A 288,358-nucleotide genomic window follows, 5' to 3' on the forward strand; every position below is an offset into this window, starting at 1 on the left:
AGTGATGGCATTTCAGCCTTTGAGGGAGAGTGGGAGAAAAGGGGGAGAATGTCATTGACTTGTGTTTCAATTCTCCCTTCTCATGAAAAGTGGCTACTTTAAGGATGTAATCTTGAAGTAAAAACCAGATGGAGGTTAGAATTACCAGCCACCCAGCCAATCCCTTTTGTTTTCTTTTTCAGTACATTGAATCAAAGGCAATAACCATAAGAAAGAAACAATGTATTTGCTAATTATTTGTACTTTATAGGTAGATACAGCACCCTAACATCTATTTTCAAGGTACATTAGCTTAAATCAATAAGCAGAAACATTTATCTGATCATGTTGATAGGAAAATTAATTTCTATGCCTATAAGAAGGGCATTACAAAGACCTGTGCAGTAAGTTAGTATTATATGAATGATCACAAGTGCAGGTCCAAAATGTCTTTTAGCTGCAATAATAGTACATTTGCTTTCTTGGAATGATAACAACCAAAAGAAAGGAAGCAATTTACAAAAGAGGTGGAAGGAAAGTAGGAAGGAAGCATAGGACATCTATGTTAATGAAAAGGGGGTGATGTAGATCATCTGGAAGGATACTGTAGTTTTTCAAAAAAAACATAGAAAATTTGCTCACTCTTTTTTAACTCTTATTTTATTTGTTTTGTTGATTTGTTGATTTCTTCCTTCTTTCTTCCTTTCTCTCTTTCTTCCTTTCTCTCTTTCTTTCTTTCTTTCTTTCTTTCTTTCTTTCTTTCTTTCTTTCTTTTTTCGGTTTATGTTGTTTGATTTTTCCAGGCAGGGTTTCTCTGTGGCTTTGGAGCCTGTCCTGGAACTCACTCTGTTGACCAGGCTGTTCTTGAACTCACAGAGATCGGCCCATCTCTGCCTCCTGAGTGCTGGGATTAAAGGTGTGTGCCACCAACGCCTGGTTGTAACTCATATTTTAAAGGTGCTACTTGAAGATGAAAATGTTTTTGCAATATACCCTTAAACTGGGGAATATTAATAATACCCTTACTCTGAGCTAATACCCTTAATCACTCTAATAGTATCAATAATCCAATACCCTGTTTGCATGAAATGAGTTGTGTGGGTCCTTATTGCCCCTCCTCACAAAATTGGAAACACACAATATAAACCTTTTCCTATAATATCTTTTTTTGGTTACTGATATATTTGAAATCCAGTAGCTGACATTTTCTTGGCATTGGTGTGCCACATGAATTATTAATGTTTAATTTTGCATATCCACTTCCACCAACATCTCACTTGTATGGCTCAGGATAGGGTGACTATGTGACCTTACACATTGCACCCCAGCAAACCAGTCATCACTCAATTCAATCTGTTATTGGTTGTCTTTAAAACCCTTAGATTTTTAATCAAAACAACAGACCCTATGTCAGGACATCTCCCCTTTTTGGTACCATCACTAACCCCACAGGCGAAATACTAGATCTGTACTTTTATATGCACATGTTCACATAAAATATCTGCTCATTACTTTTTGAAATTAATGTATTGGATTTTTCTTCTGTGTCCTATAATTTATAAATTTTCATGTTTTCCTTGTCACATAAATTAAAATTCAATTGCATTACATTATTGGGATTCCTGCAGTGTAATATGACAATATTTACTGACCATGTCAGGCTTAAAACACACACACACACACACACACACACACACACACAGACACACACATACTTATATATATGTATATATTCTTATTTTTAAACAATACAAATAGCCAGGAAAGATAATGAGAGTGAGTGATATTCAAAACAATTACACATACATACACACACCACTGACATGCACCCTTTAGTAAACTGAAAAGTATTTTATAATCTGTCTTAAAATAGCAGCTATCCTTCTGAATAAACAAGAGGTGTGCCCACATACAGAATGCTAGATTCACAAGAGGAGCCTTTGAATCTGGCACATCTGGAGTCTCATGAAAATTAATGTGACTGAATTAATTGATCTTTTCCCTAAATTGAAAGAGTACTTCAGTACTATTTGAAAATGTTTATGATAATTTTTTAAAATTTTCTTCAAAAAGTATCTTATGTAGGAGGCTTTTCAGGTGAAAATATAATTACAGAGCTCTGTATTTTTGTTTGAATTTGACACATTTTTGCACATGTATGTTGTGTTATGGGTATGATTTATATATGCAGATAACCCATTCATAATTGCATATATGGTGGCAACAGAAATACATACATAGGTGACCTACTTACAAGTCTCCAATTAACTCCATTTGGGCAGGTTCTTTCATTGAACTTCAAACTTCCATTTAGCTTACTCTATCTGTTTCTGAACAACAGCAATATGCCTGTTTGTGCCCATCTCCTTTATCTGGGTGCTGCAAATTCAAACTGAGGTCCTTATGCTTGGATAAAAAGCACTCTTACCCACCATGTCATCGGCCATCACCAGACCTCTAATTTTAGATTTTTATTGCTGCCTTGACTGTATCATGGTTTATCTTCTTAATTAGCTGGTTTGAGACTCTTTCTTCTATATTGAGACTCTAACTTCTATATTGTTGAGAACACACTGAGATTTTTCTTTGGTGATGAAAGAAATACTATACCATCAGAATATATATATATATATATATTCTGATGGTATAGTATATATGAATATATATATATATATATGGTATAGTATATATGAATATATATATTCAGCCTGCTAAGGTTTGCTTCCATTCTATGTCATGTGTACATTCATATTAGCATGCTACATAGCTTATTTCATCCTTGGGGTATATTTTGTAAATCATTTTGGTTGATACATAAAGATATTAGACATCTTAGACCATATTATCTCAAACTTTTTTAATAAAATATATAATGCAATTATTTCATTTTTTATCAAAGAAAGATTTACCTAATATGTCTTATTGACACTTATCTTTACTTGTCTTTTACTTTCAAATTTAAATTTCTTCCCTCTTAACATTTAGCATCACAGTCAATGGAAGAAAATCTTTCAACATTTCACACAGGGAAGGGTTCAGTCAATGAATTTCCAAAAAGGATGTTTACCTAGAAAACTCTTTTTATATCTACAGGTTTTATTAAAAACTGAATTATCTTGATAGTTCCCATCACTTTTTTCATGGCTGGCTTCTAATGAGATGTTTATAATGATCCCTGTACTGTTTCTCATTATGTAGCAAGACTTCTTTCTCTTAGCTGTTTCAAGATTTTTCTATTTGAATTTTTTCCTGTTGAATATAACCGTTATGCCTAGGTAATAGATTTGTTGGAATTTATTCTGTTGAGTGTAATCTGGAGATCCTACAGCAGTGGTTTGGTGTCCACATTAATTTTGGAATATTCTTAGTTATTATTTCTTCTGCTAGCACTTCTTTTATTTGTTTACCAGTTTCCTTGGTTTCATTCGTTAACTTTCTGCATAGTAGTTACATATATTTTCTATCTTTTGAAAGTGCCCAAAAGTGAAAAAATGACCTTTTCTGTTTGTAGCTCCCCTTTTCTTTAATTGATTTTTATGTTTTGAGAAATTTCTATTGATCTATCTTCATACTCACTGTTCTTTCCCCAGCTGTGTCCTCATTATTCAACTGATGAGTCCATGAAATGAATGACTTCTGTTATTCTACTTCTCATACAGAACAGGAAGGAATGCTGTTTACTGTTCATGTCCTCTGGCTTGGTTAGCTAGAATTTTAAAAGGCTAGGTCTACTTATATTCAGATAATATTTCCCACTACAGACCATGTTTTCCCACATCAAATATCGTGAAAACAATTCATCTACAGACATGCCCTCCAGGGAATTATGAGTGTGGTAATTTCTCAACTAACCTTTCCTTTTTCCAGATAATTGTGTCAAGCTGACAATGAAAAGTAACCAGGACAAATGATTGCCTTTAAATCACAGTCATCGAACTTTTATGTCTGAAAATTCCAGTGAATCTGTGTTTGGTTTTACAAACTCTCTCTCTCTCTCTCTCTCTCTCTCTCTCTCTCTCTCTCTCTCTCTCTCTCTCTCTCTCCCCTGTGTGTGTGTGTGTGTGTGTGTGTGTGTGTGTGTGTGTGTGTGTGTGTGTGTGTATGTGTGTGTGTGTGTGAATGCTGAAAGAGTACATTGGATATCCTGAAGCTAGAGTTACAGGCAGTGGTAAGTTGCTATATGGGTGCTTCGAACTGAACTCCAGTCCTTTGCAAGAGCCACAAGAACTTAAAACCCTAACCATCTATCTCTCTAGCCCCTAAATCTGTTTTGATGCTGACTTTGCTTTGCCTTGCTTTTATGGTACCTAGCAATTTTTTGTTGCTAAAAGCTGCAGTTTAAATGAAAACTGAAATTGCCAACATAAAACACAGGTCTTGTTCCAAGGGGAATAAGAGATAGTTTATTCTGAGCCTGATTTGTGTGACTGTGGCCAAAGAACATGGATTCAGGTTACTCTGAATTATAGTTTCCACAGTGGAAAAGAAAACATTAGTTTTTACAGTTATGGAATAAAAGAAAGTCACAAAACCAATGCACCTAACAAATAAATTTGTGGAGGTAACAAATCTACAGGATTTCATGCTATTTTATAACAATACTAGCTTTATATTTGTTAGATAATAATTGTCTGGTAACTTTCACATTCCCCAAATTTTACCTAATTGTCACAATGATACTACATCACATCCAGATGTCAGTATAACTGACATTTAGGGAACTGGTACTGGCCCAAAATAATTTGGATCTTCGAATTCAAGTTCAATTGCTCCATCATCATGAAACTCTAGAAAAGTCAATAAGTCTGTGGAGTATTTAACACAAACACAGCATCATCAGAGATAGTTCATCAGATGAATAGTTCTATAATGTGAGGCTGAGCAGTAATCTAATTTGAAGTCAACTTGTTGTTTCTTTGCTGTATCTGCAATATTAATATTATATAGTGTCCTTACTTTCTTTCCTTACCTCCTGACTTCATGGGTCCCTATGCATTCCTCTTCAGTCTTCATTTTGTGAATGTCTCAGCAGGAATGAATAGTTACTACTGTGCAGTCCTGCTGCTGTGGTTGAGAAGGTGTGGAGAGAGCGATTGCTCTGTAATAGCTCTTTTCAACCTCTTTTAATTGGTTTATACCTTGTAGTCCGTGTCTCTCACAAATGTTTCCACTGCATTATTTTCAACTGGCAGTAATTTAGATTAGACAAGAAAGAGAGAAAACTGAGTAGACTGCATGCCCCTAAGAACTGGGTTAAAATATTAGTAAAGACTCCCCTTGCCCCTTGAAGAAAATCTTTTTCCCGTAGAAACAAATGTCTCTGTATATTTCACAATGGCTAACCTCCATTTCATTGCTGGATATTTTCAGAATACTTAAAAAATGTAACAGAATTCCTGTAAATGATGCACAAAACAGTGTAGGGATTCACCCAAACTTGCATGTCTTTCTTAGTTTTCATACTATTAAGGGTATTCCAGCTTTCAGCAATTGATCAGAAGCATCATCTACGCATGTCTGGCATTTACAAATCTATGTATCTGTCTCAAAAAGAAATCTCATTCATGAATTTGTGGCTGCTCCTGTCTCTATAGATTATTTTCTCTGTACCACAGTATTCTGATGACAAATCATGGGTTTCCAGTGTTTCTAGCTTTTTGTTTTTGCCTTGAAGGTAGTGATACTTAATTTTTTATATTATATATTAGTTTTTTCTAAGTAATTATTTGAAACAGCATTGATTCATTTGCTCAGGAATTATTTTTGAATAATTATTATATTGTCCACATTCTTATAATGTAGTGTGCATAAAGTAAAGCCAACTAGGCTAGATAACCATGAGCACTTTTCCACCATCAGATGATAATTTTTGTCCTTTTAATTATTAGAAAGACTGCCAGAATTCTCTAAAATAAAATCTTTCCTTTTCCAGTTCTGTGTGTCTTACAGCATATGAAATGTGTAATTTCTATGCAGAGGTATTTACTTCCCCATCCTGGTGTCAGGCTGTTGAGTGTGATTTGTATTTCCTGCTGTTTGTCTTTACGAAAGGGAGGAGGTGACAGTTCCTATTTGAAAAATTAGACTAATTGCAGTTAACACTCAGGATTCTCAAGAAAATTACAAATATAGAATATCAATTTTATAATATTACTATCCAGTTTTCAGTATGTAATAATATATTTATGAAGCTTCAATGTCAAAAATAGAAATAAAGAGGATTAACATAAATAAAAATAAAACAAAAGTAGGCTCCATGCCCAGAAATGTACAACAGTAAACTCAATGCAGCAGGAAAGATTGCCAAAGAGGAAGATTTTTGACACACAAAAAGTGCTTCAAGGATTCTTTCTGAAACATTGAAAAATATTGAAGATCCTAGCTATGGCAGCAAATCAAAGAAAATATTTTTTACAGGTAAAAAAAAAAGGCCTATCAGGATGCTTGTATTAACATGTTAACTCTAAGCCATGCTTCATAGAGCTCAAATTCTGAGCAAGAATTGTGGTCTTTTAGATGATATCTTGTCTAACTTACAGAAAAGGTATGCATATATAATCTTATATTGTTCATATCTGAATTTTAAATGAAATATATTCCCAAGAATTTTACAAAGTAGAAAAGGAGAGGCATGAATACAATGAAGCATTGCTATAAATCTTGTTTTTACCCTTTTGCTCATGCTGTGCTTGACTTTTCCTGTCTACTAACCTAGATGTGAGAAGTTCACAGGAGAGCTGGGACTCAAGGACAATACCATGTTCAGCTCAAGTCCCACAATACAGAGAGCTGATGGGGAGAAGCCAGACCAAGTTGAGTTGAACATCTTCCAGGCATTGCTAGATATGGAAACGGACCCAGACCTGGAAGACCAGCTGCAGGACCTCAGCTTCATAACTGTCAAGATCTACATTGATAGTTCTCAGAAATATATCATAGAATTATTCAGCTTAAATCCCTCTAGAAAACCTAAGTCTTTCTAGTGCATGAATTGGAGAAAAAGTTCACTGGAAAAGTAATATTGCAGGAATAAAAATATTTTTCATTACAAAGTAGCATGTGTCCTTACAGCATTTGTGTACATATTAAGTTTTAACTGACTCCTACATCCCAAAAAACATTTTCTTCCTTGTTTGTTTGCTCTGCATCCCTTGTTTAACAACTGCATTTTGAGATTTCACCACTTCCACTTGTAACCTTTACTACCCAGCTGAGACTTCTGTGAAAGCCAACTTTAGAAAGTCATAAGACATATAAGTAAAAACTTCCCAAATGGCACATTCTGTCCATTGTGTATGGTGGTCTTCTTGAGGACTTAATTCAGCAAGTGATACAACAAAAGGATCTATATGAATTCCACAGCAAGGGCCAAGAAAGTTTCTTTCGGGTCAAGCACAACAGAACAATGTGTAACCTGGGATGGCATTTTTTTCTCGTGTATTTAAGAAGAAGCTAGACAGCAAGGATTTTCATTTTGAATTCCTAGAGTTTCAATTGTATACAGAAGGGATAAAACATACTATCATTTGCCTGTCAGGTTGTGACAAGACATGGACAAAGGAAACTTAAGAAAGGAAGGATTCAGTTTGGCTCACAGTTCCAGGGTAGAAGTCATTGTGGTGAGGAAGTCACCACAGCAACAGTGAGGTAGCTGCTCACAATAAAGCTGTAGCTAGAAAACAGAGCAAAAGGAATGCTAGTTACCAGTTCATTCCCTTATTTGGTTTAGTCTAGGTCTCCAGATCATGGACCATGTTCATCCACAATCAGGATGAGTCTTCCCATCTCAATCCAACCAATGTAATAATTTGCTGACATTACTTGGGCCTAAGCTAATCTATGTAGTCTCTCCAGGTCATACACAAATTCTTGTCTACTAGACAATCAAGTAGCAGTATCAACCATCCTTCAGAAGTCTCATTATCATTCACAGTCTATTTTAAAGCTACTGATGTGTATGCATATTATTTTTTATTTTATTGTCTTATTTTACCATGTCTAAAGTAAAATAAAATGCTTGGCAATTTGTGGATAAAATGTAAGATCCGATTAGTACAAATTTTAAACAAATTTAAGACATTGGAAAGATTTGCAAATCAGTAAAACTATTTTTTTCCTCCAAAAAGATGATGCTTTTTCAGAGAATGAGATTGACTTGATATATTGACTATTAATAGTGACTGACAAATGCCATTGTATCAATCTCAATCTGGCCTTTAGTGCCTATGGTGTTTTCAATGACAATGACTCTTAGCCTTGTTTGAATACTCAGTCTCCACTTCATTGGACAGTTTGGGAATGATTAGGAGGTGTGGATTTGTTGCAGAAAGTACATCATTGGTTTGAGGCTTGAGACAGCGATTCTCAACCTTCCCAATATGGGGACACTTTAGTAGAGTTCCTCATGTTGTGTCCCAGAACCATAAAATTATTTTCATAATTTTAATATTGCCACTGTTACAAATCATAATATAAATATTGGTGTTTTCTGATGGTCTCAGGCTGTTCCTGTTAAAGGATCATTCAAACCTCAAAGACTTATGACCCATAGTTTCAGAACCACTGGCTTGATGTTTCAGATGTTTCCTGTCTTACCAATTCTTTCATCTCTGCTTCCTGTTTGTGGATCAGGATGTAAGCTCTCAGCTACACATCTCCAGCATCATACTCCCTGTTTACTACCATGCTCCATGATAGTGATATACCCCTTTCCCACTGGAACTGTAAGCCCCAAATAAACACTCTCTTCTATAAGTAGCCTTGATCAATAATAATGTTTTCTAAAAGAAATAGAAAAGTGACTAATATGGTGCCAGATTTTACTGTTTAGGCAAATTTTGGAAATACCAGTGACAGAAGAAGAAAGCATGTCTAATGTACTACTACTGACTGTTTGAAATATAACATCTCTGTAACTGCTGTTGCTTGTTGTTTACTTTAAAAATAATTATATTATTCAATAGGGAGATTTTATGTATGATGCTAGTAAAATGTCAGTTGTGGTGAAAAGGAACCATTGAATTTTCTTCAGGTTATTATATGGCATACATAAATAAACATGCAGATTTGGTTTCTTTTTAAAAAAAATGGAGCCACTATAGGTCCGAGAAGAGATCTGGAACCAGGGAGATCTCCAGAGACCTACAAGGATGACACGATCTGACAATCCAGGCAATGGTGGAGAGGATAACCTAAAAGCCCTTCCCCTAAAATGAGATTGATGACTTCTCTTTATGCCATCCTAGAGCCCTCATCCAGTGCCTGATGGAAGCAGAGACAGACATCCACAGATATACACTGAGCTGAAATCTGGAATTTAGTTGAAGAGAGGGAGGAATGAAGAGCAAAGGGGTCTGTACCAGGTTGGAGAAACCCACAGGAACAATTGGCCTGAAAAAGGGAGAGCACATCAACCCCAGATGCTGTCTGGGCGGCCAGTACAAGAATGAACCAGACCCCTGAACATGGATGTCAATAAGGAGGCCTCTGCACTCCAGGGAGCTTCTGGTGGTGGATTAGTATTTTTCCCTGGTGCAAGAAGGGACTTTGAGAGCCCATCCCACATGAAGGGTTACGCTCTCGCCCTGGACACATGGGGAAGGGCCCAGGACCATCACAGGAAGATTTGGTGGACTTTGCAGAGGCCCTGTTGAGGGCCCTACCCTGCCTGGGGAGTGGTGGGTGAATGAGGTGGGGGGTAGGCTGGGGGTGGGGGAGGAGGATGGGGTGAGGGGAGGGAGAGGGAGAAGGGACTTACATGTGAAACAAGCTTGTTCCCTAACTAGAACTAATAAATAAATAAAAAAAAAAAATTCCCACACAACTTTCTCCTTTGCTGATGAAAGTCTATCGGGAATGAAAGAATTGGTAGAGAATTGTTGGAGACCCTAGTGTAGGATAGTATTATTGGTCACTGAAGCCAAACAGTCATCTTTAACAGGAGAGGAGCATTGAGGCAGTTTTTTTTTAAATGAATGCAACAAATCATTTTTTCGTTTTTTAAAACTTAAATTAGAAACAAGCTTGTTTTACATGTCCATCCCAGTTCTCTCTCCCTCCCCTCATCCCCTACCCCACTCATCCCATCCCCTTTCTGCTCCTCAGGGAGGGTGAACCCTTCAATAGGAGACCTTCAAAGTATGTCATATCATTTGGAGCTGGTCATAGGCCCTCTGGCTTGTGTCAAGGCTGAAAGAATATCCTCTACGTGGAATATGCTCCCAAAGTCCACTCATACTAGGGATAAATACTGATCCACTACCAGATGCCTAATAGATTGGCATGCCTCCTAACTGACACCTATATTCAGGGGGTCTGAGTCAGTCCTATGCTGGTATCCCAGTTATCAGTCTGGGGTCAATAAGCTCCACCTTGTTCAGATCAGCTGTTTCTGTGGGTTTTCCCAACCTGGTCTTCACCCCTTTGCTCATCACTCCTCCCTCTCTGAAACTGGATTCCAGGAGTTCAGTTCAGTGTTTAGGTGTGGGTGTCTGCTTCTTCTCCTACCAGCTACTGGATGAAGGCTCTAGGATGGCATGTAAGGTAATAGTCAGTCTCATCGTTAGGGAAGGCCATTTAAGGTAACCTCTCCACTATTGCATAGATTCTTAGTTGGTGTCATCCTTATACATCTCTGGACATTTCCTTAGTGTCAGGTTTCTTTTTAAACCTATAATGGCTCCCTCTATTATGGTATCTTTTTTCTTGCTCTCTTCTATTCTTCCCCTGACTCAATCTTCCTGTTCCCTGCAGTCCTCCTCTTCCCTCCTCTTCTCCCTGTCTTTTTCTCCTATCTCCCTCTCCCCTCCCTCCATGCTCCCAATTTGCTCAGGAGATCTTGTCCCTTCCACTTCAATGGGGGACCATGTATGTCTCTATTAGGGTCCTCCTTGTTTCCTAGCTTCTCTAGCAGTATGGATTGTAGGCTGGTAATACTTTGCTCTATGTCTAATATCCATATAGTCGTGAGTACATACTATGTTTGTCTTTTTGTGACTGGGTTACCTCACTCAGGATGGTTTCTTCTAGTTCTAGCCATCTGCTTATGAATTTCAAGATTCCATTTTTGTTTGTTTGTTTGTTTTGTTTCTGCTGAGTAGTACTCCATTGTGTAAATGTACTACATATTTTTTATCCATTCTTCAGCTGAGGGGCATTTAGGTTGCTTCCATGTACTGGCTACTAATAATGCTGCTAAGAACATAGTAGTGACCAAAAACTCTAATCCAATTAAAAGTGAGGTACAGAGCTAAATAGAAAATTCTCAGTAGAGGAATCAAAAATGACTGAAGACACTTAAGAAACTGTTAAACATCCTTAGCCATCAGGGAAATGGAAATAAAAACAATTCTGAGATATCATCTTACTCCTGTCACAATGTCTAAAATCAAAAACAACAACAACAATTTATGCTGGAGAGGATGTGGAAAAAGAGGAACACTCTTCCACTGCTGGTGGGAGTTCAAACTTGTATAGCCACTGTAGAAATCAGTATGGCATGTCCGCAGGAAAATGGGAATCAATCCACCAAAATATCCAGCAATTCCTCTCTTACACATATACCCAAAAGATGCACATTCATACAACAGGAAATTCTTTTAAACACACTTTTTTGAGAAGCTAGAGACTTCTGGATTTGAACAAAAAGCCTACCAGACATTCATAGTAGCTGAAACTAACAGAGAGGAAGAGTGTGCTTTTATCTATGTCACATTATTTTTAAATTAACTAGGGATTTTCAGGTAATAAAAGCTTTCAAGTTTAAATACAGACTTGAACCTGAGACAACCTACCAAGCTCGAAGGTGGTGTCCATGCTATCTGTAATGCTTGATCCTGGCATGTTCACTGCTATTAAGGACCTAGGATATTCATTTGACAATATATCTGACAGAGTTCATCAAGATATAAAGAAAAATCTTAATTTTATGTGCTAATATTGTTAGATAATTAGTTTAATAAGATACCAATAATGTTAGAAACAAAGTCATCCATAGGGATTAACATAATTATCTTTTTTAAATGAGAAAATTAATAGAAGCATCTTATATATATAAGATTGTTTCTTCCTTGGCCTTTTGTCATTTCTATTGTGGACATGTCTCTGTGAGGGTGAGTGGTCACATAATACTCTGCATGGTCTATAGTATACCAAATTGCTACATCATATCCTTAGGAGGTGTTTCCTTATGTATAAGGGCAAGCACACTGATTTCAATGGTTTTATTTCATGTAGACAGTGACAATTACTAGTTTTAAACTGATTTTTTTTCTTTTTTGGTTTTTTGAGACAGGGTTCCTCTGTGTAGCTTTGGAGCCTATCCTGGCACTCTCTCTGGAGACCAGTCTGGCCTCGAACTCACAGAGATCCGCCTGCCTCTGCCTCCCAAGTGCTGGGATTAAAGGTGTGCACCACCAACACCCGGCTTAAACTGATTTTTATGTGAACCAGTCTTCTGAAATTTGAAAGGAGACATTTGTTCAAATTAAATGGATATCTGAAACAGGATTTTCTGAAAAAGAAAGCAGACATTTTTAAGAACACCGACATTTTCAAATATGTTTTAAGTTGGTCAAAAACCTACTATTAGGTCAAAAACATATTAAGAATATTCTTCCTGTGAAAAATCAAGGTTTTGCTTACCATATTTGTAAAATCAAAACACTGATGATTAAGAAGTATAAATGCTGAAACATTATACATAGTATGTATAACCATAGAAATGAATGTCATGTTATTTTGAATCTATTAACTATTTTTTATGTGTCTGATAGTGTTTAGTTTATTGACAAACCCATTTCCAATAGGATAAAAATACTAATAACAACAAAATAAATATGGGTTTCTCTAAGAATGTATAATGACATAGTAAAAGGAGATAAAACAAAAAGAAAAATTATGAAATATTTATTGCAATTATACTAAGTGAGGAGAAACAGAGCATTACTTCACAAATCTGTAACGAGAAAGGGATATGTAGCCACTCTTTCACTCTTATTCAATGTAATGTTCAAAACTGAGTCAGAGAAAAATCATGAGGCAAAAATAAAATGGATATAAATAGTAAATGGAGAAGTCAAATTGCTATAAAAATTTCTCATATTTAAAGGAGTCTCAAAACTCAACCAGGAAACTCCTAGACCCAAAAATACTTTCAGCAAAGAGCAGGATATGAAGTCAACATACAACAATCAGTTGGTTTCCTGTGTAATAGCAACAAATTTACTTAGAAAGAAGTCAGGGGGAAATTCTATTCACAACACATTGATATCTGTAAGACCACTTGGAATTAAAGCTTGATAAAAAATTCTGAAACAGCAAAATGCTTGCAAACTCATGGAAAAAAGAAACTTTAGTTTCAAAGAAGGTTAGTGTTCACAAGGCATGAGAAGCCTTTTGAAGCCATTTATTCCCACATCTGCCTCTTTCCATTGCCCTCCCTCCTACTCCCGTGTGTAGGCCTCACCAGTGTACAGTTCCTCATTTTTTTCAGGGATCTTCTTCATCATCATTCCAATTTACTTAGAAGAGATTTGTGGGTATGAAAAGATGTGTCATTGTTTTTTTTCCAACTTTTTTTATTTGAAATAGAAACAAGATTGTTTTGCATGACAATCCCAGTTCCCTTCTCCCACCTGTCCTCCCCTACTGCCCCCCCCCAATTAAAACCCTATCACATATCCTTTCTGCTTCCCCTGGATAGTGAGTCCTTCCATAGGGTGTCATCAGTGTCTATTGTATCCTTTAGGATAGGGCCTAGGCCCACTCCTGTGTGTCTTGGCTCAGAAAGTATTCCCCCACATGGAATGGGCTCCCAAAGTCCACACCTATGCTAGGGATAAGTACTGAAATTCTACAGGAGGTCCCATAAATTTCTGAGGTTTCCTCACAGAAACCCATGTTCCTTAGGTCTGGATCAGTCCCATGCTTGTATTCCAGCTATCAGTCTGGGGAGCAAGAGTTCCAGGATATTCAGGTTAGCTGTTTCTGTGAGTTTCACCAGCCTGGTGTGGACCCCTGTACTCTTCACTGGTCCTTCTCTGCATCTGTGTTCCATTTCAGTTCAGTGATCAGTTGTGGGTGTCTGCTTCTACTTCCACCAGCTGCTGGATGAAGGCTATAGGATGGCATATAAGTCAGTCAATTAACTATTTTTATGTTTAGTCTTGTGTCATAAATCTTGTTTTAGGTTATGTGCAACTGTTGCTTCAGATTTGTTAAGTTGCCTTATATTTATCTCTAATTACCTAAGTCATCAGTAAATGAGGGTATAAGAATTCATGTTGCAAACACTGATCAAAAAATTTAATGTTAGCTATTCATTTGATCATATGCTATGTAAGTCACTCATTGTTTCATAAAGGATATTATTTGAGATTATTTCATAAAAAATTAATAATGCAGACCAGAGAGTTAGTAGGGAAACAGCACTAACTGACATCATAGCTCTCTTGTTTTCTTAATCATTATTAAATATCAATAAAGATTTCCTTGCATTGGTGGCACATGCCTTTAATCCCAGCACTGGGGAGGGAGGGGCAGAGGCAGGAGAATCACTGTGAGTTCCAGGCCAGCCTTGACTACAAAGCAAGTTGCAGGACAACCTCTAAAGCAATACAGAGAAACCCAGTCTCAGAAACCAAAAACAATAACCAAATAAATAATAAATAAATAAATAAATAAATAAAATGTCAATAAAGATGTTACAAAGAAAAATTACTATCTGAGTAATAATAATATGGAAATTATATTGAAAATTATGTCTATGATGATATAATTGCATGAAATACCAATTTTAGTTACCAAGTTATGGGCTGAAATGTTGTATAACTATTTTTAATTATATAGTCAATGTTGATTTTTTATTGAGTTATTGAATAATTACTAGGGAATGCTAAGATAATTACTCAAGGCCTGATTCATTCTCCAAATGTTGCTGCAGCTGTGTAGGCTGCTTGGGCTTGCAGATTTTTCCCTTAGTGCCAGCTGTGCAGGTTTTCCTTCAGCTTGGAGACACAGCACCTGATCTTGCTGAGACTGTGGCCTACATCCTTATAAAGTATCTGTACATAGCTCATTTGCATATCTTCATCCAAAACATTGATTTCACTGAATGAAAATATCATTTTTCAGTTAGCTAAAAATAGTTATCTGTCACACTCTTATATAATGACAAGATGTCCAGATCTCATCATTTTATTCTGATTCTCCTCAAAAGACAGAAACAATACTTCTTCAGCTCTCTATTGAGTAGTATGTGTATATGTAGTCTTGCTCTTGCTTCTTGATTATACACTACCAGGCCACATTCTTTTGGATGCACTAAAGGGAATTCTTTAGTTCATTATTTTCCTGCTCACATTGAAATTGGCAAATAAACCCAATCCTAATAGCTTATTGAAGAGTGGAGTTGTATGATGTTCAAGGTGACATGGAAGGGAGAGAAGGCTTGTTATATCTAACAGTGTGTGTTTATAATAGTGTTTCATTTCTTGTTATAGCAGAGAAAGTTCCTAGTGCTCAACAGTACAATAAAATCTACACATGAATATAAGTTGTAGGATTGCCCATGTAGTTCTGGGAAAGTCAATACCTTTTCCAATTAAAATACTTTTGTCAAGGCTTTGCACCCTAGGGTCTCCACCTCTTTAGGATTTGTAGTCACCATGTACACAAAATGGCTCAAAGATTCTCACATACAAAATACAGAACATGAAAACTGTTTTGATTGATAAAACTCCTGAGATAGTAGAGAAGCAAAATAAAACTACCACACAGGACTGCCTCTCAAACAGTGGCCTGAAGAGATGGCTACAGGTCAAACTACAACTAGATCACACAGTGAAAAATAGACCAGAACTGTAACATAAATAATAAAAACCCAGAAACAGTTACTGAAGTTCAAGCTGAAGATCAGAGAAGTAGAGCAGCCAATATGGTAGTTCTTGCCTTCCCCAAGCTGAAATGCCAATCCTGTCTCCATGAATCCTTAGAAACAATGTTTTCCATGAATCCCCAAGGTCAAATGCTCTCTGTCGGGAATTTCTCACATGAGACCATTTACTTATTCCTTTTATTCCTTTCTAGTGCTGGAATTAAAGGTGTGAGGTCTGGTATTCTTTTAGACTGATTTACTCTTTTGTTAGCCCTAGGTGGCCTTGAACTCACAGAGATCTATGTTCCTGTCTCCTGAGTTTTGGGATTAAAGCTGTATGCCACCAATGTCTATCCTCTATGACTCGCTACCATGGATGCTGAGATTAAAGTTGTGTTTCACCACTGCCTGGCTCTACAACTGTGGCTAGCTTTGCATTTTATTCCCCAGTGGGTCAATTAGATTAGAAAAAATAGGTCAGCTCACCCCACAAATGAGAGTTAGTAGAAGCCAATCAGCAGATTTCACTTTCATGCTCTTAAAATAACCAGAGGGATAAAAATAGCATAGTAAGAGCATAAAAATAATAAAATATGGTTAACAGAATAATTTTAGAAACAGACCTCAAGAATAGAAAACCCAACAATGCAATGAGATAACAGAGTCAAAATCTATGAATATAATAAAATATTTGGTTTATGTATAAATAAATGATACATTATAATGCACTAGGGCTGGAGAGATAGCTCAGGGGTTAAAAGCACTGACTGTTCTTCCAGAGGTCCTGAGTTCAATTCCCAGCAACTACATGGTGGTTCACAAACATCTGTATTGGATCTGGTGCCCTCTTCTGGCCTGCACTGTATACATGATAAATAAATAAATCTTTAAAAAATTTCCTTCCTGATTAAAAAAAAATTAAATCACAAAAATCTCAAAAAGTACGAAAAAATACTGTGGTATTTTATAAAAGATAAAATTATAATTAAATGTCACTCTTTTTTTAGACGTAAACACATGGCACTTTAATACACAGTTGAAAGTTTTCAACGTGTTAGCTCCCTCCATCTACCTTTTGATATTACATAACGTAAGATGAAATATCACTAAATTACTCACTGTATCTAAACAATTCATTGAAATTTGCAAGCTAGTCCTGATTAATAGCCTTGCTACAACAGAATAAAAAAGAAATTTTCTAAAACAATATGAGTACATTTTTAAGGAATATAAGAAAGTATTAGGTAATAACTATAAAATACTATATGATTTTCTTAATAAATTCATGAACCAAAGCAATGAACAAAATTGTCATCTTCCTATATTTGAATATTTAATAAAAAGAAAGCAAAGTCAATGGAATTAGATTAAATGTCATTAATTTGTGAAAAATAGAAATAAGGGAGTAAACAGGCCATGTCACAAGCTGAAAACATCCCAGGCTATTGTCAGGACTATTGGTTGCCTTCCACAAACTAATGGTAAGGTCTTATTGTTGTAGATAACATATAAACAACTCACTGAATATGAAGAAATCAAGTTGGTGCCCACCTACAGCCATTACCCCCTCTTCACTACTATTTTCACAAATTAGAAGGGACTCTACATACTACTAAATGAGAAAGGTAAATACCAACCCAGCTACAAAACCTCCTCTAGTTCTATTCAGAAAAGGGAATGCCCCCCATGGATATCCACAAATCATGTCATACTGATGGGGAAGTCATTCTGTGTATATGTTTGTCTTACTGGGTGGTAAATAAAGCACTGTTGGCCAATAGGAAAGCAAGATAGGTGGGGCTAGGAGTTGAGGAAGATTCTGGGAAATGTAGAAAAGAAAGGGGTCACCATGTGATCACTGGCAAGAGAGAACACATACAACTGGCATCTTCTATAATACGTCTTTATAAAATACATAGATTAATGGTTATTGTTGATACTTAAGCCATAGCCAGCAGATGAGAAATCCTAGTCATTGGCCAGCAGTAATGTAACTAATATAAGAATCTCTGTGTTATTTGGGGGCAGCAGACCTCATGCAGCTGGCAGACAGATTATCGTTACAAAAAGGCATCCCACTTGGTTTTACGAACTTCCAAATAAAAACTTCACAAAAGCTTAAAAAGGGATTCTAGAAACAAAAGAACAGAGACAAGAATGACTTCCTGGTAGCAGCATTTTCTCGGGTTGTCTCTGTTTTGCTAGAGACAAGCAGAGACCCAAGCAGCTCCCTTAAGGGAGGTTTCCTGACTCAGCATAAGTGGAAAAAAACTGCAGGGCTCCCTGCTAACAATTGAATGGTGCCTAGGAGCAGCTGGCAGTGGCAATAACCACATCTCCAAGCCAGAAGCATAGATGGTAGCATAGACCAAGGCAGTGAGCACAGCTCTCAGCCCTGGAGGTGAATGTACAATGCCATCCTGGAAAGACAGGGGCTAAAACAGCTGCCACTTTAGTTTTAGCAATGTTGTTTAGAAGATAAAAGGATCATGGCCAGAAAAAGATGAAGATATATAGTAAAAAAGATTCAGAGGGAAGAAGTAAAACCTCTAAAGGTTTACAATGTGTACACAAATATATGTAAGCTTGTGAGAGAAAAAGAAACAAGATATAGTGTTTTTTTTCTTTTAAAAAAAGAAAGAAATAGAGTACCTGGGTGTGGTGCCACATACCTTTAATCCCAGAACTCCTTTGGGAGGCAGAAGCAAGCAGATCTCTGTGACTTCAAGGCCAGCCTGGTGTACAGAGTGAGTTCAAGGGCAGTCAAATTTATACAGAGAAACCCTGTCTCACAAAAGGAAAAATATAAAAGTAAAGGAATAGAGTAATAAAAAAGGCAAGTAAAGACGGGAAATATACCGAGAGTTTGGATACTAAATCTATACTATTATCTTTAAATTGTTTGATTTAAGAGGAAAGTGTTACAGTGGCAAAAATACATTTGATTATAGGTGATGCTAAATTAATCCAACTTACATATTTTAAAAATGCATTGACTTGAAAATTTAAGTCTAAGGAAAGACTACTGGGAAAAGAATTGCTGCCTTTGTTACACAGAAATGAAAATGAAAAGCTGTGGATTCCTTCCAGACAAATATGGTTTGATCAAGCGAGACCCCCTGAAGCATTGGCCCAACTGATCTTACATCCAAAACAGCTGAGATGATATATTCATAGACAACTAAATGTTTGTTTTCATTTTAATTGGGTTGATTATAAATGGTAATGAAAACCATTATTTTTATTTAGACAGAAAAGAGGAGATTATGGGGGAGGTACCTCTGTGTATATGTTTGTCATATTGGTTGATAAATAAAGTACTGTTGGCCAATTGGAAAGAAAGATAGGTGGAACTAGTAAATGTAGTAAATTGAAGTCTTGTGATCTAGGCAAGAAGTGACATAGCAGGCAGATCAGAATATAAGCAGGGACAAAGAGGACATCGTCAGCATCCTAGTCCTGCATCCACCCAAGGGAGGAGATAGGCATGAAACTGTTTTTGGTCTGCCTTCTGGTTCCCTGGTATAAGAAGGGATGGGAAGAAGACAATAAAAATAATATGACAGCACCAGAGTCTAGGGACTCTACACCAGGAAGACCTGAACATCTCAACACAGATGAAGCAGAAGAGAATAACCTTAAAAACAAGTTCTTGAAAATGATAGAGGCTCTCAAAGAGGATATGAGAAAATCCCTTAAAGAAATGAAAGAAAACACAAACCAAAAATACAAGAAATTAATAAATCTTAAAGAAAGCCAAGAAAAAAAAAATCAAACAATGAAGGAAATAGTCAAATAGTTCAAGCCCAGAAAACTGAAGTAGAGACAATAACAACACATACTGAAGGAATGCTAGAAATAGAAAAGCTGGATAAATTATTAGGAACATACCACTGAAAGTGCTCAATATCCTTAGCCATAGGGAAATGCAAATCAAACAATTCTGACATACCATGTTGCTGCTGTCAGAATTGCTAAAATAAAAAACACCAATGACAGTATATGCTGGAGAGTATGTGGATAAAGGGAACAATCCTCCCCTACTGGTGGGAGTACAAGCTTATACAACCACTTTGGAAATCATTATAGTGGATCCTTAGGAAAATGGGAATCAGTCTACCACAAGATCCAGCAATTACGCTCTTAGGAATATACCACAAGATTCTCATTCATACAACAAGGATATCTGTTCAACCATATTCATAGCAGCATTATTTGTAATAGTCAGAACCTGGAAGCAACCTAAATGTCCCTCAACCGAAGAATGGATAGAGAAGATGTGGTACATTTACCTAATGGAGTACTACTCAGCTGAAAAAAATTGAAATTGAAATTTGCAGGCAAATGGATGGAACTAGAAGAAACCATCCTGAGTAAGATAACCCAGTTACAAAACGACAAACATGTTATGTACTCATTCATATATATGGAGTTTAGTCATAGAGCAAAGGATTGCCAGCCTACAATCCACAAGAAAGATCCTAAGAGAGACATACATAGTCCCCCAAGGAAGGGGAAAAGGACAAGTTCTCATGAGATAATTCGGAACATGGGGGGAAGTAGAGAGGGAGCTAGGAATAAGAGAAATGGAGAAGAGGAGGGGAGGGGAGGACATGAGGGACAAGGAAGATTGAGTCAGGGGAAGAATAGAAGAGAGCAAGAAAACAGATACCATAAGAGAGGGAGCCATTATAGGTTTAAAGAGAAATATCCAGAGATCTACAAAGATGATACCAATTAACAATCTAAGCAATAATGGAGACACTAGGTTAAATTCCCTTCCCTGATAATGAGATTGATGCAGACCTTATATGTCATTCTAGAGCCTTCATCGAGTAGCTGATTGAAGCAGAAGCAGACAATCACAGCTAAACTCTGAGCTGAACTTCTGGAATACAGTTTCAGAGAGGAAGGAGAGATGAGAATAGAGGTCAAGACCATGCTGGAGAGACACACAGGAACATCTGACCTAACAAGGTGGAGCTCAGGGACTCCATACTGATGGCTTCGAAACCAACTTAGGAGTGTTCCAGACCCCTTGAATGAGGATGTCACTTTGGAGTTCTGGGCAATCTATAGGACACTGGTAGTGGATAAGTATTTATCCCTAGTACAGGTATGGACTTTGGGGGCCTATTCCACATAGATGATTATTCTCTCAGCCTAGACACACAGGGGATGGTCTAGGCCCTGCTCCAAATGATATGATAGACCTTGAAGATTCCCCCATTGAAGGCATCCCCCTCATTTGGGAGCAGAAAGGGGAATGTAATAGTGTAGGAGCAATGTTGCCATGCCCTCTTGGGAGCTGGCACAGGTGACGCAGACCAGGCACACTAGGGTGTGGTGAGAGTGATATATCGAGACCTTAAATATGGGGGTTGGATCCAGGAGGCTCTCTCTGTTCCATGGTTTGCCTGGTTGTAAGGGATTGACTCCATCACGTGAGTACTCTCCTATTAAAACTTCTGTTCATTGGGACAACTGAGGCCCAGGGACTGCTCACCGGATCTGAACTCAGTGGGAGCCAACCCACCCAGAGACTGAGAAAGCCCCAGTAACAGTCCCACCTCCATCCATAATAAGAAGACAGACATCAGAGTATTGGAACTGTTTGCATCTACCAGAAGGGAACCTTGGGCCTGTACCAACCAGGAGAGGAAGAGACTACTGCTACACCCACCAGAAGAAGGGATTAGGGAGAAGACAATATAAAAGCACATTCAACAACAGAAAAATCAGTATGACACCACTGGAGACTAGAGACCCTACACCAGCAAGACCTGAACATCACAAAGCAGATGAAGCAGGAGAGAATGACCCTAAAAAATCTTCATGAAATTGATAAAGTGCCTCAAAGAGGATATAAGAAAATCCCTTAAAGAAATGGAAGAAAAAAACGAACCAAAAAATAGAAAATATCAACAAATCTTTCAAGGAAACATTTCAAGACCTAAAAACTGAAATAGAGACAATAAAGAAAGCATAATCTGAGGGAATGCTGGAAATAGAAAGTTGGGTAAATGATCAGGAACTAGAGATAGAAGCATAACCAACAGAATACAAGAGATGGAAGATAGAATCTCAGGACTTGAAAATACACTAGGAGAAATAGACACATCAACCAAAGAACATCTTAACTCCAACAAATCCCTAACACAAAATATCCAGGAAATATGGGATACCATGAAAATACCAAACCTAAGAATAACAGGTATAGATGAAGGTGAAGAAATCCAACTCAAAGGCACAGAAAACATATTCAACAAAATCATAGAAGAAAACTTTCCCAACCTAAAGAAAATCATGCCAATGAAAATACAAGAAGCCTACAGATCACCAAATAGACTGAACCAAAAAAGGTCTCCTCACCACATAATAATCAAATATCAAACATACAAAATAAAGAGGAAATATTAAGAGCAGCAAGGGAAAGAGGTCATGTAACATATAAATGCAGACCTATCAGAATTACACATGACTTTTCCATGGAAACTCTGAAAGCCAGAATGTCCTGGATCGATGTTCTACCTACATTAAGAGACCACAATGCCAGCCCAGACTACTATACCCAGCAAAGCCTTCAATCAATATAGATGGAGAAAACAAGATATTCCATGACAAAACCAGATTCAAACAATATGTATCCACCAATCCAACCCTACAGAAAGTTCTGGGAGGAAAATTGCAACCCAAGTAAGTTAAGTACAACCAAAAAATATAGGCAACAGATAATCCCACTTTACCAACAGCCAAAGTAACAAAGGGGTGAAAACACACACATAATTTTATCACCACCACTAAGTCCAAAACAAACAAGAATGAACAATCAATGTACATTAATAGTACTCATGGTCTTAACTCACCTATAAAAAGCACAGGTTAGCAGAAATGATAAAAAGACAGAATTCATCCTTCTGCTGCATACAAGAAACACACCTCAACTCAAAGACAGATGGTATCTATGGATTAAAGGTTGGGAAAAGATTTTCCAGTCAAATGGACCCAAGAAACAAACAGGGGTAGCAATCTTATTATGCAGCAAATTGGGCTTTAAACTAAAATCAATCAAAATAGATGAAGCAGATCACTTCCTACTCATCAAGCAGAAATCCATCATGATTAAGTCTCAATTCTGAACATTTATGCCCCAAATACAATGTGGTAAATCTTTCTGCCAAAAGCTGCCTGAGCCCCACCGCCACATGTGAGCTTTAGGCCAGCCACCTGCCTGAGTTCGGGCCCAAATGAATACACAGAAACTTGTATTAGGTACAATGCTGCTTGGCCAATGACTAGGATTCCTCATCTGTTATCTCAGTCTTAATTATCATACATCTATATATTTTATAAGACTTATCTTATCGGACGCCTTATTGGCATCCGTCATTGCCAGTGGCTCACATCCTGCCTCTGGAGGAGGTGAACGGGAAAAAAGGGACCCTTCCTGTTTCTCCTTCACTTAAATATGAGTCTCCTTGAAATGTCACTTCCTGCCTGGATCACCACTTCTCTACTACATTTCCCAGAATCCTCTTTGACTACTAGTCCTGCCTAACTTGCCGTGTCATTGGCCAAACTGTATTTTATTTAACAATCAATAAAATAAACATACACAGTACATTCCCCATCAACAATGCATCCATGTTTGTAAAAGATGTTCATAGTAGCACTATTTGTAATAGCCAGAACCAGGAAGCAACCTAGATATCCCTCAACTGAAGAATGGATAGAGAAATTGTGGAACAAATACACAACGGGGTACTATTCAGCAGAAAAAACAATAAAATCTTGAAATTTGCAGGAAAATGGATAGAACTAGAAGAAACATTCTGAACAAGGTAATCCAATCACAAAAAGACAAACATGGTACATACTCACTCATATGTGGATTTTAGACATAGAATAAAGGATTACCAGCCTATAATCCACACTGACAGAGAAGCTAGTAAAAAAGGAGCATCCTAAGAGAGACATACATGGTCCCCTGGAGAAGCAGAAAGGGACAAGATCTTCTGAGCAAATTGGGAGCATGGAAGGAGGTGACAAGGAGGTAGGAGAATTTGAAGGGTAGAAGAGGAGGGTTGAGAACACATGAGGGAGCAGAAAGTTTGAATTGGGAGAAGAATAGAAGAAAACAAGAAAGGAGATACCATACTGGATGAAGACATTTTAGATTTAAAGAGAAATCAAGCACTAGGGAAATGTCTGGAGATCTACAAAGATGACACCAACTAACAGTCTACCTTAAATGCCCTCCCCTGATAATGAGATTGATGACTGACTTATATGCCATCCTGTAGCCTTCATCCAGTAGCTGGTGGAAGTAGAAGCAGACACGCACAACTAATTACTTAACTGAACTGGAATCCAGTAGCAGAGAGGGAGGAGTGATGAGGAAAGTGGTCCAGACCAAGCTGATGAAACCCACAGAAACAGCCGACCTGAACAATGGGGAGTTCCTAGTCCCCAGACTGATAGCTGGGATACCAGCATGTGACTGATCTAGACCCCAGGAATGTGAGTTTCAGTGAGGAGACCTTGGAATTCTATGGGGCCTCCTGTAGTAGATGAGTACTTATCCCTAGCGTATGTGTGGCCTTGGGGAGCCCATTCCACATAGAGGGAAACTCCCTGAGCCAAGACACATGGGGGTGGGCCTAGGCCCTATCCCAAAAGATATGATAGACTCTGATGACCCCCTTTGGAAAGCCTCACCCTCCCTAGGGAGCAGAAAGGATATGTGATAGGTAGGGTTTTAGTTGTGGGGGGCTGAGCGGAGGAGGAGACAGGAAAATGGGATTGACATGTAAAACAATCTTGTTTTTAATTCAAATAAAAAATGCAAAAAATAAAACTAAAACATCTGTTCATCAAACTTGCTCTGACTCCTTGAGGTATACATTAAATGCATGCACTATATGTCTCTCCTGGAGGTTTGCATTCTATCCCACTCCTGACACCAAAATATAGTGGGGCAAAATTAATGCATACTGCAAAGGAATCAGAGCCAGTTTGATGAATAGATGTTTAGTAGGAGAGTACGCATGTGACAGAGTCGGTACCCTACAACCAGGTGAACCATGGAACAGATCGAGCACCCTGCGTGTGACCCTCATACTTAAGGTCTTACTACGTTACTCTGACCACACCCTAGTGTGTGTGGTCTGCATCACCTGTCCCAGTCCCCAAGAGGGAATGGCTATCATTGCCCCTATAGGATAGTGAGTTGGTGGTGGGCAGAGGAGGAGGGGAAGCAGAGGGAGCTGTGATTGACATGTAAAGCAAGCTTGATTCTAATTTAAATAAAAAAGACAAGGAAAAAAAGACCACACTACACAACTGTCATGTGTACATGACAACCAGGCTCCCTGGTTGTCAGTTCAGTCTTTGTGAGTTCCTATTGGCTCAGGTTAGTTGACTAGACATCTGAACCACAAATATCCAATTGAAATGTAGACTAGATCTAAACAGAGAATTCTTAACAGAAGAATCTCAAATGGCTGAGAAATATTTAAAGAAATGTTCTACATCTTTAGCCATCAGGAGAATGCAAATTAAAACTTCTCTGATGCATCTTATACTTTACAGAATGTCTAAGATGTAAAATACAAGTGATAATTCATGCTGGAGAGGATGTGAGCAAGGGGAATACTCTTTCCTTTCTGGAGTACAAATTTGTGCAGTCAGTTTGGAAATCAATATGATTGTTTCTCAGAATATTGGAAATCTAATCTACTTCTTGTCCCAGCTATACTACTCTTGGACATATACCCAAAGGATACTCACAGACCACCAGGACATTTGCTCAAGAATGTTCATAGCAGCATTATTTGCAATAGCTGCAGCCTGGAAATAACCTAGATGTCCCTCAAACTAAACATGAAGAAAATGTGATACATTTACACATTGGAGTATTAAACTGTTATTAAAACCTTGACATAATGAAATTCACAGGCAAATAATGGAACTAGAAAAAAATCATCCTGAGTGAGGTAAGCCAGACCCAGAAAGACAATATGGTAGGTATTCACTCATAAGTGAATACTAGATGTAAAGTAAAGGACAACCATGCTGCAATCCATAAAACCAGAGAGGATAGGTAATAAGGAGTGCAGGGGTTGGGGGGTGGGTGCGGATGTATTAATCTGTCTGGGAAGAGGAAATAGAAGAGATTTTTGTTGGTAGCTTGGGGGTAGGTGGAGATGAGAACATGTTGGATCAGGTGTGTTGGTGAAGATGCTAATACTGAAAGAGACTACTGTGTCTTTATGTGCTGGATCCAGGAGATATTGCTGTCTCTGGGCAGAGGGAATACAAACTGATACTCAGGAGAAGGAATGGAGAAACAGCTGGTATCTTGTATCTAGTTTACATACCTCATTCTCTGTATAAGTTCTACATTATTCCTCTCTATTCTCCATCAGCAGTGTCTCTGGCTAAGCAGATGAATCAATGAATGAATTAATTGCTGTTTTAGATGATCTATTATTACAGCAACTTGGAAATAAAGGCTATGGTTAAGCAACAAACCACAATAAGGTATTAAAACCTAAAAATCAATTTTAATTACTCCTTATTAAACTGCACATCCCGCAAAGCCTCATTTGAGTTTTACAGATATAAATATTCCTATTTATTGTGAGGATAGTATAATTATTTATGCCTTTAAATGGGAATGAATCTGACTCTAGCTAAATAAGCAATATCTGGGGGACACAGAGACAGAGAGATTTGATGTCCACATTTGATGTGCCAAAGGGACTGTTTCATTATTCTGATTTCTGCATGTATGATGTCAAACTTCTACTTGATTTGTTAGTTGGTTGAATATTAGGTGTCACTCAAAGGCTTTTTATCTTTAGTTTGTGCTAGCTCACATTCAGAATCTTCTATTCTGGATGTTTAACTTCTTCACTTCAACTTCTAATAGTTGGTAGAACCTGGGTGCTTCAAGAGATTATAACATAAGGCATGACAATAAGGTGATCTGAGTGAGAAATCACAATTTTGGCCTTATCATGTTCCATAAAATAATAGAGACATTATAAGTTTACTTCAAAAATAATCCTATCTCTTTATCACCCTTACAATGAAGCCAATGAATGTTTCAAGTGTGAACAATGCATTTTCATTGCTTTCATCTACTTTAACATTATTTTTTTATTAACTCTTTATTGAAAAAAGTTTACATCACAATCCACAGGTAATATTGGACTAATTGATCCTTGAAGATCTTTTAAAACTTGACAGTTCTAGTAAAGATTTAATGTATTAATTTGATATTCTTACTTGAAAGGTTTATACTAAAAATGTTATGTAAATCAATAATTTCTGATGAATTGTCTTCATTGCTTGGCTTAACCAAACACATCATTGATTGAACCAAAAACAAGGGTTTATAGACATTGAGTGATGACTTGATTGTATTATAGTCATTTATTTGCCTTTCCTTAACATCTGGCTATATTTATTAAAGAATGTGACTATCAAATAATATAATAGAGATCACCCATAAATGGGGTCACAGACTATAATAGAATGACTATAAAAATACTTAAATTTATCTAAATTTCATGAAGCACATATGAATACATACTTCATAATGATTTTGAACTTATCACTCTTAGAGAAATTATTCACAAAATGTGGAAAGAAAAATTCTCTAGACACTTATACATTGCTGATGTTTATTATTTGTTCTAGAATATTTCAGAAAGCAGGTTCAAACATTTCTTTCTTTCTCGTAGCTACCATAAAACTGCCAAAAGGAAGAGATTAATACTAATTTATTACTGAAATGTACCCTGGAGTCAACATTAAACATTGCCAATGTCACAACAATATTTTTAGAGAAATAAAATCAAGCTCAAGTATGTTTTATATTTGTGTATCTTATCTTCATAATTTCTTTCAGTCTTTCATTGACTTTTGTTAATTTAACAATTTTGGAAGTGATTGAAAAAATATTGTGTATTTGACTTTATCTGATTTTATTGAGATTTCAAACATGAGTCTAAGAGCATCAAAGAAATACTGACTTCCCAGCCAGGCGTTGGTGGCGCACGCCTTTAATCCCAGCACTCGGGAGGCAGAGGCAGAGGCAGGCGGATGTCTGTGAGTTCGAGACCAGCCTGGTCTACAAGAGCTAGTTCCAGGATTAGCCTCCAAAGCCACAGAGAAACCCTGTGTCAAAAAACCAAAAGAAAAAAGAAAAATAAATAAAAAGAAATGCAGAATTCCCATTTTATTCTATTACATCAGTTATTGTTGTTGATGATGTAACCTGAGAATAAGAAATCTATTGTCTCATCAAAAGAGGAAATCCAGTCTATTACACTGGGGAAAGAATAGAGGTAGGCAGTACAATGATGGTAAAAGCCTGTATCAAACCCATGCTCAATTCTTAGGGAAATAGGAAAGGTATTCGGCAGGAACTCATTCCCGCAGTAAGGTCCCAAATAGCAAAGGCTTCATAGCCTACCACGTGGGCTATAACTACTCATAAATTGAGGGCCGAAGACCATCATGTTTAGGAATACATGAAAGCAGGATCCTGTGGAAGGTGTGCGCTCATGTCGCAGCAGAATAAGAATCAATGAAATGACAGGTCATAGGAAGAGGCTTTAGACTTCCAGCTGTGTCCATTCCCACTGGTATCTACTTCTTCCCTCTATGCTGAATGACAGAAGTTTCTACAGTCTCCCCAAACAGCACCACCAGCATCCTTCTAAGTGTCCCAATATCTGAGCCAGTGGGGAGGATTTTATACTCTAGCTTTCACATCTGTTATTTAGCAGAGCTATGTATTCATCGTTCTCTGGATATTTCCTTGCTGTAATAAGTAAAGTGACATTCCAGTGACCTCTTATACATTTCTTATGTCATGTCTAGAAGTAAATATGTTTCCTTTAATTCCTGGATCATTTAAGTTTATAATGATACTTAGCCACTAGGGCATGGTTATACAAAGTGCTTTTCTTTCCTGTCCCATAGACAAACATATATCTACTCTTTTCCAATCTTATGAAGATATTCACTTCTTCATTCTCTGAATTCTATACTTCCTTTGGCCACTAATATCAGAGCTTTCTTGTAAAGATACTCCACTCATTCTTCATGGATACAGACATCTTTGTGGGTATAAAAAAACACCATTCTTGTTTAATAAAAGTGATAGCTTGTTTGAGAGCCAAATATAGGTCACCATGGAGCTATAACACAAGTTGGAGCTACTCCAAATTATATATTCAAATTCATTTACAGTTTTGTTAAGTTTTTATAATAAGAGAACAAACAAAGTTAGTCGAACTTTTTTCTTACATATAAGAGATGGAGAGATGACTCAGTGGTTCAGTGTTTCAAAGTACTATACCCTGGTGTAGGAATGTTTAAGTATATTTTTCATAATTGTATATGTGTATTTGTATATCATCATCCAAATCAGGGATATGACACCCTTCTTTGGGATCCAAAAGCACCTGAACATGTCTGACAATATACTCACATAGGAATGCATACAGACAAAACTAAAAATAATAAGGTATTTCTTTAAAAATACACCTTTTGCTGGGCAGTGGTGGCACATAAATTTAATCCCAACACTTGGAAGGCAGAGGCAGGCTGGTCTATGTGAGTTCGAGGCCAGCCTAGTCTATAGAGAGAGTTCCAGGACAGTTTCCAAAGCTACACAGAGAAACCCTGTCTTAAAAAAATACACCTTTTGAATTTATTGGTAAATGTATTATATAGTCAGGTTACAGGAAAGTGAGGAAATCTAAAGTATAGGATTCAGAAAATAACTAGTGGAAATCTTCCCCTTTAGATTGGTGGGAGCTTTTTGATTGGCTTTTGTCTTTAACACTTTAATTCTATAATCACAAATCTCTGTTGGCTTTATAGATGTTTCAACAAACTGTGCAGTTTTCCCCCCAAACATCACCACTTTAAATTTCCAAGGACTATGCATATTTTGGAGTTCACGTGTTCATTACACCGGTTAATAGGGCTAATGAACACTTCTAAATGCATTTAAAGATTAAAGAAATATCCAGAATAACATGCATAGAAAGGTATCCAGCATAGCATTCATCTTTGTTTTGCCTGCGCTATGTTTAAATACTAAATAATAATTTTTATATGAGACCTGAAATCAACAAGAAATATATTAGGGGAGAAAATATAAGAATATAGAAAGATATTCCAAAAGTTATCAAAATGCCATTATTTGGATTTGAAGCAGGGAGGGTATAACAGTATTAAGAAAATGGATTCTGCAGGCAAATTTCAAAGCACATTAAAGCTAGTTATCATTACCTCAACATGGAACTTATCTTAGCAATTCCATCATTCAGATGCCAAAACAAGAAGATCTGAAACCAGAAGTCATTTCTGGGATACAGATTTAGATAGTGTCTAAAAGAAGCAAACAATCAAACAAAGAGTTGTACTGTGTGGCTTTGGACAAATTAACAAACATCTGTTTGCATTTCTCTCCATACCAAATAGGAAAATAATACTAACTTGCTCATGTAAAAGCTAATACGTAAGCAATATATGTTTTCTTATTTGTAGCAAAGACACATTGTATTAGTACAATGGGTAAGCTAATTGGCTACTTGATAGAAAAAATAAATCTGTTAAACTAGGAACTGAATCTTGACAATACAGTGGAGAATAAATTCAAATGTAAAAGCAAATATTTTAGAATAACTCTTACAAGTGCATATGAGTCACATTCAAAACCTTTTTCAGATGGAAATCTGAGCTTAAATTGTTTTCAGTGTAAAGTTTAAGTAGTATTATGATTTTGAGCTAGGAGTTGTGTAGTTGTGTGTTTGTTGAGGTGCACATGTTTCTAGCAATTAAAACTATACTTTCTAACATTAAATAAACTGTCATTTCAGCCTTTTCAACCCAATCAAGTAGTGTTATGATGCCTCTTTAGATTCTATCTGCTAATTTTACTTTTAAATACCAATGTACCTAAGAAATGTTTTAAGTTTAGAATTTTAGAAATAAAAGGCAGCTATCCTAACATTTCAATCCCATAGTTGAAACCCAAGTTAAAAAGATTGAATCCTAACTATTTGTCTTCTTCAAGTATGTCTAACACATTCTTTATAAAGTCCAGAAAGACAAAGGGGAGTTGGTAGAAGGCATTGGAAGCATTCAGGGTCAAGCAGTTCTGCTTTATTTATGTGAGTGTGACTTTGAGTAAATCGTGTCTGAGTTTCTTTTCTGCAATTACAATTCTACACACAGGTTTCCAAGAGTCATGGAGATAAAGTTTCTTGACATCTCACAATGTCTGATCCATATTATTTGATAAAGCCTAATATAAAGCTGGCAGTAATGTCTCCCATCAAAAGTAAAATGAAATAAGTTTTTCCACAGCTACACTTCAGGAACTATCAGATATTCGATCATTTAGTACTTCTGTGCTACTGCCAGACCAACATATACAACTAGTTTTGCTAAGCTGTATATCATGTTTTTCCAATTATTAAAGCTCGAAAATTATTTGTGTGTTTTATTGTTTTAGAATTGGTGAGTCTACCTTCCCAAAACTAACAACATGAATCTGCAAAATGGCAGAGAGAGAGAGAGAGAGAGAGAGAGAGAGAGAGAGAGAGAGAGAATGAGTGAGTGAGTGAGTGAGAGACAGAGACAGAGAGACAACATTAGTAGCAATTAGGTCAACAATACAGTGGCTGTTTGAATCGTGAGTTTACATAAGACAATATTGATCTGTCTTATACCTTTATATTTTGAATTACAGGAGGCAACATATGTATTTACTTGATCTAAGGATACTTACTCACAGTGAAAGAAAACTAATCATGTACATCAGGTGCATAGCATATCTTGTTAAGAGGGAGAACATATTGTTTAGCTGGTTGTCTTTTCCCATTTATCTCTATGACATACTAAGGGTCTCAATATGGGATAATGGTGCTTCTGGCCATAACCAGTTCTTCTTAGAGTAATATGGCCCTTGAAGGATGATTCACAGTCTTCAGTGTAGGAAACAAGATACTAAAAACGATGGGAAACATTCCAAACTATAGCAAGTACATATTGTAGCAAACATGAGTGTGTGTCCTTCACTGACAGTGGAGAAATGGTTAAAGCAAGCATATTATCCTGTCAGTATTCCTCACATATCCATGAAAGTAAAGATACCACCTCTTCCCTGAATAGAGTTTCAATGAGGAACAATCCAAAAAATTGATTTTTGATTAATTAAATAAGTTTAATTAAATTTTATTTATTTAATTGTTTTAGTTGTATTTATGATTTGTGTGTGAGAGAGAATATGTGTATGCAAATTGTTGAAACTTACATTTATATACTAATTTTGCTGGACACAATATAATTTGTTGTTGTTGGGAATTCTCATCCCTTCAAAAGCATATGGTATTAGAACTTTCACTATCCATTCATAAAATAATCAGTAGTACTATACTTGATAGAAGATACCTTTCACTAATAACACTATTGTTATTAGTAATCCCAGTATCTCAGTCCCTTAGAAAAACATCCACTTATATAATGTTGATGCTTATGACTTTGTTACTCCATTTTTCTTCAATTCCAAGGTAAAAGAATGGTGTACACACTAAGAGAACATGGAAAATGTTGTGGCAGCCCTTGCCATCCATAGCTATTCACATTTGCTTGGCTAAAAGCAGCCATTTGGATAATTATAATATCAGCATCAAAGAAATACGATGTTCCAGTGATCATATTGTAAGTCACAAGGTAGCAGACAGGATTATATAAAACTCCTATAAGAAAAAAAAGGACAATAATTTCATATAAGACAAGAATTCTATATTTACATATATATAGTAAGTTCAATATATATTGTATATATATATATATATATATATATATATATATTTCAATTGATACCAGTATTGACAAAAATACTCATTTCTCAAAACCACCAATCAGTAAGCATCATGAGATTAGAAATATTGCTAGAATTTTTTTTTGTATTCAACCTGTGAAAGAAGAAAAAAGTAACTCTTGTCACAGACCATAAACACTTTATAGATGAAAGAGTAAAGCATTTAAAAGTATGAAATTAAACAGAAAACAAGATATACTTTATAGGATTATTTAAAAATCATATAAATGCAACTCCAAAATTTGACAAATAGTACAATATATATCAATAAGTGATGTCATTTTCTATTTGATTTCTTATACAGTTTAATAAAGACTTCTATTTCCCCAAATAAACCATATAAATCAAGAATGCACTATTTAGCAAACAAAATACCTGGGTGTGTTTCAATGGGCTTAAGAGTGAATACAAATACTAATATAAAACAGCACTTTAAAATCCATATTTTATTACACAAGAGAATAATGTGAAATTCAGGAAGAGAGCCTTAGAACTTAGAAAAAAGCTTTGTGGTTTTGCAATAAATCATAATCTATATTAAATTAAAGACTTTAAATATTATTAATCAATAATTTTTGAGGTTTCCTTTTGTAAACACATTTTAATTCTTCAATATTCATGTTTATCTCTCATCCAGTAGAGACAGAGAAGGTTACCAGTATAAACTTATAAACCAGTGTGTCATGTCACATTATCTTCAAGGACAAATACCACATATGGCAGATATTCAACATTGGAGATAATGGTAACAAATTTTAGTTTTCAATTTCTACAGTCACAGTTTATCTGCCGTTACATTGATGTGCTATTAAATTTACTTTGAGTTAATCTACATGTACATGTGTTTTTTTCATTCACCTAACACTGCTCATTGGTTTTACAAATGGTTGGGTTTATAATACATATGGCCATACATGTACTTAATGAGCTTTGAAGACATTCACCCCTCTGCCCTTGCTTTTCTATCCTTCCTCCTCTGCTGCTCTCTTTTTAATTACAAGTAGTCTCATGCAGGTTTTGAAAGAATCTGTATGTGAAAGAAAACATGCAATATTTATTAATAGCTCCCTGATTGTGGCTTATTTCTATTAATATGACTTCCAGGTTTACCCATATTCTTGGCAATAATGTGATTTTATTCATTCTTTTTAATATTCTAAATTTGGTGTTTAAGAATAACATACATGTGAATCCCATGTGTTGTCATCATATTCACCTACACCACATTCTGTTATCCCCTGCCCACTACTAATGTCCACTTTGTACATTCATTGTGGTGAAAAAGAGTTGCAATTGCCATGTCATACCAAGAGAAATCATTGGATAGTGTTCTGTTCCATTTCTACTTCTTCATATTCTTTCCTCTTCATCTTTTACAAGGTTTCTCAGGCACTAAAGAAAGTAATGTTGATGTCCTTTTAGGCTTATGCACTTAAAGGTAATTTATTCTCAGCACTTTGAAAAGTTGTAAGCATCCACATCAACTGCATTACCTTCTGTCTACTATGAAAGGAAGCATATCTGACCCAGGTTAACGGTAGTATTCTATTTGAATATAAACACAAATATTTAGAAGACAGAATGATAGCATCTCCATGTAACAAAACAACAGTAGCCATCTCTTATGTCCTACTATATTCCCAAAATGAGGGAAAGTTGACAAGATATCCAGTACAAGGCATTTATTCCCTTCTACAGAGTGGATTTCATATCTAATCAGTAGGCCTTCTATATCTCTATTAATATCTGTGACATTATTGTACCAAGGAAGCTGCTTCTTGGTTCCAGCTTCATTTCTCTTTTTTCTGGGCAACAATTCATAGGTTTCTTTATTGACTAGTGACATAGGCAATAACTTTTTACCAGTGAATTTAGGATTGTATATGCATACTAAACACAATATTTAATTTAAACATTTTTCTTTTCTTCTGATGCTCAGAGGTGGGGAAAAACATTTACTTTATTCTCAAAAGGAATTTCTATCAAGATTTATTTAAAACATGGTGTCCAAATTCATAATACTTACATTAGTCTACCTGTTCACATTAACTGCATGTCATATTTTTATTTATATCCAAATATTCATTGTGCTTATATACTTTTTCTGGAAAGAATTAATACAGAACCTTTTAAAAATAATAAGTTGGAAATGATGAGAGTTATGCAGAGCCATACCATTATCCCTTACTCTAAATAAAGAGAAATGTTATTTGCATTACAAGTAAACTAATTGGTTTCCCAAAAATCTTCTTTTCTTTGCTCTCTTGACCCTTGACAGAGGCTAGCTACAAGAGATTTTGAACAACTGGCATTCTCTTACTTGCCATTCTCTCATAGTGCTCAACAATGACCAATCTTAGACTGAAAGGGAAGATTTAGAAAAACTCCTAATTTTTTCTTCCTAGATACTCCTGTCTGCAAAGGGATACCATAGCCTCTACTTTCTCAACCTTTGTATTTTATTTTTTATTTTATTTTATTTTGTTTCAATAGATTTTATACTTAGATTAAATCTGTTTTGGTTAGATCCTTTGTTTCATTTTATGTCTTATTTTTCAGGCGACTGTTCAGTGACTTAGTATGCAGTGGTGACTGTGACTTTCATGGAAGACAATAACAGGCAACATCAATATTGCCCTTAGATTACCTTGTAAAAGAGTGGAAATTCCTGGCTTCCTTTGTCCTGGAGAACAAGCTTTAGAAAATGTGCAATTTTAAGTTCTTTCTCTATTCTTCTGAGGTGCGAATCATCCTCAAATTTCTTGCCAGTTTTATAAATGAGAAGTATCTGTGTTAGTTACTTTTCTATTGCTGAGATGAAACAGAATGGCTAATGCAACAAAAGAGGTGTGTGTGTGTGTGTGTGTGTGTGTGTGTGTGTGTGTGTGTGTAGGAATTGGGGCTTATTTTCCAAGAGATTTAAATTCATGGTGTGGCGTGGAGACAGTAGACTACAGGCATGACAGCCATGGCAGAAAATAAGGACTCACATTTTGAACCACCAGAAGGAAGCAAAGTAAACACATTAGAAATGATACATGGGTTTTGAATCTTCAAGTCTTATTGCCTCAAGTGGCATACTCCCTACAGCAAAACCATAGATTCTAATCTCCTCAAATAGTTCTACTAGCTGTGGACCAAGTATTCAAATGCCTGAGACTATAGGAAACATCTTATTTAAACCATTGTTTTCCAAGCCTTGGCCCTCACAGTCTCATGTCCATGTCACAATGCAAAATACATTTAGTCTAACTTCAAGCATCTCTATAGTCTAATAGTCTATTAAAGTCACAGGACTGTTTAATAGTCCAAAATATATTCTTAGATGCAATTCAATTTATAAGCTATAACCCCCTGTAAACCAAAGACCAAATTCCATAATTTCAACATATAATGGCACTGATTTTTCATAACCATTCCAAAAGTGAGGAATCAATGCATAGTGAAGAAATACTGGGCCAAAGCAAGACTGAAACTCAGAAAATAATTACAAAGATCTAATTCGATAGCTCCATTACCAATGGAAAGGGGAGTAGATATTTCTTTGCTTCTAGCTTTGCTAACTGCAAATACATATCTTTTTCATTCCAGCTCCACTTCTTGTATATAAGCCCTTCTTGGGTTAGGGTTAGGAAAGCCACAAAGCCTTCCCTAACAAGGTCAGCAATAGTGATCAAGTGTTCAAAGTGAGACACCTTGTTGAGACTACCACAATATCTTTTTATGGGAACTGGCAGAGATTTTTTGAAATGTAATCAAAGGAAGTATAAGACCCTTACCATTTAGTTCTTATAAGGAGACTAGAATGTTAATTTCCACAAATACCAATGAACAATAGACATGGCCTGATCATCTCTGTCCTCCAGCACTTGTCATTCTCCTCTCAGCCTCTTCTTGGTATTCCTTCATCCCATGACCACACTTTTAAACTCCTTATCATTTTGTTTCAGAAGAATTAAATGAAATTTCTCCCATATTGCAAAAATCTTGATGTGTTTTAAATTGAAAAATCTTCACTTATGTGTCTCCATCCAGAGGGATTTGTTTTAATGGTAGCAAAAGCTTTTGCCTAAATTGGTACAAATATAGCCTTAACTAACAGCAAAAATACATGAAAAGGCCTTGTGAAGATTTTAAATTCCATGAATAGAAAACACAGAGATGACTTTTAAAGTCTTCAAAAATGTCAAATGATACCTGCTCTGTAGTTTTAACACTTAGTCATGAGCTTTTACTGCATATCCTCAAAGAAATAAACTTTAAAGGTGACATCATTTGCCTCAGTGTGACTCATATTCTATGAAACAGTCAAAAGAAAATTAAATTTATGTGAGTGAATACTGTGTCACTGATTTGGTGTGTGACAAAAATAATACTGAGACATAAATCCATTTTCCATTTTAGAAAGATATGGCCTCTATAATGAAATGGATGAATGAAAGTAACCAATACTAACCACTGTCACTGAAATACGTTCCTCTGGTTGTTTCACCACAAAAATTACAAAATTGAGATTAAAAAATAGGTAACACTATAGATCGAGCTAGGGTAAATAAACAGCGAGTGAAGTTATGACCTGTTTAAACAGCTATTGGTATTCTGATAGATGGATATTCAGGCTGCATCTTTGGAAGCCTTACTTTTGAGGTCAGGATGGCCTAGTGTGTGAGAAGTTTATTTCAGTTTTTCAATTCCAATTTATAGGGATGCTAGGAAGCGGTAAGTACATGGAGATGAAAACTATGGCTATCAGTGAACCAACTCAGTGAAGATCACAAAGTCAAGATAGGAATAGAATAGATGCTAGGCAAGCATCTCTTAGTTCTGTGGAAAAACTGTAAACTGAATGAAGTTACGAAAATTGTATAAATTTGATGAGAGATTCAGTAAGGTTGGAAAGACACCCTCTGTGTCCATAGTATCATTTGCTAATTGAGAATGTACATAAGTAAATAAATTAATAATGTTACCAAATTTTTCTTTTTTTTCTTTTTTGTTATTACATTTTTTTTATTATTTTTAAAAGACCTTACATATTCAATACAGTGTGTTACACCTGTACAAATGGAAAAAAATTAAGTTCAACATTTCTAGACCAATATGGCTGTTGATTTCTGTACAATGCCTACTCAACACAATAAACTGGGATACTTTTTTCCAAAGTTGACAGCACAGCTAAAGTTTCCAAAAATTCAAATTATATATATATATATATATATATCAATAATAGCAGTATGTTATGCATCAATAGCAGCAACAGCTTTTCCAGGTTCTGCAGTCATTTGAACAAAATTGTCGAGACATCCAGCACACTTCATTTAAAAAAAAAAGACAGTAAAAAACAAAATCACAGAAAACATCGTAGTTCTGTTACTCTTGTGGTACCTGGCACAATTTCCATTTGGTTAACATGCTGCTGCTATACAATATACTATATAAAAATATATGGAGGATAGATAGATAGATAGATAGATAGATAGATAGATAGATAGACAGATAGATAGACAGATAGATAGATGATAGACAGACAGATAGATATCCATTGTGATGTACTCCTATAGCATTTACACTGGTGACTAAGACAGGCTGATATCAAGGGCCTCATGGTTAGTGATATGAATGGTGGTTAATTCTAGAATTAGTGAGAGACACTATTCCAAAATATCAGAGGGGGAAAGGATTGAGAAAAAATTTCTACAATAACTTTTGCTCTCTTCACAGGTCTGTGTGGGTGAGGACACAACCCCACATACATGCACATAAATATACATCACATGAGCATATGCATGCAAAACACACCAAAAGAAAATAAATAAAATGAAATCAGTTTGATGTTACGCATTTTAACGTATTTTCTAACATTTCAAAAATTATACCTATTTTCAAGGTTAAAGTCACAGTGGTGTACCATTCTTAATGAAAAGAAGATGTTCAAAATTAGCTTTGAATTTACTCTGCAAGAGAAAACAGGAATGGTTTCTTTATGAAATCTGTTTAATATTTGCTTGTAAATCTAGTTCACCTTTTATCTATTCAGCTATCATGCTTGTATCATCTCTATAGCATCATCTATGATACTTTGGAACTAATACATATCTGGAGCCTAGCTAATATATCTAGGAAAATAAAAAGTCATATATATATATGTTCATATAAAAAGAACTCATGGTAGATTTTAAATATATTTTCTTTTGTTTTATAATAAGAACCTAATAAAAGGTACTACATGTCAATTTATATTATACTGATATATTTTCAAATATAATAAGGTAAGTCAGAATGGCACTGGTAATCATCTTGCAGAAGAAAAGCTATTTCTTGCCAAGCTCATTTCTTTCTACTATGATATTTGTTAATTTATTTTTTCATAAGAGCAGTCAGTTCCAGCAAAAGAAAGGAAGAAAATAAATGCAACAGACTCTAGTTTTAATATCTTCTGTTACTTCATAAGAATTTAATTTGTAATTATCAACTAAACATCTCAGATTACAGACTTTTAAGTACCTTTTAAATTTCCTAAATGAGAAAAAGTGATTAATTTGTCATTTTTAATCAAATTAAAATGAAAATGTATTATCTCAAGAAATTAGAAGTAATTAGCTCATTTCTATTAAGCTTGGAACTTAATAAATCTCTATATTTATTTTTATCTTTATTTTTGTCTATCATCCTTTCAAGAATTGTATTTCCTTGAACTGCCTGCAAAAATGCTGAAAAATGATTAAAGCCAATATCTTAAAACAATCATAAATAAAAAATAGCAAAACCATTTTAAATAATTTGAGGAAAGCATATTAAAGCAAACAAAATTATGACATGTATTACTTCAGCTGGATATGTCATTGATTGTGTGACTTTGAAATAGCAACCTTATTACTGAAAGACCCCTGCCCCTTAGCTCTTAAGTTTGCCTCCTCCTCCGGTCGGCAGCTGATGGGGCGCGTGTGGTGGATGCCTCGCTCCTGTGCCTCCCCGATCCCCACCCCCGCCGGCCTCCACTTCCCCACCGCCGCACGTCCGGCCGCCGGTTCCCTCCAAAGCTGGTCCACCCCGGCGGGGCCCGAGCCCCAGGCCCGTTCGCCTGGCACCGTGCCCCGGGGCTGGGGCCGAGCGAGGAGCCCGCTAGGTGGCCCGAGGGCAAGCACCAGGTGGGCCGGCCCGGGGCCCCACCCCACGCCCCCGCCCGATGGGGAACACTCTGTCCCAAGGCCCTCGCCCCCAAGGTCAGCCATCTGGACACGGAGGGGGGAATTGAGTCTGTTGTACCAGACACCAGACCTTGAGAATGGCTGGTCTGGAATGGCTCTGTGCCTCACTTGAACCGTCCAATAGAAATCACTCTGTACTTCGCCTCATTTGAATAACCCTGTGTAGTGCCTCATTTACATTGACCAATGGGAATAGCTCTTTACTGTGCCTCATTTGAATTATCCAATAGAATCCCTGCTTCTCGATTGCGCTTTTTGCTATATAAGGACCCCTCTCCCTTGGCTCGGCGCGCTTGGCCTCACAGAAGCTAATTCGCCCCGGGTACCCGCGTCTCCAATAAAGCCTCTTGCAGTTTGCATCCAAGTTCGTGGTCTCGCTGATTCCTGGGTACGGGTCTCCTTCTATGAAAGTACCTCCACGGGGGTCTTTCGGTCTTTCAATTACCTTGAATCAAAGTGAGTCAGAGATCTCTTATCTCCAAATAAATCAGTGTTACCTACATGTGTAGATTACACATTCATATTGCCTGTAACACAGGATACCAAGAGATAATTTATGGTGTCCTATGTATCAATCCTTTCTGAGTAAATATTATGTTTAAATCAACTGTGACACAATTTTTCTATACAGATTGCATTATACAGTGTTTATTCATATAACAATGTTTCTTTATGGCATGCTTGATCTGAAATTTTCCCAGGTACTAATTAATACATGTAAGTAAATATTGTACAGAGTCCTTAACTTCATAGATAATTCATGGGCTTCTACCACTCCTGCTTCTCATACCAGAAACTCCTAAATAAGATTAGTATGTAAAATGCTCAGTGACTTATGTATTGATTTTCTGTGGAGACTCTGATCAAGGCACCAGACATTTTCTGACTAATGAAAAAATTAACCACTTAACACCCTGAGATTGTACTGGAATGGATCCTCGGGTCATAGCACAGTAGGCACAGTGTTAGAGCCACTAATTTCAACTTAAAACCTAGCATATGGGTCCCCAACACCTACAAAATGGAATAAATAACCTAATAAATCAAAAAGGAACTCCATAGTTCCAGGGAAGTTTCTACATTGACTAACCTTGCTTTTAGGCTTCTTTAGTTCTGCTTCTTAGTAACTGAAATGTGGTAAACAAGATGTGGATTTTGTGCATAAGAGACGAAAGGCTACGAGGTTGGAGCTACAAGACTTGACTTGGGCAAGATCTCTGTGCAGAACCAACCATCAAAAAAGATTTTCTTTTCTGCTTTCAGAGTGTCCATGAGATGGCCTCTGGTGTGTTTACCTTGAAACAGCAAGTATGAAAAGAATCTGTGTCTCATCCATTACCATTTAGTCATTGAATCTATGGATATACATATCAGTTCACTAACTCAACACAGATAACAGACACTATTGAGAACGGAAAAAATAAATAAAATTTTCTCAATTTCTTTCTTTCTTTGGTTTTTTGAGACAGGGTTTCTCTGTATTTCTTTAGAACCTGTCATAGAACTTTCTCTGTTGACCAGGCTGGCCTTGAACTCACAGAGATTCATGTGCCTCTGCCTCCCAAGTGCTGGATTAAAGGCGTGTGCCACCAAGGCTTGGTGAAAATTTTCTCAATTTCAGTGCTCTAGAAATTTGTAGAAGTTCAAAATAAAATGCAATGTGTTTAGGATAAAAAACAGTTTTGTACAAAAAAGGGGGTGACATTGGTGTTTGAGATAGAAAACACCAATGTAGTGTTTTAAAGTGATTTAAAGTGTAGTGTAGTGATTTAAAGGTGTTGAAGAAGGAATGTGTGAGTAGGTTATCTCTATGAAGATTCAAAGATTCCAGCCATAAAGAAGTAAAACTGCATGAGAATATAAATGTGGTCAAAGTAACTTACATGTGTCTACATCACAGAACAAGAACAACAAAACAAAACAAAAAACTTGGCTCAGATGACATTCAACCATTTTTTTCTTGATTATCAAGATGTATGTTTACATTTTTAGTAACAACTTCAACTAAGACAAAATCCATGTACTATTCAATTTCTATAATTTCAGTGGAACAAATCAGTGACTTAATTATAATCTTACTGTTCACTCTTGAAATGCATCCTACATACTGTTTCAGTCACTTGCCATTACCAAATTGATTTTGGGATTGGTTGCTAATTTCTTCCACAAATGCATGACATTTCCTAGGAATTGCTGTAGTGTTGATTAATTTGAAGAGTTATGCTTCCACATACTTAAGTAAATAATATTTTTATGCTCTAGAGAATATGTTTTATACTCTTTTGTGCTAAATTATAATGGAGCAATCACATTTATCCTACTTTAAATAAAATTGCTTTCTTAAGTTAACTTAGTAGTCGGTGATAGTTTCTTTGTAAAAGTGGAAGTAATTGTTTTTTTAATTTATAGATTAACATTATCATATCAAGTATTGCATGTAGTAAAACTTTTAACTTTAACATTTACCAAATTTAAATATGGTAAATTAAAATTTTAAATATCATAAATTATGACACAAGGCAAAATTTCCAAAAATGTTGGTAAATGTTATGCTAACATCTCCAACTTTTATCGTTAAATTTTCTGTATACTCTTTCAATCCTTTGAGTGTTGTTTCACAGATTTGGGCATTCTATTTAATTGCTTAGATTTAATTATTTTTTTAACCATTCTCATCTCATAATAATTTGTTTCATTTGAAATATTTTGTTTTATCAAAGCAAAGTTTCAATATTTAATACTGTTTTCTATTTCAGTCTAGCTTTCTTTTGATTATTACTATTATAGCATACATTTTTACATAATTTTACATACATATGTATCTTTGCACATAAATCATAAAGTTTAATCATTTTGTAAAATAGACGTTTACATTCCCTCCCTCTTAATTTGGTTTCTAATCCAGTCACATTTGTTTTTCTCACCAACATGAATTTGAATTTCTGTGTTTTCCTTCCTCCTCCCCCTTCTTATTCTTCTTGTTCTAATTATACTCTTCTTCCACCTTTTCTTTCTATTTTACTGATATTAGGGTCATGGATTTCATTGTGCTAGGTAAATGGCATACCACTGAGTGACATCCCTAGCCTTTTTAAAATTCAATTCTTTCTTCATTGAACTCTTTTTCATTAATAAACCGATGTATTTTGATAGCCATCATATACAGTTGAGTTAAATTCTGCCTAATACTTGAGTAGATGGTTATTTAAACTAAGAATTTCTTGAGTTAAATTACTAACAGAATATGTTGTTTAGGTTAAATAAAACTTAAATAAGTCCCCTAGACTTTAGTGAAAATAATGAATAACTCAGAATGTTACTTTTCAGAAGACTACTTCACATAATATATATTTCATTTTGCATAGTTAACACTAAGAAATTTGATGTAGTAATGAACTTTATTACTACCCACTTTCACAATAGAATGCTGTATTATAAAAACATAAGCATGAATATATCCTGCAAAATAAATACTCAGGAGTAGCAGTGATTATAATTTTTAATTATTTTGGTGTTCATAGTTATTTGTGTTTAGCAACAGATGAAGTTTTGATAACCATCTTTACTAGAGAACATATTAAACCCTAAATTTGAATTCACTTGATGGCATCTCAAGGCTAGTTTGATTCTGTAAACAATTAATTTTCCCTAAGTACAACAGACCAGATTTATACAAAATGGAAAGACCCACCATTTCACTTTTATTTCATTTCTGGGGGAGAAACAGAGAAAACAAAGACACAGATTTCAGATAAAGTGAAGCAACAACCTGCTGATTTTAATGACAATTCCTTTTCATCCTTCCTCAGTTGCATACACTGAGACAATTGGAAAATAAGTGTGTGGATCACTATAATCCCTCCTGTGTGAGCAAGTATAATATGAGGACCACTGAAAATGGGTTACTTAGCCAGCTGCAATTTTAAATTCAAATTCCATTCATAGGCTACACTAATAAAATATCACTTGAAATTTGAAGAGCAGCATGTATTTATGCAGAAAGATGTAATAAAATATATTATGTGCTTTGAAATTTTCATTGAAGGAAATAACTTTCAATAATTTGACAAGATACGCTTTCAATTTCTTTTGCTGAGTTGGTATACATTTTTAATTTCAGAAATAGTCATACAAAATCTAAATGTATATTTTGTAGTATATGACATTCAGAAAAACTGACCAATATTTCAAGTATGATTTGATTAGCATTGATATATTTTAAGATTACTCTTTACTGTAGACTTGATGGCATTCACACTCTTTCAGGGCACTCTCAGAGAGATTTAACAGAAGAGGGAATATTCACAGTGAATGGGGTTGGCTCTATTTTTGGCCTGTGGTATTTAGAAGAAGGAAAAGGGGAAAGCAGAAATCCAGAATACCAATATTCAACTCTGCTTTTTGACAAGAGGCACGGTGTGATCAGCTACATCTTGCTCTTGTGGACATGCCAGGAGGTCACTATGCACTCTATCAGCTCGCACATGCTAAGATTAAAACACAACTTTCCTTAAGTTGCTTCTGTTATTCATTTTGTTACAGCATAGAGAAAATTAATTAATAAAGTCCATCTTGTTTAAACATTCTTAGTGTTCCTTTCCTTAGTTCCTTAGTTAAAAAACGTAGGCAATTTTATTATTCACTTAAAGTTGATAAATTTTATTTCTACTGAAACACATTAAAATTCTGCTGTTGTTACATCTATGATTCCTTATAATTTTACATGAAAGTCTTCTGCTTGTATTTTTAGCTTTTGACTGTCATATCCTTGTATGAGTTTAATAATTTGCAGATGATTCTATTTTTATAGAATTTTCTTTGCATGAAGTGACAGAAGTAGTCAATATAGATTTATCCCTTCCTTAATGCTATTTATCCCCTTTATTTTAATTTGGCTTTATTCACTGATAAAAATTTCACAGAAGAATAATCAATAATATTGATTGATAGATGCTCTCTTCTTACCATTTGGCAGAAATTGTTATTTGATCATAAATCAAGAATGGAAACATTATCTTCTAATTATGCTCCTTAGATGTTTTAAGTTCCTATATTGTTTGAGATTGAATTTTAAGTGGTTAATAACACTGTGTTTCAATATGTGGTCTGTGTCCTTCTCTGAATGGCTACATTCATTCCTTTATTAATGTGTTGAATTAAATTATTGATTTTCTTAATATTATTTCTAACACAATAGTTCTTAGTCTGAAGATTGCTGAGTTTTTTTTTACATTTTTAAAGTTTTCATCTAAACACATTTTGCTATTTATTAATATAATTTTCTGTACTCATTTTGTATATCTGAATGTGCATTAGATGATGTTTGATTTTTAATTTTTGAAATATTTTAAACTCAAAACAACCATAACAAAATTTCTAACATTGCCCTCTACAGTTTTTGGTAAAAACTAACCCAAATACATACATATCAACAATCACACTGATTCCTTGGTTTTTGTCACAAAATAGAATAACTATTTTTGAAATTATTTTGTAGACTTTTTCATGGGTTAGTGTTTGCCTACATGCATACATCTGTATTATGTGGTTCTTACGATTTATTGTGAGCTTCTGTGTTGGTCCTGGGAACCTAGCTTGGGTCTTCTACAAGAACAATAAATAGTTTTAACTCCTGAATCATCTCTCCAGCCCCTAAGACAACTATAAAATTTTATATTTGTAATGATTCTTAGAAGACTATAAAATCAAGTCATGAAAACAAGTATTTGAAGATGTGCAAATGCTTACTATCATTATTTGATTACTTAAACATCAAAATGAGCATGTACCAAAATTGTCCTCATAATAGTCACTAAGCCATGCACCAGCCCTGTAGTCCCTTCTGACTGAACCTCTTTATTGGCTCTGATAAACATAGTACTATCTGTTCTGGTATTCTGAGACTCCAATTCTCCTTGATCATGTCCAGTTCTTTTCTCTCCCTATGACACTTTCTTCTGCATAGAAATATGTACCATTTTCAGGAATTTTGATATATTTTGTGCTGCTTCCGCTGCTTGTGTGATATTCATGTGTAACCTTGGTGGACTGAATACATTAAGGAAACATTCCAATCCATAAAAGGAAAGTTTCCCATTCTATCTATCACTGGGGTCATGTAAAGCCACTTGAATCCTACTTGACTCTATTGGTTCCTGTTCAGGTTTCAGTTGTATTGCATGGCTTTTCCTTGGAAAAATGAACAGATTTCTCTACACCCCACACAAATCACTATGGCCATACCAAAGAAATGAATCAATATCAATCTAGCATCATAAATCCCTGAGATTATTGTGGTTACTTATAGGAATAACAGCGACCCAGGCAGCTGATTTTCCCAAAGTCCGGCCCAAGAATAGATCACAATTAATCAAAATCACCTCACTAAAATACTCTAGAAACCTACAGACAGACAGACACATCACCAAGGAATCTCTTTACTCCAGCAATTATTTACAATTTATTTAACCATGGCAAGGAGTCCCACACAATTCTTTCTTAAGAATTTGTACAATTTTCTTGTGAGCTGTGTAGTCCCTGTGAGTCTCCCTTTTCCCTTTAGGGAGAATGCTTTAATCCAGAGGAAACAGCTGTGCAGCATATCAACAAAATGTCTTAGATTCTTTAAATACATAGTTAATTTTCTCTGCAGATAATGGTATGTTTTTATTCATTATACTAGCATGTGCTTCATGAAAAGAAACAAATCTGTGCCTTAGGTAGGCATTTTATTTACCAATGACTAAACTGAACAGAGAAGCTACTTGAAAGGAGATGGTGGGGCAGGGAAAAATGGAAGGTGACAACACTAAGGAGATCAGCAGGTACTATTGAATCTAATTCTAAAGCTTCTTCTTTGTTACCTTTTCTATTCATGCTCCCACAGGCCCACATCAACTCTTCACAAGGGATCATTACCCTACATCTTCACTCACTATCTTTACTATAATGCTGCCATAAACTTCTTCCAAAGGCAAAGACATTTTCCAGTGACATGACATGTGGAAATACAAAAATTTGGAGGAGATAACCAAAAGGGAATGTTATTGATTAAGGAGCCCCAAGACCAAGAACAAGTTCACAGCACAAAGGAGATGCATTTGTTTCAGAGAGACAAAGGTCAGAGAATAATATACAAAGGACACAGATTCTGAAGAAAGGGGAAGGGGAAGGGTACAAAGGAGAAGGAAAAGAGGTATTTGTCCCAGAGCTAGACAAAGGACTAGGAGGCAGATGTGTCTCATAGGAAATTGGCTATTCATGAAGGTAAAAGGGGAGTCTCATGTTATACTCTGTATTTAATTTTAATTGGGTATGTTTATCTTGTAAACCAAAGGGGGAAAGGCCTGCCATAACCATGTTTGCCATAATCAGACTGGCTATGGCACCTCCATTCCCATGGTTTTTGCTTTTTTATTGGGAGGCTAGGTTTTGGGTAAGAGGTGTTGTTCTATCTGGCTTCTTCCTACTAACATTGGGGTGTCATTTTTAGTAGACATAAGGGAGATGGACTGTTGTTCATGAATAAGAAGAACAGGATGTTTCACTTGTTCCACCTTAGGGAAGTGTAGTCTGAGGGGCTGGACCAGTATGTAGATTCTAAGGAAACAGCTGGGCTGGAATTGGAATTGCTGGAATAGTCTGTAGTTGCTCTGAAATCTGTTGGGAGAGATAAACTAGGGGCAGGGGTAAAGTTAAAGCAGTTAGAAAAGCTTGTTCTATCTTGGTTGCACATTTGAAACATTTAGGTTCATGTTCCAGGTAGTTGAGAATTGGAAACCCAAGACCATGGAAAGGGAAACGATCCCACCCTTGGGAAGAGGCAATAGGCAGGAAAACTTACAGTGTTGTTTGATAGGATTACTTACCTGGAGTTTGTGTAAGCATTCTTGAGGGGATCCAGGAAAATTTAGATTGGTTATATAAGGTTAACAATTTGGGGAACAGTTAAGAACAACTCTTATCTAAAAGCACGGTTTGGTTGCATTTTAGGAAAGAAAATTTGAGGTGTTTGTCTTTCATCAGAATAGTCTTTCCTTGCGTGGTTAGGTGGATTCAGAAATGGAGAAATTTTAGGAACATGGGTGATTAGGAAGGCTTTTGGCAAGCAGTCAGAGGGATGCTCTCTAAGAGGTTTTGGGGATGATGTGGAAAGTAGGAGAGAACTTGGCTTTGGTTGTGAAAGGAGGACTTGGACTGTTAAGGTGACAAGTGTTTTGTAGTGTGGTAGAGCATTGACAATTGGAGTATCAGCAGAGAGAGGGATAGCACCTAACATGGGGCATTGAAGAGAGGTGCAAAAGCATAGGAAGACTTTTGGCCATAAGAATTTGTGTGTGTCAGAGAGGAGATGGTTTGGGTTTAAGTATGTCTTATAATTGGAAGTGTGGGATTTATTACAGTGTTTGATATCTGAGAATTTAATGAACTTAGGGAGTGAGTTGGTGGGGAATGTTTGGCCATCATCTGGGCAATGGACAAGTGAGAATACAGATGAGATTCGTGGGGAAGATGTGATCTTGAGGGAACACATATCAAAGGGTGAGGATAAATATGCAAAGTTTTGGTTAGGAGAGTACCCTGTGCAAGAAGAGGTAAGGTATATTATTATCTGGGTTATGTAGTAGAGTAACTTGGAGACAAGTGAGATGAGCTATTAAAATGGGGTGAAAGGGCAGCTTGATGGTGTGTAATGGCACAATTACTGCCTTTACTGATAATGGAGGAATCAATCTAATGTGGCCATCTGACAGGAAGGAGTTGCTATTTGTTTTAAAAAAAGTGTAGGCAGAAGTAGCTAGAGGATGATGTTGTGTGTGTAAGAGGGGTCGGGGAAGGTTTTCAAGAGTTTTGGACAGGATCAGGTAAATATTAAAACTAAGGTATTCACATGGAGGGATTGAGGGAAGAGCAGGTTAGAAATGTGAGTGATGAATTTTTGATAAGAGAAGTTTGGAGGATTTGAATCCAAAATCGTAAAAGCCCTGCACAGACAGAGCAGCAGCTGATGGGCACAGCATACCTGACAGTCAATATTCATGTAGTAAGTGAAGAGGTAAATAGGACACGAAATATCACAAATGCTTATAATGGAGTGTGGAAAAGTACAGAGTGGAAGAGTCACACGGGGGGTTGGACCAGACAGACACCAAGTTATTGCTGGGGGCTAAAATGCACCATTAATGTAAGTTTTATGGGTGGAGGAAACATTCCCATAAATCTCAATACAGCCATCAGGTCTTTAAATAAGATATACCAAAAGTACTGAATTTGAAATCTCTCAATTGTGTTTTCTGCCGTGGAAAAAAAGCTTTCTATATTACATTATAGGACTTTCCCATGAAATCTACATCTTTAATTTTGTGTCTCTTTGTAGTTGGTATCTTTCACAGAATAGATAGCTGCATTCTTGAATATGAAATAAAATGCTATTTTGTCTTCACTGTTTTCAGTTTAAAGTCTAAGCTTTTGCAAGTCCCTTCTACAAATGGTCTCTCTTTAGTTACCAAACACCAAGTTTCTATCTGTCATGCAGGCCAGAGTCACCTCACATTCAGACTTCCATATTTACTGTTTCCTCTAGAGAGACACTCACCTATTAGTGGAATCTTGTGGATATGTCTTATATTTCAGGCATCTGCTTCATTGATGGGACAATTCCTGACTGTACCAAGTACGTGTAGATGTATGAAGTCTTTTCTTGCCTTTCATCACTACTGGCCCTTCTTTCTCTAAAATCCTCACCAGAGCCGACTATGAAATCACTCTCCAGTCTCCAATAACTATTGCTTAAAATTATTTCTTTTATATTTTGTGATTATACCACTTCCTATTTAACTCTGCAAACCGATTTGTCCCTCTTTCCTCTCTTCCAACTGATTCCTGCAGTTAGCAAAAGAAAGAATAAAGCATGGCAGAAAAACAGAGCCAGCATTGAAACCAAACTGTCATTTCAAGTAGACTTTACAAAATGTTCACAGCTGAGTGACAAAGCTGCTGAAATCGAAGTTCTTAATATGATTAAGAGTGTCCAATTAATCTGGGAGGTGGTGGTGCATGCATTTAGTCCCAGCATTGAGGAGGCAGAGGCAGGCAGATCTCTATGAGTTAGAGGCCAGCCTGCTCTACAGAGCAAGAGCCAGGATAGGCTCCAAAGCTATACAAAGAAACCCTGTCTTGATAAACAAAAAAACAACAACAACAAAATGTATACAAAATGACAATGACATATTTGCAAGGATTTTAAAAAACCAAGAATGAAGAAAAACCACCACAACTTGAGAAAGGAAATCAATTGGAATCAGTGTGAGATTATTCCCAAAATGGAATTATGTTACAAGGATATATTTTATTTTACTGTTTCAAAATAAAATGTAATCACAATATTTTTCCTTTTTCTTTCTACCGTCTATTCCATTCCCATGGATTTTTTGCCATGCTCTTTCTCAAACACATGACCTCTGTCCTTTAAACACACACACACACACACACAGAGAGAGAGAGAGAGAGAGAGAGAGAGAGAGAGAGAGAGAGAGATCTATATATGTATCTATAACTATATTCATTTTTAGTTGTATTATATTTTATTCATAAAATATGCATGTATGTAAATCAGAAGGCATAATACTGATGAATCTAATAAGGACAACTTTAGACTTCTTTATCTATGTGCTGAAGCTCTGTTACATAGATTGTGCCAACATCAATTGTTTCCTTTTTCTTTTTAAATCTTTCTACTTTCTGATATAATCAAATACTGAGCTGCCACAAACATGAAGTACCATTAAAATATTTTAATTGATATTTAAATTTATGTACATTCTTATGATATTCTATGTAATATTTAAATATTTCCGTAACAAGTGTGTCTCCATATTTTTTAGAGCAGATATACTCTTTTATTTCAGTTTTTTTCATTTGAATTAGAAACAGGATTGTTTTACATGACAATCCCAGTTCCCTTCTCCCTCCTGTTCTCCCCTACCATCCCCCCCAACTAAAACCCCACCTATCACATATCCTTTCTGCTTCCCCTGATGGTGAGGCCTTCCATATGGTGTCATCAGAGTCTATCATATCCTTTGGTATAGGGCATATTCCCGCCCCCGTGTGCCTTGGTTCAGGGAGTATTCCTCTACATGGAATGTGCTCCCAAAGTCCAAACCTATGCTAGGGATAAGTACTGAACTACTACAGTAGGTCCCGTATATTTCTAAGGTTTCCTTACTAAAACCCATGTTCCTGGGGTATCCCAGCTATCAGTCTGGGGAGCAAGAGTTCCCCAATGTTCAGGTAAGCTGTTTCTGTTGGTTTCACCAGCCTGGTCTGGACACCATTGCTCTTCAGTCTCCTTCTCTGCATCTGCGTTACAGTTCAGTTCCGTGATTAGTTGTGGGTGTCTTCTTCTACTTCCACCAGCTGCTGGATGAGGGCTATTGGGTGGCATATAAGTCAGTCATCAATCTCATTATCCGGGGAGGGCATTTAAGGTAGCCTCTCCTCTGTTGCTTAGATTGTTAGCACATGTCATCTTTGTGGATCTCCAGACATTTCCCTAGTGCCTGATTTCTCTGTAAACCTAAAATGTCTCCCTCCTACTATGGTATCTCCATTCTTGCTTTCTTCTATTCTTCCCCTTACTCAAACTTTATTCTCCATCATGTCCTCTGCATCCCTCCTCTTCTCCCCTTCTCATTCTCCTAGCTCCCTCCCCCTATAACTATATTCTTATTTTGCTACATATATGTAAATATTCCTTACTTGGTGTGTGTGTGTGTGTGTGTGTGTGTGTGTGTGTGTGTGTGTGTGTGCACGTGCGTACCTGCATGTGTGTGGTAGTGTGGTATATCTGTGTTTCTAAACAAAAAGATACAATCTGTTCTGTCTATATAACTTTACTGCTATGTATAGTAGTTCAGAACTGGACACTTGGAATTGGATTTTAAAGCATAGAAACACTTTAATAAGCAATTTTAAATTCTCTCAAAACACACAAAATCCAACAGAAAATTTTAAAGAAAAAAAAGTAATTATAAAAAGCAGGAAAGTTGAAATTTTAAAATTGAAATCTACAACAAATTAAAAATAAAGCCTCACTGGATGCTAAAGTTATACTAAAGAGTATTACACACATGAGTAAAGATCAATAGTTTATTTCACCTGAACAATTTATATGTAATGATTATTACTAATTACATCTAATTTGTAAATAACTTATCCCAACCCCAAATAGCTCACTGTGGTTTAATTATATTCATTGGAATATTTAAGAAATTAGTATGAATTTGTTGAATCTTTTCCAGTACACATAAACTGACGGAAATGCTGATATTACTATTTTGCTTGGGCTTTTTAATTCATATTTTCGTGTTTATAAATATGGTTTATTACATATAAATAAATCCTATGTAGTGGCCGTCAATTTCTCATTGGAAAGGGAGAGTGATTATGATTCAAATGACCCTAGCTACTGTACATTCATTGAAAGGTACAAGTAGTGAGAGCAGGTATAGAGGAGGTGGAGTGGGAGGCAGTGAATTCAGGGAGGGAAGTGAATAGCTGGAAGTACTTGACTGTTACGGGAACAGCCTAAATCATCTAAGGGTACATTTTCCACACTCCATAATTTTTGAAATGAGCATATTTCTGTTGGTCTGAAAAATAAGTAGAAGGGCAATCTGAAAATGAAACAATACGGTCATTCCAATCTGTTACATAACTCTGTGAGTACAACAGAACTGAGGAAACATAGAAGGCCTGGCCATCAAGCTCTTGTCAGCAAGCCACATCTCACTTGTGGCAAGTCTGAAAATGGTTATTGCCCTAGGAAATAAAAGGTAGCCTAGAGGAAATGGTCCAGAAAAAAGCTAAAATTCAACATTTTAAAATCAATGCCATGGCAGTAAGATTACTTAGCAGAAGACCTTTGTAGACTATTAATTGTTTAATTTCCATTTTTATCGAGAGGGTATCATAGTTGTGCTGACAGTTTACAAAATAATTGAGGTTATATAATTTCTGGAAATATTCTGCATACTAGTGCCTCTTATTTTTTGCATTTTCAAGTATTGTAACTATACAACATCCCCAGAGAAAACTTTTTTCTTTAATTTAACTTAATAGTATTTTATGTATATATCATCTACATCAAATGTCTAATCACTATATGCAGTTTACATCAGTGGGATATCTTTGTACAAGACCATGCAATGTCACTTTAGGTACTATCTGATAACTGTCTAGTTTAGCCTTGAACTTCAGATAAAATTTTAAATTTACAACCCCCCAAATAGAGTGATGGTTAAATGATGTTTCCTATCTGTAGACAAATTCCTTAAAGCACAAAAATGTTCCTATATATGTTCATTCATGATTTTAGATGAATGAAACATTGATTCTATCCACTAAGGTAAGGGTTATAAACCTAAGAGTCAGTGTGTGAGAATCCCATTTTAACTGATGTTAGATTTTTGTAAATAGTAGAAAGCTTAGCTTGACATACTACATGTAAAAGTGATAGAGACACCTTGAAACTGGGAAATTGAATCCAGGAAATTGAGCTGCACTCAAAATAATGATGGAAAACAGTCTCATAATTTAACAAAAACCAACTCAATTTTCTGAAAGTAAAATATCTTAATGTTATCTTAAGAATAACAGTTTGCAGTTTGCATAGCAATAGTGATTGCAATGGATCAATTACTAGAACAAAACACAATTAAATGATTAACAAGGATTTTATTTAGTTCCATGGATGCCACCAAAAAAAAAAAAAAAACTATGCGGAAAATAAGACTATTGCAGTCTCTATTTCTATATCCTGGAAGCAAGGTTTCCACTATAGGGACAATGATTCATATAAAAAGAGAAAAAAAAGAAAAATAATATATTAATATACTAATATAAACTCAGCCTGTTTCATAGCCAACAGCAGCATCCAGTTGGGAAAAGAGTTCAGATTGCATATGCATTGAAAAGTCAGATGCAAGAAACAGCCATAAGTCCTATTTGATTCTTCTGAGCTTTGAAATACTTGCTCGTTGGAGCCCTTGAAGATAGTGGTTGATAAATGAACTACCAGGTGGCAAACATCTCTTATTAAGGAATAGGAAAAGAGGGCATCCTTTTGTGGGAACTGTAGTTTTCTGAGAAAGGTTTTGTGGTACATGAAGTATGGAAGACATTGTGAAAGCTGAGGTTTTAAAGGTCCCACACTGGTAAATAATTCTGTTATAAAAAAGGCCCATCTGTCATTGACAGCTTTATGGCAAATCCTCTACCTACTGTAATTTAAATATGAAGATAAATGTAAAATGAAGTTTCAGGTCTCTTAGTAACTGGGAGTCAATAATGACACTGATAAAAACATATAATTGCACCCTGTGAATTATTTGTTATGTGAGAACAATCTATATCCAGGCAAGCTTAAAAAGTCATATATCTGAAAAGGGACTTAAATTTCCAAATATCTGAAAACTCTAACACAATTGTAAGAGTAAATAACCCAGTTTTTTTAAAAAAAATGGAACAAAATGCCATATTGAGGTATTTCTGTAAGGAAACTATACAAATTTCCAATAAGCATATAGGAAAATGTTCAAAAAATGTTATTGAGGGAAATAAGTATTTAAAGGTCATTGAGTTTTTATTTTACATTCACTATAGTAATTGTAACCCCCCAAAAAAACTATATCTTTATAAACTGGAGAAATCAGAATCAATGTGAACTGTCTATGGGACAGTAAAACACTATGGAAGACAGCAAGTATTTCCTCAAAACAGTAATTAATACCTGACTCAGGAATTTCATTGCTAGATAAATAAACACAAGAAAAACAATCCTGATGGGGGAAGCCCTTCTGTGTATATATCTCCCTTATTGACTAATTAATAAAGCACAGTTGGCCAATAGGGAAGAGAGTTGGGCAGGACTTGGAGAGAATGAGGATTCTGGGAAATGTCATAATGTGATTCCAAGAAGATAGGATGCTAAGTCCAGCATCCTCGGTAAGATAAGTCCTTATAAAATATATAGATGAATAATTATGGTTGATACTTAAGACAGAGCTAGCAAATAAGAAATACTAGTCATTGGCCAGCAGCATTGTAACTAATATAAATCTCTCTGTGTTATTTGGGGACCCTAACATGGAGGCAGAGCTCAGGTTATGGCAGAAAGAGTTATCGCTCAGGAATTTTATTGCTAGATAAATAAATATAAGAAAAAGAATCCGTGTACAGGGTCTGGGTCTGGGTCTTTGTTTTTTTTCAACTCTATAGAAGCAAGAGTCATCAAATGAGGGAGCTTCAGTTGAGAAAACACTTCCATAAGATCACATTGCAGGCAAGCCTGGAGGGTCTTTTCTTTCTTTTTTATTTTTTTGGGGGGGCACAAAATTTATTTTTATTAACCTATATTATTTTGTATAAAGTGTCATATGTAAATATGGAGCCATTAGTCTTATCTTGATAGCTATTATTTATATGTTTTCTTGTATTTCTTCTTTTATATAAATTAGAAACAAGCTTCTTTTACATGTCAATCTCAGTTCCCTTTCCCTCCCCTCCTCCCCTGCCCCCCACTGAATTAATGGTTGATGTGGGTGGGTCCAGTCCATTGTGGGTGACACAATTCCTGGTCTGGATTCTGGGTTCTGTAAGAAAGCAGACTAACTATCCTGGGTCCTTTGTTTTTCCATAGAAAGTTGAGAATTGTCCTTTCAAGGTCTGTGAAGAATTCTGCTGGAATTTTGATAGTGATTGCATTGAACCTGCAGATTGCTTTTGGGAAGATTGCTCTTACCTATCCAAGATCATGGGAGATCATTCCATTTTCTGGTATCTTCCTTAATTTCTTTCTTTAATGACTCAAATTTCTTGTTATACAGGTCTTTCACCTGTTTTGCTAGACTTATCCCAATATATTTTATGTTATTTGTTGCTATTGTAAAGGGTGATGTTTCTCTGATTTCTTTTTCAGCCCCTTTATTCTCTCTCTCTCTCTCTCTCTCTCTCTCTCTCTCTCTCTCTCTCTCTGTCTCTCTCTCTCTCCATATATTTCAGGGCTACTGAATTTTTTTCTTCAGTTACTCTTGTATCATGCCACTTTGCTAAAAGTGTTTATCAGCTGTAGGTGTTCCATGGTAGAATTCTTCAGGTCATTTATATAGACTATCATATCATCTGCAAATAGTGAAAGTTTGACTTCTTCCTTTCCAATTTGTATCCCCTTGATCTCCTTTTGTTGTCTTATTGCTCTAGCAAGTACTTCAAGTACAATATGGAAGGGATATGGAGAGAGTGGACAGCCTTGTCTTGTTCCTGATTTTAGAGAAATTGCCATGAGTTTCTCTCCATTTAGTTTGATGTAGGCTATTGGTTTGTTGCATATTGCCTTTATTCTGTTTACATATGTACCAGTTGTGCCTGATCTCTCAAGACATTTATCATAAAGGGGTGGTGATTTTGACAAAGGCTTTTTCAGAATCTAGTGAGAGGATCATGTGCTTTTTCTTTTTCAGATTGGTATTTTATTATTTGAGAATGTTTTATTTATGTAAGAAACAATTTCCTTTTGCATGACAATCTCAGTTCCCTCTCCCACCCCTCCTCAACTGCCCTCCAACGACAGCCTGTCTGAACCCATTTCTGCTTCCCAGGGATGTGGAGGCCTTCGATGGGGGATCTTCAAGGTCTGTCATATCATTTGAAGTAGGGCTAGACCTTCCCCAGTGTGTCTAGGCTGAGAGAATATCCCTCTATGTGGAAAGAACTCCCAAAATTCATTTGTGTACTAGGGGTAAATACTGATTCACTACCAGTGGCTCCATAAATTGTCCAGACCTCGAAACTGACCTCCTTGTTCAGGGGCTCCGGAACAGTCCGATGATAGTTTCCCAGGTATCAGTCTGTGGTCCACAAGCAATCCCTTGTTCTGGTCAACTGTTTCTGTGGGTTTCTCCAACATGGTCTTGACCCCTTTGCTCATCACTCCTCCCTCTCTGCAACTGGATTCCAGAGTTCAGCTCAGTGATTAGCTGTGGGTGTCTGCTTTTACTTCCATCAGCTACTAGATGAAGGCACTAGGATGGCATATAAGGTAGACACCAATCTCATTATCAGAGAAAGGCATTTAAGGTAGCCTCTGTGCTATTGCTTAGGCTGTTAGTTGGATTCAATCGTATATATCTCTGGACCTTTCCCTAGTGCCAGAATTCTCTTTAAACCTATAATGGCTCCCTCTATTATGGAACCTCTTTATATGGTAGCTTACATTGATGGATTTTCATTTGTTGAACCATTCTTGTATCCCTGGGCTGAAGCCTATAGATCTTGGTGTATGATTTTTTGGGTGTGTACTTAGATTCAGATTGGCAGCATTTTATTGAGTATTTTTGCATCTGTGTTCATGAGGGAGACAAAGAATCTGAAATTATACAAGGGGAAAAAAGAAAGCATCTTCAACAAATGTTATTGACATGACTGGATGCTGGCATGTTGAAAACTGCAGATAGATCCATATCTATCAACATGCACAAAACTTAAGTCCAAATAGATCAAAGGCCTCAAGATAAATCCAGCCACACTGAACCTCTTAGAAAAGAAATTGGGAAGTACTCTTGAATGAATTGGTACATGAGACTGCTTCCTGAACACCAGTAGCACAGGCAATGAGGTAGACAATTAATAAATGGGACCTCTTGAAACTGAGAAGCTTCTGTAAGGCAAAGACCCAGTCAACAAGACAAAAATGGCAGCTCACAGAATGGGAAAAGATATTCACCAACCTCACATCTGACAGAGGGCTGATCTACAAAATTTACAAAGAACTCAAGAACTCCAATTAATCCAGTTAAAGTTGGGGTACAGTAATAAATAAAGAATACTCAAGAGAGGATTCTAAAGTGACTGATAGACACTTAAGAAAGGGCTCAACATCCCCAGCCATCAGGGAAATGTAAATTAAAACAACTCTAAGATACCATCTTACTCCTGTCAGAATGGCTAAAATCAAAAACACCAATGACAGTATATGCTGGAGAGGATGTGGAGAAAGGGAAAGAATCCTCCCCTACTGGTGGAAGTTCAAACTTGTACAGCCACTTTGGAAATCATTATAGTGGTTCCTCAGGAAAATGGGAATCAGTCTACCACAAGATTCAGCAATTCTACTCTTAGGCATATGCCAAATGATGCACATCCATACAGCAAGGACATCTGTTCACCTCTGTTCATAGCAGCATTATTAATAATAGCCAGAACTTGAAAGCAACGTAGATGCCCCTCCACTGAAGAATAAATACAGAAAAAGTGGTACATTTACACAATGGAGTACTACTTAGTGAGGAAAAACTGGAATATTGAAATATTCAGGCAAATGGATGACTAGAAGAAACCATCCTGAGTGAGGGTACCCAGTCACAGAAAAGACAAACATGGTATTACTCACTCCTATATGGACTTTAAACATAGAACAGGAGATTGCCAGCCTACAATCACACAGCAAATTGGCAGTCTGGTGTATGCCTTTAATTCCACCACTTGGGAGACAGAGGCAGGTGGATCTCTGTGAATTCCAGACCAGCCTGGTCTACAAAGCTACACAGAGAAAACTTCTCTCTCTCTCTCTCTCTCTCTCTCTCTCTCTCTCTCTCTCTCTTAAAAAAAAACCAAAAAACTCCCCACCACAGAGTCTTGGAAACAGGTAGGAACCTAAGAGAGTCATGCATGGTACCCTGAGGAAGAATAATGTGACAGGATCTCTTGAGAAAATTGGCAGCATGGGAGAGAGGGGAGAAGGAGCTGGGAGAATGAGAAGGGGAGAAGAGGATGGGAGAAGAGGACAAGGGGGAGCAGGAAAGTTGAGTCAGGTGAATATCAGAGAAGAGCAGGATGGGTGATACTATAATAGAGGGAGCCATCATAGGTTTGATTAGAGATATGGCACTAGGGAGATTTCCAGAGATTTACAAGGATGACACCAACTAACACTCTAAGAAATCTTGGAGAGACTACCTTAAATGACCTCAGGGATACCTGATGGGTGGGGGCAGGGACTGCTCATGGCAACAGATCCCATTAGGCAGGATCCAGCCCACCCAGAGATTGCCAAGACACTCATACCATTCCATTCACACAACTTGGTAGGTTTGGGCCTAGTACTAGCCTCTGCACTGATGAGGAATACCTGAGGCCGGGGGATTTCTCACAGTGGCAGATCCCATTTGGTGGGATCCAGCAAATCCAGAGACTGCCAAAGCTCCATACCAGGTCCACCTCCATCCACAGGACTAGGAAGAGGAGAGACATCTGAGTATTAGACCTGTTTGCACCAACCAGAATGGTACCTTGGTCCTGTACACACCAAGAGAGGAATATTCTTTCTACACCCACCAAAAAAGGGATGAGAAAAAGACAATATAAGAACATATTCAACAAAAGAAAAACCATTATGTCACCACAGGAGTCTACGGACCCTACACCAGCAAGACCTGAATATCACGATGCAGATGAAGCAGAAGAGAATGACCTTAAAAACATCTTCATGAAAATGATAGAGGGCATCAAATGAAATGGAAGAAAAAAATACTAGAAATCAACAAATCTCTTAAGGAAAGCCAAGAAAATACAAAAAAAAAAAAACAATGGAAAGAAACAATTCAGATAGTTCAAGATCTGAAAAGAGAAAATAAAGGAACACAAACTAAGGGAATGCAGGAAATAGAAAAGTTGATCAGGAACTATAGATGCAACCATAACCATAGAATACAAGAGATGGAAGAGAGAATCTCAGGAGTTGAAGATACAGTAGGAGAAATAGACTCATCACCAAAGAAAATCTTAAATCCAACAAATCCTTAACACAATATATCCAGGAAATATGAGACACTGTGAAAAGACCAAACCTAAGAATAATAGATATAGAAGAAGGTGAAGAAACCCAACTCAAAGGTGCAGAAAACATATCCAACAAAATCTTAGCAGAAAACTTTCCCAACCTAAAGAAAGACATGCCAAGGAAAGTACAAGAAGCCTACAGAATATCAAATAGAATGGACCACCAAAAAGGGCTCTTTGCCACATATTAATCAAAACCCCAAACATACAGAATAAAGAAAGAATATTAAGAGCACCAAAGGGAAAAAAAAGGTCAAGTAACATATAATGGCAAACTTATCAGAATTACACCTGACTTTTCCATTGAAACTCTGAAAGCCAGACAGTTCTGGATAGATATTCTACATAAACTAAGAGACCATGGATGCCAGGCCAGACTACTATACCCAGCAATTTTAAATCAAAACAGATGGAGAAAACAAGATATTCCATGACCAAAACAGATTTAAACAATACATACCCACCAATCCAGCCCTACAAAAAGTGTTGGAAGGAAAACTCCAACCTAAAGAAATTAACTACAACCAGAAAAACATAGGCAATAGATAACCCCAATTTACCCACAGCCAAAAGAAAAGTGGGGTGGAAATCCACACACAATTCCACGACCATCACCAAATCCAAAACAAACATGAATGAACAATCTATGGTCATTAATATCCCTCAATATCAATGGTCTTAACTCACCTATAAAAAAGACATAGGCTAGCTGAATGGATAAGAAGATAGAATCCATCCTTCTATTGCATACAAGAAACACACTTCAACTTCAAACACAGAAGCTACCTCAGAGTAAATGGTTTGGAAATAATTTTCCAATCAAATGGACCCAAGAAACTAGCGGGGGTAGCAATCTAACATAATAGACTCTAAACTGAAATTAATCAAAAGAGATAAAAGAAGTCTCTTCCTAGTCATCACAGGAGCAATCCATCAGGATGAAGAGTTAATTCTAAACATCTATGCCCCAAATAGAAAGGCATTCACATTCATAAAAGAAACACTACTAAGAATCAAATCACAATAAGACCTCACACAATTATATTGGGAGACTTCGACACCTCACTCTCACAACTAGAAAGAAACCCTAGACAGAAACTTAACAAAGAAACAAAGGAACTGATAGAAATTATGACCCAACTGGGTTTAACAGACATCTATAAAACATCCCATTCAAACAAAAAAGAATAATCCTTCTTCTCAACATCAGATGGAACATTATCTAAAATTGACCACATACTTGGAAAAATAGCGAACATCAACAGTACAAAAAAATTAAAATAACACCATGTATCTTATCAGACCACCAAGAATTAATGGTAGAATTCAACAACAACACGAATTGCAGAAAACCTACAAATTAATGGAAATTGAATAATGCCAAGTTGCACCATTATGGGTCAATGAGGCAATAAAAAAGAAATTAAAGACTTCTTAGAATTCAATGAGAATGAGAGCACAACATATCCAAACTTTTGGAAGACTTTGAAAGCAGTGCTAAGAGTTCATAGGACTAAGGGCCCACATGAAGAAATTGGAGAGTAGTCACACCAAAGAATTGACAGAACAACTGAAAGCTCTAGAACACAAAGAAGCCAACACACCCCAAAGGAGTAGAAGCCAGGAAATAATCAAATTGAGGGCTGAAATCAATAATGTAGAAACTAGGAAAACAATACAAAGAATTAATATAACAAAGAGTTGGTTCTTCAGGAAAATCAACTTTGGTTAGTTTATCTAACCAAAGTAACCAAATGGTAGAGAGTAAACATGCAAATTAATAAAATAGTAAACGAAAAGGAGGACATAACAACTGACACTAAGGGAATCCAGAGAATCATCAGGTCATAATTATAAAATCTACATTCCTCAAAATTTGAAAATCTAAAGGAAATGGACAATTTTCTGGATAGATTTCACTTACCAAAATTAAGTCAAGAACACATAAGCAATTTAAATATCTCTATAATCCCCAATGAAATAGAAGCAGTCATCAAAAGTCTCTGAACCAAAAAAAGCCCAGGGCCAGATGGATTCACTGCAGAATTCTACCAGGAACTCAAGGAACAGATAATACCAATTCTCCTCAAAGCATTCCACAGGATAGAAGCAGATGGGTCATTGCTGAACTCTTTTTAGGAGGCTTCAATAACCTTGGTACCCAACTCACAAAAAAAGACACACCTAGGAAACAGAACTACAGGCAAAGTTCCCTCATGAACATTCATGCAAAAATATTCAATAAAATACTGGCAAATCGAATCCAAGAACACATCAGTGAAATCATTCACCATGATCAAGTAGGCTTCATCCCAGGAATGCAAGGATGGTTCAACATAAAAAATCCATCAATGTAATCAACCATATAAACAGATTGAGAAAGAAAAACCACATGATCATCTCACTAGATGCTAAAAATGCCTTTGACATAATTAAACACCCATTCATGATAAAGGTCTTGGAGAGATCAGGGATAACAGGAATATACCTAAACATATTAAAGGCAATATACAGCAAGCCAACAACCAACATCCAACTAAATGGAGAGAAGCTCAAGGTGTTTCCCTTAAATTCAGAATAAGACAATGCTGTCTACTCTCTCTTTAATATTGTCCTTGAAGTTCTAGCTAGAGTAATAAAACAACAAAGGAGATCAAGGTGATACAAATTGGAAAGGAAGAAGTCAAACATTCACAATTTGCAGATGATATGATAGTCTACATAAGGAACCAGAAAAACTCCACAAAAGAACTCATATAGCTGAAAAACATCTTCAACAAAGTGTCAGGAACAAGATTAATTCAAAAAAATCTGTAGCCCTAATATATACAGATGATAAATGTGCTAAGAAAGAAATCAGGGAAACAACACTCTTTACAATTGCATAAAATACCTTGAGATAACGCTAACCAAAAAAAGCGACAGAAATTTATCATAAGAATTTTTTGTCTTTAAAGAAAGAAATTAAAGAAAATACCAGAAAATGGAAGGATCTCCCATGTTCTTGGATAGGTAGTGTCTACAGAATAAAAATGACAATCTTGCCAAAAGCAATCTCCAGATTCAATTCAATCCCCATCAAAATCCCATCACAGTTCTTCACAGGCACTTAAAGAATAATTCTCAACTTTATATGGAAAAATAAAAGACCCAGGATAGCAAAAACTAACTTGTACAATAAAGTAACTCCTAGGAGTATCAACATCCCTGACTTTAAGCTATATTATTGAGCTATAGTTCAGAAACCAGCTTGGTACTGGAACAAAAATAGACAGGTAGACCAATGGAATCCATTTGAAACCCTGATATTTACCCACACACCTAGGAACACCTGATTTTTGTGAAAGAAGCTAAAGTTATACAATGGAATAAAGAAAGTATCTTCAACAAATGGTGCTAGAATAACTGGATCATGGTATTTAGAAGGCTGCAGATAGATCCATGCCTATCACAATGCACAAAACTTAAGTCCAAATGGGTGAAAGACCTCAACATAAATCCTGCCACATTGACCCTCTTAGAAGAGAAAGTGGGAAGTACCCCTGAACGAATTGGTACTGGAGACCGCATCCTGAACATTACACCAGTAGCACAGACACTGAGATCAACAATTAAGAAATGGGACCTCCTGAAACTGAGAAGCTTCTGTAAGGCTAAGGACACAGTCACAAGACAAAAAGTCAATCCACAGAATGGGAAAAGATAATTGGCCAACCCCACATCTGACAGAGGGCTAATCTCCAAAATTTACAAAGAACTCAAGAAGATAGTCTCCAAAACACCAAATAATCCAATTAAAAATTGATGGATAGAACTAAATAGACAATTCTCAATAGAGGAATCTAAAATGGCTGAAAGACACATAAGAAAGTATTTAACATCCTTAGCAATCAGGGAAATGCAAATCAAAACAACTCTAAGATATCATCTTACACCTTTCAGAATGGCTGAATTCAAAAACACCAATGACTGTTTGTGCTGTAGTGGATGTGGAGAAAGGGGAACACTCCTCCACTGCTGGTGGGAGTGCCAACTTGTACAACCACATTGGAAATAAGTATGAAGATTCTTAAGGAAAATAGGAATCAGTCTACCACAAGATCCACCAATTCCACTCTAGGCATATACCCAAAAGAAGCACATTCATACAACAAGGACATCTGTTCAACTATGTTCATAGCAGCATTATTTGTGATAGCCAGAACCTGGAAGCAACCTAGATGCCCCTCAAACTAAGACTGGATAGAGAAAACATGGTACATTTACACAATGGAGTATTACTCAGAGAGGGGAAAAAAAAAAAAAAAAAACAATGGAATCTTGAAATTTGCAGGCAAATGGATGGAACTAGAAGAAACCATTCTGAGAGAGGGAACCCAGTCACAAAATGATAAACAGTGTGTGTACTCTCATATATGGATTGTAGACATAGAACAAAGGATTAGCAGTGCACAATCCATACCACCAGTGAAGGTAGGAAACAAGGAATACTCTAAGAGACACATACTTGGTCCCCCAGAAAATGGAAAAGGGACAAGATTTCCTGAGCAAATTGGGAACAAGGGAGGAGTGGGGAGGAGGGAGCTAGGTGAATGAGAAGGGGAGATGATGAAGGGTGAGAAGGACATGAGGGAGCAGGAAGTTTGAGTTGGGGAAAAATAGAGGAGAACAAGTTAAGAGATACCACAATACAGGAAGCCATCATAGTTTTAAAGAGAAATCAGGTGCTAGGGAAATGTCTGTAGATCTACAAAGACTATACCAACAAACAATCTAAACAAAAGAGAAGAGGCTACTTTAAATGCCCTCACCTGAAAATGAGATTCATGGGTGACTTATATGCCATCCTATAGGTTTTACCCAGCAGCTTGTGGAAGTAGAAGCAGATAGCCATGGCTTACCACTGAACTGAACTGGAATCCAGTTGCAGAGGAGGACTGATGAGCAAAGGGATCAAGACCAGGCTGGTGAAACCCACAGAAACAGCTGACCTGAACAAGGGGGGACTCTTTATTCCAAGACTGATACCTGGGAAACCCTCATGGGGCTGATCTAGACCCCATGAATGTGGGTGTTAGTGAGGAGACCTCAGAAATCTATGGGGCCCTTTATAGTAGATCACTACTTAATCATAGCATAGGAATAGACTTTGGGAGATCATTCCACATAGAGGGATACTCCCTGAGCCTAGACACAAAGCGGTGAGCCTAGGCCCAATCCCAAAGGATATGACAGAATCTGAAGACCCCTTTTGGAAGGACTCATCCTCCCTGGGGAGCAGAAAGTTTATGGGATAGGTAGGGTGTTAGTTGGTCGGGCAGGGGAGGAGAGGAGGCAGAGGGAACTGGGGTTGATATGTAAAATAATCTTGTTTCTAATTTAAATAAAGAATGGAGAGAAAAAAAAGAAAAGAAAAACAAACAAAAAAACAGCCTGAGCAAGCCATGGGGATCAAGCCAGTAAATAGCATCCCTCCATGGCCTCTGTATCAGCTCTTATGTCCAGGATCTGCCCTTGCTGATTTTGATAATGAGTGAAACAAACCCTTTCCTCCCCAAGTTGCTTTTTGGTCTTGGCTTTTCATCAAAGCAATAATAATTGAGGCCAGATTAAGGAGGTTCTCAAGCGCCCAAATAAAAGAATAACAGAGATTTATTTATTTATTTTAAGAAAGTATGACCATATTTTATGAGATTCCAGTTACTTACAAAAAAATAGCCCAGAATAATAGACACATGTAGAGTAATAGTACAAAGGTTAGAGTTAGAAGAATTAGGTTATACAGGGAAATATGGAAGATGGAACTTCCATATTTCATAAGAGAACTTCCATAAGAGAAATGTGTTTCTATATCATATGACAGATATCAGAACTTAATGTTTGTCTAATGTCATGCATACCTGTGGATAGCCTAGAATCATTTGTGATGTTCAATATTGACTGACAATTCAGATGGGTAGAGAAGATAATTAAAGAGTTGCAAAGCATACCTCTGGGTATTGTCAGGTTAAGAGGCCCATCCTCAATGTTGACCACCTCTCATCTACTTCAATTAGGTAGAATAAAAGCAAAAAAAAACTTAGCAAAGGTATTCTCAGACTCTGATTTTTGCTGCCCTGAAGGGAGCTGTTCTTGGTTTACTGGAGAAGTATGGATCATGGAAGCCAGCAGACAGCATAAATCCTTTACTAACGTTTTTATGGAGCATTAGGTACAGCAATACACATATCTGATTAACATACCACTGAATCATATACTTTAAAAAATTAATCATCAGGTGTGTAAGTTCTACCTCCAAAAATCTATATAAAGCAAAGAGGAAAGAAATGAAAGGAAGGAGGTAAGGTGAGATGACCAGAATAATGAATTGCAGTCACTCAGTTAATCCTCAAAATTGCAGGCACTGAAAGACAGAGAAAATACTTTTAAAACTCAAAAAAATGAAGGAAATAAAAAATATACCATTCTTTGGAAATTAAAAGTGACTCATTGACAGAAGGTAATGAGATAATGCTTTATGTCAGACAATAAAAGACAGGGGAGGAATAGAATGCAAGTGTTTCATAAAGTCTTCGAGTCTAGAATATGAAAAGACATTTAATATCACAGACATGCAATCTAGAAAACTGTTGGATGCCACCAAACAAGGATTTTGTAAACAATTTCAGTCAATTATAATTTACTTGCAATACTACACTATTTTTTGTTTTGATTCATTAAAAGATATGTTTCCTACACTCTCAATTAGGTTTGCAATGGCTGTGTAACACAGTAATAATTCCAAGAAGAGAAAGTGTTTTTTTTTTAAATAGATGAGTTAATTCCTAGTTAATTACAATAGAGGTACAGCAATTTATTGGGAGAGTAGATAATATAAATGAACTGAAACATAATGAATACTTCTCTGAACTTCATTAGGTTTTCATACACTCATTTCTATTTAATTATAACTAAATCACCACTATTTATTGCCAAGCTGGAAACACTTTAAAATAATAGCCTGGTTAATACTGAAATGAAGTGTAATCCTATGGAAGTCCCTACATAGAAAATAAATGAATTAACTATGAATAAATTTGTCGCTATAAGTACTTGCAGGGTTATTGTAATTATATCACTATTTCAATATGAAATACAGAAACATTTTAGGAACTGTGCACTAAAAATTGGGGGGAAAGCCAATGCATTTAAAAATTTAATCTTGCTGCCCCAGTAATTCTTCATATCAGTATTTTGCTCCAGACCATTTTTCACTTAAGCCATTTTATGCTATATTCTACCAGCCCGTACCTGAAGGTTATTTCAAATAAAAATGATGCATGACCAATTTAAAGTAGCTGGGTTAAAATATTCATCACTACAATGAAAAGCTCACCATTATGTACTGTGTAGAATATATTTTTTAATTCCATTTATGACTTCAGCTTTGTTAAGAAAAGTGACTTTCTGAGAAGCATGTGACTAAAAAAGTGATAAATTCATCCATTCTGAATTACTTCTTTGAAGACACAGTATAATTTCTCATCTGATAAATGGACCATAGTATAAAAAGCTTACTGCTTGACTCCAAGATTTAAATTCATATGATGCTTCCTATTCCTTAGTTCTTTTTAAAGTTCACCTAAATTGACAACAAATCTGTACACTTGAATGCAAAGAATATGAGTGCTTACTCTTTTAACTTTTGCCACAAATTGTTTTTGATTTTCCCAAAAATTTACAGATGTTTTACCTTCTCCCTATTGCTCCCAGATACTTTTCACCTCCTTAACCAATCAATTTTCTGTTTCTCTCTGTCTCTAACTCTGTCTCTATATCTCTCTTTCTCTCTGTGTGTGTATAGATGTGTAGATATATATGCTGTATTGTGTCATATATCTTTGAAGGATATATGTATGTATGTGTCAAAAAGTCACATTAAAAAAGACAAAACAAACAACCAACAAAACAAATTATGCCAAAACAAAACAAGATGAAAATGGTAAAAGCCTACAAAAAAGGAAAAGAGACAAAAACCATGACATAGTTCATTTTGTGTTGACCAACTTACTCCAGGGTTTGGGGGTCTGCCTGGAAAGTGGTTGTTATTAGATCCAGGGACACTCCATTGGAGAAAACTTATCTTCCTATTGTCAATGAGGAAAACGGAAAATACCTTATTGATTGGGTCCTACCTCAAGGAAGAGCCTAAGTTTATTTCAATGCTGGGACTCTATCTACATTGAACCTGGGCAGTTCATGTGAGTGATGTCATGGTCTCTATAAATTCATTTGTGCAGCTAAGTCCAGAATCCAGTTGTGTCTGGAAAACACTATTTCCTTGGAGTTATCCATTATCTCTGGGTCTTACATTCTTTCTGCCTCCTCTTCTGTACAGACCCCTTACATTCTTTCTGGCTCCTCTTCTGTACAGATCCCTGAACATATTCTTAATCTTGGGAATATTGTAAGCTTGAAAATTCAAACCTATACCTTATTTTATTGGGTCTCAGTCATTAACAGGGAAAAATCAAAAATTGTCACATACTGTATAAAAGTTGGCTGAAATGTCTAGAACTAATAGTGGAAGTCTTGTTGCTTGAGGACCTTCAAGGACCTTTGCACAATTACTCTACCTTGTTTGAACTCTGGTACATGAAGACTTGTGCTCACCAGCTCTGTCCTCTCAGATGAAAACCTTTCTTGACTTCCTAGCTGTTTAGGTTACTTTCTTGGTTTTTATTTGTAAATGAATGTGGGTGAGACCTGCATGTTCTAAAACTAACCAGGTTTCATGAACTAGAACCCTATTTCAAGATACAAAGAATTAATTTTCCAGACATGTTCTCCAGTTTTATATCTTGACTAACCATTCCACACTCAGCCAGATTCTAACATGGCCATCAGAAGCAGAGTTTTGTTTTGCTATTCATGTTTGACAGACTCAATGAAATAAAACATAAGGCTGAAATAGCATGGTTTGAATTATACATAGAATTAATGAGTTAATTGTGAACGAATGAAGCAATATATAATTCCTCCAAATTTCAAGTCAAAATAACCACCAAATATAATATGCAACAAATGTAACTTTAATGATAGGTATAATAATTTGTCTTTCCATATCTAAAAATTTCTTTATTATTTTTGTTCAATTTTGCATTTCTTGTGTTTAATTTTTATAGCGTATCTTTTCCCTCTAAATTTTTCCATTCTTGGTTGATTTGGTTGAATGGATTTATTTTATACACACACACACACACACACACACACACACACACACACACACACACATATATATATATATATATATATATATATATAATATCCTTATTCTCTTAAGGTTTGAATAACTATTTCCCTAATGTGGGATTGTTTACTCACTTAATGTTATGTATGTATTACCGCACATGGGAAAAATAAATAAGTAAACATTTCTACACATCTAATTTTGGCCTATTTAAAGGTAATTCTATAATCTCTAGGTATTAGTAGGTGAATTTAATTTACACAGACATCTCCTGAAACTATACTGATATGGATTTCTTACTCTTTCATCTTTATCCTTTTATATCTCTCTCTGTCTCTCTCTGCCTCTCTCTCTCTCTCTCTCTCTCTCTCTCTCTGTCTCTCTCTCTCTCTCTCTGTGTGTGTGTGTGTGTGTGTGTGTGTGTGTGTGTGTGTGTGTGTGTATGGATTTGCCTTTGTATTCACATGTGGAGGGAAGCAATTCACATCATGTCTCTTTCACTTCATGTTTTGAGACGTCTTTTTCTCACTGACAATAGTTACAAATAGACTGGCTGGCCAGTGAGTGCCTAGTTTCCACGTGTTTCTATATCCCCAGTGATGGAGTTACAGAAACATGCAACCATGTCCAACTAATAAATGGATGCTAGGGATTTGAACTCTAGTCCTTATGTTTCCACAGCAAGCACTTCAACCCCTGACTCCTCTCCCCAGGCTGACTTTTCTTCTTGACAAAGGATTTAAAATGTGTATTTCCCCAAAACATTATTAGTGGTAATTTTGATATTCAAAATTCCTCATCAATGTTTCAAAAACGACCCACTAATTTTTTTCACATCACCATAACACCTTTTTATCTGTTTAATTTATAAATTTTTGCTGTCTTAAAATATAGCTTTTGTTTTGTTTATTGAGACAGGGTTTCTCTATAGCTTTAGAGCCTGTCCCAGAAATCACTCTGGACACCAGGCTGTTCTCAAACTCACAGAGATCCACCTGCCTCTGCCTCCTCAGTGTTGGGATTAAAGGCATGAGCAACCACCACCTGACTGCCTTTAAAATATAAAAGCAGATTTTATAATAGTAAGAGAAATTAACCAATTATGTAAAGAAACAATGAACAAAACAGTATAATTTTGAACTGGGGACTTAAAATTCATTTTTTTTCTCTCTTACTCTGGTTTGGTGACTTTATAAAAAATATTTGACTTCTTTTGATTTCTTTCTTTAAAGTGAAGATAACTGTGCCTCTTCCAAAAACTGGTGTGCGGATGACACAATATTCATCAAGAAAACATTATGATCACAGTGTGGTATTTCCTAGTGAGGCTATTGTTTTGTCGTTCTGAATGGCTTGTAGAAAGAATAGCAATGGTATCACCTATTTGCTAATGAAAGAAAAATAAATTCTAAGTCCAGATTGCATAAACCACATTTGATTTACCAAAACAACATCTGCGTGCTTTTTATCCTTATAATTTGCTAGACCTAGGTACAGCACCATCTGAAATATTTTGTCTGGATTTATAAAATGTGTTTTCCAATTTCCCTCATTGTAATTTTTATCTTTTTAGAAAATAATTACTCATATTTGTATTATATTCATGTATTTCTATAACTAAATCATCATACATAATATTTCTATAAAATAATTTGAGTATTTATATATGGTATATGCATAATACCTTTCTAAACATTGTAAATATGTTATTCTATACTTTTTAGATTTTTTCCTTTGTTTTTGAGCTGATAATATAATTACATAATTTCTTCCTCAAAACCCTCCCATTTACCTCCTACTTGCTCTCTTTTAAATTTATGGACTCCTTTTTCAATAATTTTTGTTATATGCATACATGTTTATACCCACATACTCCTCAATATAGCATGCTTAGACTGCAAATTTTTACTTGTACTTGGGTTTTCAGGACTGACCAATTGCTGCTGGATAATGAATTGAATTAATTGGTGTTCTTTTCCCAGGGAAAGACTATCTCTCCCACTCTCCAGATAACTTAGCTATCTATAGTTCTTTGTGTAGGGTTGAGGTCATACCGTCATTTCTTAGTCCAACTTGGCACATCTATTGTTATTGTTCTGGTTCAGCTCATGTTTAGACAGTCATGAGAGGACAAGGTGTAACATCTAAAAGACACAGACTTTTGAAAAATTTCTGATCCTCTGGCTGCTACAATCTTTCCAATTTTTATGTTAAATGTACACTTTATAACATACTACCATAAGAAGTGTAATATAATATCCATTGGTTCAGATTATTTGTTAACTTATCCCACAGATACAATAATCAAAACCACATTGTTTATCAATAATGTAATCCTATTCTGCATTACATTATCTATTCCCAGGTTTCTTCCTTTGTCACAATGATGTATTCTTCAGTTGTCCTTTGTATCTGTTTTTCTTGTGTACTATAACTTTTCTTTGTTTTTTGTTATTGTTTTGGCTTGATTAGAACAACATGGAATATTTAAAAGTAATGAAAACTTATTTGCAAAATGCTGTGCAATTTAGTTTCTGATGTTTTCCTATGATCTGACTCATGTTGTGCTATTATGCAAAACATATCATAGAAAATGATGCTTAGGAGTTTTAGTTTTTCTTATCAGGAGATAACATTGTCAGTTTGCCCTATTGTTTTAAGTATATTAACTTTGATCACTAGGGTAAGTTTGTCTGCTCTTCTTATTGATTCCACAGTTAACAATTCCCCTTCCCTTTATTTGACAAATATCTCCCAGTGTATTTGATATTTTTATTTCCAATCATACTTTCCCTATTAGTTTTTTAATCCATTGATTCTTAACTACAGAAATTGTTCAATTAATTGCCTTATTTTTCTTATTTTGACTTATTTTTCATTTCCTGTACCTTCATAGAAAATTTTGTCTTTATCTATGTATTTAATTCACCTTTTCATTTATATATTGTGATCAATACAGACACATAGCCCATCACCTTATTTAATATATTTTAATCCATTAATTTTTAATCTTACCTTGCCTGTTTAAACTATCTAAGATATGTCAATTGTATTGTGACAAATTCTCATATTATGGAGCATTTCTTCCCATTCTCAGTCAAACACATGCTGTGTGCCATTGTAATCTTTCCTCAGCCTGCTTTAGCATCTTCAATTGTTTATTTTTTATATTTTTAATTATTCAAAAATAAATTTTAAATTTAGATATAATTTTCTCATGTTCTTTCTCTACCCCATGTTTGTCCCATCCTCTCCTCTCCTAACCCAGTCAATTTTCAGTTCTTATTTAAAAAGCAAACCAAAAACACAATACATCAACAAAATGCCTAGGAAACAAAATATAGCGTTATCATTCACAGTACAAATGATAATAAACACACATACACAATAGAGAATCCATTATTTGTTGGTCAAGTATTCCTGAAATGGGATCTGCCCTGCAGTAGTGGACATAATCAGTGTAATTCCATTGAAGAAAACTGATTTTTCCCTCTGCTAACAGGTATAAATGGTAGTTCTGGTGTTAATGTTTGCCCTAATGTCTATTTTACTTTCATTAATTTGTTAATTTATATTCAATACAACATAAAAAATTAACATATCAAAGTCAGACAAACAGAAGGAATGAGCCTAAGAAAAGGCACAAGAGCCTTACTCATTCAAACTCTCAGGAATCTCATTGCATTAAATAGGAAGCCATAATGTAAGCATAGGAATCCTAAACCACTAATATGTAATTAATAATACAAGCACAGAGGACCTAGTGCAAATCTGTACAGGACCTGTGCATGCTGCTTCAGTGGGTTCATGTGAGCTTTGCTCAGCTATTTTACAGGGCTTTGTTTTCTTGGTGTCCTCCACCTTCCTGGCTTCTTTCTGCCTTCTCTTCTTTCAAGTTTACTAAGCCCTAAAGGAAGGGATTTAGTGGAGATATTCCATTTATGGATGAGTGTTAAAGTTCTCTCAATCCCTGTGTAATGGCTGGCTATGGTTCTTTGTATTTGTTCCCAAATGCTGCAGGAGGAAGATTCTCTGATGATGACTGGGCAACGCACTGATGTATAAATATAGCAAAATGTCTAGGAGTCATTTTATCACTAATTTTCTTTCATTTTCCTCTTTAGGTCAGTATTATTTGGTTTTCCTCTAAGACACTGGCATATTTGGTCTCAGGTTCTTGGTAAGCTGAGTAGTGTCAGTATGGGTCCCATCTTGTGGAGTGGGCTCTAAGTTAGATCAGTTCTTGGTTGGTTATTCCTACCATCATTGTGCCACCATTGTAGATAAAAAAGATGAATGACTGATGTGATGTTTATGTTTCTCTTTTGGGATGGGCACAGTGCCTTCCTGAACAAAGACCCTAGAACATAGGGGTGAAGTATCTATGAAGACACCAGCTTGAAACCTCCATGTTCAATGAGTTTGTTGGTCTTGTCTTCAGCAATGAGATCTTACTCTCAGTTTCCAGAGAACAACCTATAATTTTGGCAACAGCCTGGGTTGTTTGTGGAATATCTGGGAGGCACATTCAACCAACAATTCAATTATATTTAACCAACACATGATATTGGAAGTTTCATTTGGTGACAAAAGATTGATGGTTGGATCTCTGTCTCCTCAATTATTTGACAACTTCATTTAAATTGTCTTCATATATGTATATATTTTAGGAGGCTTTTACTTTGTTAGTTTTCCACATTACTCATTTTTTTTCTTAATTTAGAATGTCCCTTCTTATATTCCTTCCTCCTAACACCATTCCCTTCCCATACCCACTTGTGCTTCCCATTCAAGACCACCTCATCCTTTCATAAATATCAATGCTATTCCACTTTTCTAACAAGATCTATCTGTACATTCTACTCTCTTACTCTATACTTACCTTCAGTTATCCTACACACTGTAGCTTAGTTGTAATTGCCTTAACAGCTAATGTCCACATATAAGTAAATACATACCATATTTGTGTTTCTTGGTCTGGCATGCCTCACTCAGATGAATTTTTAGTTCCATCCATTTGCAAACAAATTTCAGAATGTACTTTTTTTTCAAATGGCTGAGTAATACACCATTATGTAAATGTACCACATTTTCATTATCCATTCTTATGTTGAGAAGCATCTAGGTTGTTTGCAATTTCTGGCTATTATGAAAAGAACATGAATGAACATGAGAGACCAAGTATCACTATGGTAGGATGAAGTGTGCTTTGCATATATTTTTATTGTTTCTTGAGACAAAGTTTCTCTGCATAACAGCCCAGGCTGTCCTGGAACTCACTCTATAGACCAGGATGGTCTAGAACTCACAGAGATCTGCCTAGCTCTCCCTCTTGAGTGCTACCACCACCCATCGTAGTGCTGGATCTTTAGGTAGATTGATCCTCATCTTCCAGAGAAACTGCCACACTGATTTTCATACAGGCTGTACAAGTTTGACCTCCCACCAGCAATGTAGGAGTGCTCATACTATTCTACATCCTTCCAAGCATGAGCTGTCACTTCTCTTGTTGATCTTAAGCATTCAGAGACATATACAAGGAAATCTCAAGGTACTTTTGATTTTCATTTATCCTGATGGCAAAAATGTTGAGCATTTAAGTGTTGGTCATCTATTTAAATTTTCTTTTTTAAAAATTCCATTTATTTCTGGGCCCTATTTCATTTGGGTTCTTTGTTTCCTTGATATCTAGATTCTAATTTCCTTAAATATTTTGAGTGTTAACTCTCCACCGGATTTGTAGTTGGTAAAAATCGTGTTTTCATTCTGTAGGCTAATGCTTTGTCTCCATGAAGAAACCCAGATATCTGGAATATCCTTTGCTGTGCAAATCTTTTCAGTCTCATGAGGTCACATTTATCTTTGATCTTAGTAGCTACACTAATGATGTTTTGTTCAGAAGTCTTTTCTCGTGACAATAAGTTGAAGGTTATTCCCCACTTTCTTTTCGATCACGTTCACTCTGTCTAGTTTTATGTTGGGGAATTTAATCCATTTAGAGTTGAGTTTTGTTATGAGTATGATCTATTTGGATCTTTCTACATGCAGTGATCAGTTTTGAAAAGCACTTTTGTTGAAGATGCTGTATTTCTTTAGGTTGATTTCTGGATTATTTTTATTAAATATAAAGGGTCAATATGTGTGTGGATTCATGTCTCCAGCCTTCAATTTGACTCCATTGATCAATATGTCTGTTTTTGTGCAAATACCATAGTGTTATTACTTGTATAGCTTTATATTACAACTTGAAATTGAGCTGTTGACACCTCCAGCAGTTCTTTTGGTATCCAGGGTTATTTTACGTATCCTGGGGTTTTTTGTGTTTTCCTATGAAATTTTGATAGGCATAGACTACTTTTGGTTACAGAAATATTTTATGATTTGTTTGGAAAATGTTTTCAGTGCCCTAGACCTGTTTCTTTTCTTCCTGCATTCCTATTGTCCTTACAATTGGTCTTTTCTCTGTTTGATATATCTATTTCTTCTTTCTTGTCATCAATGACTGAGATTTTCTCTTCCTTCTATTCTTTAGTTGAAGCTTGCCTTTCTGGTTCCGGGTTGATTTTGTAAACTTTTCATTTCCTGATTTCCCTCAGTATGAGTTTCTTTATTGATCCTATTTCCTCTTTCAGACTTGTATTGTTCATTCATTTTTTTTTACTGTTTGTGGTTTCATAAATTTCATAGATTTCTTTATTCATTTCTATTTATTAATTCTTTTAAATACATCGATAATCTTCATAGAGGATATTTTATGGCTTTTTCTTGTGTTTCAGTTTTGTTGAAATATCCAGGGACTGCTGCAGTAGAATAGTTAGACTCTAGTAAAGTCACAGTGTCCTGGCTATTATAGATTATATTTTTATGCTAGCATCTATGTATCTCTGATTGACAAGTTTCTAATTCTATTTGCTTATATATAGTCTTGTATTTGTTGGATGAGTGTTTTGTTCCTTGGTTTATGTTTCCTCTGTGGTTCTTGGGAGAGTATGTTGGCTCTGTTTAGCCTGGTAGAAAATTTTTCTGAGGTCAAAATAAACTGTGTTTCTGTGTATTGGATGCTGACACTTATTAATGGAGCTGTAGTGATACAGGGGGTGGTGTAGAGGTTCACAGGAGGGAGAAACACAGGGTATTCTAGCAGGATTTATTTAGTCCACTGTAAATGGAGATATGGAATGAAGTTAGCATGCAACAGAAGTTCTGCTACAGGGAGCAATGTCAGGAACTCAGACTTTGAAGAATGCAGGAGAGGTGAAGACCTAGAGTTAGCAATAGACTTAACTAAGCATAGAGAAATAAAATCTTTAATAAAAATTGCCTTTTTAAATTTATGTACATCAATGTCCATAAGCAATCCTAAAGTCATTGTTATTCTCGTAACTGGGAAGAAATACAGAAGGAGATGACTAAACTTTACCACTAGTGTTTTCTATTTGTCTGTTCCTACAGAGTTCCTATATTAGTTGGAAGTAAAACATTTAGTTTCCCACCCACCATGTTATTTGTATGATAATAGCACATACTACAATAGCTACAACAGTCATCGATCCTTGTACTTGAATCATGCCTTCCCATTGTGCATCCCAGGATAGCATGTTGGGTTTCCCACATATGTATAGTTCAATAGTTTTTCCATATTGCAGGGCACCTAAGAAGAGATTGGATGGGGAAAATCCATACTTTGCACTCAAGTGCTTATATTTCTTTTTCATTCAAGCTTATTAAGTGAAATAAAACAGTTCGAAGAATAACAAGAACAAAGAGAAGAAAAGCTACAGAGAGATGATGTACTTTTGGGTGATACCATAGTCTTTGCTCTGTGAAATTTTAAAAATGCTATTTCTTTTCTCAGAGCATTGTTCAAAATTATGCTCAAAAATGAGAATTACAGGGCACTAGGAAATTAATGAATTTCTCCTAAATATTATATCCACACTTAAGATAATTATACAGAAAATATCAAGGGGACTTGAAGTTAAGATCATGCTATCTGACTTCACCATGTGGACCTAGAAGTCTCACTGGCACATAGCTATTATTTTGTTTGAGCCTTCCTGCTGTCTGTCTGTCATGACAGTTTAGGCCCAGGGAAATTATTATACTGTAGACATTGAAAATTTTCTTGTTACTGTTGCCATTACTATCACTGAATAATTTGAGCTATTAATATTTCTTATTTTATTCAGAACATACATATACAGAGAAAGAGAAGGGGGGAAGGCTGGAACACATGAACAGATGGATTGAATGCAATGTGATAAAATGCATGAGAAGGTGAAATGACTCCCGAGGTGAGGAGCTAGTAATAACAACTAAAACATGAAACTGGCAAAGAAAGTGAAAATTAAAGCTCACACTCAACCTGGAGCCATTGACTACCTACATCTCCCTGGTGTCCTACAATTTTTGATGATTTAAATGGTTTTAATCTTAGACAAAAATGAGCAAATTTAAATACATGGATTAGGTCCTAGGTCACTGTATTATTTTTTTCCATTTATTTCAATAAAGATAATTTTTAATTAACAAAAAACAAACAAAAGGACTCAACATCACTACAACTGATCATACAAATTTCATGAGGATAAGTCACTGAAACCATAACCTTAAAATATTTGATAAGATTATCATTATTCATATTGGCAGCCAATGTTTTTTTTTCTTTTACATATATCACTACACTTAAGTTTCATAACACTATTATTATCCCTTAATTTTCTTAACTGCCAAATATATTTTTATTTGAAATTTATTCATTTCAGATAAAATACACAGAGGGGGGAAAGGAGAAGAGATAGAATCACTCTAATCTTACTCACTTCACAGTGTACTTACAAGATACCAATAATTAGAAGTCAAAATCAAGGTATTACAACAGTTAAGTTCTGGTATGGCCCACCTTTTTGCTCATAAATGACTGTCTTCTCTTTTTGTCTTATACAGAGAGAGAGAGAGTTCTCTGTGGCTTCTTTTTAAAGCACACTAATCCTTTTGAGATAGTTTTATCCTATGACCAATTTCCTTCCAAATCTGCTCCAGGTACCAGCATGATTTGGGGAATATGGTTGCACCATAGAAGTTCTGGGAAAACATATATTATCAATCTATTGTCTCGGTTTCTCAAGATCAATGACTTAATTTTCTATTGCTGTGACAAAAACAACATTACCAAGGCAAATTGTAAAAGAATGCATTTAATGTGTGTCTCACATTCCAGAGAGTTCAAGTTTATTCCCATCTCAATGGGGAATGTGGCAGCTGTTAGAATAGCACAGGAGTGGTAAACAATCTCAATATTTCATAGATTAAAATTCTTAGCTGTATTTAAGAAGGGTTACATTGTCAGGAAAATGCCTACATTGTAGGAAAATGTTAGGGTAGATTCCTTACAATGGATAATAATAACCATTTGCAACTAGGAACCTTAACTAATCGTATTATATACACCATTTTAGTTCTACACATAGTACAATTTTATATTCATTTTGTTTCTTATCTAATTTTTATAGTTCAGTAATGAACTTTCCCCTTAAGCAATTGTGGTAATCTCAAAATACACTTTTGTGAATCCATTGCTTGTCCTTTCACCTCCATTCCCTCCAGACATCTCGTGCTATGGGCATAAAACAATTATTTAAAAAAAATCACATTCATGGGCATCACCTTAGGACACCATTTTAAGCTAGTTTCTAAAAGTGTGATTCCCTGGGCTGCTGCTCCTATTCTGGGACATCTTTATAATAGCTTATCCATCCTAAACTTTGCTCTGTTCATGGACTCTAGCCTCAGGGATAAGTTGTGCTATTTCTCAGTGTCGATTTCTGCCCTTCAACAGCAATCAATAGCTCTTACCTATAGATACTGAGGACACACTTGAACAAGCTAAATTTGCTCTACCATCTCACAAGTAGCTGTAATTCTAGTATGTAAGCCACACTTTATACATAGACATTTTATCAGAAAAGTGTAACAGAAGTTTAAAACAAAAACAGTAAGCAACCTTCTTCTAAACTCCAAGATAGAGATAAGGTTGTGTGATTGGAAAGTGGCTAAAAATATTTTTATGGAAAGTAATTTGTTATTAGGAAGTGAAGCAGCCATGACTTCATTACTTTTCTGAGAGTGGATGATATGAAAAAGTCCCAGTAAATTTAAACTTAAGAGAAGAACCAGATTTAGTGTATGTTAATTATTGCTATTTATCTGAATTTGAAATAAATTTGTTTTTTTTTTCTTTCCCAGCTTTGACAGCTCTTCACTGGGTGCAAGATTATTTTTTTTCCCAAAGCCAATATAGAAAGTCACCAATTTTATTAAATAAAATGTGAATAAAAGTAACATATCTATTCTAAAACAAAGTAGTAAAAATATTGTACAAAAGTTTGTAGTCTCTTCTACTTGACAATATAGATATTTTATGAACTGTCTTATATCGGGTAATATATGTAGTATTAACTGTTAATTAAATATTATCCTCTATTAGGATAAATTACAAAATGCATAATCTTCAAGTACTAGAAAATCATGTTTAATTTTTGTCTATTTCTTTGAGTTACAAGTAGTATTTTGAATTTTCTTCCTTAAGTCCTATGATTGTCTTAGAGTCCCTTGCTTAATGTTTTCCCCCACTACAGATGGCAACAGATTTCCCGCTATATCCCAGGGAGACTGTGGAACTAAATGGAAATAAATGGAAATAAATGTCTCTGAGTTACAGCATCATTTTGATGACTCATGGGTGTTTCTTCTTCAAGCTGTAATAAAGGAATTCTCTTGTCCATCTTATCAAATACTATTAATAAAATATTTTATATAAAACATAAGCATCTTGTATATTGTCACATGTGTTAAAACATGATATTATGTTAAGCAAAAATCATGCTAATGAAATTAATACTTTAGAAGTAAGTCCAAAGAAGCAGAAAATAAAGAGAACCATGAGTCATATTTGGCATTCAATATATAAATTATATTTTGTTGACTAAATATCTGAATGATTAACTGTGTTGAAAATAAGTTAATGAATGGGCTATAAAGAAACAAACAGATCAATCTTGGACTGATTTCTTATGTCGATAACAAGAAAAGATCTTGTAAGCTAGTTTAATGTCGTCAACATTCTTTATTCTTCTGCTAATGAATAAGGATTAGTATTACAGAATACTAATTTTAGGATTACAAACATGAAATAACTATTTTCTAAGCTCTGACACAGTGAAGATGCATAGAAATTTTGTGAGGTTATGGATAAGAAGTCCCCTTCCATGGCCGAGAAGCTGGTGCTTGGTATGTTATTTGGGGATAAACCGCAAAGCTTCCCAGGAAGGGATTTCTGAGAATTGGGATTTGATGTCCAACAGAGAGATCAAATCTCTGACTTGAAAATTGAAATTTGGAAAGAAGCTAAGCTGGCAAATTGAAATAAAGAAAAAAACAAGTAAATAAAGAAAAGAAAGGTAGTGTACAACAGCCAAAATACAGCTGAGGATTTGAGGGAGCCAGAGCTTAATTTTGACTCCTATGGAAGCATAGCCTAGGAAAGACAAAGGATCTCTGGCTTCTTGTCCCTTTGATATTGTCCTATCTTCTCTGCTTCTACTTAAATCACTACATCTGTTGTTGACTACTTTCTTTGTGGATTTTAATGTAGGCAAGCTATAATTTAAAAAATGTCATAGTCATTTTGTACTAGAATCATGTTATAGCTTCTAAGATCCTAGAGTCTGATTACATTTAGTTATTAAACCCCTCCCCCTCACACACCTCTTAAAGGCATAATTTAAACATTTGGCATGACTACTATATTAATCCTAATTATTAAAGCACTATCATAAACAATGAATCTCATGTTCTAGTTTTGAGTGAAAGAAAAACAGTTTAGTAAGCTTACAAACACTGTGTAAGCACAGCATAGTACATGCCACACCCAGTGAATGTACTTCCACACCAATACTGCTTGGTACTGACAGGTTCTTTCCCTATCCTGAGGATATTTTCAATATATTAGAATATTTTCTTTAAGAAAGCAAAACAAATAATAATTTATCATCAACCCATGTAAACATGTACTAGATGACGTCAATGCCAGATATTAAAGGTATATCTCTGACCAGAAAATCAATGTACTTCATTTTTTTCTGACTAACTGGAGATCAGAACTTGCCTTCATGGAATGTTTATTTATCAAAATTACAGAAAACAATATTATGTACTGATGTCCCCCAGTTTTAAGAATTTAAACATCTTTCATACATATTATTTTAGCATGGAAATGCCCTTTGTGAGTTATTGGAAAACAAAAATACTTTACAGGGACCTTTACTTCTCCAAATTTCTATTGAGGTGATTAGTTGCATATTCTCCCAAAGAAAGCTAATTTATGATGTTGTTGCATTTAGAATGTTTACAGATATCTTTTCCTGACATTGCAAGCAGACACCAGGAATACAACTTATATTGTTTGTCTGGTGTTAAAGTGGAAGTCCCCTGCCTAGGATTGTAATTAGGATTAACTCTGCCTTGAGTCCTTATCTTTAAGAACAGACTCTAGTTACATGGGAATCTCAGCTATCTGGAGGCCAACTGCAGATCAATCCATTATTCAAAATTAGTTGCCCATCCTTGGGAAATTCCCTGAGTACATAATTGGTCAAATGGAAGCTGGTTTCAACTTTTGTTTATATGAATATTCTTCATGTTTCAGAATATTATGTGGAATCATTGTTGGAGGTAAGATTTACTAAAATTTAATGTATAAATTTGGGAACTAGAGGGAAGTTAAATTTGGTTTTACATTTGGGAATTGGAGGGGGTTTAGATTTGCCCATGAGATTTAGATTTAGATTTATAAAGTAGAAAAATCTTTAGTTGCTTTAAATGTAAGTTTAAATTATTGTATAATATACATTTATTATTCTTGTGTATGTTTGTACCACAGTGCAAATATGAAATTAGAAGATAACTTTAAGAGCAAAGCCTCTTCTTCCACAAGGATTTTAGGGACTAAATTGGCTTAGCAGCAGAAGCCTTTCCTCAATAAGTCATCTCACAATTTCCAGATCTATAGTATTATTCAGAGTTCATTTATTATACAAACTACTACAGTATACTGAAAAATTATGTAGGCAGGTATAAATAGGACAAGGGTCCAAAATATACTAATACACAAGCAATGTAACTAACAACAGTTCACTTTCTTTCTACATTTCTGTGAAATAATTACATTAAATGATGAATGAAGCAGAGTTGATTTTATCCACTAACCTTCAAAATCCAATGACTAGTATATATTACATGGGTATCATGTAAAATACAGTGTAGTGAATGCTTATGTTCAGAGTTAGGAAAACAAACTCCATACTAGATGCTTGGCTACACTTTAGGTTCTCTGTATCCTTTCTTCATCACTCATTTCTTGTGGATATACCAACATCCGGGTTTCTGTGACTTCTCTTTTAACTTATTTTGGTTACTTTTTTCTGGGATTAACTATTTGTACTTATCTCTCTTGTGCATGTAATCCGTAACTACATTTATGGCTTGGCACAAATACTAATTTCTTTCTTCAAATAATATATTTCATCTGGCATCATTAAAAGGTCACTATCCATCTAGTGTCTTCATATACTTTAGAAAATGCATTATTTTTCTTTTCTTTAATAATTTACATATTATATCTATGAAAGGGAAAACAACAGTTGAATAAATATGTTACTCACTTAGTATTCAGAGATAATAGTGCTATGGAAAAATAGCAAAAAAAGAGAAGTGGAATTAAAGAAAATCCATTAAAAAGGCAATAACTAAAAACTGATACAAAAACAAAGAAGGCAATAACTACTTAAATTATGGAACTCTTGCATAATCTTGACATATGATGTGAAAGAAATACACCAGTGATGAAGACTACAAAGTTTGACGCTAATGTAGTGAAAAATATAGATGTTTTAAACAGCTCTTTTTGGTTCCCACAGTCTTTCATGCCTATAGAATATCCTCAGTCAAGACAACTAGCCCATGAGACTTTCTGAAGAGAATATTTAGATGCACCTTATGCAAGGTTTTGATATTAAGCTATGGGTAACTGAAATTTGTTTATTTGTGTTTAGATTCTATTCCACACAGAAAAATTAAGATGAGTAATGAAAAATATCTTACTTTAGTCTATTGAATATTGTGAAAGCTATCTATAAATCATCAGTTATATATTGTAGCCTGAAGTAGAGATGATACTGTGTATATTTAGTGTGAGTTCTCTCCTCCAGGCTGTGAGGGTCTCAATTTATATGTCTGTGATTGTGTGTGTAGAGAAGCATAAAAATCTGAATTTGGAAGTGACAGTATAAATATGTTTGGAGTCATACATTGGTAAGAACTAGAATACAGTCATCCATTCTAAAATGATTGAATGTCATTTCAGCAATTTGTACACAAATGAATATAAAGACCTAGCATGCATTATGTGCAGCCACTTTGGACTAGAAACACAATTTTGAATGTTTAATCCAGTGTACTTACATTCCATTAAGTTCTGCTTGAAGGGTTTCATCCCACTGTTACACAGCCAGGGATACCATGAAAAGAATTATAAAGCAGGAAAAAATGTAAAATTTACTCAGTTTAGTTAGTTTATCTTTCACGTTAGACCCTTGTAAACAGATTTTATGTTGATGAGTTTTCAGCAACTAGGTCACAATAGAATCATCTCAGCACTCCATTTTTTGCATGTAAGACACTAATAATTTTATACTGTATTCTAAAAAAAGCTTGATGAACATCTTTATAATGTCCTTCCAGCATTTGTCTAAATTCAAAGATGTTTCCTATATCTGAGACCATTATAAAAGCAGTCGTACATAACTGTTAAACAATTAGGATCCCTTTTACTTATTATCCTACCCTCCTCACTTCATCTCTCTTTTCTTTGTTTGCCTTTTCTCGGTTTTATCAACAACTCCAAAATTAATTACTTGTGCATTCAATTTGTGTGCTTAGTAATATCTGAATGTTTTGGGGGCAGCCATTCCAATACTAAATGTGCCATACCAATGGCACTTTTTTTTGCCATTGTCTGAAATATTTGCCGGAGGCTAAAGTGAACAGTTTTTGAATAATTCCTTTGGCAGAGGAAACCACAAAGCAGGTTAGCATTGACTCTGTCATGTGATTACTAGTGTTATCTCTAATGAAGATTTATAATGAAAAGGATCAAACTGAACTAGCACAAATATAAATGTACAATTTGAAGAGAAAAGGAGCACCAGGAAGTAGAATGGACCTGAGTCCTGTGTTCAAGAAGATAATCAAATTATGAAATGTAATAAACAGAGTGCTGATCTGGGGGGGGGGGGAAATTCCATGCAGTTAAATATCTAGTTTGTGGAAAAGAATTAAAGAAATGCTGAGAGCCAGGTGTGATTGTGCATGTCTTTATTCCCAACACACTGTAAGTTTGAGGCCAACTTCGTCTTAAGAGCAAGTTCCAGAAAAACCAAGTTCAGGTAGTGAAGGAAGCCACAGAAAACAGAAAAATGGTGAAGATGTAATTGAGCCAGTAGGCCAGTTTCCAGCCACAGAAATAGCAGAATTTGACAATTTTGTAACATAGTTCTGGCTTCAGAGTCAAGGAATGATTAAAGATAATGACTGAAGAAACTTTCTCTGCAAAGGGACTAGCTAAGCTTGGGCCTGGTTCCACCCCGCCCCCTCCAGTACCCTGCTCTAAGGTACCTGAGGCCTAGGACCTTTGGATCCTATAACTATGGGGTCAAGATCACACAAAGACTGCCAGCCAGCACCATAGTCCCTTTATCTGCCTACAGGACTAGGAAGAGGAGAGCCATCTAGAGTACTGGATCTGCATGTACCCACCAGATGGGAAACTTGGTTCCGCACCCACCAGGAGAGGAAGAGAAGAGACTCCTTGTGCACCTGCTGGAAGAAGGAATGGGAATAAAACAATATAAAAACACATTCAACAACAACAACAATAACAAAAAAAGAAACAATGTGACACCACTGGAGTCTAGGAACTCTACACAACAAAGACCTGAACATCCCAATGCAGAAGAAGCAGGCGAGAATGACCATAAAAACAACTTCATGAAAATAATAGAGGCCCTCAAAAGGATATGAGAAAATCCCTTAAATAATGGAATAAAAAACAAACCAAAAATTACAAGAAATGAACAAATCTATTAAGGAAAACAAGGCAAGCAAAGAGAAAACTATCAATCAGATGAAGGAAACAATTCAACCAGTTCAAGATATGAAACCTGAAATACAGACAATAAAGAAAACACAAACTGGGGGAATGCTGGAATTAGAAAAGCTGGGTAAGCTATCAAGAACTACAGATGCAAGTGTAACCAACAGAGTACAAAAGATAGCAGGCAGAATATCAGGAATTGAATATACACTAGAAGAAATAGATTCATTGACCAAAGAGAATATTAAGTCCAACAAATCCCTTACACAAAATATCCAGGAAATATGGGACATCATGAAAGGACCAAACCTAAGAATAATAGGTATAGAAGACGGTGAAGAAGCCCACGTCAAAGGTTCAGAGAACATATTCAACAAAATCACAGAAGAAAAACTTTCCCAACGTAAAGAAAGGTATGTCAATGAAAATACAAGAAGCTTACAGAACACCAAATAGAATCTACCACAAAAAAGCCGACTAATCACATAATAATCAAAACACTAAACATGCAGAATAAAGAAAGAATATTAAGATCATCTAGGAAAAAAGCCAAGTAACATATAAAGGCAAACCTATCAGAATTACACATGACTTCTCCATGGAAACTCTGAAAGCCAGAAGGTCCTGGATAGATATTCAACCAACACTAAGAGACCACGGATGCCAGCCCAGACTACTATACCCAGCAAGCTTTCAATCACTACAGATGGAGAAAACAAGATATTCCATGACAAAACCAGATTTAAACACTACATATCCACCAATCCAGCCCTACAGAAAGTACTGGAAGAAAAATTTCTACCCAAGAACATTAACTACAACCAGCAAAACACAGGCAATAGATAATACCACTTCACCAACAGCCAAAACAAAATAAGGGGAGGAAATCCACACAAAATTCCACCATTACCACCAAATCCAAACAAACAAAAATGAACAATCAATGGTCATTAATATCCTTCAATATTAATGTTCCTAACAAGTCTATAAAAAGACTCAGGCTAACAGAATGGATATGAAGACAGAATCCATCCTTCTGCTGCATATGAGAAACATGCCTTAACTTCAAAGACAGATGGTGCCTCAGAGGTAAGGGTTGGGAAAATATTTTCCAATCAAAGTGACAGAAGAAAAAAGCAGGTGTAGCAATCCTAATATCTAAAAAATTAGACTTTAAATTAGAATCAATCAAATGCAATGAAGGAGGTCATTTGATATTCATCAAAGGAGTAATCATCAATATGAAGTCTCAATTCTGAACATCAATGTCACAAATAAAAAGGCATCCACATTTGTAACAGAAACATTACTAAAACTCAAATCACAAATAAAACCCCACACACTTATAGTGGGAGACTTCAACACCCTACTCTTACCACTAGACAGGAATACCAGAGAGAAACTTAACAAAGAAACACCATAACTAACAGAAGTTATGATCCAACAGGGTTTAACAGACAACTATATAACATTCCACCCAAACACAAAAGAATATACCTTCTTGTCAATGCCACATAAAACCTTCTCTGAAATTGAACACATACTTGGCAAAATAGCAAACATCAACAAGTGCAAAAAAATTGAAATTACCCCCTGTATCTTATCAGACCACCAGGCTTTACAGTTAGAATTCAACAACAATGCAAATTGCAGATTATCTACAAGATCATAGAAATTGAATAATACGCAAGTGCATTATTCCTGGGTCAAGGAAGAAATAAAAAAGCAATTAAAGGCTTCTTAGAATTCAATGAGAATGAAAACACAGCATACCCAAACTTATGGGATACTTTGAAAGCAGTGCCAAGAGGAAAGTTCATAGCACTAAGTGTCCACATGAAGAACCTGGAGAAAAGTCACACAAAAGAATTAACAGCACAACTGAAAGCTCTAGAAAAAAAGAAAAAACACACTCTGGAGGAGTAGATGCCAGGAAATAATCAAATTGAGGGCTGAAATCAATAAAATAAAAACCAGGAAAACAATCCAAAGAATCAATGTAACAAATAGTTGGTTCTTCAAGAAAATCAACAAGATAGACAAATGCAAGCTTACCAAACAGGAGAAAATGATCGTGCCAATTAACAAAATCAAAAATGAAAAGGGGGACAATACAACAGATACTGAGGAAATTCATAGAATCTTCAGATTATACTTTCAAAAATTCAATTCCTCAAAATTTAAAAATCTAGAAGAAATGGATGATTTTCTGGATAGATATCACTTACCAAAATTAAATCAAAAACAGATGAGCAATTTAAATAGACCTATAATTTCTTATGAAATTGAAGTAGTCATTAAAACTCTTCCAACCAAAAAAAAATGCCCAGGGGCAGAAGTTTACCAGAAATTCAAAGAACAGCTAATACCAATTCTCTGCAAAGTATTTCGCACTATAGAAGCAGAAGGGTCATTGCCAAACTCCTTTCATGAGGCTTCAATAACATTGATCCTCAAGCCAGACAAACACATAAGAAAGAGCCTACAGATCAATACCCTCATGAACAAATAATGCAAAAATACTCAATAAAATACTGGCAAATCGAATCCAAGAACTCATCAGAAAAATCATCCATCATGCAGCCTTCATCGAAGGGATACAGGGATGGATCAACATAGGAAAATCCATCAATGTAATCCATAATATAAACAAAATGAGAACAAAAAATTACATGATCATCAAACTAGTTGCTGAAAAAGCCTTTAAAAAATCCAACTCCCCACTATGATAAAGTTCTTGGAGAGATCAGGAATAACAGAAACATAACTAAACAAAATCAATATACAGCAAAACAACAGCCAACATCAAACTAAATGGACAAAAACTCAAGGCAATTCCTCTAAAATCATGAACAAAACAAGGCTGTTGTCCACTCCTTACCTCTTCAATATTGTACTTGAAGTACTAGCTAGAGCAATTAGACAACAAAAGGTGATCAAGGGGATACAAATTGGAAAAGAAGAAGTCAAATTTTCACATTTGTAGAGGATATGATACTTTACATAAGTGACCCAAAAAACTCTACCAGAGAACTCCTATAGCTGTTAAACACCCTCAGCAAAGTGGCAGAAACAAAGATTAACTGAAAAAAAAAATTAGCCCTACTATGTACAGAAAATAAATGGACTGAGAAAGAAATCATAGAAACATCACCCGTTTTACAATTGCCTCCAGCCTCATCTTTCAGAAACCTGAATTTCCATTGTATTGCAGATCCTGGCTAATTGCTGCTAGATGGCATGGCCTCATTGGTGAATGTCTCCTAGTTTGCATTAGAAAAGGCCAAGACCCTGGATGTGCTGCACCTGGGCTGAGGGCTTTGTCAACATGCCTAGAGAATGTTTTTAGGTGTGCTGCTAGGGTCAAAAGAATGACTTAATGGGAGATGCTTTCTGTATTCATGTGGACTGTTGGAAAGTGATTTAGGAGAAAGCCAGAATAAAGTGCAGACTCCAGTTTCCAACATCGACCCCTCCTGAAATGGCAAGATGCCTGTGTCTGGTCTTTATCACTATTGGGTAGCTAGGACTTTCCAAGTCCATGCACCCCCACTCAGGATGGCTTGAATCATAGCCCCAAGGACATCAGTCCAGAATAAATGGCCTCTGAAGTTTGGGGCTGATACAAACCTGGTCCTAACAGGAAAAGGAGCCAGAAGAAAGACAGTGGGAGAACAGGCAGGGAGAGGAGGACATGAGAGACCAGGAAGATTTAGTCAGGGGAAAAATTGAGGAGAGCAAGAAAAGAGATACCACAATAGATGGAGCCATTATGGGTTTAAAGAGAATTTTAGTAGTAGGGAAATGCCCCAAGATCTATGAGTTTGACCCCAACTAACAATTTAAGCAGTGGTTGAGAGGCTACCTTAAGTTCCCTTACCTGATAATGAGATTGATTACTACCTTATATGCCATTAAAGACTTCATCCAGTAGCTGATGGAAGCAGACCCAGACACCCACAGCTAAACACTGAGCTGAACTCTGGAATACAGTTGCAGAGAGGGTGGAGTGATGAGAAATGGGGTCAAGACCAGGCTGGTGAAACCCATAGAAACAGCTGACCTGAACAAGGGGTTGCTTATTGACCCCAGACTGATACCTCGGGAAACTAGCACAGTACTGTCCAGATCCCCTGAGTGAGGATGTCAGTTTGTAGGTCTGGGCAATCTATGGGTCCCTGATAGTAGATCAATATTTATTATCCCTAGTATACTAATGAACTTTGGGAGCCCTCTCCACATGGAGGGATGCCCTCTCAGCCTAGACACACAGTGGAGGGTCTAGGCCCTGCTCCAAATGATGTGACAGAATTTGCAGATTTTCCCCATGTAAGTCCTTACCCTCCCTGGCAAGCAGAAAGGTATTGGTGAAGGGACCAGCTCCCCATTTTGGCAGCCATGTCAGTAACACGTGCTTGCCACGACCTTGCCTTGGTCATTAGGAGGTTAGGTGCCTGCCTCCTGGCAAGGAACCAATCAGAAGTTAGCTGGTGGTGCTATGCTTTACACCTCTGGATGTGCTTTACGGACAACTGCACAGCAATGACTCACAGAGAATAGCAACCACCCTTCGAGGGGCAATGGGCTATAACAATCAGTTGACCAATCAACACAGGGCAAACCCTCCAAGCCTGGAGCCATGCCAATCCTGAGCCGGAGCATACCCCTAGACACTCCCCTTATGCTGCCCTATAAGATCTCTATGCAGACGCTTTGAGCTGTCTTTCCTAGCCATCCTCCATGGCGAGTGGATGAAGGACCCGATCTAACATGGGGTTAGGTCATTAAACAACTATAATAAAGCCTCATGCTGTTTTCATTAAGCTTTTGACTCTGCCTGGTGATTAGGGTGACTAAGGTTCTGGGCTGCCAACTTGGAGGCCTGAGCTTCTGGGGGTCTTACAATTGGGATGGGGGTCGGGGGTAGGGTAGGTGGGGAGGTAGAGGGAACTGGGGTTGACATACAAAAGAAGCTTGATTAAATAAAATAAAATAAAATAAAAACTGAGTCCAGACCTGTCAGGGATGTCCCTAGAGAGGCCACTGTTTAAAGCTTTGAAGTTAAAGCCTGGGAATGCCTTGGATACCCCCAAAATATTGGAGATGTCAGAGCTGTCATTACCTGTAAAAGAAAGCTGCTAATCGGGAGTGGAACCATCCCCAGAGAAAGAAGCATGTTGCAGTTAACAAAGTTGAAGCAAGCTGCAGATGTGAAGATCATTTTGACATCAGATGTGGGGATGCAGTATTTGTAGTTTACCTAGCTGTTTTTCACTTGGGTGTTTTCTTGTTATGCTCCCTTCCTTATATTTTGTCATAATAGTGTATATCCTGTGCCACTGACTATATGTTGGAAGTATGTGATCTCCTTTTTGATTTGATTTTACAGGGATTACAATCAATAGATTGCATGAATCTCAGAAGAGACTTCCAACTTCAGATTTGTAAATAATTTGAGACTGTTGTTGACTGTGGGAAATTTTGAATTTGGAAAAACTGTGCTTTGGCTTAAGTCATTTTTGCAAGTATATGGGTGCCAGGGAGTGGAATGTGCTAGATTGATTGTAATTAGCCCCATAAGCTCACAGAACATGGCCCTATTAGGAGCATGGCTTTGTTGAAAGTATGGCCTTGGTGGAGGCAGTGTGTCACGGGGGGGGGGGGGTAAGCTTTGAAATTTCCTATGATCAAGCTACACTCAGTGTCACAGTTCACATCCTGTTACAACTTATTAAAGATTTAGAACTCTCAGCTCATTCTCCAGGAACATGTCTGTCTGCAAGCTGCCATATCCTGCCATGATGGTAATGGACAAAACCTATGAAACTGTAAGTAACCCCAATTTAATATTTTCCTTAATAACAGTTGCAATAGTCATGGTGTCTGTTTGCAGCAATTAAACCATAAGGCAAATTGTCATTGATTTTTAAGGTGGCATTGAATTTATCACATGTGTTATATTTATGTCATTCTAAAGGACAGATGGGAATGGAATCATTTTTGTTAAGTAAAGCACGTTACTTAAATGAGTTTTTGGAGGATTATCTGACAGACATTGCATATGTAATTTTCTTTATAAATCATTACACTGGGTAGCATTTGTCTGTAACACTATGGGTATCAATATTTTTTTCTTTTTTTACCAGATTTTTTAAAATTTGAATTAAAAACAAGATTGTTTTACATGACAATCCCATTTCTCTTCTCCCTCCCGTCTTCCCCTACCACCACCCCCCAACTAAAACCCTACCTATCACATATCCTTTCTGCTCCCCCTGGATGGTGAGGCCTTCCATAGGGTGTCATCAGAGTTTATCATATCCTTTGGGATAGGGCCTAGGCCCACCCCCATGTGTCTTAGTTCAGGGAGTATTACTCTATGTGGAATGGGCTCCCAAAGTCCACACCTATGCTAGGGATAAGTACTGAACTACTAAAGGAGGTCCTATAGATTTCTGAGGTTTCCTCACTGAAACCCATGTTCCTGGGGTCCGGATCAGACCCATGCTGGTATCCTAGCTATCAGTCTGGGAAGCAAGAGTTCCCTGATGTTCAGGACAGCTGTTTATGTAGGTTTTACCAGCCTGGTCTGGACCCTTTGGCTCTTCACTTGCCTGCATCTGTATTCCAGTTCAGTTCAGTGATTAGTTTTACTTCCACCAGCTGTTGGATGAGGGCTATCAGGTGACATATAAGTCAGTCATCAATCTCATTATTAGGGGAGGACATTTAAGGTAGCCTCTCCTCTGTTGCTTAGATTGTTAGTTGGGGTCATCTTTGCAGCTCTCCAGACATTTCCCTATTGCCTGATTTCTCTTTAAATCTAAAATGTCTCCCTCTATTATGGTATCTCCTTTCTTTTTTTCTTCTATTTTCTCCCTACTCAATCTCCCTGTCCCATCTTGTCTCTCTCTCCCCTCCTCTTGTCCTCTTTTTAAATTTAAATTAGAAACAAGTTTGTTTTACATGTCAATCCAAGTTTCCTCTCCCTCCCTGCCCCCTATCCCATCTCTTTTCTGCTCCCCAGGGAGGGTGAGGCATTCAATTGGGTGATCTTCAAAGTCTATCATATCATTTGGAACATTTGTCTAGGCTGAGAGGATTCTTCTATGAGAAATGGGTTCACAAAGTCCGTTCTTTTGCTAGGGATAATTACTGATCTACTACAAGAGGCCCCATGTATTTCCAAGGCCTCCTCAAAGACCCACATTCAAGGGGTCTGGACCAGTTCTATGTTGGTTTCCTAGCTATCAGTCAGATGTCCATGAGCTACCCCATGTTCAGGTCAGCTATTTCTGTGGGGTTCTCCAGCCTGAGCTTGACACACTTGCTTATTACTCCTCTCTCTCTGTAACTGGATTCCAGTGTTCATTTCAAAGTTTAGCTGTGAGTGTTTGCTTCTGCTTCCATAAGCGACTGGATGAAGGCTCTAGGATGGCACATAAGGTAGTCACCAATCTCATTATAGGAGAAGGGCATTTAAGGTAGCCTCTTCACTATTGCTTAGATTGTTGTTGGAGTCATCCTTCTAGATCTCTGACATTTCCCTAGTGCCAGATTTCTCTATAAACCTGTAACGGCTCCCTCTATTATGGTATCTGTTTTGTTACTCTCCTCTCTTCTTCCTATGACTTAATCTTCTTGCTCTCTCATGTCATCCTATTCCCTCTTCTTCCCCCTTCTCTTTCTTTTAACTCCCTCTACCCTCCCAACCATGCTCCCAATTAGCTCTTGAGATCTCCCATTCCCCTTCTCAGGGGACCATGTGTGTGTCTCTTAGGGTCCTACTTGTTTCTGAGCTTCTCTGGTGGTATGGATTATAGACTGGTAATCCATTATTCTCTGTCTAAAACCCACATATGAGTGAGTACTTACCATGTTCATCTTTTTTATGACTGGCTTACCTCACTCAAGATTATTTCTTCTAGTTCTATTTGCCTGCAAATTTCAAGATTCCTTTTTTCCCACTGAATATTACTCCATTGTGTAAATGTACCACATTTTTTCCATCCATTCTTCAGTTGAGGGGCATCTAGGTTACTTCTAGGTTCTGGCTATTACAAATAATGCTGCTATGAACATGGTTGGACAGATGTCCTTGTTGTATGAATGTGCATCATTTGGGTATATGCCTAAGAGTGGAATTGCTGGATCTTGTGGTAGACTGATTCCCATTTTCCTGAGGAACCAGAAAGTGGCTGGATGAGTTGGCACTCCCACCAGCAGTGGAGGAGTGTTCCCCTTTCTCCACATCCTCTCCAGCAGAAACTATCATTGGTGATTTTGATTTTAGCCATTTTGACAGGAGTAAGATGGTATCTCAGGGTTGTTTTGTTCTTACTAATTACCAGAAGTAATTTGGGGAACTCTTCTGAAATTGCTGAGGTAGTTTCTTCAATTTTAAAAGAAATGCCCTGCCTAAGACTTAGCTTGTATATTTAATAAAGAACTGCTGACATAATTTGAACTCTTTAGAGCTGAAAATGGATATCTACTACTGACATAAAAATTGCCATTTAGCAGGAATGCAAACACAATTGGGTTAAAATAATTTGCCTCTTAAAAATGCTATCCAAATATTTCAGGAGCTTCACATTGATCGCTACTTTTAAAAATACAAAATCAATGTAGTGTTCACTAGTGCAAATCAAGATTAAGTGGTTAAAAAAAAGACAGGTCTCCTGTCAGCTCTTTGACTGAGAACTCTGTGTGTCTCTTTTGTGACCCTGCTCTTTTTATTTTATAGAGCTCAGTGTTCTTTTTATTTTATAGAGTTTAGTGTCCTTTATTTCAGACTTTGCCATGTAATCAACTTATATTTTACTTTGATTTGAGGGAGAAGATAACAAGTGATATTTAATCATTGTGTGATATTTAATGATAGTAAAAGTTGGAAAGCATGGGTATAATGCAATGATGTCAAATAATGAATGATGTAATCTTTGATCTACATAATATCAAGCCACACAAAAATTTTAGCCTTATACACTCTGTTTCTGAAAGCTTTCCCATAACCTCTGGGATCAACTTTCGCCCTGTGTGTATAACTTTGGTTATCTGTGACCTAAAATTACAGCCTAAGATTCTTTATTTTAAAAAAATCTATTGTTTGAGAATTTTGTATGTGAATAACATGTTTTGATTAAATCCACCATCCCTCCCTATTATTTTTATACTCCCAGCACTTTTCCCTCCTAACTTCATTTATACTTCTTTAAACTTCAATTTTTGATTTTTCCATGTACCTTTTTATTTTAAAATCCATTGAGTCAACTCAGTGCTACCATTATGAACACAGGCAGCCTGTTAGGAAATAAATCTGCCTCTCTCTTACCCAGCAGCCATTAATTTCCAATAGCTCCTTAACCAGGATTATAAGTGTATGAGTTCTTCCCATATTTGTGTGAGACATTTGAGTGGATTGATTTTCCACAGGCCTTGTGCCACATATTTTTGTCAGACTAGGCATTACTCTTATTGCATGCACAACTTCTGTGAGTTCATTCATGTAAGTCACCTCTCACATAGAGAGAAAACAGTTTCACAGCAATCTCAAATACCTCTGGTTATTATTATCTTTCTGACTCCTCTTCTGTGAGGATCACTAAGATATATAATGAGATGAATTTTAATACAGCTGTCCAATTCATGTTTGATTAATACCCAGTTTCATATATTCTGCACTTTGAATACTTGTGAGTTTCTCTACTTATCATTATCTACTACACAAAGAAGCTTATCTGATGAAGGTTGAATTGGAGAATCTGTAGAGATCAGAAAATTGGAAAGGGACTATGAAGGATTTAGAAAAAAGTGTGATAGTGGGACACAAGTGATATGAGAGAGTCAAAGGGTGCAGTGGGTCAGGAAGGGTTCTGTGGTATGGGGGATTGGAGGGCAAGGACATGTATGGTTAAAGTAAGGGATAACTAACAGCAAGATCTTTGAAAAACCCACCTAAGAATTTAATATTGAAGTAACTCCCCAAAACATAATATATACATATATACAAAGAATTTAAATCATTTTGTCCTATAAATGTGTGATAAGGATAATATTTCTAGCATAAACTATAGGCTATCAAACAAAGAGTCTGTTGTCAGCTGCAGGACACCTCCCTTTGAGTTGCTGTTTAGTTGGATCCCATAGATCTTCAAAAGGGTAGAGGCTATTGTTCTTGTTTACCCACTAGAACTTGATGGCAAGGCTCTATTTCTGAAGTCAACATGTATTTGAATCACAGAAAATAAAGAAATCAAATTGCTACTGAGCTAGTCTCATCCTTTACAGCTAATATTTATAATGCCAGAAGGGGCAATGATCCTTGTTTGTTTGGTTGGGGTTTTTTTGTTGTTTTTGTTTTGTTTTGTTTTTCAAGCAGGGTCCTTGTATGCTCTTGGGAAAGAAAAGTAATCAAGAGTCTTACCCAGTTGTGGATCTTGACAGCTACAAAAAACAATAATGTTTGGTGTGGTAAAAAACAAAACAAAAATACTCACTGGTACAATGGTAGCACTAGTGTTTGAGGGTAATCAAATGTTTCCTCATTGAATTTAATGATTCTTCCACACAACGAAACTCTTGTTAGTTACAGTAAATTGGAGAAGAACTGGGTAGGTCATAGGTCCTATGGGAGAAACTACTGCTAGTACTTTGATAACTGAAAAATAAACACTTATCTTTAAGTCAAAATATTTGTGCCGCTCTCAAGACTCATCAGAGAAGTTGGACGTTTGTGTGTGTGTGTGTGTGTGTGTGTGTGTGTGTGTGTGTGTGTGTGTGTGTGATTAATGGTAATAAATATATTCTGAATAATTTTAATTATTTCAAGAATATAATTTTCTAATCCTGAAGTGTCTATAATGCTTCAGAATAGTTATGTGGCATTGTATCTCAGAAATAAGGGAATCATTTCTTTCCTTGGTATTAGAGAAGGAAAAAGAAGAGGAAGAGGAAGAAGATGAAGAAGAGGGGAAGGGGTGGAGGAAAAAAAGAAGAAAAAGAAGAAGAACTCTTACCAAAAAGGGGAAAGAGATTTTTTTTTGGAACTAGAAAAATAATTCATTATATATCCTCTTTAATGACTCATGCATCCTTGCATCCTTTTACATACATTCCAACCTTATCATTTAGTCTTGCATTTTTTGGTAATATATTATTTAATTATTTAAATTAGAAACAAGCTTCTTTTAAATGGCAATATCAGTTCCATCTCTCTCCCCTCCTTCCCTGTTCCCCACTGACCCCCATCCCAACCCCTTTCTGCTCCCCAGGGAGAGTGAGGCCTTCCATGGGGAACCTTCAAAGTCTGGCATATCATTTGCAGCAGGGCCTAGACCCTCCACTGTGTGTCTAGGCAGAGAGGGAATCCCTCTATATGGAGAGAGCTCCCAAAGTTCATTTGTATACTAGGGGTAAATACTGATCCACTATCAGGGACCCATAGATTGCCCAGACCTACAAACTGACATCCTCACTCAGGGGATCTGGACATTACTGTGCTAGTTTCCCGAGCTATCAGTCTGGGGTCCATAAGCAACCCCTTGTTCAGGTCAGCTCTTTCTGTGGGTTTCACCAGCCTGGTCTTGACCCCATTTCTCATCACTCCACCCTCTCTGCAACTGTATTCCAGAGTTCAGCTCAGTGTTTAGCTGTGGGTGTCTGGATCTGCTTCCATCAGCTACTGGATGAAGTCTTTAATGGCATATAAGGTAGTCATCCATCTCATTATTGGAGAAGAGCTTTTAAGGTAGCCTCTTGACTATTGATTAGATTGTTAGTTGGGGTCAACCTTGTAGGTCTCTTGACATTTCCCTAGTGCCAGAATTCTCTTTAAACCTATAATGGATCCCTTTATGATGGCATCCCTTTTCTTGCTCTCCTCTATTCTTCCCGTGACTAGTTCTTCCTTTTCCCTCATGCCCTCCTCTTCTCTCCTTCTTTTTCTCCTAACTCCCTCTCTTCTCCACACATGCTCCCCAATATCTTGGGAGACCTTGTCACTTTCCCCTTCTCTGGTGGACCATGTATGTCTCTCTTAGGGCCCTTTAAGGTATATTTTGTTCCCACATTATATTTACTACTGATAATACCTAAATTTCTATCATTATAATTCTTCAGAAAAGTCGATAAAAGAATAACCTATATTTAGGTAGGTGTTTTCAATACTTAGAAAAACATGTATGGAAAGATAATGAATGGCATCAACTATGAAAATCAATCTAGTTGGTCAATGATTATTCTGCATAGATTATACATATAAACATGTTTGGACACTGCACTTCCATGCTTTAAGACATGACATTTCAACCATTTTTCATTGAATGGGACTAAACAACACAAAAAAACCACTCCTGTTTCTCATGTCTGGAGTTATAAGTTCTTAATTTCAGTCTAAGCAGATTCTGACACTACCCCCAATGGGCATTTAGTAATACACATACACCTGGAAAAAAAAAAAGACAGGCTATTTTCAAAATTGTTTGTTTATATGTCAGATGATGCTTCACAAATAGACTTTCCCCATAATCCCAGTTAAAAATCCTTTTACTATGTCTCTTCTTACACAGTTGTATATATTTTTTCTTTGCTGTACAAGCAATGTCTCATAATTTGTATTTAAAACTTTGCTTTGTATTTCTTCCTAACACACTACTGTAAATGTCAGTAAAATTAGAATTATTTTCTTTACTCAGTTTTGATTAGTTGGATAAATTTATCCAGTATGATCAAACACATGAAGTACATATTTTTTCTCAACATCCAAAGAGAGAGAAGACATGTTTATCTAACAGGTGAAGACTATAAAAAGGTTTTCCTAATTTTTGCCCGCAAAATCATTCTATTATCCTGTAAGTTACTCTTATAGAAACACAATCAAGTATGAGTTCACTCTTTTGTGGACATCCCAATAAAAACAAGAAATCACTAAGCTAAGAAATAAAATAAAACTAGTATTTTTAATGTAGAACAAAATCCAAACTTCATTGTTAAATCCAGCATTTTCTTTTTAAGTGAAGCTGATCTTTTGAATTACATCTATAGAATATTAGTTCATTTTCATAAGCATAGCAAGAGGGATTGTGAAAATCCATTGCAATATTTTGTAATTTTAAGATCTCAACATTAAACAACATGAGAAGCATTACTTCAGAGAGTAGGCATACTGTGTTTTGTTGTTTTTGAATTTTTTATGAATTTAGATCCAATTTCATCATCTATAAGCTAAACTTGACTGCTACTGGATATGTGAAATTTGCAAGATGTAAACTAAAAACTATACAAATATAACACATACTGGATTGCAAATAATGTTTAATAAAAAGAAAAATTAGTAAAATGTTATGTTGATTAAGTATTGGATTAGATACCTTAAATAAATAGAAGGATATAAAATAAAATAAATTATTGAATTATTTTATTCTTGTTTTGTTAATACAGGCTTCGGAAAATTTAAAAATCAACATGTAATTTATGTTTAAATTTTGAAGGACAGCCTCAAGTTAGAAGGAAGAGAAAAGCAATATTCTTTTCTGAGTTGTATGTATATAATGTCAAGAATTGGGAGGGCTTAGTCACATGGGATTAAAATCAAAATAATAAAATGAACTGAAGACAAATGGCAATCAGCACAGCAATGATTTAATGCTTTTTACATTGGAGCTTGTATTGATGATTTTTCCCCACTTGACTAGCTACTCTTTGCAACTACACTTGTTTTTCCAACTAAAATACTTCAAATAAACAGAAATCTATAATTCTCTATATGGTGTTATTTTGGGTACTCAAGTGATTAAATTATCATTAGATCTTTATGTTAAAAATAAATGTAAATACTGTCTTGAAAAAAACAAAAAACTAAAAATAAAAAATAAAAATCAACTGTAAATGAATATGTCTACCTCCTACATAAGGATAACAGAATGTTTTCTTAGGTTCCAAAACAGTTGCATTGGTGCAGGGAGGAAATAAGAAAGAAATAAAGGTAAGTCTTTGCATAAATTTCGTCCACCTTGCAGTTTTTACAATGCAGAATACCTTTAAAGATGTGGGCAATATAAACCCAAGTACATTACTGTAGTCTCCAGTCAGGGAAAGCAGAGAGGCTAACTGTAGATCTTCCCCTCTGCCTCCATGTCTCAGTCCAAATCCCTAATTTTATCCACACCTTTGCAGCAGAAAACATGCGGCGACTTCCATCCCACCTATTCGCTAGTAGATTCCTCATATATTCCACTTTTAACCTCCGTCTTCCCACTCTTTTTCATTCTCTATCCTCCATTTCCAGCAAGCACTCCCTAGAAACCCACAGGCTACTCAGGTCAGGAAAACATGTAGACTCACAGAAAATCTTCACCTTTCCCTTAGTTCTTCCAAATCTTTTCCAGAACCTCAATCCTAGATCTAGAGTAGACCTGTTATGGCCACTGTTTCCCCTCTGCCTTCATCTCCAGTTTGTCACACAGATTTTACCATATCAACTTTCTTTGCCCAACTTATTGATTTATCTTAATTCCCAACTCTAGCAGGAATTCCCTGGGAAGCCAAATATCACTCCTGCTAGGGAAACGAGTAAATTATCTTCAGATCTTCCCTATTTCCTCTATTCTTCCAAGTCCAGTCACCAGCTCTGCAGCAGAACAGCTGTAGCAGCCACATCCACCCCATCTCTAGTGAATTCTATAGATCTTCCACTCCTAACATACCTCCCCAACTCTGCATTGTCCTCCTTTACCCAACTCCAGCAGGAGCGCCCTGAGATCCTTTAGGACATACTGCTCAGAGAAGCAGGTAGTATAACTGCTGACCTTCACCTCTTTCTCTTCCCTTCAAGTCCAATACTCTACTCTCATCCCCAGCTCTTTAGCAGAACATTTATAGTAGTATAAACAGAGGCAGAGCTTTTCTGTCCAGACCTAATGTTCTCAAATACAAGGCACCATTTTCCAAATTACCACACAAAGCCTAAGTGTTAATTACAAATGCTCAGCTGATATGTCAGGCTTGTTACTAGCGAACTCCTACACTTAAATTAACCCATATTTCTTATTTATGCTCTTCTATGTGATGGTACCTTTATCAGCATGGCATATTCCTCTTCTGCTCCGTCTGCATCTGGCTGGCATCTTCTGACTCCACCATTCTCCTTCCCATCACTCTTAGTTTGGTCACCCTGCCTATACTTCCTGCCTGGCTACTGGTTAATCAGCATTTTATTATTCCAGTGTGAGTGACAAAACTTTATAGTGTACAAGAGGAATATTCCACACCATTGGAAGTTCTTTCCCCCCTACAACCATCTCCAATGAATCACACAGTTCATCCTCTCCAAAATTTCTTGCCTCCACTCATTACCTTCCCTCAACCCCCAACTTCAGCAGTTACTTGCTGAGATCCCTTACCACAGAAACAAATAGATTGAGTGCATATTTTCATCCCTCCCTCCATTCCTCCGAGTCCAATCTCTCCCTTTCATCACCAAACCTTTTGGTCTGATCTCTCCTCACTCTCAGAGAAGATTTTTTTTTTTTTATTAACCTGACAGCAGAGACAGAGCAACACAGAAAGAAAAGAAGTTTTAATTCAGCTCCTAATGACATTAATACTGAAAACTTCATGCTTGGAAGCCACAGCAGGTTAGTAATGGGCCCTTCCAAACATGGCAGAAGCTAGAAAGAAAGTCAGCAAACATGTAACAAACAGACCAAAGGATAAGAAAGGTTTTGGCCTTATAGCAGTCACTATACTCCTATAAGAACAAGTGTTTACTCAGCTTTGGGAGAACCAACTTGTACCCACAAGGAGCACATGGATCCACTGATTAGGTAGTTACCTAATCACCTCAAAGGGATCACTGTTTCTTACCACTATTTTCTACTCTGGTGGCTAGATTTGTCACAGGTTCCAGAGGAGAACAACCACTTAAAGAATAAAAGATCAGGTCAACTGTTTCTGGGGGTTTCTCCAGCACAGTCTTGGATCTGGTGCTCCTCTCCTCCCTCTCCAAAACTGGATTCCAGGAGTATGATTCAATGCTTAGCAGTGGGTGACTGTTTCTGATTCAATCAGCTACGGATGAAAGCTCTAGGAATGGTCACAAAGGCAGTCATCAATCTCATTTTAGGGGAAGGGCATCAAAGGCATCCTTCCCACCACTGCCTACATTCTTAGTTGGGGCCATCCCTGTGGATCCCCTAATATTTCCCCTATGCCAGACCTCTCTCCAAACCTGTAGGGTCTTCCTCTATTAAGGCATCTCCTTTCTTGATCTTCTCTATTCCTCCTAGTCTCAGTTGTAAAACTGGGGAAACAGCATTGGACCAAACCAAGCCTTCTGAATGTGGTGACAGCTAGGAGGCCAACACAGTCTTTGGGACCTCTAATAGTTGAGCCAGTGTTTATGCTAGAGCACAAATGGAATTTGGGAGCCCATTCCCTATGAAGGGATACTACTGAAGCCCAGATACAGCAAGGACGGCCTAGGGACTTCCTTAAATGATATGATGGACTTTGAAGGCCCCCCGTGGAGGACCTCATTATCCCTGGGGAGGAGGTGGAGGTTGGGTTGGGGGGTGTTAGTGGGGAACATTGGAGGATCAGGGCATGGGGATGGGTGGATAGGTATGTAAATATGACTGCCTCTAAAATAAATAATAATAATAAAACTTTTATGGTTGCTGAAATGAAATATGTGTGAAATATGTAGTATCCAGTTGCTCATATGCTGAAAAGTATGTCTGAGTCTGTGGAAAAAAAAGAGTAAGAGAAAGGTGATGGGAGAGAAGGAGGAAAAGGAGGAAAGCATAAAGGAAAGAAGTAAGGAAGAAAGGAAGGGAGAATAATAGAGGAATAGAAGGAGAAAAACAGGTTGGAAGGAAACAGAGAAAAGAATAATAAAGGGAAAACGTCAAATTTTAGCTGATAATTCTGTTAATAACATTTCAAAACGATGGTATCAGTTACAGGTTAAATTGTAAAGAAAATACAAACAATACCAAAAATAACAGAAAAAAGATAAATTGTTCTGGGAATTAATGTTTGGGTAACATTTAGATACCTTAAAAGAAATGTGAATGAGAGCAAGCAATACTGATGCAAATAATAAGGGTTGGTGAAATGATACCATTCTGTTTCCTTAAAAACATTTTAAAGGGAAGAAGTAATAAATAATAATTATACATAGGGTCACAATATAGCTCTAATATAAGCAACATATTTCAAGTGGTCAGATGAGTTTAGACAGTATGAGATAAATTAGTAGGAAAATATGAAATTACTGTGATTTGATAAGAATATTCTTTAGGAAGTTCCTATAGCAAACACATGTGAGGCTTATTAGGGAAGATAGGGGTAGAGTCATAAAGGAAGCTAGGTAAGTGAAGAGCATAGAGAAATCACAAATAAATGATGATATATGGGTGTCTTCCAAGAATAAAATGGAATTCTCTGCTGGTTTTCAGGGCAAAAGCACCAGCTGTTTTGTGTTCTGAGACCTCTTAGATATATAAATGACCTGTTCTAGGGAGATATGGACTGTGGCCCACAGTCCATGCAGCTTGTGGGTACTAGTAATGTTTCTTTTACTGGATTTTTTCCTAAGAGGGTTTGCAATCAATATGGACTCCTTCAGTGGCAGTTTCTTCTAGCTGAGGAATATTATCTAAGAGTCTAATGAAAAGGCTGAATACAAGAACCATTGAAGTTTTATTAAAAAGAGGCTCAAGTGATAAAAATAGCTGCTTTATTGAAAAACAGTGTGTTCCATGAGCCAAAGTGAGGAGACTTTCTTTTTCTTCTTTGACACATTCAAAGATTTCAAATTCTAAAGACATTAAATTATAAATTTTACTTCTTAAGTCACTCAGTGAAAATATTATTTCAATATTATGAACTGAAAGAGATGAAATTTAGAATAAAAGATCTGTTATTAATGTATATGCAACAAATTTTTTTCCATTGTTTGAGAAGTTAGCCAAAATATATTCTGAATATTGAGTAAGTATTCCATAGAAATATCTTAATGTATTAAAGGTTAATTACTGTATATATTCTGAAAGTATACAATTACAGATTTCTTCAATTTTACCAAAGCATTCCAGCACTTTTCAATTAAGAGTTAATTAGAAAGCCAGGCAGTGGTGGCAAATGCCTTTAAACCTTGCACTTGGGAGGCAGAAGCGGGTGGATCTCTGTTAGTTCAAGGCCCATATGGTCTACAAAGCTACACAGAGAAACCATTTCTCCCTCTCTTACAAAAAACAACAAAAAAGAGTTAATTAGAGGGTCAAAGTTAAAACTGCTGCAATAAAGGAAGTTTCTAGTTATCTTTCAGTTTGGGAACCTTTGCATTGTTAATATACTTTGGACAACCATAACAGAATCAGTCAGTTTTCTTCACTAAGATATTTTCAAATCAACAAATGACCTTAGTTTGCCTTGGTGTTTTAAATACTGAATAAAAAAAACTAATTAGAGATTGTATAAGGAAATTAATATAGAAAAGAACGAAGGAAAAGAAAAGAAGGGGAACATTAAAAATTACTTTGATTCTTTTAAATCAGTGAAAAGAACCAAAGTCAAGAAAGCAACTGGCTAGAAAGAGACATGACAAAAACATCAGACACAGGCAAGGCAAGATGATAGGGGAAAACATCCTTTACAGGAAATAGCATATTTATGAGAAACTACAAATACTACATTACTTGTGAGGCTTCTAGAAATCTTGGTTTGTATTTCACCAAGAATGCTGGATGCCAGAATGTCTACAGAGATTAAAACTTGGAAGTCTGCCATAAATAAGCTGATTCTCTCTTACTGTACAATTAAACTTAAAATCATAGTTGCCAAACCCTTCATGCAGACTCTTTGGTCATTATTTATTTATTTACTTACTTACTTATTTATTTTGCTTTTGTTTTTTCAAGACAGGTTTTTTTGATCATCTTTTTATACTATACTCATGTGAGATGATACCATAGAATCACTGTTCTTAAGAGAAGCCAGTGATTACAACAAGACACATATAGACTTAATAGCATGTATAAATAGGGAAAGAGAATGGAGGGAGTCGCTGTCAATTCCATATCGGAGGAAGATGGGCAAATCTATTTTCTTTATCAAATTAGAAAATCTGGGTCTACAATAACTGTCAATTGTAAGATGATGGCACTTCAGTTTTTCTGTGTTGACAGTCATTCAATATTCTGCCACAAAGTTTGGAGAAAAAGTGCTTGAATGAAACCTGAGTAAATGACTAAGAAGGCGAAAATGAGGCAACTTTCTAACTCTAGACAAGACTATTGGGGTTAAAGGAAATATAATTGCAGTTCACTAGATGACCCTGTTCTATGTTCCATAAAAAGCTACGAAATTTTAGTAGGTTAAAGATTGTTTAATTAAATTTAATTATACAATTGTATTGGAATATTAGCTGCAAGGAATATAAACTTCAAATATGGCAGTTGAAAAACTGGAGGGGTGAAAGCTAAATAAATATTCTTTTTTTACAGCTAGTATTGAGTATCTTAAGTTCCCCAGATTTAATAGATGAAATCTAATTGAAAAACAAAAGTCATCATAAGCAAATAAATCAGAAGAATGGAGCTAGATTTGTAAAGAACCAAAAAACCTTTTGTCAGGGAACCGAGAAGTTAAGGCAGATTGGAATAGCACAGTCTGGGAATTCTTACTATCAGCAAATGTGCGCATTTTTGAGCAAAAGAAAGTAAGGAAAGAAAATCTCACATTTCTGCTCTAGCATATAAGATTCTTGAAAGTCAATATTTTTTCCTAAGGACAACTATAAAACAACAAAGAAGCTGAAAAGTCAACACATTTTCTTCAATCAACCATAGAAATAATGAGATGGCACAAACTCCTAGCCTCCTACTTGAGACAGGTGAGTCCAGAGAAATGTGTCTTCCTGGAGCAGAGGCTTCCATGAAACCAATGTGGATATGAAAATTATTGTAACTGACAAAATAGAAATTTAGTTCAGACACATTGACAATATCCAGGAGAACCACAGAGTTGAGTTTTACCATCAGTATCTCCACTGGTTCTCACCTGTAAGATCAAAAACAAATATGCTCCTACATAGAGAAGCACATGTTTGTACAGAAGTGTTCTTAAAAGGTCTTGCATCATGAGAAATTATTTATACTGGAGCTTAACCGACCAGAATTAATGAGTCTAACTGACACAGATAATGAGAAGTACTCTAATCTGCCCCACCAAAGCGAAAATTTCCAACGTGACTTCCACAGTCGAGATTAAGAGACACCCAAATCCTATCCAATTTGAGATTTGAGGTGTCACTAGAGCAGGCTTGTTTTACCTAAGGTACACTAGATCAAGTCCTCGGAGGGTGGACAGTGTAAAGAGAAACCACATCCATCAGACAACCAAGAAAAGAAAAGAGAAAATGGAAAAATCACGTTATATTGTCATGCTAATAAAAGGCTTAGAGACACCCATGAGCTATGGTGGCTGGATGGATTATGGCATGGGGAATTTGATGGAATATGAAATGATCAGTGACATTCCCCTCCAAATATGAGACTGTTCATTTAAATGGGTTTGAGATAAACAGAAGTCCAAGTTACCAAATAGTTGAGACAACCACTGTCATCAACAAAATATGAATCAAAGGTGTAATGTTCAACAAAGCAACAATGTTTTGCATAGCCATATAATTACCCAAAGACTGAAGTTGTTTTAAAACCTAAACTAAAACAAATATTCTGAATTAAATGAAGAGGGCTTATTAACCTTCATCTTAGCATCAGTAAGTCAGGAAAGTGATTCCCCTCCTCACACCTTCCCACAAACCATTAAATACCTATTTATTACAGTTCCTTTTACTTATTAAATTACATAGTGCTTTCTATTAGCAATGACACACAGGGTGCAAAGGAGATGGTGCATTTGGTATAATTCTTGATAGAGAAGCATGGAGACCTGATTGTGGAAGGCTTCACCTGTGCAAAAGCAAGGCTGAATGGCTAAGCACTGTGGGTGTGGAGATAGGTAGGTCCTTGTATTCATTGTCTCCTCAGGCAAGCCAAATTGATGATTTAGCTAGATATAGCAAGGGATCATCTGTCAAAACCAAAAGTGGACAGTGATTGAAGAAGATATTAGAGTGGACTTCTTGCCCCCACACATTCACATTCCCCAGAATCAATATGTATACTGTATGGATGTGCGTGCATACACTCCCCCCAACACAGAAGGAAAGAGAACAAGAATCCATACATAACAAATACCATGAACAAACACAATTCCTGTTCATATTAAAATAGAATATTTAGAAGAGATTAATTTTATCACTATAACTAAGTGTGGCATTTTGCACTGCTTTGGAATATTCCATATAATCCAGTCATGAAAGGATAAGTAAAACAGCACATCTCATCTCATCAATTCATTGCTCGGACAAAAAATTGTGAGCTGCTTGACAGGAATTGTAACATAACACTGATTTTGAGAGTGAACTGATAATTCATTCAATTTCTTTGTAATATTTGTCCCAATACAACATAATTATTTGATTATATTCAATGTTATGTAACAGCAACATATGATGACAGAAATGTAATGAACACTAGTATCCTTCATGTAAATTTTGTAAGAAGAGATATGCCAGGGCATTAGTCTTTTCACAACTATATAGCCTCCAATTGAGGATCTCCTCATTAATTACCGTTTACTCAAAGAAGAAGCTTCTCTGATGAGGATTGAGCAATGCTCTGTTCCCTGGGTTATAACAAAATACCACTGGATTTAATTCTATTGTTATCTTCATTAGCAAAATAATAGTAGTAGATTTTTTTCCCAAGGATTATGAGCTATATAGTCTCAGCCTATCTTAGATGGAGACCTATATTAGTTACTTTTCAGTGTCAGATATGGATTCATTCTCATAATATGTAACTTAAACCCAATCCAAAAGGTTGGTTATTCCAATAGCATAGTATTTTTATACATTTAAAGAAAGGATTCCGTATTTTGCTACAGAGATAATTATTCATACATGCTCATTGTTGCTCTGCATCTAGAAATTTGAAACAACTTGAATGTCTATCAACCAATGAATTGACATTGAAAGTCTGGAAAATTTTTTAATTTTTTAATTTAAATTAGAAACAAGCATGTTTTACATGTCATCTGAGTTCCCTCTCCCTCCCCTCCTACCTTTTGACCCATCAACCCCCTAACCCATGCCCTTTTCTGCTCCCCAGGGAGGGTGAGGCCTTCCATGGGGATCTTCAAAGTCTGTCATATCATTTGGAGCAGGGCCGAGACCCTGCACTGTGTGTCTAAGTTGAGAGATCATCCCTCTATGTGGAGTGTGCTCCCAAAGTCCATTTGTGTACTAGGGATAAATACTGATCCACTACCAGAGGCCCCATAGATTAAGCAGACTGCCAAATTGATATCCTCCTTCAGGGGGTCTGGAAGAGTACTATGCTGGTTTCCCAGCAATCAATCTAGGGTCCATGAGCTCCCCCTTGTTGAGGTCTGCTTTTTCTGTGGGTTTCTTTAATTAGTCTTGACCCCTTTGCTCAGCATTCCTCCTTGTCTGCAACTGGATTCCAGAGTTCAGCTCAGTGTTTAGCTGTGGGTGTCTGCCTCTGCTTCCGTCAGCCACTGGGTGAGAGCTCCAGGATGGCATATAAGGTAGTCATCAATCTCATTATCAGAGAAGGGCATTTACAATAGCCTCTCATCGAATGCTTAGATTGTTAGTTGGGGTCAAACTTGAAGATTCCTGGACATTTCCCTAATGCCAGATTTCTCTTTAAACATATAATGGCTCCCTTTATGATGGTATCTCTTTTATAGATCTCCTCTATTCTTCCCCTGACTTAATCTTTTGCTATCTCATGTCCTCCTCTCCCCTGCTCTTCTCCCCTTCTCTTTCTCCTAACTCCCTCCCCCCTCCCACATGCTCCTAATTAGCTCAGGAGATATTCACCTTCTCCAGGGGACCATGTATGTCTCTCTTAGGGTAGTCCTTCTTTCCTAGCTTCTCTGGTGGTATAGATAGATAGTAGGCTAGTATTACTTTTCTCTATATCTTAAATCCACATATGAGTGAGTACATACCATTTTTGGTTTTTTTTTTTGTGACTGGGTTACTTTCGTCTTACTTGTCTTTCAGCCATTTTAGATTCCTCTATTGAGAATTATCTACTTAGTTCTCTACCCCAATTTTTAATTGGATTATTTGGTGTTTTAGGGACTAGCTTCTTGAGTTCATTGTATATTTTGCAAATCAACCCTCTGTCAAATGTGGGGTGGGTGAATATCTATTCCAATTCTGTGGACTGCCATTTTGTCTTGTTGACTGTGTCCTTTGCCTTACAGATGCTTCTCAGTTTCAGGAGGTCCCATTTATTAATTGTCTGTCTCAGTGTCTTAGCTAATGGTATTATGTTTAGGAAGTGGTCTCCTGTACTAATTCGTTCATGCATACCACCTACTTTCTCTTCTAACAGGTTCTGTTAAAAATGAAAAAGTATTCATCTGTTAAGAAAAACGCAATTTTTCTGCTAAATGGATGGAGCTAATTATCATTTTTCTAATTAAGGTAAACAAGACTGCAAAAGACAAGTAGTGTCTAATTTCTCTTACATGTGGAGTTCCCTTTCTTTCTTTCTTTCTTTCTTTCTTTTTTGATTGAAAAGGTCAGGGAGGAATAAAGCTGTTGACCAGCCAGAAGCTTCCCCTTACTGACTAACACTGATAGTGCTTAAGATTACTTTGCATACTGCCCAATAATGAAAATCCTTATCATCCTCCAGCTACAAAAATTGTGACATTAAAGAGATTCCTGCCTGAAACATCTACTGTTTGAATAAGTTTTGCTAATGTAGACTCTGCTACATATTGACTGAGATTGTATTGGTTGTACAACCAGATAAGAGAGCATTTGTTTCTTTTAGTATTCAATGTAGCTTCAAGTTGCATATTTTTGCCCCAGAATTATGTGGTTCTTGATGTAATATTTCATTTTTAACACTTTCTGTTCATTCATTTTCCTGCTTAACCTTACCTAACTGGGGCTATTGAGACCTCTATGGGAATTATACAGAAAACACAATCAAAATAAGGTATTTATTTTTTATTTACTTTTTTCTTTCACTTTGCAGAAAACACTACACCTTATATGGATTTAAGTAAAAATAATCTACTAACATAAAACTATAGGAAAGAATTATAAACTACACTTCCTGTGTATACAATACAGTGGCAGTTGGTTAAAAACATCCACAGGGCATTCAGAAAATGTACATGAAGCAGGCAGGTGATAGGAAGTTTGAAGGATAAACAGAAAGACAGAGAAAAGCAAAAATGTATGTGTCCAAGTCCACAGTGGAGAAGTTTGATGTTATGTATAGATTCAGGCAAAACATCCAGTAGACTTTTGTGTACTGTGCAAAATAACCCACCTCAGCAAAAGTGATGCCTCATCTCCAGATGTAGCATGATGCTCAACACAATGAGATAAATAAGGTGGAAGGGAAATGTACTTGCTTTGAAGTCTTATTAATTTGGTGAGTATATGTTTACCTGAAAACACACACACACAAATTGTTGATCATTATTATATGCCTTTTATTGTTTTCTTAACCAAATATTTCAAAGAAATCACCATTATCTCATACAAAATTGCCTGTCTGTGACCTTCAGACTGAATCAAGTGTAGATACTTGACAACAGTCATTTAATTATAGAACCTCCCCCAACAGCCAGAGTAATTAGTCAGGTTGGGTATTACTGGAGATTATCTAATTGGAGGTGAAAGAAAATAATAATTTCCTTTAGTAATTGAACCCTTTGGAACTTCACTTCCAGGTTTTCCAAGTGGCCGTAAGAAATCTGATGATTCTGTCGAGAATTTGAGGTCAAAATGGAAGGATTCCAAATTAATTAGAACTTTTTAAAGTTAACTAATATATTTTTAGTATTTAGTATTTAGTATTTTTAGAATATTTGAAAAGATATTCATGCATTTTGTGATAAAGTAAAACAGTAGGATATAACTTAAACAAGCAGAATCTAAATTGAGAGCATAGTTCTTCTTGATGACATGTTCTTGAGTAGAACTGAAGAAAAATTAAAGTCTAATTAGTCCATATTTTGTAATTTTGCTTTCTATATAACAACTTGTACAATATTTATGCTAGATATTTTTAATATATAAGAACTTAAATACTCCATTGCACTTTTGAGAAACAAGGATTTTAGTATAATGTGTAGGCAAATACAAACTGCTTTACACAGTTGTTTGTATAAATATGTCAAAGTCCCAAAAGAAGACAATTACCTCTGTGATTCTCACTAGCTACTGATGTGATTCTGTTTATGTGTAGACAAATAGAGAGAACTCAGAGTTTATTTAAATCCAAATTACTTTAGTATTCATTTATCTAACTAAAAATTGATTATCAATTTCAAATACTATGATGGTTACTTAGAATATTACATTTAGTAATGGTCATTTCAATTGGAATTATTGATATGATGTGAAATATATAATTTTGATAATTTGTGATTTGGATATTTTGACTGGCAAAAGTATAAATCATTTTACTCTGAGTAAAATTCAGTTAATATCCATAAAAACATGACAAAAAAGTTTCCAGAAATATTTAAATTTGAATTCAGAAAAACATATTTAAAATTTTCTAAATGTTCTAGGATTAAAAAAAAAATATATGCTTTTATTTTTAAAAATAGTGAACCACTCAAACAAGTTATAATAAAAATCCATGTAGCCAGTATTTCATGTGGAAATCATTGATCCATGAAGTGAGCATCAATACATCTAATAGTTATGATAAGAGTCTGAATTTTATATTTTCTGTGCTTCTCAGTCTGTATGACCTCAGAACATGGACAGAACATAGAATTTTCCACATTTCACTTGTGTTTTCTTTTAAGAGAACCAAAAGACAGATATTAGGTGTCCTGAACTGTGGATTTTCTGTTTGGGGTTATTTATTTATGTTAAAAGCATGGAGTAGGAGGGAAAGAATTTGTAAATAAATTCAAAATATGGCCAAATGTTTATTACAGTACATTTGTATATTGAAACATAGAAAACTATTAAAAACAAAAGTGTGTGTGTGTGCTTGTGTGTGTTTGGGCAAATTTACATAGACTATTATATAGGAAATAGTCCAAGTAAGGGAAGGATTAATGAATTTGAGAGAATTAAATAAGTTTAATTCTTAAATTGCTCTTTCATCTCAGAAAAACTCTGAGCTGTGAGCTTTGTTTTCTTCTCACACATTATTTCCAAAGTACCTCTAGGCCTTTAGAAATTGATATCCCTGAGGATCAAAGATGTTATGTTTTTTTCAGTCTTTGTGGCACAATGAAGAATGCAGAACTCACAGTACTTGTGTTCTATAGAGCATATTTTACCAATAGGATATTCCCAATGGAGAATTCAATGTAGCAGGAGCACAAGAAAAGGACTTTAAAACAGTGTTTATGAATATGATAGAGATCCCTAAGACAAAATGGATAAATTCTTTTTTTTTTTTGGTTTTTTGTTTGTTTGGTTTTTTTTTGTTTTGTTTTGTTTTGTTTTTGTTTCTCGAGACAGGGTTTCTCTGTGTAGCTTTGGAGCCTATCCTGGCACTTGCTTTGGAGACCAGGCTGGCCTTGAACTCACAGAGAGGATAAATTCTTTAAAGAAATACATGAAAACCCAAACAATGGAAAGAAATAAATCAAACTGTTCATGACTAGAAAAGGCAAGTAGAAATAGTAAATAAAGCCCAAACTGAGGGAAATCTGGAAATGAAAATTTTAGGAACTCCAAATAGGAATTTCAGAGACAAATTTCAGCAACAGAATATGAGATGAAAAAGAGATTCTCAGATATTGGAGACAATGATAGGAAAAATGGATATATCAGGCATGGAAAAAATTAAATTTAAAAATCTCCTGGCCCAAAATATCCAAGAAATCTGGGATACTATGAGAAGACCAAAAATCTAAGAACAATAAGAATATAGGAAGTAGAAGAAAACCAAGTCAAAGATCCAGAAAATATTTTCAATTAAATCACGGTAGAAAATTCCCCTAAACTAAAGAAAGTGGTGGCTCTCAATTAAAAATGCCCCATTTAAAAGTGAGGTACAAATCTAAACAGTTTCTTCTATTGAGGAAACTCAAATGGCTTAGGGTCACTTAAAGAAATATTCAACATTCTTAGCCATCTGGGAAATGTAATTCTAAGCTACTTATATTTCATCTTAAACCAACTAGAATGTGTAAGATCAATAAAACAAGTGACAGCTCATTCTGACCAAGATGTATAGTATTGGCAACACTCAAATACTGCTGGTAGGAGGGCAAACTCATGTAGCCACTATGGAAATCAATCTGGTGGTACCTTGGGATACTCAGAACAGATCTACCTCAAGTTCCAGCTATACCACTCTTGTGCATGCTTCATTCTTCCACAAAGTCACTTGTTTAACCATGATCATTGCTGTTTTGTTTGTAATAGCCAGAAATAGGAAATAGCCTAGATGTCCCTCAACAGAATAATAGAGAAATGTTATAGCTTTATTCAATCGATTACAAAAATAACATCATGAAATTTTCAGTCAAGTGGTTGGAATTTTTTCAAAAGTGAGGTGTCACAGACCCTGAAAAGTAAATATTGCATGTATTCTCTTATATGTGGTTATTAGATATTAAGGCAATGATGATAACCAAACTACAATTTTTAGAACTACAAAAAGTGGTATTGAGTAAGTGACTTGATGGTATAGAATAGATCTCATTAGGTAAGGCAACTAGAATATATAATTATGGATAGTTAGGGGTAGAGGCTTGACCAAAGTATCAAGAAGGGAATGGAAGGGGGGAGGTAAATGAGGGAGGTAATGTGGAAAGAGATAGCTATAAACAAGTGCCCTTTGAGAGGTATTATGAACTAGAACTGTCCTATTTACCTATATGAAGGCAATGTAAATGATATTGTGAAATAATGGGGTATACATAATCTTAACTGTCCCTCTTTTGTCACCAAATGAAACTTGCAAACAGATGGATAGGGTTACATGTAAATTAGCTGTTGTCTCCCCAATTACCATTGGAATCCACAGACAGGCTGTTGCCAAGACAATAGTTTGGTTGCTCTCCACAAACTGTCTCCATGGATGGAGAAACACAAACATACATAAACACACACACACACACACACACACACACACACACACACACACACGAATGTTAGACTCTTTTACTTATGTCTCTAAGAAAATTAAACTTTTTGTTTATTATAAAATAAAGTATATTACATGTATACCACACAATCCTACAGGGCAGGCATTAATAGAAAGATATCTGAAAAGGATATGGCAAGTAAACAGGAAGGGATGATAAAGAACCCCCAAAATAGATTGCACAGTGCTTTATTAACTTTGAATTTTTGGAATTCTAATGAGAAAAGAACAACAGCTGCAGAGAGACATTGGATAATATAAAAAAAAAACTATGGAATAAAAACAGCCTGTACACTTTAAAGATGTGCTGACCTCTGAAAGAAAACCAGAACAAGTATTACATTGGGGAAGAGGTTTTGCTTTTGTTTCCACAGGTGTAAAACAATTCCATCAAAATTGTTAAAGATTTGATTTGAACCAGAAACCCCTTAGTTAGAAGACATGATAGTTCATCAAGTAACATGGCTGTTTAATCTAAACTAACTTATAAACTAACAAATGTTTTTTTTCTTGGTCAGATATAAGTTTCCAAATGTGAACCTCTTCTAAATTTAGGGTTGGGGAAGAGTTTTATTTTTGTTTTTTTTTCAGGATAACAAATGTATCCAGCCAAGGAATCTGTATACCACTGGACAATTGAGCCATTTGAATAAAAGGGGACAAATAATTCAGAAATACTGTCCAAAGAAAAGAAGTAAATTGACCTATTGGTATACCACATTTACAACAGGAAAAAATTGCATAAACCTTCCCAAATGTTTGTTTCTGTTTTTCTCTACAGACATATAATGCAAATGGTCTTTTTGTAGTCCCAATCCAATTAATGATTAAAGTTGGCTTTGGAGTTGGAGTGTGGTTCTCTCCTTCAATAAACCCAAACATGCTTGTTAAAGAAAAATAAAACAAATCTCTTAGGATCTGTGTCTCTGAATGTTTCTCCTATGTTGCTAGAGCAACCACACTTGACTTATTATTGTCTATTACTGGGATTATAGCACGCACAGTGTAGAATATAGTTTGCCATGACTTGTGCTAGATACAGGCCATTGTACATATTATGCTTACAATCTTATTAATAATATATTAAGCTGAATACCTGTAAGGCTCACAGACTACTTCAAATTTCCTAGGTCATCATAAAAAATTTTATTAAAAATTCACAGAAGTGTGATAAATAATGGAAGCTCTGCCAACATGTCTGTCATGTCATCTGGCCCAGACAATTCCCAAGACTTGATCTTGTTTGTTGTACACAAATTCTATTGGCAGAAATCCAAAGGAAATATGTTATTGCCAATCAAACCCCAGGATATAGGGCAACCTGCTGATGGATTCACACAACAGATTCAATTCTGTGAAACTTAAAACTACAATAAATGTTTAAACAAAATGTGATTGTCCATATTAGAATGTACATAAAAGTAAGTTAATTACACAGCTGTGTGCAACAGAAGTGGTAGACATTTTGTATGAGAAGAAAGGGCAGGAAAAATAGCATTTCCAATTAATTTGGAAATACACGATTTTAGGATTCATAATACACTAATAATATGCTAAGAGTCGATGACTATTGAGAATAGAAGACTAATACCAAGAAAAGGGATTAATAACAGCAGAATGAGTTTTTAGCTCTCAGGACTATGCTAAAACCAAATGAACAACAACAAACCACATGAGTTTAACAACAATGTATGGAGGATAAATTACTGCAATGCTTTGTGATTTCCTTTGTCTTCTGCACTCCAGTGAAAAGGGGAAATCATGAATTCCATATTTTCTCTAGGACCACAGTTTATTTCACAGGGGGATCTGAGAACAAAGGAAATTGTACTGCTTCCCCAGTCTTGTGGGATGCTGCATAGAAAGACAATTGGTGTCTTATTCCTATGGAGGGCATTAGCATTCCTCAGTGCTCTGGAAAGCTAGGAATATGAGAGGTATTGTCAGCATACAGCAATACAACTCCATTCATACATCAATACATCATCTCCATTCATAGTTGTCCGGAGAGTTTGCTAACAAGGCCAAAAGACTAATAAATAGAACAATGAACCTTAGTTAAATTGAGAAAACTAAAAAAGGAAAAGTCAAATAATTAAAACAAAATATAGTAGAGCTGACAACAGAGAAATACTAGAAAGCAACATCCAGAGATAACATTGAACAAAGTAACTAAGTAATGACTAATAAAGTAAGTGAGTCTCCTCAGAGAGATGGATAATTTCTCAGAATTGTGTCACCCACACAGTGGGAAGCATGAATAGAAATTCTGAAGAGTCTCATAAAGAAAGAGAATGATCTTCCCACAGAAAAACCCATGACAGATACTCCACTGTCAAATCTACAAAATCTGTCTCTCAGTTCTTCTCAAGCTTCTCTAAAAAAATTGATGGAGAGGTAAGATACCCTAAACCTGCTTCATGAGGTCATTATAGCTTGGTTGCAAAGCTAGATGTATTATAAGTAAAACAAGGCAGGGAACAGTATTTCTACTGAACATAGATGTTGAATTCTTTAATGAAAGACTAACATATTAAGTTCCAAAATACAACAAAAAGACCACTTTCTATGACCAAAATCTATCTTTTCTAGTACATAAATAATTAACCATGATCAGCAACTGTGATGTATCCCATTAAGAGAATGTAAGAAAGACTACCTCATTATTTTGTCACATGTAGATATACATGTAGGTGAATTAAATACGAAACCTTAATGAAAGATGTTAAATTTTTACATGGCTCAACTTGACAGCCTATGAGCACTAAATCAATGATGTTTGGTGGTGAAAATCTGGATGTGTTTGGAGTAGCATTAGCACTATTAACCAAAGAAATTAGGCATTAGAATTAAAGAAAATTTATTTGTTTCTTTTTCTTAAATTTTTTCTCAACCTGATCACAGTTTCCCCTCTATTTCCTACTTCCATTTCCTTCCCCCTTCCCACCCAGTCCACTACTGGTTTAAAAGAAAAGTACAGGCCTCCCATGTATATCAGCCAGTCATAGCATAGCAAGCTGCAGTAAGACTAGGCAACTGGCAGCGCAGTAGAAGGAAAGAGTCCCCAAACTAGTTAACAAAGTCAGAGACAGTCTCTGATCCCTCTGCTAAGATTCCCACAAGAATACTAAGCTACAAAACTGTGTAACAGATGTGCACAGGGCCTAGGTCAGTACCATGCAAGTTCTCTGGTTGGCATTTAGTCTCTGTAAGCCCATAGGTGTCCAGATTTGTTGACTCTGTGTATTTTCTTGTGGTGTCTTTTGGCTCCCATAATCCTTCCTCCTCCTCTTCTACAGGATTCACCAAGGTCTGCCTAATGTTTGGCTGAGAGTCTCTGAATCTGTTTGCCTCTGCATCTGTTTCCATCACTTGCTAGGTCTGATGACAATTAGGCTAGGCCACAATATATGAATATAGTAGACTACGTATCATTAAGAATCATTTCCTTGTGTTTTGTTTCTAATTTGCCAGTTATATTTGGTCCTGGTTCTCCAGACAGTGTCAGGTGTAGGCTTTCTCTCATGGTTTGGTTCTCAATCTGAATCAGTCATTATTTGGCCACTCCCATAATTTCTGCACCACATTGTGTCAGCATATCTTATAGGAAGGACAAATTGTAGGTTAGAAGTTATGTGACTGGGTTGGAGTCCCAAACCCTTCACTGGACATCAAAAAAGCAATCTAAAATATTTGAAGAAAAATATATTAAAGAAAGCATCTGAATGCCATCTATCTGACAAGGAGAGAACATCTGCATGATGTACTTCATTAACTGAAAACCTCAGAAGGAACCACTTTTAAGTGAGAAGATACATTGAACAGTCATTTCTCCAAGGAAGACATGAAATGTCTACCTTGACATGAAAAAGTGTTGAACATCACTTTTAAGAAATATACTTCAAGCAGTGAAAGTTTACATAAGTGACCCAGAAAAACTCTACCAGGGAAATCATACAAAAAGTAAAATAAAATATTCAGCAAAGTGGCAGGATACAAAATTAACTCAAAAAAAATCAGTAGCCTTACTATATACAGACAATAAAAGGGCTGAGAAAGAAATCAGAGAAACATCACCTTTTACAATAGTCACAAACAACATAAAATATCTTGGGGTAATACTAACCAAACAAGTGAATGACCTGTATAGCAAGAACTTTGAGTCTTTAAAGAAAGAAATTAAAGAAGATTCCAGAAAATGGAAAGATCTCCAATGCTCTTGGATAAGTAGGATCAAGATAGTAAAAATGGCAATCTTGCCAAAAGCAATCTACAGATTTAATGCAATCCATATCAAAATCCCAACACAATTCTTCACAGACCTTGAAAGAACAATACTCAACTTTATATGGAAAAACAAAAGACCCTGAATAGCCAAAACAACCATGAACAATAAAGAAACTTCCAGAGGTATCACCATCACTGACTTCAAGCTCTATTATAGAGCTATAGTCATGAAAACAGCTTGGTACTGGAAAAATAGACAGGTAGACCAATGGAATCAAATTGAAAACCCTGATACTAACCCACAAACCTACGAACACCTGATTTTTGACAAAGAACCTAAAGATATACAATGGAATAAAGAAAGCATCTTCAACAAATGGTGCTGGCATAACTGGATGCTGGCAAGTAGAAGACTGCAGATAGATCCATGTCTATCATCATGCACAAAACTTAAGTCCAAATGGATGAAAGACCTCAACATAAATCCATTCAAACTGAACCTCTTAGAAGAGAATGTGGGAAGTACCCTTGAATGAATTGGTACAGGAGACCCTTCCTGAACATTACACCTGTAGCACAGACACTGAGACTAACAATTAATAAATGGGACCTCCTGAAACTGAGAAGCTTCTGTAAGGCAAAGAACACAGTCAACAGGACAAAAATCGCGCCCACAGATTGGGAAAAGATATTCACCAATCCCGTATCAGACAGAGGTATGATCTCCAAAATTTACAAGAACTCAAGAAGCTAGTTTCCAGAATACCTAATAATCCAATAAAAAAGTGTGGTACACCACCAATGCCCAGTTTAATTTAAAAATTTTAAAGTAAAAATGTCAGTTATCTCAGAGGCTATATAGCTATAGAACTTTCTATTTCTTTTGATAAGTTTTAATCCCAGCACTTGGGAGTCAGAGACAGGTGGATCTCTGTGATTACAAGACCAACCTTGTCTACAAGAGCAAGTTCCAGGACAGCCTCCAAAGCCACAGGGAAACCCTGTCTCAAAAGACCAAAAAAAATTTTTAATTAATTTATGACAATTTATGCACGTATGCAGTATATTGTAAACATGCAATTAAATGTTTAGTTTTTTATATTAAAAAAGTGGGGCACAGAACTAAATAGAAAATTCTCAACAGAGGAATCTCAAATGGCTGGAGACACATAAGAAAGTTCACAACATCCTTAGCCATCAGGGAAATGCAAATCAAAACAATTTTGATATATCGTCTCACTTCAGTCCAAATGGCTAAAATCAAAAACACCATGACAACTTATGCTGGAGAGGATGCAGAGAAAGGGGAACACTCCTCCACTGCTGGTGGGAGGGTAAACTTTTACAGCCACTTTGGAAATCAGTATGGCAATTCCTCAGGAAAATGGGAATCAGCCTACCACAAGATCCAGCAATTCCACTATTAGGCATATACCCAAAAAACAAACGTTCATACAACAAGGACATCTGTTCAACTATGTTCATAGCAGCATTAATTGTAATAGCCAGAACCTGAAAGCAACATAGATGCCCCTCAAATGAAAAATGGATACAGAAAATGTGGCACATTTACAATAATAGAGTGCTACTCAGAGGGGAAAAAACAATGGGATACTGAAATTCACAGGAAAATGGATGGAACTAGAAGAAACCATCCTGAGTGAGGTAACCCAGTCACAAAAACACAAACATGGTATGTACTCACTCATATATGAATTTTACACATAGAGCAAAGGATTCAAGCCTATAATCCACACCACCAGAGAAGCTAGGCAACAAGGAGGACTCTAAGAGAGACATGCATGGTCCCCCAGAGAAGGGGAAAGTGACAAGATCTCCTGAGCAAATTGGGAGCATGTGGGAGGGGAGAGGGAACTAGAATGAGAAGGGGGAAGAAAAGGAGTGAGGAGGACATAAGGGAGCAGGAAAGTTGTGTAGGGGGAAGAAAAGAGGAGATCAAAATAAGAGATACCATCAAAGAGGGAGCCATCTTAGTTTTAAAGAGAAATCAGGTTCTTGGGAAATGTCCAGAGATCTACAAGGATGACACCATCTTACCATCTAAGCAACACTGGAGAGGCTGCCTTAAATCTCCTCCCCTGATAACATGATTGAAGACTACCTTATATACCATCCCAGAGCCTTCATCCAGCAGCTGATGGTAGAAATTGTAGATACCCACAGCTAAAAACTGAACTGAGCCGGGCGTTGGTGGTGACTGCCTTTAATCCCAGCACTTGAGAGGCAGAGGCAGGAGTATCTCTGTGAGTTCGAGACCACCTGGTCTACAAGAGCTAGTTCCAGGATAGGCTCCAAAGCTACACAGAGAAACCCTGTCTCGAAAAAAAAAAAAAAACAAACAAAAAAAACTGAACTCGAATCCAGGTGCAGAGAAGGAGGAGTGATGAGCAAAGGGGCCATTACCACGCTAGTGTAACCCACAGAAACAGAGGACCTGAGCAAAGGGGAGCTCTTGGTCTGTGCCTGATCACTGGGAAACCAGCATGGAACTGATGGAACTGATCCAGAACCCATAAATGTGGGTGTCAGTGAGGAAACCTTGAATATATGTGGGGCCTCTTGTAGTAGATCACTACTTATCCCTAGTGTAGGAAAGGTCTTTGGGATCTCATTTCACATAGAGGGATACTCCCTCAGCCTAGACACAAGGGGGTGGGCCCAGGAGCTATCCCAAAGGATATGACAGACCTCCCCCAGTGAAGGCCTCACTCTCCCTGAAGAGCAGAAATTGGATAGGTAGGGTGCTAGTTTGGGACAGGGGAGGAGAGGAGGGAGAGGGAATGGGGATTTACATGTAAAACAATCTTGTTTTTAATTTAAATAAAAAAATTAAAAAATAGAATATTGGCCCTGAAAAAAATGAAAATAAAATATACTCCAGAGCCAGCATTATTGCTACATAATGAAATGACTTTTATGAGAGAAAGATAGATGAGACTCACACATACACATACACACACACACACACACACACAGAGAGAGAGAGAGAGAGAGAGAGAGAGAGAGAGAGAGAGAGAGACAGACACAGACACAGACACAGACACAGACACAGACACACACAGAGAGAGGCAAGAATGAAGTTTGCTGGAGAGGATACAGTGATCAGAAATTTTTTACACTGTATGCAGAAGTATAATTGGTATGGTCATTTGATAGAGCATGATGTACTCTCAGAAACTGAAATAAAAGTACTATAATATCCAATAACCCTGTGGGAATATTGCCCAAAAATACTGAATTCAGGATTGAGAAGTTCTGACTGACAAGTTCATTAAACAGAATGTGAATACTGAGTAAGTAGAAAAAAAAAGTCTGCTGGAAATATGATTGACTACTGTCCATCTTTGAAAAGGGAGGTAATCTTGCTATTTGTAACTATACTTATAGGCCTAGAAGATATTTTGATGAGGGAAATCACCAGACATAGAAAAGACAAGTCCTGCATGAGTTCACTCACATGTGTGTCTTGATCTGCTCAGAATTATAACACAAGATGTCCTACAGAGGTAGTTTACAAAATTTAGAGATTTGGCTTTTGTGAGTTTGGAAATTTGGAAATTGCAAATCATGGCATAGCTAGATGCAGCATCTTTGAAATGTCTGCTTTCTGACCTATCCATGAATGTGGACTCAACCCTCTGCACCAAGGCCTGACTGGATTAGCAGTCTCCCAACAAGAATGCAAGTAGATCTCCTGCAACAGAGAACTAACTCCCAAAAGTTATACTCTGACCACCACATGTATTTTGTGGTAGGTAGATGCTTGCACACAGACAATCATGCACAAAATAAGGAAGTCTTACAAAACATATGCATGGGAAGAAAATAAGGAAAATACAACAAAACAGGCAGTACCTATATTTTCTATATGTTTCTTAGCTCCCTGAACTTCAATTCTGCTTCTATACCAGTGCTTTTTGAGGGACAATATTTAAATTGCCTTATGTGGAATCATCAGAGATTCATATTCCCTTCATCAATAAGGTGATATGCATGAAATTTTTTTCTTTTATTTTTATCTAGTGTAATTCAGAGGTGCTTGAAATCAGTGCCCTGAGACTTCTAATAAAGTGTGTTGAGAAGCAGCAAGCCAGAGATCCTTGGGTTTCTCAATTCCTGAACCCACCCTAAATCAAGTATTTGGGATATTTTGTAGCTATTTGAAGACAAACAAATATTAGAATCCAGGAGCAGTGTCAGACAATTAAGAAACTCATAGGTATTAAATTATAAAACTTCACTGCATGAAGGTGCAGAGTTTGTAATTTGTATTCGACAGAGTGAGTCTGCTTCATTCTAGCACACTATACAGTTATGTTTCTTGTTCACTGATGCAGTCCTTGGAGGCAGAATCTTTATGAACAAGTGTAGGAGAAGCTGTAACCTTGTGGCTACAGCTTACCCTACAAACAAGAGATGTACAAATTGCTTTTTCTACTCTAGAACAAATTAATTTCAAATCCTCCATAATGATCTTGTCTTCCTTTAAATTTTTCCAGTACTTAGATGTTCAATAAATTTCCTGTTTCCATAAAGATTCAAGACCCAAGTGTTTTGTAGCCAAGGACCGTTATGGAAGGGGATGCATGACCTGGAAACTCTTCTGTTTATTATTGATAATAAAATAACATTGCTATTTTAAATTAAAGTTATTTTAAAATTAATGTTTAAAGTTAGCATAGAAGTGGTACCTGTATTCTTATCATAAAATTATTTATATTTACTTTCTTTCTTTGGTTTACTCCTGTCTATTAATCTACTTTCAAACCCAATTATATCTTCCTGAGAAGTATTTTCTAAATCCCGTAAGTGCCATCTAACACCAATATGTCATCCAGAATATTTTCTTTTCTATATTAGACAAACATGATCATCCATCACAGGATAAGTATCAGCATCATAAGATAGAAATGTCAACAAATTAGCTTTTCTAAGAATATACAGTCTTCCCCACCATGATAAAGGAAATTTGAAATCATAGGAAGAAAAGTGTCTCAAGATTTTGAACCATGGATATTTTATTCACTGTCCTTGAAAAGGAAATCCTTTAGTTCACTGAAGCCAAGTTCCTAACGTCCTTTTTAAGCCTGCTGTACATACCACTACTATTTTGTTTTGTTTTGTTTTCTCTAGTGAGGATTGAATGCCATTTTGTGCACATTTTTGGGAAAGTCATCTGCCTCTGAGCTATATTTTCTGTAACATGGAAGACTAGACTTTTAATAGACTCTGCTAGACTTTTAATAAAACATTCTCATTTTTCTACAATGAAAAACACATAGTGGAGGAAAATAACATTTATTCAAAGGGGTTAATTTCCTTTTATAAAATTCAGGAGCTGATGACTGAAGTGCTATTTCTTCTTGTTTGAGTATGAGTTTAAACCACAGAAACATCAAACCTAGCCTGGCTTTATGTGGTACATGTCATAACTTAGAAACTCAAAGGATCTTTGCTTTTTAGATTCAGAGTGAAGTGGGTTTGTTTATGGGATTTTCACAAAGGTAGGAACAAAATTTGCTAATTAGAAATTGAAAAACTTAGTCAATCAACAGGCCTTTGTTGTTGGGTTTTGATCATGGCAAAAGAAAGCATTTGGGATTTTTTTTTTAGACACATAGAAAAAAAAACTTGTTAAAATAGCAGAAAGGCAGTGAAGGCATCTGTTTTTCTTGGTTTTTTTGTTTGTTTTGTTTTGTTTTTGCAGTCTCTGACTATACAGAAAGTAGGAAAACAGCTCTTACAAGCTCCCAGTAATCATGGACTTGGGTTCAAAAGAAAAATATGAAAAGGCAACTTATTTAGACTTAAATATTATTCATATTCATTTTCCCAACCACAAACCAGCTGGGATAAATTTTTTAGTTTTCAATAATCAAACATGTACTGGAGACAGAATCTATTTGCAAGTATGGGGAATTTTATTCACCAATGTGACTTTTCTTTTCCCTCCCATCACTTCTTTTGTGTAAAAAATTGGGGGAAGACTGACTGTGAAAACCTAAAAGAAGAGACACTGAAGAGGCTGGGGACAGAATCCAATAGCAAGTTCCATTGAGAAAGACCAAAGACTTAGAATGACAACTCTTCCACTTTCACAGAGATGATGCCCCCATCATCCGTAAAGAATGAGGAAGAAGTAAATTACCTGGAAGAGGTAAGTTCAGGCCCTGTTTCTATTTTGGATTTCTTTCCACTCATGGGTGATTTAAATAAGAACGTCAAACCTTTTCTCAAAAGCAGCTAGTTCTCTTTATTTTGTGTAAAACTTACCTCTAAATCCCAAACGAAATTCCTAGCCACCTTTCCAGCTCTTACCTAAACACTGAGGAGTTTTCCAGCAGCACAGATGGAAAATCTGTAAACCTCTTCATCTTAGTTTCCAATTCTACTGATGCTCTTACTCAGAGAGAAGGCTAGAAGGAGCTTTGAGAGCTTTCTCCTTGACTGACCTGCAGGGTACCTGGGGTGCATTCTAATGACCACTCTCCTTGTCACTACTCTCCTAAATCAACTATATAATTGCCACACAGGATTCAGAGCAGGTAAGTAGCATGTATGTGTTTTATGGTGCAGAGAGCAGAGGTGAGTACCCTGGCCAGGATATGCCCACTAATGAAGTATGGCTTCTAACCCTTAATGAGGAAATACAAAACAGATGCAGTGGCACATGGCCAGCCTAGTGATGAGTACCAGAAGTTTCATGAAGGCCTTAATACCAAGTTCATTCCAATTAGGAATTGAAATCTCTCTCTGTAGCTAGATTTTATAATTTTAATATGACTTGTTTGATTTTCACAGCTTATATTCAGAGAGAAAAAAAAAACAGTCTGGCTCCAATTTGTACATCTGTTGAAATAAAGAACAACTATCCTCTGTACAATATCTTATCAAGAAATCTGCATTTATATAGTACTTTTCAAGGAATGCTTATAATACGCTTCCTATGCTTGCACTGTTTTCATATAGTGTTTTATATCAGCCAATACAACAGCTGTACACTTGCAAATTGATTTAAAAGTCAACATATCACATTTAACCCAAATACTCACCAAATATACACTGCACCTTGTGTGGCTTCCCAGCAGAGATGGACCTAATTTGCATAGTTTCAATTTCAATGAGTCTACACAGGAGGTAATAGAATAAATATTATTGTTAATTAAAGCACATCTTAGGTAATAGCTTTCAGAAAACCTACATCAAAGGCTAGCATTGAAAGATTTAACAGAATACAAAGTACATCTAATTAAAATTGGAGTTCAGCTTGACCATGAATCGCTGTATTTGTGTAGTTCCAAATATAACATGGACTATACTAATACTGAAAAATGGTTAGTTTTAAATATAATTAGCTATTCAGTATTTTTCTGATAGTCTCAAGAAAAAAATGTTTAAATCATTGTTACATATAACTTTGAAATATAGAAATATTTGTTAAAGTGGAACACAGCTCTTGAAAGGGCTAAGAGACAAAAGTTTATTCATATAATCATGATTCTGGCCCACGAACATGTATTTGATTGACCCAAGGGACATGTTCAGACCCATGGGACTAGACAAGTGGTTATATAAACTTCCCTTGTGATGGAATGAAGATGGTCAGAAGTAAATGAATTTGTCAAATGTACTGGAGGCGATAGTAGGTAGATGAATTATAGAAAAGTGGAGTTTTTACATATGTTTATTACAGTTTTACATGTTGTCTGATGGCATTATTAGCTTTTGGGGTCTGCTATAGACATGAAGAAGACATTAAAACCCATATCATTAACATTTTGTGGTTAATCTTCCAGTGTTATTTATCCATCCATTAAATTTTGTGTTCTTAAAATAGATTGCACACTTTCAATTTCTACTTGAAAGTTACAAAAGTATCTGATTTTGTGGGTTAACTATAATTAACAGACTGAAATAATCTGGTATATTCTCTTTATCAGCTTGAATTATTACAATTACAAAAGTTGCTCAAAGCAACCAAAGGGAAGATTTTCTTCCTGCTATTTTTGTTACTGTATGTAAAGAGGAACAATCAAAGGGGAGTAGGAGCATGATGGATGTAGGATGCCTTTGAAGAAAGGGGAATGGGAATGGACTCGTGTAGAAAACAACTTAGATATAAGCACAGTTATAAATTGCGGTTCATGTCATCAGGGAGTTCCTAAGTCTCATTAGTTAAACTGCATATTTCAAAGAAGTACGCTGGCAGTAGAGTTCCAGCCACATTCACTATTGGCGAAGAGAATCCCTTGGGAAGGATTGCTTCCTATCCTCACATATGAGGTTGACTTCACAATCGAAGCATAAGAACCATCTGAACACTTAGTGAAAAATGTCACCATGCATCAAGTCCACTTCAAATACTATTGTGAAATATGCATAAAATGTGGTAGAACTCCAATAAATATTGATGAATCCATTGCATGAAAAGGTTAGTTTTAAAAAGTTCTAATTGAGATGTTACAAGGAAATTTAAGTCAATCTTTTATAATACTTGTAAAAAGATATAACAGTTCTTTAAAATTGAATAAAAACTCGATACGTGGAGATAAATTCGTTTGTCAAATCAATCTATTTAGTTGACAGTAAATATAAGACACTGCTCAAATGTTTTGAAAGGAAGAATAATAAAAGTAACACATCATTTGTGAAGGATTTAACACAATAAAGAACAAAGGTAAAAATATTATTCTCTCTATTGTTTAATTGTATTTTGTGTGATTTCAACTGAAATAGAAATACATCTCTTTCTTCCATTCCTTTCCCCCTCCAACGCATCCTAATTACCTTCCATCAATACTCCTGTGTGCTAAATTCTCAAGTTGATAGCCTCTTTTCTTTTGATTATTATTGTACCATATGTGCACAAATTTGTATGAATCTAGCCTGCTGAGTCTGTTTTTATACGTATGGTTTCAGTACTCACTAGTCTACACTGTACAAGCCATAAGGTCACTCAACCATGGGACATGCTAATTCTTCACCCAGATGTAACTAGTTGCCTGTAGTTCTTTTCTAAGGGTGGGACACCATGAAATTTTCTTCTTCCCATGTTAGAATGTCCATGTATATAAACACACCCTTTTCAAGTCTTGTTTGTGCAGCACTTTCTAGTAGAGACTGTTTCAGAGGAAGCATTCCTGGTACCTTGTCTCCTATAATCTATTTCTTCCTCTTGTATAATGTTCTCTGAGCCATAGAGGCAGAAGCTGCAATATAGATAGATCTGTTGTTCTCTTGACTCTGTCCAGTTGTGTTTTTCTTTGACAGTCTTTGCTTGCTGTTATGAGTTATGGTTCTTTGGAGACAGGTTGTAACAATGCACATCATGCATTTCTCTCTTGTTGAGTGGACCTTAAGTCCAATTAGATAGTTTTTGTTTGTCATCAGCATGCTAGTGGCACTTACTGCACCTTATGCATAGCTGGCCATAAAAGCTACTATCTTGGTTCATAGATGTTTCAGCTGGGTAGAACTGTTTAATTGCTTTCTTCCTGTGGCAGTTTGCCTTGTATTTTTGTACTTTAAAAGAATTAGATAGAAGTATGTCAGTTTAGCATTCAGATAGCAAGACAAAAAATGACTAGAAAAATTAGCTAGCAGCCTACCCTCTGCAGCTGAGCTGCTCAGAACCATCCACCCAGCTCGCAGACAGTTTCTAGCTGCCAAGAGTCACGTAGGCCTTGGCTTTCGGCAGAGGCTTCCCCTGGCCCCTGCTGCGGTAAAGCCTCATCTGTTTCAGTGGTTGCTGCCGCAAGGCCGTATACTCTCTAAGAATAATTTAATACCCACTCAAACATCTTCATACTAGAATTTTGTCTAGTTTGATCTTGCTTGAACTCATCTACCATCTCTGGCACTTACAGTCTTCCTACCCTCTCTTCCACAAATATCCTGGTGCCTTGTGGGGCAGAGTGTGACATAGATATCCCACTTAGAACTGAATATTCTGTCCTATCATTTTTGCACATTGACCAGTTGTGGGTCTCTGTGTTTAATGCCATGTATTGAAAGAAGATCTGGATTTGAGAGATGGACTGACATATGGGTATAGTGAGAAATTATTAGGCTTCATTTTAATACTGCATCCACTTAGTCCAGTAAGAGTGGTATGTTCTTCCCTAGACCCATGACTCATTTAGCCACATCTTCTTGGTTCCATTAATAGTGCAAAATCTGGAATTTAATTCCTTGTGGGACAGAGTTTTAAATAAAATAAGAAAGTGATTGTTTACTACCATATCTTTTGTGCCAATATTCCACAAATTGGCATAACTTGCGATGGAAGTCATTATTGTAGCAAACAGAACTTTCAGTTAGGTGAGATTGATGATTATTTTTCTCTTCTGTCAGTATACATAGCACCATCCAGTTGTGGAGTCCTGTGAACTGGAATGCCAGGCAAATACTAAAAGGTTTAATTGTTGATTTTTACATTTATTGTTCCTGTTGTTTGTTTCTAATTCAACAAGAAAGTCTACAGAGAAATTTTTTAAAGAGTATAAATTTAATGAAAAATAATATTGAAAAAAACTTCTAAAAGATAAAAATGAGTGAAGAGCTTGCAGTTTGCAAACATTAATAAATATTCAAGAGGCCTTTGGGATAGATTCATGGTTTTAATGAGTTTTCAAATTTTTCTTTTATTTCCAAAAATTGTGAGCATTCATTTAATAGCAAGTGAAATGCAATTTTCCAATATATATCTTTATCTTAGAAATAGTTACATTTAAATACAAAACATCATAAAAATATGATTTTACCTCATATATTGACAATACTTTTTAAAAAACTTTTGTTGGGAATGCTATTGAAACTCAAAATTACTAGAATGTTAGTATTCCATTGTAAGGTTAAAACATGCATAACCTAGCATTGCAATGTCATTTCAATTCACTCACATTAAAGCTAAAGTTGTAGTAAAATAAAACCAAATCAAAATAATAGTAATCAATTTTTTTATCATTAGATTAGGAAGCTAGTTGTGTGCCATGCTCATACATTAAATTTTAAGTACAACAATATGAATGAAATGTAACTTCTGGTGGGGGTGTGGGACAAATTTGACATTGCTTTATAAGAACAGTCAAGTGAGAGAACCTTTTTATAGCATATATATATATGAATATATTTATATTTATATAAAAAAGCAATAATGGCAATGTGTTATGCATCAATAGCAGCAACAGCTTTTTCAGGTTCTGTAGTCCTTTGAACAAAATTGTAGAGACATCCAGCACACTCCATTTAAAAAAAAAACAAAAACAAAAAACAAACAACAACAACAAAAAGTAAAAAACAAAATCCCAGAAGACAGCACAGTTCTGTTACTCTTGTGGTACTTGGCACCATTTTTTTTAAATTAGTTTCTCAGTCATCATCTGGGAGGAAACCATTCTGAGCAACATCATTAAAAACAGCTCTGATAAAGCATGGTCACTACTGTGTATCATAAAGCAGGTAAACATATGAGTGAGTACATATCATGTTTGTCTTTTTGTGATTGGGTTACCTTGCTCGGAATGGAATGGTTTCTTCAAGTTCCCTCCATTTTCCTGCAAATTTCAAGATTCCATTGTTTTTTTTTTTTTTTTCTGCTGAGTAGTACTCCATTGTGTAAATGTACCATAATTTCTCTATCTATTCTTTGGTTGAGGGGCATCTAGGCTGCTTCCAGTTTCTGGCTATTACAAATAATGCTGCTATGAGCATGGTTGAACATATGTCCTTGTTATATGAATGTGCTTCTTTTGGGTATATGCCTAGGAGTGGAATTGCTGGATCCTGTGGTAGAATCATTCCCATTTTCTTGAGGAGTCGCGATACTTATTTCCACAGTGGCTGTACAAGTTGGCACTCCCACCAGCAGTGGAGGAGTGTTCCTCTTTCTCTGCATCCTCTCCAGCATTAACTGTCATTGGTATTTTTGATTTTGGCCATTCTGACAGGAGTAAGATGCTATCTCAGAGTTGTTTTGATTTGCATTTCCTTGATGGCTAATGATGTTGAACACTTTCTTATGTGTCTTTCAGCCATTTTAGATTCCTCTATTGAGAATTGTCTATTTAGTTCTGTACCCCACTTTTTAATTGAGTTGTTTGGTGTTTGGGGGACTGACTTCTTGAGTTCTTTGTATATTTTGGAGATTAGCCCTCTGTCAGATGTGGGGTTGGTGAATATCTTTTCCCAGTCTGTGGGTTTTCGTTTTGTCTTGCTTACTGTCTCCTTTGCCTTACAGAAGCTTCTCAGTTTCAGGAGGTCCCATTTATCAATTGTTGACCTCAGTGTCTGTGCTACTGGTGTAATATTCAGGAAGCACTCTCCTGTACCGATTGATTCAAGGGTATTTCCCACTTAGTCTTCTAATAGATTCAGTGTAGCTGGATTTATGTTGAGATCTTTGATCCATTTGACTTAAGTTTTGTGCAAGGCGATAGGCTTGGGTCTAACTGCAGTCTTCTACATATCAGCACCCAGTTATGCCAGCACCATTTGTTGAAGATGTTCTCTTTGTTCCATCATATAAATTTGGATTGTTTGTCAAAAATCAGGTGTTCATAGGTGTGTGGGGTAATATCAGGGTTTTCAATTCTATTCCATTAGTCTACCAGTCTATTTTTGTGCCAATACCAAGCTGTTTTCAGGACTATGTATAGCTCTGTAATAGCGCTTGAAGTCAGGGATGGTGATGCCTCCAGAAGGTCCTTTATTGTATAGGGATGATTTGGCTATCCTGGGTCTTTTGTTTCTCCATATAAAGTTGAGAATTGTTCTATCAAGATCTGTGAAGAATTGTGTTGGGATTTTGATGGGGATTGCATTGAATCTGTAGATTGCTTTTGGCAAGATTGCCATTTTTACTATGTTGATCCTACCTATCCAAGAGCATGGGAGATCTTTCCATTTTCTGGTATCTTCTTTAATTTCGTTCTTTAGAGACTCAAAATTCTTATGGTACAGGTCTTTCGCGTTTTTGATTATTGTTACTCCAAGGTATTTTATGTCATTTGTGGCAATTGTAAAGGGTGATGCTTCTCTGATTTCTTTCTCCATCAATGTGTCATCTGTATATAGTTGGGCTACAGATTTTTTTGAGTTAATCTTGTATCCTGCCACTTTGCTGAAGGTGTTTATCAGCTGTAGGAGTTCCCTGGTTGAGTTTTTCTGGTCACTTATGTAGACTAGCATATCATCTGCAAATAGTGAGAGTTTGGCTTCTTCCTTTCCGATTTGTATTCCCTTGATTTCCTTTTGTTGTCTTATTGCTCTAGCTAGAACTTCAAGGACAATATTGAAGAGGTATGGAGAGAGTGGACAGCCTTGTCTTGTCCCTGATTTTAGAGGAATTGCATTGAGTTTCTATCCATTTAGTTTGATGTTGGCTGTTGCCTTGCTGTATATTGCTTTTATTATGCTGAGGTATGTTCCTGTTATCCCTGATTTCTCCAGGACCTTTATCATGAAGGGATGTTGGATTTTGTCAAAGGCTTTTTCAGCATCTAGTGAGATGATCATATGATTTTTTTCTCAGTCTGTTTATTTGGTGGATTACATTGATGGATTTTCATATGTTGAACCATCTTTGCATCACTGGGATGAAGCCTACTTGATGGGGATGGTTGATTTCTCTGATGTGCTCTTGGATTTGATTTGCCAATATTTTATTGAGAATTTTTGCATCAATGTTCATGAGGGATATTGATCTGTAGTTCTCTTTCTTAGTTGTGTCTTTGTGTGGCTTGGGTATCAAGGTTATTGTGGCCTCATAGAAAGAGTTTGGTAATGACCCTTCTGCTTCTATTGTGTGGAATACTTTGAGGAGAATTGGTATTAGCTGTACTTTGAATTTCTGGTAGAATTCTGAACTGAATCCATCTGGTCCTGGGCTTTTTTGGTTGGGAGACTTCTAATGACTGCTTCAATTTCATTAGAGGTTATAGGTCTATTTAATTTGCTTATCTGTTTTTTATTTAATTTTGGAAAGTGAAATCTGTCCAGAAAATTGTCCATTTCCTTTAGATTTTCAAATTTTGAGGAATATAGGTTTTCAAAGTATGACCTGATTCTCTCGTTTCCTCTGTGTCTGTTGTTATGAGCCCCTTTCCATTCTTGATTTTATTAATTTGCATGTTCACTCTTTGTTGTTTGGTAAGTTTGGATAAAGGTTTGTCTATCTTGTTGATTTTCTCGAAGAACCAACCTTTTGTTATATTGATTCTTTGTATTGTTCTCCTAGTTTCCATTTTATTGATTTCAGCCCTCAATTTGATTATTTCCTGACATCTGCTCCTCCGGGGTGTATTGGTTTCTTTGTTTTCTAAAGCTTTCAGTTGTGCTGTTAATTCTCTAGTGTGATTAATCTCTTGTTTTTTCATATGGGCATTTAGAGCTATGAACTTTCCTCTTAGCACTGCTTTCAGAGTATCCCATAGGTTTGGATATGTTGTGCCCTCATTCTCAATGAATTCTAGGAAATCTCTAATTTCTTTTTTTATTTCTTCCTGGACCCATGAATTGTGCAATTGGGTGTTCCTTAATTTCCATGGGATTGTAGGTTTTCTGTAGTTCTTGTTGTTGTTGAATTCTAATTTTAAAGCATGGTGGTCTGATAAGACACAGGGGATTATTTCAATTCTTTTTTACTTGATGAGGTTTGCTATGTTGCCAAGTATGTGGTGGATTTTAGAGAAGGTTCCATGTGGCACTAAGAAGAAGGTAATTTGTTTTGTATTTGGGTGGAATGTTCTATAGATATCTGTTAAGTCTAATTGCTCCATAACTTCTATTAGTTCTTTTGTTTCTTTGTTAAGTTTCTGTCTGGTGTTTCTGTCCAGTGGTGAGAGTGTGGTGTTGAAATCTCCCACTATAATGTGTGCTGTTTTATGTGTGATTTGAGTTTTAGTAATGTTTCTTTTACAAATGTGGATGCCTTTGTATTTGTGGCATAAATGTTCAGAATTGAGACTTCATTCTGATGGATTTCTCCTGTGATGAGTAGGAAATGACCTTTTTCATCTCTTTTTACTGATTTTAGTTTAAAGTCCATTTTGTTGGATATTAGGGTTGCTATCCCCGCTTGTTTCTTGGGTCCTTTTGATTGGAAGATCTTTCCCCAACCTTTAATTCTTAGGTACCATCTGTCTTTGAGGTTGAAGTGAGTTTCTTGTAAGCAGCAGAAGGAAGGACTCTGTCTTCTTATCCATTCTGCTAATCTGTGTCTTTTTATAGGGGAGTTAAGACCATTAATGTTGATGGATATTAATGACCATTGATTATTGTTCATTCTTGTTTGTTTTTGATTTGGTGATATGCAAGATTATGTGTGGAATTCTATCCTTTTTTTCTTTTGACTGTTGGAAAATTGGGTTTATCTATTGCCTATGTTTTTCTTGTTGTAGTTAACTTCCCTGGGTTGCAGTTTACCTTCCAGTACTTTCTTTAGGGCTGGGTTGGTGGATATGTATTGTTTGAATCTGGTTTTATCATGGTATATCTTGTTTTCTCCATCTATACTGATTGAAAGCTTTGCTGGGTATAGTAGTCTGGGCTGGCATCCATGGTCTCTTAGTGTTGGTTGAATATCTATCCAGGACCTTCTGGCTTTCATAGTTTCCAGGGAAAAGTCAGGGGTGATTCTGATAGGTTTGCCTTATAAGTTACTTGACCTTTTTCCTTTGCTATTCTTAATATTTTCTCTTTGCTGTGTATGCTTGGTGTTTTGATTATTATGTGGCGAGGCGACCTTTTTTTTGGTCCAGTCTATTTGGTGTTCTGTAGGCTTCTTGTATTTTCATTGGCATGTCTTTCTTTAGGTTGGGTAAATTTTCTTCTATGATTTTGTTGAATATGTTTTCTGCACCTTTGAGTTGGATTTCTTCACCTTCTTCTATCCCTATTATTCTTAGGTTTGGTCTTTTCACACTATCCCATATTTCCTGGATATTTTGTGTTAGGGATTTGTTGGACTTAAGATTTTCTTTGGTTGATGAATCTATTTCCACCAGTGTGTCTTCAACTCCCGAGATTCTCTCTTCCATCTCTTGTATTCTGTTGGTTATGCTTACATCTGTAGTTCCTGATCATTTACCCAGCTTTTCTATTTCCACCATTGCCTCAGATTGTGCTTTCTTTATTGTCTCTATTTCAGTTTTTAGGTCTTGAACTGTTTCTTGTATTTTTTGGTTTGTTTTGTCTTTAATTTCTTCAAGTGATTTTCTCATGTCCTCTTTGAGTTCCTCTATCATTTTGCTGGAGATGTTTTTAAGGTCATTCTCTTCTGGTTCATCTGCATCGTGATGTTGAGGTCTTACTGGTGCATGGTTCCTAGTCTCCGGTGGTGTCATATTGGGTTTTCTGTTGTTGGATGTGCTTTTACCTTGCCCTCTTCTCATCCTATCTTCTGGGGGTGTAGCAAGTGTTTCTTGTTTTCCTGATGGGTGTGGGACCACGTTTCCCTTCTGGTAGATGCAAACAGATCCAATACTCTGATGTCGGTTCTCTTCTCATGGATGGAGGTGTCACTGTTACCCAGGTGTCAGCAATGTCTGGGCATGCCTGGTTCCGCCGGGAGGGCAGTTGGAGGCAGAGCTGTCACTGGGCCTCAGGGTGTCGGATCCCGCTGCCAAACTCCTTATGGACACTTGTGTCAGATGACTCTGCGCAGCGATGAAGAACCGGAACTGGAAACATATCCTGGCCTACCTGGGCTGGCAGATGGATGCCGGGCTGCCTCTGGGCAATCAGCGTTTGGAGCCCACCACTGCCGCCGAACTGGGTCTGGTAGTAGGTCGCTTGCCTCAGATGACTCTGCACATAGATGATGAACCAGAACTGGAAACAGTTCCTGAGCCGGCAGATGTAGCCCAGGCTGCCTCTGGGTGTTCGGTGTTTGTAACCCGCCACCGCCGAACTGGGTCCGGCAGGCAGGTCGCTTGCGTCAGATGAGAGAACATTTTTAATAAATATTCACTTATATAAAATTATAGAAAGCTCAGAATGATAAACTTTGGGACATGTCTTCATTCACAGAAACTATATGAAAACAATGAATAATAAACAATGAGTCAGAGAAATGACTGTTATTCTTCATCTCCTCCCTTCTCCAACTGCCTGGGAGTCATGGATTGGTTCACTGCCCTATGCATTAGCCTTTTGAGAATGACATATAGAATGATTCAATGCATAGAATTTACACACTGCCCCCTTTTGATACATGTACTTAATAATCATCATCTCATTTTGTGTGGACAAATAACTCATTTACTTTCATCTCCGAAAGGAATTCACTCTTTAAAAACAGCTATCCCTTTTCCTATTGAATGACACTGTGGTTGTTACATCCAGTTTCTTTTAATTATGCATAAAATGGATATAATTTTCATATGCAGATTTTCATGTCAGTTGAAGAAAAAAGTGATAACTACAATGAGTCTGTAAGGACAGGCCTTTGTAGTTTCATAAGAAATTGACAAGATGTCATACAAATCCACCATCCAGTTTTGTATTTCTAGCAGTTTGAGTAAGAACTCCTATTTCCGCACAGCAGCATCTGAATAAGGTACTGCCAGGTTTTTGATAGGCTTTAGCCATTCTTATTAGCATAGTTATCTCATTGCTCTTAAAATTTACATTTATGTAATTAATCACAAAACACAAATGTCCCTGCCTTATTTTTTCACTGTAATTGTCTTTAACAGAGTGGAATATTTCAAACTTATTAACACAAAATTTATCTGTTTTTCTATATATGTATTATTTACATTGTACATTTACTGTTAAAGCCAAAAACTTGAAATTATGCCCAAAATAGGTCAATTTGTCTTAATTTTTTCATTTTTGAGGTTTCTTTATCTTTTCTGTCTTTTCTATTTATCTTCTTTTGACGATTTCTTACATTTTCATTTAAAACTTTGGTCCACATATTGTGAAGGTACAAAATCCACAGCCAGGACTACATTTTTTATTTGCATGTAGCTGTGTGATTGCTGCCTCACCAACGTTTAAAAAGAAGTGTTCCTATACAGAAGTACATGGTTTATTTTTATTATGATTATAATTTTATTACAATGATCTTTGTATGCTATCTATTGTGTCTAATGATGCATGATACTATTATTTTGCCAGTGCAATGATTCTTATTCAACTTGTAGTAACTTCTGACATTAAGTATTATATGAACTTTAACAGGTCCTCAGGACTGAAAAGTGATAGTTGTTCTTGGAAGTAGTAATTTTTCATGGAGAAAAGTTGGTAGGCTCCTACACCGTAAGAAAATGACTTCAAACATACCTTACTCTTCATTTAAAATCTGGGCAGTAGATGTTCTCATAGTTCCATGTGTCCTTTAAGAATATCAGTTTGAAAAAGGGAAAGCATATCGACCCCAGATGCTCTTTGGGAGGCCAGTACAGGACTAACCCAGCCCCCTGATCATGGATGCCAATGGGGAGGCCCCTGCACTCCTCGGAGCCTCTGGAGGTGGACTGGTGTTTTGCCCTGGTGGGTAGGAGGGACTTCGAGAGCCCATCCCACTTGAAGGGATTCGCTCTGTCTCTGAACACATGGGGAGGGGCCTAGGCCCAGCACAGGAAGATTTGGTGGACTTGGTGGAGCCCCGGTTGGGGGCCCTACCCTGCCTGGGGAGTGGCGGGTGGATGGGGTGGGGGGTAGGTTGGAGGTGGGGGAGAAGGATTGGGGATGGGGGGAGGGAGAGGGAGAGGGAAAGTACATGTGAAAATATTAATAATTTAATAAAAAAAGAAAAAAAGAAACCTTTAAAAAAAAGAATATCAGTTTGTTCTTCATAATAAGTAACCATCTTTGAAAATTATCTTATCCTGAATGTCACTATGTGCATCTCTGAAAATGGGGATCATTCCAAAATACACAAACTCTTGGGAAGATAGGAAAATGCTAGGAGAGGTCATTTACCAAACACTTATTAAACATAAGAGCACCAATATTTTAGGAATTTAGTTTAAAACCTACAACCAATTTAAAATAAGTTTATTTGAGGATTTTAATTCTTCAAATGGTTTTGCAGCAAAATAATTAAATTCATGTGGACTTTGTTTGAATAGAGTTGGGGAGAATGGCCAGTTAAAAAGAATGACAATGACATTTGGTCTATAAATAAATATCAATTATTCTAATTCAAATCTGTTACCCACATCTCCCCCCAACTACTCAATAACATACTAAATGGAGTCCATGTTTTTTTCACATATAATATTAATAATGTAACTCATGAACTCAGTTTAAATTAGTGCCATGAAGTACATATTATTTTAGTTCTAAGTACTGCTTAAAGCTATCACTTCATCCTTTTATTAATCCTATGAAGTATTTTAACCCTTTCTGCAATGGCTAGGTAGAGCAGTTCTATAGTAGTAAATTACCAATACGGAGTCAGGTAGAAATATAAGGGTATTTAATAGGGAAAAGCCTTACTTACAGAGCTAACCAGCCAGCCGGTGGTAGTCTGTACAGCAAGAAGCAAAGAGAAAACGAAACCGAAAACGCAGTCCCCCTACTCACTCTGACCACGCCCTCACAAGCCCTCAGGTACTCTTGTAGCCAGCCCCTAAGAAGGCGTGGCTACAGCTTCCCCTACACAGTTCTCTGAAGCCAGGAGACCTTCATTCTACTTACTAAATGTATTTGATGTTGCCAATGCTAATAAACCTCTCATAACCATCTGTTATCTAAATGCCACTGGTCAATGCCATAAGTGTGAAACAAATTGTGGCACAGACTTTCATTCAAGCAAATGACACCTCAAAGATGATGTGAGGAAATAGACTCAGGAGAAAAAAAAGTCACATAGAAAATTCATACATATTCTCACAGGAATGTTACTGTGATGAGTGCTTCCAGAATCGACAAAAACAGACCAGAAATATCCTAATAGGAAGTTCAGGAAATTGGTCCTTCTCAACTGAAAAATCCCTTAAAATCACAGAACCTGGTTCAGTTGGGCACCTTGTTTATGATAGTGTTATCATTAGTACTTTGCTTTGCATGCAGTAGCTAACCACTAAAAAATAAAATGGTAAGAAACAAAATAAAACACTTGTGAATGAAAAATTGTGACAGGAGATATATTTCAGTTGGTACTTTAGACCTGAGCTGCACTTAACACAAGGGAGATCCAATAAACACAACTGACGACAAATGTGGTGTTGAAACATTGGGCTAAAATGCTAGGTATGACTGAACACATCTCAACACTCATTCTTGTGTTGAATATTTAGGTTGGTCCTCTGTGACACTACAGCCACTTTAGGGCACCTATCATATTTCATTATTACAGCATATTCCACATACTTCTAAGAAATAATTTAATAAAGAACTTCCCTTTTGGAGTCAGAAATTCTTTCTTCTTTTTTTATTGCTTTTGTTCTTGAAGAATGCTTTCTCTCATAGAAGACTTTGGGCAAGTTATCAAAAACCTCATTTTATTCTTTCAGTTTTCTAATTTCATAAAATCACTCAACAATGTTCCAAGTAATGCACTCATTTACAAAACATTAAGGAAAATACACATGAAACCCTTAGAGAATATGTCATTATACTTTTGAGAGTTTTTGTTTGTTTGTTTGGTTGATTGGTTTGGTAAAATATGAATAAAATTTATACTTTAGTGGGTTTTTCTGAAGATGGATATATTCTTTTGGCAATAAAATTTTACTATATATTGAACACTGGTTTTTGATTGATTATGTTTCTAAAAAGCAGAAGCATAGATCTTTATAGTGTTTAAATTCTTCCTCACTTTGTTTTCATATTATAACAGAAAATAATTTTTGTTTGTAGAAAAATGTCTCTTATAGTCTGCTCTTCAAAGGGTACTGGGATAAAAAACTTCATATTTCCTGGAGATAAGCTTGCTTTTGTTGGGATTTGTAGTCAACTGCATGAAGCTTCCCAGCAGCTATTCCGATCTTGATTCCTTCTGAGTACACAGTTACCAAGTGACTGTTGTACATATACATGCACACTCAAGTTGTTAAATATTTATCACTGGCAATAAAGGGTAATATTTTCAAACAAGTTAAGCTAATCATGACATTAGTGTAACTATAAACTGAACATGTACCTATGGCTTTTAATCTATTGTGATATTAATAATCGGTCTAATAAGACATTAAAGGCAGATAAATGAGAATTCCAAACAGCATAATCACAAAAACTGTGAATATTATACTTGAGACAATCAAACCCTGAACAGCTAAAATGAATTTACAGAGGGATATGAATCTAATCAATACCACAGAGCAAATTTTTGTTGCTCTGTATATATACTACATCTTTTCATTACTATCAGATTTAATGCTGACATCTATCCAACAAAGGTCAACTAGACAGGACTAGGTTATGTCTTATAGTCAGTGTTAGTATCATTATCAATCTCTACTAAAACTTCTGTGAATCATGAAATTTACCAGGAAAAAAATTTCACCAATTTAGGTAAATTTAAACAAACTTTTATGAAAAAATACTAAATTCCTACCAAGATGGAATTTTGGACAGGACCATCCCAAGGAAATTTTCAGCTAAGTGCCCTGAGACATGTGTTGCCAAGCTTATATGGGCAATACCTGCAGGCCACCATACTTTTCCATGAGACTTTGTTGCTAGTTTCCAGGAACTCCAACTCCAAGGATCCCAGGAAGTTACCTAATCCTTGGACAGTTGAAGATTATAGTTAACTTCGGGTGTAACACTATGTGTATCAATACAGGTCTTCTTCCAGTCTTTTCTGAGTAGCTTAATTGCTCATTTATCTTATTTATAGTAATGTATTTATTTTATTTCTTACATCCAGGAGGCTAAAACATACATTAAAAAAGTTAGAAGTTGTGAATGCCAAGCTAAAATGTTAATCACCACTTCATATACGTATACTGAAGAATAGTAGATCCTGGGTCCAGTGAGGTGTCTCGTCTGGTAAAAGCACTAGTTAGCTAGTTAACTCATGTAAATTTGACCACCTGAGACCAGACCCTGGAACTTCTGATAGAAGAAGATTCTTATCATGGCATGCATCTGCCCATAGTCATATAAATATAGAAGTATATAAATAAGCAAACAAAACCAGGCCCTGGGCAAGAAACAGATCATTACTAAAAAAAGGAAAGAAATAAAGTAGAGGTGTGAAAGAAAAGAGAAGGGGATAAAAGAAAAGAACAGTAACAACATGGCACTATGAGTTCCCAATATTAGTCTTCATGGGAAAGCAGTTTAAGGAATGTTTCCGTGTGTGTGTGTGTGTGTGTGTGTGTGTGTGTGTGTGTGTGTGTGTGTTATGCTTGAACCCTGGAAGGACTCTAAATTTAGAAGCTTTTACCACCAACTGGTACACCTGATCAGCCATTTCAGAGGGACAAATTGTGCATGAAACCACAAAGAGAAAAGGTATCTGGGTGAGTTATTTAACTTTAAGAAAACATAGATTGACTTTAAGATGATCTGATGCAAAAATATTCTTAGTAGTGACCTGTGGTCTGAAATCCAGGACTGTGACAAACTCACAGAGGATGACCTCACTGTATGAACTAGTGTAAATGTTCAACCTCCATTTCTCTGTATTATGTGAAAATCATCACAATATAAGATATTTGTAATATTTATTAGGTTTAGACTGTGCAGCCAAAGAGGAAATTAATTACTGACTTTTTTGTTTTAATGGGAAACAAAGAATATAAAAAGCTATTAACAGTTGTTTGCTAAAAATACTGACTATTCACCTGGGCCTGCAAATGTCTGATGTAGTATAAAAAGAAAACCAACCTCAGAACCTTAGCCTTCACTTTGTTCTTCTATCGTCTGCTTTAACTTTGGACTACATATCTGCTCATCTCTGCACAAAGTCTGGTATCATGTAAGGAGTCTCCATCTAAACCAAAAATCCTTCCCTTTCAACATCAAAGATGCCAAGAGAATAGTAGCTAAGGGATCATCAAGACTGGGAAAAATGTGAAATATCCTATTCTAGAGCCTTGAATACATATTAAATATTTTAATATTTCATACCTTACCTCTGAAGAGAAGAGCCCTGCAGGCTGTCTGCCATAATCAAAAGTCATCAATAGAAAACCATATCACAACTCACATTCCAAGATCAGGATTTGTTAGACTGATTAGCGTCCTATGAAACTCTTGGAGATTACCCCATCCACAGCTGTTTCTCTCATACTGCATCTTGGAGATTACCCCATCCAATGAACACTAAATCAAATATTAGGTATGTTCTGACCCTCTGTATGATTCCAAGGCCACTACTATAATCTAAAGGCAGTCTTGGAACCCTGTATGAAGGTTTTATTTCTTTTTTCTTTATAGCTCAGCAATAATTTCTCCAACCTTTTTGTTACTAGAAAGGGTAGCTGAACCCAAGAATCTGGGATGCTTAGCATTGAAATTATTGAATCCAACTTTAGTGTTCTAAAGAAATAATGATAATATTCAGCATTAAATGGAACCAATGGGCGCATGATGGTCAATGAGTGGTTAAATGTGGAAAATAGTACAAGTGGAAGAAATGGGTCTTTAGTGACCTCTCTCCACCACTACCACCATCCTGCCACCGACCCCTGACAAATGCCATGGACTAAATGAATGCCTGAGCCACCTGCTGATCAAAGATACTTACTGCATCTGGAGCAGAATTCAAGTAAAATTATGGCAGAATATTCACCATTTGTTAAAATTGGTAATATTTTTACTTATTCGTGAATTCAATGTTTGAGGAGGATGCTAATTTGCCAATTACTGGCCTATATGCTGTAACGGCAGTTAGGCTGCGGGTACAAACAATATTACTAGCCAGAGGGCTCAGGAACAGGGACAGAGTTAACCTCACCACCTTCTTGCAGGAAATAACAGCTTTACTCAATGAGGTTTTGGAGAACAGATTAGGTCAGACCACAATTGTGCAGCAAGTGGAACAGAAATGGATGATTAGCTTGGCTCTGTGTCCAATACACTAAAGACAGAGCTGTCTGTTACCCAAGATAAGATGCAGCATATTTATGATAAGATAAACACAGAGAGATCCTCCATGTCTGAGGCCTTAGATGGTCAGAAGACAGTGACGACCAAAAGAATATCTGTAGCCAGCTAGAAACTCAGATAGGCAATGTTACCCAGAAACTATATGCAGAGATACAAAATACCCAGGATAGGGTTGAAGAATTGGACAATGTCATTCAATGAATTATTGAAGCATCTAAGGTAGCCGATCACAAATTTGAGTCTAGATTCAAATGTTTGGAAGATAATTTACAGTACAGGGATGACAGATTACATAGGTCCATTGCTGAGGACTCAAAATCAGCAAATCATGACCTTGAATCTAGGCTCCAATACCTAGAAGACAGTTTCCATACCATCCAGATGCTGCCTAAGGATGATCGTATTAAAGACCTAGAAAAACGTGTAGAGGAGCAGTTAGAGCAATTTACAGATTCACTAACATGCTTGGAATCTTTTATGATTAAGGAGATTGAAACTTTTCATAAGGATATCATTACTAGGCATAAAGATCATTGGGATGCCTCAGAAGCAGAATCACTCCAATCCCAGGCACCTACTCCACCCAGGTATCATAACTATTCTTCTAAGGTTGTTACTCATACACCATTAGTGTACCCAGCTACCATGGTAGAAAAGCCAGCTTCTAAGAAACACCCTCATGGATGGATGGCTTCTGAATGGCAACCTATACAGCTATAGGATCTTAAGAATATTAAAGACTCAGTTGTCTCATATGGTCTCCATAGCCCATACGTAAAACAGCTATTACTTTCATCGGCAACCTTCAACAGGGTGACACCCACAGATAGGGAATTATTGGTAGCATCTATACTTGATAATTCATGCCAAATCCAGTGGAAGGCATTGGTGAGGGAAGAGACGAAGCTCCTTGAGTGTCAGGGAATAAAGGAAGGTTTTGAAGCCCCTCTAGATAAGATTCTTGATGAGGGTATTTATGCTAACCCACAAGCTCAGGCAGAATATGATGCCAATATACTGTCCCTATGCAGGAAAGCAGCATTAAATGCCTGGGATAAGGTTCGTGAGCCAGGAGAAAGCCTAGAAGCTTATACCAGAATAGAACAGGGACCTACAGAAAAGTTCCAGGACTTCTTACTAAGGTTAACTAGGGCAGTAGAATTACAGGTAACAGATCCAGAAACAAGACAATATCCACAAAATGCAAACCCAATATGCAAAAGTATGTTTTTGCCTTTCAAGATCAGATCAGATCCACTAGAAGAATGGGTTTTGCATGCAGCCAACATTGACTATCATGTGCAAGACACTGGAGCTTGGGTAGGAGAAGCCATTTCAAAAGGTTTAAAAAGGCAATAGGAAATTAAAAGTTCTAGAGGTGAGGATGCAAGGGCTTGGGAAGGAGAAGCACTGGGGCGGATGTGACTTTTATTACCCAAAAGTCTTGGCCTCAGAAATGGCCTCTTAGATAGGCAAATGTAGAATTTTTAGGAATTGGAACTCCATCTAGAGTTCGACAGAGTGTTAACTTGGTGGTCTACATTGGACCGGAAGAACAGAAAGTGATACTGAAACCATAAGTGGCAGATATAGCTATAAATCTCTAGGGTCGTTATCTCTTACAGCAATGGAATACTCAGATTAATATTCCTCCAGTGTCGGAAGAAATCATATACAATCTTTAGACAGCTGAAAAGACCTGGTAAGAGGCTATGGAAAACGTTTACCCACCATCCATGCTGTACAGAAACTAGGTACAAATGATGGACCTTCAGAGGAAGGTCCTGCATTGAATGGAATGGCCCTGCATTGAAGGGGCTTACAGATGAAACAGTTTGTGTAGGACAATGGCCTTGACCTCTGAGAAGCTAGAGGCTTTAGAAAAGTTAGTACAGAAACAGCTAGTTGTTGGACATATAGAGGAATCTACCAGTCCTTGGAATTCTCCTGTATTTGTTATAAAAAAGAAGTCAGGTAAGGGGAGAATGCTGACAGACCTGAGAGTCATAAATAAGGTTTCAACCAAAAAAAAAAAAAAAATCAACCAATGGGCTCTCTGCAACCTGGAATGCCATTACCTTCCTTAAAACCCAAAGGATGGCCTATCATAGTCATTGATCTGAAAGACTGTTTTTTTCACATTACCGTTACAGGAAAATGATAGAGAAAAATTTACAATTAGTATACCAACTCTTAATAATTCACAGCCAGTTAGGAGATATCAGTGGAGAGTTTTGCCACAAGTAATGCTAAATAGTCCTACTGTTTGACAACACTTTGTACAGCAACCTTTGGTAAGAAATAATAATTCGTAAGAAATTTTCACAATCTCTTGTTTATCATTACATGGATGACATTCTTTTATCAGATTCTAAAAAGGAAACTTTGGAATGTATGTTTGAAATAGTGAAGGAAATTCTGCCTCATTGGGGGTTACAGATTGCCCCAGAAAAGATACAAAGAAGAGATTCTATTAATTATTTGGTTTACAAGATAGACTTACAAAGAATCAGACCTCAAAAGGTACAAATTAGGAGAGATCATTCTCAAACTCTTAATTCTCTTCAGAAATTATTAGGGAAAATTTCTCAATTACAGACGATTATTGGTGTAGAAGGAAGGACTTAAAGCATTTAAAAATGGCCCTTAAATGTGATAAGGACCTACACAGTCTGAGAATATTATCTGCTGAGGAAGAAAAAGAGTTACAATTGGGTAGAAAATAGAATATTGGATGCACATATAGATGGAAAAAACCTTAATTTAGACTGTGTTCTGGTTATCTTGCCATCCAGAGAATACCCTTCTGGGATTCTGACGCAGAGGGAAGACACCATATTGGAGTGGATGTTTCTGTCACATAAACAGAATAAAAATTAAAGACATATATAAAAAAGATTTCTGATTTGATTTTAAAGGGAAAATTAAGACTTTGTCAACTGATTGGAAAAGATCCAGCAGAAATTATAGTACCTTTAACTAATGAAGAAATTTCCTCCTTGTGGAAGGATAATGAATATTGGCAAATAGCTCTTACTGACTTTTTGGGAACAATTAGCAACAACTATCCCAAAACTGACACAATTAAATTCATATAAAAGACAGTCTGGATTCTTCCACGTATTGTAAGACAAACTCCCACTTCTGGAGTTCTTACATTCTAACTGATGACAACAAATCTAAGGCTGGTTATAAAGCAGGTGAAGTAAGTAAAGTACTTCAAAGTCCATAAACATCTGTACAGAAGGCAGAATTATATGCAATTCTCATGGTACTTATGGATTTTACAGAACCTCTTAATATAGTTACTGATTCCCAATATGCAGAGAGAGTTGTGTTACACATTGAGACTGCAGAATTTGTTACTGATAATATGGAATTAACTTCATTGTTTTTACAATTACAGGAAACTATCAGAAACAGAAGTAATTCTATATATATTGTACACATCAGATCCCATACGGGTCTGCCAGGCCCACTACAACTCAATGATGAGATTGGTTGTTTATTATTTGGAAGTGTGCTAGAAGCCTCAAAATTTCATAAGAAATATCATGTAAATAGCAAAGGTTTGAAAAACGACTTCTCCATCCCTTGGCAGCAAGACAAGGAGATAGTGAGAAACTGTCCTACTGGTTCCTTTTATAATCAAACTCCATTGCCAGCAGGTTATAATCCTAAGGGCATTCAGAGAAATGAGGTTTGGCAGATTGATGTATTTCACTTTGCAGAGTTTGGAAATTTGAAATATGTACATCATACTATAGACACATTCTCAGGGTTCCAATGAGATACTGCTCTTAACTCTGAAAAAGCTGATTGTTATTGCACACCTGCTAGAGGTGATGGCAGTTATGGGTATACCTGCACAAATAAAAACTGACAATAATCCAGCATATCTCCACAAAATTGGAACAATTTTTCAAATATTATAACATAAAGCCTATTACTGGTATACCACACAATCTTACAGGACAAGAAGTGGTTGAGAGATCTAATAGAATGCTTAAGGAGATGCTCAATAGACAGGCTTGTAAGACTAAACCCCCCAAAACATAGGTTGCACAATGCTTTCTTAACACTAAACTTTCTTAATGCCAATGAAAAAGGATAAACAGCTGCAGAAAGACACTGGACTATGGTGAAAACTACTGAACTGAATCAGCAGGTATACTTCAAAGATGTACTAATCTATGTATGGAAACCAGGGCATGTGTTACATTGGGGTAGGGGTTTTGCATTTGTTTCCACAGGAGAAGAAAACTTTGGACACCATCAAATTTGATCAAGATTCAAGTTAAAAAAGACAAACCAATCTACAAGGATGAGTGACAGGTATTCTACTAAGGTATATTATAAACCAAATAGAAACCTCCCAAAAGAAAGGGACGTGTTTTGCTCATGTCTTCACAGGAAAACTCATCTCCAGAAGGCAAAGGATACTGCATGGGTAGATGCTTAAGAAGAAAAGGTAGCTACAACCATCAAACAAAAGTAGCGTGCCATACAGTAAACTTTACAGCCGTCTCTCAGAAAACTCTATTTCTCTTTTCTAGTCCCTATTCAATTAAACCAATGCTGGATTTAGAGTTTTATTTGGCTTTCCTTCTCTCAAATCCAAGCACGTTATTTAACTAAACTTTGGTGTTTCTGTATTGTGTCAAGAAGCCAATTGATGTAATACAGAATAAAAGAAGAATTTGGGGACTGTCTTTGTCTTTTCTTCGATCTTTCTTTCAAGGTGTGCACCCTATCCTAATTGTTATTCTCACATGGTTGCCTTTCCCAATATGTGTACATCACAAGCAAACATTTCTCTGCTGTTTATGTTTGAGTCCCACACAACCAATGAAGACCTGCCTGACAGCAATCTCTGGACACCCTGGGAAGAAAATGGGCCACACCTCCTCGACTGCACTGGATCCAACTCGCTCCATTTCAACTGACACTCCTGCCAGAGCTTCGGGTACTGACTTCAATCAAGTTGATGGTTTCAAGCGAGATCTTCAATCAAGCGAATCCCATAACATGGACTGGATACAATCCATTCAAGACTTTTACTATACTTATATTTCCTTCCTACAGGACCCCACATGACTATCGTCATTCCATTTCTGCAGGAAGTAACTTGGAGAATGCTAAGTCCCCTATCACCATTGTTGTCATTTAGGATAGTGTATATACCTAGTTAGGGAGAGCTTCCTATTGTTTATGGTTGGGATTGGAAGGGCGTGTTCAGGCTTGGACACCTCTTTCAGATGACTTTAGGGTTTAGTTAAAATAGATAGCTAAGATGTGACATAAGCAGATTGTTGTATCTTCTTATATTTCACCTTTATGACTGTTAATTTTGGATACTTTACACTGTTAAGTTTTAATCCTCTTTTAGACTATAAGGGGAATTGTAGGGGAAGCGGTCTGCTTAGGGGTGCCTGACCATGCTCTTGCAGGCATGGTCAGGGTGATGTAGAGTGAGAGTTTCAAATGGCTGGGCACTTGTGGGTTTTGCTTTTTGGTTTCTTGTACAGACCACTGCTACGCTGGCTGCCTAGGTCGCTCTGTAAGTATGGCTTTTCCCTATTAAATATGCTTATATTTCTACTTGGCTCCATATTGCTAATTTCCCACTTTATTGAAGTTGTTTTGAGCTATAGAATTCTAATTTGAGACTTTTAAATTTTGAGATATTAATGTTATATATCAATCTCATAGCTTAATAGAGGCAGGCTTACATAATGAAATTGGTATTTCTGCCACCTAGCATAAATTTAACATAAATGATAACATCTTGCCTCATTGTGAGAAATGAAACTCAAATGTCAATGTTACCATGCAGCCTTAAAAATATTCCTTTTAAAATTTTACTACAGTATCACATTAAAGGATTTCCTACTCATTGTATGTTTTATGTGAAACATTTGTAATAGATACTTAAAATTTTGGTGTAATACTAGAGAATACAAGCCTAGAAAGCTTAGAAATTATCACCTTGATGCAATGACCTTATGATTAGAATGCTAACTTGAGGTTTATTTAGATATAAGTCTTTGTGTGTTTATTTGGGACTGAAAAGCTACAGCAGTTGGTGGGACAGAAACTTCTGCCTACAGTTCTACTGAAAGAAATCCCTGTAATTCAACAGTCTCCCAATTCCTCTTTCCTCAAAAATCTTGATTTTTTAAAAAATGTCCCCATGTTATATGTGTTAAGGTTTATTATGAATTATATTCCCTAAAGATTCATGTGTTGAGTGTATAATCCCCAGCTGGTGGTTTCTTGGGCAATGAGGGCTCTACATAATCAATGAATAATATATTAACTATAGCCCATGTAATAACACATTCCAAAATGGAACTAATGTATTTTTATGGGACAGTAGACTCTATTTATGATTGTTTGATTCTGTAGTAGTTAGCTATATTTTACACAATGACCATAAAACACACAAACTTTAAATAAATATTTACTTTTTGACCTTTTCAGAAATCTGTAAAATGATGTAGAGGATGTTTATTACTCATTCACAGTTATATTTCAAATTATTAAGAAATTTTATTTAATCTATAATTCCTGACTTAGTCTTATATTCTTTAAATTAAACAAGTTAAAAACTAAGTCAAAAAAGAAAAGGATGAAGAAATTCAAGCAACATTGGAATTTTCCAGTCATAAAAATTCACAATTGGTACCAATTCAATTTAATAAAGTCACCATCATCTTCTTTACAATTTGCAGTGTAACTATTACAGATGGTACAGCGTAGGCTATAACTACACTAAAAATAGCTATCTTTAGCTGGAATACCACTGAAAAGTATCTGTCTTTCAGGTAGATAACTCAAATCCATCCAGTAATATTAACAGACATGAACATCCTCACAGGCATGACACTAGAAACGAAAATTATTAAAGCCACCCCAGTCCGAATTAAGCAACATAGAAGTGTAGTTCCTGAACTGACAGAATGAATGTATTTAAGGTAATTTTATAAAAATGTAGGTACATTTGTTTTCTAATAAGCCAGAAACTCTGGGAAACATGGTAAGTCATTCTGTGTTTTATCATGAATTCTAAGAGAATTTTAAGAAGACCTAAAATTTGAAAAGCATATGCAAACATTTTAAAATCAAAGTATGCCAAATAACACTATATACAAACAAACTTTCTGCTTTATGTTAACAAGGATATATGTATATATGAGAGTATACTTGTATTATCATCCACGAATCTTGAAACCATGTAAATTATGATCAGAAAGATGATATCATGTATTCATTCGTAGGAAAATAATATAAGTTAAGATAAAATGTCTGATTCTCATTTTCTGACAACTTTTAACTGTACCTTTACTTTCCCCCTTTCTGATAAGGATGCACAGCCTCAAAGGTGTCAGTACCAATAAGAAGTTCAAATCATTTTAGCTTCACTGCTAAGTGCCCTCAGCTTTATTCCTTTCATTCCATCACTATAAAAATCCCAAATAATTCTTCCCAAGCACTGCTCTTTCAAGCATGTGAACTAGCTCCAAAGAGAAACCACCATTCTCCTAAGGGAACCATTTTTGAGAAGAAAGTTTTTCTTTCTGTTATCTAAGGGGTTGTGGGGCATCCCCAGAACTGACATCTAAAACAAATTTGAGTGGTAAAGACTATGCTCCCTATATGGGGTAACAGTAAAATGAATTCAAAGCTTTCAAAGCTACACTGGAAGTACAGTTAGAGACAAAGCCAGAAATATCCTATTGTAAATTTCCAGCCTCCACTTTCATAGCTTTCAGACAAGATATTATCAATGTACATAAAATGAATTTCTTTATTTTAGGAGAGTGATCAGAAGCTGTGTTTTCCCTGTAATGAAATTCTACCACCCTAGGACCATTTTCATCAAATATTTGTGCCACAGGGATTGAGCTATGGCAACATGTGTACTAGAAAGGAAGAAATAAATGCCCTGCTAATCATGACACTAAGGAACAACTGGGAGAAAAGTAGCTTCAGGGACAATATTCAGCAGCTAATTGTTCCACTCTCCACTTCACATTGCTTGAAGATATTGAGTCTGGTGATGGGGTAAACCAGAATGAATAAAGCCCTGCTGGAATTTTGGTGCCAGCAGTGCTTATCTTGAGTGTTTTCTCCTGGGAAGAAATTGAAATAATGTAAAATCACTAAATGTCAAGGGAGTAGCAAAATACCAAATAGAAAGTGCATACAATGAAAGTCCTTTCAGAAAATCTAACATATACAGTATTTTGGATCCACTTTTCAGGTGTTAATTACAACAAGCCTAAAATCCAAATCTTCAAAGAAAATACTGTAAAACTTGATCCTACAATGGGAATCAAACAATAATAACAATCTTAGACATTTTTGATAATGAACTAATGTATTTCCCACTTCTTCCATTGATTATAATAGATTTGAATATATAAGATATTATACATCAGATGTGACACAAAGCACTTCTATCCGTTCTAATGTTGTACCAATTCAGTGTCTATTATAAGCATTCAATTCTGATTACCAGGCCTCTTGGTGCTTGAGTATTATGAAACTGATATTAGCACAGATAGCCAAATCCTTAGGAAAGTCGGCGTGCCCTAGAAGCTATGAACTTAGTTCCTATACAATATTACATAAACATTTTCTTTAACTGTTATATTAATCCAAATTATAAATGTGTGAAATGATTTGACTACAGGTATATATTAAAATGAATTATGTGGCAATAGAAAAATTTCTAAACCAGCTAAGGCTTATGTGAAACAAATTTTAGTGACTAATTTAGGTTTAGGTCTAAATTGTGTTGCAATTTAAGATTCAGAGAGTGAGCTCTGTAGTTGACATGCTACACATAACATTTCTGTAACACAACATTTCTGTGTCATTTGTGAAGCAATTTACAAAAATACCCAACATTCAAAACTCAAAATATGAAAAGTCAAGCAGTAGAGATATCTATAGGAGGGGACTGAAGGAGAGGAGTTGGAGAGGTCAGAAGTCAAATTAAGAGAATACTTCTTATGTGTCTTACAGCCATTTTAGATTCCTCTATTGAGAATTGTCTATTTAGTTTTTGTACCCTACTTTTTAATTGGATTGTTTGGTGTTTTGGAGAGGAGCTTCTTGATTTCTTTGTATATTTTGGAGATCAGCCCTCTGTCAGATGTAGGGTTGGTGAATATCTTTTCCCAGTCTGTGGGCTCCTGTTTTGTCTTGCTGACTGTGTCCTTTGCCTTACAGAATCATCTCAGTTTCAGGAGGTCTCATTTATTAATTGTTGATCTCAGTGTCTGTGCTACTGGTGTTATGTTCAGGAAGCAGTCTCCTGTACCAATTAATTCAAGGTTATTTCCCACTTTATCTTCTAATAGGTTCAGTGTGGCTGGATTTATGTTGAGGCCTTTGATACATTTTGACTTAAGTTTTGGGCAGGGCAAAAGGCTTGGGTCTAACTGTAGTCTTCTATATGTTTGCATCCAGTTATGCCAGTACCATTTTGTTGAAGATGTTCTCTTTGTTACAATGTATATATTTGGATTGTTTATCAAAACTCAAGTGTTTGTAGGTGTGTGGGTTAATATTGGGGATTTCAACTCTATTCCATTGGTTTACCTGTCTGTTTTTGTGCCAATACCAAGATGTTTTCAGGACTACAGCTCTGTAATAGACCTCGAAGTCAGGGATGGTGGTGCCTCCATTAGTTCCTCTATTATACAGGGTTGTTTTGTCTATCCTGGGTCTTTTGTTTCTCCATATAAAGTTGAGGATTGTTCTTTCAAGGTCAGTGAAGAATTGTGTTGTGATTTTGATGGGGATTGCATTGGCAATTGCTTTTGGCAATATTGCCATTTTTACTATGTTTATCCTGCCTATCCAAGAGCATTGGAGATCTTTCCATTTTCTGGTATATTCTTTTATTTCTTTAGAGAGTTCCATCAGGGAAATTCAAATAAAAACAACTCTGAGATACCATCTTACTCCTGTGAGAATGACTAAAATCAAAATCACCAATGACAGTTTATGCTGGAGAGGATGTGGAGAAAGGAAAACCCTTCTCCAGTGCTGGTGGGAGTGCCAACTTGTACAACCAATTTGGAAATCAGTATGGCAACTCCTCTAGAAAATGGGAATCAGTCTACCACAAGATCCAGCAATTTCACTCCTAGGCATATGCCCATAAGAAACACATTCATACAACAAGGACATCTGTTCAACAATGTTCATAGCAGCAATATTTGTAATAGCCAGAAACTGGAAAGAGCCTAGATGCCCCTCAACAGAAGAATGGATAGAGAAAATGTGGTACATTTACACAATGGAATACTACTCAGCAGAAAAAAAAAAAAAAACAATGGAATCTTGAAATTTGCAGGAAAATGGATGGAACTAGAAGAAAGCATTCTGAGCAAGGTAACCCAACCACAAAAAAGACAAACATGATATTTGCTCACTCATATGTGGATTTTAAACATAGAGTAAGGGATTACCAGCCTTCAATACACACTGCCAAAGTAACTAGTAAACAAGGAGGACCCTAAAAGAGACAAACTTTGTCCCCTGGAGAAGGGGAAAGGGCACGATCCCCTGAGCAAATTGAGAGCATGGGAAGAGGACAGAGGGAGCTATGAGAATGAGAAGGGAGGAAGAGGAAGGATGCAGAGGTCATGAGGGAGCAGAAAGGTTGAGTCAGAAAGGATATTCTATAGGTAGGATTTTAGTTGGGGGAGTGGTAGGGGAGGAGGGGAGGGAGAAGAGAACTGGGATTGTCATGAAATTTAATCATGTTTGCAACTCAAATAAAAAAAAACAAAAGTGAATACTTCTAAGGAGTGGATATCTTTTACAAATTTGAACCTATTTCATTCAGATTAAGTTATAAGAAAAAGATGCATCTTAGATTATGATAATTGTGTAGTTGAAAAACCCAACAATTTAAATAAAATACAGTGAGATAAATACTGAAAAAATAAAACATAAATGTAGGTGTGCCAGGGAACTAACTGTTACAAAACAACCAGAAGTTTACTTTTAAAAATCTCCTAGTAAAATACTTAAGACCCTTTATAGTTGTGGTCTGACTCTAAAACAAATATATAAAGATCTGGTTTTAGCCAAGTGGAAGATGTGACTTACCTCCAGTTCACTTGGTGGAAACAAAGTGATGTACAGTCTTTACTGCTGCAGTTGAGATCATTGTGATTGAAAAAACTGTTTTGCTTTTTATTGTTTTATTCTTTGATAACTCCATATATTTATATAATATGTTCTGTTCACACTCATTCCTCCAACCTCTCTTATGCCCTCCTATCCCTTCACATACCACCAAAGACCTTTCTCCCATTAAGTCACAATTGTATCCTCATGTACTCTTGTTTTGTTTTTGCATTTGTTTTCTGACCATTTGGATTTAATCAGAGCCACTCTTGTGAGCCTGGACATGGAAGCTCTCCATTGCAACATAAGTGATTCAACATAGGCTGTAGCAGTGAAGACAATGACTTCTCTTACTTAAGCATCTGTCTACTGCCAGTGTCTATGCTGGGCAGGATAAGGACACATTCATTGATCCCTGCATGATATTGACAGTTTATTGGCTCAGCCCATTTGAAGACAACTATAGCCATTGAGAATGCATGAGGGCTTAGTCCATGGCATGCTCTTAATACAGCACTTCATGACCCTTTTCAGCATTATTGAGACCTGAGACTGTTACTTCTTTCTGCTGCCTTCATTGATAATTCTGGGGCACTGGAGTAAGTGATCTGTTTAATGCTACCATCCAACACTTTTTCTGAGCAACTTGAGTAGCCATGAGTTTCTGCATTGGCTTCCTTTTGACAGGAAGAGAATCTTCTTTACTCTATTCTAAGTAGTATAAAGGCAAGTATTTAAAATCAGTTTAATAATATTCCCATTTATTAAAATGATAGTAGTGGGTTTACATCGAGTGCTATGACCTCTGCAGCTGTGAGCTTTTGGCCAAGTCCACAGTATTAGACATGAACTCCTTAGGCAACCAGGGACCCGTTGTTTTTTACCCCATAATAATTGTGCCACCAGTACACCCATAATAGTCTCTTACTTTTATGTAGCAGTTTTCTCCTAATTAAAAGATTTCATCCTAACAAAAAGTATTTAGGACCCCAAGTGTTAGAGGAAGACTTATTTAAACTCCTGAAGCAAATGAGTCAAACCTTTCAGAAAGTCCTTAAAACTTTCCAGACTCAAAATAACCACTCTTATTAAACTTATATAAACATAAGGAATATTGAGAAGAGAATGTCCCACCTGTATAGCTGCCTGGAATTTATGTGGAGAGTTTCAAAATTCCAGAATTTGTGAGTAGTCACCATTGCTGTGGTAGTTTTTCAGTGATGTGACATACTTTTCAGTTATCTGTTCTCAGGCAAATAACCACTCACCTATACACTTCTGAACCCATGAGATTTCATGGGTTCACCAAGTTAGACTTAAGTGGTTGTGGTGGTTTGAATGGGAATGGCCCCCATATGCCAATAGATTTGCTTGCTTGGTAACCAGGGAGTAGTAATATTTGAAAGGTTTATGGGATGTGGCCTTATTGGAGGAAATGTGTCACTGTGGTGGACTTTGAGGTTTCAAAAAGCCTAAGCCATGGCCAGAGTCTTCAGATCAAGAGGTAAAACTTTCAGCTACATCTGGAGCACCATGTCTACATACATGCTGCCACACTTCCTGACATGGACTAAACATCTGAGACTGTAAGATAGCCCTAATTAAATGTTTTCCTTGATCATGGTGCCTCTTTACAGCAATAGAACACTGACTAAGATAGAAGTATAGTTAGTTGGGTCTCTCATATATTTCCTATTGACTGTAAGTACACATTTGTTTGCATTTACCCGGAATAGTATCATACAATACTTATTTAGCAAGTTGGTAATGTAGTAATCAAGATGTCTTCACTAATTTCCTGGTGCTAACTCATTGAATACCCTCTCTACTCCCTGTCTTCTCTCATCTCCCCTTTCCTCCTCTCTCTTCATTTCTCTTCAACGAAAGATGAACTAAATTTTAAACTCAGAATCACATCTCCACTTTGTAGCAAGAAAATCAAATAAAAATTTTTGAACATTGAGTACTAGATGAAATTTAACTAATATATGTGAGTTCTGTCCTTCTGGTTTACTACTCTCCTTAGAGTTTAGCAAGTCCCTCAATTAGCATTAGGTTTATAAGCTATTTCCTTTAACAAATAGTATAATCATTGAAAGAAAATCTAATCATGTGAAACAGCATTACTTAGAGTCACTATATAAGAACACCAGATTATTCTATGATAACATGTATTCACAGAATATTAACTGGGTTTGGTGGAATGTGTTTGTATTCTCAGAACTCAATTCTAAAGTCTCATGATAGTAAAAACTGGACACCAGGTTGGTTTTGTATGATGTGTTTGTGTGTGTGTGTGTGTGTGTGTGTGTGTGTGTGTGTGTGAGAGAGAGAGAGAGAGAGAGAGAGAGAGAGAGAGAGAGAGAGAGAATAGAAAATGGACATGAGTCCCCTTGAAATATGAAAAGTTCCAAATGATGAGAAATGACACAATATAAAGTAAAAGTATAGAATATCTGGTATGTGAAATTCAAAGGTAGCCCCATTATTTCATGAAGAATTGACACTAATAAGTAAAATATTGGGTTGATTTTGGAGAGCTGTAAAGAAATATGAACAAGCTGATGATGTTTATTTTTATATTACAAATGGTTTAGAAACTCACATATTCTTGACAAAGGAAACAGAAAGAAAACAAGCACAGAAATATAATGAAATAAATGACCTTGGAAATTTATATCCAGTCTCAAAAACAATGGTTAGGTTGAAGAAATAGTAACAGGAAATCTGAGTACGCTACAGAAGCATACATGAAAGCATCTTGAGGCAAGGAAGACAGTATTAGTTGGATAATCAAGAACAGGAACCAAGTGACTCAAAAAACTCTACCAGGGAACTCCTACAGCTGATAAACACCTTCAGCAAAGTAGCAGGATACAAAGTTAACTCAAAAGAATTAGTAGCCCTACTAAATAGAGATGATAAATGCAATGAGAAAGAAATCAGAAAAACATCACCCTTCATAATATCCACAAGCAGCATAAAATATCTTGGGGTAACACTAACCAAAAAGGGAAAGACCTGTACAGTAAGAACTTTGAGTCTTTAAAGAAAGAAATTAAAGAAGATACCAGAAAGTGGAAAGATCCCCCATGCTCTTGGATAGGTAGAATCAAGAAAGGAAAAATGGCAATCTTGCCAAAAGTAATCTAAAGATTCAACGCAATCCCCTTCAAAATTCCAACATAGTTCTTCACAGACCTTGAAAGAACAATACTCAGCTTTATATGGAAAAACAAAACACCAAGGATAGCCAAAACAACTCTATACAATAAAGGGTCTTCTGGAGGCATAACCATCCCTGAATTTAAGCTCTATTATAGAGCCATAGTTCTGAAAACAGCTTGGTATTGGCACAAAAATAGACAGATAGACCAATGGAATCGATAGGAAACCCTGATATTAACCCACACACCTATGAACACCTTAGTTTTGACAAAGATTCTAATTCTTTACAATGGAAGAGGGATAACATCTTCAATAAATGGTGCTGGCACAACTGGATTTGAACAAGCAGAAGATTGCAGATAGATCCATATCTATAACCATGCACAAAACTTATGTGCAAATGGATCAAAGATCTCAACATAAATCCAGCTACATTGAATCTTCTAGAAGAGAAAGTGGAAGATACCCTTGAACTAATTGCCACATGAGACCAATTCCTGAACATTATACCAGTAGCATAGATATTAGATCTTCAATTAATAAATGGGACCTCCTGAAACTGAGAAGCTTCTGTAAGGCAAAAGACAAAGTCAGACAAATCGACAGCCTACAGAATGGAAAAAATTCTTCACCAACCCCACATCTGACCAAGGACTGTTTTCCAAAATACACAATGAACTCAAGAAGCTAGCCACCAAACACCAAACAATGGAATTAAAAAGTGGGGTGCAGAAATAAATAGAGTATTCTCAACATAGGAATCTGAAATAGATGAAACACACTTAAGAAAGTGCTCAAAATTCTTGACCATCAGAGAAATGCAACTCAAACTAGCTCTGAGATGCCATCTTACACTGGCCAAAATTGCTAAAATCAAAACACCAATGACAATCTATACTGGAAAGGATATGGAGAAAAGGGAAAACTCCTCCATTGCTAGTGGGAGTGCAAACTTACTTGTAAGACCACTTTGGAAATCAATATGGTGGTTGCTCAGAAAAATGTTAATCAGTCTACCTCAAGATCCAGCAATTCCTCTCGTGGGCATATACCCAAATAATGCACATTAATACAACAAGGACATATGTTCACCCATGTTCATAGCAGCAATGTTTGTAATAGCCAGAACCTGGAAGCAACCTAGCTGCCCCTAAACTGGAGAGTGGATAGAGAAAATGTGGTACATTTATACAATGGAGTACTACTCAGGAGAAAAAAGCAATGGAGTCTTGAAATTCGCAGGCAAATGGAAGGAACTAGAAGAAATCATCCTGACTGAGGTAACCCAGTCACAAAACTACAAGCATGGCATGTACTCACTCATATATGAATTTTAGTCCTAGAGCAAATGGTTACCAGCCTACAATCCTCTTCACCAAAGAAAGTGGGAAACAAGAAGTACTCCAAGGGAAAAATTCATAGACCCCAGAGAATGGGAAGGGGCAAGAACTCCTGAGCTAATTGGGAGCATGAGGGTAGGGGAAAGGGAGCTGCCAGAATGAGAGGAGGAGAAGAGGAGGGGAGAGGAGGAAATGGAGGAGCAGAAATGTTGAGTTGGGTGAAGAATAGAGGAGAGCAGGATGAGAGATACCATATCAGAGGGATCCATTATAGGTCCAAGAAGAGATCTGGCACTAGGGAGATTTCCAGAGATCTACAAGGATGACAGGAACTGACAAATTAGGCAATGGTGGAGAGGATAACCTAAATGCCCTTCCTCTGTAATGAGACTGATGACTACATTTTATGCCATCCTAGAGCCCTCATTCAGTGGCTGATGGAAGCAGAGGCAGACACTCACAGACATACACTGAACTGAACTCTGGAATCTAGGTGCAGAGAGGGAGGAATGAAGATCAAAGGGGTTGGTAGAATGCTGGTGAAACACACAGAAACAGCTGGGCTGAACAAGTGGAGCACATGGACCCCAGACTGCTGTCTGGGAGGCCAGCACAGGACTGATCCAGACCCCTGAACATGGATGTCAATTCCGAGGCCTCTGCACTCCAGGGGCCCCCTGGTAGTGGATTAATATATTTCCCTGGTCTAAGAAGTTTCTTTGAGAGCCCATCCCACATGAAGTGATGCACTCTCGGCCTGGACACATGGGGGAGAGCCTAGGCCTTGCACATCATGATGTGTTGGACTTTGGGGAGCCCCCATCAAGTGCCCTACACTCCCTGGGGAGTGGAGGGTGGTTGGGGTGGGGGGCAGGTGGGACGCTCGGGGAAGGGTTGGGTGGAAGGGAGGGGAAAGGAGAAGGAATTGACATGTGAAGCAAGCTTGTTCCTAATTTGAACTAATAAAAACATTACAAAGAAAATCAACAGGAACCAATCAGGCTCAGCACTCCTCTGGCTATTTAATGATGACTTTCAGTTCCTTACTTTACCCAGGCTTTAGAAATTTTAATAGTAATTATTATTATTATTATTATTATTATTATTATTATTATTATTATTTGTTTTTGTTGTTTTAGTTGTAGTAGTACTTGTAGTAGTAGTATTTCATCAAGATTTCACTGTCAAGTTGCTTGCTGACCTCTTGATTAGATGCTATTGTTACGATCAAGAAGGTTATTCTAGCATGGTTGAAAGACAATAACCCTCAAATAATGATGTAATATTAGCCTGGGTTTGTTGTAGAATATTATTTTATATATATTACAATTATTTATGCTATGGAACATTTGTTTGATTGTCTGCTACTTTCTTTTATGTTGCAATTGTTTAATTCTGTGAAGCTGTGATACTTTGCCTTTCTAACACACCTTATTAATCTAATAAAGAGCTGGATGGCAGACTGCAAAGGAGTAGAAAGGGTAGATGGAGCTGGCAATAAGACAGAACGAATAGGAGGACAAACCTGGGAGAAAATATCAAGGATGAAAACAAGTAGAAGGCGAGGAAAACTCTCTGGTCAGCCATCAGCTACCTAATGAGCCACCGAGAAAGAAGTAAAGAAAGGTGTACAGAAATAGAGAAAGATACAATCCCAGAGGCAAAAGATAAATGGGATAAATTAAGATAAGAAAATCTGGCTAGAAATAAGCCAAGCTAAGGCCAGGCATTTATAAGTAAAAATAAGCCTCTGTGTTATTTATTTGGAAGCTTGGGGTCCCCAAAGAGCCAAAAGAGTGAAAAGCAACAAACTATATGGTTTGGCCGTTTATTAGTGACTTTTGCTGAAGCAGTAAGCATGATGTAGACAAAAAACAGTGTAAATGGTAATAGGCTTTGAAATCTCAAAACACACCTCTAATGGCATACTGTCTAGAGCAATGCCAAAACTCACAGTCCTCATCAAACAGCTCTACCAACTATGGATTGTTGTGTGATACTTTCTTTGTCTTCTGACACATAAAGTTTGCTTAGAGTCAGAGTGCAGTGGACTGTACAGAGAGACAGGAAGTGATAAGCATGGCAGATCAAGGCCATTTTGGATAGAGGAATTAAGAGATGTAGGAACTGGTGGCTACCACTGGTTCTCTGCCCTTCCAGTTTTTTACCCCCATATCTGTCTCCTGATTTCTATTGATTAAATTAATTATGCCAATGCTTCAAGGGCCCCTAAATCAAATTCATGAGCTTATGGGGGGATTACTGATTTGACCACTACAGCCTTCTAATGAAATTATTATAAAATGCTCTTTTGGGGAAAATATACATGTCAGGGACTAGGTAAAAGAAAAAAATAAATACTGGTAAATACTGAAGCAAGATGGATAATAACTTTTATTTCCAAGTCCTTAAGTTTTGAAAGTTACTTTTGTGTTGCCCTTTCCTTTATTTGCTCTCTGAATTAAAAAAAATCATCTTTATGTGAAATTTCATTTTCCATAGAATATAAAAATCTAAATCTCCTGATAGTAATCATAGTGTGCTTGGTGAACATGAGTGTGCTATTTGGTAACATCTTGTGTCTTATAATGCTATTTTCTAGCCCAGGTGGAGCAAGCAGGTAAGCTCTTGCTGATCTGGAATTCCAGACCAGGTATTTGCTTGTCTTTGGGCTTTATCTTCTCTTCCATTGAAAACAGTCTGCATATACAATCCATTTTAACCAGATTTTTATGCTCAATTTCTAAAAGTAAGTCTTTCAAGCACAAGATACGATAGACAGATGACTATGAAAGGAAATGAATGGGACTCAAATCCAATGCAAATTCGTTCCAGAGCCAGTCAAATGTTAGCCCAAAGAAAAGGCAGCGTTTAATAAGAAATCTGAAAACAAAGCTCTACAATCTGTGTTTTTGCCATCACACTTTGCACAGCCTGGTGATTGTCATAGAAAGCTTCCGGGTTACTTGGCTAAATCATCTCTCAAACTCATTCCCTTTCTTAGAGATTATTGTTCTGAGCCAATTGGCAAAGTGTGAGACATTTTGCCAATCCAACAGTTCACATTGAGTTTCCCTCCCTCCTCTGTTTCAGAGAGTGCTTTTTCCAGTTGCAAATGGTGTATTTTGACATCACTACTTTTAATGACAGCTCCTCTGTCTTTATCCCAATTCCTTTTTACCTCTCTAGCAGTGAAAAATCATACCCCAGAGATAAGGGGCCTTGTCATGGAGGTCACTATTCAAATGAAGTATGTTGCCCCTTTACTTTTCCGTTTTGTTTCTTTAAATATTGCCTCAGTGGAAATGAATGTATATAAATAGAAAATGCTCAAGTATGAGAAAAATACACTATTAGGTAAAGTACTTAAAAATAACAGCTCATAAAGAAAACATTCAATGGGTATATGCTCCTGCTTTTTGACATGAAAGAGGTGAACCACAAAGTATAGCATTTTATATTAATGATTTACCCTTTTCATATTCTTTTTTCAATATTTTTTATTATATAAATTCTTTAATTACTACTCATATTTACATATGCACCCCCATTCCCTCACTCTCCCATCCTCCCATCTTCCTCACCACCCCCCCAAATCCTATCCAGGGAGAGTGAGACCCTCCAGCAGGGGCCTTCAAAGTCTATCATATCGTTTAGGGGAGGGCCTAGGCCCTCCTTGCTGTATCTGGGCTGCAATAATATCCCTCCATAGGGAACGGGCTCCCAAAGTCCATTTGTGCTCTATCTCTTTTCATATTTTTATTTGCTTTGGCTATAAAGTAAAGATCTTAATATGATTAGATATCTATATGTATGAATTAGAAAAATGTTATATAAAGGAATGATAACACAATTGTACAAAATAATACTACACTAGAAAAAGGTAGCAAGTTACATCTTTCAGTGGAGCATAGCCCTAGGATCCTTATTTGCATATGAATAATTAATATACATGCCACAATAATTCCAGTTCCTTGCATTATGTTCAGTATGAATTATTCAGAAACACTTCAAATACTGCCTTTTGTAATCAAGGGAATTACCACCTTCTAAGGTATGTAAAAATGAAAAAAACTGTTTGAAACTGAAAAGATCTGATTAAAAATACTCAGGACAATTAAGCTTATTGATCAACCATATTTTTTTAAATGTGTGATTTATCATGTAGAAATTGTACTATTTTTAAAAACTATGAAAGCATGCATGAGTCTATGGAAAAAGAACAAGTAGAATTACACAAATAGCAAAACAGCAAAAACTACTACTTCTAACAAAGGGGGCATAACCTATCAGGCAGTTCCACAGAAGGGACACTTGAAGGAAGAACTGAGAAAGTGAACCAAAGGAGGAAAAGAAATGTTAAGTCACTGACATTCTGTTGTTCATTATGTTAGAGTGAGTTAATGACTCATGTGGTTTATGATTACAAAATCCACAACACATGGCTACTTCTATGGCCGTAGCAACAAATGATACTATATTTCACCCTCGGTTCAGTAAGAATAAATATTCTTGAGGCTGGAGAAATGGCTCAGCTGTAAAGAATGCTTACTGCTATTGAAGAAGACCTATGTTCAGTTCCTATCACCCACATGAGGCTGCTTACAATAGCCTGTAACTCCAGTTTCAAGGGACCCAATGTGTTTTAGTGCCTCCAGGGACACCTGAATACCTGTGATCCACAAAAATTCACAACGGCACAAACAGATATATGTAAATAGAGAACATAAATATTTAAAAGAAATATATCTATTGATGAAATTTACTTAGGTCTGAAGAATGGATGTGTAAATTAAAGTTTAAATTATATATAGCATATTAAGGGATATGTCATATATATATATGCATATATATATATATGAATTTTATGAGATCAATATGAATTTCCCTCATAAACTAATAATTGCTTTGACGTTCCAGATAAAACACCATGAATTGCCTTAGTTCTAGATTTCAAAAAATATTTTTATACTATAATGGACATAGTTTGATTAATCCCAGACCTGTTTATCTATAAGAAAATATTGGATTCATAGTCAAGTATACAACAGTGCATGTGATTGCTTGTTTAAAGAAGTTAGTAGCATTGAGCATCAAGGAGCTTGTGAAATTCCCTAGATGCTCATTAACTGCGTAGAAAGGGCTGCTCTGAATTTACATTGCCTGGGTTTTAATTCTAAACACAGTTTATTAAGTGTATGATTTTCAGCAAATTGCTATACTCTGCTTATCTTTATTTATTCATTTGCAAAATGGGAATAATAGCAACAATTTGCTTGAAATTTTGTAAATAATAAATAAGTAAATATAAATGATTCACTTATAATCAGCATGTATCAACAGCTTTATGGACACTACATAATGCTGCTCAGAGGGAAAGGTACAGGGAAAACTTAAGCACTGGGGGCTCTGCTAGACTCAAGCTACTCATATACTCTTTTCCTGATAAAGAAATTAGAAACTTGTGGCTACCGTCACCTATTATGAGCTGCATGTGGGCACACACACACACACACACACACACACACATACACACGCACACACACACAAACACATTCCGACATATACATGTACCTTTCTAGGCAAAATAACAAGTATTGTTAACTTCAGTTTTATGTTTGTTTTCCATTCAAATATGCCTCAGAACACAAATGTGATGTACAAGAAGAGGGTCTGTTTGCCTTGAACTGTTGGAGAATGCATGGGAATAAGGCAGATTGTGTCTCTGAGTGAGCACTGAGTGAAAAATCCTTTATACCCTTTCATGCCTATGCACAGACATGAATCTGTTTAAAATCAGACTGGTAATTGGAAAGATCATGCACATTGAACAAAGGCTTACATAACTGGAATCTGTCAATCAAAAGAGGAAAATATGCATAAGCTGCCCCTAGATGCTAAGTTCTCTTCCTTTTGAATTCCAGAAAAGGAGGTTGCAAAACAGTAGCCTATTACTCTTGGGCCTTCTAGTATAAGTAGCCTGCTCTTCTCTGTAGCATAGTTAGCTTGTACTTTCATGTGGCTCTTAATGAAGGTTTTAGCTGCTTTGCAATTTATGGGAGATTTGAATAAGGCACTATGAACTTTGAAACACCCAGTGTAGAAAATGGCCATCAATAATATCATTGCATCACAACCATTAAATTTTACTTCTGTACCCAAACTGTTGTCCTGATTTAACACTTTACTAGTCATGAGAGATTCATCCTGGGATCTAGTTGAGTAGCATCCACTCCACTGGTTGTTATGAAGGAACAATATTTAGCAAGATGAATGTTTTACTTTGTGCTTGTTTACAATGCGGTTACTGTTCATGGTTTATAATATTTCAATAAACATTTTTAAAATCCTGTTTTGATTCCTGGTTATAATATATGCATGTGGTTATTCAGTGACATAAAGATCATCATAAACATTTCCCCTAACTCCTGCAATGGCTTTCCTGTCACACAGACCTGCAGATTCTTACAAGCCTCCAAGAAAGATAAAATATCGTTGTTTACTTGGTACAGTGTCATTTGTTTTTGATAATGAACTCCTATTTTCAGTATTCATAACTAAATTCTTATAGCCTAGAAGAGTATTAATTCTGAGGCTTGTCTAGTATGATAAGGCAATAATAAGAAATGATATTCATAAATAATATTTGTATAAATTAAATATGAAAAATGAAAATTTAAACTGAGGCAATAATTCTACTTACAGTATGCATGTGTTTGTTTTTATGAAGGTAAATACAAAATCATGATGCCACGAGAGACACACAGATGATGACATACTGTCCTGTTTGCTGTATTAGGAGTTAATGTAGTTGATCCATAGCACTTATGACTCCATATAACTTGCCAGAAACAGATCAATTTCAACATATGGAGACAAAATCAAGTAATGGATATGTTCTACTCAGTTTTATCTAGTGAGTTAATAGTAAAGGATGAGATGTCGGCAAATGATTCATACCATCAATATCAATCTCACTATGTTCTCAAACAGACAAAATTTAGCAAAATGTGGCATCTAGAAGAGCCTTGAAATAAGAAATTCATGCTAACAAACAACAACCCTAGTGCCAGGGATAGGGCATCTCTCTTGGCAATGTTGGCCAATAAAGTCCCATAGACCCCAAGACCTCGAAGGTTATAGTCAATCACCTTGGTTACCCTCCAGAATTGCTGAAAATATTACATATCTAGGTCACAGAATATGGAGATATCAAGCTGGTAATTACCTGGAAACTTATGCCCTTCTGGCTAGCTTTCATATTAATGGAAGGTGCTATGTAAAACTAGCAGAAGAGAAGATCATTTCTAGTCTAGCCCAGTTGTTAGCCCTGGAGGTTAAAGTAATGACTGGGCTGTGAAAAACCCCCTTGTTGAAATAGTGTCATGACCATCATGTTTATAACCAACCAATTTCTGATTGGATTAAAGTCCTGGTCCAGAAGATGAAACCCATACCTGATACAACTGCCTAGAGTAGAATTTGTTGCTAGGAAGGCCATGAGGTTAAAGGAAAATGCAAGTGGACATAGTAGTATTAAACAGATGACTATTTGCACATAACATAAAGACCCACAACTGGCCAAGGTACTGAGAATAAAGGACTATAGAATGTTCAACTACATGTGAAATACATTAATCACGTCTCCTACTCCTAAGGTTCATGGATCTTTGTAAGAGAACGGGCAGAAAAAAGAAATGGTCAGTGACTACAAGGAAATGGTGTCTTCTGAATACACCAAGGAAACTGCACCTATGAACTCACAGTAGCTGTGAGAACATGCCCTGACACACGCAAATTCAATACAGACCAAATTCTAGCAGGCAGAGAGGAAGTGCACACAAAATTGTGCCAACCAGCTGTGCAACAATTGATAATTGAGAGTTACCAAGTACTGGAAGAGACAAATTCACAATTTTTTAATAGCACTCTTAGCAAGTTGACTGTTGACCATATTCTAATTCATGGCCATACATCCAAAAATATTTGGGTAGCACAAATTCAAATTTATGGGTAAAGGAAAAGAGAACACAGGTTGGGTGTATCAGAAATAAGGAATGAATCTGGGAGCAGTAGGTAGGGGTGGTGATTATGATGATCTAAACACATTGTACTAAATTCTCTTCCAAAGAGCTAACAAAAATTCAGCTTAAATTAAAAAGAATGAGCTAAGATGTAGTCAGAGTTGAATATTACGTACAAATTTACAATGTGTATGGCCACTGGCAGGTATCTCTATATTTTGTAATTCTTCAGAAATAGGGAGGCATCTTAGAGATACGACCAGTCTATGTGTATATTACACCACATACCACATACATGTGGTATATATGCATTTTAACTGAGATATATTATATGAGGTATGATAGATGTATTTATACTTATAGGATTATATTTAGGCTCAACTAGTTTTGATTTCAGAATGTTTCACATTTTGAATTTTCTGTAGAGATTTATTTTTATTCTATGAGCATGTGAATATATATATATATATATATATATATATATATATATATATATATATATTCACATGCATGTATGTACCCATTGTTAGTCCTTGGGGTTCTGACAGAATATGCCCTCAGCTGCAGCCACTAAGATTACCACATGAGCATATTCATTATGTTTCCTTTTAAGGGGCCCTGTCCACTTCCCATCCTCTCTCTCTCTCTCTCTCTCTCTCTCTCTCTCTCTCTCTCTCTCTCTGTTATCCCTTCTCTGTCTTTTCTCTTTCTTCCTCCCTTTCCTCTTTCCTGCTGTTTCTGTCTTCAGAGGCTGTTCTCCCCCCTCCCCTTTGCCCTTTTATGATACCTTTCCCTAATAAAAACGTCTCTGCTTGAATCCTGTCTCATTGCATCTTTCCCTTTCACACTGCTTTTCTTAAATTACTACACCCATGTATTGGAATTAGACTTACAGGTAGTTGTATTGTGTTTAAATAAGCATAGATTCTGGGAACCAAACCTGTTCTTCTGGAAGATCAGCAAGTACTGTTAACCACTGAATCATCTCTCTAAATTCACACCTTAGAAATGCTCAATCTGCATAGGATTTGGCTCTATCATATTTCTTTCTGTATATCTTCATTATTTCTCTAATAATTACATGATGATTATTTAAAAATATCATAGTGGTGACATTGATATCTAGTCCCAAGTCAAATAAAAGTATGTGGTGTATAGCCATGGAATCATCACAGTGAATCTAAAAGTGATTAATATATAGAGATTTATAGACGATAAGTTTATCTTTGTGTTCACATGGAATGTTGACGACTGTCATAGTCATGGTATCAGCTTAGCAACTGTCTTTTCATGATGCTTTGGAGGAACTATTGGTCCTAACCTGTTTAAACTCAATAAATATACCCTCTTCCATTACATAGGCATGTATGATAAATCAAGATTTCCATTAGAACATGATTTGGTTTTCATTTGACTTTTAAGCAAATACTTGGGCCTTAAGTATATTGCAATTTCTTGTATATAGTTTTTATCAATAATACCTCATTCATTATGGAAATTCAAGCAATATTAAATCACAAAAGATAAGGACATTTTATGAAATTATTATATTTTCACTTTTCTTTGATTTCTTTCTATTTTAGCCACTGGCAAATGAAAGAAAACAATTACCTTCCTACTTGCACCTGATGAAACCAGAAACTTAAACCTTTCAGAGCAAAGACAATCATAAATGTCCTTGGGACTCCATCTTACTCTTTATTTTTGCCAAGTATGTTTCAAGGTAAAGTCCAACTGGTATCATCTGGAGAAGGAATGCCAATAACAGATTTTCTCCAATTTGGCTGCATAATAGAACTATTATATTTAACTGGTGAACTTCCTGGCTATTCCTGTAACTACTTTCTTATTCTAAAATACTCAAACTCAAAGTTCATCTCTCTGTCTTCGTACTTACATTCTTTTATTGATTTTAATCTGATTTCACAGTATAGTTTAAAAGGTAATTTCTATATCACATTACAATACATACATTTAAGGTAGCATTACAGATATTTTTTTCTACAGAGAGACTAGTCACTATTTCCACAATTTATATGCCTAAGAATATTTGTCTCAGTTGTCTCAGTTGTGGATTCATATGTCAGAATTATTTTCTGGAAAATCAGATTCCATAGAAGAAATAGTCCAAATGTCAAGTTATTGATTTTAATCTTGATTTGAATACATTATAAAGGAGCAATTCCCTCTCCAACTCCCTATCTTTGACTCCTTATTTTAAAAAAGTAGGACTTAATTGTAAGAAAAATGTCTTGAGTATCCACACTTTATTTTCAAGGTATTATCAGAGAATTAAATAAAACACAGCATTTCAGTTAGAGCTTGGGAAATTTACTAACAAAACCCACAAACACCATCCAGAGAAAACTGATAGTCATCATGGCACCATTTCGTTCATAGCATCCCATCTTCAGAAAATATGGAAAGCCTGAAGCAGCAATGGACAAGGACATTTACTTTCTAGAAGTCATTGTTCTTGAGTTTAAGAAAGCTATGCAAAATTGTCTAACAGCTAGAAAAAAATGGAAGAAAGTTAATAAGGACAAAATGTTAAATGAAAAACCTATCAGCCAGAGCTTATTCAATCATTGTCTTAGCATTCTTTTCCAAAGACCTTGGATGTCTATGCAAAGGCTTAATCTGTCTTTGTAGATAGCTAGAAGCAAATACTTCAGTTCTGAGAGCCACCATTTCCTCATTTGTAAAATAAGGAAAGTAGTACCAACTCTGCTGGCTAGATTTAATGAGAAAATGTGAGTGGAATGTTTGTCTAACCATCTAAATTAAACAATGGAAGATTTTATTATTAATACAGCAGTATAAACTAACATTTTATGAATATTTATAGTGGAAATACTAAAATTATATTGACATTTTGCTGCTCTTTTTAAATCAACATGTTGTATGAAATGGAACTCGATTACTTGAGATCATGAATATTATATGTGTGAGTAATGCCAAAATGATATTTGAAAATTCCATCAGAGATCTCTCTTGGTTCCTAACTGCCAGAAAGCTAGATTCAGAGCCAAGTTACTCTACATTTCCTTCTTAATCCTGTTAGTATATTTCAAAACTTAAAAGAAAGTATTTTCCATTTAAAAGTCTAAATAGGAGAAAAAAATCCTGTTCTGCTATCTCCGGTACAGATAAAAAGTGACCTATGCTAGGAACAATCGTGTATAAATAATTACAATCCAACAGGAATCCTCAAATTTGAAGCTTTAAAAAAAAGTGGATCAACCTGGAAAATAAAAACTAGCCAGAAGCAAGTGATATTGTTGAGCATATGAGGTTAAGTGAGAAAAAATAGAGGTCATAGGTAAACTGTCCAAGTTGGTGGCAAATGATTACATTGCTCCAGAAGAGTTTTCAGGGCAAGGAATAAGGTGAATTTAAAGTTCATCCTGCAACCAGAGGAAACAGCCTTGAGAATGTCATTCAAAGCTTTCAGGATAAAGTTTGACTTGGACCAGGAGTCACTGTTAGTGTGGGGGAACAATTTTTAAAAAGTAGACCAGACATTATAATTAAATAAGATATCATTCAAGATTTTAAAAAGTTAATCCTCTGGTCAGGATCTACATACATTTTCCTGGCAAAAGGCTCCTCTTACTACCTAAGGGCAGATGATAGACTACATAACAGCAGAGAGGAAGGGGCATGGAAAGCTTACCATTCAGCAGCAACTAGACCCTAGACACATGTTAGACTGGCTTGCTCCCCAGCAGTTAGGGAAGAAGACAGTGGGATTCACATAGAGATTTAAAAAAAGACCATATTCTGTAGATGGTGTCATTAGTTAATGTGTTCTGACTCCAGTGGGATATACCTGGATAATCTAGGGCTTTATGTTAAAAAAATAAAACAAAATTTCTACCAAGGCAATTTTGTGTTTACAATAACATGATAACACCATTTAAAAATCACAATTACTATGTGTTATCATGGTAGCTTAGAGGTAAATAAAGAAAAAAGCACTATCAATTGCTTTATTGGACTTCATACTGGAACGTAAAAGAAATCCAAACTAGTTCTAGTGCTCAGACAGTAGTTAATAATGGGAGTGAAGGCAAGCTTCAGTTCTTTGCACAGAAGCTCAGTACAAGAAAAAGCCTTATAACAAAGGCTCTTTCAAATTTGGTCTGTTCTGTTTCTTGTCTTACTCTCTTCTGCAATAAAAACCATAAAGCCTCTTTCCAGGGTTCATCTTGGAAATCAGGCGCCTTTTTTTGTGAATGTAGCTGTAGACCTATTACTGTGGTCTTCCTCCACCTCTGTATAAGAACAGGATAGGAAATATTTTTAAAGCTAGCTGTCCTACACAGAGGAGGAAGAAATAATCTGTAAAGAGTATAAGGCCAATCTGAGATTAAGAACTTTGTTGGGTTTCCCTGGTCTATTATTATGTATGGGATCTTGAGCATAGTCAATTTTTCCAATAGCAGTTCTATGTTTCATTGTATATGGTTTCAAACATGGAAAAGTCAGTTTTTCTTTAGATCTATTTTTTTCCTGAAAACTTCTCTGCTATTCTAAATATAAATTAAATAACTTTATTATGTTTATCTCTTATGAGCTTGTCCTTGTTACTTGGGCTGTGGCCCTTATAATGGAAAGATATCACACATTTGTACCCACACAGGAGTTTGTAGTCAAAGTTGGGAATCTCAATTTGTATTACAGCATTATGTTACTAAATGATCTGAATAATCTCTTATGTGTATATAAGATAAAACAGAACTTGGAAGAACTTCAAAGAGAGAGTACCCATAGTGGTCTATAACTAGGGAGGTAGACTCTTTCAATTGGGAAGATAGGCTTTGATTTGATGCCCGTTGGCAGAACTGCTCCAGAAGTTGACTAGGACTGCTGTGTGTGAAGGACATGTTGTAGAGCCCATAGGCAAACTAGGAGGTAAAGTTGACTCCAGAAACTGTAAAGAGCTGACATGCTGAGGTACCCATAGGCAAAATAGAAATTGGCTATAAATACTATATGTAAAAAGCTGACATGTTCAAGAGCCCATAGGCAAAATTAGAGGAGAAGTTGTGTCTAGAAACACTATGTAGAGAGAGGTGACATGTAATGGATCCCATGGGCAAAATATAAAAAAAATGTTATTCTGCTGCAAGCATCACTGAGGAAAATAATTCCGGGAATGAAGATACCTCTGCAGTTTGAGCACCTACTGATCATGCAGAGGAACAATGTTTGATTTCTGACATATCCGTCAGGAGGCTCACAATGCCTGCAAGTACAGCTCCAGTGGCTCCAAAGTACTGCTCAGGCTCTCTTGTCACACACATGTGCATGAACAAAAATTAATGTTTTTTAACACTGAGAAAGAAAAATGCCCCTTCATTTAAAAGTTAACCTATTTAAAATGTACTTTTGATTAATGATATTGCAGTTGTATTCTAAGAACTATGATACCTGCATGAAATACCATGCTGGCTTTGAAGATGGCTATTCCAAAGAGGTCTAGACACTGCCACTGAGAGAAAGACTACCAATTATTTCAACATATGTGGACTCACAGCTAGATCTATACATGCATATTTCCTAGCTCCCTTTCATGATTTCAATAAGCCATTACACTGCTATGGATCAGATGGAAACATGTTGATAATTTCTCTCTCCCCAGCTTTGTTGGAAAGTATAAATAAATCCATTTCCACAAGTATCCTCTCAATGGTTTGGGGGATACAGGTGCTGGTCTAATGTCTGAGGTTTGCAGTAACAATATGACTAAAGCAGACATGTTTGACAAACTCCCTCTCATCTGTGTACTTATACTAGTTAACACCAGGGCAAAGTGTCCCCATGTGAGGCAGAGAGTCACAGTAGAAGTTACCTTTAGAATACTACAAACGAAGAATTTGAAATTTCACATTCTGTATAACAATCTGACTTTTCAAATATTTAAATAAAATTTAAGTAGCCCGTTTAAAAAAAAGGAAGTTACCTTCAGAAAAGCCTGCTTTCTGAGTTTCATCAGGAGCATTTCTTAACCATTGCCTTTTTTTTCTCTCTCTTAAAGCAGACACTTATTTACAAATGGCTTGCTGACTTAGTTTTGGTTAATCTTAAATCTTGCCCCCTTCCTTCTTCTGTTTCTCTCTACATCTCTGGCATTCCTTTTAGAAATCCCTCTTCCTTACCTTCCAGAATACCATGAGTCCCTTCATTGTCCACTTCCCTCTCCAGTCCCAGTTGACTGTGAATCACATTCATAAGATAAAGCATTTTGGTTTGCTCTCAATTCTCATTTACATTTCTAGTACTCAGAAGTAGCCATGGAAAATACAGAATGTTTGTAAATATTCTGAAACACAGAATATTTTAAAAGTAAAACTATATGTATAAGCTCTTAGAATATTCACACATTGGAGTTCATGCAAATCCATAAGAGATTGTTCATAGGGAAAAAATGGTTCAAAGAGTGAAAAAAATATAGGTGACAGCTTTGTAGCAATTTTTGTAGAAGAAAATATTTCCTCATTTTAGAGTGTGTCATGGTTCATCATCCTGACACTCTAAGGAAGAGAGAAGCTAATGTGAGGAGTTACCTCCATCAGATTGACATTTGGGAATATCTTAGGGACATTTTCTTGATTACTAATTGATAAAGGAAGAGAGATTAACACATTTATGTTTATAAGAATAAAGTGGTATTAAAATCTATTCTTATTTATCATTTATTCACACTTAAATGTAAACTTTTATATAATTAAATCACAAAAAATAATAGAATTAAAGAAATTTTCTTTTTGATGCATTCAGACTTAGCATTTTATTTTATTTTTGACTTATTTGTTCAATCTTCTTCCCATGGTTCATACTAATTTTCCTATCTATAGCCACATTGCTAAGATTCCTCCTGCCCCTCAGTAATATAAAATGTTATTGTCCTGATAACTAAGTGTTTATTCATAATCTTATGCATAGTATTCTATTTCACAAATATTTATTAAAAAACAATCTCTTTCATGACTGATCTCAAGTAAGATGTTAGATGTCCACCTCTCTGGGTTGATATGTGATGGTTTAATTTCCAACTTTAATTGATTTTCATTGCTAAAGTTTGTTCTTTTATAATTTCATACCTATACACTGTGTATTCTGGTCTCTATCACTCCATCCTCTACTACTATTTTCCTTCTACCACTCTCCCCCCAAATACCATATTCATTATTTTGTGTCGGTGTGTGGTTGTACTTTAGTTAAGGCTGTCTGTTTCATCCTGTGTGGAAGCAACCATCAGAGACAGACAATATTAATAGTTACTATATAACAGAATATGTCTCCAAGTCTCCCAGAACTTGTCAGTTGCCAAGAGCTTGAAAGTATATTTTAGGGCCTTTTGGATTCTTCCCCTCTGCATAGGTGAATGTTAGGAGAGCCATACTTTAGTCAACTTAATGTCAGTATCCAGAGATACGGTGGATTATTTTTTCCATGGTCCTGATATTTTAGAAGATGGTATTTTCCAAACCTCTCCCCACCCTGCTCTCTTATCCTTATTGGATACCCTTCTGGAATGCTGACTTAGCCTTAAATGGGAGAAGTATGAATAGCTCATCTGTGCATGAGATTCCAAATATCTGTTTTTGTTGTCGTTGTTGTTGTTCTCTGTATCTACTACTGCAGTGAGTTTTCACACTTACCTCAGCTTACTGCATGGTTTGGCTTCCCTAAAAAGCTAGGGGTGGTTTTTATCCATAGATTTGAAATTAAATATGTATTTTCTATATTGATACTACATCAGTTGACTAAGCCTCAGTGTCAGACCAGGTTTTATTTTACTAACGAAATTACTCAAGTGTAGAAACCCCAAATCTGTTTCAGTATTGTTGGACTAGCTCTATAACGGAAACTGTTACATTAGTGGGTACAATTTGCCCAGCAGGTTGGTATTATAGCTCATGGATATCACAACTGAATTAGACCACTAATGTGTCTATCCCACAGCAGTCTGTGTAGCACCATCTGGCACCAATAGAGACAGCCAATAGTACAATATAATCTGATCTATTTACAGCTCAATTTCTCTATGTCTTTCATCACAAATATATGCTCTCTTATAGCAGAAGAGTCTTATCAATTTGTTCTTTATTTAACCAAGAGGAATGGTAAGACTATATATTTGTGGGGTATATAGGAAAATCCTGATTTCCTGCTCCTATGGAGGTAATTCAAGCTTGACACTGGGGCTATTGAGCCTGATTGTACCTTTCCCCAATCATATATCACCTCTCGTCCCTCCTTTCTAGTCTCTTAGACTTTTATAGTACTCAGATATAAAGAGTCAGAGCTAGCATCTACATATGATGGAAAAATGTGGTATTGCCTTTCTAGACCTGAGTTAACTCACTCAGTACAAAGTCTACTAGTTTCGTCCATTTTAGTACAAATTTCACATTTTTCATCTGAATAAAATTCCATTGTATGTGTGTGTGCCACAGTTATTATTATTCATCCATCAGTTGATAGATATGTAAATTGACTCTTCAAGTTGTTGTGAATGGAGCTGCAATGAACATGGGTGTCTGCATGTCTGTGGTAGGACATAGAATTTTTAAGTATATGTCCAACAGTGATATGACTGGGTTATATAGTATATCCAGTCATAGTTCTTTGAGGAAATTCTAGACATTTTTAAAGTGACTATACTAATTTATAATTCTACTTTTCCACATAGTTCCTTTTTCCATACATCCACACAGAATATTAAAGTAGTTTAAATCTGTATTTCCATGTTGGTTATGTATGGTGAATTATTTCTATAACTGTTTCCAAGTCAGTAGTAATTATTTTGGGAATTATTTGTTTAGTGACAGAAACTGTTTGTAGTTTGGTGAATTGTTTACTTTGAATTAAGTTTTTTTTATTTTCTTGGATACTCTAGTTTACTAAATCAACTATTCTTTTGTAGCAAATACCATATTCAGAAAATCTTTACCAATAGTTGTTTTAGTGAAGTATAGCCCCTACCTTTTCTATCACTTTCAAAATATCACATTTTATACTTAGTCCAATGATCTCTTTGGATTTGAATTTTGTGAGGAATGAGCTATAAGCATCTAATTGCTATCTTCTGTATGCTGACCTTCAGGTTTCCAGGGACATTTTCTTTTACAATTTTGTCTTTTCTCCATTGTATACTTTTGGATTTATTTTAAATAATCATATAGTTCTAGATGTGTGAAGAACTCTAGATTCTATACATATATTACCCAACAATTCTTTAACAGAAAGGCCAAAATATGACAGACTTTGAAGAACCCCTATGGAAGGCCTCGCCCTCCCTGGGGAGCAGAAAGGGTATGGGATAGGCAGGGTTTTAGTTGGGGGGTAGCAGGGGAGGAGGGGAGGGAGAGGGAACCTGGATTGACATGTAAAACAATCTTGTTTCTAATTCAAATAAATAATAAAAAAAGAAAGGCCAAAAGAATTAAACTTCCTATTTTATCCTTAGAATTAGACATCAGTTAGCCAGATCTAGGACTCTGGTTTAAAAACCTACTTACAAAATTTTTATTGAATGAATCCATTAATTTAGAGATTCTAAAGTGTCCTATGATAAGTCTGTTGTCACTACACATCTTGTTTCTCAATGGATTATTTCTTTTCTATTACCTGGAAGCCCTGAGTTTTCAATCTATTACTATAATTCTAAAACCTCATCAATACTTGTCCTAGGGTGAGTCTGTCTGCATCACTTGTAATGAGTAGTTGGTGAGTATTGATAATCTCCAAGCCTAGAATCCTTATCTGTAGAAAAATCAAAATGTTAATTATCTGAAATTTAGCAGCATATTTGGTGTTGAGAAGTACATTTTAAAAGTTTTAGAAAAGGTGTGTTATCTATTAAGTTTTGAACACTGCAAATCTCAAGTAATTACCAAGCTTGGTAAGAAATCAAGTAAAAAGGAGATGACTATGAATAACAATGTTGAAATAAGAAAAATATAACCTAAAAGAAATAAAAGAATAAATCAAGCCAGAATAGTATTCATTTCATAATAGAGGGCCTTTTGGCAAAACCACAAAAGGAGGAGGCATTAATTCAAATACATGGTTCAATGGCTTCAGCAAGTTACAGATACAGTTTGCTATGCAGGAAATGAGTAGATCATCAATATGTAAGCTACAAGACCAACCATGAAATAAAAACTATATTATTGAGGCTAAGAGATAAAGCAAAAACTATTAAGTAGGCTGTATAAAGAATTTCTATATTTCTCCAGAAGCAGGTTCAGTGTACACAAATGCTTACAAAATTACAATGAATAATTGTGGTGAGAATTAGCATGATCTTAGCTTGTGGCATGTATTAGCAGAAAATCAAGCTCAGGAACTCACCTGCTCCACACATCCTTCTCTGCCAGAGAGAACACAGTGATCTCCTGAAGTACTATCATAATATAAACAAGGAGACACGAAGGTTGTTCTGTGTGGGGGCCACCAAATGTACAGTGGAAAATAAGCAGCAAACAATGACAAACTCCTCCAGGTCCCCGTGTTTTCTGTTGTCTTCTTTAACTTACTCTAAAGCTGTTACCTACCAGCAAATCATTCAGACTCTCAGAATGAACTGTGTGTTTTATTGAAGTCCCCCGTTCCCTTTTATAGTTAATCTTTCAAAGACATAAACAGCCTTCAAGTGGAAGTCGAGAAAGTTTGCTGAGTTTGGCACTTTTCTTAGGTCCAAGAGTGAACACTGGCTTTAAGTAGATATCATGAGCCATATGGCATTTCCTTGCTTAAATTCCTACTTTTTAAGGTCTGAAGCCCCACATTAGTTTGTATTGAGATGCTTTCTCTGTAGGGTTTAATGCACTATTAGATGCCTTTAACTAAGACCATTTACAAATAATTATTTTTAAGACAGCCAATTGTCCTGATGAGTTCAGGGCAAAGTTTTCAAATGTTAGAGCAGCATTAAATCCAGGGTTTGTGCAACTAGCAGATATGGGCTTTGAAAGTGCACATATTGTTCAAGTCTACCTCTGCAATGCTTTCATGATAAGTGGCCTATTATTTCCACCACTATAGACACAGGGATCATATCACCTCTTGTTTCAAACCCTCATTAGAATGGAATCATCTAACATTACTGTGGATAATTCCCCAGGCTTATGTGTCTGGTCACTGCAGGGGTTTCTGTGAAAGGTGCCATTTCTTTTAGAAAATGTGGCAGTTATAAATATATTCAATTTTAGTCTGCTGTAAATGGATTTCAAGGAAACACATAAAAACCAACTCTGAAGAAAAGAAGCCTCATTCCATGGTTATGCTCTTCCAAAGATAGCTGCAATCATAGGACTCACAGAGTAATTCTGCTAACAACACAAATATGCCATTAGAAAATATATCCAGATGAAGTAACAGATGAAGTGACAGATGCACATTTAAAAGCAGTATAGGAAGAATTGCCATTCCCATTAGCCTTATTTTTACTCCCAAGGGGCAACATAGGGTGTCGAGTCAGATTTAGTTTCCAGAGAGGGTGAGTATTTGCCTCTGAGGATTCATGGAAAGAATTGTTCTCTGAGGATTCTTGGAGACAGGATCACTCATTACAGTGTGATGTGGAGGTAAGAGCTAGTGACGGGCTGCTTTGCTTCTCTGACCTTCAGTATAGGACTCTGAATTTTTATTTTTTATGTTACACATATTTCCCAATTTAAAACCCAAAGAGTCCATGGAGAAGGCAAATGTTGTGGGACTATAACCTTCCCACAAAGATATGCATTTCTTCACTATATGTTCTGTATGTATCTGCCCCATGCTGAGTTACTCCACTTTTCTTCCTTGCTGTCTTTTGGTAGAGGACCTAAGAGAGTTATAGAAGGTTGGATAAAGACCTTCAGTAGTTTTGTCATCAAATGTCGGAAAATTCTCAGGTAGTTTCACAGGTAATATACAGGTCCCCTCAATCTGAAGACGACTAGGAAATAGAAAAGAACAGATATAGACAGCATGTTCAAATTTACTTAAAAGCAGAGACACTTACCAGCACCTTATTTGTCTCATTTATGCATTTGAGCTACTTTTAAGGAAACCCTCAAGAATATACATGGTTTACTTGAGTTTGGGTATTCATTTTGCTGAGACATTTCCAGGCTCATATGTAAGGGATTTTATTTTTTGCATTTGACATGACTTTACCAGTGATTTCTATGTATCCTTCTTTTTCAAAAGAGAGTAATGGAGTAAATAAAATTGCTGTGCTAAAAGATTGACAGGCAATATCAATTATTATAACTCTTGGTGTTACAGCAAAACTTGAGCCTTGAATCTGAAATTGACAGTAAAATGTGTCACCAAAAGTAAACAGGAGGGCTGTTGAAAGTTATTAAACATGCCTGTGTCTGACACTAATTGTTCTTATTTTTTATCCCTACATGAGTTGTAGGGACTTCTTAATTAGGACCTGAAAAAGTTAATGGAAATGGAGATTTAAGTGACAGAAACAGTGTGAATGGTTTTGCTATAATGAAGTCAGCCATGTAATGAAGCATAAGCTACTTTACCCCTTGACCCAAACACACACAACTAAATTGCTAAAATAGACTATTTCTGAAATTCCTCCATCATTATAAATAGTGAAGGATATCAGCAGGGCATAAAAGTCTGAATTTTTCTCTCGGTATCCTTAATTTAAGCTTACATATTCTTCATAAAATTTTATGCTGGTATAATACTGCAAAGTAACTTAATAGAAAAGATTGTCATTCATGTTTTAAAAGATGGTAATTACTTAATAAACATAGCATACAAGCCTGGTCATATTTCAAACTAATGAATGACTACAAACCATGTTCATGAAGACACCAAAGAAGGCCATAATTAAGAAACCTAAGACACAATGCAAAACCAAAAAAAAAATGTTAACAAAATGAACAAAAGTAACTGAAGAATATTTTTTCAGTTCCATGAAGTGTTCCTTCCTCTGACAGAATATTCTTCTCTTGATGTTCTTGTTGAAAAAAAAATAAGGATTTTTTTGTAGGATCTTATGAACTCTGATCCTATCATCCTCAGTTCCACAGTGCTGAAGAACATAATGTAGAATTTTCATCTTGTGATTTTTGCATCTTTAGGGAAGAATAGCAATATACTCAATGAGTTGTTATGGAATAATTTTTCCTGTAAGAATTTGCTTTAAGAAGAACAGTACTTTTAATATTACAACAAATCAATTTAGATCCTATATGTGTCCCTGAACAAAGTTGTTCTATTTTAAGGATATCAAAATCAACCATATTTAAACACAGTAGGTGTCTTAATCAGTGTTCTATTGATACAAAGAGACATCATGACCATTGCAACGCTTACAAAAGAAAGTATGTAACTGGGGACTTACTTACAGTTTCAGATGCTGAAGTCCATTATCATGGAGGAAATCATGGCAACAGGCAGGCATGGTGCTGGAGAAATAGCTGAGAGTACTACATCCAGACTTTCAGACAGCAAAAGGAGAGAGACTCTGGGTTTGGAATGGGCTTTTGAAACATAAAGCCCATCCCCAGTGCCATACTTCCTCAATCAATGCCACACCTCCCAATCCTTTAAAATAATGTCATTCACTAGTGACCAAGTATTCCAATCTATGAGACAATGGGGACCATTCTCATTCAAACCACTATCATAAGCAAAATATATCAATCACCCTCTAATTTCTTTGATTCATTTATTGATTACATTAACCTAACACATTATTCTATGAATTAATCTATATCATACCTCATAATGATGATATAAACTCTTATTTCATTTATGCTACCTCTTAATACAATAACTTAACACTCATTTGTTGATTTTAAATTAGTTTTAAAACACTTTATTTTTATTTATGTCTATGAACATTGGTCAGAGTAACTATGGAGTTCAGAAGATAGTGTTAGATGTCCTTGGAGGTGCAGTTGTAATTTGGGAGGCCAGTGTAACAAATGCTCTTTATCCATGAGCCATCTCTCCAATCCCTATCATGATTTTAAAAATTGTTTATGTATATGTAGTATGTGCATGTATGTTTGTTTATATGTATGTATATGCTTTTTGGTATGAATATAAATGTGTGATAGCATTTTTAGAAGCCAGATTTTGGTGCTGGGCAACTTCTATTGCTCTTGAATATTTTCTGAGACAGACTCTCTTCTTGAGCATAAAGTTGACCAATTGGGTAAAATGTCTGATAAGACAGGGATCTTCCTTTCTTAACCACCTCCCCAAGCTCTCTCTGGTACTAAGGTTACAGATGTGAGCAACCATTCTTGTCTCTTAAATAAGTGATGGGGATTTGAATTCAAGACCTCCAACTTGCATGGTTTCTTTACCAAGGGAAGCATCTTTCCATCCTTGAAGTCTTCGAGTGTGTGCATATGTGCATGTCTATGCTAGTGAAGTACATATATGTATACTACTAGCTATGTACACATGTATGTGAATATGAAAGCCAGAGAACAACATTGTGTGTCATTTCTGAGGTGCAATTCACATTTTTTTTCGAAAAAAAATCTCTCACTGGCCTGGAGCTCAGCAAGTACTAGGCTTTTGAACAGGTGAACCCCAGGTATCCACCTGTATCTGGGTTCCCAATAGTAATATAATAATGAAACACCACGTTTACTTTTAAAGATTTTTTCCATGTGTACAGATAATTTGCATGCATGTATTTCTGTGCCCCACACATATTCACAGTCTATGTAGCCTAGAAGAAGGCAGCAAATATTCAACATCTGGGCTGAAATCAATATAAAAGAAAGAAACAAAAATACAAAGAATCCAAGAGCATACAAAAAAGATCATCTACCACAATCAAGTGGGCTTCATGCCAGAAATGCAGAGAAGGTTCAACATACATAGATAGATGAGTGTAATCCACCATGGAAATAGACTGACAGACAAAAAATACATAATCCTCTCTGAAGCAGAAAAGCCTTAGGCACAATCTAACACTCCTTCATTATTAAAGTATTGAATAGATTAAAAGTACAAATGACATAACATCAAACTCACAACTAGCATCAACTCAAATGGAGAGAAACTCTAAACAATTTCACTAAAATCAGGAACAATGCAAGTTTTCCTGTTCTTTCCATACCTACAATATAGTCATTGCAGTCCTAGCTAGAGCAATATGACAATGAGTAGAAACTAAAGGAGATAAATTTGGATACAAACTGGAAAGGAAGAAGTCAAAGTATTTTTATTTGTAGATGATACAATAATATGTGTAAGTTACCTGAAAAACTCCACCAGAATATTACTACAGCTGATTAACACTTGCAACAGAGTAGTTGGATACAAAATTTAGTCACAAAAATCAGTAGCTCACCTATGTATAAATGACAAATGATCTGAGAAAGAAATCAGAGAAACACCACCTTCCACTATAGCTTCAAATAATGTAAAAATATGTTGGAGTACCTGAAGCAAGCCAGTGAAAGATTTGTATAATAAAAAAACTGTAAGTAATTGAGGAAAGAAAGTTGAAGAAGATGTCAGAAGATGGAAAGATTTCGCTTGTTAATGAATCAGTAGGTTTAGCATAATAAATACGACCAAACTTCCCAAAGAAATCTACAGATATAATGTAATCCCCATCAAAATCTCAAAATTCTTCTTCATAGACCTTGAAAGGACAATTTTCACTTCATATGTAATCACACACACACACACACACACACACACTACCTAAAACAATCCTGAATAATAAAAAACTACTGGAGGTATCACCATTGCTAATTTCAAGTTGTAGTATAGACTTCATAAAACAGAGAAACTTCTGCATGGCAAAGGAAACCATCATTTGGATGGAATATCAGCCTAAAGACAAGAAAAAAATTTTACCAACTACACGTCTGACAGAAGGCTAATATATAAAACCTATAAAAATCTCGAGAAATTAGAAATCATGAAGTATATTATCCAATTAAAAATAGCATATAAATCTCAACTTAATTCTCAATGGAGGAAACACAAATAGCTGAAATATACTTAAAGAAATGGTCAACATCTTTATCAGGTGAATCCAAATCAAAATTACCTTGATATTTCATCTTACATCCATCTGAATGGCTAACATAAATGAAAAACGACAGCTCATACTTGTAAGGTTGTAGAATAAGAGGAACATTCATACATTGCTGTTGAGAGTGCAAACTTGTAAAATCCCTATGTAAATCAGTGTGGTGCTTCCTCAGGAAGATGGAAATGGATATGCTTTAAAATTCAGCTATACCAGGGGCTGGAGAGACAGCTCAGTATTTAAGAGCACTGGCTGTCATTCCAGAGGACCTGGATTCAATTCCCAGCACCCACATGGCAGCTCATGACAGTCTATAATTCCAGTTCCAGGGAATCTGATACCTCCATACCAGTGTACATTAAATGAATTTTGCCAGGCATTGTTTGTTAGTGCATGTCTTTAATTCAAGTGCTTGGGAGGCAGATACAGGGAATCTGTGAGTTCGAGGCCAGCTTGAGTACTAGGACAGGCTCCAAAACAATACAGAGAAACCTTGTCTCAAATAACAAAAAAAAAAAAAAAAAAAAAAGATTCAGCTATACCACCCTTGGACCTATACACAAAGGATGTTTCATCCTACCACATAGATACTTGTTCATTACTGTATTATAACAGCTGGAAATTAGAAACAATATAGATGTCCCTCTACATTTACCCAATCAGGTGTTTCTCAGCCATTTAGAAAATGACATCATGAAATTTGAAGACATATGGCAGGAAATAGAAAAAAATCATCCTGAGTAAGGTATCTCAGATACATTAAGATAAATATGATTATCATTTGCTTATATGTGGATGTTTGTTTTCAATTCATTACTAATAAAACTACAATTTATAGAACCACAGAGTGTTCTGAAGTAATCTGAAAGGACGGAACCTCAATTCAGAAAATTTTTGCATAAGATCAGGCTGTAAGTAGGCCTGTAAAGCATTTTCTTAGTAATTGAAATGGGATTGCCCAGATAATTGTGAGTGTTGCCATCACCAGCCTTGTGATCTTAGATTTTATAAGAAAGTAAGCTGAGCAAGCTATGGGGAGCTAGCCAGTAAGAAGCGCCCCTCAACAAGCCCTATATCAGGTCCTGCCTCAAGGTTCTGATGTTATTCAAGCTCTTGTCCTGATTTTCTCAGTGGTGAACAGTGACATAAAGTTTAAGCATAATAAACCTTTCCCTCCCAATGTTACATTGATCATTGTGTCTCATACCTGCAAAAATAGCCTAGGAAGACAGTAGATACAAAATGGCTAGAAAGAACAGATAAATCTCATTAGGAAATCGAAGTATAAGAGATATGTATGGATGGTTGGGGGTGCTGGAATGGGAGGATCAATGAGAAGCAGGACTACCGATGTTGCAGAGACAGGGGATATGTGAAAAGACAACTGACATTAAGGGATATATTAGAAGTGGTATGAAAACTTAATACACTAGAAGCTTCCAAATTATGAAAGCAATCTAAATGAAATCACCAAGTTATTAGGGAGACAGAGTCTTAACTGGCCACCTCTTGTCATTAAATAAGGCTTCCAATTTTGGGATTGGGTTGCATCTTACTGAGTTGTCAAAAGGGATCCCATAGAAATCCCCAAGCAACCCAGGCTGTTGTCAATGTTCAAATGTTTCTCCCCACAAATAGCCAGCCAGCTTCTGTTGTTGAACATATCTTCAATTCACTGAGAAGTCAGATGGTCCTTACATAGAGGTTTGATCCTAAAACCTAGGATATGTGCTACAACTCTCAAAGAAGGTATGTCAACACCAACCCAGCCACAAAACCTTTGATCTACAATGGTGTTCCATCTGTAAGATATGCTAGGGCAATGGTGATACAAAGCTTGTGGGGAGTAAACAACCAATATCTGATTTGACTAAAAGCCCACTTCATTGCAAGATATTTGATTATATTGTGTAAAGATATGTCACTGTGATTGGTTTACTGAAAAGCTGAACTTCCAATAGCTAGTCAGGAGGTGTAGCAGAGACTTCTACACAGAGAGAACTCTGGGAAGAAGAAAGTCACTTTTGCCAGCTGGATGCAGAGGGAGGCAGACATATTCTATCGGATTGTAGGAAAATAATTCATTATTGATTAAGTAACTGAAATCAGGCTATTTAAAATGCACATTGTTCCCAGATCATATCCAAACATCTATAATTAAAAAGATAAAATAATTTTATAAGCCACTCATATTAAACAGAAATTGAGATATTTCCTACCATGGAAACAAAAATGAATCAGAAGAAAGCATCCTTGCAGGGGAAGTTGCAAAGATCCTACTGAGGGAGCCTATTGACATGGGGAGGATGCATGTCTAAATTTTTGGATCTAGGCTGGCTTTACAATCTGACATTGTTTTGTATTATTAATGATTTGAGGGTGCTTTTCTGGACAAAGTAATTTCAAAGAAAGACAGTGAGAGAGAAAAGTGTTATTGCTTAGAAGCCTAACTGATTTGCTTCAGCATGACCTTCAGGCTATCTCCAAGACTACAGACTTGCAATAGAAAACTTATGTGCTCTTTGTGACCAAGGCAAGTACTCACACAAGATTAAATTACATGTCTAGAGCCTATTGTAATTTTACTGCAAATAAATGGAATTATTAGAATTCACCAAAGTTTCCCCAGAAGAATATATAATCAAAACCGTTTATAAAAATACATGGTCAGGGATCTCAGTCACTAAGACAATACTTACTTTGAAGCTTAATCCTAAAATACTGTTAGGTGTACCCTAATCAACTTGAATTTAAGGCTCTCTGCCAATAAACATAAATTCCATAATCCTGTTTGAATGATTCAAGTCCATGGAATTTTTGAAATTGTAAGCTTTATAATAAACAAGACTGAAAGATATAGAGGTAAAATTATAAGTTGTGCAATACCAGTTTTTATTATATACTCTTGGAAAGAGAACAAAACCTTTACCCCCAGAAAATTTGGATTAGTAGTGTTGTTTCTCTTAGAGGCATCATATAAAATGCCTAATGACACCAATTTGGCTGGCTAGTTTTATGTTAATTCAGAGTCCTTTTAAAAGAAGGAATATCAATTGAGAAAATTGCCTCCCCACACACTAACTTTTCTACCCCCCACCCCCTTGCACACATACATACAAACACACACACACACACACACACACACACACACACACACACACACACACACACGAGTTTAGCCTGTGAACCAATGTGAAACCTATGTTGTGTTGTTTTCCTGATTTATAATTGATGGGGATGGCCCATCTCACTGTGGTTAGTGCCATACCAGGCCAGGTGGTACTAAATTGTATAATAATACAGGCTAAGACAGCCATAAAGAATCCATTAAGAAGCATTTCTCCATAGTCTGTCTCAGTTCCTGATTACATGTCCCTGCCTTGAGTTCCTGAGCTGGCTTCCCTCAATGATGGACTCTTGACTGGAAGTACAAGATGGAAATACCCTTCAAAGGTTTTAGTCAAGATGTTTTATCTCACTAATAAGGAAGTAACTAACATAAATCAACATTAAACCCCTCCCATTTCAATAAGTCAAGTCTTCATTCAAATTGTGTTAATGGCATTCAGGAACAATGGTTACTTCAAATGAACATATGCATGGATAATATAATCTAAAATAATGAAGATCTTCTTACAAGCATGAGATTCATATGAAAGTAGGTCCTGCAGCATTAGGTGACACAATGATCAAAAGTCAAATGAAATGATGGTGGCTTTGGTAAGATTTTTAATTTTCCAGGAGATTTAATCCTTGATTGCCTGGTGGATTACTGCTTTAAATGACAGCCAAAAATGGTAATTAGAATCCACAGCAATTTCCTGATAAAAAATTAATGCCAAAAATCAAGATTTATAATAAATACATCTGTTTATATCAATAAACAAAACTTCATACTAATTTGACACCCTGATTACTTTCGTTGGCAACTTGACCCAGCCTTGTGTCACCTGGGAAAAGGAAACAATAATTAAATAATTGCCTCAGTTAGGTGGGCCTGGCTATGAGTTGGTAAGAGATTGTCTTAATTGATGATTGATGAGACAGCCTAGCCCACCACAGGCAACACCATCCTTAGACAGGTTGACATGTGCTGTATAAGAAAGCTAGTTGGCAGAAAGCCAGAGAGCAAGCCATGAAGTAGTAATCTTCCCCAGTTTCTGCTTCAAGCTCCTGTGTATGTTCCTCCCTTGACTATCTCAGTGGAAGTCTGTGATCTTGAAGTATAAATTTAATAAACTGCTTTCTTGCAAAGTAACTTTGAGGCTGAGTATTTTATCACAGGAACTGAAACAAAGTAGAACTTTTACATTATTATTAAGTGAGATATTTCTACATTTCATTATAGGGAAAAGGGAGCATAAATCTTTTCCTGTTAAAGAACAAAAAGGAATGGAGAAAATGATTAAATAAACTTCAAAGCACATATTATTTTTCTTTCTTAGAAGATGTTTTTAGTATACTTTTGCTCAGAAAAATGTCAAATGATATTTTGTAAATATGGAAATACTCCTTGGATTAACAACAAAATGAGTTCCTAATAATGTAGAGAATTACATATATTTATATATTGTCAAGAAAATTATTTATCAAAGAATAAAAAAATATGGAAAGTAAAACTTTTTCAAGCAAAATTACAAAGGAAAATAATTGGTAAATATTTAAATTTCTCTGCATTAATTCTTTGAATTTATTTGATTTAAAACTAACAAAATACCATTGACAGGGTTGTTGGTGAGTTGTGTCCTATGGACATGAACTTGAGAGAGGTGGTTATGCCCTGCACCTGTGACAGATGGGAGAGCAAGCCTCTGGGGCATTAGAACAGGAGAACAGGAGTCCTGCTTCTCACCAGCTGCAGCATTCAAGAGGGTGGGCTCCGAACCTCTCCTGGTCAATACAGTAGAGCCAGCTCTGGTGATGTGGGTCCAGGTGAGTCAGTCAGAGAGCATGAAATCAGGAGAACTGGTCCTTGCCCTGGCTCAGTGTTGCATTGGGTGAGTTAGCCAGGACAGTGCTGGAGAGCTAGCTAGCCCTGGTGTTGAGGATGAGGAAGTTCTGGCAGGCTGACCACGCTGCTACCACCAAGGCCCAGAATGAGGGCTATGAGTTGGCCCACCACAGGATCTACCTATGCATGCACTGTTGAGGTTCATGAAGAGGGCCTGCCATGCAGCTTTGGAGCTGCAGGAACTCCATGACTCAGGACAATAAGAGGATATCTAAGAAAAGTTCAAGTGATGGCCCAGTAGCCATGGTGTAGCAGAAGCCAGAGCTCTCCAACTGGACCAAAGACTCAATGCAATGAAAACTTGCAAGTAAAGATTAATCGACTAAAGAGTATGCTGTGCAAATCACTGTATCACATACCATTTCCACTCTGATATGTTTTTCCTAAATTTTATTTTATTTTTTTGCAAGGAGGTCCCAAGGGCAGAGGGCAATAAAGAATGCATGGGGAGATGAATTGGAGTGAGACACATATTATGAAATCCACAAAGAATCAGTAAAGAGTTAAGAAAAAAATAAATAAAATTCTCAAAATAATAAATAAATATTAATAACAGAAAATTGTTTTCATCATAAAATAGAAGGTGAAAGATGAATTCATATTGAAAATTTATTCAAATTTGTAAATTTTTTGCAATCACCGAAAATGCATAAAGATGATCAAAGCCAGAAGTTACACTTTTAAATCATTGGAAACATTTTAATACAAGATTAAGTTGAAATAAAAATTGAACTATAACATGTAAAGAGATATTTAAGTTATAAATTACATGGAACTGTAAATGGTTTGACAAAAAACCCAGAATGATTCAATACAAGTCTATCAGGATATATATGTCTACAAGTCCAATGACACTAGGGCTTTGGCAGTGACTATATTCTGCTATACAAAAGGGAATATATACCTGGTACTGTAAACTTGTTTCAAACCTTACCACTGGGTTGGCTACAAATCCTTCTGGTAAAACTACTGATGATGTCTTGATAAGCTGATACATTGCAAAGTTGTATTCTAAATACTTTTCTTTGTACTCAGGCTAGTGCTACAGTCATCCTGGGTGAAAGAGCTTTCTTAACATGGAGGGAACTGATTAATGGAGAGACTTGTCATTGGTAAGAGTACTGAGAATAAATGATTGTTGTGTCCCCAACTCTGAATAGGACTTCTATATGTTACTTCCCAGGTCCAGGGAACATTGCTGAGGAGAGCAGGAAAATTAGGGAAGCCAAAGGATAGCCAAAGAATAGTGTGAAATACTGTTTTGATGGGGGATATCCTTCTGTATATATGTTTTGCTTGTTGGTTGATGAATAAAACACAGATGGACCAATAGCTATGCAGGAAGTATAGGCAGGCCTACCAGAAGTGGAGAATTCTGGGGAGAGGAAGACACAGAGGAGCTGCCAAGAAGACAGCATGTAGCCACTGGAAAAATAAGAGGGCTGGGCATTCTCCAGTAAGATAAGACCATTTAGAAATGAAGAAATACATAAATTAGTAGTTATGGGTTGATATTTAAGAGAGACATATCCATTAGGAAGTCTGAGCCATCAGCCAAACAGTTTATAGTTAATATAAGCCTCTATGTGTTTACTTGGGACTAAATGGCTGTGGGACCAGGCAGAACAGAAACTCCACCTACACTGTTTTCTTGCAATGTCATCACCATTGCAATCTGGACACATAATAGCAGTAGCTACATGGATAAAACCTGCAGAAAACAAGACCACAAGATAGGAGGGAACTAGTTGGAAGAAAGAACTCCATGGGCATGAGAAGTTGATGAGTATGTGAATAAGATACATAGGATCACAGTGTGCACATGTATGGAACTGATTAAAAAGTATAATTTCAATATATATTATACTGGCTCATGAAATCCCAACTCTACAGACCTAGTTTCAGGACAGTCAGAGCTACACAGAGAAACTCTGTCTTGAAAAACAAACAAACAAAAAATATTCTCAGCCAAAGGGTGTGGTGCATGCCTTCAATACCAAGATTGGGAAGTGAGAGCAAAGTGAATCTGACTTCAAAAGCTTTCCAGTCTACAAAGCAAGTTCCAGGACAACCAGAAGTGTTACATAAAGACACCCTGTGTTGAAAACTAACACATAGCCAGGCATTTGTGGCTCACGCCTTTAATCCCAGCACTCAGGAGGCAGAGGCAGGGGGTTCTCTGTGAGTTTGGGGCCAGCCTGGTCTACAGAACAAGTTCCGGGACAGGCTCCAAAGCTACAGAGAAACCCTGTCTCAGAAAAACAACAACAACAACAAAAACCTTAAAGAATTAATTATATTAATTATATAGGAAATTGAAGAGAGCCTAACCTTTCATAAAAAAAAAGGATTGTGTAGTGTTAAGTGTAGCTCTATACTGTAGTTCCTTATTTGTTATATAGGTTTAACAATAATGTTTGCTTCCTGGGAATGTTGAGATAATTATGCCAAATGAATAGAATGAGTATAATGTACTATTTATGTAAAATTATATAGTTGTTATTCACACACCCATCATACACACAGACACATGAGATACACACCGAGAGATAAATACATCATCACATATTCTGAAAGATTGTAATTTAAGTATTTTTTTTCATATTTTTCTGACAACCTTGTTTACTTCAAAAAACTCCAAAGGATTAAATCATGAGTGAAATAAGGTAGACACAAAACCAAGGAGGAATATTCTGTCCAGCATCTGATTTCACAGGGATGGATTCAGTTGAAGCCAGAGTAACCATTTAAAATTCATCCCATGGTATGACACTGGGAACTTCAGCATCATGCTCAAACTATCTAACTTTTATCTCTAAGTGTGAAAAATTGCTTTGTGTTTATACATCTGGGCCCTCTTTGAGAAGAAAATAACCAAAATGATGCCAGTAAGAAACAGATGCTTAGCAATCTTAAAATGATTGCCAGGCAGCATTGCAGAGCCCCTTTGCCACTGACAGGCATTGCTTATTAACCCCCTACCTAGCTAAGCATGCAGTTAGCTGAGTAAAGAGCCCACTAAGATCCTTGCCTCCCAGGAAACCATCAGATGACAAGTCATTGGGAAAAGGTAGTTTCCTAAAATCACTTATACTTCGTTCTTTTTAATAGCCTGTACTTAATTAACACTCTGTGTTCCTCCATTTCAAGTAATATGAGACAGTTGTCAAGTACAGATTTAACTTGCCCTAGCCAATATTTCATTAGAAACTTAAGACTATATATTACTTTTGCATTTCACCAATATAGAAAAAGAAAGTCTCCTAAGAAAAATTCACTTCCCATCAACATGGCCTAATAGCTGACAAGCCTGCACAAGCAAAGGGTAGAGTTTAGTGGTTCAGGCTTAGAGTGGCAGATTCCATTTATTTTCTCTAAATATGCTTTTGTAGGATATTCATTTGATTGTAAAATGATACACAATTTGGCTCCTTATCTGAAATTCCAAAAATCACTGCACCTCTGAAAATGGAAATATTTGTAACAACTCATTTTATGAAAAAAACCTACATGCTCTGAATTGAGATAAATCTGAATTAGCACATTTGCTGTGACAACTGAGGCATTTTTCTGCAGAATACTCGCATGTATATCCCAAGACAATTATTTTTTAACATTCTCTTTTATCCATTCCTTGTGTTTCAGATCATTCAACTCCATTGTGTCCATTCCCCATTGCCTTGCCTATGCCCTCTGCCCCTGAAACCTCCCCCAAAACAAAATAAAATTCAAGAGAAAAAAACGAAGAAAAGCAAAAAATAAAGAAAAAACAGTCTCATTACGAAAGCAGCAGTGTTTCACAGTGAGTGATGCAGCAAATCTTGTGTCCATACTTCCACACTTGCAAGTTTTCCTTGAAAAAAGTCATTCATCTGGTTTGGGGCCTCTGGCTTCTGCTATGAACAGGAACACCTGTTGGTTATCTTGTTGTTGCTCAGTGTCGCGAAGATTCTGTAGTTTTGTGTCTTCGGGAGCAGTTCCTTCATGTGCTACAGCAGATCACAGATGGGGTGAAATTTAGAGTGGCAAAGTAATGACCCTGGTTCTGTGCCTGGATAGTTGCAGGTTGGGTCAGCCTGCCAGGTCTCCCTTGTCGGCACCACCAGCGTGAGTTCTGAATTGCCCTGGCCAGTTCACCCCTTGCAGAAGTAGGCAATTAGCAGCTGCATAGTCAGTTCTCCAGCTTTCATGCCCTAAGGTCCATTCTCCACACCACAACTTCAGAAAGTATGTGGGAATGTAAGGTCCACTCAGGGGAGTGCTACAGCTGAGTAGGGGCAGGAACAGCTTTCCTATTCTTTTGGGGGCAGGGGATTGCATTTTGATTTACTTTTTTTTATTTAAGTAAATTAGAAACAAGCTTGTTTACATGTTAATCCCAGTTTCCTCTCCCACTCCTCCCCTGCGCCCCAACAACACCCTATCCCATCCTTTCCTGCTCCCCAGGGAGGGGGGCCTTCCATGGGACATTTTCAAAGTCTGTCAGATCATTTGGAACAGGGTCTGGACCCTCCCCCATGTGTCTAGGCTGAGAAAGTATCCCTCTATGTGGAGTGGTCTCCCAAAGTCCATTCCTGTACTAGAAATGAAACTACCAGGGGCATCATAGATTGCCCAGACCTCCAAACGGACATCCACATTCAGGGAGGCTGGAACAGTCCTATACTGGTTTCCCAGCTATCAGTCTGAGGTCTACAAGATCTGCCTTGTTCGGATCAGCTGTTTCTGTGTGTCTCTCCAGCCTGGTCTTAACCCATTTGCACATCACTCCTCCTTCTCTGCAACTGGATTCCAGAGTTCAGCTCAGTCTTTAGCTGTGGGTGTCTGCTTCTGTTTCCATCAGCTACTGGATGAAGGCTCTAGGGTAGCATTTAACGTAGTTAGTCATCATTCTCACTATCAGAGAAGGGCATTTAAGGTAGCCTCTCAACTACTGCTAACATTGTTAGTTGGGGTCATCCTTGGAGATCTCTGGACATTTCCCTAGTGCCACATTTCTCTTTAAAACTATAATGGCTCCCTCTATTAAGGTAATTTTTTCTTCCTCTCCTCTATTCTTCCCCAGACTCAATCCTCCTGCACCCTTATGTTCTACTCTCCCCTCCTCTTCTCTCCTCCTCTTCACCCCTTCTCTTTCTCCAAACTCCCTCTCCCATCCCCCCATGCTCCCAATGCTCAGGAGAACTTGTCCCTTTCCCCTTCTCTGGGGGAACATGTATGTCTATCTTAGGATCCTCCTTGTTTCCTGCCTTGTCTGGCAGTGGGGATTGGAGGCTGCTACTCCTTTGCTCTGTCTAAGATCCAAATATAAGTGATAACATACCATGTTTGTATTTTTTTGACGTTTTTACTTCACTCAGGATGATTTCTTGTACTTGCATCCACTTGCCTGCGAATTTCAAGATTCCATTGATTTTGTCCGCTGTGTAGTACACCACTGTGTAAATGAACCACATTTTCTCTATCCATTCTTCAGTTGAGGGGCATCTAGGTTGCTTCCAGGTTCTGACTGTTACAAATAACGCTGCTATGAATATCATTGAACAAAAGTCCTTGTTGTATGAATGCGCATGTTTTGGGTATAAGCCTAAGAGTGGAATTGCTGGATCTTGTGGTAGACTGATTCCCATTTTTTTGAGGAGTCACCATACTGATTTCCAAAATGGCTGTGCAAGTTGGCAGTCCCAACAGCAGTGGAGAATTGTTCCCCTTTCTCCACATCCTCTCCAACATGAACTATCATTGGTGTTTTTGATTTTGGCCATTCTGACAGGAGTAATATGGTATCTCAGAGTTGTTTTGATTTGCATTTTCCTGATGGCTAAGGATGTTGAACACTTTTTTATGTGTCTTTCAGCCATTATAGATTCCTTTACTGAGAATTGTCTATTTAGTTCTGTATTTTAATTGGGTTGTTTGGTGTTTTGGAGACTAGCTTCTTGAGTTCTTTGTATATTTTGGAGATCATCCCTCTGTCAGATGTGGGGTTGGTGAATATCTTTTCCCAGTCTGTGGGCTGCTGTTTTGTCTTTCTGACTGTATCCTTTGCCTCACAGAAGCTTGTCAGTTTCCGGAGGTCCCATTTATCAGTTGTTGATCTCAGTGTCTGTGCTACTGGTGTAATATTCAGGAAGTGGCATCCTGTACCAACTAATTCAAGGGTAATTCCAATTTTCTCTTCTAAGAGGTGCAGTGTGGCTGGACTTATGTTGAGGTCTTTGATCCATTTAGACTTAAGTATTATACATGGTAATAGACTTGGAACTATCTGCAGTCTTCTGCATGCCAGCATCCAGTTATGCCATCACCAGTTGTTGAAGATGCTTTCTTTATTCCATTGTATAAATTTAGCTTCTTTGTCCAAAATTGGGCATTTGTTGGTGTGTGGGTTAATATCAGGGTTTTCAGCTCTATTGCATTGGTCTACCTGTCTATTTTTGTGCCAATACCTAACTGTGTTCAGGACTATAGCTCTCTAATATTGCTTGAAGTCAGAGATGCTGATGCCTCCAAAAGTTCCTTTATTGTACAGGGATGTTTTGGCTATACTGGGTCTTTTGTTTTTCCATATATAAATGAGTATTGTTCTTTCAAGGTCTGTGAAGAATTGTGCTGGGATTTTGATGGGGATTGCATTGCATTTGTAGATTACTTTTGGCAAGATTGCCATTTTTACTATGTTGATTCTACCTATCCAAGAACATGGGAGTTCCTTCCATTGTCTGGTATCTTCTTTAACTTCTTTCTTTAGAGACTCAAAATTCTTACAGTACAGGTCTTTCACTTTTTTGGTTAGCATTACCCCAAGGTATTTTATGTTGTTTGTGGCAATTGTAAAGGGTGATGTTTCTATGATATCTTTCTCCACGAATGTATCATCTGTATATTCTACATCTGAAGATTTTTTTTCTTTTTTTTTAGTAAATCATGTATCCTGACACTTTGCTGAAGGTGTTTATCAGATGTAGGATTTACGTGCTAGAGTTTTTCGGGTCACTTATGCAGACTGTCATATCATCTGCAAATAGTGAAAGTTTGACTTCTTCCTTTCCAATTTGTAAAGCCTTGATCTCCCTTTGTTATCTTATTGCTCTAGCTAGAACTTCAAGGTATGGAGAGAGTGGACAGTTTTGTCTTCTGGCTGACCTTAGAGGAATTGCATTGAGTTTCTCTCCATTTAATTTGATGTTGGCTGTTGGCTTGCTGTATATTGCTTTTATTATGTAAAAGTATGTTCCTGTTATCCCTGATCACTCCAATACCTTTATCATGAATATACGTTGGATTTTGTCAAATGCTTTTTTAGCATGTGAGATGATCATTTGTTTTTTTTTCTCTCAGTCTATTTATATAGTGTATTACATTAATGGATTTTTGCATGTTGCACCATCCTTGCATCCCTGCGATGAAGCCTACTTGATCATGTTGGATGATTTCTCTGATATGTTCTTGGATTTGATTTGCCAGTATTTTATTGAATATTTTTGCGTCAATGTTCATGAGGGATATTGATCTGTAGTTCTTTTTCTTACTTGCGTCTTTGTGTGGCTTGGGTATCAAAGTTATTGAAGCCTTGTAAAAATACTTTGTCAATGACCCTTCTGCTTCTATTGTGTGGAATACTTTGGGGAGAATTGTTATTAACTGTTCCTTGAATTTTTGGTAGAATTCTGCACTGAAGCCATTTGACCCTCGGCTTTTTTTGGTTGGGAGACTTTTGATGACTGCTTCTATTTCATTAGGGGATATAGGTTTATTCAAATTGCTTATCTGTTCTTGATTTAATTTTGGTAAGTGAAATTTATCCAGAAAATTTCCATTTCCTTTAGATTTTCGAATTTTGTGGAATACAGGTTTTCTAAGTGTGACCTGATGATTCTCTGGATTTCCTCTGTATCTGTTGTTATGTCCCCATTTTCATTCCTGATTTTATTAATGTGCATGTTCACTCTCTGTAGTTTTGGTAAGTTTGAATAAAGGTTTGTCTATCTTGAAGTTTTTCAGAAGAACCAACTTTTTGTTATATTGCTTCTTTGTATTGTTCTCCTAGTTTCCACTTTATTGATTTCAGCCCTCAATTTGATTCTTTCCTGGCATCTGCTCTTTCAGGGTGTATTGCCTTCTTTGTGTTCTAGAACTTTCAGTTGTGTTGTTAATTCTCTAATGTGGTTATTCTCCTGTTTCCTCATGTGGACACTTAGCTCTATGAACTTTCCTCTTACCACTGCTTTCAAAGTGTCCCATAAGTTTGCATATGTTGTGACAGCATTAGCATTGCATTTTAGGAAAACTTTAATTTCTTTTTTATTTTTTGCTTGACCCAGAAATTGTGCAATTGGGCATTATTTAATTTCCATGAATTTATGTGTTTTCCGCAATTCATGTTGTTGTTGAATTCTAACATTAAAGCATGGTTGTCTGGTAAGATACAGGGGAGTATTTTAATTTTGTTGTACCTGATGAGGTCTAATATGGTGCAAATATGTGGTCTATTTTAGAGAAGGTTGCATGTGATACTGATAAGAAGGTATATTCTTATGTATTTGTATGGAATGTTTTGTAGATGTCTGTTAAGGACAATTGGGCCATAATTTCTATTAGTTCCTTTGTTTCTTTTTTAAATTTCTGTGTGGTTTTCCTGTCCAGTGGTGAGAGTGGTGTATTGGCGCCTCCCAATTTAAGTGTGTGTGGTTTTATGTATGATTTGAGTTTTAGTAATGTTTCTTTTATGAATATGCATGCCATTTTATTTGGGGCATAAATGTTCAGAATTGAGACTTCATCCTGATGGATTTCCCTTGTGATGAGTAGGAAGTGACCTCCTTCATCTCTCTTGATTGATTTTAGTTTAAAGACCAATTTGTTGGATATTCGATTGCTACCCACGCTTTTTTCTTGGGTCCATTTGATTTGAAAATGTAGGGGAACCTGTAGCCATGCCTGCAAGGGCATGGTCAGGATGACTTAGAGTAAAAGTTTCAGGTGGCTGGGTTTCACTTTCAGTTTCACCTTTTTGGCTTTCTGTACAGACTGCTGCCACACCAGCTAGCTAGGTTGCTCTGTAAGTAAGGCTTTTCCCTATTAAATACCCTTATATTTCTACTTGGCTCCTTATTGGTAATTTCCCACTTTATCTGGTTGTCAGGAGTGGGATATTGGAAACCTACACTCCATTTGGGACAGGCTGTGGTTCAACCAGGCCTGCAGTCTAGGCCGGGAAAGCACCCTCTCTCCACAGGTGCTCCCGGCTCCCAGCCAACCCGCTGCAGCACACAAGCGGATTACTGCTGCCGCTGAGCTGCTCAGAAACATTCGCCAAGTTTGGAGACAGTTTCTAGCTGCCTAGAGTCAAGTAGGCCTCGGCTTTCAGCAGAGGTTTCCCCTGGCCACTTTTGCATAAAAGCCCATCTCTTTCAGTGGTTGCAGCTGAAACGCTGTATACTCTCTAAGATAAGCGCAGCCACTTTTGTGAACTCCACTGCTGCCACCAACCGCTGCCAAACGCCATGCACAGTAGTTGAACGCCTTGCCATCTGCTGGTCAAAGGTAGTTACTGCATCTGGAGTAGAAATCAGGTAAAATTATGGCGGAATATTTGTCATTTGCTAAAACTGGTAATATTTTTGCTTATTTCGTGAATTCCATTTTTGAGGAAGATGCAAATTTGCCAATTACTCGCCTATATGCGGTAATGACAGTTAGCCTGCTGGTACAAATAATATTACTAGCCAGAGGGCTCGGGAACAGGGATAGAGATAACCACACCACCTGTTTGCAGGAAATAACAGCTTTATGCATTAAGGTTTTGGAGAACAGATTAGGTCACATCCAAGTCAAACAGAAATTGGATGATAAGCTTGGCTCTGTGTACAGTTCTCTAAAGATAGAGTTTTCTGTTACCCAAGATGAGAGGCAGCATATTTATGATAAGAGAGATCCTCCATGTCTGAGGCCTTAGAGGCGAGGCTGTCAGAAGACCATAATGAGCTAAAGAATATCTGTAGCCAGCTAGAAACTCAGATAGGCAATGTTACCGAGAAACTAGATGCAAAGGTGCAAAATACCCAGGATAGGGTTGAAGAATTGGACAATGCCATTCAATGAATTATTGAAGCATCTAAGGTAGCAGATCACAAATTTGAGTCTAGATTCAAATGTTTGGAAGATAATTTACAGTACAGGGCTGACAGATTGCATAGGTCATATGGTCGATTGCTGAGGACTCAAAATCAGCAAATCGTGACCTCGAATCTAGACTCCAATACCTAGAAGACAGTTTCCATACCATCCAGATGCTACCTAAGGACAACCATATTAAAGACCAAAAATGTGTAGAGGAGCAATTAGAGCAATTTACATGCTCACTAACATGCTTGTAATCTTTTATGATTAAGGAGATTGAAACTTTTCATACGGATATCATTACTAGGCTTAAAAATCATTGGGATGTCTCAGAGGCAGAATCACTCCAATCCCAGGCACCTACTCCACTCAGGTATCATGACTATTCCTCTAAGGTTGTTACTTGTACACCATTAGTGTACCCAGCTACCATGGTAGAAAAGCCAGCTTCTAAGAAACACCCTCATGGATGGATGGCTTATGAATGGCAACCTATACAGCTGAAGGATCTTAAGAATATTAAATAATCAGTTGTCTCATATGGTCTCCATAGCCCATATTTAAAAAAGCTATTACATTCATGGACAACCTTCAACAGGGTGACACCCACAGATTGGGAATGATAGGTAGCAGCTGTACTTGATAATTCATGCCAAATCCAGTGGAAGGCATTGTTGAGGGAAGAGACTAAGCTCCTTGAGCGTCAGGGAATAAAGGAAGGGTTTGAAGCCCCTCTAGATAAGATTCTTCAATTCTCTTCAGAAATTATTAGGGGAAATTTCTCAACTACAGACAATTTCTGGTGTAGAAGGACATGACTTAACACATTTAAAAATGGCCCTTAAAGGTGATAAGGACCTAAAATGTACTAGAATATCATCTGCTGAGGCAGAAAAAGAGTTACAATGGGTAGAAAACAGAATATTGGATGCACATGTAGATCAGATAAAACTTAATTTAGACTGTATTCTGTTATCTTGCCATCCAGAGAATACCCTTCTGGAATTCTGATGCAAAGGGAAGACACCATATTGGAGTGGATATTTCTGCCACATAAACAGAATTAAAAGTTAAAGAAGACTTTGTCAACTAACTGGAAAAGATCCAGCAGAAATTATAGTACCTTTAACTAATGAAGAAATTTCCTCCTTATGGAAGGATAATGAATATTGATAAATAGTTCTTACTGACTTTTTGGGAACAATTAGCAACAACTATCCCATAACTGACAGAATTAAATTAATAAAAAAGACAATCTGGATTCTTCCACGTATTGTAAGACGAACTCCCATTTCTGGAGTTCTTACCTTCTACACTGATACCAACAAATCAGGTAAGGCTGGTTATAAAGCAGGTGAGGTAAGTAAAGTACTTCAAAGTCCATGTACATCTGTACAGAAGACAGAATTATATGCCATTCTCATGGTACTTATGGATTTTACAGAACCTCTTAATATAGTTACTTAATATAGTTACTCAATATGCAGAGAGAGAGTCATGTTACACATTGAGACTGCAGAATTTGTTCCTGATAATACAGAATTAACTTCATTGTTTTTTACAATTACAGGAAACAATCAGAAACAGAAGTAACCCTATATACATTACACATATCAGATCCCAAACGGGTCTGCCAGGCCCACTAGCATAAGGCAATGATGAGATTGATCATTTATTAATTGGAAGTGTGCTAGAAGCCTCAGAATTTCATAAGAAACATCATTTAAATAGCAAAGGGTTGAAAAAGGACTCCTCCATCACTTTGCAACAAGGCAAGGAGATAGTGAGAAACTGTCCTACTTGTTCTTTTTATAATCAAACTCCATTGCCAGCAGGTTGTAATCCTAAGGGCATGAGGAGAAATGAGGTTTGGCAGATGGATGTCTTTCACTTTGCAGAGTTTGGAAATTTGAAATATGTGCATCATACTATAAACACATTCTCAGGGTTCCAATGGGCTACTGCTCTTAACTCTGAAAAAGCTGATTCTGTTATTAAACACCTGCTAGAGGTGAGGGCAGTTATGGGTATACCTGCACAAATAAAAACTGACAATGCTCCAGCATATGTCTCTACAAAATTGGAACAATTTTTCAAATATTTTAAAATAAAATTTGTCACCGGTATACCACACAATCCTATAGGACAAGCAGTGGTTGAGAGATGTAATAGAACACTAAAGGAGATGCTCAACAAACAAGCTTGGAAGATTAACCCCCCCAAACATAGGTTGCATAATGCTTTATGAAAACTAAACTTTCTTAATGCCAATGAGAAAGGACAAACAGCTGCAGAAAGACATTGGACTATGGAAAAAACTGCTGAATTCAATCAGCCGGTATATTTCAAAGATGTACTTACCTCTGTATGGAAACCAGGACATCTGTTACATTGGGGTTGGAGTTTTGCATTGGTTTCCACAGGAGAAGAAAAACTTTGTATACTATCAAAGTTGATCAAGATTCACATTGAAAAGGAAAAACCTCACGACGAGGACAAATGACAGGTATTCTACTAAGGTATATCTTATAAACTAAATAGAAACCTCCCAACGGAAAGGGAAGTGTTTTGCTTTTATCTTCACAAGAAAACTCATCCCCAGAAGGCAAAGGACATTGCATGGATAGATACTTAAGAGAATGTAGCTATAACTATCAAACAGAAGGAATATGCCATACAGTAAACTTAATAGCTGTCTCTCAGAGAACTCTATTTCTCTTTCTCTAGTCCTTATTCATTTAAACCAATGCTGGATTTAGAGATGGATTTGTCCAAGCATATTGTTTAATTAAACTTTAGAGTTTCTGTATTGTATCAAGAAGCCAATTGATGTAATACAGAGTAAAAGAAGAATTTGGGGACTGTCTTTGTCTTTTCTTGGATCTTTCTTTCAAGGTGTACACCCTCTCATAATTGTTATGCTCCCTTGGTTGCATTCCCCAGCATGTGTACATACACAAGCAAACATTTCTCTGCTAACTGTTTATGTTTGAGTCCCACACAGCCAATGAAGACCTGACTGACAGCAATCCCTGGAGACCCTGGAAAGAAAATGGGCCACACCTCCTCGACTGCACTGGATCCAACTTGCTCCATTTCACCTGACACTCTGTCCTGAGGTTCGGGTACTGACTTTAATCAAGTTGAGATTTTCAAGCGAGATCTTCAATCAAGAGAATCCCATCTAACATGGACTGGATACAATCTTTTTAAGACTTTAACTATACTGACATTTTCTTCCCTCAGGACCCCATAAGGCTATAGTCGTCCCATTTCAGCAGTAAGTAACTTGGATGATGCGCCCCTTTTCCCCATTGTTGTCATTTAGAATAGTGTATATACCTAGTTAGGGATAGATTCCTATTGTTTATCGTTGGGATTGGAAGGAGGTGTTCAGGCTTGGACACCTCTTTCAGATGACTTTAGGATTAGTTAAAATAGATAGTTAGGATGTGACATAAGAAGATTGTTGTATCTTCTTATATTTCACCTTTATGATTTTTAATTTTGGATGCTTTACACTGTTAAGTTTTAATCCTCTTTTAGACTAAAAGGGGAATTGTAGGGGAACCTGTAGGCACGCCTGCTTAGGGGCTGGCTACAGGTCTGCCTGACCATGCCCTCGAAGGCATGGTCAGGGTGATGTAGAGTAAGAGTTTTAGGTGGCTGGGTTTCACTTTCAGTTTCACCTTTTTGGATTCCTGTACAGACTGCTGCCACACCAGCTGGCTAGGTCACTCTGTAAGTAACGATTTTTCCTATTAAATACCCTTATATTTCTACTTGGCTCCATATTGGTAATTTCACACTATAGGAAAAATCTTTCCCCAACCTTTAATTCTTAGGTACTGTCCATCTTTGAAGTTGAGGTGTGTTTCTTATATGCAGCAGAAGGATGGATTCTCTCTTCTTATCCATTCTGCTAACCTGTGTCTTTTTATGGGCACATTAATACCTTTAATATTGAAGGATATTAATCACCATTGATTATATATTCTTGTTTGTTTTGGATTTGGTGTTGATGGTGAAATTATGTGTGGGTTTCCAACTCTTTTTTCTTTTGTCTGTTGGTAAAGTTGGATTATCTATTGCCTATATTTTTCTGGTTGTAATTAACTTCCTCCTTGGGTTGGAATTTTTCTTCCAGTACTTTCTGAAGTATTCTCCTGGGATTTTGATGGGATTGCAATGAATGTGTAGATATCTTTGGGAAAGATTGCCATTTTTACTACATTGATCCTACATATCCAAGAGCATTGGAGATGTTCCCATTTTCTGGTATATTTTTTAATTTCTTGCTTTAAGGACCCAAAGTTCTTTCTATACAGGTCTTTCACTTGTTTGGTTAGCATTACCCCAAAGTATTTTATGTTGTTTGTTGCTATTGTAAAGGGTGATGTTTCTCTGATTTCTTCCTCAGTCCATTTGCCATTTGTATATAGTGGGGCTACAGTTTTTTTAGTTATTCTTGCATCTTTTCACATTGCTGAAGGTGTTTATCAGCTGTAGGAGTTCCCTGGTAGAATTTTTGGTCATGTATGTAAACTGTTATATCATCTGCAAATAGTGAAAAGTTGACATTTTTTCAATTTTTATCCCCTTGATTTCCTTTTGCTGTCTTACTGCCCTAGCTAAAACTTCCAGTACAATATTGAAGAGACATGGAGAGAGTGGACAGCCTTGTCTTGTTCCTGATTTTAGAGGAATTGCGTAGAGTTTCTCTCCATTTAGTTTGATGTTGGCTGTTGGTTTGGTGTATATTGCTTTTATTATGTCTAAGTACATTCCTGTAATCCCTGATCTCTCCAAGGCATTTATCATGAACCAGTGTTGAATTTTGTCAAAGGCTTTTTCAGCATCTAGTGAGATGATCATGTGATTTTTATTTTTTTATTTGTTTATATGGTGGATTACATTCATGAATTTTCTTATGATGAACCATCCCTGCATCCCTGGGATGAAGCTTACTAGATCATGATGTGTTCTTGGATTTGATTTGCCAGTATTTTATTGAGTATTTTTGCGTCAATGTACATGAGGGATACTGGTCTGTAGTTCTGTTTCTTAGCTGTGTCTTTTTGTGGCTTGTATACCAAGGTTATTAAAGACTGGAAAAAGAGTTTGGCAATGAGCTTCCTGCTGCTATTTTGTGGAATACTTTGGGAAAATTTGGTATTAGTTGTTCTTTGAATATCTAATAGAATTCTGAGCTGAAACAATCTGTCCCTGGGCTATTTTTGGTAGGGAGACTTTTGATGACTGCTTATATTTCATTAGGGTTTTAGATCTATTTAAATTGCTTATCCATGGATAATGGTTTGTCTATCTTGTAGATTTTCTCGAAGATCCTACTCTTCATTACATTGATTCTTTGTGTTGTTTTACCGGTTTCTAATTTATTGATTTCAGCCCTCAATTTGATTATTTCCTGGCATCTACTCCTCCAGGTTGAGTTTGCTTCTTTTTGTTCTAGAGCTTTCAGTTATGCTGCTAACTCTCTAGTGTGACTGTTCTCCAGTTTCTTCATGTGGGCACCTAGTGCTATGAAATTTCCTCATATCACTGCTTTTAAAGTGTCCCATTGGTTTGGGTATGTTGTGTTTTCATTCTTATTGAATTCTAGAAAGTCTTTAATTTCTTTTTTATTTCTCCCTTGAACAGGGAATGGTGCAATTGTGCATTGTTCAATTTCCATGAATTTGTAGGTTTTCTGCAATTTGTGTTGTTGTTCAATTTTATCTTTACAGCATGGTGGTCTGAAATGATGTAGGGCGTTATACCATTTTTTTTTAACTTGTTGAGTTTTGTTATGTTGTCAAGTATGTGGCTGAATTTATAGAAGGTTTCATATGATCTTGAGAAGAAGGCAAATTATTTTGTGTTTGGATGGACTGTTCTATAGATGTCTGTTAATTCCAATTGGGTCATAATTTCTATCAGTTCCTTTGTTTCTTTAAGTTTCTCTCTGGTGGTTCTGTCTAGTAGTGAGAGTGAAGTGTTGAAGTCTCTGACTGTAACTGTGTGAGGTTTTATATGTGAATTGAATTTTAATAATGTTTCTTTTATGAATGTGGGTGCCTTTGTATTTGGGTCACAGATATTCAGAATTGAGACTTCTTCCTGATGGATTTCTCCTTTGATGAATATGAAATGTCCTCCTTCATCTCTTTTGATTGGTGTTAGTTTAAAATCTAATTTTTGGGGGTATCAGTTGGTACACCACTTTTTTCCTGGCTCACTTTGATTTGAAAATCTTTCCAATCCTCAATTCTGAGGTACCTTCTGTCTTTGAAGTTTTGATGGGTTTCTTGTATGCAGCATAATTGTGGATTCTTTCTTTGTATCCATACTCTTAGCCTGTGTCTTTCTATAGGCAAGTTAAGACCATTAATATTCAGGGACATTAATGACCATTGAATATTCATTCTTGGTTGTTTTGGATTTGTTGGTGGTGGTGGAATTGTGTGTGGATTTCTACCCCTTTTTTACTTTTGGTTGTTGTTGAACAGGGATCATCTATTGCCTATGTTTTTGTGGATGTATTCAACTTCATTTCTGTTTTCCTTCCAGAAATTTCTGTAGGAATGGATTAGTGCATATGTATTTTTTAAATCTCGTTTTGTCATGGAATATCTTGTTTTCTCCATCTATAGTGATTGAACACTTTGCTGGCTAGAGCAGCATATGCTGGCATCTGTGGTCTCTTAGTGTTAGTAGAATATCTATCCAGAACCTTCTGTCTTTCAGAGTTTCTATGGAGAAGTCAGGTTTAATTCTGTTAGGTTTGCGTTTACATGTTAGTTTATTTTTTCTTTGCTGCTCTTAATATTCTTTCTTTATTCTATTTGTCTGGAGTTTTGATTATTATGTGCAGAGAGGACTTTTTATTTGGTCCACTCTATTTGATGTTCTGCAAGCTTCTTGTAATTTCATTGGCATGTATTTTTTTAGGTTATGAATGTTTTCTTCTATGATTTTGTTCAATATATTTTCTATACATTTGAGGTGGGTTTCTTCTTCTTCTTCTATACCTATTATTCTTAAGTTTGATCTTTTCATGGTGTCTTCTATTTCCTGGATATTATCTGTTAGTGATTTTTTTGGACTTAAGATTTTCTTTGGTCAATGAATCTATTTCTCCTACTGTATCTTCAATGCCTGAAATTCTTTCTTCCATCTCTTTCATTCTGTTGGTTATGCTTGCATCTGTAGTTCCTGATCATTTACCCACTCTTTCTATTTCTATCATTCCCTCAGTTTGTGTTTTTCTTACTGTCTCTATTTCAGTTTTCAGATCTTAAATTGTTTCCTTCACCTGTTTGTTTTTTCTTGGCTTTCCTTGCTTTCTTTAAGAGATTTGTTGATTTCTTGTATTTTTTGGTTTGTTCTTTCTTCCATTTCTTTAAGGAATTTTCTCATATCCTCTTTTAAGGCTTCTATCATTTTCATGAAGTTGTTTTTAAGGTTCTCTTCTCCTTCATCTGCATTGGGATGTTCAGGTCTTGCTGGTGTAGAGTCCCTAAACTCTGGTGGTGACATATTGGTTTTACTGTTGTTGAATGTGATTTTATATTGTATTATTTCTATTTCCTCTCTCATGCGTGCAGGTGGAATTTCTTCCTCTCCTCGTGGGTGCAGGTCCAAGGCTCCATTCAGGTGGCTGCAAACAGGTCCAATATTTGGATGGCTTTCCTCTTTCCTAGGGTGAAGGCTGGACCAGGACTCAGTCATTGGCAGACCCTAGATGTTCTGTCCTGCCAGGATAGGTTCTCCTGTGTGCATTCCTCAAGCCTCAGGAGGACCAGAGCAGGGCACTAAAATGCAGACCATAAATAGGCTCATGTTTACCTACTCCTAGGAAATGGGACCAGGACACATTCCAGGCCATCCAGTGACTGGGCTGGACAACTGGGATGGTTTCTCCAGAGTGCTGTCGCCAGGCCTCGGGAGGCTCTGTGCAAGGCACCAGAAGGCAGGCTAGAAGCAGGCCCATACCTACCTCCTCCTGTGTGTGGAGACAGGACCAGGACTCTGACAGTCACTGGATGGCCTGGAACTCCAGGATGGTTTCCTTAGTTCACAGTCTCCAGGCTTCAGGGGGCTCCTAGCAGGGCTTTGAAGTGTGGGCCAGAAACCTCTCCTGTTCTTATGGCCTGAGGGCCAGCTCTCCCACATCTTCCAGGCATCATTTGGTAGGGTTCTGTGGGGCAGGGTATGAGGGATGTCGTGTCTCCCCCAGGCATGCCTTCACATGACAGATGAGTAATGGGGATAGCTATCACATGCTCATAAACTGAGCTGGCTTGGACACATCTCCATGAAAAGGGATGGCTCTATCCCAGACAATTATTTTTTTTTTATATTTTTCCATTTTTATTTAAATTAGAAACAAGATTGTTTTACATGTCAATCCCAGTTCCCTCTCCCTCCCCTCCTCCCCTAACTACACTAACTATCCCATACACTTTCTGCTCCCCAGGGAGAGGGGAGGCCTTCCATTGGGTCCTTCAGACTCTGTCATATCCTTTGGAACAGGGCCTAGGCCCTCCCCTGTGTGTCTGGGCTGAGAGAGTATTCCTAAATGTGGAATGGGCCCCCAATGTCTATTCCTGTTGTAGGGATAAATACTGATCTACTACCAGAGGCGCCATAGACTTCCAAGGCCTCCTCACTGACACCACATTCAGGAGTCTGGATTAGTTCTATGCTGGTTTCCCAGTTATCTGCCTGTGGTCCATGAGCTCCCCCTTGTTCAGGTCAGCTGTTTCTGTGGGTTTCACCAGCCATTTATGTCTCCATTGATCATTACTCCTCCCTCTCTACAAGGGGAAAGGGACAAGATCTCCTGAGCAAATTGGGAGCATGGGGCAAAGGTAGAGGGAGCTAGGAGAATGCGAAGGGGAGAAGAGGAAGGGAAGAAGAGGACATGAGGGAGCAGGAAAAATAGAGCAAGTTAAGACATACCATAAAATGGGAGCCATTATAGGTTTAAAGAGAAATATTGCATTACTGAAATGTCCAGAGATCTACAAGGGTGGCACCAACTAACAAGGGGCAGAAACTACCTTGAATGCCTTCCCCTGATAATAAGATTCATGACTGCCTTATATGCCATCCTAGAGCCTTCATCCAGCAGCTGATGGAAGGAGAAGAAGACACCTACAGCTAAACACTGAACTGAACCAGACATTTATTTGTAAGAAGGACAACAAAAAATTAAATATAATTAGGAAATCTTTTCACAACCTGGATGCAACAGTTGTGAATATTTAGGTAAATACTTCAAAATGGCCATTTTCATCATTATACAAAATGAAAATATTTACCCTTTTTTTCATTTATTCTAATGGGTTTATTTTATTCAATATTATTTTGTTCTAGTGACATCATTCATGTTAAATAAGTATAAATTTATCATATTATAATTAAATATTTTGTACCTGTATTATAGCATATTTAACCAAATTTCTACTTAGTTGGTATTGAAGTTTTTTTTTAAATAGCCACCACTATAGGTACTCCTACAATATACATATTTATACATACCTGTGATTATTGCAAGTGGGAGTACACTCAACTTCCAGTGGTCCTCCTGGATAAGGGGATAGGCCAATACTGAGAATTGGCACATTCACACAAAGCAATTTACATGTTCATACACAGCATGGAGTAATGATAATTATCCTAGATCCTCAGCAGAATAGAACATTAAAATTCATCTAACTTACAAATTTAATATAATACCCAGACGAAATAATAGGCTTGTAGCTTGCAATTACCTAAAAGAACTAAATACAATATGTCTATAATAGACCTAAATAGAACAATCTAATGAATTAAATCTAATAAGATGTAAATGTGGCTTGTTTCATACTCTCTTCACTTTTTATAACATAAGACAAATTTAATTATTAGATAATTTATTGTATCTTTCTAGAGTTTTTAAGTTAAGTTTCACCAAGAAATGTCATTGTGCATCCATGACATCCACAGTGAGACTTCAGGATGAGTTAAAATGTAAAAGCTTTATTATATATGGTATAAATCAATAGACTCACAGTGAGGAAAAGCACACGATGAATGTGAATTTGGTAGCTGTAGGAATACGTTGAAAGGAAGGATGACCTGGAAAGGAAAGAAATTTATTAGAGATGCAAATTCCTTAACTTACCCCTTGTTTGCTATATTTGCTTGACTACCTATTTCCTCAGATATTTCATAAATAGAATGAGAATAATGTAACCCATTTTTATTATAAGGCATTGTGAGTGCTACATATGCTGTGTATGGAAACAATTCATATATTTCTAACTATGGCACATATGTGTTGCTGTATTTTCTTGTCCCACCAGTTCCAACCACTGCACCAGCCCCAAATAAGCACACAAAGTCTTATATTAATTATAAATTGGTTGATCAATGTCTTAGGCTCTTTATTTGATAGCTCTGTGTTAATAATTAACCCATTTCTATTAATCTAATTATTTCCATGTGGTCTCAGCTTACTGGAGAATGTCTGGACCTGCAAATCTTTTGCAGTCTACCTGGCAACTGTTCTAGTAGGCTCCCTCTACCTATCTTTTCCAGAATTCTCCTAGTCTCCTAGTCCTGCCTTTCTCCCTGCCTCTATTGGCCACAGTGCTTTATTCATCAACCAATAAGAGAAACATATATACAGAAGAACATCCCCATCACATATGAGCTAACACTTGTTTGAATTTGTATACAAGTGATTCCCACCATTTTATTCATTTAGGATTTTGTGTGTCCCAATGCTCATTCTATTTGACTGAGTTCTACAAGTGCTTAGGGGAAACTCCATTACTATTCAAACAGCTGTTCTTCTACTAAACAACATGACTACCTTTAAATTCCTCACTTGGAAACAGAGAACTTCCATGTTTTCTTTAATAAGTGCTTGTAAAAGTAAATAAATGCATTTAAACCACTGAATATGAGACCAGTAATGGTAGTACTTTATTGTAATTACAACACTGTAAAAGCTGAGTGAGAGGATCTTGAGCTCAAACAATACTGTGTCTCAGAAAAAAAAAAAGAAAAGAAGAGAAGGAGAAACAGGAGGAGTAGGATAAAAGAAAAGAAAAAATCAAACAAGGCTAGAGACACATCCTTGCTGCAGAAGCCTGAGGGAAGAGAACCTGAATTTAAATCCTTTGGAGCCATATAAAGCCAGGGGTAAAGAAAGAAAGAGACAGAAATATCATAAATCTTTCTTTGGAATGCCAGCTCCTGAATAATGACATCTCAGAGACTTTTTATTAATTATGAAAGGTTGTGCTTAGCTTAAGCTTGTTTCCAACTCGCTCTTAAAACTTAAATTAACTCATTTATATTAATTTATATTTTGTCATGTGGCTCATTACCTCTCCTCATTACCATATGTCTGACTTCCTCCATGTCAGGCTAGTGAATCTCTCTTGTCTCTGATTCACTCTCATAGCTCCTATCTCTCCTCAGAAGTTCTGCCTAGCCTATCCTCCCCTGCCTAGCTATTGGATGTTCAGCTCTTTATTAAATCCATCAGAAGGTACCTTAGGCAGGTGAGTAAGGACAGAGACACATCTTCACAGGGTGTACAAAACTATTATGCCAACAGTGAAGAATCCCTGGATGCTAATGTGAATACCAGTAGTAAATCATGGACCAGGTAGCCTGGCATACCAGTCATGAATCATTAGCTATCTAGCTAGCTATCTAGCATAGAATAGCAGTGGTGAACAAGAGAAAACATAGCTTGTCTCAATCAAAGAGAAAGAAAAGAACCTACATTTATGGTTGTCTTGTGACTATCGTATTTCCTTCCTTGAACTCTCAAATTGATCCTGCTTATCCTAGCAAAATTTTGAATAAGTTTATTATTATCCATGTTACTAAAATCCTTTACTATCCACAGAGTTAAGCTATTGTAGAATGAAACCACCAAATATTTTTATGCTTTTAATGTAACTTTAAAATTACATTTATTTATTTTGATTTTTTTGAGACAGGGTTTCTCTGTGTAACAGCCCTGGCCATCCTGGAACTTGCTTTGTAGACCTCTGCCTCTGCCTCTCTGCTGGGATTATAGGCTTGCACCACCAAGCTTGGGTGTGTGTGTAGGTGAGTGCATGGATGCCGTGAAACAATCAAATATTTAATTCACAAATTAAACTATTAAGTAAGGGAGTTATTTACATTCATCTACATCCTCACTGTACTATTTAGCTATACTAATTTGAAATTAAAACAATAATAGTTAACTTTAAAGTATCATGCTTTATCTGCTGTCCCAAAACATTTTGCCCTAAAGGATACACAGCCTAAAGTATGTTAAGTAATGTAGAAATTAATCAATTAAAAGGTCATGATTATAACATGAGGGTGTGGTTATACTTCTGACTTTCAAAAAACATGAACAAAGTCCCAGATGCCTTCTGATCTTATGACTCTAACCAGGACATCCAAGGACTAGCAGACAAAGGAAACATCTGAAGCATCCAACCAGGATGGATACAATGACCATACCTGAAAACAGTAAAGACTGTTTACAGCAAGCCTACAGCCAACATCAACTTATATAGAAAGAATTTGAAAGAAATTCCTTGAAAATTAGAAACAAGACATGATTAACCATTCTCTACACACACACACACACACACACCACACACCCCAAACCCACACAGAGAGAAAGAGATAGATAGAAAAGAGAGAGAGAGAGACATAGAGAGAGAGACAGACAGAGAGAGAGAGAGAGAGAGAGAGAGAGAGAGAGAGAGAGAGAGAGGCTGACCCCATTCTAAATAGTTCTTGAGTCTAGGTAGAACAATAAGAGAACAGAAGATCAACGGGATATAAACTGGAGTGGAATATAATGGGATATAACTTTATTGGTGGATGATATGATACTATATAAGTAATTTTAAAAATTCAACAAAGAAATTTCTATAGCTGAAAACACTTTCGGCAAATAGTTTGATACCAAGCTAACTCACAAAAATCGGTATCCCTTTTAGGTACAAATGACAAATGGTTTGAGAATGAAATCACTCATCAGTGACTTCTTTACCAATCATCCAAGAAGCTTCCTCCTGCAGCAGATGGAACAAAAAACAATAACCCACAGACAGACATTACACAGAGAATGAGAGACCTTTGGGGAATACACAGCTCTAAATGGATGTCCACATCAAATCATCTCCTCAGTGCTCAAGTAACCACTTGCAAGAGGAGGCTGAAAGATTATTATGAAGGATCCAATCTATTTGCTGTTCTGTAAGCTCCTTGTACCTTAATAGGTGTCTCCTTCTTCATGTTAGGAAATTTTTCTTCTATGATTTTGTTGGAAATATTTTCTGAGCTTTTGACCTGGGTGCTTTCTACTTTCTCTATCCCTATTACTCTGAGATTTGTTCTTTAAAGAGTGTCCCAGATTTTCAGGATGCTTGGTGTTATATTTTTAGGTTTACCATTTTTTGACCAATATATGTATTTCTTGTATTATGTCTTCAATACCCAAAATTATATCTTCCATCTCTTGTACACTGTAGCTTAAGCTTACCTCTGCAGTTTCTGTTTGGGCTCCTAAATTTTTAATTTCCAGATGTCCCTGAATGTAGGTTTTCTTTATTGACTCCATTTCCTTTTTCATGTTCTGACAGGCTTTATTCATTTCTTTTCATTATTTGTGCTTTTATATATTTATGTATTTTCTTTGTAAAGAAATATCTTTACTTCATTAAAATATCTTTATTTTCTCTATCATATTCATAAAGCCTATTTAGAGTCTTTTATTTCTTCTTCAATTATATTGCCCTATGCAAAGCCTGCTTGGTAGTTGCTGGGTTCTGGTGAAGACATATTGCCCTTGCTGTTATTGGTTGAATTTTTAAATGGTGTCTATGTATCTGGGCTTGTAATTCAAATTGCTTCTATCTGGTCTTATCTTTATTCAGTGGGTGATTTATTCCTTGGCTTCTGTTTCCTCTCTGGTTCTTATAGAGTATTGTTGCTAGGTGTTGCCTATAGGAAAATATTCTGGGGTCCAAATAGGTGTGGCCATTGGGAATTCAAAGCAAAATGAGTTTCTGGATATTAGGATCTGAAATTTAGAATTGTGAATCATCTGGGGATAGTGGTGGGGCTTCACAGAAAGAGGAAAGTTGGGTATTCCACCAACATCTGGTTAGTTAATCCCCTGGGATTTGGAACAGGGACTGAGGTGAACACATAGAGTTAAGTTTTCTCAAGAACTGGCAAAAAGACTTAGGGATAGCAAATGGAGGTTGGAGGGAGAGAAGAGCATCTGGTTAGCATACCTGCTTCCCTGGCAGGAGTAGGGTGTGAATTCCCAGAGAGTACCTGCTGGAGTAGGGGTCAGAATAAAGCAAAGAGTTGGGGCAAGGAGGTTAGAAGGGGAAGATCTGTGGGAACAGGTAGACATAGGGCAAGGAGGGGAGGGGAGGCTAAATCACTATTCTGTTGCAGAGCTGGGGAAGAGACTGGTGGGTTGATTTCAAGGAGCAGGAGAGGTGAAAATCTGAAATTAACCCATTTTCCTTAACTTAATGGTCTGTGTGATTGCAGGGAGTACCTGATTTGTACCTACCTGCTAAAGATGGTTGTCGGATAAAGCAAAGATTTGCAGAAGGAGATCTTTAGGCTCTATTAGGAGATCTACAGGATCGAGTGGAGATGTGGTGAAGGCAGCTGCTACATGTGTTCTGCTGCAGAGGTAAGGATGAGACTGGAGGATTGGACTTGGAGGAATGGAGAAAGCACCAAGGATCTTCCATTAGCATACCACTTCCCTGCTAAGAGTGACCTTTGTGATCCAAGGGAGTGCATGCAGGGGTTCAGGTATTGTCTTCTTAGTGATAATGACATGCTAAGTTCTTGCCAATCCTTAACAAAGATGAACCAATGCAATGTCACTTTATGTTTTCATTTTTGCTTGTTATTTCACTTTCAAATATTATACTATTCAGTGTGACTAGTTATGTAAGTGTATAAGGTCCACTAGAAAGCCGAATGACAAGCTGAGACTTTTGTTGAGACTTGATCCACTACATTGATGACTAACCAACACTAAGGGCAGAATTAAAAGTTTATCTGAAATAACCCATTTCTTAATAAAATATGGGAGGAAAAATCTAAAAAAATAATAAATTATCAACTATAAATGTGGTATAATTTCCAAAAAACCTCACATACAAATACTACCAAAAAAATAATGCTACTAATTTAAAAACAGCTATTTCGCCTACAAAAAAATAAAAAATAAAGAAAAATTAAGACTACATTTTCAAGAAAGTAGTTGGCTCTTCAAGAGAAAAAGCTAATAACTATAATGAAGTAATTACAATTCTTAAAAGATACATAATTTATTATAAATTTAACCCTATTAATTTTGAAATAATGTACTTTTTGCAATTGTGTGCTTCTCACTCCTGATAACTACTCATTTGGCAGCCATTATTTTATACTCACAAACCATGGTCATTGATATTTAAAGAGCCATGACTGTATCATCAAATAAAGCTCATATTTGCTCAATTACCTGGTAAGCTTCAGTATACAGTGACATTCAATCTAAATCATTACAGCAACAGAAATGCAAAGGGATCCTAGAATTCAAATGTCTTTAAAGTTTGGATTAGTTGGCTTCATGAAAAACAGGAAGGCTCCAATTTATTTATGGAAATGTCTCTGCTGCAAAGGTCATGGGTAAATCGCAGAGGAACCGGTTGCTAGGCTAGTCCAACAAATTGCATTTACTCTCTCACTTTCTCATTCTGGTTTGCAAAGCCACTGTCTCATGAGAGAAAATGGCATTAACATGGACTGTCTATATGCTTTAGTGGAAGAGAAAAGAGAGATGACTAAGGGCAGTGGCAGAAACACCATTGGCATTAGCAAACATCCTGGATATTTCTCTTTGCTCCGAGAATTTTTCTTCTGAGATAATGAAATATATTTCTCAAGAGGGGGGAAATTCTAAGGCTTGACTTCACATAGGTGGACTCACTTGCTTTTGTTCTGACATCTTGGCATTTGAATTTGCTCATGTGGGAATTATATGATTGCAAATTGTATGAAAAATGCATTGAGTCTTGACTGCTGTGAAAAACATCTTCAATGTTTTGATACTTCTAACGCAAAAGTATCCCATTCTTTAAAAACAATAGAAAAAAATAGTGCCATGTGTTCATGGATACAATAGAATTGTAGCTAAATAATATTCTCTTATGAATATGACTGTCATATTAAAACACCTCTCTAATTTCTGCAGAACAAATTGGAAACACTCTGTAAATAGACAAATTAGTGTTATGTAAATAAAGCCAGTCTGTGTTCATTTAATTTATTTTATAAATATCTATCTCCAAGTTCTTTCAGCATCAGTATATGTATTCAAAGCATCTACACTACTGGTCCTCATACAATTTAAGGTAGTTTGTTCCATTTCTTCTTATGTTATTCCCTTAATACAGATATAGATAGAAAACAGGACAAAGCAATAGACTAAATGGTCACATCAGTTCTAGAGGCCACTGACTGGTGCAAGTGGTCAGTGTGGGTAGTTCTTCCTGTGAAGAGCATGGAAGTCCATGATAGTATCAGGCTCAAAGCAAACAATTCAAGGAAGAAGTCAAGAGTTCTCAGAAGATCTTTATAGTAACCAGTTGATGGGGATAGACCAGCTCACTGAAGAACACTAGGCAGATAGGAAGATAAAGATGTTTTCTTCCAAAGCAAGGCACATTTCTTTGTTGTGGAAGATATCTCCTGCTTTGTCATGAAACAGCTACAAAAAAATCACATTCTAGTGTGACAAATTGTATTATAATATCTGTTAGAAACCACCAAAATTAAAGTAATTATCTCAAATTCCAGTTACTAAAAAGTACAAGTAACTTCATTACTTATAGCTCAAACAGACACAGGAAAATCAATTTAGACATTGCACAGGGAAGAAAATGCTAGTTTACATTTGTATGGTGTGAATGGGTTTTTCCTTTTGCACTCTCCTTCCTATCTGTCCAGCCAATAGTCAAAGATCCAGCTCTGAACTTAAGGGCACAGTCAAAAGTGCATTGCTCTCACGAGATAGGATACACATCACAGATAATATTTTCAGATTGAACTGTTCAGGAAAAACAACTGTCTTTTTGTTACTAAGGTTTAATAATTACTAAGCCTCTTCATCTTTTTATAAGCCTTGTCTACATTTCTTTTATTGCACATTAAGGGAAAATGAATATGCAATAAAACAGAAAATTCCACAAATTAACAACAATAAAGCAAATATGTAAGTGATGGTTAGCTTAATTGTCAATTTGACACAATGTAGAGGGAATTTCAATGAGACATTGTATAGATCAGATTGGTCATGGGCATGTCTATGGAGGATTGCTATGATTACCTCAAGAGATGTGGGAAGACTGAGTTTAAAAGTAAGTAGTACCATAATATGCTAAGAAGCTACAGACTGTGTAAACACAAAGAAATTGTTCATGTATTTATTCTTTCTCAGCCCTTGACCATATGTGGCTAGTTATTTCGTGTTTCTTCCTTAACTTCCCTACAGTTAAAGGTAACCTAGAATAGCATGCTGAAACAAAGCTTTTTTCCGGGAGTTGGTGGCACACCCCTTTAATCCCAGCACTCGGGAGGCAGAGGCAGGTGGATCTCTGTGAGTTCAAGACCAGCCTGGTCTGCAAGAGCTAGTTCCAGGACAGCCTCCAAAGCAATACAGAGAAACCCTGTCTCAAAAAATCCAAACAAAGAGAGAGAGAGAGAGAGAGAGAGAGAGAGAGAGAGAGAGAGAGAGAGAGAGAGAGGGAGAGAGAAACAAAGCTTTTCTTCCCTAAGTGATTTTTTTCCGTCAGTGTATTTTACCACAGGGACATAAAGGAAACTAGAATATTGCATAGCTTTATTTATTCAAAGTAGCAAAAATCAAGAAGGCTGTCAACTAGTAATTTTCAAACACAAAGTTCTGGGAACTATATCTAAATATAAATCCAGAAATACTGAGTGTACACCAGGCTGAAAGTTAGATTTCCTCTGAGTCTTTGAAGTTTAAGGGAAAAAAGCCATACTTTTTACTCTGAAATCTAGAATTTCTCTTTTCTCCAATAAACCTTGGCTTTCACAATGATGCATCCTCTCTGTTTAATACACCGCTATTCACTCTTTAACACAGGATTAAGTCCAAGTCCACAGGCCCAAAACAGACTGCTGGTGCCCTTGACTTAAGTATTAAATTCAGAGAGTTCTAAACCTAAAAAATAACCCCCTGCCATCTCTTCTTATTTCTACTGCCTTATATTTGTACATTCTGTACTATCAAATATTTTATCTCCAACCTCAGTATCATTCACAAATTTCTGTTTGCTTCCACATTCCTCCCTCTATACCTTCTTTTTTTATTTTTTCTTTCTATAATTGTAATTAGACCAATTTTAAATTAGAAACAAGCTTCTTATACATGTCAATCACAATTCCCTTTCTCTCTCCTCCTCCCTTGCCCCACACTGACCCCCATCCCAATCCCTTTCTGCTCCCCAGGGAGGGGAGGCCTTTCAGGGGGATCTACAAAATTTGTCATATCATTTCCAGGAGGGCCTAGACTCTCCCCAACATGTCTAGGCTGAGAGAGTATCCCTCTATATGGAAGGGGTTCCCAAAGTCCATTCATGTGCTAAGGATAAATACTTATCCACTACAAGAGGCCCCATAGATTAACCAGACCTCCAAACTGACATCCTCATTCAGGGGGTCTGGAAGAGTCTTATGCTGGTTTCCCAGCTATCAGTCTGGGATCCATGAACTTCCCCTTATTCAGGTTAGCTGTTTCCATGGATTTCTCCAGCCTGGTCTTTACCCCTTTGCTCATCACTCCTCCCTCTCTACAACTGGATTCCAGACTTCAGCTCAGTGTTTAGCTGTGAATCTCTGCTTCTGCTTCCATCAGCTACTGGATGAAGGCTCTAGAGAGGCATATAAGGTAGTCATCAATCTCATTATTGGAGAAGGGCATTTAAGGTAGCCTCTCAACTATTGCTTAGATTGTTAGTAGGGGTCATCCTTGTAGATCTCTGGATATTTCCCTATTGCCAGAATTCTCTTTAAACCTATAATGGCTCCCTCCAATATGGTATCTCTTATCTTGCTCTCCTCTATTCTTCCCCTGACTAGATCTTCATGCTCTCTCATGTCCTCCTTCCTCTTCCTCTTCTTCTCCCCTTCTCTTTCTTCTAGCTCCCTCCCCCTTCCCCCGATGCTTCTAATTTGCTCAGGAGATCTTGTCCCTTTCTCCTTCTCTGGGGGACCATGTATGTCTCTCTTATGGTCCTCCTTGTTTCATAGCTTCTCTGGTGGTGTGGATTCTAGGCTGGTAGTCCTTTGCTCTATGTCTAATATCCATATATGAGTGAGTACATACCTTGTTTATTCAGTAAGAAATAACTGCTTTTTCCCCTTATCTCTGTTCTTCCAAGTACTCCTAATACTCAGAACTATCTTGTCCATTTGTCTCTCATTTATCCTTCAAAGAACAGTACAAATGCTGCAACTCAGGACAGTACTCTGTAGTTTCAACAAATGACATTCCTGTGAATTTCTGTTCACATACTCATAGCAAAACCTTCAATTCTCATTCTCTTTTCCTGTATTATAACCATTCAAGTATTTTTTCAATAGATATAATACTTAGAATACAGAAACAATGATCAGTTCAGCTTGCTTTTCCTCCATCAATATTTGGAATATAAGTAGATATTCAGCAATTTTAATTTTAAAATTATATTACTGTTTAGTGTTACCACTTTAATAGATAAATTTGCCCTTGCTTATGTCTAAGTAACAAGTATATCCACATAAGTAGAAAATGAATCAGCCTAGCCAAGTAATAGGATTTTACCATTTTACATGTATCTGGTCACCTTGGTCCTAAATGTCTTGCTCTACTTTGAATGGATCAGAAAAGTGTAAAAGTCCCTCCATTTAGGAGGGTTTGGCCTGTTGTGAAGTTCAAATGCAGTAAAGTAGAAAGGAAAATGCTTATTTCTTGTTCCACATGTCTAGTCAATATGCACTCTCATGAAAGCAGCAAGCTGCCCGAAACTGCTTTTCAAGGGGAATGTTATTTGATGTGGACTTTTAATATCAGCATTCAGTAAGCCTTTTCACACACCTGATTCACATCTAATGCAACTTTCTGAATCCCTCAGTATTAACTAGCCACACTAGCAGGGAATTAATGCAGTAAAATATCTTCTAATAGATCTTTGCATTCATTTGCACATTCAAAGAAAAGCAAAAATATCAATTACAGAAAAATAATTTAAGCTAAAATTGAAGAGGAAATATAAAATGTGGCTTTTGTTTAAACATAAGTGACAGTCAACAGGAATGTTAGGAGGGGAGGGGATAAAAAGAATAGAACATTAGAAGTAGCACCTTGATAGTCCAGAGTTCTCAATCAGGGAGCTGTAGATGCCTACATGAATGAGAAAAACAGAAAGCAAAAGTTTTTCCAAATAAAAATGTCATTTTAAAAAAGAGTTTATTAAAGGATGTTATTTCCAGATGATTTCCTCATATAAGGTAATAAAATGATATTAAAAATTAAATAGAAGTTTTGCCAACAAATACTGGATTTTTCTGTGGAGGCAGATAATCACAGCCAGCAATTACCTGAAGTGAATGATACAAACTCCAAGAATATAAAATGCAGAGGAAAAAAATGGAAGCACAGTGCTATGTGGTGGCAAACACTGTAAAATTCAACTGTTTACTGTTTTAATGTATCAAGAACAACTTCTATATCTGTGTATATGGGCATATTTCTATTCTTAGTATCCTGTACCAGACTTTTAACTCAGAATAAATTATAAATTTTGGAAAATATTCTCCACTTGTTGTACTTTATTGGGAGCCAGAGAGCCAAACAATGTGAAAAAGAACAAAATCAGAGGATCTAGGAAAGGTAACAAAGTTATTTTCCCCACCATGGGTGTTGACTAAAAAATAAAGTGGAAAGTGCAAAGAATTACTTAATGTCTTCTGAAAGTACTGGAGCAACTTCAGATATGATAGATTTAGTTAAAAGCCATGTGACAAATTTTACTCCCCTTTCCCCCAACAACTCTAGCACCATATATAACATTTGGTTTTGTGCAGAATGGGTGAAAGTTTATGTCACTCATACTTAGAGGTCCTAGCTCCAAATCTAGGTATAATGGTGATTATGATGGTTAGGATTGGTAGTGATTTAAATGGGAATGTCCCCAGAGGCTCATATGTTTAGAAATGTGGTCCCTATTGGTGGCATATTTTATAGGATCGAAGGCATAACCTTACTCAGAGAAGTAAGTGATATTGGAAACACTGAGATTTCAAAGATTTGGTCAGCTACTAGTTCACTATCTGCTTTGTGTTTGTGTTCAAGATTTGATGCCTCAGCTTCTACTCCAGCTGCCATGCCTGGCACATATTGGCTCTACTTCACCACCTTGAACTTGTCTGGAATTGTCAACCCAATTTATGACTTTTGCAGGCTACCTTTTAAAAGTTAAGTTTTAAAAGTTGTTTCACAGCAAATAACATGAACAAAAACAACAAAAGTCCCCTCTCAAAAAAACCCTAAGATCCACAGTGTTTGGGTATTTGTCATGGTTATGATGTTTGTACTCAGTGACTATGTTTATTAAAATAGGTCAGTGAATATGATGGTTAGGTTGGTACTTGTGATTTTTATGATGAGCAACGATGGCAGTCAGTTTGTAGTTGATTGTTGAGGTCCATAACTGTCATGGTTAAGTTGGGTATTATGACAGGCTTATGAACTATGAAGTTTAGGTTGGTAATTTATGATAATTAGAGTTAGAAACTGCCAAACTTAGGATGACAGTCATTTTGGTTTGCTTGATGATTACAGTGACCAGAGACACTGATACTGGCTAACTTGGTAATTTTGACTGTTTCATTTCAGTGACAATAAAATTTGGATCTGTGATTATGATGGTTAAGGTGAGTGGCTATGACAGATAAATTGAAACTTTTAATGGTTCTGTTTTGTAACTGATTGGTGATTACTATATCTAAGTCTGTGGTTACTATGGTTAGGATCAGCTACCATGAATTTATGTGATAATATCCTTAGAATCAGCGACTCAGTTATGTTGATAATTGTGATGGTTCTTGTCAGTGACTGTGATCACTGAGCTCATGAGTAGGGTGGTGAGGGTTAGTGATTATGATGTTTAGGTCAGTGACTATAATGAATAGGGTCAGTAACTAGGGTGGTTAATTATATGTGACAACTTGCCTGAACTGAGAAATACCAAGAAATCATTGCTTCTGGCTGTATTTATAAGGATGTTCCTAAAAGATACATTTTGATTGTAAAGTGTGAATTATAAAGTGTGAATGAGTATAAGTTAACCATGTAAGCACCCTAAGGGAACAATAATGGAAGAGGAAATGAAAACCTTTGCTCTCTTTGGCAGAGATATCTAGCTCTCCTTGATCTAACACACAATATGACTTACATGCCCATTAATGGCATCTCTACTCTCTGGCCTATACAATTAGACTGAGGGATGCCTTTAGGGTAGAAATGAATGAATCCATTACCTTTCCTTTTTCTCCAACTTACAAAAGCAGACTTCAAGAATTTTAAGACTTCATAGTCGGGATTAAATTTCCATGATGCATACATGTGAGCATGAGCACACACATGAGAGAGAGAGAGAGAGAGAGAGAGAGAGAGAGAGAGAGAGAGAGAGAGAGAGAGAGAGAGAGAGACAGAGAGGACATTGTGACCTAGAAGACAGGGAGTAGTGTCTGAAAATTATGAAAGTAGAAGCAGATTCAAGAGAGATGCGGTCATTATCCTTTGTCATTCTGAGCTTCCTATACATTGGCCTCCTTTGTTGCCATGGGAATGAATCTCAGTGCATAAATCAATGAGTTAAAAATAAGAGTGAAAGAGACAACAAACTTGATTTATCACAGGTTTCAACATCTCTTCAATACAGTGAGGGGATGGAAGAGAAGACACAAAGATCTTTCTCACACAGAAATCTGCTTTCTCACCTTATTCTAAAATACTATACCATACAAGCCATTATCTTTAATATCTTTTTATAATTTACTTTATTTAAATTAGAAACAAGCCTGCTTCATATGTCAATCCCAGCTCCCTCTCCCTCCCCTCTTCTCCCCGCCCCCCCCACCAATCTCCCACCCCATCCTTTCTCTGCTCCCCAGGGAGGGTGAGGCCCTCCATGGAGTATCCCCAAAGTCTGCCATATCATCCATGGTGGGGCCTAGGCCCTCTCCCATGTGTCCAGGCTAAGAGAGCTTGAAGCACTTCCCTAGAGGACCCAACTGCCTATTGTTACAGGGAGTGAAGCAATGTCATGAAATACTTTCTGACCTAAGAAAGAACATAATGAAAATTTAGTCAGTCTAGTAGAGCTTTACACAAAGACAGACACATGTAGGATTTTAATTCTGCCATACAAACAGTAAAAATAGCTCTGGATATATCAGCAAAGTAATCGATTTGGCTTGATGTGTGATCTATAGTTCATGTTCAGATAGAAATTTTATGGATTATTATAAAAATTTTGATCATTTAAGATTAATGTGATATATAGTTTCCTTCAGTTTAATTCTACAAGATACCATGAATGGAATGAGTATACAGAAATAACATGAAGTAATGGGACTTAAGGGATAAGTAGCCAAAGGCTGTGGAATACAGCTTGTCATTACAAACACAGATAAGCTGGAGTCCATCTTCCAGTGTCCTCTCTTCTGTCTTCCCAGATTTGCTGATGCCTTCTTTCCAAATCAATCAACATTAGATTTGATTCAAAATTCTCCCTTGAAGTGCTTATTGCTTTACCATGAGAAACAAAACTGCAATTTCTGTCCCCAAAAGAAAACAAAAATATCCTAACTGGAGATTCTAGTACCTCTGAATTTGGAACATCTAAACAAAGGGATGGGCCAGAAGAGAAATTAGCTTTCATGCATTTTATATGTAGTTTATTGATTAACAGGAGAGTGGAGAAATAAAATGGGCTCTGCCTCTGGAAATAAACACCCAAGAAAGCTAAGCAACTGAATTCATGTTCAATAATGCAAAGAATCAGCAGTGCATAGAGAAATTTGTTCCCTGGCCTACTCTTTTCTGCTCATGTACTGTAGAATAAGAAAAATGAATATTTGTTTCAGCCCAATGGCCAGAAAATATCCACAATGGCTTCTGAATTAGCATCAACTCATTCACTATTTGGAAAATAGTTAACTATGCCACAGCTAGTAGAAACATAGATTGACACAGCAAACCAATGGAAGGTCTTAATAAACCTAGGGCCTGACTTCTTATTAAAACTAAAATAGTTCACTTATTCATCAGTCTACTGGTTTTCAATTAAGAATTAAGAAGATTTTAAATAATTTAATTATTCTGCTCAGCAAAATCCAAGATGCTATTTTGTTGCCCCAAAGTGTCATTTCTCTGCTCCATCTTCATGCAGAAGAAAAGCAGGTAGTCAAAATTAATCAATCTATCAAGATGCCTTTTTGGTATGGGATATGGGGGAAATTAACAGGCCAGGTTCTGTTACAACATCTAGATATGCACACTTTAGGGGGAAAAGTCAGTGTGGACAGATGAGGAGAACACTGAAGATTGAGGTATCAAGTAGCTGTACAGAGTTACACAGCTAGTCAGGGGAAAACAATAGCACACTTTATCTTTATCACTACTTCGAATTCTTGTATTCCTAATGAAGAAAAGGAATAGTTTAATGGGATTAGAATCAGAACTTATTCAAGAATTTACTGTGTAGAGATTACCAGAGGACTTTTCCCTCACTGATTTTACATAATGGAAATCAAATTGGCTCTGGGAATAAGAATCCTAAATATCCTGCATTGAGATTTTAACTTTGTAAAAGCACTATTACAGGAAAAGCATTATAGAAGATAAGAGTAAGGAAAATAAATTTCATTTTGTCTTCACAAAGCAAATATGGGAAGCTAATGTTGAGTATTATGGTGTTTAAGAAAAGACTATATTTAGACACATGATGTGTAGGGTTTGTGTTTTAGAATGAAGGATCAACAACTCATCTCTTGGGTATATCAAAAGAGTGTAGTAGGTAGATGGTGTTGACAGTCTGTGTTGTGGCTGCCTCCAGTGTTTCTCTATGACCTTATGTGTTCCTATTGTAAGAATCTACTGTGGATCAATCTACTCTTTTATTCTGTTTTGTTTTTAACTTATTTTATATTATTCACAGTGTCACAACTCTATTATTTATATTTAGTTTATTTAAGTGATTTTATTTCATTTAACAGAGAGAAATATTCACTGATAGTTCCCCTAAAGATAGCTTTTGGAATTATTTCCTAAGAAACACATACTGAAAATATTTTTTTCCTTTTTTTTTAATTAATTCAAGTTAGGGAACAAGCTTGTTTCACATATAAGTCCCTTCTCCCTCTCCCTCCCCTCACCCCCATCCCTCCTCCCCCACCCCAAACTACCCCCCACCCAATCCACCCTCCACTCCCCAGGCAGGGTAGGGTCCCCTCAATGGGGACCCTGCAAAGTCCACCAAACATTCCTGTGCTGGGCCTGGGCCCGTCCCCATATGTCCAGGGCTAGAGTGTATCCCTTCACATGGGATGGGCTCTCAAAGTCCCTTCTTACACCATGGAAAAATGCTAATCCACTTCCAGAGGCTCCATAGAGTGCAGAGGCCTCATTATTGGCATTCATGTTCAGGGGGGCTGGATCAGACTTGTACTGGCCTCCCAGATAGCATTTGGGGGTGATGTGATCTCCCTTGTTCAGGTCAACTGTTTCTGTGGGTTTCTCCAACTTGGTACAGACCCTTCGATCTTCATTCCTCCCTCTCTTCAACTAGGTTCCAGATTTCAGCTCAGTGTAAATCTGTGGATGTCTGTCTCTGCTTCCATCAGCCACTGGATGAAGGCACTAGGATGGCATAAAGTGTAGTCATCAATCTCATTTTAGGGGAAGGGCTTTTGGGTTATCCTCTCCTCCATTGCCTGGATTGGCAGATTGTGTCATCCTTGTAGGTCTCTGGAGATCTCCCTAGTTCCAGATCTCTTCTCGGACCTTTAGTGGCTTCCTCTAATATGGTATCTCTCATCCTGCACTCTCTCCTCTATTCTTCCCCCTACTCAATATTTCTGCTCCTCCATTTCCTCTCCTCTACTAATCTGATGCTCTTCTTGTGGCAGCACCCTCTTCCCTACCCTCATGTTCCCAATTAGCTCAGGAGTTCATGCCACTTCCCATTCCTGGGGACCATTTATCTCTTAGAGTCCTTCATGTTTCCTAGTTTCTTTGGTTAAGAGGATTATAGGCTGGTAAAAATTTGCTCTATGTCTAAAATTCATATATGAGTGAGTACATACCATGTTTGTCTTTTTGTGACTGGGTTACCTCACACAAAATGGTTTCCTCTAGTTCCATCTATTTGCCTGCGGATTTCAAGATTCCATTGCATTTTTCTTCTGAGTAGTACTCCATTGTATAAATGTACCACATTTTCTCTATCCATTCTTCAGTTGAGGGGCATCTAGGTTGCTTCCAGGTTCTGGCTATTACAAACAATGCTGCTATGAACATGGTTGAACATATGTCCTTGTTGTGTGAACATGCACTATTTGGGTATATACCCAAGAGAGGAATGGCTGGATCTTGAGATAGATTGATTCCCATTTTTCTGAGCAACCGCCATACTGGTTTCCAGAGTGGTCTTAGAAGTTCACACTCCCACCAGCAATGGAGGAGTGTTCCTTCTTTTCCATATCCTCTCCAGCATAGATTGTCATTATTTTTGATTTTAGCCATTCTGACAGGTGTGAGGTGGTATCTCAGAGTTGTTTTGAGTTGCATTTCTCTGATGGCCAAGGATTTTGAGCACTTTCTTAAGTCTTTCAGCCATTTCAGATTCCTTTGTTGAAAATTCTCTGTTTAGTTCTGCACACCACTTTTTAATTTCTTTGTTTGGTGTTTTGGTGGCTAGCCTCTTGAGCTCCTTGTATATTTTGGAAATCAGTCCTCTGTCAGATGTGGGGTTGGTGAAGATCTTTTCCCATTCTGTGGGTGGTCGTTTTGTCTTACTGACTGTGTCCTTTGCCTTACAGAAGCTTCTGAATTTCAGGAGTTCCCATTTATTAATTGCAGACCTCAATGTCTGTGCTGCTGGCAAAATGTTCAGGAATCTGTCTTCTGTGCCAATTTGTTCAAGGGTGATTCCCAATTTCTCTTCTAGAAGATTCAGTGTGGCTGGATTTATGGAGAGATCTTTGATCCATTTGCACTTAAGTTTCATGCAACGTGACAGGTATGGATCTATCTGCAATCTTCTGCATGTCTGAATCCAATTGTGCCAGCACCATTTGTTGAAGATGCTATCTTTTTCCATTGTGTAGATTTAGCATCTTTGTCAAAAATAAGGTGTTCATAGGTGCATGGGTTAATATCTGGGTCTTCAATTTGATTCCTTTGGTCTATCTGTCTATTCTTGTGCCAATACCAAACTGTTTTCAGAACTATGGCTCTATAGTAGAGCTTGAAGTCAGGGATGGTGATGCCTTCAGAAGATCCTTTATTGTACAGAGTTGTTTTGGCTATCCTGGTTTTTTTTTATTTTTCCATATAAAGTTGAGTATTGTTCTTTCAATGTCTGTGAAAAACTGTGTTGGGATTTTGATGGGGATTGTGTTGAATCTGTAGATTGCTTTTGGTAGGATTGCCATTTTTACTATTTTAATTCTACCTATTCAGGAGCATGGGAGATCTTTCCATATTCTGGTATCTTCTTTGATTTCTTTCTTTAAAGTCTCAAAGTTCTTATTGTACAGGTCTTTCATTTTTTTTGGTTAGTGTTACCCCAAGATATTTTATGTTTCTTGTGGATATTGTGAAAGGTGATGTTTCCATGATTTCTTTCTCATTGTGTTAATCATCTATATACAGTAGGGCTACAGATTTTTTAGTTAATTTTGTATCCTGCTACTTTGCTTAAGGTGTTTATTAGCTGTAGGAGTTCCCTGGTAGAGTTTTTCGGGTCACTAATGTAGACTATCATGTCATCTGCAAATAGTGAAAGTTGGACTTCTTCCTTTCCAATTTGTATCCCTTTGATCCCCTTTTTTGTCTTACTGCTCTTGCTAGAACTTCAAGTACAATATTGAAGAGGTATGGAGAGAGTGGACAGCCTTGTCTTGTTCCTGATTTAAGCGGAAACGCTTTGAGTTTCTCTCCATTTAGTTTGATGTTGCCTATTGGTTTTGTGTATATTGTGTTTACCATGTTTAGATATGTTCCTGTTATTCCTGTCCTCTCCAAGATCTTTATCATGAAGGGATGTTGGATTTTGTCAAAGGCTTTTTCAGCATCTAGTGATATGATCATGTGGTTTTTCTTTTTCAGTTTGTTTAATGGTGGATTAAATTGATGGATTTTCGTGTGTTGAACCATCCTTGCATCACTAGGATGAAGCCTACTTGATAGAGGTGGATGATTTTTCTGATATGTTCTTGGATTCGGTTCGCCAATATTTTATTGAGTATTTTAGCATTGATGTTCATGAGGGATATCGGTCTGTAGTTCTCTTTCTTAGTCATATCTTTGTATGACTTGGGTATCAAAGTGGTTGTAGCCTCGTAGAAATGGTTTGGCAATATCCCATCTGCTTCTATTGTGCGGAACAGTTTGAGGAGTACTAGTATCAGCCCTGGTTTGAATTTCTGGTAGAATTCTGCAGTGAAGCCATCTGGCCCTGGGCTTTTTTGTTTGGGAGGCTTTTGATGACTGCTTCTATTTCATTAGGGGTTATGGGTCGATTTAAACTGTTTATCTGACCTTAGTTTAATTTTGGTAAGTGATATTTATCCAGAAAACTGTCCAGTTCCTTTTGATTTTCGAATTTTGTGGAGTACAGGTTTTCAAAGTATGACCTGAAGATTCTCTGGATTTCCTCAGTGTCCATTGTTATACCCCCCTTTTATTTCTGATTTTGTTAATTAGCATGCTCTCTCTCTGCCTTTTGGTTAGTTTGGCTAGATGTTTGTCTATCTTGTTGATCTTCTCAAAGAACCAACTCTTTGTTTCATTGATTCTATATAATGTTTTCCTAGTTTCTACATTATTGATTTCAGCTCTCAGGTTGATTATTTCCTGGCGTCTTCTCCTCCTTGGTGAGTTTGCTTCTTTTTGCTATAATGCTTTCAGTTGTTCTGTCAATTCTCTAATGTGACTTTTCTCCAGTTTCTTCATGTGGGCACTTAGTGCTATGAATTTCCCTCTTAGCACTGCTTTCAGAGTGTCCCATAAGTTTTGGTATGCTGTATCTGCATTCTCATTAAATTCTAGGAAGTCTTTAATTTCTTTTTTTATTTCTTCCTCAACCCAGGAATGGTGCAATTGGGTGTTATTCATTTTCCCTGAGTATGTAGGTTTTCTGCCATTCATGTTGCTGTTGAATTCTAGCTTTAATGCATGGTTTTCTGATAAGATACAGGGGGTTATTTTAATTCTTTTGTAACTATGGAAGTTTGCTTTGCTGCCTGCTATGTGGTCAATTTTAGAGAAGGTGCCATGTGGTGCTGAGAAGAAGGTATAATCTTTTGAGTTTGGACGGAATGCTCTATAGCTATCCAATAACCCCAGTTGGGTCATAACTTATTTCAGATCCTTTGTTTCTTTGTTAAGTTTCTGTCTGGTGGTCCTGTCTAGTGACATAAGTGGGGTATTGAAATCTCCTACTATAAGTGTGTGTGGTTTTATGTATGGTTTGAGCTTTAGTAATGTTTCTGTTACAAATGTGTGTCCCTTCGTATTTGGGGCATATATGTTCAGGATTGAGACTTCATCTTGATGGACTTTTCCTGTGATGAGAATGAGCTGCCCTTCTTCATCTCTTTTGATTGATTTTAGTTTAAAGTCTAATTTGTTAGATATTAGGATTGCTACATCAGCTTGCTTCTTGAGCCCATTTGATTGGAAAATCTTTTCCCATCCTTTTACTCTTAGGTATCGCCTGTCTTTGAAGTTGAGGTATGTTTCTTGTAAACAGCAGAAGGATGGATTCTGTCTTCGTATCCATTCTGTTAGCCTTTATCTTTTTATGGGTAAGTTAAGACCATTGACATTTAGGGATATTAATGTCCATTTTCATTGGTTCTTATTTGTTTTGGATTTATTGTTGGCTTTGTCATTGTGTTGGATATTGCCCTCCTGCTTCTTTTTGTGTTTGGTAAAATTAGATTATCTATTGCCTGTGTTTTTGTGAGTGTAGTTATGTTCGTTGGGTTGGAGTTTTCCTTCCAGAACCTTCTGTAGTGCTGGATTTGTGGATATGTATTGTTTAAATCTGTGTTTGTCATAGAATATCTGGTTTTTCTCCATCTATAGTGATTGAAAGTTTTTCTGGGTACAGTAGTCTGGGTTGACATCCATGCTCCCTTAGTGCTTGTATGGTAACTCTGAAAAGCTCTTTTCAACCACTAATATTTGAAGTGATATTATTCTGCCCCCTTCAGTTCTTTCTATTCTGATGAAAAGAAAATAAAAAGAGATACTGAGGATGATACTTTCTTTAGTTCATTCCAAAAAAACAAAAAACAAAAACAAATATTTTGAAATTAGAAAAATAATTTACTCTTTACAAATTGAACCAATAGTCCAGGACAAATGTGATGAGATCTTGTTTAAGCTATGTCTTTTGCATTCAATGAGAAGAGAGAAATATTTTGTAGCTAGGGATAAGCAGGGAAAATAAAAATGATAATTTCTATTCTTTAATCATTTTTAGAATAAATTAAGTAGAATATGGCTGTTGTAGAGAAATCATTAACCACTCTTTAAATCCTGGAAAGCAAATGATAGACAAACTCGGGAAGGAATTTAAAATTCTAACTACAAATGGTCTGGTGCTTTTACTTGTCATTCCTCCTATATTTCTAGTTTTACCCTCAAAGTTCACATACAATAAATGTTATGTAGAGAAAGAAAGTGCCCAATGTGTTCTAAGATCTTCTGGCCTAAAACATGAATGTGCCACCTTAAGGCACAGAGGAAACTCTTGGCCTTTCCCCTTCCTTTGATTTTAAGCTCTTTTCATGGGGATTTCATAGTAGAATTTGGAGAACAAATAATTTAATTTACTATTTAAGGTCCCATGGGAGGAGTGGAGAACTTAGAATGTGGGAATGTTAAAAATAAATAAAACAGGGAAAATGAAGCTTAGAAATTACTTTCTATAAAGTTGTGTATGAAATCTTGATCTATTACCATATAAATCTACAACCATGATCTTACAGGTGCAAATCAAATGTAAGAGAAACTCAAGATAGGTGAACAGTTATGTCTGATAACAGAGTTTGAGCTGGTATATTTGAGAACAGATACAAGTGGCCGTGAAAAACTTTTGAAACTAATTTTCACACAATATCACTTGAAAATATTGTCTGAATCTTAGGTGTTTAGTATAAAAATAACAACTACATTATCCATAGGACTTAAATAAGATCTACATATCATATAGTTAATATCCTAAATATCTGGGATATAGGTTTTAAAGAAATTGTACAAAGATTTGGCAGAATTGCTAAATAAATTCTCTTGGGAAAAGACAGTAGGCAGAATTCAACCTAATGTTGACTCAAATGTTATAAACAAGAGAGAAAGAATTTAAAATATTCTCCAAATTGAAAACTACTCCTGAAACCAAATGAAATTGTCTGTAGAGAAATGTGATGATTTTTTATAAATCCATACTATTATTCAAATTTAGCAAACAAACAAATAACCCATTCTATGTGTTCCTTGGTAATAACATGTTACTCATACATCAGTGTGAATTAAAGAGAAGTATGATTAAAATAAAAAGAGATAAACATCACCTTTGAGGTGTTATATTATCTTCAGATCAGAAAATAAAACAAGATGCAAATTTGGTAGCATATCTCTAAGAAAAAGAGTTTGTAATTATTCTGTTTAAGCAAGAAAAATCAGTGAGATTATGACACAAGAGAATAAGCTCCACATAACTATTTGTATATGGGAAACACATCATATACAGCAAAAGTATTCTCTAAATCCAAAAAAACAATGCTGAAAGACAGGGAGTAAAGTTTCCCAGAATGACAGAGAAATGAAAGTAGCAACCTTTGGACTTCCCAAAAGGAACCAAAAAACTATCATTGAAACCAATCAAACCATATACCATGAGCTTAGAAACAGAAGCCTTTTTACCATTAGTTAAAGGTGATCACAGATATTCAAAATCAATCCAACAATTTATATTGGATTTTAGTGTTACTTGCTATAGCACATCAGGGAAACCAGAGAATCTGTTTGTGGAGTGTTTCCCCAAGAAAACTCTTTCCAAATGTTACAATGCATAATGCAAAGGATGGAGATTATTCTGGATTTTCCTTACCCTCATGTGCCACAAAATAATTCCATAATATTAGCAAATGAATAATTTATTTAATGTAAATGTACACATCTGTTCTCAGAGTGATGCTGACATTTTCTCTTATGAAAAAGTAAAGCTTATGAAGTAAACATCCACAGATATTTATAGCCTTCTTTTTCCAGAGCTGAGGACTGAACCCAAGGCCTTACACTTGCTAGGCAAGTACTCTACCACTGAGCTGAATCCCCAACATGAATTTTGTCTGTTTATTTATATTTATTACCTTTAACTTATCCTTTTATCTTAATTAAAAAGTCCCTTTACCTGTCATCTTGACAAGGAAATCTGCCATTATTCAATTTTTTTCAAAATGGTAAATAAGAATAAGAGATAAAGTAGAAGGTCTGGGGATAAACCCCTTAGTCAAAAATAAAAACTACATTAAAAATCGGATTAATTCCTTTAACAGCTTCTGTTTACTTTTCAACAAATCAAGGACTTTGAAACAATCATACAGCAATGTCTGTGTCTGTCTGGCACCAAGACTTTCAAACACATTTTCAAGAACTCTAAGCTACAGGATTCTAGGAAGCCAGTTTTCTTAATGTTTACACCCAGTGATTATTAATGTCATGCAATTCAAAGGAGTCATATAAAGATTCGTTTATTCAATAGTGCAAACTTTGACTTGTATCTTCTAGGGACTGTCTGCCCCCATGAATTAAATTAAGCTGCAGTCACACACAACTGATAGATTCCAAAACAAGCTAACGTTCTGACAGCTACAAGTTTTGTTATTTTGGCCAGTGTTTACTGAGGCTATCTATGTAAGACATGTACCTCTGCTTGGACTTTCACATGGTCTTGCCAGACTTTTGTGTCATTGCATATGGTCTCCAAAATATTGGGCATTATAAAACTGAGAAGAAAAAAATCTAGTATATTATGTAAAACCACATGGTATTCAGTTAATTGTTGACTGTAAGCATCCAAAAGACATCAAATCAAATAAACACAATAGTATTTGAAAGTCTGAGATTCAAGGATATAGGCATGTTCCCATTAACTCTTTACTGTGTCTTATGTCCAACACCCAAAATGTTACTCATTGTTTTACCAATGCCTCTTTTTAATGCTGCAAATATGGAGGATTTGAGGGAGACTTTATAAGCAGTCATGAATTTATCCCATTTACCATAAATCATGAATGGAATTCATTATATGCTGTGTCTAACAAGTGCCCCATCTTCAAATACTTTTCTATAAAATGAAGCCTTATTCTTTTGCTTGTACTGGGGGTGTCTCACTCATAGAAATTAGTCACAAATGTCATAATCCTAATTCAGTTTAACTAGAGAGTTTTTCATAGGCAAAACACTTGCTATCATATATGGAATAATTTTCTTCCTGGAGGCATTACCTAAATAAAATGAACACTCAGGTAGACATGTTTTTCCCTTACTATCCTTAACACTGGGAAAATTAGACAGGTTTACACTGAACCATCCCTGGAGTGACTAGCCCCTATTTCATTGTCAACAGAAGCTGAATAGCTTTTCTTTTATTTGCATCCAAAAGAGTCTTCTGATACTATAAAAAGTATATATATATATATATATATATATATATATATATGCAACTACTTGAACAACATAGTTATTCAATGTATTTAAATGACTTGGATAATCTATCATTTAATTATGTTTTGAAAAATGTTAAGTAGAAGCAATTGTAACACTTCATTTGAAATATTTACCCCTTCAATATTTTTCTGTTGTTGTAGAGATAGTGTCTTACTCTGTAGACTAGGTTGGTCTGTAAATCACAGTGTAGCCTTGAATTCAAACAATCCTCTAGCCTCAGCCTCCTGAGTGATGAAATTACAAGTATGAGCCATCCATCATGTCAGCATCTATTTTAGTTTTTACAAACTGAGACACAATTTAAATAGAATAAAACATACTCATAGTATTTTTAAGATCCAGTAAGCATTAATAGAACAAGAAATCCTTAATAAGATCTCGAATTTGATCATCACATCTAGGAAAACACAACTTGTACTTCTTGTTCAAACTAGGTGTTGCACCCAGGGGCTACTACACTAATATCATTTCTAACATCTCTGTAGAATTTTTGATAAAAGAAAAAATTCAGTGTTTATTCTTTTGTCTGGATTACTTCAAGGAATGTAATGCAGTTGAAATTCACACACCTGGTATCATGTGTCTACGTTTTTGAGAAATATTTCATTACACAAACATGCCATAATTTGTTTATAATTTACTTGTTGAACAACTGGCTGTTTGCTGTTTGTTCTTCTCTACTATAATGAAAGCTGCTATACACAAATTATGACAGTGTTTTGATCAAATTGTTTCTAGATTTCTTAGGTAAATAGCTAAGAGTAGAATGCTGAGCAATATTAGTAGAATATGCTATCTTTATAAGAAAATGATAAAATACCTTACAACTAGACAATTATTTCACTCAGCCTGTATTTCACAACACTCAGGTTATGCGATTTCTTCTCTATTATCAGTTAATTGAATGTTATCATATAGTGACTCTTTATTTTCTTTCTAATGTATATTTCTCTAGTAAGATATCCTGAACAATTTTGCACATGATTATTAACAAATCTTGCTTCCTGAACAGTCCCTTCAAGGATTTTTTCTCACTGTGTTTAGGCTGTTTTTCTTATCATTAACTCCATGGTGTTATTTATATACTATATAAAAGTTATTTGTTAATTGTATATAAAATGAAGTCATAGTCCCTGATGCATGTCTTATGTTTGCTTTTATTTAAAAAATTATCATTAATAGATAGACAAATAAACAATTGTTTAAAAATGTTCAAAAAGTGACCATTTCATAAATTTTTGCTCTTTACTTCCTTCCATTTAATAAATAATTCATTAATCACATGCTGGTGAGTGTATTCTTGAACTTAATGCTCTAAACTTACTTTGGTAACTTTTAGTAAGAAAAATAAATGATTTGTATGCAACAAAGGTTATATTATGAATAAAGATAAGCAATTCCTTTCTGCAGTAAAAATCGTAGATGAATTCTCTCATCCACTGAAAAATTTGCACATCCCTATTAAAAATCAGTGGATCTGGTTACCTAATTGTCTTTTCTAACATTATAGCATAATATTTTCTTCCATATCTTGTTAGAAAATTATTGAAATAAGATTATATGAATCCTTAAATGTTGATCTTTGCTTTCAAGATTATTTTGACTCTACAGCTTCTTTGCACTTTCATGTGAATTTTAGAAATACTTGGTCAATTTCTCAAAAATATTATTTAACTTTTATTATTTAAATTTAGTATTTGTAATCAGTTTAGAGAAAGTTTATTCTTTCACATTTTGACTATTATAAACTCTAGCAGAAATAGCAAAATCCCAGAGACAGATATTGGATTCAAGCTGAAGATCAGAGAACCAAAGCAGCCAAGCCACCAGAGTGTTCTTACCTCTACCAAGGCTGGGGCAATACAGTGCTCAATGAGGCTGGAGACTAATTACCTAAGACTGAATGTCAGCTCTAAGATCCTGCTCATGTCTTACATACCTCTAGTGTTGGTATTAAAAGCATGTACCCACACTGCCCAGCTTCTATGGCTAACTATTATGGCTGTTGGGATTAAAGGTGTGTACCACCACTGCCTGGTATTTATGAAGATGGCTAGCTTTGCATTCTGGTCCCAAGACAAACTTTATTAAATTTTAAACAATATATCACTACAATACACCACAGTGATATAATATTATTCACTTAAAGATTTTATTTAAAATCTCTTAAAGGCAGTTTTTATGGCTTTCACTATTTCAAAGATTTTATTAAATATATCTGTACTCATATTTGTTTTCTCCATAATAGTATGAATCATGTCTTTTTCATTATCTTAATTGTGCTAATACATAAAATTTAAACTGACTTTTGTATATTTGCATATATTCCAAATATATGTGAAACTCATTCAAGATTTCTAGTTGTTTGAAGGGCATTAGTTAAAACTTTCTGCATAGATATTCATGTGTGCATTGGAACATTGGTTTGCATTTTTCCTTTCTGACCTCTGCGTTTTCTATTTACCTTATTTTGATTAGACATCAAGTGCAATGTAAACAGAGTTGTAAAGAGTGACTACTCTTGCTTTCCCATAATTTTTTAAACTCTTCAAGAAAGGCCCAAAGTTTTCACCACTTACTTTGATACTAATTCCTAGATTTACATCAACGTTCTTCATTTTGAGGGTATGTTTATCAGGTCGCTGAGGCTGTGCATCAAGAATCTGGAATTTTTAGTCTTTATTTGGTGTCTGTTGATATAAGTTCTAAAATGTTAAGTAAACAATTCATAGAATAAAGGAAGAAACTTTATTAGCTGCCTGCCAAATTACTGTCGTTTTATTTTTATCTAATAGAGTTTCTGAGACCTTTTCCATTTAAATGGAAATTCATTGATAATTAAAAGACGGAGACATTGTATGATCACCAAATTGGAACAGGGAAATGAAAATACTGAAATAATAAAAATAGTATAATTAGAAAAATTAATGATTCTTTTAAGCAATCAAAATTTTCAGTACTTGAATAGAATCGCTTATGGTCATTCCTTTATTTCTTTATTCGGTCAAGAAAAATCTACCACGGGAGGCAGAGACAGGATCTCTGTGAGTTCAAGACCAGCCTGGTCTACAAGAGTGAGTTCCAGGACAGGCTCCAAAGGCACAGAGAAACCTTGCCTCGAAAAACAAAAAGAAAGCCGGGCGTTGGTGGCGCATATCTTTAATCCCAGCACTCGGGAGGCAGAGGCAGGTGGATCTCTGTGAGTTAGAGGCCAGCCTGGTCTCCAGAGTGAGTGCCAGAATAGGCTCCAAAGCTACATAGAGAAACCAGGTCACAAAAAACCAAACAAAAAAAAAAGAAAGAAAGAAAAGAAAAAGAAAAAGAAAAAGAAAGAAAGAAAGAAAGAAAGAAAGAAAGAAAGAAAGAAAGAAAGAAAGAGAAAGAAAAAACTACCAACTACATGTAAGATTTCAGGACCAAATTGTTGTCTCTCTCTCTCTCTCTCTCTCTCTCTCTCTCTCTCTCTCTCTCTATATATATATATATATATATATATATATATATATATACACATTTATACATGTGTATATACACACATAGAGAAAATACTTATATGATGTTCAACAAAATGATATTGTCATTAAGGGATATGACCCAGCATAACTTATTTTCTTCCCTAAATAAGTGTATTTCCTATTTATAAGATAACCCTGAAAATGATCATTAATATTTTATATCTTGAAGAAGTTATTTTTTATTTCACCATGATAGAAAAATAGATTAGTCTCTGAATCCTATATCACATAACTGAGAGAAGCATTCATATGGCATATATTGTTAAGTTGTCATGTACAGTTAGTTGCATTAGCTCTGGAGTTGCTAGTTTAATATCATCTTGTACATCATCCATCATGTTTAAGATATATAGCATGCCAGTTTTTCTCCCAAATGTACTATTAGACCTAATAGCAAATTAATATTTCAATATACAATGCAGAATTAAGGAATAGATGTTCATAATGCCCAGTGACACTTTTGTTGCTTGCTTGTATTTAAGTATACCCAGCTTTATATATTTATGAAACAGATTTTCAGTAGAAAAAATTCACAAAGACTGTACCCTACATCTGAAAATTTGGATTGATTGCTTCTAATCCTTGTAGGTTTGGTAATCAGCTCAGTCCACTAGAAGTAATAATGGCATTAGAAGTGGCAAGAATGTTTAGAACCATTCATTCTTTCAACAAAGAGTTAATATTTTTCTGGAAATATTCTCATTGTTAAAGATGCACTGCTGAGAAGTGTAACCAAGAACCATGTTTCCACAGAGCTTCTATTCGATTGGGAATAGAGTTAGAAAATAAACAAAAGGATCAATTGCAATTCATTCCAAGTGCTAAGAAGGAAAAAAAAGGACTTGAAATTGTAATCCTCTCTAGGTGGCTTGATCAATATAGGCCTAAGTGATGGCATTTAAGAAAAATGGAAAGAAGCAAATATAGGCATGGAAAAGCCTGCCGGAATGTTCTGGGCGGGGAGGGGGGTTAGCACCAAGTATATAAGCACAGAGGTAAAAAGAGGTCAATGTGTTAAGACACAGAAACAAGGCTAGCAAGTACGAAACATACTGTGCAATGAAGAGCCAGGGAAAAGCAATGTAAGAGACATGTTGTAGATTCTGTACAATTCTGAAATCTAGTGTAGTTCATGACAGATTGCCTTGGAAGATCATATAACTTCCTTGAAAATTCTTTCGAGAATTGATCTCTCGCAATCCTTCTTAATGTAAACTCTTCTTAACATTTATTTTGAAACTGCTGTACAAAAATATAACAGAGGGTTGTCCTCATTCTTAGGGAGCTTTGAAGTACAGGGCAAGCAACCTTTGAAATTCTGGCATTGGCTTCATTTCTCCCTGCTATCTGTTATGTACTGTGATATAGCTCTCACACCCAAACCTAAATGTGATTTGTTGAATCCCTTCACTCTCATTTGATCACCACATACAGATGATTTCAGGAACAGCCAAAGTTGAATCATAATGAGAAGTTTTCAAATGATCACCACATACAGATGATTTCAGGAACAGCCAAAGTTGAATCATAATGAGAAGTTTTCATGAGACAATGTTATGAAAGGGGTTTAAAATGCTGGAAGCACTGATTTGAGAGGACAGTGAAGAAAGAACTGAGACTCAGCCAGAAGATACACACCTGGAAAATAATTTAGCAAAATGGGATTCCATTTCCTTTCTGCTTCCCATTGTAGAGAAATGGTTCAAATTATCACAACCTTTATTACTTTCATGCTGCCCTTATAACAGATTGGTAATAGTCATAAAACAAGTAAAATATATTGTCTTCACAGCTCTGGAGATCAGAAGACAAAAATAGTTCTAACTGAACTAACTAAATTCTAGAAGGTGTATACTTCTTTGAATATGAAAGGGAGATACTCTTGCTTTTTTCTGGTTTTTACAGCATGACCATATCCCTTAATTTAAGACTATTCTTTCATCCCCAAACCTACCAATATCATGAAGAGTTTTCCTATGTTGCCATCTCTCTGGTTTGCTTTTTTCTGTCTCCATCTCCAACTTGTAAGTACTAGTATCACTCCACCAACTCCACATGGATAGCACAGGAACACCTTTCCTTCTCAAGATCAGTTGATCAGCAAGTCATCTGAAGTACCAGTCTCTATTGATCATTTCTTTACAAGCAAAACTTCCTCTGCTAGGGATCAATGTTGAGAGATCTTTAGATAGATATTTTACATACAGCACCACACTACATGGATAGCTAAGCAGTTATTAATACACAAGAGGAATTTTTAAGTAGCTAGATTGTAAGCATTAGGTTAGGTATTTGCAGTAGTACTTTCTCTTCAAGGGTCCATGATCTAATTAGGGACTGGTATTTTGTTAGCTTTGTAGTACCAGGAATACATTACTTCCTATTGACTGGCCCTTAATCACAATTATGTGGCTATTGTTACTCCCAACAAACAAGTGCCACTGTTGTATCACTGAGTACATCTTTCCATGTTGGAAAGTGTTGTGGTTTGTAGGCCTTTACATCTTGGAAATGCTAATAATTGTTTATTTTCTCTTTTGGAAGCTTGCCTGGAAATTTTAGATACTATGAGAGCTTGTCCTCAGAGAGGAGAATTCTAAGATTAGCAAAACTTCAGAGAAGAAAAAATTACTAATGGAAATTTGTACCTAACTTTATGGAAACTGTGTTGGTGCTTTCTTTCCTAATCACTGTAAAGCATATAAGTCATTCCAGGAAACTAAAACCCAGAGATAGAAACAGCCACATAGGTGAAATCAGTCATGAATTTCTAAGGAACATTTAGAGATCATTTGTTAGCACAGGTGGTGTCTATACAGAACAGAGGGCCAGCTTGAAGGGTGAATGTGCAACTCTGTGCCACAGGGTGGTTAGTTTTATCTTTAAGGTTGTAAAGTAGGGAAAAGTGCTTGGACTAGGAGATGCCCATGTGAAGGTCATTCCACCAAATTACAGAGAAACTATCATTATAATGTGTTTCTGATTGCATTATTATTTATTTTATTATAACCACATTCCTATACCTGTACCCATAATTGTTTATGCATGATGTGACTAGCTTAGTCGGTTAAATCATAACTTCTTTGGGGCAAAGTATAATATTATTTAATTTTATGAAGCTTAATCATGAAATCAAAGTATTAAAGAAAGATGATTGACTTTAACATGTGGGAAAGTTTGTATTAATAATACTTCAGCTGAAAATTATGAAAGCAATGTCTTCTTAAGCCAATATTAAGTACATTTCAACAACATCTGACACTTTGGAAAAGACTAGAAAACCATATCCTTAGCATTGGCTTTAAGTTTGGCACACTGTTTTCTTTTGGACCCCTTTGCTGTTTCCTTATGCTGATGCAGGTATTGTGTAGATGGGAAAATCTCAAACAATACATTCAGCTCTTCTGAGTAAACTCTAAACAAGACAGGAATATGGGTGAGGAGGACTGATGAGCAAAGGGGTCCAGATCCCCTGAATGTGGGTGTCAGTAAGGAGACCTTGGAAATCTATGGGGCCTCTTATAGTGGATCAGTACTTATTGATACCATAGGAATGGACTTTAGGAACCCATCCCACATGGAGGGATACTCCCTGAGCCTAGACATAAGGGGGTTGTTCTAGGCCATATCCCAAAGAATATGACAGACTTTAGGACCCTCTATGGAAGGCCTCACCCTTCCTGGGGAGCAGAAAGGATATGGGATGGGTAGGGTGTTAGTTGGGAGGGCGGGGGAGGAGGGGAGGAGGGGAGGAGGGGAGGAGAGGGATCTGGGATTGACACGTAAAATAATTTTCTTGCTAATAAATAAATAAATAAATAAATAAAATTAAAAAAAAAAAACAAAGTTCAGGAAAACAACCCTGTCACAAAGGAAAAGATGGAAAATGATGGAGAATGGCACCTAATACCCTCTTCTTGCCTCTGTGCACACACACACATACATGTATGAACAAACATATGTACCCGCCTACATGTGTACAATACTCACATATATGCATAAATTAATTAAATATTTTAAAAATAAAAATTAATGAATACCCAATGCTAATGTTTGAAAGTGGTTCAAGATATGCATAGTCAAAATACGTACAAGAAGAAAACTAACTCATAGCTAATGCTTCTGGATATTTCTATTACTTCAAACTGAGGATTACATCACATATGTGGCACTCTACTTAGTACTACTACATACAAATTAAAAGAACAGTAAAATGCACTGATGATAATAGGTAAAAGGTGTATCTATTTTCCAGTTTAAAATAATAGTTCTAAACTTATATATTCATAAGTAAGGTATAGTGTGATATAATACTGTCACACTATATCTATATCATATGACAGATTATGATTGCGACTCTGGTATACCTAAGATCATCAAACTAAAACTATCAACTAGACAGTAAAATATTTATCAATTTTGTTTCAAAAACAATTAGATTAAATGACTCTTAGAATCCCATAGTCAGCTATTAAAATTATATTGAACTATGTATGATTATGATATATGGCACTTAAAATACCGTGCTGAATTTCATTCTCCATCCCTTACTAGTTAAAAAAAAGTGTTCTAATTTAATTTTTCTAAATCTCATACTTTTCATAAATCAAGTTGATGTGATGTAAAATGAAGATGCTGGCAAAGATTAGATAATGGATATGAAAGCCTGAGTATTGTGTCTTCCACACAATTTTTAATAAATGAAAATATGGTGTGTTTCTTTGGTTACATAATAAAACATCTTAGTGCAACACTTTTCAGCACTGAGAAATACACACTGATAACTCCTCTGACATCTGAAACTCCACCCTGTTCATCTGGATGCTTCTGTTGCCACCTTCCTAAACATGAGATGTATTAAATGTCCCTACTGTCTTGTTTGAATCACTCTCAGTGTTACTGTGTGCATCCAGCTGAGTCTGTACACCAGACAACCTCAGCGATTTTCTCATATATTCCCTTTGTGTGACTTAAGCTTCCCCAGACTTGTCTAAAGAAAGAAAAACCTCAGTGCACAATTAAGAAACTGAAGGAATCTTTTTTTGGGGGGGGGATGTTCAGAAAAAAAAGTTTTATTCTTTAAGTTAAATTGAACTTGAATCATAATCATCCCATTTTACTCAAGCAAATGTCTTTTTTTTTAAGACATTACAGATTTAATACAGTGTGTTACCCCTGTACAAATGGAAAAAATTATGTCCAACATTTCTAAACCAATATGGCTGTTAATTTCTGTACTATGCCAACTCAACACAGTAAACTGGGATAATATTTTCCAATGTTGACAGCACAGCCAAATAAGAAACTGAAGGAATATTAAGGCATTTCCCTTGAAGTTTATGAGCTACTATCTCCACCATTTAATTGCTTAAATCATAACATCAGGGCAACTTAAGAATATAAAAAATAATTTATATTTGTAATTGAGGGGTGTGGCAATTTAATGCCTCTTTTAATATAGCTCAGTTTTCCCTTTGGTCACAAATTATTCTCATAAAGCCTTCTCATAAACAGAAATGTACATATCCTAAGTCATTTCCTACGACTGGTGTTCTTCCTCAAAGTTCTGAAGGCTGAAAGGAAAAAAAGTAAGTTTTCATAAGGTATGCTTCCTCTGAAACCCAAGGAAGAGTACCATGCTTTTGGCCTTTGTAAAGCCTGGACATTATAAAAATCATCAGTATTCTTTATTGCATAAATGTTTCATCCTATCTTAATCATCACTTGACCATTATTCCATGTCCTAAAAACAAACCAGTCCTCCTCTTAATATGTCTGTAATGACACTGTTTCTGAATATAGTCACACTCCAATGTCATATTAGCTAAATACTCAATGCATCTTGTAGGAAGCCTGCTATTCGACCTCAAAATCATGCTTTCCCTGATCCTTTCAGAGTCTGATTCCATTCTTTCTTTGCAATAGGCTCTGTATTGAGGATGATATGTATCATGACTGAAGTGTTCAGTTCACTTGAAATCTTTATGTGCCATTCTGTGACTGTGTTTCTGAACTTTATGTTGCCTGGTTAAAGAAAAAAAGACCTTTCTACCATCATAACAGGATTATATTCATACTCTTGCCTGGCATCCTTAAGAATAACTATAGAATATTCTCAGTATACAATATATTGGGATGAGGAAGAAATAGGCTACAATATCTTGTTTTGTTCCAAAGTGCTTGCTTGCCTCCATACAACACTTTAGCTTAGTGATTCCTGTAAGTCCAGGGTGTAAACTTTACCCAGATTTCTTTATTCTATCTGCTTTCTTCTGGAAATATATATATATATATATATATATATATATATATATATATATATATATATATATTATATACAGAGAAGACTTTGTCCACCCTAGGAAGCTTTTACTTATTTGTGATAGTGTCTTGTCATTAATCAAGGCTTCCTCTGTCTCTGCTATACAATATAGGTAATAAATTAAATTCAAACAAGTCTTGGACATTAATGTTTTCTCTTGCGGGGTTCAGATGTATTAGTAACCAGTGCTCAGCAATCCTTTTTTTTTTTTCAACAATAAGATACAAAACAAGGAGAAAATAGAGCTCAGGTAACATAGCAGATATTGCCATTAAAGTAAGAGGAAATTGGAGACACAAAGCAATCATTGGTCCACATCATTTTTGATACATAACTTGGCAGTCTTCTTTGAGCGCATAAATATCCCCAAACTAGAGCCACTGATAGTGGTTTTCTTGGATTCTTGATTCCAAATTCTGATTCATGTTTAAACAGAGTTTCTCAGCCTTCTTCTATATTTTTAAAATATTATCTGAAACTTTCAGATAAAAGGCATCTGAGTTTAATATTCACAAGTATTGAGTACACTCCATTTGGCAAACTCAATTCTACAGAAGTCTCCTTTGAGTCAGTCTCTTCTTTGTTTTTAGCTGAGTCAGGGTGTTGTGGTATGACATTATTAAGTGACTCTGAAGTCTTTTTGTTTTCTTGTTTGTTTTGTGGAGTGTCTATGAGACTTTGCATGAATATTGCTAAAATCTTACATGCTCTCTCTGAATTTAATTTGTTTTGACGGTGTCTGATATAACCCTTGATTAGACCTTAGATCTCAGACACTTTATTATTTTGAGAAACTTGATACTGTCCTGAGATACTATCCAGGAATCTCACTATTTTTTTCATTTCTTAGATCAATACACTACATAGTTCTATGTTTCTTAAAGGATGACAAAATAATCCAGTTAGGATCTCTTTCATCTGGCCTCAAAACAGATCTAATCTTGATAAAGTACATTTTCCATCCTCATCTAGACATCGACATGGACCTTCCTTCATTCGGTGTATAAGGGCATCAATGAGGATATATAAAATATATAAAGTAATTATATACCTAACTTTTTACCATGTTTTGAGATGAGAATATTCTGCTAACCAAAATTCCAACTTACAAAATAAAAACATCTCAGGGAAGTTTACTCTCCATCTCTAGAGATTGATCATGAAATCTAGGGAAAATCCTGTAAATTGCCTTAGAATTTTCCAGTGTTTGATTGTCCTGAAAAACTAATTTTTCTCTAAAATCCATAATTATAATTCTATCAGCATATAATAATATAGTTAATTTCTTAGTCCCTAGGTATTTAAAAAGTATATATAAGATACCACATTATTATTTTATCATATAACTATAAGGTGATGATGAGGAGGAGAATGATTGATGATATCTCACATGACAGTAATGCATACCATGTTCTAAGAACCCTTCCTTGTACATTTCACCAACCATTAATGATAATGAAACTTATGAGGAAGTCATTATTAATATTGTCTACACTTACCAATGATAAAACTGAGCCACCAGTGTCATGGTTTCCTTTCCTCTACCATGACAAAATACTGTTAAAAAAAACAACAACTTGGGAGGTAGGTGGGAAGAGGAGAGGGGAGGAGAGGGAGGGGGAGGAAAACAGGAGAGAGCAGGAGGACTGAGACAGGGGAGAAAAAGGGGAGGTAGGGCAAGAAAAGACATTGCTTGATAGAGGGAGCCAGTATAGGTTTGGAGAGAGGTCTGACACAGGGGAAAATTTAGGGGATCCACAAGGATGACCCCAACAAGGAATCTAGGCAGTGGTGGAAAGGCTGCCTTTGATGCACTTCCCCTATAATGAGATTGATGACTAACTTGTATGGCATTCTTAGAGCACTTATCCAGTAGCTGACCAAAGCAGAAACAGGCACTGACAGCTAAATACTGAGATATACTATTGGAATTCAGTTATGGAGAGGGAGGATGGATGAGCAAAGGAGCCAAGACGGTGCTGCAGAAACCCACAGAAATAGTTGACCCGACATAGTGAGAGCATGGAGACCCTAGTCATAAAGCTGGGAAAACAGCATTGGACTGGAACCAAGCCCTGTGAATGTGGGTGCCAGTTAGGAGGCCAGGAAAGTCTATAGGACATCTAACAGTGGAGCCAGTGTTTATCCCTAGTGCACAAATAGAGCTCATTCCTTATGGAGGGATACTATTACAGCCCAGAGACAGCAAGGAGGGCCTGAGCCCTGCCCCAAATGATGTGATAGACTTTGATAGTCCACTGTGAAAGGCCTTACTCTCCTTGGGGAGTGGGTGAGGGAGTGGGTTGGGGGAGTCTCTGGGAAGCATGGGAGGATAAGAGAGCAAGGGAAAGGGGGAATGACATGTAAATAAGAGTGCTTCTAAAAAATAAGAAGAAGAAAAAAGAAAATTCACTCAAAATAGGTTAAAATAGAATGGAGGACCTGAAAGTATAATTGCTAGAAGAAAATGGACAGTTCTAGGATTTGTTGCAGATTTGGGGTACAATCCCCAAAGCATAGGTCTCTTGGGTCCCCAACACCTCTATCTTGCAATATCTACATATTTTTCACTTGTAGTAATGACAGACTAAGAAAATTCCTAGAAAACTGGTATTTTATTTGGAATAGTAAATAAAATTTACCACCATAGCTCAAAAAAAGAAAGAAAGAAAGAAAGAAAAAACCTGTTGAGAAAATGTAACAATTAGTCTTTACTACACCTGCCCAAGCCCAGCTGCCACGTAGGTGCCCAGAATAACACACAGAGTCTTATATTAGTTTACAAATGCTGCTTGGCCAATTGACTAGGACTTCTTATTTGCTAGCTCAGTCTTAACTATCAACCATAAAGACTTATCTATCAGAAGCCAGCTTCAGGTGTCTTCTCCTGCTGGAATCACATGGCAGCTCTGTAGAGAAGAGAGCAGAAGGGAGAACAAGAGAATGACTTCCTTCTTGTCCTTGCTTATATATGAGTCTGCATTCTATGTCACTTCCTGCCTGTATCACAAGACTTCTTTTGACTACATTTCCCAGTATCCTCCTTGACTCCTAGTCCCACCTATCTAGCTTTCCTATTGGCCAATAGTACTTTATTTAGCAACAAATAGGACAAACATACACAGGACAATCCCCATCAAGTAAAGGTTTATTTCAGCTTTCAGTCCTACATTACAGTCAAATGGAGAGAATTCAGCATACTCAGTTGGAGACATCTAATCATGTTGCATCCACCATCAGTTGCAGAGTTTATTGATGTATGCACAATGCCTGCTTGTTTGCTGCTGAGTTCTCCACTTCCATGTAGTTCAGGACACCTTTCTAGGAAATGGTGCCACCCACCAAGACAGTGATGGGTTTTCCTGCTTAAATGGACATAATTAAGACAGTCTGCCACAGACATGGCCATGCCTACATACCAAGCAAACATAGATACTACATTTTAAAGATTCATTTCTCTGGTAATTCTAAATAATGTCAAGTTGAAAATTAAAGGTAACCACTACAACAAGGATATTAATGTATGTTAAAGGTTACTCAGATATTACAACAAGATTTCACCAAAAGTAATGTAAGTACAGAGTTCAAATTGCAATACCTTTTACTTAGTAAAAAGTATGTGACAGTAAAAATTTCAAAACATAATGATTGGAAGGAATGGTCAATATTGTTCCTTTTTTGATGTTTATTACTATGGTCGTTTGAATGTAATTGGCCCCCATAAACTCAAAGGTTTATTTGAATTTCTTTGGACCACCAATCAGGTCCCAAATAAAGACACTGAGACATATTATCAATTATGAATTCTCAGCCTTAGCTGAGGCTTGTCCCACTTGCTCTTTTAACTCATTTTAACCTATTTCTATTCATCTACATTTTACCTCAGAGATTTCCCCCTTTCCTTCTCACTCTCTTTTTCTCTCTCTTTCTTTATTTCATCCTTTCTTTATTTTTTCTTGCTTTCTGTCCTGCTCCCTTGCTTCAACCCTCTTGCTTCCCCCATGTCAGGATGGCTGGCCCCTGGTGTCCCCTTGGCATATCTTTTTCTTTCTTTCCCAGCTGAAATTCCTCCTCCCACTTGCCCTCCCTGCCCAGAAGACCCACCTATATGTGCTCCTTCACTATTGGTCATGCTTCTTATTAGGCCAAGCAGGAGCTTAAGCAGGCAAGGTAAACCACCACACATCTTTACATAATTAAACAAATGCAACATATCTTTGCATAGTTAAACAAATATCCCTCAACACATAAGGGGTGCCATTATTAGGCAGTATGGGTTTTTTGAAGTAGGTATGGCCTTGCTGGAGGAAGTGTGTCACTATGGAGGTGCCCCTGAAGTCTTACTATATTTAAACCATGACCAGTGTCTCAGTTCACTTCTTGTTGCCTATGTATTAAAATGCATTAACTCTCACCTCTTCTAGCACCATGTCTGCCTATATTCTGCAAGGTCCACCATGATGATAATGGACTAAGCCTCTGAAACTATAATCCACCTAATTACATGTTTTCCTTTATAAAAGTTGTGGTAGTCATGGTCACTTCACAACAATAGAAACCCTAACTAAGACAGTGACCATAGGTACCACAGAAAGAATACATCAATGCCTCCTCTTATGTTGTGTGTTATGCCATTTCTGGGATAAGGAAATAATGTTACATTCCTTTGCTGCTAGCTCCATGCAGCAGCACCATTTGAGTATATGCCATTAGTAAGACAAAGTAGCATGTGGAATTTGTTCACCATATTAACTCTCGGAGGAAGCTGTATGCTGTTTTTTGGATTATGAATAGCTTTTGAACTATCCACCCAGTGGTCAGCATATAATGGACTATATGCCATAAGAATTGAAAGCAGATGCTGCCAGCCCCTCACTACTGAGGTTCCCAGAACCCCTCCTTACTGACAGAAAGACTCATCATAGTAGGGCTCAGGGAATGTCCATACATCCTTGTGCTACCACTTCCATTGGTTAAATAGCCATGTAATGTGTACGATGTAGCTACAGTGGAACCAAACTTCCATATCCACTAGGCTTTCTGTACCCTGCACAGTACCTGATATGAATGAGCACTGAATTTCTTTATGCCTTGTCTCACATGGTATCCAAATCATTCATTATCACTAGAAGCTATACCTGCCCTGGTGTATACATAGAACCAATGTCGTCCTTACATATGAAATCAATACCCCAAACATGTACAAGAAAAGGCTATTCACTGAGAACCATGTTTCAAAGTTATTTGGATGTTGGGTAGACCAAAACACAAATCTCAAAGTAGGATCACAAAAAATATGTAATTGAATGACACTAAAAAATGGCACAATAAAATGAATATTTTAAAAAGAAAAAAACAAGTAAAAATCTTTATACTAGGAGACAATAGTAGTTAAGTATTAAGCACAATATTTCAAGAGTGTAGACAATATGTCATTATGTTCCAAGAATAATTGGAGTTTGGTGTTAAGATAAAATTTATATGTATAAAATATTTTAACCGCTCTGCTGGCCTGACCCCTACCTTGGTGAGTGTACCCTCTGCTGCTGTCCTATTCCTATTCAACTTCCCATTCACCCAGGTTTCTCTCCGGGCCTGTGCCTGTTTAGAGTGGACCCGCCCAGGCAGGGAGGAGCTCGCTGAATCTGGAAACACCTCAGTCTTCCTTCTCCCTCCTCCACCGGTCTGACCCTTACTGAGTAAGGAGACTACCAGGAGAGGCAAGACAATCCAGAACTGCAGACATTGAAGTCTTAGCCAACACACACCACCAGGTAAGAAGAGGAGCTAGAGAGACCCAACCTCCACCCACTGGAAGAAGACATGGGAAAAAGAATGAATAAGAACACACTCAACAGCTGCCGAACTGATCCATAATGAGGTGAGTGTCCCTCTGCTCTTAACCAACTCCTGTCCAAAGCTGCATTCACCCTGATCTCTCTAGTCCTGCACCTGCTTGGAGTAGACATGCCCAGGCCAGGAGGAACTCCCTGAGTCTGGAAACACCCCACTCTTCCTTCCTGTCCCACTGACCTGACCATTATGGAGGCCTAACTCCTTCAGAGTAAGGAGACTACCAGGAGAGGCAAGAGCATCCAGAGCTGCACACATTGAATTCCTGGCCCACACAAACCACTGGGTCACAAGAGGAGATAGAGAGACCCCACCTGCACCCACTGGAAGAAGATATGGGAAGAAGACAGAATAAGAACTCACTCAACAACAGAAAGACCAATATGAAACCACCAGAATCTAGGGACTCCACACCAGCAAGATCTGAAAAGCCCAACACAGAGCATGAAGAAGAGATGGACCTCAAAATTTATCTTGGCAAGATGATAGAGATCTTTAAAGAGGAAACAAGAAAATTCCTTAAAGAAATAGAAAAAAAGCAAGCAAAAAAAAAATACACAAAATGGAGGAAAAGAGAATCCAAACAATTCAAGAAATAAACAAATCTCTTAAAGAATCTAAAAAACGCAAGAAAAAATAACCAAAAAAGTGAAGGAAGCTTTTGAAATAGTTCAAAGCATGAAAGCTGAAATAGACACAATAAAGAAAATGAGGTGATGCTGGAAATGGAAAGGCTAGATAAACGAACATGAACTAAAAATGTGAGTATAACTAATACAATTCAAGAGATGGAAGAAAGAATCTCAGCTATTGAAGACTCAGTAGAGGATATGCATTCACCAACCAAAGAAAACCTCAAGTCCAACAAATCCCAAACACAAAATATCCAGGAAATATGGGACACCATGAAAAAAAACAAACTTAAGAATAATAGGTGTAGAAGAAGGTGAAGAAACACTGCTCAAAGGTACAGAAAACAAATTCAACAAAATCATAGAAGAAAACTTCCCCAACCTACAGAAAGATATGCCTATGAAAGTACAAGAAACTTACAGAACACCAAAAAGACTGGACAACATAAGAAGTCCCCCCTCCCCCCGACACATAGTAATCAAAACACCAAATCTACAGGATAAAAATAAAATATTAAGAGCAGCAAAGGAAAAAGGCCAAGTAATATATAAAGGCAAACCAATCAGAATCACACATGACTTCTCAATGGAAACTATGAAAGCCAGAAGGTCTTGGATAGATACCCTACAAGCACTAAGGGAGAATGGATGTCAACCCAGACTTCTGTACCCAGCAAAACTTTCAATCACTATAGATGGAGAAAACAAGATATTCCATGACAAAAATGGATTTAAACAATACATATCCACAAATCCAGCACCACAGAAGGTTCTGGAAGGAAAACTCCAACCCAACGAACATAACTACACTCACAAAAACACAGGCAATAGATAATCTAATTTTACCAAACACAAAAAGAAACAGGAGGGTGAAATCCACACACAATGACACCAACAACAATAAATCCAAAACAAACAAGAACCAACGAACAACGGACATTATATCCCTAAATGTCAATGGTCTTAACTTACCCATAAGAGATATAGGCTAGCAGAATGGATATGCAGACAGAATCAATCCTTCTGCTGTTTACAAGAAACACACCTCAACTTCAAAGACAGGCAATACCTCAGAGTAAAAGGATGGGAAAAGATTTTCCAATCAAATGGGCTCAAGAAACAAGCTGGTGTAGCAATCCTAATATCTAACAAATTAGACTTTAAACTAAAATCAATCAAAAGAGATGAAGAAGGGCAGCTCATACTCATCACAGGAAAGGTCCATCAAGATGAAGTCTCAATCCTGAACATCTATGCCCCAAATACGTAGGTACCCACATTTGTAAAAGAAATATTACTAAAGCTCAAACCACACATAAAACCACACACACTTATAGTAGGAGACTTCAACACCCCCCCCTTAAACCACTAGACAGGACCACCAGACAGAAACTTAACAAAGAAACAAAGGATCTACGGAAGTTATGACCCAACTGGGTTTAACAGATATCTAAAGAACATTCCAAACACAAAAGAATATACCTTCTTCTCAGTGCCATGTGGAACATTCTCAAAAATTGAACACATAGTTGGCAGCAAAGCAAACCTCCACAGTTACAAAAGAATTGAAATAACACCCTGTATCTTATCCATTAAAGTTAGACTTCAACAGCAATACAAATTGCAGAAAACCGACATACACATGGAAAATGAGTAACACCCAACTGCACCGTTCCTGTGTTGAGGAAGAAAGAAAAAAAGAAATTAAAGACTTCCTAGAATTTAATGAGAATTTAGACACAACATCCGCAAACTTATGGGACACTCTGAAAGCAGTGCAAAGAGGGAAGTTCATAGCACTAAATGCCCACATGAAGAAACTGGAGGAAAGTCACGTTAGAGAATTGACAGAACAACTGAAAGCTTTAGATCAAAAAGAAACAAACTCACCAAGGAGGAGTAGACACCAGGAAATAATCAACCTGAGAGCCGAAATCAACAAAGTAGAAACCAGGAAAACAGTACAAAGAATCAATGAAACAAAGAGTTGGTTCTTTGAGAAGATCAACAAGATATACAAACCTCTAGCCAAACTAACCAAAAGACAGAGAGAGAGAGCATTCTAATTAACAAAATCAGAAATGAAAAGGGGGATATAACAATGGACACTGAGGAAATCCAGAAAATCTTCAGGTCATACTTTAAAGCCTGTACTCCACAAAATTTGAAAATCTAAAGGAAATGGACAGCTTTCTGGATAAATATCACTTACCAAAATTAAACCAAGATCAGATAAACAGTTTAAATTGACCTACAACCCCTAATGAAATAGAAACAGTCATCAAAAGCCTCCCAACCAGAAAAAGCCCAGGGTCAGATGGATTCACTCCAGAATTCTACCAGAAATTCAAACAAGAGCTAATTCCAGCACTCCTCAAACTGTTCTGCACAATAGAAGCAAATGGGATATGGGCAAACTCTTTCTACGTGGTTACAATCACTTTGATACCCAAGCCACACAAAGATATGACTAAGAAAGAGAACTACAGACCAATATCCCTCATGAACATCGATGCTAAAATACTCAATAAAATATTGGCAAATCGAATCCAAGAACATATCAGAAAAATCATCCACCAGATCAAGTAGGCTTCATCCCAGGGATGCAAGGATGGTTCAACATACGAATATCCATCAATTTAATCCACCATATAAGTAAACTGAAAAAGAAAAACCACATGATCATTTCACTAGATGCTGAAAAAGCCTTTGACAAAATCCAACATCCCTTCATGATAAAGATCTTGGAGAGAACAGGAATAACAGGAACATATCTAAACATGATAAAAGCAATATACACCAAACCAACAGCTAACATCAAACTAAACGGAGAGAAACACGAAGCAATTCCTCTAAAATCAGGAACAAGTCATGGCTGTCAGCTCTTTCCATATCTCTTCAATATTGTACTTGAAGTTCTAGCTAGAGCAATAAGACAACAAAAGGAGATCAAAGGGATACAAATTGGAAACGAGGAAGTCAAACTTTCACTATTTGCAGATAATATGATAGTCTACATAAGTGACCCAAAAAACTATACCAGGGAACTCCTACAGCTGAGAAACACCTTCAGCAAAGTAGCAGGATACAAAATTAACTAAAAAATAATCAGTAGCCCTACTATATACAGATGACAAATCCAATGAGAAAGGTATCAGAGAAACATCGCTCTGTACAATATTCACTAGCAACATAAAATATCTTGGGGTAACACTAACCAAAAAAGTGAAAGACCTGTACAGTAAGAACTTTGAGTCTTTAAAGAAAGAAATTAAAGAAGATACCAGAAAGTGGAAAGATCTCCCATGTTCTTGGATAGGTAGCATCAACATAGGAAAAATGGCAATCTTGCAAAAAGTATTCTACAGATTCAATGCAATTCCCGTCAAAATCCCAACACATTTTTTCACAGACCTTGAAAGTACAATACTCAACTTTATATGGAAAAAGAAAAACACAGGATAGCCAAAACAACTCTACAATAAAGGATCTTCTGGAGGCATTAGCATCCCTGACTTCAAGGTCTATTATAGAGCCATAGTTCTAAAAACAGCTTGGTATTGGCGCAAAAATAGACAGATAGACCAATGGAATTGAATTGTAACCCCTGATATTAACCCACACACCTATGAACACCTTATTTGTGACAAAGATGCCAAATCTATTCAATGGAAAAAAGATAGATTCTTCAACAAATGGTGCTGATACAACTGGATTCAGACATGCAGAAGATTTCAGATAAATGCATATCTGTCACCATGCACAAACTTAAGTGCAAATGGATCAAAGATCTCTCCATAAATCCAGCCACAATGAATCTTCTAGAAGAGAAAGTGAGAAATACCCTTGAACCAATTGGCACAGGAGACTGCTTCCTGAACATTACACCAGTAGCACAGACATTGAGACCTGCAATTAATAAATGGGACCTCCTGAAACTCAGAAGCTTCTGTAAGGCAAAGGACACATTCAGTAAGACAAATCGACAGCCCACATAATTGTAAAAGATCTTCACCAACCACACATCTGACAGAGGGCTGATTTCCAAAATATACAATGAACACAAGAAGATAGCCACCAAAACACCAAACAATGAAATTAAAAAGTTGGGTACAGAATTAAATAGAGAATTCTCAACAGAGGAATCTGAAATAGCTGAAAGACACTTAAGAAAGTCTTCATATAATGCTTGGCCATCAGAGAAATGCAACTAAAAACAACTCTGAGATGCCATCTTACACTGGCCAGAATTGCTAAAATCAAAAACACCAATGACAATCTATGCTGGAAAGGATGTGGAGAAAATGGAACACTCCTCCATTACTGGTGGGAGTGCAAACTTGTAAGACCACTTTGGAATTCAGTATGGCAGTGGCTCAGAAAAATGGAAATCAGTCTACCTCAAGGTCCAGCAATTCCTCTCTTGGGCATATACCCAAATAATGCATGTTCATAGAACAAGAACATATGTTCAACCATGTTCATAGTAGCATTGTTTGTAATAGCCAGAACCTGGAAGCAACCTAGATGCCCCTCAACTGAAGAAAGGATAGAGAAAATGTGGTACATTTATACAATGGAGTACTACTCAGAAGAAAAATGCAATGGAATCTTGAAATCCGCAGGCAAATAGATGGAACTAGAGGAAACCATTTTGTGTGAGGTAACCCAGTCACAAAAAGACAAACATGGTATGTTCTCATATATGAATTTTAGACATAGAGCAAAGTATTACCAACCTACATTCCTTTTCACCAAAGGAACTAGAAAACAAGAAGTACTCTAAGGGAAAATTGTATGGACCCCTGAGAATGTGAATGGACAGGATCTCCTAAGTTAGTTGGGAGCATGAGGGTAGGGGAGAGGGAGATGCCAGAATGAGAGGAGAAGAGGGGAGAGGCAGAAATGGAGGAGCAGAAATGTTGATTTGGGTGAAGAATCGAGGAGAGCAGGATGAGAGATACCATATCAGAGGGAGCCATTATAGGTCCAAGGAGAGATCTGGTACTGGGGAGATTTCCAGAGATCCACTAGGATGACACGAACTGATAATCTAGGCAATGGTGGAGTGGATAGCCTAAATGTCCTTCCCCTATGATGAGACTGATGACTACTTTTTATGCCATCCTAGAGCCCTCATCCAGAGGCTGATGGAAGCAGAGGCAGATACCCACAGATATACACTGAACTGAACTTTGGAACTTAGTTGCTGAGAGGGAGGAATGAAGATCAAAGGGGTTGGTTCCAGGCTGGTGAAACCCACAGAAACAGCTGACCTGAACAAGGGGAAAACATCAACCCCAGACTACTGCCTGGAAGGCCAGCAAGGGACTGATCCAGACACTTGAACATGGATATCAATGAGGAGGCCTCTGCACTCTAGGGGGCTTCTGGTAGTGGATTAGTATTTTTTCCTGATTCAAGAAGGGACTGGACACATGGGGGAGGGCCTAGGCCCTGCCCAGGATGACTTGGTGGACTTTGGGGAGGCCCAGTTGAGGGCCCTACCCTGCCTGGGGCGTGGAGGGTGGATGGGGTGGGGGGGCAGTTGTGAAGTTGTTGGGGAGGATTGGGGGGAAGTGGAAGGAGAGGAAGGAGGGATTGACATGTGAAGCAAGCTAGTTCCTAATTTGAACTAATAAAAAAATTACAAAAAAATATTTTAACTGTCTTCAAAATGACTAGCATTTTGTCAGGCCTACAGAGGTACAAGTTTTTCAATAAAAATATGTGAAGACAGGTATTAGTCATTCTAATTCAAGTGCAAAATATTCAAAATAATCAAATATTATTGCATATGTATCTACTTATAAGAAGTCAGCTAAAGTTTTAGATAAAGATTCCCAAAATAAACATATTCCAGGAATAATTATAATTTATTTTGCAAACTTTTGAAAGAATGCTGTAAAATTGAATATTTATTAACTATATAATTTAAAAATAGACTGGAAAAATCACAAAATGCATTTTTATATATTACAGTATATATGAATTTAAAAATAGGAGACTCATAGATGATATGAGGTATGGAAAGTTAGGAGAAAAAATCACAATAGAAAGTTGTAAAGAAATTATGTCATGAAATATGGTATGTACTATGATGAAGCATGGTAAGGTAAGGAGGAGGAAACAAATTTTCTGTTACATAAAATCATGGAAACTGTGGCTTTAAATACAATATCTTACACCATATTTTTACATTTTCTAAGGATCAAGCACTAACTCCTAATGAATTCTATGTATTATCTGTGAGTTACTTTAAAGGTGCCAAGGTAAACAGGATCACTCCTTTGGAAAGCATATTGTAATATCTCATTTCAAGCATCTAAGAAGGGCAACTCTAAATCTATTTGGATGAAGGTTCATTATTTGTTACATAACAGTTAAACTCAAATTCAAGGCAAATATTTATGCAGTACCAGGGTGATAGCAACACAGTTCTCTGTGAAGCAGGGGGGGATAAATAAAATAATCTTTCACAGACCCTAGAACTACAAAATACCCAAAAGATATTTACATGAAAACTACCAGTCAAATCAAGGAGAACTGGTTTAGGTGGGGATTAGTTTTGTTAGCCATCAGCCCCTGCACACAGTTAATATTTTCAATCTGCAACATATTAAGGGAGAAAATACTAACAAGGCTTTTTTAATTTTTTTTATTTTAGAAGCACTCTTATTTACATATCAATCCCTCCCTTTCCCTCACCCGCCCATCCTCTCATGATCCTCATTGGCCTCCTGATCCTCATTGGCACTCCACTCCCCACCCACTCCCCACCCACTCCCCAAGGATAGTGAGGACCTCCACGGGGACCATCAAAGTCCATCACATCATTTGGAGGAGGGCCTCGGTCCTCTTTCTTGTTTCTGGGCTGCAATTGTATCCCTCCATAGGGAATGGGCTCCGAAATTCCACCTGTGCTCTAGGGATAAACACTGGTTCCATTGTTAGAGGTCTTGTAACTGCCCTGGCCTCCTAACTGGCACCCACATTCAGAGGGCTTGGTTTGGTCCAATGCTGGTTCCCCAGCTTTAGACTAGGGTCTCCATGCTCTCACTAGGTCAGGTCAACTGTTTCTCCTGGTTTCTCCTTTATATTCAAAAATACTCAACCCTAAGCATTTTTAAAAGACAAGAAAAAAATGCATCAAACATTTAGAACTTAAGTGAATATTTTCACATTAGCTTAAGCTTATTGTCTTATTTTCCTTTAAAGAATGAGATCCCAATGTCAAAATCCACAGAAGAATAGTTAGAGAAAGATATAGAAATTAATATCATATAATAGACAGTCAATATCCACAAAATGTTATTGGTATTTACAGTAATATTGTAGTCATTATAATATTGTTTATGCTGAACTGGATTATTGTTCTGAAACTGTTCGTTTAAGATGAGATCAAAATTATTTTTTAAAAAATCAATAGCCATATGATATTTAAAATCTACAAATAAGAATACTTGTGAGATTCAAATATTTTCAAGGTGTTTGTGTATATGTCTGAAATGACAGTAAAATCTACATAGATTTATCACATTAATACTGATTTGGTGACAGTGCCAAAACCAGGAGTAAACATATCTAAAACAACATATGGTATTAATTTCATTATGGAATATTTTCATTGGAAACATGATATTACAAAGTGAAGCAAAATACATTCAAGCTGTGTACATTTCATATAGTTGTAACCATGGTACTTGGAATGTGTGGTTGGAGGATTGTATTGGAGGGCAGCAGGAGCTTAAGGTATTACTGAAGTATCTAGTAATATTTGATAGCAAAAACAGAAATAAAGACTATAAGAATATTTTTAAGTATATTGGAGCCAAAGTAATGAGTCTCTGCTTGGCTCAAAGGGAGCAAATTAAGCATTAATATTATAGCAAGCTGTCAGAACATATTAAATATATCCAGACTGTGTACTTATTAGGTTATCAAATCTCTTTTAACCTTGAAGAGTTAAAGGAGACCATGTATTTATAACACGAATACACAAAGAAAAATGTTTAAAATTTTTGATAATGCTTCTATCAAAGCTATACTATCAGATAATCTAAAAGGCTATGCAAAAGATTAGAAAATGTCTGTCTGTAAATTATCTAGGAAAATAAATTAAGAAAGTAATGTTGATGCATGATAATTTGATAACATTTAGTAAATTGATTGGTCAAGTCTTTGAGAGCAAATAATTTCTGAAACACTATATAAAATGTGATAAAAGACATTAGGTCAGCATTGTTAAGAAGAAAAATATGCAACTTAAAATCTTCTAGTAACCTCATCTAAAATGCATTAGTCCTTAAAATCAAGTATATATTCTATGTAATAGTATATTTCAAAGCACATATAAATTTACATTTCCAAGGCTCACTATTACAAATACAAAAGAAGCTAATATATTGAACAATGTCATAATTGTAGACTGTAATCTAAAAAAATTTTCAGTGTTTATCTAATTGAGTTTTTAGAACAATAAATTTAGAAAATACAGAAAAACATTATGGTGGTACCATGTTAAAATTGTTAACAGGTATATTATCAGACACCTCACAGAACAAGTGGTATGAATTGTTTAAGAGGTAAATTAAAAGGAAGGGGAAATACATACAGACAGAAGTAGATATTTCAATGAGATATGAAGACATTTTCAAAAATACAAGCCTAAAGCTTTCTAGAATTAGATGTACTTTTTTACAACCTTGAAATAGTTAGATCACAATGAAGCAATAGTTTTAAGACATTAGTCCTGGAGGCAGTGACATCAGTGCAGATTCTGTTGACTAAAAGATTGGCATTTTGTGAAAATTCTATGCCCAAGTTATGACAAATTGCTTGAACGGAAAAAAAAACATAGTACAACTTTCTAAAAAGAAAAAGCCAGATCGTTCAATGACACTTAAAGAAAATAAATTTGTAACTAAAACACTTATAATAAAGTAAGTCCAGACCTACACAATATTGGTAGATTCATAGAATTCTTTTATGAAGAAGTAATATAAATCTAACAAATTTTTTCCAAAAAATTGAAGAATAGCAAAGATGTTTAATTTATTCTATGAGACTAGAATTTTGTGTCAAGAAAAGTAAACTGCAAGAAAATTGTAAGCAGAGAAGTGACAATATCTTGTAATTTTTTGAAAATTATTTTATTAACTCTGGAAACAAAACTAAGAATTGGCAAATGGAGGCTCTTGAAATTAAACAGCTTCTGCATAGCAAGCTAAACCATTGAGTGAAGAAATAATGGAAAAAGAATTTATTTTGTGTTGTACATCTGACAAGGGATTACTATGTTGCACCTATTAATAACTGAAAATCCATAAACTCATGAATTCAATCAATAAATGGATTAGTGAGAAGTAGTAGTTATCAAATGATTGAGTACAAATGTACAGTTGTATCTCCTTAGCACCAACTTAATTCAAATTAAAGCTACATCAAAATTTAATTTCTCCTCTGCCACATTGGCTATCACACATTGTGGGTGAATTGCAAATCAGTTAGCCAAGTTGTAAATCAGCATACAAGTTACCAAAAAAATAAAACAAAAACAAAAAATCACACAGAATAATAGAACTAATATATAGCTCAACTATAGCACTCATCAGTGTCCCCCAAAAAGAGATACTTGTACATCAATGTTTATCATATAATTGTTCATAAGAGCTAAGTTATGGAATCAGCCTAGTCAACACATGACTAGGTATCAGACACTTTCATCTGTTTCACTTTCATCCTAGATAGTTTACATATATGGAAACTTACACATACACACCACACCATGGAAATAGAAGGCAGATTGAGAATTTCTGCATTAAAGCTAGAATATATCAATGGCCTAATTTTCTCACAAACATCACTACAAACCTTTATAACATGTTAGCAATAAATATAGTGAAAATGGAACACGAGGAAGCAGGCTTTGCCAGGAAGGCAAGTCGATTTATCACTAAATCACTTATCAGTGTAATTCACAATATTTAAAAATTCAACTGTTTCAACTATTACAATAAATCTTAAGGAAGAATGCAGCAAAATTTAACATGCAGTCCCAAATAAAGGCAATAATTAATAGAGTAGAATTTAAAATTTATTTGCAACCTCTGGCTAGAATTTCTTCAGGTTGAAGAAGTTTATTTATGAAAAAGCTTCATGGTGGGTCAGACTTTATTATGGAAGGATAAATGTTTCTCCCAAGACATGACAGGGATGTTTCATCATTCTACTTTTACACAATTTTATTGTGACAGTTTTATCTAGTTCTAATACAAGACAAGCATTGAAGCCATAACAAATTTGCTAACAAACACAAGACATGTATATTTGTGCCAACCTTGTTCAGTTAGGTTATCCTTGTTTAGGCAGTTATATTGAAGAGACCACATGGGTAGAGCTTCTACCATGGAAAGGGGGAATCTCATACACAAAATTCTCAATGCAACAAAGGAATGCTGAGTGCAGTAGAAAAAGTGTTCCCCAAGAAAGTGCCTTTGATTCGTTTATCCAATACCAGGCAGTCATCCCTGAGATCCTATATATACAAGAAACTTTATACAGACTGAACATGTTTTATTTACATATTTAGAAATATATCATAGCAATTAAAGAAGCAGAGACCAATAATTTCAGAGAGAGCAAAGGAGTGCATGGGAAGGGTTAAAGGGAAGAAAAGTAAGGGGAGAATGATGTAATTGCACTTTTATTTCAAAATAGCTCAATAACTCATTATGGAAAACCACAAGACAGGTCAATGGAGTAGAACAGAAAAAATATTTTTATGAATACAAAGTCACCTTAGTAGAAAAAGGTGATCTTTCTAATAAATATGATAAGCATATTCTGGTCTTCAAGCAATTTATAAGACAAAAAGATATCAACTTTCAAAATTCAATAGTAACAAATAAATAACTCAGTTTACATAAGTAAGTGAACATGAACAAATCTTTGGCTAGATGTGACACCTACACAGAAACATATAAATTAGGTTAGCATCATTAACTATTAGGGAAATATGGATTGAGTACATTAATATACCTCAACACAAATATTAGAATGACCAAGTGGTAATATTGTACATGAAATGCCAGCCAAGAGGGAAAGAAATTGGAATGAACACACCCACAGACATAAGTATTACTATCATCTGGATATAATTTGGAAGTTTATTAGAAAGATAAACATAATACTAGATGTGATCTAATCTTTCTACTTCTGGGTATTTGTTACAGCAAATTAAAACATTCTCCCATGAAACTTGTGTATATGAATGTCAATAGCAACCATATTTGTAGCAACCACATACTGGAAACAAACCAAATGCCCACCAATACAAGAGTGGATAAACAAGACAAATGGTAACACACGACACAATGCAATTCAACAGTCACAAAATCAAGTTTATGGAGGTGAAAGGTGAGTGGATTGTTATGCTCATTCCTGTGCTGTATCATCAGCCAATATCTATGGTGAGTGTGCAGAGATTTGGCAGTAGAGAACATTCACTTCTTAATGTGACACATTTGGACAATCTAGGGACAAGCAGGGATAACAGACTTCCATAATATGTAGCTTTTATTTACATATGAGTTTATGGTAGTGAGATGTTCTGTGATTGGGCAGTTACATATTTTTGCTAATGCACACCTGAGTGTGTGTGTGTGTGTGTGTGTGTGTACTTTTGTGCTAGTATATCTGTTTATGATGTACATGCAAATTTATTCAATTCCACCCACATTTGGTTTTTGATACTAGTTTTGTTCTTGGTCCATATCTCACCAGGTAGGCTCTTCTGGCTGGCCAGTATCCCCAAGGATGACCCTAACTCCACCTTCCCAGTGTTTATTCCAAGGTGCCCTGATTTAAAGGGATTTGCTTGTGTTCTTCTAACATTAGTTCTGGAAACTCATGTCCTTGTGCTTGTAAGATAATCATCTATCTAGGTCCACTCTGTGAAAATAAATATTTCTAGCTGAAAAAATAAAACTGAGTTTGGATGTAGGAAGATGATACATGGATAGAGAGCCATTGCCATATGTGTTATGCATGCATGAAGGGCCACAGTTTGGATTCAGGTGGCCATAGTTGCCTCCTGTAATTCCAGGAATTGGAAGACCTAGAATGAACCAATGGTGGAGTTTGGATAGCCAGACAATTCCATATTAGTAAGCTCTTGATTCAGCTGAGAAACCCCACCCTAATGAATAAGGTGAATTATAAGAAGACTTCTCAATGACAATCTTAGTTCTATGTGCACACACACACACACACACACACACACACACACACACACACACACACACATTCATATATGTGTACTCCCATATACATAAGTACCCATGAGAAAATAACACACTTAGTGAAATAAAAGAATCAAAAACAGAAATTTGTATGATTCCAGAAAATAGTCAATAGCAATGCAAAGATGATCAGTGGTTGCCAAAAGGTTGAGTGACTGGACAGGGCAAAGGAGAAAGTAAATAGCAAAGGCACTTGAGGCAAATATTGGCACTGATGTAATCAATCACTGTGGTGGTGACAGGTGAAAAGCATCAATTGCACATTTTCTGTATTTAAGGTTTATCAGATGACAGTTGCACTTCAAATTGCTGAGAATACAAATGCAATTATGAATATTCAAGCTTTAAATAACATTGAGGTGACTTTCTCAGAATCAAGATAGCGCTTTGGGGGCTGGAGACACAGCTCCCAGCATCTGTGTCCCCATTTCACAACACATGGAAGATCAAAGGAGATCTAATACCTTCAGCTTCCAAAGGCACCTGCGCTCATGTGCAGACAACCATGCACAGACATACACACAATTTAAAAATATGTTTTAAAAAACTCTGCTTTTATTTGGAGGAGAGAAATAGGTTATGACTGGAAAGGACACCTTGATTGCTTTGGGGGTCAATATTCTGGTATCTCACATGGTGATGTTTGGCCATTTTACTAAAGATATTTTCTTTATTTTACTTCATTAATTTTATATTTTCAATTTACTTTTTAGTGTGATATTTAAGAGTTCTTAAAGCTAAAAGTTTTAATAATCTCATATAAGAACACAATAAAACACTATTGTATTATGGAATTTTGATATGAATTCAACATAGGGACTGTGATTCAAATCAGTGCCTGATTTTCAAGTACTTGGGAAATCTCTGTGTGTTTTCCCCACACGATCTTATCATAGTGTATAGTCTGTTCCTTTTTTAGATTTAATTAAATTTACCATCTCTTGATTATATGATATAATTGTCTTGTTGAAAACTGTGGATTTCAATAAAATTTTCTGCATAAACATGTTTGCTCTAATATTACCAAAAATTTTAATTTATTAAAATTCTAATTTTTTCTGAAGGAGGTTGAGAACAAGTGAAAAAAGTTCTATGGTGCTAAAATTTCTGCTAAATTCTGCTATTTTACATTTAGATAGTCTGGATTATAAAAGTATTGCTTACTAGAAAGAATAATAACAAAACATAAATTTCATCATAATTGCTAAGGTCCTATAAAAAGTACAAGATTACTAATGAAATAATGCCAAATCATAGAATTTTTTGGTACCAAAGAATAGGTTAATATAGTAGAATAATTAATGACATCAGTTAGTGACTTGAGTTGAATTTAACGTATGGCAAATATATACAAGAGTAGATAGGTAGAAATAAATCCTGGAGGAAGTATTTTGAGTAAGACTGGTTTTGTTCAAGACTTGGCTTTTTTCCCCAAAAATGAAAAGTAAGGGGGTTGATGATTGGTCTGTAAATAACTGCTGGGTCTAGAATATCCCCCAGAAGTGTATTTATAAGTTGGTCAGTAGGTGCTGCAACTTTAACCATCACCTTGACCAGCCCTTGCCTAGGCTCTCCAAAAAAAAATCACTCCAAATCATAAAGACAAGAATGGATAGAGTTATAAGAAATGGTGTTTTTCTTTATTAATAGAATATCTCTACTTCAATTACTGTTACTATCAAATCAAGTGAAAGGCAACAAAATGAGGAGTTGTATGTGATGTACCTGGTTCATAGGTTCCTGAATGAGATTTGCAGGGCCAACTTTGATTATATCATTGATGCTATATAGGCAATGATAGGCATAATGGTGATTAATGATGGACTTTAACAAGTGTTTGCTTACAGTAATAGCCAAATATAAAGGAAGAGTGTCTGTTGAAGTTATTGCTCATTTGGAAATGTCTAAAGAGAACACTTTGGAGAGACTAGCCTCTGTATAGGAACAAAAAGGGACTGTGCTACAGTAGGCACAAGGAAAAGAGCCCTTTGTGTCTCTTAGAGGACACAGGACTGTGAGGTTGAGGGTAGGGTATGGTTTACTCCCTGTGGCCGGATATCTTAACTTCCTTTTGCAAATAGCCAAGTAATAGATCTTGTCAACAAAATATAGAACACAGTGATGTACACAATCTCGATCTTCCTTCTGAGAAAATACCAAACACTAGCCATTTATTCTGTTCTTTCTGTATACAGCAAATGTGGCAAGGTCTTGAGACACCTTTGCAGTGAAAAGGTGGCCCATCATTTTGTGTTTAGTGACTTGCAGTTAAATGGAGGAAACAAGTTTTCATTTTTCTTGAACTAATGAATTTTAAGTTTTCTTCATTATAAGCACCTACAGTCCTGGATCTTTTTAATTCAGACAATGTAGGATGTGGATCAAAAATATAATTGATTGTTTTTGACCATTATTGATATAATACAAAGAAGACAAAGCAACCAGTGCTCAAAATGATATATTATTTGGTCATTCTTCACCATTATATACATTTTTGAATATTCAAATGTTCTGTCTTTACCTAACAAGATGGTTATGAAATAACTCAGACTCTTTATCATGTAAACATATTTCCAGAACTAACTTAGCTTGCTTCTTAAGGTTATGAAGAATATGGGGGCCAGCGAAGGAAGGAGACCAAAACTCTCCAAGGAGGATACTAATCATTAAACTGAGATTTTGTGTTTACAGAACCAAGGTATCCATTGAGGAAAATTAAGGAAGTAGCAGGCTGAATAATAAGAAGAGTTTCTACCCAAATTCATTTACCAAATCAAGTGAATCTTTAATAAATAGAAACCCACATACAGCAGGCTGTCTCCTAGGAGAGCTAGCATTTTCCCATTAGACAGAATTGTTCTGCATAGCAGCCGTTTTACAGGGGAGATGACAGCCTGTCTGTCTTTGCCTGCTGGGATCAGATCAAAATGTCAGCTCTGATCCCATGCAGGGCTTCTCCTCCACAGGGTAACCGAGCTGACAATTTGCCAAAAAGGAACATTTTTTCATACTATGGAAAGGCAAAATATTTTGAAATTAAGTATATAGTTCAGCCAATGAAAACAAGATAAAATCCCCCTCAGTACTTGCATCAGAAACATTAAATTTAACATAAAATTCTCCACATGGCCAATAAGCACTTCAGTAAAAGGATACCTGAGTCAGATGAAGTGTTGCTTTAGAATAATTTGTTGACTTAGTTTTAGAGGTAGTGCCATAGTTATGGCTGTGATGAAACACCATGACTCAAAGCAACTCATGGAGAAAGGAATTTATTTTTCTTGTATTTCCAGATCATAGACTATCTTTGGAAGTCAGTGCAGACATTTAAGCAGGCCAGAAACCTTGAGGCAGAATCTAATGTAGAGACTATGGAGGTGTGCTGCTTACTTGCTTGCTCTCCAAGTCTTCTTCCTCTGACTTTTAATAGAACCCAGGACCACCATCCCAGGGATGGCACCAATCACACTGGGATGGGCTCTTCCCAACAAATCACTGATTAAGAATATAGCCTAACGTCAAATCTTATGTAGGCATTTTCTCAATTGAGGTTGCTTCTTTTCAACTTGTGTAAAGTTGATATAAAACTATCCAGCACAATTGACCCCTTGTTAGCTCATACACAAACATTATCACATTTAAGCCACAGCCTTTCCTTTCTTGCTCATCCCCAAGATTATACATTAATACAGACATCACACTATCCATAAATCACTAATTAAGAATATGCCTAAAGTTGAATCTTATGGAAATATTTTCTCAACTGAGCTTCCCTCCTTTCAGATAATGCTAGCTTTGTTCAACTTGATGAACAAGTTATTCAGCACAGATAGTGACCCATAATGGGCTGTTACTAACTCCTGAAGCCTTGCAGGTATCAAATACTTTGTATTTCCAGCCATAATTTATAATAACAGTAATTGTTGCAATGTTAGAAGATTAGCTGGTACTAAGATGAAGACTAATGCTTCACTTGGTTGTAGATATTGATATGTACAAACAAACCACTCCAACATAATTATATTGCTATAATTATATTTAGAACGACATACTGTTTAGATTTGTTCTTGATGAACATTACAATGAAGTGCTGATACTGCACTGTGGTATGTGATGTTACACAAATTGGTGGGCTTTTATTCAAAGCCCATGAATGAAATTAAGTAAGGAGAAAATTTCATTCTTAAAACCTTTCATCCCATGAAGGAAATAAAGAGAAAATTTCACTGTTGAAATTTTTCATCCAACTTGTAATTTCGAGTGCAATATTCAATTAGGAATAAACTTAATCATAGTGATATATGTCCTGTAACAATAGTGCATAAGGATTAGCTTGAAATACTAAACAGACCCTTAATTAACTAGTGTTATTGTTAATTAGCATCCTTATTAATTTATTCAGTGCTGCTTTTCTTTTCAGAATCTTGCATTATGTATTCCTCTTACATTAGGACACATTTCACTGACTTTCATAATACTAACAGGTTTTATATGATGTTTTCTATCATTAGCAATAAAATTAATACTGGAAAATTGCAAACTCATCCATTTATCCAACATAGGCAAGTGTGAGTTGGGAAGATTGCTCAGTTGGTAAGAACACTTGTGAAAGAAAGAGGACCTGAGTTTAAATCCCAAGAAAATATGTAAAATCTAGACTGCCATGCAGCTTCCTGTAGCCTAGCAACACAGCATTGGCACACAGCTGTACCTAAAAGGTGATTTATAGAGATATTGTCTTTGAGGAACATGTCGGTATATTTTCATACAGATTAGTTACCTAAGAAAGCACTAGCATTCAGAATACAATTTCATATGGAAATTTTTTAGTCATGTTACTTAGCAAATAAGGAGAAAAATAACACTATACCTAAAATTGGGAAGGATGGAGGCTAAGGAAATTATGTGACTATTGATGAAGCTATAATATTGTATATTCAGTAACATTATCACAAACTGTATGTCTTCCATACTTGCATTTAATAATATAAATTTTACAGGGTAAATAATTATAAGATGAAGTGAAGAAAATTAATCTGTGTAATAGCATGATAAAACAGGAGCCTCAAAACTGCTTAAATTTATCCTCCAACAAAATTTCTACACATGTGTACAATTGAGTATTTCTGTTCTTAGTGTTCCATTAGTATATGTTTCTGATTTACATACTTTAAATCTATATTTGTGGTGCTGGAGATTTAACCAAGGCCCACAAGTGTGCTATACAAGTATTCTAATGCTTAACAATATCTTTAGAATAAGTTAAATATTTTCAAGTTTTATCTGAAATATATTTTATTCTTTTTTCAAAAAGATTAAAAGTAGAAAATAGCCAGGACTGCCCTCAAAGCCACAGAGGAAACTTGTCTTAAAAAAAAAGTAGAAAATAGAAGTGTGTGAATGGTAGAATGTCTAGTCCACCTCCTGCTTTGCTCATTATGACTGATGTTTGAAATTTCAGTCCTAAGAACTTTTAGTCCTCTCTCTTAGATGATTTTTACTGAAGTAGCTCAGTTATATATAGCACATGGAGCCTACGAGATTAAATTGCAGAGCATATAGAGATCTGCCTTCTATTGAAATAACTTGTGTAGTTCCATAAAACTCTTTCCAGGAAAGAATATCCAATCTCAAGAAATGGTTTGTTCTTTCTTTTTTCTGTATGTAGGGCAATTTAGACATTATGATAGCCCACATTTCCAGGATGGGGCCATTGATTCGAATCCAGGAGTTTGTGGACTAGTGGGCACTCAGTCCAAAGATTTGAGGGATGGCGATACTGATAAAATGAACTGAGTCTCACATTACGTCCCATAGCTATTTTCTGACTTTTCTGGTTGTATTTTCCTCACTATAAATATAATTTTGTCCCATCCTAGTGTAATGTAGGTGCTAAGAATTTGCTATAGGTATTCAGAGGAAAATTGCAATGGGACATAAAAATAGACAAAAGCATTACCCAAGATTTCTGGGACTGGAGAGAAAGAATGGACTAGATACCATTAAAATAAAAGGCAGGAGAGTTTTAAGCACTAATTGAGTTAGTGAGAAAAACTGGAGGATGTTAAGGGACATGGCAATCAGTAGAAGATGTTGGGCAGACAATTGCTCCTAACTAGCTAAAGATTCCCTATGATTGCATCCTCTGGTTTTATAAGTTGGTACCATCAGGGTTAGACTCTTACCCTTCCCTCAGAAACTTAGAGTTGAGAACACTAACTTTGCAGATGATTATATTTCAAAAGAAAGTGCTTTCAGGCTCCAGAGAAAGATATTCCTGTTTTAGGTAGTAAACAAATAAGCTGTAAGATTTACACACAATTTGGTAAGGCATAAAAAGAATTTTAAAGTTTTAAAAATATATGCTGTACCAGTTAACTCAAGGGTATTTCGCACTTTGTCTTCTAATAGGTTCACTGTGGCTGTATTTACTTTGAGGTCTTTGATCCATTTGGACTTAAGTCTTGTGCATGGCAATAGACATGGATCTATCTGCAGTCTTCTACATTCCAGCATTTAGTGTGCCAGAACCATTTGTTGAAGATGCTTTCTTTATTCCATCGTATAAATTTAGCTTCATTGTCAAAAATCAAATGTTCCTAGGTTTGTGGGTTGATAATGGGTTTTCAACTGTATTCCATTGGTCTACCTGTCTATTTTTGTGCCAATACCAAAAGCTGGTCTTATAGCTCTGTAATAGAGCTTGAAATCAGAAATCTATGGGACCTCCTGTAATAGTTCAGTACTTATACCTAACATAGGTATGGACTTTGGGAGCCCAATCCACATAGAGGGATACTCTCTGAGCCAAGACACATGGGGTGGACCTAGGCCCTATCCCAAAGTATATGATAGACTCTGATGGCCCCCTATGGAAGGCCTCACCCTCCCTGGGTAGCAGAAATGATATGTGATATGTAGGGTATTTGTTGGGGAGGTGGTAGGGGAGTAGGGGAGGGAGTGGGAACTGGGATTGACATGTAAAGCAATCTTGTTTCTAATTCAAATAAAAAACACCTGCAAAAAAACTTTTAGTATATATATATATAATATTGTTAGATGGTGAAGTTTTTGTTTCTTAATTACATAAAAAATAAGTAAAATATTTTTTATTTTTAACATTTATATTACCATTCTTTTTCTTTTTCAGAAAGCCAGTCTTCTCATTTTTGTGTATTTATTGACTCATTTTTATACAATATATTTTGATCCTATTCTTTCCCCCTCTTCCAATTCTTCCCACATCCTCCTCACTTGTCTACCCATCAAACTGTGTTTCTTTCCCTCTCATTCATAAATAAAATAAAAACAAAGAGGCACAGAAAAAAAAAGAAATGTACCATACCAAAGCAAGCAAAGACAGTACACAAAATCATGCAGCCCATTATTTCTTGGCAAACTTACTCATGAGCCTGGAGCCTGCCCTGAAGTGTGGTTGACACATGTCATTTCAATAGAGAAAACTGATTTTTCCCCCTATACCAGTAGGTGTCAAAAACAAATAGCTTCTTGATTGGGAGTAGGATTTTGTATCTCCTCCCCTTTCTCGTGTTGGTTTTAGCTATATATTCTGTAGTGTAACTGTGAAAAAAGGAAATATTTTTATAAAATATGGAATATTAAAACTTGGTGATGGAAGTGGAGGGCTCAATGAGATAGAACTCCATCCATTTGATATTGTCCTCTCTTTCCAGCCTCCTGAAATAGATATCCAACACAGAGAATCTAACGTGTTGATGCAGTTCAAACAGAAATTACACCTTTCTCTTTGGATGTGGCTAAATATGACCCTATAGTCAATATTATCTACATAGTATTGAATTAAATACATATTAACTATTGTGCTTTTGATATGGGAGATACAGAGTACTGTATCAGATGTTTTAATGGTTGTTTTCTGTTTTTTTATTTATTATTATTTTTCCACTTGTTTTTGTTTTTAAAACCTCATTAAAGACAGCAAAAGAACTCCATCTGCTGAGGAAAAATGCCTGTTAGATCCACTTGAATAAGTCTAGCTACTTATTTTCCACAGAGCTATCTCCAACAGTGTTCTTCCCAGCATGCAATGGATCTCACTCAGATTGTTATAAGGGTAAGATGTATCCTTGGGTCGGCTGGTCCTATTTCACTCAATAAATTTGTTTTTCCTTGTTGTTACATAATATCTACTTTATTACAATTAAAGCATTTCATCTCCATTATACAAGGGTTAATTCTTACAGGGGGACTTATTCTATACTTCACCAGTTTTGGGTATAAATAAAATATAATGATGACAGGGTGCAATCAGAAGGCCTGAGGTGCTGCTGGTATCTGGTAATTTTGTTGAAAGTTTATTCCTGTAAATAGAACCAAATTGAGTGTTTCCTTATAAGAATCTTGCACAGACCAGATTTGGCATAGTAAATATTAGATGAGAATTTGTATGCTGAACAAAATAAAATGTGGTTTATATGGTGATATTTGTAGGTTAATGAAATTTTACACCAGCTTCCTTCGAAATAGCACTAAACTGTCAGGACACCCAGTGCCCTGCCATTAATCATTGCAAGTGCTTCTCCTGAAGAGCAAAATGTCTGTCTCTAAAAATCCAGGGTGAGCAAATACACTATTTTGTTTGTTTGTTTTGTCTAAGACGTCTCAGTTAATAAATACTGTATTTTTTTCTTCTAAAGTCACCAAATATTAAAAGGAAGGTTTGCATCTGTCATCATTTACCCTTTTATTGAAAAAATGCCAATACTTACAAGAAACATACACCAACTTGAATTGCTTCCAGAAAGAGCCATCATTGTTATGCTCAATTGTTGCTGAGGACCAGGGAGAGAGAGATGGTGACATCACTAAATCCCATAATAAGTTGCAGAAATTAAACCTAAAACATCAAGTACAAATTAGCTTCCAAATACTTGGATGACTATTTTTATAGCTACTTTTTTTTCTGAGACAGGATTTCTCTATATTGTTTTGGAGCCTTCCCTGGAACTCACTCAGTAGACTAGGGTGGCCTCAAACACACAGAGAACTGCCTGCTGGGATTAAAGGCGTGCACCACCAATGCCCGGCTTATATCTACTTTTTAATAATATGCTTTTAATTAAAATAGGATTACATCACTTCCCCCTTCCCTTTCAACCTTATATGCCCTCCCTGCTACCATCCTTTGAAACTATCCCTTGTGTCCCAAATCTTAAGTTAATAGCTTCTGTTGATTTAATAATTTTCCTTACATACATATGTATATGGGCATGTAGGAATGAAAGTGTAAGCACAAATATGCATAAATATAACCTGTTGCATTTGTTTTTGTTGTTTGTGTGCATATAGTTTCAATGCTGACCTCTCTACAATGGATAACTAATAAGGAGTTTCATCCCTGGGAGGGGCTAATTTTCCTTCTTCAGGTGATACTGGTTTGTGGTTCTTTATCTAATGATGGGTCCACTCCACATTAACATGTTCATTGATATTGCTATTGTTCTCTCTTCTTTTGCAGCCATTTCTAGGAGAAACTTTCATAGCAGGTGTTCTGGTGTTCTGGCTCTTACAATCATGCTGCTCACTCAGCCATAGAGGTAGGAGCTGTGCTATGAATCCTTCTGTTGGTGCTGAGCTCCTCACAATCTATTGCTCTCTGCTGTATACCTGGTTATGGTTTTCTTTGAGGGTGTGATTTGTTGCTGGCTTGTACACTCTAAGCAGCATAACTTTTTTCTTTAATTTTTTAGATCACATGATTATAACCAAAATAAAAATTCTCATTTATAATGGAAGTGAATTGTGATATCAATTAAATATTTTGCTGACAAATGATAGGGGAAAATGATGGTAGAAAAATCACAGCTTGAATTAGAAACAAAAAGGAATTATATAAATGACAGAACCTAATCTCATATTTGACCTAACCAAATGAAGACACATGGTTGCTGTGCTTATAAACTTTGATTTGTAAATTTAGGCCTTTGTCTGCAGCCAGGATTAAGGGTCACTGTTCTATGATATTGTGATAATGGACTTACCCTCTCAAGATATAGCTTGAACCTGGAGATGACCACATTATCAAAGGTGGGAGAGTGAGATATAAAGTGTATTCTCCCTCAACAATACTTCTGGGAAAGATGCTGTTCAATACTTCTGGGAAAGTTGCTGTTTCCCCCTTCAAGCAAAATAAGCACTGTTATCCCTTTGCTTGGCCTCTTTCATCTGCCTTAAATGCAAATATAATAAATGAAGCTGTTGTAGTCATCTCCTCTGTGTTGAGAAAGGCAAGAGGAAAAAACTAATATGATAGGTACAACAAAACAGAAAAATGAAAATGACCAGTGTAATGGTCCCCATTACATTGTCATTAGCTGAGTCAATGGCAGAGATTATTGCAACATTCAGATTTCCTATTTTCATGTCATATTTAGTTTGAATTTGAGACATAATTGTCTGTCTAACCCTAAAGGAATATGTAATGCAAACTGTTCATGATGAGGCCTGATTTTAGGAATGATAACGCCATGACAAAATTAAACTAAGTTCAGTAATTGATACTTGCAACATTCCTGTACTCAAATCCCTCCTCCACTTCCGTCTGTCCAGATACATTCAGTTATAAAGAGAAAAATCATATTGTTAAATAATGCTAAGGGACATTATCACGACTGGCCTTTCTCTCTGTGTTTTATAACTTTGTGCATTCCTTTAAATTCTGAAACTATACTTTCAAAACCTCCTATACCATTACAGGGGTGAGTTTTATTATATTAGAGAATCTCCTAAGAAAATCATTGACATTGTATTATCAATATTTTATGAAAACAAATCTGCTTTTGAACTTAATGAGAATATGTGATGGTTTTCTTACAAGAAAATTTTATAATATAATTAATAGAAGAAAAATAGGCCTGAATTTGAATCTATTTGGTGACAACCATCAGGTTGTATAAAGTGAGGACTAATAAAGATATTTCCATTTTTCCCTGTATCCATACACACAGACTTATTTAACTAAAATATATGTATTTCTTTTTCTATACAGCATATCAACTCTCTTAATGGAACTTGAACTTGAAGTATTTGTGTTAGTCACTTTCACTGAACAAAGAATAACCTACTCAAAATGAAAGTTAAAAAAGAGGTAATGAAATACATTGTAAAACTGCCTGGCTTTTTCTTTCCCCTTTCATCCGACTGTGACACATGGAATTGTTTTTCCATTATGTGAATTTGGTTGGTGAGTAATTTGTAAAAATGATACAAAACCAAGATATCCCCAGAACTTGCTTAGACCCCCTCATGCTTACCTTCAAATACACACACACACACACACACACACACACACACACACACACACACACACACACACACACACAGAGTCCAATTCCAATTCCAGCCATGTTAATGATAGTGAGCTGTATTGAAGTTAAAAGACCCCATGGGAATATGTGCAAGAAAGACTGAAACAAATCTTTTACAACTTCACCTAGGCCAGAATATCAGCTTACATGACCATGAGCTAGGAAAAAATTGTTTGAAACCACTACACTTGACTATTATTTATTACACAGTAATAGCAGCTATAGCTTATCTTTTAAATATTTCCACAGGAGAGTTACTTAAATGAATGGTTTTAAACTTCAAAATCTATAAATTTATTTTTAAAATCTTGAAATCTTATGAGAGAAAATTGAGCCCTCTCATTTTATTAGTTGTACTCTGTTTTCTAATTACTTTTTCACCTACTATATCTTATTGCTGTGTTAAAACAAAATGATCAAAAGTGACTTGTGCAGGAAAAGGCTTATTACATATTACATCTTGTAGTCCATCATCCAGGGAAGTCAAGGCAGGAAATAAGGCAAAACTCTGGAGGCTGAAGTAGAAACACCAGCCTTGGGGGACAGTGGTTTGCTGGCTTGCTCTTCAGGACTTGTTTAACTCAATTTTTAAACAAGCCAGTACTACCAGCTTATGGGGTAGCCCTACCTACAGTCCTGGGCACTCACTCATCAATCACAAGTGAAGAAAACACCATAAAGACTTGCTCATGGGCCAATCTAATAGAAGCATGTTTCTCAGTTGAAGTCTTTCTTACTAAATGAAAATAGAGTATATCATGTCAACATAAAACTACTCAATACTTATAATACAATAGTATAATTTCCATACAAAAGCATAAAGTGTGCTAGGGAGATGGTTGACTAGGTAAGAACTTTTCATCAAAGAAGGTGTGAAGTGAAGACAGACACCCAAGATAGTTCTGTGACTTCTGAATGTGCACTGGAGCATAAAGATACTGAAAGTCATATGTGACCTCTATGTATATGCACAACAAATGATTATGTAAGACTTTTTGATATTATACTATAATTAAAACACTGCCCTCTTCCCTTTCCTATATGCAAACCCTCAAATACACTCCTCCCATCTATCCTTCTAATTCATTGCCTCTTATTTTACTTATTCTTATTATATGCATATATTCCAAAACAAACACTCAGTCCATATAATATTACTTGTATGTCTGTTTTCAGGGCCTTTGATAGCTAGATGTGTTCTTCACTGCATAAAGTGCTATGCAATGTAAGGAGATATCATCCTTGTATCAAGGGAATAGATTCTTCTTGGCTACATAATTATAAAGATTGAAGAAGAAGACAAACACTAGCTTAAAAATAAATCTTTTACTTTAAGAAATTCAGAGGCTACCATTGGTGTTTTTTATTTTTTTATTTTAGCAATTCTGACATGAGCTAGATGGTATCTGAGGGTTGTTTTGATTTGTATTCCCCTGATGGCTAAAGATGTTGATCACTTCCTCATGTGTCTTTCAGCCATTTTAGATTTCTCCACTAAGAATTCTCTATTTAGACCTGTACCCCAGTTTTTAATTGGATTATTTGTTCTTTTGGTGGCTAGCTTCTTGAGTTTTTTGTATATTTTGGAAATCAGTACTCTGTCAGATGTGGGGATAGTGAAGATCTTTTCCAATTCTGTGGGCTGCCCTTTAGTCTTGTTGACTGTGTCCTTGCCTTACAGAAGCTTCTCAGTTTCAGGAGGTCACATTTAATAATTGTCTATCTCAGTTTCTTAGCTACTGGTGTTATGTTCAGGAAGCATTCTCCTGCAACAATTCGTTAGAGGGTACCTCCTACTTTCTCTTCTAAAAGGTTCAGTGTGGCTGGATTTATGTTGAGGTCATTGATCCATTTGGACTTAAGTTTTGTGCATGGCTATAGATATGGATCCATCTGGAGATTTCTACACACCAGCAATCCAATTATTCCTGCACCATATAAGGGTGTGGAGAAAGAGAAACACTCCTCTACTTCTGGTGGGAGTGCCAACTCATATAGCCACTTTGGAAATCAGTGTGGTGGTTCCTCAGGAAAATGAGAATCAGTCTACCACAAGATCCAGAAATTCCACTATTAAGCATATACCCAAAAAAAGATGCACATTCATACAAAAAGGACATCTGTTCAACCATGTTAATGGCAGCATTATTTGTAATATCCAGAACCTGGAAGCAACCTAGATGCTCCTCAGCTGAAGAATGGATAGAAAGAAATGTGGCATATTTGCACAATGGAATACTATTCAGTGCAAAAAAAAAAAAAAAAAAAAAACTAGAATCTTGAAATTCACAGGCAAATTGATGGAACTAGAAGAAACCATTCTGAGTGAGGTTACTAGTCACAAAAAGACAAAAATGGCATGTACTCATTCATATATGGATTTTAGACATAGAGCAAAAGAGTAACAGCCTACAATCCCCACCACCAGAGATGCCAAGAAACAAGGAGAACCCTAAGAGAGACATACATGATCCCCCAGAGAAGGGGAAAGAGACAAGATCTCTTGAGCTAATTTGGAGCATGTAGAGGGTGGAAGGAGCTAGAAGAAAGAGAAGGGGAGAAGAGGAGGGGAGAGGAGGACATGAGAGAGCAGGAAGATCTACTTAGAGGAAGAATGAGAACAAGAAAAGAGATTCCATAATAGAGGGAGCCATTGTAAGTTCAAAGAGAACACTGCCACTAGGGAAATGTACAGAGATCTACATGTTTGACCCCTACTAACAATCTAATCAATAGTGGAGAAGCTACCTTAAATGCCCTTCTCCAATGATGAGATTGATATCTACCTTATATGCCATCATAGAGACTCATCCAGTCCCTTAGAGAAGCAGAAGCAGACACCCACAGCTAAAAACTGAGCTGAACCCTGGAACCCAGTTGCAGAGAGGGAGGAGTGATGAGAAAAGAGGCTAAACCAGGCTGGAGAGACCCACAGAAACAGCTAACCTGAACAAGGAGGAGCTTGCAGACCCCAGACTAATAACTGGGAAACCAGCATAGGACTGTTCCTGACCCCCTTAATGAGGATGTCAGTTTGGAGTTCTGGGCAATCTGTGGGGCCTTTGGTAGTGGATCAGTATTTATCCCCAGGACATGAGTGGACTTTGTGAGCCCTCTCCACACAGAGGGATATTCTCTCTGCATTGACACATGGGAGAGGGTCTAGGCCCTGCACCAAATGATATGACAGACTATGAAGATTCCCAATGAAAGGCCTCGTCCTCCTTAGAGAGCAGATAGGGGTTGGGATAGGGGACTGGGGGGCAGTGGAAGAGGGGAGGTAGAGGGAATTGGTATTGACATGTAAAAGAGGCCTGTCCCCAATTTAAAATTGGTCTAATTACCATTATAAAAAAAGAAAGAAATTCAGAGGCAAGATTTTACACTACCTTGAGGAGTAGGGAACAGTTCTACTGGTGCCCTCCAAGCATTTCACCTTCAATCTCATATTTGATTCATCCATGATGGAGAGCTCAAAGAGTCATGTTTCCTCTTTTGGACAATGCTTAAATGGAACCCTCTGGCCTGGAGGGCTGTTTTCTATATTATATGAATATTTTCTGTCCCATTTCTCACAATGTCATCAATTCCTCAAAAAAAATAGAACTATGAGAAATGCTATAAAACACATATATAAGACATCAGAGCCACAAACCAAGGAGAGATATACATAAACAGATAAAGGGCTGAATACCCAAGTATAATGGAACAGTAACTCTTCCAAACACACTTTTGCCTTTATTAATTCTTCTCACATTTTTTGTAACAGATGAACCATTATGAAGTTCATAATGGCTAGATTATTTTTACAAATTCCTTAGTGCCTCAGAGTAATATACTATAAGCATATTACTACTTTTGTTTAACCTGTAGTGTGACCAGTATACTGAACCAAAGACCTTACTCAACAGCAATGAAAAAATAATGTAGATATATTGGATAGACTCTGATAGAATGAGCAGCATATGAACAGCTAAACAGCCACTATGTACAGGGGTATTCTTTCATATTCTGTGCCTCCCCTGCTTCATCCCTCCCTCTCTCTCTTCTTGCTTCCTCTTCTCCCCCCCCAATTTTTCTCTACAGAAACTTACTCTAATTCTCAGCTTTCAGCTCACTGATACTCAAAATAATCTGGTTCCATGTATTGAGCTGTATTTTAGGGACCCAAAAAATAGCACTTCAAAGTGAACTATGCCATGAAACTTAAAAAAAAAAGAACCACAGGCATTTTAGTGAGCACAGAAATTTTCTTCCCCAAAATTTAGGCAAAGACAACAGAAAATCCTGCCAGATTAATAGTTATCATGATAAAGAACTGAGGCCATCACAGACACTGAGATATTTTCATTGGTTTGGATTTCAAAGGTGGCTTGAAGACTTTACATTCTTAGGCAAGAAATCACCATACTTCTGAGAAAATGTGATTGAAGCAAATAAGCAAATATCAGACATGAACTGCACCCTGCAGCCATTTAGTCCCAAATAAACACACAGAGGTTATATTAATTATAAACTGTTTGGCCTCTGGTACAGGTATCTTATCGGCTAGCTCTCTTTTAATTAGTAACCAATTGTTATTAATCTGTGTATCTCTACATTGTCTTAGCTTACCTGTGATGCCTGTATCTTTTGCTTCCTCCATGGCATGTCTCTAACTACAACTCCTGCCTTTTTCTATCCCTGTTTTTATTCCCACCTGGCTAAATCCTGCCTGTCCATTAGCCAAGACAGCTTTATTCATCAGTCAATAAGTAAAACATCTATTCACAGTATACAAAAGGACATCAGCCATCAGTAACTGATAGAGAGTAAAGGTAGATCAGGTTGAAAACACGATAGAGGTCTGTCACTTATGCAAGGTGTGAGCCCTACCATAGTGTGAGCTCAGAACTCATCCTTCAAATCCAGTGGACTAAATTTGCCTTCAGTTAAATAAAGGACTCTCAATTTGTTATATGAATGAATGATTTTATTTTATTTTTATGCCTTAGAAACCTGGAGGTGAATACTAATTGGAGGGCATGTAGAAAGTAATGGGAAGGGAAGGACAGGAAACCATACTTAGCTTATATTATGTGAGAAAGTATCTGTTTTCACTTAAATGATAAAAATATTCCAATACATATTAAAATTAGCTGAGCAAAAGGAAAGTCAAATCATAAATATATCTGAAAGATTAAATCCATAGCAGAGTATTAAAAGCAAATGAGAGAACAGGTACTGTGTGGACATATGGTGAGCCATGGCTCGGCTTTGGTCTCCTCACTTAAAATACCAATTGCTGTCTATGAAGCACTCTTCTCCATCAGGCAACATCAGCAACCACAGTTACTGCAGGACTTGGTCCTGTCAGATGACATCAGAGTTTGCTGTGGGTGCTGAACATGACTCTGATGTGCGGATGGAATATTCTTCTCATGTAACCTGAAGACGCATTCCAAGCATAGTATGTGCAGACTTGTAGATATGATTCAGAATCAAACAAAAGTATCATATTTGTTAAAATCTTGTATGTGTGACAACTGTAATAGCAGCCAATTAGAAATAAAAAGGTCTGGCTCTCCTACTGTATCTGAGCTGTAATATAAAGAGTAATTGCAGGAGCAACAGAGTAAAAGTCTAGCTAACAAGCTTCTGCAGGGTGAAGCCTTTATTACTTTGCTTGTGGCAAAGACTCAGGAAGAAATCTGAAAATGAATTCAATGTGTTCTGTGGTTGAATTAATACAACTATATGAAACTATAATTCTACCTCTGGAAGGAAGGGTTCTTCCCTTCACATCCTGTGACATTTTACCAATTTTTCATGTAACTGAAAACTATGATTTTAGGAGAACTTTTAGAGTTCCATATTTGCTGCTACTTCACCCCCAGAAGGCCTTGATTAAAGCAAATAATCTTTACCTGTTGTAAGAACTCATAAAACTTGTAGGGTAGACAGAGGACTTTGAACCGTATCCCATAACATATCTGAAAGCAGGGGCACAATGGTTATTATAAATTGGTTTAAATACAGAGTTTAGGATTGGAAGGTGTTTATTTTCTCTTAAATCCTTTGATTCTAATAACCTCTGTTCCTTCTAATCCACACAGTAATTATATAACTATTGCAGTTTGAATATAATTGGTCCCCATAATCCCATAATCTCATAGGAAGTTGTACTATTAGGAAGTTTGGCTTTGTTGAAGTGGCTATGGCCTTGTTGGAGGAGGTGTACCACTCTGGGGGTGGGCTTCGAGATTTCATATACTCAGGATACCACCCAGTGTATCAGTTGACTTCCAGTTAGCTGCAAGATGTAGCACTCTCAGCTCCAGCACCACATCTGCCATGCTCCCCTTCATGATCACAGGGACTGAAGCTCTGAAACTGTAAGCCAGCCACTCCTCAATTAATTGTTTTATAATAATAGTTGCCATGGCCACGGTGTCTCTTCACAGCCATAGAAACCCTAACTAAGCAGTAGCCATAGTTCCTTTTGGTACTTGGGTAGCATTGTTGTCTTAAAAATATTTTAGTTTGATTAAGAGTGTAAGATTCTAAAAATTTAAATGAAATTCTCAAACTAGAGAGATGGCGTAAACCACATAGTTGCAAACTTGTGCCTCAGATGTCTCATCTAAAACTATTGGAAAACTAATAGTATAATTATGGGAAGAGATTGGCATAAGTCCCAAAAGTTAAAGTTAAGCTTATAATTCATTGATAAAAACATACTTTATTCTTTTGGACCCATGGATTTCTTGAACCCCTTCCCTCCCATTTTATTAGGAATAGATTGTTTTTTTTCATACAATGTATCTTCATTACAGTTTTTATTCTCTTTACACCTCCCAGTTCCACCTCATCTGCCCTCCCATATGGATCCACTCTCTTCCTGCTGTTTCTCATTAGATCATTAAGGCTTCACATAGACAATTCCCAACTTTTGCAGGAAGCACTGTACTGATTTCAATAGTATCTGTGAAAGCTTGCAAGCCCACCAGGAATGGATGAAGGTACCCATAATTCCACATCCTAGCTAACATGAGCTATCACTTGTGTTATTGATCTTAGCCATTCTGACAGGTGTAAAATAGAAAATTAAAGTAGTATTGGTTTGCATTTCCTTGATGGCTAAGGATGCTAACTATTTCTTTAAAGACTTCTCAGCCATTTGAGTTTCCTATATTGAAGTTTCAATCTGTACCACATTTTAAAATTGGATTGTTGTTTGTGTCTATTTCTTGTTTCTTTCATGTATTTTCGACATTATCCCTCTTTCGGATATGAAGTTAGTGAAGATATTTTCCCATTCTTTAGGCTACCATTTTGTCCTATTAAGAGTGTAATTTTCCTTTTAGACACTTTTCAGTTTCATGAGGTCCCATTTATAATTGTATATCTTACAGTCTGCTCTAATGGTGTCCTGTTCAGGAAGTTGTTTAATCTGTGAGTGTGTTTAGGGCTGTTTCCCAACTTCTCTTCTATTAGGTTAAGTGCAACAAGCTTTATGTTGATATCTTTGGTACATTTGGAGTTGAGTTTTATATATAGTGATAAGAATAGATCTATTTGAGCCAGGCGTTGGTTGCCCACACCTTTAATCCCAACACTCTGGAGGCAGAAGCCAGCAGATCTCTGTGAGTTTGAGACCAGCCTGGTCTATAAGAGCTAGTTCCAGGACAGCCTCCAAAGCCACAGATTAAACCCTGTCTCAAAAAACCAAAAAGAATAAAACAAAACAAAACAAAACAAAAGAATAGAACTATTTGAATTTTTCTGCCTGCAACCATCCAGTTTGACCATCTCCATCTGTTAAAGATGCTGCCCCCACCCCCCAACTGTATTTGTGGTTTCTTTGTCAAAAAATAGGTATCTGAATGTATGTGGATTTATGTTCCCACTGTCAATTCAATTCCTTTAACAGACGTGTCTCATTTGTATCAATATCATGTTGTTTCTATAGCTTTTGCATTGTAATACCAAAATTGAAATCAGGAATGGAAAAACCACTAGCAATTTAAATTTTTCAGGAATGGTTTATCTTATTGATTTAATAAAGTGAACCATTCCTGTAGCTCTAGGATGAATTCAACTTGATGATGGTGAATGATCTTTCTGAACTGTGTGGTTTAGTTTGCAAGTATTTTTTTTTCTCATTTTTAAATTAGAGGGAGCAATTATAGGTTTAAAGAGAAATCTGACAGTAGGGTAATTGCCAGATATCTACAAGCATGATGGCAACTAACAATCTAAGCAATAGTGGAAAGGCTACCTTAAATGCTCTTCTCCAATAATGAGATTGATTACTACCTTATATGCCATCTTAGAACCTTCATCCAGTGGCTAATGGAAGCAGAGGGAGACACCCACAGCTAATCACTTAACTGAACTCCTGGAAAGGGAGTGACGAGCAAAAGTGTCAAGAACAGGCTGGTGAAACCCACAGAAACAACTGACCTGAGCAAGGGGGAGCTCATGGACCCCAGATTGATAGCTGGGAAACCAGCATGGGACTGACCCAGACCCCTTGAACGTGGGTGTAAGTGAGGAGGCCTCCGCAATCTATGGGGACTCTGGTAGTGGATCAGTATTTATCACTAGTATATGAATGGACTTTGGGAGCCCATTCCACACAGAGGGATATTCTCTCAGCCTAGACACATGGGGGAGGGCCTAGGCCCTGCTCCAAATGAATGACAGACTTTGAAGATCCCCATGGAAGGCCTTACCTTCCCTGGGAGCAGAAAAGGGATGGGATAGGAGGTTAATGGGGGGCAGGCGAGGAGGGGAAGGAGAGGAAACTGGGATTGACATGTAAAACAAGCTTGCTTCTAATTTAAACAAAAAAATAGAAAAAAATTATTGATTTAAGTGTTTTTTTTGTTGTTGTTGTTGTTGTTTTTTTCCCATAGGAACCACAGTTCATCCTCTCTCCCGTCCTCCAGTCCCCTCCTCCACCCCCACTTAACCCACCATCCACTCCTAATTAAGGGTATTATTGACTCTCCCTGGGATTTGGGCATATCAAATTGAGGCAGGACCAATCCCCTCTGCCCAATCAGAGCTGAGCCCAGTATCCATCCCTCCATAGGCAGCTGGACCAGTTTGGCAAGTATTCTAGTGAGTAATTCTGCATCTATCTTCATAAAACTGTTCTCTAGTTATCTTCCTCTGTTCAGTCTTTGTGTGGTTTGGGCATCAGGATAACTTCGGCCTCATGAAATATGTTCAGTAGTTTTCTTTATGATTCTATTTTGTGGAATATTTTGAGCAGTATTGGCTTTAACACTTCTTTAAAAGTTTGGGAGAATTCTGCACTTAACCTGTATGGACCTGGGCTTTTTTTGTTTCTGAAGTTTTAATGACTCCTAATCACTAGAAGCTATAGGTCTTTATAAATTGTTTATCTGATCTTGATTTAACTTGGGTAAGTGGAATCTATTGAGAAAATTACGCATTTCTTTTAGATAACCCAATTTGGTTTCGTTTAGGTTTTTAAAGTATGTCCTTATGATTCTCTAGATTTCCTGGATGTCTTCTGTAAAGTTGCCATTTATTTACGATTTGGTTAATTTGGATGTTCTCTCTCCATCTTTTAGTTAATTTGGATAAGGAATTGCCAATCTTATTCATTTTTTTTTCAAAGCAACACCTCTTTGTATCATTGATTCTTTGTATTGTTCTCCTTGTTTCTATTATATCAACTTCAGCCCTTAGTTTGATTTTGTTCTTTCTATATATTCCTTTTGGGTGTGATTTAGAGTTTTCAGGTGTACAATTAAGTTGCTAGTAAGGACTCCGAAGTTTTTTGTTTGTTTGTTTTTACAGGTACTTTTGTTATGAACTTGCCTCATAGACCCACCTTATTGTGTCCTATGAGTTTTAATATATTGGGTATTCGTTTTTCATTCCATTCTAGAATTTTTTTCTTTTTTTCTATTTTTTAAATTAGAAACAACTTGTTTTACATGTCAATTCCAGTTCCCTCTTTCTCCCCTCATCCCCTGCCCCTACTAACCTTCTTTCCCTTTCTCTTTCTGCTCCCCAGGGAGGTTGAGGCCTTCCATGGGGGGGATCATGAAAGTCTGTCATATCACTTGAAGCAATACCTAACACCCCCCCACCATGGGTCTAGCCTGAGGGAGTATCTGTCTAAGTGGAATGAACTACCAAATTCCATTCTTATGGTAGGGATAAATACTGATATACTACGAGAATCACCCTAGATTAACCAGACCTCCAAACTGACATCCACATTCAAGGGAGTCTGCAATAGTCCCATGCTGGCATCCCAGCTATCAGTCTAGGTTAAAGGAGCTCCCCCTTGTTCAGGTCAGCTGTTTCTGTGGGTTTCAAAAGGCTAGTCTTGGCCCCTTTTCTCATCACTCCTCCCTCTCTGCAACTGGATTCCAGGGTTCAGCTCAGTATTAATTGTGGCTTCATCCAGTGGCTGCTTCCATCAGCCACTGGATGAAGACTCCAGGATGGCATATCAGATAGTCATCAGTCTCATAATCAGAGAAGGTAATTTAAGGTAGCCTCTCCACTATTGCTTAGATTCTTAGTTGGGTGATTCGTGTAGATCTCTGGATATTTCCCTTGTGCCAGAGTTCTCTTTAAACATATAATGACTCTCTCTATTATGGTATCTCTTCTCTTGCTCTCCTGTATTCTTTCCATGACTCAATCTTCCTGCTCCCTCTTGTCCTCCTCTCCCCTTCTCTTCTCCCCTTCTCTTTCTCCTAGCTCACCGTCCCCTCCCCCCATGCTCCCACATTGCTCAGGAGATCTTGTCCCTATTCCCTTCTCCAGGGACCATGTATATCTCTCTTAGGTTTCTCCTTGTTTCCTAGCTTCTTTGGCAGTGTGGATTATAGGCTGCTACTCCATTTGCTCTATGTCTAAAATCCATATATGAGTGACTACATACCATGTTTTTCTTTTTGTAACTGGGTTACCTTGCTCAGGATGGTTTCTTCTAGTTCCATCAATTTGACTGTGAATTTCAAGATTCCATTATTTTGCTTTGTTTTGTTTTTTCACTGAGTAGTACTCCACTGTGTAAATGTATCACATTTTATCTAACCCTTCTTCAACTGAGGGGCATCTAGATTGCTTCCAGGTTCTGGCTATTACAAATAATGATGCTATGAACATAGTTGAGAACCTCTGAGAAGAGAAAGTGGGATGTACCCTTGAATGAATTGGTATAGGAGACTGCTTAATGAACATAACAACAGTAACATAGACACTGAGATGGACAATTAATAAACAGGACCTCCCGAAACTGAGAAGCTTCTGTAAGGCAAAGGACACAGCCAACAAGACAAAAGGGCAGCCCACATAATGGGAAAAGATACTCACCAACCCCACAACAGTCAGAGGGATGATCTCCAAAATTTACAAAGAACTCAAGAAGCTAGTCTCCAAAACACCAAATAATCGAGTTCAAAAGTGAGGTACAGAACTAAATTGAGAATTCTCAATAGAGGAGTCCAAAATGGCTAGTAGACATTCAAGAAAGTGCTCAACATTTTTAGCCATCAGGGAAATGGAAATCAATACAACTCTGAAATACAATCTCACTCCTGTCAGAATAGCAAATGTCAAAAAACACTAATAGCAGTTTATGCTGAAGAGGATGTGGAGAAATGGAAACACTCCCACACTGCTAGTGGGAGTGCCAACTCATACAGCCACTTTGGAAATCAGTATGGAGATTCCTCAGGAAAATGGGAATCAGTCTACCACAAGATCCAACAATTCCACTCCAAGAATATACCAAAAGATGCACATTCATACAACAATGTTTTTCTTCATTTCTGTCTTGAATTAGTTTTATTCAGCAGAGAACTGCTCAGTTTCCATGAGTTTGTAAGTTTTCTGTTGTTTCTTCTATTGTTAATATTCACCTTATTCCATCATGGTCTGAAAGGATGCAGGGAGTTATTTTACTTTTCATTTTTTTCTGTTGAGACTTGCTTTGAGAGCAAGCATGTTATCAATTTAGGAGTAACTTCATTAGGTGCAGAGAAAAAGATACATTTTTGTGTTTGTGTGAAATTTCCCGTAAATATATTAGGCCCATTATGTTTATAACATCTGTTAGCTCCAGCATTATTTCTCTGTTTAGTGTTTGTCCGGATGACCTGTTTATTGTTGAAAGGTTGTATTGAAGTCTCCCCCTATCATTGTGTTAAATTCAATTCATGATTTAAGATGCAGTAGTGGTTTTCTTTTTTCTTCAAACTTGGATGGCCTCAAATTTGGGCATAGATATTCAAATTTGAAATGTCATCTTGGTTGATTTTTTCTTTGATGAGTGTGTGTGTCCTTTTCTAAGGCATCCCTGGATTTATTTTAGGGATTTAGCTGTTTGCTGTTTTTGTTTTTGTTCATTTTCTTCTGTTTCTTTTTGTTTACCAGGAATTTTAAAAAAGGATTTATTCATTTCCTCTTTAATGATTTCTATAATGTTTGTACAGGCTGTTTTAAGGTCTTTCACTTATGCTTATGTCATGTGCTTCTCCCTACTAGGGTAAGGCTTCTGGACTGTATTGGAGACACATTTCCTTGGTTCTTATTCATTGTGTTTTTATGCTGGCTTTAGGAATCTGGGATTGGGATGATTATAGGTTAGGTGAAGGTTTCTCAGGTTTTTTGTTTTTGTTTTGAATTGTTGTTTGTGGGGTTTTACTTTTTTTATTCTTTGCTGGTTTTTTTTGTTTGTTTGCTTTTTTTGGTAGATGTTTTGCTCTTTGGTTTCTGTTTCGTTTCTGGATTTTATGACAGTGTGATGGTTGTTTGTTGACTTTTAGGAAATTGTCTGTGAATCTGATAGGTCTGGGTACTGGGGTTCCAGGTAAAATGAGTTTCTGGGTATTAGGAGCTGACATTTAGAGATTAGGCTAGGACTCTGAAGGCTTTTATGGGAAGGAGGAGAGCAGAATGTTTAACCATCATCTGCTGAATTAGTCTCCTTGGAATGAAGGTAAGTAGTGAAGAAAGATCACCTCAGAAGGTTTGCTGTTGCACTGGGAGTGAGACAGAGGGATTGCATCTCAAAGAACAGAATGGGAAGCAATATCTGCACATAGCCTATTGAGAAGGAGTGGCCTTTTGCTTAGCAGGGGTAAGTGCTGAATTTGGGGGTTGGGATAAATCAACAAGTGGGAGGAGCCAGTTTAGGAGGGGAAGAGCTGGTGGATATGTAGAAGATGGTGGCAATGAATAGGGATGGCTATTGCAGATGTCTGTTGTAGAGCTGGGAGTGAGACTGGAGGAACAGAGGGAGTGATAAAGATTTACAGGCAGCTTGCTTGGTTCCCTGGCAGGAGTCAAAACTGATACTCCATTATTTGGTAAAGACCACATTCTTTAAATTAGAAAAGGGACATGCAAGTAGTCACGTTCTTCATTGAATGACCACAGAATTCTTCATCCTGACAGTCATTAGGTAACTATAAATAGCAATGGCAAAATATGAAGACTCCATGTTTATATATTATACAATAAAATATTAGTAGAATAATATACATACCATAATTATGTTCTGGAAAAGAAATTCGACCACTCTTCAGGTTTTATTTCTGACAGAGATAAACACCTTTGTCCAATAGTACACTTGCTGTTTGCAAGGATAGGTATAACCTGATGTAGCGAATTCTACAGCTGAAAATTGTTTATATTAGATAGAACAGACTCATCGAATGAAACATATATTTTGTTGTGAACCTTAGCTTTTAGTGGCTTAGCCATCTATCTCTACAGCCCTCATTAGAACAGAAGGTATTATATACCATGAAGCTGTAGTTACAGATAATTGTAGTCTACCATGCATGTTCTGGGTTTCAAATCCAGACTCTCTGCAAAATGTGTAGCCCAAAAAATAAAAGACCCAGAGATTGATATTGCAGTTCAAGCTTCAAACTGAAGATCAGAAAAGCAAAGCAGCTGGCCACTATCTCTTCCCTCTACCTCAGACTGAAAGGCCATCCTGGCTCTAATAAACCTTAGACTGCAATCCCAGAATGCTATCCTCTCCTCAAGGTAGCTTGAGAATCCTGAGACTGACTTCTGAAGATCTTGCTCCTGTCTAGTCCTGTGATTAAAGGTGTGAGCTCTGTTATTCTTTTAGACTGATTCAGTCTTATGTAGCCCTGGGTGGCCTTGAAGTCAGAAAGATCCATCTGCCTTCTTCTCCTGAGTCCTGGGATTAAAGTTGTGCATCACCATTGCCTGATCTCTATAGCTTGAGGCTTACTTTGCTTTCTGAATCCTCAGGCAAGCGTTAATCAATCATAATTAATATATCACCACACAAGCACAATGCTCTTAAGCACTCACTGAGCAATCTTTCTAGCATGTACAATTGATTCAACATTTAAGGTTGAAGATTATTAGAGTTGATGTTCTGAAGTTGCAATCATTATTAAAATTCTAAAAATTAAGTGAAAAGAGAATTAATAAGAGTCTTAATAAAATTTTATAAACAGTTTGGTTGGTCATAAAGAAGGTTCCTAGACTGTATTACGTAAACTGATGGTTCTTCAGAGTGATTATCTTAAACAGAGACAGGTCAATGCTGTAATCAAAGGAAAGCAGACCACAAAACTCCAAGAATGTGGAAATTTAATTCATAGGTAAGTAGAGCCGAAGGCTCAGAAATATGTGGAACATCTGGGAGTTCAGAAAAATAGCATGAAGCAGGGGGAATATGTAATTAGACACACTAATAGAATTAGTGAAAGCAAAAGTAGAAAGCTTTCATTACTGTGAGATATTAGTTACAAATTCCTGAGGATGAAGTAAATGAGTTTTATAGTTCAAAGGCATTATGATATGGGCACCCCTACACACACATTCTCATGTTTAAGTAGATACAAATGTGAGACTACTTGGTTTTTAATAAAAAAGAATATCCATCAAGAACTCTGTGAGTATTACATAAGGAGAAGAAGATCTGACTACAACATTTTATCTTCCTCCCCATAGAGATGTATTTTCTCCAACATCTACTTTTCTAAGTGTTTTCACACTTGCTTTGCAAAATCCAAGCATAGTCAAATCTATTTTATTGCCATGGAAACTTTTGGCATCCTTTCACATTCTCACAGCTGTATTAGGCAAGACTGGTGAGAGGGGCATCTCACAGAGAAACTATGACCTGCCATATCTAAATTGCCTGCCAGCATTACTATTACCTTGTTCTATGACTTGGGACAGAATTTTTAGCTTTTCGATGGGTGGCTTACCTTAAAAGAGAAGATAAATAAAACACAAATGGTTTGCTTATGTGATTGTATATATGGAAAGTTGTGGTGTGTGTGTGTGTGTGTGTGTGTGTGTGTGTGTGTGTGTGTGCGCGCGCGCGCGCGCGCGCGCGCGCGCGAGCGCGAGCACTGTCTATTTTCCTGTCTGTCTGTCTGTCTGTGTTATGACTGTGAGTCTTACTGTACTAGAAATCAGCTTTGATCTTTTAAATACTTTTATCATTTTTGCCATTTTAGCATGCTGTGATCTGACTTCAAATTAGGGGAAATACAGGCAAGAGGCAATAATCTGACTAGTTAACTCGGACTTTTTTTGGTAATTTTAAATTTTTTACTGCTTTAATTTTTTAAAGGGATGTTTTGCTGCATGTATGTATGTATGTATGTATATGCACCACTTGTGTACCTGGTAACCACTGTGTTCAGAGGAGGCTATTGGACACACTCTGTAACTGGAGTTACAGAAAATCTAAGGCCACAGACTGATGTCTGGACCTCTTTAAAAGATGACTATTATCAGATGTAAAAGAAATGGACTTCACTGTGCAGGTTAGAAAGAATTCATAAGTGGATATCTTGCTTATACCAATAAAGCTGTCTTGAAGATCGGAGAATGGAGCTTGTTTGCCACAAGATAACCATAGTGTTGAGGAGGTCTGTACATGCAAACAGGAAGTGAGATGGCTGGGTGTAGAGAGGATATAAGTGGAAAGAAACAGGAACTCACTCTCTTTTCCAAGGAAAGCTAAGGAGGTAAAGGTGACTTTGGCTTGCTCCTTCTCTCTGATATCTCAGCATTTTCCTCTTTATCCTACTTGAGTTTTTATTATTTAGATGAATTAAGAACTCATTTTACAGCTACCATTTCTTGGGATTATTATCTAATGCCCAAGTGGGAAAATATAAAACAGAAATGGCAGAGTTGGCTCAAAGATCATGTAGTTATATCTAACTGGACAACTTGCAAGGGTTGTTCTCTTCTTTTACCATGTGTGTCTTGTTCATCTTTACCTGCTGAACCACCTTATAGACCCATTGACTGCACAGGGGCCATGAAGCTAATTGTATAAGCCCATAGGTTGTGGTCACAATCCCAAAGTAGCCAGTGTAAGGCCTTGGAACCTTTCCTTAATTTTCTTCCAGTGTTTGCTTCCCATGGAACAGAAGACAAATTGGAATAATAATGAAAAGAGAGCCTACTGCTATGTAAAAACAAAAGGATGTGACTGAGTAGATACAGAAAAACGCCCAGGAAACAGAAATAACTACTATGAGCTGATGATGAGAAATCTTTGGGATCAAAATGAAATGCAAAGCAACCACACTAGAAAAGAATTCATGGAGCAGTTTTAAAAAAAATAGACATGAAGCATGAATTTTTCATTACCTTTGAAAGCTGCAATATAGATTTGTAGCAAATGAAGCATATTGTGACAATTTTAGTATCTTTCAAATACCCAAGTACTGAAAGGTTTCATTTATTTTTGTGGGAAAAATGATGAACTTACAAAAAACTGTTCTGTGAACAATTAAATTCCAGACATGTCTAAAACATTCTACCTGCATAACCAGTGGGGTTGGGGCCATCATTAGACCACACGAGTCCTCAGATGCATTGTCCATTGAAGGTTGCTTTCTCTCTAGGTTGTTGCAAGCATCACTTGGAAGTTGTTTTCGTATGTCTCACTTTGGATCCTCAGAGTTTTCTTTATTGGGTATTCAAGTACATTTCGATAGAGAAGGTACCAGGAACAATGCTTACTAGAAGGTAAGTCTATGTGTCCTTCATGTAGGAAAGCCTCTTCATTCTACCTTACATGATAGCTATTAGCTGCCATAGGCTAAGCATGCTACAGTGCTGCCTCCCCACTATATGCAGATGGGATTGCTTTTGGACCTGTTCTCTGACATTCTCTCTTCTGTCTCTTGGTTTTTGGTTAGTAATCTCTGGGAAACTCCATACTTATTTTTGCGCTTTCTGTTGAGTTTGTCATATCTGCTATGTTTATAGAGCCCCAAGCGCTCATTTTTTTCTCTTAATGCTATTTTAATGCCTGCCCCACAACATGGTCTTACCTCATAGCTGCAATTCTCCTCTCTTATAATACTGATTTTCTCCATGCCCATCTATCTCTTTGTGAAATTTCACATTGCCATTCTTGGGGACTTAGTTATCTTTCTTCAATCTAGAGATGTTTCTCAATGCTTTATACTTCTTAGTCGACAACTGATACATAAGATTGGGGATTGAAAATTTAGCTATAAGCTGCATGCTGCATATGAGGGTTGGCAATTCTGGCATT

The sequence above is a fragment of the Cricetulus griseus genome, chromosome 5 (assembly GCF_003668045.3).
Source record: "Cricetulus griseus strain 17A/GY chromosome 5, alternate assembly CriGri-PICRH-1.0, whole genome shotgun sequence".
NCBI lineage: Eukaryota > Metazoa > Chordata > Mammalia > Rodentia > Cricetidae > Cricetulus > Cricetulus griseus.